Here is a 229,705-nt window from a genome sequence, read left to right as displayed (position 1 = left end):
TAACACATTTTATATCAATGCATTGAAAACAAGGTCTAGATTACTTGCTGGATGTTTTTAATGGATGGTGTGTTATCCTCATATTTTGTCATTTTCTATGCATAATAACATGAATGCTTTTGTAAGTAATTGCTTCCTGATTAAAATGTGGGCTGCTTTATCCGTGGTTTCCAACTTTGCATTTTGAATATTAAAGAAGTTTCTAATGAAATTTCTCTTCAGCATATAAACTTTCAGTTTGACTGGACTGTTCAGTAATACGTTGATAATGTCCACTTCAAAAGTGCGTATTTTATGAGCACTTATTTTAAAGATATAATCCGTCATTTTTTAATGTGTGCATTTAGTTCGTTTGAAGCAACAAAAGTGCTCAAGATCTAAAAAAAGAAAGAAAAAAGCTGAACAACTAACCTGATGAAGTTTCAGCTCAGCTTCAGCTGTATATTTCGAGAAAAACAACATTCTAGGATCTCAATTTTAAATCTATAGTTGCTGAATCATGTTTTGAACTGGGCCTGAATTCAGTGTCTGAGACAGGTTCACACTGAGCCGTTTGCAGCTACGCGATGTCGCGTCGTACCAATGCTTGCGCGCGCTTCGCCGAATAACTTAACGGTGCTTCTTAAGAAACACGTTGGAAAGGCCTTTTTTTTGTTGATTTCTTCAAAATGAAAGCTTGCCAGAAGGAATAATTTTACGGGGAGTTTAGTCCCCTTATATCTTTCAACCAAGTTTGTTTTTCAACAATATTTACGCCAGTTACTTTTTGGATAGCTGCAAATGATGGACTCTGGCTTTAAAGGGAATGTACATCATTGGCTTTTGCTGTAATTTTCAGAAATGAACTATTTGAGAGGTTAGTATAATAGATCAAATACTATTACACTGACATTTTTTAAGTTTGGTGTTCGAAAAGGTTGGAAAAACCAAAAAAAAAAAAAAAATGTTCAAGTAGTCTGGTTCCCTGACTCCACAAAAGATAAAATGGATCAATTTATAGATGATGGAAAATTGTAAGGCAAGGGAACCAGTCTAGCTGGCCTGCACCCGTTCATCATGAACATGTAACCAATAGCAAACAAAATTTGGACTGAAAAAATGGTAAATTTGCAGCAGGAGTTGAAAAATAGTTAGGATTTTCCAACGCTGGTCGGCCGACCACCGTTGGAAATGTTTACAAAAATACAATTTTCTTGAAAATGACCTCACACCAAGTGCCATAATTTTACAAGATGCTTGAGACTGTCATTTACCAACATCCTAGTAAGGTATTTTGTAAAAACTTGGTAGTTTTATTTTTCGATGTTTGCAAATGTTGTATATTCCCTTTAAGCCTCATTTAATGAGCACCTAAGTTCCTTGTATATATACATTTAATTATTATATACAATGTTATCATGTAGTAGCTGATTATATTTTGATAACCATATTTCTGCTGACCTGCTTACCACACATTTTAGGAATGTGTATGCAGGTCCGCACGATGTTTTTCTTACAATTTTCAAAACTTTTCAACCAAATTACAAAGGAAAAAATTGCAAGTAACCTTGCAATTGTTCAGGTCAGAACATTTTTTCAACACCACATTGCTCTGGAAGGTATGCTTTGCAAGAGACTATTCAAGATGATGTTTAGGGACCCTTGGCCATCTTTTTCGCAATTTTTGAGGAACTGTATTTTTCGGCCAATAATGTTTAAAAAAATGCAAGGGATTAGCCTTACAATTTTATGTAAAAAAAAATGATAATTTTTACTGATTTTGTTCCAAATGTGTATGCATTATTTTTTTTGAATGGCACATCTGTCCCGTAAATGTGTACATAGAGGAATGTGTTTTAGGAACCCGTGGGCATTTTTCCTGCATTTTTCAAGCAACTTTATTTGACCAAAATTGAAAAAAAAAATTGCAAGGGGATCGCCTTACGTTTTTGATTAAATTTGGCCCAATATTTACATTTCTGCAAACAACTTGGAAATGCTTATTGTTACAAGAGATGTTTCTTTATCTGATTTTATAAGAGCTTTTCAGTATAAATAAATGATTGATGGAAAACGAGTTTTGGACCAGTTTGTTTATTTTTGTGTTTAAGTCATTTTCAACCTCATTCCCAGTGGCTTCAACCAGGTTCCCAAGGGCATCAACCTCATCCTCGGGTGCTATTAACCTTACTCCCAGGTGCTATTAACCTTGGTCCTAGGGGCATTAACCTTGCTCCACAAAATATAATTGTTTATCACCAGATGTTGAATAAATCTCAAAATTAATCAGTTATTGGCGAGATAATATATCTCGCCAAGTCGTCATCTTGTATTCAATTAGTAGACTTGGTGAGAAAATAGCTGTGGACAAAATGAATAGTCATCTCGGTTTCGGAATGTCGACTTGGCGAGGTAATACGTCACTACAAGTCGTCATCTTGACTTCGTTATGTAGTCGTCAAGTCGACCTTGGGAAGTCGACTTTGCGAGATAATACATCTTGACAAGTCGTCATCTCGACTTTATTCAGTCGACCTGGCGAAATAGTACATTTCGACATTTTGTCATGTTAACTTTGCTAAGTCGACTTGGCGAGATAATTCAATTCGACAAGTCGCCATCTCGACTTTGGGAAGTCGATGTGGAGAGATATACATCTCGACAAGTCATCAAGTCGATATCGGTAAGTCGTCGTGGCGAGATAATTATGTGATTATGTAGCCTAATGTCACACCCGGAACTAATTTTTACCAGAAAATTTAAGTGATCCCCGTTTGTCGACCCTAAACCACTCGTATATGTATAGGACACTGAAAGAAAATCACAAAATGTCCTTTTATAATACAAGTCCTTTTATAATACAAGATAAATTACATTATTTTATTTACGGAATTCTTTACAGTGATTTATTACACCCACAATCAGAGAAGTAGTAATCATTTACGAAGCTGAACCTCGGTTATGAACTTTGCAGATATATGTATGTGTACGGATTAAATAATTACCAAGGATTAATGACGAGATTCAAATATCAAAGTATATTAATTAAATGAAGTATTCTACGTAAATCAAAAATCAAGTAAATTAGGAATGTCTCTATTGTTAATTAAGCTGACAACAATAACCTGAACCTCCTTTTAATCCCACTGATTATTCTTACAGCAATGTCTAGATTTCCTACGATATGGATAACTACGTAATTAAGCCTACAAATATCTGTAATAATATATTGCACACACACAAAATTAGATAGCCGGCTTACTATACCATAATATTATTCCGTTATATTTTGTTGTTATTATTGGGCCCACCACGGTTTGTCGGAAAATGTCCTGTGTCAGTTCGACACTCAGCACTTGGCGCTCGGCACTCGGCACTCGGCACTCGACACTCGGCACTCCCTAGGACTTGGCATTCTCTGGACGGCTATCTCGCTCTCGGTGGCTCTATGATGCGGTGAACGGCCGGTCACGCCCGGCTTGCTTTACCTCGGCCCCTTGACCTCGAGCTTCTGGCACTTGGCTCACGGACCTGTCCTCTCGTCTCCCAGCCGGTGTCTCCGGCTTGATTAACCCCCAAATTAATTCGCCGTCTTCAACAAAGATTACATTCATACAAAATAACCCCTTAGGAAACTAGTTCATATATATATCTCCTAATTCCTATCAACAATGGTTTAACAAATCGGTTCTCATAAAGCTTCAAATTTCCTAAAAGGATTCCAATGCATCAAGTACTCTCTCTCTCTAAGATTTTAATAAAATGATAAATTCCACTATCATGGATAATGATGATTAATTCATCCACTCGTCCAGATTCAAATGTAGAGAATTAAAAGTCACTTTTATCATCCAGGTAATTAATGCAACTTGAAAATAATCTTTAATTTGTCATAAATCACTATATATACACACAAATGGCCACACTCACAGTCAGATAGGGTCTCGATAGTCTGGATCTCTGATGTCTCACGACCGATCCTGGTCTCACAAAGTTTGTTTTGTGCAGCTCAAAATTTATGTCGCTAGCGATCGACAATCTCTGGATTTCTGTTTCGCGGGGATACACATTTCTTACAGGGTGAGACAAAACCCCCAAAATATATTTCATATTTAAAAGAAATATGTAGCACTAAACGTAATGATGACTGGAAAGCCAATTTTATAAGCTACTTTAAAAAAGAAAAAAATAATGAAATTGCTCAATCGGTTAAAAAAAAATCACCATTTTGTTTTTTTTATTTTTTTGTATGACCATTAAATTGGCATGAGACGAATCAAAACGAATTCTTTTAACAGAATCTGAAGTGGCCATTGTTTGATTTTCTTTAGTTACCGAGCTCGGATAATATGTTTAGCTGCAACAGCAGCCTATCCCCAATTTTTCTCCGTTTTTGCACAAAACACTGTTGAGGAAAAGAAAAACAATATTTTGTATAAATCATTTGTCTTTTTTGTCTATTTTTAATGATTAATAATCTGGCCAGAATTCAATTGAATGCGTCACTGAATTTTGAAGATATTTTGTCGACCAGGACTATCGTTTCTGTGCAAAAGTGAGGGAAATGATCTGTTTGGACTGCAACTGCAGCCTATCCCCCAATTTTTCTCCGTCCTTGCCCAAAACACTGTTGAGGAAGAGAAAAACAATATTTTGTCTAAATATTCCGTATTTTTGGTCTATTTTTAATGTTTAATAATCTGGCAAGAATTCATTTTAATGCGTCACTGAATTTTGGAGATATTTTGTCGACCAGGACTCTCGTTTCTGTGCAAAAGTGAGGCAAATAATCTGTTTGGACAGCAACTGCAGCCTATCGCCCAACTTTTCTCCGTTTTTGCACAAGATACTGTTGAGGAAGAGAAAAACAATATTTTGTCTCAATCTGCTGTCGTTTTTGTCAATTTTTTTATGATTTATAATCTGGCCAGAATTCAATTTAATGCGTCACTGAATTTTGGAGTTATTTTGGCGACCAGGACTATCGTTTCTGTGCAAAAGTGAGGCAAATGATCTGTTTGGACTGCAACTGCAGCCTATCGCTCAACTTTTCTCCGTTTTTGCACAAGACAATATTGAGGAAGAGAAAAAGAATATTTTGTCAAAATCTTCGGTATTTTATGCCTATTTTAATGATTTATAATCTGGCCAGAATTCAATTGAATGCGTCACTGAATTTTTAGAGATATTTTGTGGACCAGGACTATCGTTTCTGTGCAAAAGTGAGGCAAATGATTTGTTTGGACTGCAACTGCAGCCTATCCCCCAATTTTTCTCGGTTTTTGCACGATACACTGTTGAGGAAGAGAAAAACAATATTTTGGTCTCAATCTTCTATCTTTTTTGTCAATTTTAATGATTAATAATTTGGCAAGAGTTCAATCCAATGCGTAAATGAATTTACGAGATATATTGTCCAGCAGAACGATTGTCACTATGCAAAAGTGAGGCAAATGATCTGTTTAGCTGCAATTGCAGCCTATCGCCACATTTTTCCCTGTTTTTGCACAAGACACTGTTGAGGAAGAGAAAAACGATATTTTGTCTAAATCTTCTGTCTTTTTTGCTTAATTTTAATGGATAATAATCTGGCCAGAATTCAATTTAATGCGTCACTGAATTTTGGAGTTATTTTGTCGTCCAGGACTATCGTTTCTGTGCAAAAGTGAGGCAAATTATCAGGTTGGACTGCAACTGCAGCCTATCCCCCAATTTTTCTCCGTTTTTGCACAAGACACTGTTGAGGAAGTGAAAAACAATATTTTGTCTCAATCTTCTATCTTTTTTGTCTATTTTAATGATTAATAATCAGGCCAAAATCAATCCGATGCGTCAATGAATTTTAGAAATATATTGTCCAGCAGAACAATCGTCTCTGTGCAAAAGAGAGGCAAATGATCTGTTTAGCTGCAATTGCAGCCTATCGCCGAATTTTTCTCCGTTTTTGCACAAGGCACTGTTGAGGAAGAGAAAAACAATATTTTGTCTAAATCTTCTGTCTTTTTTGTCATTTTTTAATGATTTATAATCTGGTTAGCAATCAATTTAATGCGTCACTGAATATTGGAGTTATTTTGTCGACCATGACTATCGTTTTTGTGCAAAAGTGAGGCAAATGATCTGTTTGGACTGCAACTGCAGCCTATCCCTAAATATTTCTCGGTTTTTGCACAAGACACTGTTTAGGAAGAGAAAAACAATATTTTGTCTAAATCCTCTGTCTTTTTTGTCTATTTTTAATGATTAATAACCTGGCCAGAATTCAATTGAATACGTCACTGAATTTTGGAGTTATTTTGTCGACCAGGACAATCGTTTCTGTGCAAAAATGAGGCAAATGATCTGTTTGGACTGCAACTGCAGCTTATGCCCCAATTTTTCTCCGTCTTTGCACAAGACACTGTTTAGGAAGAGAAAAACAATATTTTGTCTAAATGTTCTGTCTTTTTTGCCTATAAATTTGTAATGAATAATAATCTGGCCATAATTCAATTTAATGCGTCACTGAATTTTAGAGATATTTTGTCGTCCAGGACTATCGTTTCTGTGCAAAAGTGAGCGAAATGATCTGTTTGGACTGCAACTGCAGCCTATCCCCAAATTTTTCTCCGTCTTCGCACAAGACACTTTTGAGGAAGAGAAAAACAATATTTTGTCTAAATCTTTTGTCTTTTTTGCTTATTTTTAATGAATAATAATCTGGAAAGAATTCAATTTAATGCGTCTATGAATTTTGAAGTTATTTTGTCGTCCAGGACTATCGTTTCTGTGCAAAAGTGAGGGAAATGATCTGTTTGGACTGCAACTGCAGCCTATCCCCCATTTTTCTCCGTCTTTGCACAAGACACTGTTGAGGAAGAGAAAAACAATATTTTGTCTAAATCTTCTGTCTTTTTGGTCTATTTTTAATGATTAATAATCTGGTCAGCAATCAATTTAATGCGTCACTAAATTTTGGAGTTATTTTGTCGACCAGGACTATCGTTTTTGTGCAAAAGTGAGGCAAATGATCTGTTTGGACTGCAACTGCAGCCTTTCCCACAATTTTTCTCGGTTTTTGCACAAGACCCTGTTGAGGAAGAGAAAAACAATATTTTGTCTAAATCTCCTGTCTTTTTTGCCTATTTTTAATGATTAATAATCTGGGCGGAATTCAATTTAATGCGTGCCTGAATTTTGGAGTTATTGTGTCGACCAGGACTATCGTTTCTGTGCAAATGTGAGTCAAATGATGTGTTTGGACTGCAACTGCAGCCTATCCCCAATTTTTTCTCCGTTTTTGCACAAAACACTGTTGAGGAAAAGAAAAACAATATTTTGTCTAAATCTTCTGTCTTTTTTGCCTATTTGTAATGAATAATAATCTGGCCATAATTCAATTTAATGCGTCACTGAATTTTGGAGATATTTTGTAGTCCAGGACTATCGTTTCTAGGAAAAAGTGAGTCAAAAGATCTGTTTGGACTGCAACTGCAGCCTATCCCACAATTTTTCTCCGTCTTTGCACAAGACACTGTTGAGGAAGAGAAAAACAATATTTTGTCTAAATCTTCTGTCTTTGTTGTCTATTTTTATTGATTAATACATTGGCGAAAAGATAATTTAATGCGTTACTGACGTTTGGAGATAATTTGTCGTCCAGGACTATCGTTTCTGTTCAAAAGTGAGGGAAATGATCTGTTTGGGCTGCAACTGCAGCTTATCCCCCAATTTTTCTCCGTCTTTGCACAAGACACTGTTGAGGAAGAGAAAAACAATATTTTGTCTATTTTAATGATTAATAATCTGGCCAAAATCAATCCGATGCGTCAATGAATTTTAGAAATATGTTGTCCAGCAGAACAATCGTCTCTGTGCAAAAGAGAGGCAAATAATCTGTTTAGCTGCAATTGCAGCCTATCGCCGAATTTTTCTCCGTTTTTGCACAAGGCACTGTTGAGGAAGAGAAAACAATATTTTGTCTATATCTTCTGTCTTTTTTGTCTTTTTTTAATGATTTATAATCTGGTCAGCAATCAATTTAATGCGTCACTGAATATTGGAGTTATTTTGTCGACCATGACTATCGTTTTTGTGCAAAAGTGAGGCAAATGATCTGTTTGGACTGCAACTGCAGCCTATCCCTAAATATTTCTCGGTTTTTGCACAAGACACTGTTGAGGAAGAAAAAAACAATATTTTGTCTAAATCTTCTGTCTTTTTTGCCTATTTTTAATGATTAATAATCTGGGCAGAATTCAATTTAATGCGTGACTGAATTTTGGAGTTATTGTGTCGACCAGGACTATCGTTTCTGTGCAAATGTGAGTCAAATGATGTGTTTGGACTGCAACTGCAGCCTATCCCCAATTTTTTCTCCGTTTTTGCACAAAACACTGTTGAGGAAGAGAAAAACAATATTTTGTCTAAATCTTCTGTCTTTTTTGCTTAATTTTAATGGATAATAATCTGGCCATCATTCAATTTAATGCGTCAATGAATTTTGGAGATATTTTGTCGTCCAGGACTATCGTTTCTGTGCAAAAGTGAGGCAAATGATCTGTTTCGACTGCAACTGCAGCCTGTCCCGCAATTTTTCTCCGTTTTTGCTCAAGACACTGTTGAGGAAGAGAAAAACAATAGTTTGTCTAAATCTTCTGTCTTTTTTTGTCTATTTTTAATTATAACTAATCTGGCCAGAATTCAATTTAATGCGTCCCTTAATTTTGGAGTTATTTTGTCGACCAGGACTATCGTTTTTGTGCAAAAGTGAGGCAAATGATCTGTTTGGACTGCAACTGCAGCCTATCCCACACTTTTTCTCGGTTTTTGCACAAGACACTGTTGAGGAAGAGAAAAACAATATTTTGTCTAAATCTCCTGTCTTTTTTGCCTATTTTTAATGATTAATAATCTGGGCAGAATTCAATTTAATGCGTGACTGAATTTTGGAGTTATTGTGTCGACCAGGACTATCGTTTCTGTGCAAATGTGAGTCAAATGATGTGTTTGGACTGCAACTGCAGCCTATCCCCAATTTTTTCTCCGTTTTTGCACAAAACACTGTTGAGGAAAAGAAAAACAATATTTTGTCTAAATCTTCTGTCTTTTTTGCCTATTTGTAATGAATAATAATCTGGCCATAATTCAATTTAATGCGTCACTAAATTTTAGAGATATTTTGTAGTCCAGGACTATCGTTTCTAGGAAAAAGTGAGTCAAAAGATCTGTTTGGACTGCAGCTGCAGCCTATCCCACAATTTTTCTCCGTCTTTGCACAAGACACTGTTGAGGAAGAGAAAAACAATATTTTGTCTAAATCTTCTGTCTTTGTTGTCTATTTTTATTGATTAATAAATTGGCGAAAAGATAATTTAATGCGTCACTGACGTTTGGAGATAATTTGTCGTCCAGGACTATCGTTTCTGTTCAAAAGTGAGGGAAATGATCTGTTTGGGCTGCAACTGCAGCTTATCCCCCAATTTTTCTCCGTCTTTGCACAAGACACTGTTGAGGAAGAGAAAAACAATATTTTGTCTATTTTAATGATTAATAATCTGGCCAAAATCAATCCGATGCGTCAATGAATTTTAGAAATATGTTGTCCAGCAGAACAATCGTCTCTGTGCAAAAGAGAGGCAAATGATCTGTTTAGCTGCAATTGCAGCCTATCGCCGAATTTTTCTCCGTTTTTGCACAAGGCACTGTTGAGGAAGAGAAAACAATATTTTGTCTATATCTTCTGTCTTTTTTGTCTTTTTTTAATGATTTATAATCTGGTCAGCAATCAATTTAATGCGTCACTGAATATTGGAGTTATTTTGTCGACCATGACTATCGTTTTTGTGCAAAAGTGAGGCAAATGATCTGTTTGGACTGCAACTGCAGCCTATCCCTAAATATTTCTCGGTTTTTGCACAAGACACTGTTGAGGAAGAAAAAAACAATATTTTGTCTAAATCTTCTGTCTTTTTTGCCTATTTTTAATGATTAATAATCTGGGCAGAATTCAATTTAATGCGTGACTGAATTTTGGAGTTATTGTGTCGACCAGGACTATCGTTTCTGTGCAAATGTGAGTCAAATGATGTGTTTGGACTGCAACTGCAGCCTATCCCCAATTTTTTCTCCGTTTTTGCACAAAACACTGTTGAGGAAGAGAAAAACAATATTTTGTCTAAATCTTTTGTCTTTTTTGCTTAATTTTAATGGATAATAATCTGGCCATAATTCAATTTAATGCGTCAATGAATTTTGGAGATATTTTGTCGTCCAGGACTATCGTTTCTGTGCAAAAGTGAGGCAAATGATCTGTTTCGACTGCAACTGCAGCCTGTCCCGCAATTTTTCTCCGTTTTTGCTCAAGACACTGTTGAGGAAGAGAAAAACAATAGTTTGTCTAAATCTTCTGTCTTTTTTGTCTATTTTTTTGATTAATAATCTGGCAAAAAATCAATTTAATGCGTCCCTTAATTTTGGAGTTATTTTGTCGACCAGGACTATCGTTTCTGAGCAAATGTGAGGCAAATGATCTGTTTGGACTGCAACTGCAGCCTATCCCTAAATTTTTCTCCGTCTTTGCACAAGACACTGTTGAGGAAATACAAACATTATTTTGTCTAAATCTTCTGTCTTTTTGTCTATTTTTAATGATTAATAATCTGGCCAAAAATTAATTAAAATGCGTCACTGAATATTGGAGATAATTTGTCGTCCAGGACTATCGTTTCTGTTCAAAAGTGAGGGAAATGATCTGTTTGGACTGCAACTGCAGCCTATCCCCCAATTTTTCTCCGTCTTTGCACAAGACACTGTTGAGGAAGAGAAAAACAATATTTTGTCTAAATCTTCTGTCTTTTTTGTCTATTTTTTTGATTAATAATCTGGCAAAAAATTAATTTAATGCGTCACTGACTTTTGGAGATAATTTGTCGTCCAGGACTATCGTTTCTGTGTGAGTGTGTCCCACTGACCGAGACCTACGGTAGCTAGAGGTCAGGTTACGTCCTTCATCTCATAGTTTTACTCCATAGAACTAGTGTGTATATTCTCAGCTAGTCTAGAGACTAAGTCTTGTATACACAACCCTATTTACCGAGAAAGTTATCCCTTTTCCTTGAGGATCAGTTCCTTACAATCTATGTACATAAACTATAATAATGGGTTGTCCACTTTTTTTTGGAGGGGGGGGGGGGGCTATGGCCGGAAAAGGATGACAAGGGCATCCGTACCCCTTCTTCTAACTGCTTATTATCGTTTGTAGTATAATTCCGATAATTATTATAAATGGTTCCTATAATGAGTGATTATTTGGATGTTAATTCTGGTTCAACTTCCTCAATCACAAAGTGTCGAAAAAACACGAATCACATGGAAAATGCACTTGTGCCTGCATGTAGGTTTAACATCGACGTCCAGTTAATCGCACTTGGGGTTTAAAGCAGTAGGATGGGACTTATTAATTATCCCGGTACTTATGATCATTTTTTTTTTGTTCGGAATAGAGATTACCCACTAGCCTTCCCGAATTGTCCTGTCTTTTGTGTTGTATAACTCTTCCTTTTCAAATCGATATAAACATATCCGACGGTGGTGTGGTTTATTCCGTGTACGATGCCTGTGAAAATAGATATGCTCGGACTGTGCGAACGGAGGTCGACTCCCTATTATCGCGGTATGCGGGAAGTGGTTTTTATAATGATCTCAACTTTTTTTTTCATAGTTAATGTTTGACCAAAACATCCCCTGAAAAAAGTATGATATTTTCCCTGTAACGTTATAATTGATTAAGATTTTATGCCTGCAGGAAGATTTCTTAAGACCCCCCCCCCCCCGAAAAGAGAACAAAAATCACTGAGACAAGTCTACTGATTGGCGAATGGGGGCGCCATGCACACGGTGTGCCGTTTTTTTTTTTTTTTTTTAACGCGCTGTCCTTGTTTTGATCCCGTAAAAGTGTTTACGATTTCGCGGCGGAAATATCGTCCTTCGACTTCATTTTGTTTTTGCAGCTGTAAAATGGGAACAATGGAACTTTCATGGACAGAGCACCATTACAAATTTAGGTTAAAATATAGACGGTACCTTTTAGCAGACACGGTGAGGGACAATTTGCAAGTTTTGGGAAACGTTCATATTTATCAAAAATCGTTAAAAGCCCAAAAAAAAAGTTTAATCGTCTTTTTTATACAACTCGGCAGAAAATCCTATAGTGCCTGGAGAGCTGGATAAAAATCGCCACTTAAAAGGAGTTTTGGCACGCAAAAAGAGAAATTTTATATTCCGCGATAATAGGGATGCTGCGATAATAATACGGAGTTCGACTACTGTAGCAGTGGATATGCTCTAGGAATGCCCTTTTTTGGAGTGCTGTTGATAAGCCCTGCTAAACTCTGTTAAGCACTGGTATCCCAGTGGTAAGCTCGTTCTGAAGTTAAATAAGGATAAGAATGAAGCAATTACACAAGTGCGGGAAAAAGAATTTGCAACCTGACGCCACTTTCGCGATTGTGTACAAAGTCTATGGAGAGTCTATGGAGAGTCAAGACGAAGTATTTCCTAACAAAATTGTAAATGTTTCGCAGTTCCAGATTCATGTCTCATCATCATTTTTGCAATGAATGACCTTCATTGATATGACATTATGAAGAAGAAAAGTGGGGTCAGGTTGCAACATTTTTTCCCGTACTTTTTAACCCTAAAAGGGCCGGGGGGGGCGGAATCCGCCCCCCCCCTCAACATTTTCCGCGATAGCTTCTAAAAAAAATTTTTTTCGCGACCCGAACTATTATGACTTTTTAGCCTCGAGCTTTGCGCATCTTTTGATACCAAAAACATAAAAATCGGACCAGGGGATTGCACGTAGCGAAAAATTTTCCAGCGCTACGCGCCGTGAAAACTGAATTTTCGCATATACGTCGTGTACACCGAGCAGAATTGGCATTCATACATATGAATAATTAATTAGCCATAATTCCAAAACCCTTTGACCTATAGTCATGAAATTTCTTGGGCATGTTGAGGAAGAGTTGTTCTATGCATGTAGTGAGTTTCAAAAATTTTCGTCACTCGATGGCCGAGATCTTAGGGGGGGGCGGAATCCGCCCCCCCCCCCCGGCTGAGAGATGGTCAAAATAACCCGGCCCCTTTAGGGTTAAGCCACCAAGGGCTTCAATATTGACAATAAATACACCCTGCCACGCCCAGTCTCTTCACCGGTCAGTTTCTCACCCTTGCCCCATTCCACAACACTTAGCTTTCGAGTGGCCTTGAATAAAATCGCATTCAAATGCAAATACTGATTCGGGATTATAGTGGAACTTCCCGTATTATTCCGCTTCCAGCAGGCCTAATGTTATCAATAGTCCTTGAGTAAACGTCTGTACACTCAGAAAGAATGCCATCACAAACGACCCGGATTTCGGGGGGAATTCTACGAAAGCCCGTTAGTGCCATCGAATGTATAAATTGCTCTTTTGCAAGTATATGTTTGGTGAATCTTGTTTTTCGGATGTATATGTTTGTGGAATCTTGTTTTTCGGATGTATATGTTTAGCAAGTCTTGTTTTTTGGATGTATATGTTTGGCGAATCTTGTTTTTTGCAAGTATATGTTTCCCGAGTCTTGTCTTTTGCAAGTATATATTTGGCAAATCTTGTTTTTTGCAAGTATGTTTCGCGAGTCTTGTTTTTGTGAAGTCTATTTTTAGTAACAGTCTTGTTTTTTTGAAGTATATGTTTCCCGAGTCTTGTTTTTTGCAAGTATGTTTCGCGAGTCTTGTTTTTGTGAAGTCTATTTTTAGTAACAGTCTTGTTTTTTGCAAGTATATATTTCCCGAGTCTTGTTTTTTGCAAGTATGTTTCGCGAGTCTCGTTTTTGTGAAGTCTATTTTTAGTAACAGTCTTGTTTTTTGCAAGTATATATTTCCCGAGTCTTGTTTTTTGCAAGTATATGTTTCCCAAGTCTTGTTTTTTGCAAGTATATGTTTCCTGAGTCTTGTTTTTGTGAAGTCTATTTTTAGTAACAGTCTTGTTTTTTGCAAGTATACTTTCCCGAGTCTTGTTTTTTGCAAGTATATATTTCCCGAGTCTTGTTTTTTGCAAGTATATGTTTCCCGAGTCTTGTTTTTTGGAAGTATATGTTTCCCGAGTCTTGTTTTTTGGAAGTATATGTTTCCCGAGTCTTGTATTTGTGAAGTATATTTTTAATAACAGTCTTGTTTTTTGCAAGTACATGTTTGGCGAGTCTTGTTTTTAGGAAGTATATATGTAGGGACCCGATCTGCTCCTCCCCACACAAAATTGTTGCACCCCTATTTTTATTTTTGGAATAGTCCTACTAGCTAGTACTCATGATGACCGTTTTAACCGATTTTCGGCTAACTTTTTGTTAAAAAACGAGTTTGACAATATTGATAGTTTCTCTATCAATATTGATACCACTCTGAACGCATTGCAAGTGCATTCATCTACAGGGATCCACTGTACTTATTCAAGCCCCATTGAAAACAGTGTAAAATCAACAAAGTTCAGGGCCAAGTAACATGCAAGCCAACATCACTGGGGTTTCTGAAACAAAAATTAAATTATTGTCTAGTCTTTCATCTTTTCATTTCTTTTCAATTTTACGTACATTAGCCAATTACATTTTTAAATATTCACACCCAAATAAAATCACCTCCCGAAAAGTGATAGTTCCTGAGCCTGCATGTAGCCATTTTACAAGTGGCACCCTTCCACTTTCACAGGCAAATAGGACCCATTTTTTCATCCGTGATTTTATCAAGCCTGCCCTCAGATGGAAGCCCCAAAACCAGGGAGTTGATCCTTGGGTATATTTAAACAATTCCACCGCTTTTAAAGCCAAACGGTCTCCGTTTTCAAAAGAAATTGTGGGGGGGGACACTTTTTATGCTAATCAGCTGGCGTAGAAATTCTCGCTTGAATTAGTTCAGTGCACCTTATAGGCCCTAGCCATGCAGTTGCCCGGATGTTTGCAACTCTCCTTCAATAAATGTGGCGACGTCTACAATATCGGTGTGACTTTTTCGCCGAAAAATACCTAAAACTCGCAGTTTCCGGTTAAGATGCCGTTTGCTGATGATAATATTGTTGTTTGCGAGAAGTGATGCAATTATTTCGTCGTAATTAAGGCCTAAATTGAAGTAATAACGAATTAATTGGTTGCTCTCTACCGGCATGGCTATGCTTTCATCACAAACAACAGCGTCCTCATGATGCACACCGCAGCTATAACAGACTTAAAACAAGTCAGGTGTGTTTAAAAACACAAATGCCCCGCAACCGTGACTATTCCCATGACATAACACCACTCTTTTAACATCAACTTACATGTACCTTGGTCACATGGAACGTTCATTGACAGCATTAGTGTCTTCTGTAGGTTTTATATGAATTAATCCCTAATCCCTATGATCTCAGAATAAATACAATATTTTTGAAGTTCTTATGTTAAGGATTTCTCAAGTTATCGCGCTGACAAGATTTGTCCGGACACACACATACACACACACCCAGACTTTCGTTACATACCTTGTGTGGACATTGCTTTGTTTTCGTGTAAAGAAAACTCGGTACAAAAAATAACTTTACTTAAACTGTGAAAACTCTTTTAACCCAATTTTTTTTCTATGATACCCTATAGTGTTCTCTTCATTGTCCTACGGATAAACCTAACCCAAAAATGCCTCTAAACCTGTTTTCCAGAAATGGGGAAACACTGTGTGGACTTGCCCAACTTGAAGTCCGCACAGTGTCTCCTCTACCTGGTTTATGTGGACATCTTTTGTTCGGAAGTCCACACAATGAATGTAATGCCTGTACACACGCACACCCACGGAAGGACAAGGCGGAAACAGTATGCCCCTTCGGCTTCGCCGCGGGGCATATAAAACCAAGATTTGCCAAACATGTACTTGCAAAAAACAAGATTCGCCAAACATATACTTCCAAAAAACAAGACTCGGGAAACATATACTTCCAAAAAGCAAGACTCGGGAAACATATACTTCCAAAAAACAAGACTCGGGAAACATATACTTCCAAAAAACAAGACGCTTACTAAAAATAGACTTCACAAAAACAAGACTTGGGAAACATATACTTGCAAAAAACAACACTCGGGAAACATATACTTGCCAAAAACAAGACTCGGGAAATATATACTTGCAAAAAACAAGACTCGGGAAATATGTACTTGCAAAAAACAAGACGCTTACTAAAAATAGACTTCACAAAAACAAGACTCGCGAAACATACTTGCAAAAAACAAGACTCAGGAAACATATACTTGCAAAAAACAAGACTCGAGGAAAACATATACTTGCAAAAAACAAGACTCGGGAAATATATACTTGCAAAAAACAAGACTGTTTCTAAAAATAGACTTCACAAAAACAAGACTCAGGAAACATATACTTGCAAAAAACAAGACTTGGGAAACATATACTTGCAAAAAACAAGACTCGGGAAATATATACTTGCAAAAAACAAGACTGTTACTAAAAATAGACTTCACAAAAACGAGACTCGCGAAACATACTTGCAAAAAACAAGACTCGGGAAATATATACTTGCAAAAAACAAGACTGTTACTAAAAATAGACTTCACAAAAACAAGACTCGCGAAACATACTTGCAAAAAACAAGACTCGGGAAACATATACTTCAAAAAAACAAGACTGTTACTAAAAATAGACTTCACAAAAACAAGACTCGCGAAACATACTTGCAAAAAACAAGACTCGGGAAACATATACTTCAAAAAAACAAGACTGTTACTAAAAATAGACTTCACAAAAACTAAACTCGCGAAACATACTTGCAAAAAACAAGATTTGCCAATTTTATACTTGCAAAAAACAAGACTCGGGAAACATATACTTGCAAAAAACAAGACTCGGGAAACATATACTTGCAAAAAACAAGACTCGGGAAACATATACTTGCAAAAAACAAGACTTGCTAAACATAAACATCCAAAAAACAAGATTTGCTAAACATATACATCCGAAAAACAAGATTCCACAAACATATACATCCGAAAAACAAGATTCACCAAACATATACTTGCAAAAGAGCAATTTATACATTCGATGGCACTAACGGGCTTTCGTAGAATTCTAATTGAACTCTGTCCTCATACTGTAGTTTCTGTGAACTGTCTTTTGTCAATCTACTTAAATCGTCGGATGTGTGAAGAGCAAACAACGTAAATTTAGATTAAGAACACTGGCAGTGATTATGGGGGGGGGGGGGGGTCTCCCAAATATTTCGTCGAAAAACTGATGCTCAGACGGCCCTTGTATGCATGACAAAACAGCCGAACTCGAAAAATTGGATTTTGAGAAAATTGAGTCTAAAGTTTGAACGTTACCTTAATAAACATTTTTTTTTCATGTATATTAACACCGTTGTTGTGAAATTGGGAACTCAAGATAAACACATTGTATTTCAATGACATTTCTTGTAATATTTTGTCATGGTATTTGACACGAAAATCTAGAAACTTGACAGGAACCGCCGAAGAATGAATGTAATATAATTTAAGGATGATGAAGTATGAAGGACACTCCGTATTTTATCGTCATGCGACAATTTCTTACAAAGAGGGCGCGCTACACAAACACTGCTCACCGCGCTGATCCGACGAACGCCTGGCCGTTCGTCATGTCAACACAGTTTTTGTGAATTTGGGAACTCAAGATAAACACATTGTATTGCAATGAAATTTCCTGTAATATTTTGTCATGGTATTTGACACGAACATTTAGAAACTTGACAGGAACCGCCGAAGAATGAATGTAATACAATTTAAGGAAATTGCAGTATGAAGGACACCCCGTATTTTATCGTCATGCAACAATTTCTTGGAAAGAGGGCGCGCTACACAAACACTGCTCACCGCGCTGATCCGAAGTACGCCTGGCCGTTCGTCATGTTAATATGCAAAACTATATCTTTGTCAATACTTGTTTGTGTATTAATTTAGTTCTTAGACAGTTGTATGCGTCAACAACTGGAATATTTAAGATCTACACACAGGCAAATGAAATGTCCTGACTTGTCACTCTGTTGTGTGGCCCTCAGCCAGTATCCAATGAATTTGATCTAATATTCTTGAAATCGATTGAACAAAGACTAATTCAATCCTTACATTATTTAGATGATCATCAGCAGAGACGAATTCCATTGAAATCAGACGGCATAGAATGGACACATGTTGACATTGATTGACCATTGATGACTTTAAGTTAACCGTTTATGAATTTGAATGAAAACAGTTTTAAAATGTGCGGGAAAATCTAAACTATTTCGAAGCTCCACTCCCTGCAAGGCGAATGTAGGCTCAAATAATTACACCCACTTAGTGCGGTGCGTTGATTGACAATTGATCGCACTGCTTAGCTTAGAGTTAACCTCTTGCGCGGTTGCCTTTTGGCTAGCCCTGCCCAGAGGCAGTACCAACCCGACACCGTGGCGGTCCGTCCCCGCTACGGCCCGCCCGGCTCACGAGAGCCATACCCCCGTATTGGTTCAGCTTACAACCACGGTCCTGTCGTGAACATTTTAACCAATGGCGTAGCAAGCGTGGCAGGCGGAGGGGGGGGGGGGGGTGTAAGTTGGGTATTTACCCACCCCACCCAATATTTTTTTAAAAGACTGCCTTTTTTTCAAGTGCCCTTTTGCGCAAGTTTTTACCCCCAATAATTTTCAAAAGCCTCCTTTTTTAAGCAAGTGCCATTTTTTAAAAAATAAGTGCCGGTTTTTTTTTTTTTAAACAATGAGTACCTTTAATTATATAGCGGCTGTAACGAGTGCCTTATTTTGGAATTTCGCGCGTGTGCCTCCTTGAAAATCATCATATCGTCACCGTCACCACGAAGTGACACTAACATAAACAAATCGATATTTTACGATTTCCATTTTTTTCCTGATTTGTAATTAATCACACATAATCTATCACCTCAAGAAGTTACTAATAACATAGTTAATTAGTTTTGTCAAAATATTAATGAACATTAATGAACGTATGCAGCTTAATGGGTCGAAACCGGGAAATGCATTTTCACGAAGTGTACTATACCATTCTTTCGCGTGTAAACCCCCCCCCCCCCCCCTCCAATAAACATGCCCTTGGATGCGCCACATACTCCCACTGGCTCGAACTGTAGTGTGGTTCGGTACACTCCTTGGCCCCCGTCCAACTGTGTTGTCTCACCCATCACCGTATAGCGGTCCGCTCCCGCTTCGGTCCGGCCGTCTGTGCGAAGCGATAACCTGTACCGTGCTCACTCTGTTCAGCTAGTACGATTGTTGGTTCAAGCCCGCGGGAACAGGGTTGCTGTGGGTGCTGTGGGTGCACCCACCCCCAACGTTCGGGATAGGGTGCTGGAATATACTAAAGCACCACCTACTCCCCGGAAAAGCCTCTTAAAAAGTTTTGCTAAAAAAAATAACAGGTGAAAGTGGCCAGGAATCGCCTCAGATTGCACCACAGAGCATCCAGAATACAAAATTTTCCGGGGCCCTTAAGCCGGCCCCGAAACCCACGTCGCTCCGCGACTCCTCAGTCATTGTGTCCTACATTAGAAATTTCAGCACCCCCAGTAATTTTTTTTCCAGCGGGCTTGCGTTGGTTGATTTGGTTCCGCCGGTTACGGTGGTGACGAGAATTAGACTTTATAAAACAGACCAATCAAACCTAATTAACCTAAGCTCACATGAAAGATCCCCCACAAAGTTATCACGAAGTGAAGAGATTGAATTCTAAACCAGTATTGTGACTGTCTGACTGTCACCCCAAGTCAAGTTTACCACAAACTTCATAACGATTGTGGACTCCGATATGAAGGTTTAAAGTAAATAGTAGTTTCATATGTGCCAAAGTTCTTGAAGGGTTTTTAGTACTATTTTCCCAGTGATCACCTACAGCATGGGTTTTTCAAAGGCCGCTCTGCGGTAAATGACTTTTTTCTGTCAATCAAAAAGAAAGTTGCGTTTTGGATAATGCTGGGCAGGTCGATATGATTTATGTAGATTTCTCCAAAACTTTTGATAGCGTTTCTCAGAACGCAAATTGTTATCAAACAAGCTTCAGTGTTTCGGGGTTTCATTCCGAGTCACTGGGGTATAGTTGAATTCTTATTTGCATAATCGCCAACAAAGGGTGGTTTAATATCGAAGGGTGGTTTAATATCGAACGGTGTATCTCCGATTGCCTCCCGATTGTTTCAGGTGTACCAAAACATGGTTCGGTTTGGGTCAACTTTTGTTTCTTAAACGACATGCCCAGCCGCTGACTAATGATATAGTGTAATGGAACCGAAAATAATAAATGGAATGCCAAGCTCAAACATTTGATCAAATTGCCTTACTGAGAAGAATACAACAGAAAGCATCGTAGATTTCTCAATTTCCCTGGAGGCACGCCTCCCCCCCCCCCCCCGCCAATCTAAAATCACTCAAATGTTAAAGTGAAATACCTTGGAGAAGATTCAAACGGTCGAAACTCAGTGAAATCTCGATCTATTCGATTGTCATGACTGAATTTCACTCTGAATCGTCACACGGGCGTCGCTAGACCATTGGGGGTGCCAGCATGAAATTTGCCGACGGACCGTCACGCAAAATGCGTGTAATTGATTATTTCCGCCCAATATATGAATGGTTAATTATTATGTTGATTACTTTGAATGGATTTAATTTTTCAGTGGAATAAGTTCAACTTCAAATGTAAATCGTCCAAATTTGGCCCTATCATATTAAAACGTTTTGGACATTTGCTTGTCGCAAAACTGCGTGTACAATCATGCTCAGTACGTTTGCGCATACCTTGTTTCAGGTCCGTAGCGACGCCCGTGAATCGTCTGGTCCCTAGTTTCAGTCGGACGGAGAGAATATTCACTCGACTGCAAGACTGAATTTTCACTGTTTTTAAATAAAAGTATACTCTGCAAATACTAGTTTTCTTAACGGTGCAACTCATAATTTGTTATCCACTTATAACACATTGATTAAACACTTCTTTAACCAACACTTTTAGGAACAGTCGTGTTTTTAAAGATGCAGATTTTTTTTGTTAAAAGTTCTGTAATTACATTCAAACACACTACATCGCAATACATAGGCTATATACATCTGGTCACTATCACGTGTCCTATTCTCCAAACCATGGTGTGTAGAATAAACCGAGGTTAAAGTATACAGTCGTTAAAGGGAAGATACAACATTTGCAAAAATCAAAAAACGAAATGATCCAATTATCACAAAATACCTTACTGGATTGTTAGGGAATGACAGTCTAAAGCATCCTGTAAGATTGTGGCTCCTGGTGTGCTGACATTTTCAAGAAAAATTGTATTTTTCCAACGCTGGTCAGCCGCCCAGCGCTGGAGAAAATTGGCTATTTTCAAAAACTACTCCATATTCCTTAAATTTGGTAATTCCACATTTTCTTTGCAATTGATTACACACGTGAACCGGTACAGGCCTGCTAAATTGATACTCTGGCAATACAATCTCCAAAGTCTGTAAATTGCTCCATTTCATCTTAAGTGGGGTCAGGGAACCAGACTTAAAGAATATAATTGGTTTTCTTGGTTTTTCCAGCATCTTCAAGCCAAAAACGAGAAACAAGTCAGTTTAACAATATTTGCTAAAACATATAAATCCTCATATGCACTTATTTCTGAAAATAGCAGCCAAAGCCAATGTTGTACATTCCCTTTAAACTTATTTATATATTTGACTACGTGTGTATATTGTATTTCGAAAAGTTTTGCAAATGACAGTATTTCTCATCATAGGCCTTCCCGAAAAAAAGGTTATGATTGATCGGTCTACTGACCTTTTATGAGGAAAAACTTGCTTAGGGGTAAAACATGAATAGCTTTTTTATTAAAACGAAACTACACTGGAATTGGCGCAAAGCATGACTAGTTTTAATGATAGCCCGTCCCACTCCTATTAGGTTGGGGATCTGTGTGAACCTTGGTATTTGTAAAAGTACAGAATGCTAGCAACGTCAATTAAACTTTTCCATCAAAAGAAAAACCTTCAGGGGAAAGGTTTGAACATTTGGCGAATGAAAAAATCCTGACAAGCATAATCAACTTTGCCCCATTTTCATGGCCGAGGTTATTGCTTTCGGGTCAAAGCATCCATCATTCCGGAAAAATCATAGACATGTCATGATTTTATATTTAGATACCTTGAGAGAAAAATCGATTCCGCACTGCCTGAATATTTAGAAAATACCTGCTCTTGATATTTTACAGTGTTTGTGCAAGACATTCGAAGCGCCGCGCTTAGCCGCGGCAGAACTAGAAATGATCAAAACGAAGGAGATATTTGTAGAGCAAGCATAATGTATAGCGTATAGCGGCGCAATTTCATCGTCGTAGAACGATGAAATGAACGTAGAAACGACATTTTTGCCTGGATTGGGATTGGGGTGCTGAAACATATTCCAGCACCCCAATCCAAAAAGTTGGGGGTGCGGCAGCACCCACAGCCCCCCCCCCCCCGTTCCCGCGGGCTTGACCCCCAAGAATATCGAGAAAAAGGGGGAAATTAATAATAATAATAATACCAGAGTCGTATATAGCGCACGTATCTATCAACAATTAGATATTCAAGGCGCCGGAAATTATGTATTATATTAACCCTAAAAGGGCCGGGTTATTTTAACCATCTCTCATCCTGGGGGTGGGGGGGGGGGGCAGATTCCACCCGGCACACGAGTCGAACACCGTTGGACCACAGCACCCCACATGAATGTAAAAGAAAAGGGAAAAAAAAGAAGAAGAGACTCGAAATGAACATTGATTTTTGCTGTACATTTAATGAGGGAATAAAAGTACACGGGCGTCGCTAGACCATTTTGAATAGGCGGGGGGGGGGGGGGGGTGCCGTCATGACATTTGCCGACGGAACGTCACACAAAATGCAATCAATGGTAGTGTTTTGAATCTAAATTGACGGTGTTTGCCTAGGATCACTTAAAAGCTAGCTCTGCCCCCACACGACGATTTAGTTTTGAAACTATTGGTAGATTGACAAAAGAAAACAGAGACTGTAAGGACAGAACTGAACGCGGATTTTCCCCGAAATCCCAGCCGATTGTGCCAATATCCTTTCTGAATGTACCGAAGTTTAGTCAAGGACTCTTGGAAATGTTGTCAACAAGCTACAGAGCAGAGTTTATGCAAGTATTATTAGATTATAAAAGAGACAAAGAAACACAGTGCGAACGGAATATTGCTGGAAATTCCCCTGAAATCCCTGGGTAGCTTCTATATTTGAAAGCGTGAAAGCTAAGTCTGCACGACACCAGCCGTTTTCTGATCTATTCAACAAGTACAAATACCAGGCACACCGATTGTGTTTTGTGGGATGTTTCGGTCGCTATGTCGCATCATTCGAACCATGTGTTCTTCAATAAGAAGAAAGGATAAGCTATTATGTGCACTAAATCCCCCCTCCCAGTAAAAGTAAATTTGGCCATTATACACTACTTTGTTTCTGAGTTTAAATTGCGTTTTCCATGTTTTTTTTTTTTACTAAGGCATCCTTTTGCATTGGAATAATTAAAAAGCAGATTAAAAAGTTCGTGTAAGCAGCATGTGTTTATGTTAATATTCAAAACATCAACAATAATTATACTTCTCAAATCTTCATAATAACACGATTATAAAACTGATACACAAAAGCTGATCAAATTGTTAAACTATAATCCTTAATACTTTGAAGAATTTTTAAAAATTATCCAAATTACTTCTAACACCATTAACCACATTTCAATTTACGCCAACGTCAGTTTCCTTACAGTTTTCACGCTCTCAGCTATTACATTGACACATTTCACGCTCTCAGATATTACATTAACACTTTTTTAGGCGGAGTGTCATTGCCGAATGGTTAAGAGCACCCGACTCAAGCTCTGGTGTTTCTGATCAGCAGAGTGTGGATAGTCAAGAAAAAAATCAGAGAGAAAACAGTACCGTTAGACCATACAGCGACATCGACATCGTGCATGAGCTGCCAGGCTGGTCATTAGTCTGCTCCCTTACATATTGCGCTGATTAAAAAAGCGTTTACAGGTTCCAGATACCCGACCATCGCTCCCTCAGTCTGGCTTTTAGACTAAAAAATACAAAACTACAACACTTTGGGTGCCCGACTAAATTTAGTGTAAAATATATGGGAGCACAGAGAGGCCACATACAGCTTATACTCGATCGTAACCCCATCTAAAAACACGTTAAAATTATGCACCAGCAGGATTCCAATTATTATTAATGGTTTATTTATTCAATCATACAAAAAAGAGACATTGCAGCCAGAGGCTGAATTGCGCCTCCCCTCACAAGTTCACAATAAAAATTACAAAACCATAACATTAAAAACAATAAAATTTACAATAAATAACATAAAGGTCACACACATAAACATGCAAGCTTACAATTCAAAAACATGACATGCAACGCACAAGACAAATAGAAATACAGTTATTACAATGACAATTAAAACATTTTGGACCGAGCACACACAAAGACTGAATAACTGGTTGGCAAGAAAGAAAAAAAACCTGCCAGGTATATATATATATAAAACAAACTACTGATTATTTAAAATTGAGGTTAAAAATGGGATGGGACTGTTTTTATACCGATTGGTTCTGCATCTGATACTGGAAAGTTTATGGGAATTTCTGAGGTTGTTATCTCTATACGAAGGTAGCCAATCTCTATGAACATGGGAATGCAAGACATTACTACCAAAATTTTTAGATGGGGTTACGATCGAGTATAAGCTTTATGTGGCCTCTCTGTGCTCCCATATATTTTACACTAAATTTAGTCGGGCACCCAAAGTGTTGTAGTTTTGTATTTTTTAGTCTAAAAGCCAGACTGAGGGAGCGATGGTCGGGTATCTGGAACCTGTAAACGCTTTTTTAATCAGCGCAATATGTAAGGGAGCAGACTAATGACCAGCCTGGCAGCTCATGCACGATGTCGATGTCGCTGTATGGTCTAACGGTACTGTTTTCTCTCTGATTTTTTTTCTTGACTATCCACACTCTGCTGATCAGAAACACCAGAGCTTGAGTCGGGTGCTCTTAACCATTCGGCAATGACACTCCGCCTAAAAAAGTGTTAATGTAATATCTGAGAGCGTGAAATGTGTCAATGTAATAGCTGAGAGCGTGAAAACTGTAAGGAAACTGACGTTGACGTAAATTGAAATGTGGTTAATGGTGTTAGAAGTAATTTGGATAATTTTTAAAAATTCTTCAAAGTATTAAGGATTATAGTTTAACAATTTGATCAGCTTTTGTGTATCAGTTTTATAATCGTGTTATTATGAAGATTTGAGAAGTATAATTATTGTTGATGTTTTGAATATTAACATAAACACATGCTGCTTACACGAACTTTTTAATCTGCTTTTTAATTATTCCAATGCAAAAGGATGCCTTAGTAAAAAAAAAAAACATGGAAAACGCAATTTAAACTCAGAAACAAAGTAGTGTATAATGGCCAAATTTACTTTTACTGGGAGGGGGGATTTAGTGCACATAATAGCTTATCCTTTCTTCTTATTGAAGAACACATGGTTCGAATGATGCGACATAGCGACCGAAACATCCCACAAAACACAATCGGTGTGCCTGGTATTTGTACTTGTTGAATAGATCAGAAAACGGCTGGTGTCGTGCAGACTTAGCTTTCACGCTTTCAAATATAGAAGCTACCCAGGGATTTCAGGGGAATTTCCAGCAATATTCCGTTCGCACTGTGTTTCTTTGTCTCTTTTATAATCTAATAATACTTGCATAAACTCTGCTCTGTAGCTTGTTGACAACATTTCCAAGAGTCCTTGACTAAACTTCGGTACATTCAGAAAGGATATTGGCACAATCGGCTGGGATTTCGGGGAAAATCCGCGTTCAGTTCTGTCCTTACAGTCTCTGTTTTCTTTTGTCAATCTACCAATAGTTTCAAAACTAAATCGTCGTGTGTGGGCAGAGCTAGCTTTTAAGTGATCCTAGGCAAACACCGTCAATTTAGATTCAAAACACTACCATTGATTGCATTTTGTGTGACGTTCCGTCGGCAAATGTCATGACGGCACCCCCCCCCCCCCCCCGCCTATTCAAAATGGTCTAGCGACGCCCGTGTACTTTTATTCCCTCATTAAATGTACAGCAAAAATCAATGTTCATTTCGAGTCTCTTCTTCTTTTTTTTCCCTTTTCTTTTACATTCATGTGGGGTGCTGTGGTCCAACGGTGTTCGACTCGTGTGCCGGGTGGAATCTGCCCCCCCCCCCCCACCCCCAGGCTGAGAGATGGTTAAAATAACCCGGCCCTTTTAGGGTTAATATAATACATAATTTCCGGCGCCTTGAATATCTAATTGTTGATAGATACGTGCGCTATATACGACTCTGGTATTATTATTATTATTAATTTCCCCCTTTTTCTCGATATTCTTGGGGGTCAAGCCCGCGGGAACGGGGGGGGGGGGGCTGTGGGTGCTGCCGCACCCCCAACTTTTTGGATTGGGGTGCTGGAATATGTTTCAGCACCCCAATCCCAATCCAGGCAAAAATGTCGTTTCTACGTTCATTTCATCGTTCTACGACGATGAAATTGCGCCGCTATACGCTATACATTATGCTTGCTCTACAAATATCTCCTTCGTTTTGATCATTTCTAGTTCTGCCGCGGCTAAGCGCGGCGCTTCGAATGTCTTGCACAAACACTGTAAAATATCAAGAGCAGGTATTTTCTAAATATTCAGGCAGTGCGGAATCGATTTTTCTCTCAAGGTATCTAAATATAAAATCATGACATGTCTATGATTTTTCCGGAATGATGGATGCTTTGACCCGAAAGCAATAACCTCGGCCATGAAAATGGGGCAAAGTTGATTATGCTTGTCAGGATTTTTTCATTCGCCAAATGTTCAAACCTTTCCCCTGAAGGTTTTTCTTTTGATGGAAAAGTTTAATTGACGTTGCTAGCATTCTGTACTTTTACAAATACCAAGGTTCACACAGATCCCCAACCTAATAGGAGTGGGACGGGCTATCATTAAAACTAGTCATGCTTTGCGCCAATTCCAGTGTAGTTTCGTTTTAATAAAAAAGCTATTCATGTTTTACCCCTAAGCAAGTTTTTCCTCATAAAAGGTCAGTAGACCGATCAATCATAATCTTTTTTTCGGGAAGGCCTATGATGAGAAATACTGTCATTTGCAAAACTTTTCGAAATACAATATACACACGTAGTCAAATATATAAATAAGTTTAAAGGGAATGTACAACATTGGCTTTGGCTGCTATTTTCAGAAATAAGTGCATATGAGGATTTATATGTTTTAGCAAATATTGTTAAACTGACTTGTTTCTCGTTTTTGGCTTGAAGATGCTGGAAAAACCAAGAAAACCAATTATATTCTTTAAGTCTGGTTCCCTGACCCCACTTAAGATGAAATGGAGCAATTTACAGACTTTGGAGATTGTATTGCCAGAGTATCAATTTAGCAGGCCTGTACCGGTTCACGTGTGTAATCAATTGCAAAGAAAATGTGGAATTACCAAATTTAAGGAATATGGAGTAGTTTTTGAAAATAGCCAATTTTCTCCAGCGCTGGGCGGCTGACCAGCGTTGGAAAAATACAATTTTTCTTGAAAATGTCAGCACACCAGGAGCCACAATCTTACAGGATGCTTTAGACTGTCATTCCCTAACAATCCAGTAAGGTATTTTGTGATAATTGGATCATTTCGTTTTTTGATTCAGTAAAATGTTTAACTGCATAATGAGATAATACGAGGGTATATGTAAAATTGTACTATTTTGTAATGATGTTAATAGAACGTAAATAGATGTCCTTTTGTAATTAACCTTATTCTATTTTCGGACTTATAGGCCCTTCGGACTTATATGCCCTTCGGACTATCGAACCTTCGGACTTATGAGCTTTCGGACTAATGAGCCTTCGGACTATTGAACCTTCGAACAATCGGGCTGTCACCCTATTTTTTACCTGCTATAGTGGCCTACATATGATTCTTTAGCTCAGAATAGCTGATTCAATGACTCCAAACTCGAAAATGATGTATAAATGATGATCTTTTGCTTAAAAAAAAATGGTTAAAATGGTCAAAAACTGCCTCAGATTGTTTTTAGTCCCACAATTTGGCCTTGGTGATATGAATGTGGCCTGTTTTCGAGAAGTGTAATAGGGGTGTAAGTGGCGCCACCAACGTCAAAACAGGCCTCCCCTCAAACAAATAAATAAATAAATAAAAAAATTATTGTGCGCCACTGGGAACTTTGGATGCCTTTGTGGTGAAGTACACGTTACAAAGGACCGGATCTAGTTGAGACCTGAATTAAATTATGTGATGTGCGTCACAGGGTCTTTACAATTGGTTTTCGGTGATCTCGAACTGCCGTAAGGTACACGCGAGACCGACCGTACCCGCGTGATCCATGAACGGGCCCTTAAAAACAGATGATCGTACCGGCTTGGAGTTAGGCAGTCATTGCGAGCCAATCAGCCGAACCGACTCGTGCAGAGAATTTGACGATTGTAAAGTCCGACTACCAGTGCTGCCAAACTGATAGGTAAGTTTCTAAGACTCGAGGTATTTATCACCAATTTTATATGGAAGCATACATTTGTATAATGCCAATGTCGGATGGATGTACATCACGATACATGCTTTCATGTCCGAGTTAAACTGTGGTGGTCTTTACAAAAATACTTTTTCTAATAATTTTTTTTAAGCGGATTTCGATACTGAACTTAAGAACGGATTATCTATACTAGTTCCTGAACCCATTTGTCGTTTGAAACATTAAGATCAAGCTGGATCACAACAGATGATAATGACTTCGTACCTTTTTTACTTAAACACGTTCTACAGGAAAATGTAATGATAAAAATTAATAATCCGGTAAAGCTGAAGGAATTCAAAAGTGCTCCAGTCTGATTTTGTAGGCCTATAGGTTGTGTTGACACAGGACAGTAGTAAATATGACTTGCAAGTCTTCTTGCCTCGACAAAAAGTATATAATTTAATTGACTTGGATCAATGCTTATCGGGACTTTTTTCATTGTCTGTTGGGTGTGTGTTTGTAAATAATTCAATAACATCCCCAGATGACGACAATTTAGTACATGGGGAGTATATCGATAGTATGTTTGTCTACTAGGCACAGTATGCCTTCAGATTTCAGTTGTTACAAAAATGTCTTTTTTTATACATTTGTTGCATTGTACTGATCATAGTCTGCTTTGAAAATAGCAGCCACATTCGGAGTTGAGGATAATGCAACGTGCGCCTTGCTCATTACAAAACATTGCTGTATCTACGAAAAGATCAATACAAACCTTACCTATTTTGCAAGTTTACCTTAAAGATATACCATCCAAGCTCTTCAACAAATTCATTTTTTTCTTTAAAACATTTTTTGTTGTTGTTGGGTAGTTTGGTTGTCTGCAACCCTGTGAAAGTAACCTTTTTCATTTCGATTGCTTTTGCGCACAAATGTCCCTACGTTATCTATTCTACAAAACAAAGGGGAGGGCGAGGCAATCTACCTCACGAGAACTTAATTATGTCAGAACGTGAAAAAAAATGTATTGTAAGTCTACAACTTGGGCTTGTTATTGTTGACCAATGTATCATTCAAAAGTGAATAACTTCTGTGTTTCTAGAAAAAAAAAGAAGAAAAAAAAGTCTCTCTATATTTATATAAAATATTATAGCGGGTGTGCATAGGGAGTGACTCAACAAATACATAGTTACTACTCGACAAAGAAATATATAGAGGCAAACTCAAACATTATTCAAACAAACTATCTAGCATTTTCCAGAAATAATGTGGTGGTCTACCCTACTATGATTCTAGGGCTGGGGTCCGTCCTTGATTAAACACGGATGAAAGCTGGACACCAATCAATCACTTCTCGATCACTACGGTTTATTACCAATCGGATGCTTGGTCATATCATAGAGGTAGGAATAGAAAACCCCCAAAACAAAACCTTCCTGGAACTTTAGTCCCCCGAAATTGTACCATTCTGTCCAAGGGCGGATCCAGAACACAATTTTTTGGGGGGGCCAAAAAAAAATTTGGGTCCCCATAAAAGTGGGTCAAAAAAATTACGGCGTGGGGTTCGGTGCCCGCTTAAGGGCCCCGAAAAAATTTGAATTCTAGATGCTCTGTGGTGCGATCTGAGGCAATTTCTGACCACTTTAACCAATGTTTTTTTGAGGAAAAGATGGTGGTGTACTCATTGCCTGCCTTTATTGCGATGTCACATAAAAAAAATGAAAAATGGTTTCGTTTTTTTTGGGGGGGGGGCATGGCCCCCTTTGGCTCCCCCCCCCCCCCTGGATCCGCCCTTGATTCCGTCTCATTTCAGGAAGCAGGGTTGTCATTCCCGAGTTCCTGACATTAGCGTACAGCATTCTCCTGCATGTGTCCGAATTTCTCATCGATCGCCCAGTTTCAGCGAAAGTATTGCTCATTGAGGGAAAGTCCCTCCGCACGCAATTGCGCGCGGTGTCATAGAGAAAACCTTCTCACGACAAACACACTACACGCAACGGCGGTGTCCTATAATATCGGGACTCCCACAACTTCCCTGCTTTTATGCCATGCGACCCGAATGGCACGTACATAAGCATCATAGTGACCCAAGGAGATATGAACATTAGTTTACATTAGTTACAATCAATAACCTTGAAAACAAGCAGTGGAGATAACATATATCTTTAAAAAATTAAATGTTTGAGTTTGAGATACTCATGCAGCATCCTTGCTCTAACTTGGACCAGCTCCTGTGGTCACATTTGTAATCAAAAGTAAACTTAAATGAAAAGCTATAGAAAATCTTTCTTCGTTCTCTCATTAAAAGTGGAAAATACACAGTTGGGTTTTTTTTAAAGGTGCACATCCGTCTTTACTTTACTGTTACAAGCTTTAACTTCAAGCTGTAGTTAAGATATTATCTTGTTTTTCTGTATAATAGTGTTTAAAGAAAACTGGTGTCAAAAAGAAGTTACAATGTTGTACTGTCAATAATACAAACTGTGTTAAACAGATTTCAGAAGAATTCAAACTCGCTCTTCAACTTTTACACAGTATAAAAAAAAAAAAATGCTTCTTATAAAATATTGGAAAACGTTAGCATAGCAATATAGCTAGCACACTATCAAAATATTTTGTAAACCAACAACTTTGTTATAGTAACTATAAAACATGAAAAAGTAGCAAGCTACAGGGTGCCAGGCTGGTCAAACCATGTCCTATAATAGGAGTACCAGGACCCATTACTTAACTCGATCGTCAAGCAGAATCAATGATAAATAATTAGGTAATTGCATTCGGCCAGCAACCCCAAAGTATCGTACGACGTTCAGAGGGCCTCAATCCAAACTTCTCTGGACTTTGGGTGAACATGTGTGCTCCAACTACAGGTAGTGTACAGGTGTAACTTGGCCTATGAGCTTTGTAAGATCCAATTTGACTCGCTCCCTTAATCGAACTGAAATTACGGATTACAGGAGGTTTGTTTTCAACCTCATCAACATTTGGAACAACGACCAAAATTAAATCCTCATCAGATGAGCACTCACTCTTATCATTGAAATCAGAATTTTCATCACAAAGACAAGGTGAACAAGAATGTTGACAATCATCAACAGAACTCTCTGTCAAAATCACAAAGTCATCACCATGAGGTTTGTTCAAAGTACTGGAATCATTTACCTCATCAAGAGGGTAATACGCAGGCTCATCCAGTGGGTTCCCTGCTTTTTCCTCTGCCCTAAGTTCAAGCAGAAAATTTATATTGGATTGCAGATCATCTAACTGCTCATTAATTTGTTGCTGCTGCAAAACCAAAATGTTTACTAACTCGATTAAGTATTTTTGACTTTCCCAACTTGATTGATTACATTTCAATCTTGAATTTGCGGAGGCACTGGACAACTGATACCTTTCAGTGCTCCAACAATAGTATCAATAAAGGCTCTATGAGATTCCACAACAACATTTACCAAGACCTCATTTGTGGCCATAATTCAAACCAAGTTATTAGCTTCAAAGCTATACAAGAATCTCAGCTGATGTAAAAACAATCAGGGCCAAATTCACATGCAAAATGTCACATGTCTACAATAAGACTAGATGCAATATATGCAATCAAAATGTGTACGCTTAACAGGAAAAATCCAGTCAAAACATAAGGAAAAGCCTAGCCATGAAAGTGAACTATTCACTGACCACAAAATATGTCTCTACAAGGTCCCACATATTCTGGTGAAATTGCCAAACAAAATCTCACAATGGGTTATTCACAAAACCACTCAACAGTGAGCACAAATATAGTTCTACAAATTTAGAACAAAAATTCCATGCATACAAAGCAGGAAGGTAAAATGTTGACAGATTCCACCTTGGAACAAATTAGACAGAAAAGAGTAGACCCATACAATACAAACAGTCTTCAAATGAAGCTGTATACAACAAGGGTCAACAGGGGATGCAAATGCAAAAATTCCCTGGATAGATAAGTGAAAGCGCACAAATACAAAAGAATATTCTAGGTTGCAATTTCTCTGAAAATTTCTGTAGCACACCTTACAAGTAGTATGTGAATACAAAATGTTTGCACTTTCCAACAACACTACACAAAATCTTCTGTTGTGAGCCAAAATAAGTGAGTTTGTCAAAAAGTATTACATAGCAGGGTTATACATCAATACCCATGGCTGTACACAATGAAAACAAGTTGGCATATGTCAAACAATACAAACAGACTTGTGCTCGTCACACAAGTACAACTACATGACAAACTGTCAAAGTGGCTACACGCCGACACCGGCGTATGGCCTCAGCCACACCGCCCGGTAATGCCATCATCCAGTCCGACTCTGGGGGTCTCCTCGGTAGAGGTAGCTTGATGACAATAACTCCCAGCATCCTGTCTACGACGCCATTTTTACTGTGGTGGTCTACCTAACTATAATTAATTTCTAGGGCTGGGGTCCGTCCTTGATTAAACACGGATGAAAGCTGGACACCAATCAATCACTTCTCGATCACTACGGTTTATTACCAATCGGATGCTTGGTCATATCATAGAGGTCGGAATATAAAACCCCCAAAACAAAACCTTCCTGGAACTCTAGTCCCCCGAAATTGTACCATTCTGTCTCATTTCAGGAAGCAGAGTTGTCATTCCTGAGTTCCTGACATTAGCGTACAGCATTCTCCTGCATGTGTCCGAATTTCTCATCGATCGCCCAGTTTACGCAAAAATATTGCTCATTGAGGGAAAGTCCCTCCGCACGCAATAGCGCGCGGTGTCCTAGAGAAAACCTTCTCACGACAAACACACCACACGCAACGGCGTTGTCCTATAATATCGGGACTCCCACAATAATATTTCCTGTAAGCATATTATGCGTACAGGAGCAAGCTTTGTGGGCCTGTTCGACCCCGGGCCGACTCAGTTGAGGGGCCCGCAACTCGAGTTGCCCGGAGCCCAGTCTTTTATGTAATTCAAAGTAAAATAGAGTACGTGAGAAAATAAAACATATTTCATGGTTGGATAAATTGACGCCAAGTTGGTGACGAATTGAAGTTTCGCGGACAATGCAGGTAGCGTCACCACAATAAAGCACAAGACGGCTGTATTTTCTCTTCATATTTTGAAGGACACTAGCGGGATGCCGCGCTAGCACCCGCTAGCTGGGTGGAGCCATATACTTATGTATTACTTTGAGCTCAATTTGCACGTTGAACCCAAGTGGACGTTGTAAACCTTGGTGAAGCCATTCTGCCACAGTTTTCATCATCAACGTCATGTTTTGCGTAATAGCCATAACTTTTGGAGTGTTTTGATATAGATAATGTAATATTTAACTATTCAAAGTCTAAAAGAAACAAATTTGCCAAAAAAGCAAAATACAATAAATAAATCTTTTTTTTTCCACGTGCCAACCGTGATTTCAGAAGACAGTGATATCGGAGCACACATATACAAGTTAAGGACCTGCATACAATAACCAAGCGGCTCCATTTACCCTTGCAATTTGTGCTTGCGCACACTCCTTAGACATTTTGAACAAAAAAATGACACACAGACATCAGGCAGACGGACAGTCATTAGACAGACAGCGTAGGATGGTATACGTTTAGGAGTAACTGCTCTAAGATCCAAAAATTAAAAGCCTCATAGGTTGTGGTTTTCTATGAAGTTAACCCCTCGTGGTCATTTTTTTATCAGTTACAGAAAAGTAGACAAGCTGATTCTGGATCACGTGGTACAAACATGGACGCGGGACTCTCCCGTCAAAACGAGAAAGTGGCTATAGTGGGCATAGGCTGTCGCTATGGCAAAGGGGTCGACAACGTCAGGAAGTTCTGGGAGATGTTGGTGAAGGGGTTGGACTGTACCACGTCGGTGCCTGCAGATCGCTTCGATGCCAGCTACTTCCTAAGTCCTGGAGAGAAGAGGGTGGGCAAGATGTACATCAAGAACGGTGGCTACATCTCTCAGGACCCGTACATGTTCGACAGACAGTTCTTCCATATGCCACCCGGTAAGTTAATTTGGTCATACAGTTCAGTATCAGTTGATAGTTATACTGAGATGAGACTTTTATCCAGTGTTACATAATAAAATAGTTTCGGTAAATTGTTTATTACAAAACTGATGAAGGCAGGCGCGGATCCAGAGGGGGGGGGGGGTCAACCCCCCCCCCAGCTCTGTCCAAAAAAAAAAATTCTCATACAACTTCCTAAAAAATAAGTCGAAACCTCCACCCTGCTGTGACACCCCCCCCCCCCAAATTATACTGCTCTTATGTCCGCCTGTTCAAAATACAGTACAACATTCTGTAATGAGTGTTAATAATCGTCGAATTTGAACAGCGTCCCCTATTGAAATTGGTACCAGCCTCCCTTCCCCAGTTTTTGATGTTACGGAGGCCAAGTGTCCGGAGAAAAAAACGTGTGTACATTTTCAGATTTGTTGGCCGATGAAACCCCCCCCCCTCGAACATTTCTGGATCCGCCCCTGGAAGGAAAACAGCAGCTGAGCAGCTTTGTTGTCTTTTTGCACCAATACAAATGAAAATGGATACATTGTCTTTTAAGTAACTTTACAACGGACAGGACATTTTGAAATCCTACTGTTATCAAGTTCGTCTAAATGTTGATTTTGTGTAAATGGGATTATTGATGAAACACCAAATATTTGAAATGTATTAATCTAAATCTCATTTTCACTGCTTTTGTTCTAAATTCATACAATGATCAAAACCAATTAGTTTTGGTAAATTGTTAAATTCAAATACTTTATGTTTTATCAACAATGCTATGCGTACCCTATGTTGGGGTTTTTTATCTATGAATTGTGTTCTCTTGTATCTGCATGGGGCGCAATATTTATGTTAACAAATCAGATTCACAAAGTAAGTAACATAGGTGTCATCATGTGACCGTTTATAGGACGGAATCAGGCATGTTTGCGGGGTACATAGCTGTCAGTGCAACGGTGAAAAAATTTACCGGTAATGGGCTGATCCGGTGACCAGCTAAAATGGGAAAGGTGTGCGCCAGCTTTATCGAAACCTCGAGCTGGGTTTTATATTGTATTATCAAGGGCAATCATATGTGGAAGTTCAAAAGTGGACATCTGCTTTTCTGCTAAAATAATAGCAGAAAAGCAGATTGAACGTTTTATTGAAATGCATTTTTCTACTTTTCTGTTTATCTGCTACCAGAAAAGAAGATTGAACGTTTTGCTAAAATGCATTTTTCTACTTTTCTGCTTTTCTGCTATCAGCAAAGCAGGTTTTACTTTTTGCTTGTCACGGTGGTTCAAAAGTGGACATCTTCTTTTCCGCTACCACAATAGCAGATCGTACGTCTTGTCATGGGACATGGTTCAAAAGTGGCCATCTACTTTTCAGCTACAGAAACTTAGCAGACTGAACGTTCCCGAATGCAACAATGCTACTCTAGTACCCACCAAAAAAGGACGGTTCCAAGTGACTCCGCCTCCGTCGTTACGTCATTACAGCTTATGCCCGAATCTTCGTCCAAACAATAGACCGTTTTTCTAGCGTAGCCAGGCAATGAAAACTTTCTCATGCTTCACACTGGTGATTGACACCATTGAAGCTCAGGATACGGAACTCAGCGGAAAAAAGTCAGGTCACAAAATGAACCAAATTGGAGGAACATTTCCTTTTGATTACCGGTATGCATATGCCGACTGCTGTCTCTAACGCTTCTCTTTGATTAGAAAATGCCGACTGATTAGAAAAACCAATTCCTGGAGAAGGAACACCTTCTACAACCAAACCTCCGAGGGTTGTTACCATTGGGCGGGGGGGGGGGTGGCTGTATGTAACAGTTGCAGCCTCAACTGCTCCTATTGGTTTTGTACTCAAATTCAAATTGCTCTCGATTTGACTGTGAAACGCAGCAGATGTGTCGACACAAACACACGTCAAAGACTTCAATTTTTCACCTAATTGTCTTTGATTAGTTAAAAACTGGTTAAACCTCATAACTTATTTATTTGTTCACCATGGCTAACAGGCAAACGAGTTCGGTATCCTGAGCTTTAATCGTGTTGTAGCGTTCCCTTTAAGTTTCATAATGCGCCTTTAACGCATCTTGTATATATGTTAGTTCAGAGGTCAACCATTGTGCATTCATCATTCATTCATGTCGTTTCATTGTCGTTCGTCTACAGTTTTCTGTCACACACGCAATTTTGACAGTGCATTTTCCATACTTTCGCTTGGAAGTTACAAGCTAGAATCAACACTATATTTTACATGAGTTAGTAAACATCGGCAGAGCTGTTCCAGTGAGCAATCCAAGCTTCTTTCGTGGACTTTTGTGAGTGTTTATTGACCGAACTTTGTGTGCGTATTCACCATGTGAGTTAAAACCAACTCGCCCCGCATTCACCGCGCGAGCAGTTGCCCCGTTGCGTTGTGCATGGACTCAGCCAAGTTTCGGCTGTTTGTATATACTACAACTTGGTGAGTCAATTAACTTTCAATAAATGCGGAGTTGAGTAGGACAGTATAACTAAAACCTGCAACATCAGCTGCAGTGACTTTGAAGTTGCCTCCATTCTGGCCCACCGACCCTGCGCTTTGGCTTGCGCAAGTTGGGGCGCAATTTCTCACCCGTAACATCACTCAACAACACACCAAATTCGCGTACGTGGTTGGTTCCTTGGAGGAAGAGTTTACAACCGAAGTGAGGGACATCTTCATTTCACCCCGGAGCATGATGCCTACGACAGCCTGAAGACCGCCCTTTTCCATCGAACCTCCGTATCGGAGCAGAAAAGATTGCACCAGTTGCTAATATCGGAGGAGCTATGGGTCCGCAAGCCTTCACAATTACTACGTCGTATGAGGCAGTTGTTAGGAGACATCTTAACGCTAAAGGGGCCGGGGGCGGAATTCGCTCCCCCCCCCCCCCTCAACATTTTCCGTCGTGATAGCCTCTAAAAACAAATTTTTCACGACCCGAGCTTTTCTGACTTGTTAGCCTCGAGCTTTGCGCATCTTTTGATACCAAAAACATAAAAATCGGACCACGGGTTGTCGCGTAGCGAAAACTTTTCCGGCGCTACGCGCCGTGAAAACTGAATTTTTCGCATATACGTCGTGTACACAGAGCAGAATTGCCATTCGTACATATGAATAATTAATTAGCCATAATTCCAAAACCCTTTGACCTATAGTCATGAAATTTCTTGGGTATGTTTAGGAAGAGTTGCTCTATGCATGTGCCGAGTTTCAAAATTTTTCGTCACTCGATGGCCGAGATCTTAGGGGGGGGGCGGAATCCCCCCCCCCCTGCCACGGCTGAGAGATGGTCAAAATAACCCGGCCCCTTTAGGGTTAACGACACCCACTGAGCAACTCGCAGAACTTGCGGACAAGATTGTTGAAGATTCTGTCTCACCTACTGTACATGTGGGGGCAGTTTCATCCAGCCAGCCGGGCTTTTGGTCGCCTACAACAACCATGCCAAGTTCGGATATGCTCACACTACAAGCCAAAGTTGACCAGCTGACCCAACAAGTCAGCGCTCTCACATGTAAATTTCAGTCAGCCCCGTGGGAGATCGAGGAAGCGTGACACAACCCCACCCGAACGACGCCCATCTCGCAGCCACAGCCCATCACACTCTTGCAATGACTGCTGGTATCGCGTGCGATTCGGCGCTGATGCCAGGAGGTGTGTGTCCCCATGCAGCTTCAAACCTCGATAATAAAAGGGAAACTCCAATGCCAGCGACTAAGGGCGACGAGTCTCCCTGGCACCGACACCAATAGTCGCCTATTCTTCATCACTGATCGCAAGACAGGGGGCCCGGTTCCTGGGAGATACGGGAGCGGAAGTAAGCGTTTGGCCTCCATCGGCTGCGGATAAACGTCACGCCCAGTCTTCATCTATCAATCTTCAGGCGGTTAACAAATCTCTCATCAACAGATATGGTGAGAAGTCACTCACTTTAGATGTTGGGTTGCGTCCAGTCTTCCGTTGGGTATTCATGATCGCGGACCTGCCAAACCTAATAATTGGAGCAGATTTTCTCAAACACTTTGGACTGTTAATCGACGTTCAGCGTCGCAAACTCATCGACTCCACTACAAGCCTCACCGTAAGTGGAATCGGTTCGGTTCGAACGCCATTCCCATCAGTCCAACTGTAGCCAAGCTGAGTGAGTCGCCCTATGAAGTGATCCTCGGACAATTTCCAGAACTGACACGTCCGACTTACACTGCCAAGGACGTCAAGCACTCTATAACGCATCACATTGTGACTAAGTGTCCACCAGTGTCAGCACGCCCTATACGCCTGGCACCCGACAAGTTCATCACAGCGAAAGATGAGTTCAATCATATGCTAGATCTTGACATCATCGAAGCTTCGGACAGTGCATGGTCATCGCCATTATAGTGGCCAAGAAGTCAGGCTACAGGAGGCCGTGCGGAGATTACCGTGCCCTCAACCGGGTTACAGTACCCGACCGTTATCCGATTTCCCATTTGCTTGATCACAGCCAATCTGGACGGTAAACGCGTGTTCTCAAAAATAGACTAAGTACGCGCTTACCACCAAATTCCGGTCTTTCCTGATGACGACATCCACACGACCGCCACCACAACACCGTTTGGTCTGTTCCACTTCTATCGCATGCCTTTGGGCCTGCAGAACGCCGCTCAGACTTTCCAGGGATTTATTGACATGGTCACGCGAGACTTACTTTTCGTGTACGCCTACATCGATGACATTCTGGTCGCGAGTGACACAGAGGAAGACCATCTTTAGCTCTTGCGTCTTCTCTTCAGACGATTATCCGAATATGGCATTATCATCAACCCATCCAAATGCCAGTTCGGGGTTCCCACCCTCGATTTCCTGGGACACAGAATCGACGCTGATGGTATCTGTACCTTGAGAAACAGGGTCGACGCGATTTCAGAGTTCCCTCAGCCTACCTCCACCCGTCAACTGCGCAGATTTTTGGGACATGTAAACTTTTACCGTCATTTCGTGCCAAACTGCGCAATCGTGATCTCCCCGCTGACTCACTGACACAACACTTCTCGCTCACGCTTCTTCGGTACTACCAACTGCCATGATGGTGGACGCCTCGGACATGGCAGTTGGCGGTGTGTTTCAGCAACTTTCCAAAGGAGTATGGCACCCCCTGGCCTTCTTCTCTCAGCGTCTTAAGCCTGCAGAGAGTTGCTACAGCACCTTTGGTTGCCAACTACTGGCCATGTACTTGTCAGTCAGACACTTTCGACACTTCATCGAAGGACGAGAGTTCTGCATTTACACTGACCACAAACCGTTGGTGTATGCTCTCAACTCTCAAACCTGACACGGATCAGACACACGACAAAGAACTGCACAGACTCCTGGAAGCACTCACATCCCTGGGCCTCAGGCAAGTTCCGATACCGACCTTAAATACATCCATCTGGTGCGACGGTCGACAGGTCATGATCGTAGGGTGTTTATTGACCGAACTTTGTGTGCGTTTTCACCACGTGAGTTAAAACCAACTCGCCCCGCATTCACGGCGCGAGCAGTTGCCCCGTTGTGTTGTGCATTGACTCAGCCCAGTTTTGGCTGTTTGCATATACTTCAACTTGGTGAGTCATTTAACTTTCAATAAACTCGGAGTTGAGTAGGACAGTATAACTAAAACCTACAGTGCCAATCACCAGTGTGAAGCGTGAGAAAGTCTTCATTGCCTGGCAACGTGCATAAAAAGGTATGTTAATGTACAGAGGTTCAGGAAATAAGCTATAATGACCTAACGACGGAGGCGGAGTCACTTGGAACCGTCCACTTTTTGGTGGGTATTACAGTGGCATTGTTGGGTCCGGGAACGTTCAATCTGCTCAGTTTCTGTAGCAGAAAAGCAGATGGCCACTTTTGAACCACCTTGACAAAACATTCGATCTGCTTTTCTGGTAGCAGAAAAGCAGAAAAGTAGAAATATGCATTAAAGCAAAGCGTTCAATCTGCTTTTCTGGTGCCACCTACACAGATCTCAAACCTATACATTGTTTTAAGAAAGAGAAGTTAACGATTACCAAGTTTTTAAGATGTTTAGTAATAGAGGAAAGGCACATTTTACCCAAGTGTTAAACTCAGGAATTCAGAAATCTTAAGAATTAAGAAGCGTTTAAGTGCGAATTCATTTTTCTGCTCATTTGATGCAGACGAAGCAGCTCATCTCGATCCACAAGTAAGACTCCTTCTTGAAGTCACGTGGGAGGCGCTTGAGAATGCTGGGATACCTGCTTCCTCTATTCGAGGATCCAAGACTGGTGTCTACATGGGCGTGACGGCACAGGAGTACTTATCATTTGCCTGTAAACCACTCCACAACATGAATCAATACACTAACTCGGGTAACAACTCCTGCATGGTGTCCAACCGCATCTCATACGAATTTGATCTTCGTGGACCCAGTTTCTCCGTGGACACTGCCTGTTCATCCTCCCTGTATTCCATCCATCTGGCGTGTGAAGCACTCAAGCAGAGCTCCTGTACCATGGCTCTTGCTGGAGGAGTCAACTTGATCCTTACACCAGTTACCTCCATTGGGTTCTGTCAAGCTGGTATGCTGTCACCAGACGGAAAGTGCAAAAGCTTTGACCAATCAGCGGATGGATATTCCCGCAGCGAGGGTGCCGGGGTCGTGGTTTTAAAACCGTTATCTGAGGCTCTGAGGAATGGTGATCGTGTTTACGCTGTACTGCGAGGAGGTGCACTGAGTAATGATGGCCGCACACCGGGCATTGCAAACCCTAGTTTCGACGCGCAGGTGGATTTGGTGAAGAGCGCTTGTCGCAACGCCAGAGTGGACCCCCATCAGATTGTCTACGCTGAGGCTCATGGTACAGGAACACGGGTTGGGGACACAACCGAGGCAGGTGCCTTGGGCGAGGCTATGGGACGAAGACGAGGACCCAAACATCCTCCATTCTACATTGGGTCTGTCAAATCTAACGTTGGTCATTCCGAAGGTGCGGCAGGAGTCGCTGGCATAATTAAGACCGCCTTGTGCCTTTATCAACGAAAGATCCCACCAGTCGTGCACTTTAAAACTCCAAACGAAAACGTCAACATCAAAGAGCTGAATATCAATATCCCTACCGAGCTGATACATTGGCCAGACAGAGACGGCCGCCTCTTGGCTTGCTGCAGTTCTTTTGGTTTCGGTGGAGCGAATGCTAACATTGTTCTTGAAGGTCCTACTAATCTCCATGGAAGTGGTCAGCTCATAAAGATTGGTAAAAAGCTGAGCTGCCTCCTCCTCTCTGCATCAAGTTCCGATGCTCTTCATCAGAAAGTCAAGGATTGGCTTGATTTCCTTACCGGCGACACTCAGATGACAGACGCTACTTTCTACTCGTGCCTGTACACAGCCGCTTGTCGTTCACAGCACTACACACATCGTCTGGGTATCGCTGTCAACTCCAAGGAAGATGCGATCCTCCAACTACGGATGAAGCTTGAAGCTGAAACTCAGCAGACCTCGGAAAGGTCTGTCAAAGGTGTAGCGCCGTCAGCCACAGGCACCGAACGGCAGATTGTGTTTGTCTTCTCTGGCATGGGGACTCAATGGTGGGGCATGGCGAGAGAGCTAATGCGTACACAGCCTGTCTTTGCTTCAAAGATGAAGGTGAGCACAGTACCTTATAGCTTTGCTGCTTAAAAACAGAAGAGTCTTCAGATTGGTATGGAGTGCATGGGAAAACAAAAGTCCGGTAATTTACTTGCCATTGCACTGGGAAGAGTACCAAAAATTGGGAACTGCAAGAAATACAAATATCCGTTGGAAAGATTCGGGTTTGTTTTGATATGTTTTCTTAATTGATCTGGTAGGTTATCGACAAGCTGTTGCAGAACTGTGGAGCCAAATGGTCATTGGTGAGCATGCTGTCTGAGGAAAAGGACCGTGAAAGAATCAATGAAACAGGTGAACATTGTGATTTTTGAGGGTAAACAGACTTTGTGATACTTTTGAATTAGGATGGCCTAAAAGGATGATCTGGAAGACCATCAAATCTTACAAAACATGATTTCACATAAGTTGGTCAAACATTAAAGATTGTCTTTTACTTACTTTCTTCTTTCCAACAGAAATCAGCCAGCCTTGTCTGTGTGCGGTTGCGATAGGTCTTGTTGACTTGTGGAAGTGCCATGGTGTGGTCCCAGACGCAGTGGTTGGTCATAGTGTAGGAGAGGTCGCATCAGCTTACGCAGCAGGCTTCCTAAGTCTTGGGCACGCAGTCAAGTTGATCTATCGGAGAGGAAGAGAACTACGTAAAACCAGCGGCTCAGGGAAGATGGTGGCTGTCTTACATCGCGTTGAGGAAGCTCTCCAATTTGCCAGTCAAAGCAAGCATGGGCAAGTGCTCGATGTTGCGGCTTTCAATAGCCCCGGTCAAATCGTGTTTTCAGGTGAGACTTCGGCTGTTGAGGGTCTGGCTAACGAGCTGAAGTCAGATAACATAAAGTGTGTGGTACTTAAGGTAAATAATGCTTTTCACAGCAAACAGCAGGAGGTTGTAAAGAACCCTTTTCTCAAGAAAGTGGGTAAGTTTCTTAAGGTACAAAACGCGTCGGAGAAGCGACGCACGATTCCAATGATGTCAACTGTGACTGGGCGTTATTTGACGCCTGGGGAGGCCAACTCTCCTGAGTACTGGTATCAGAATATCAGACAGAAGGTTTCCTTCATGGATTCTATTCAGAATCTGGCAAAAGATGGCTACCGTGTGTTCGTGGAGATAGGTCCTCATTCCTCGCTTCTGCCGGCCCTCCGAGACACACTGGCTGCCGTTCAGGCTACAGATGATGCATTTATCACAACTGCATCTCTGCTACGGCCCCGCGAAACCACCACATTGGCCAACGATTCTGAGAATCTCCTGTTGGCGCAAATGAGGCTTCATGTGAGTGGCATCCCCGTGAAGTTCCATAGCTTGTTCATGTCCACGTTTCGCCGAGTCGTGTCGGTCCCACACTACCCATGGCAGCGAGAAAAGTGCACGAATGTTTCTCCTGAAGGAAAGGAGGACTTGCTCTTTCCTTTGATGGATGGTCACCACATTCTCCTTGGAGAGCCCGTGGATACAAGTTATCTTCGAGAAAGTCCGGTGAAGATATGGCGAGCTGACCTGAATGCATCTCGGGTACCTTGGGTTCAGGATCACGTCCTGCAAGGGGCTGTGGTTGTCCCTGCTGCTGTTTACACGGAGACAGCTCTTGCAGCAGCTCGTTCGATGAGCTCTGATCCCTACCCACTGATTCTGAGTGGACTGACATTCGATCGATTCATGTTTGCCTCAAACTGCGAAGGTACTTTGGAGACGACAGTTGAGAAGAAAACATCGGAGCAATTTCTCTTCACGCTACGGAGCCACGATGCGTCCCGAGGATCGTGGATACAGCATTGTCACCTGAATATCATCCCTCCATCTGTAGCCAATGTTAGTGAGTTGATGAACGCTACAGTTGATGAAGAGAGCATCATTGCAAGGTGTGGAGAGATCCTTCAAGGTGAGGAATTTTACATCAGGCTATCAGAATGTGGGTTTGAACTGGGATCGACATTTAGATGCGTTCAGGAGGTTTCAACGTCAAACGATTTTCGAGAATGTTTTGTGTATGCTGACGCCTCTCCCAGCTTGCAGAGAGAATTTCATCGCTACGTTTACCATCCAGCTTTTATGGATAGTTTCTTGCAAGCCTTTGGCGTTCTCCTGAGTTTAGCGACAAAAGCAGAAATGGAGGCTTCCGGCAAGACATTTCAGCCTGTCTATAGGGTTCCAAAAAGCATCAAGACGTTAACTGTCTCTGCACCAACCTCACCGCATGTTTGTATCCACGCGAAGATTGGCGGAAAGGACAAGCGTTTTTGTGACATTGATGTGGCTGACGCAGACACGAAGAAAGTATTCTGTTCAGTCAGGGAGCTTGTGTTTGAAACAATTCAAGCAGACAAGATGGAGCCGCAGGTATGGGGTCTAGCTTGGAAAAATCACGGGTCAGTAGTTGTTACAAACGGAGGATCCGAATCCCCATGCGCTAAAAGGAAGTTGGTTGTCTTCCCGGATGATACAGAAGTAAGTAGTTCATTTGTTGATTCGCTAGTGAAGGTACAGGCCTGGGATGTTACAATCATTGATACGAAAAGGGCCGATGCTGTGCAACAGGCAGTTACCGTCGTTTCAGACAATAAAGAATCTGATGCGCTTGTGATCATCATGAAAACAGAGATTTGTGATGTCGATTTGAATTCGAGATCGGTCATGTCAAGGAATCAGTTTGAGGAGTGCCAAAAAGGCGTATTGTTTTGTTACTCTGTCTTAAAGACGTTACAGCAGGAGGGGATCAAGGCCAAGGTGATTCTCATCACAAAGGGTGCGCAGCATGCAAAAGAAGAGGACGACGTCAACCCGTTTGCAGCGATCCTCAACACTATCGGAGTCACAGTCAGTCATGAAGAGCCTTCAATTAGAGTATTTACTGTTGACCTGCCCATGATGACAAGCAGCCTTGAGTGCTCCACAATTGCTCAGGAAATACTTAACAAGGAAGATAATTATCTGAAAGACGAAAATGTAGTCGCCGCAAGGACACCAAACTCCACACTCGAAGACGATCAAGCTCCCTTAGTGGATCTCTATTCACCTCGCTTGAAAATGGAAAATCTCTCCAAAGCTTCCGGAGTTGTGCCAACAAGGTTCTGGTCAGTTGTTGAGCGAAAGGTGTCTGATCGTAGTCGTGTCTTCATTCAGAAAACTCCTCCCAATGAGTTTGATAACACCGATTCAGACACTGTCCGTGTGAAGGTCGAAGCTTTCAGTGTTTGTAACAGGCATGAGTTGGAAGGGGACAGCAAGGTAGGATCAAACACATTTGTGTACGCTGGTAGAGTCGACCCATCAGAATCAAAAGATGTCAGTGAAACGTACTTGGGTCTTACTTCTTGTGATGAAGTCAAATCGTGTATGAGCGCTTCGTCACATGATTTAGTTGAGGTGCCCTCCCATCTCACGCCCAAAGAGGCAGTGAGTATCGTTAACGATTACTTCCCAACCGCCGTCTTCTTCAATCAGGCTTTGCAAATATCTGCAGGTATGCGTCTTGGCTTTAAGTGCGACTCTCTTAGTAGTTGTGATATCGCAACGATTCACCTGTCAACTAAATTGGGAGCTGAAGCGGTCCTTTTAACTGATGATCGTGATTATCTCGCAGAAACTAAGACAGAAATACCTGTGAAGTGCCTCAGTGAGATAGATGAAGCCTCATTTGATGTGCTGTTTATGTCTCTCAGATCGTCATCCTTGGGTCGCACACTGCAGTCGTTGTTGCCAAAGTTGAGAAGAAACGCCACTGTTGTAATAATGCAAAGACTGAGACAAGATGAAAGACTTCCGATGCTTCCTTCAAAGATGAAGATTGTTGCCTTCGATACTGATCTCCAGTCAGCAGTTGATGGATTATCCGGTGCCAAGATAACAGCTACTCTGTCGAATCTCTGGGATATGTTTGTTCCGAATGTTGAAGGTAGTCACCTGACATGTAAAACCAACGATGTTAAGGGACTGTCTTCTCTAGCTGAACAAAATACTGAAATTCCCAAATCTGAGGTCATCGAGGTGGGATCAGCGGAGCTTATGTTGCCACCTTCTCTTGAGAAAGATGGTTTCGTTGCTGATGGAGAATCGGCCTACTTCATCACAGGAGGAACTAAGGGGTTTGGTCTCAGACTTCTAGAGTGGCTGATAAAAAGAGGAGCTCGATACATCTACGCTGGTTCAAGAGGGGAAATAAATGAGGAATTACAAGGGGTAATTCAAAAAGGACAGGAAGTCTCTGCCACAATAAGACACATTCAGTTGGATGTTTCTAATGCAACCGACGTTGAAAGGGCACTACAGGGAATGAAAGATGACCAGTGGCCTGCTTTGAAAGGCATATTCCACTGCGCTGCTGTCTTCAGTGATGGATTCATTCAAAATATCACAGCAGAGTCATGGAACAGTGTCATGGCTCCGAAGGCTTATGGGGCACTTCTCCTGCACCAGTTGACGCTTAAGCTTGGCATCGAACTGGATCATTTTATCATGACCTCTTCCATCGTGTCTCTGATCGGCAATGCGGGACAAGGTAGTTACTGTGCAGCCAACGTCTTCTTGAACGCCCTCGCCCGGTATCGACATAGGCGTAATTTACCAGCAACTGCCGTGCAGCTTGGTTTGATAAATGACGTTGGGTTTGCAGTTCGCCGTGGTATTGTTCAAATGTGGGAGAAGACGGGCGTAGAAAGCATGAGTCCCGAGGAAGCTCTTTGTGTTATCGGTTGTGCTTTGTCAGTTCGTCAACCCCAGCTGGGTATCTCAGGTTCCTTTAATCGGAAACTATACGCAGCGACGCATCAGGGTCTCATGATACAACACTTTAGAGAAAAGCATGGAACCATGTCCGTGATGAAAGATTTGTTTCAAGACAGTGACGTGTATCTAACTGCCACTAATGATAGCCTGCTTCAGTCCATTTTGAAGCTTCCGTTCGCCAAAGCCAAAGAGGTAGTTATCGAGGCTTTGGCGAAACTTCTCAGTCAGCAGCTTGGGTTGTCTGATGAGCCTCCGCACGATGCCTCTCCCATTTCCCTTGGTTTGGATTCCCTCATGGCTTCAGAGGTCAGCCAGATGATCAGTCAGCAGTTTGAGGTCACCATGGGAGCTGTGGATCTACTAAATGACAAGAACACGATCCAGGAGCTTTCGAAAAACATCACAAGACAAATACTGGCGAAGGCGGACTCAACCGCCCAGACTGGTTTTGATAATGAAGTCTCGTCTCTCTCCAAAGAGAAGAAAGTTGTCATCGAGGGTGATATGCCGATATCGTTTGGACTGAAGCTTGTGTGCTTTCCCTCCAACGGTGCAGGACCTTCGCTGTTTTCACACTGGATACAACATCTGCTACCATTTGGTATCCAGGTATTGATGATCCAGCTGCCGGGTTGGGAAGGCCGTGAAAGCGAGCAACCACTAACAGAAATGAGCGATATTGCACGGCTTGTCCACGATGAGCTCGTACCACATCTTTCAGATATTCCCTTCGTATTTTTTGGTCACAGCATGGGTAGTCTGATCGCGTTTGAAGTTTCTCATCTCCTTCTAAAGGAAGAAAGCATCTGCCCTCGCCATCTGTTCGTCAGTGCTTGGTACGCACCGACAACACCTTATCCCCACCCAGAAGAGCTCAATATCTCACCCGCAACCTTTGAAAGGTTGAGGCAGACCCTGGAGAACCACCCAAAGCTCTTTGCAAATTTAGCGAAGATGAAACAAGTTAAGTTCAGTTTTATGGATGATGTGGCCTTATTCAATACCGCCCTCATGCGACGGTTGTTACCTTGCATTGAGGCCGCCATTCAAATGGTGAAAAGCTACGATGGCAAACACCAACAGCCGTTGCCATGTGACATCACTGCTTTTGGCGGGAAACAAGACGGTTTTGTTCCACCTGAACTCCTGGACGGCTGGGAGTTGGAGAGGTCCAAGAAGCACAACTTTAAGAAGACCACCTTGCCCGGGAGGCATATGTACATTCTGACAAGCACGGCAGAGATTGTGAAGGAAATATGTCTTACGTGCAAGAAAATAGGAGCTAACTGAAGTACTCAAGAATGTATTATGCTATTCGTTCCTGCAAAGTTAGTATATACAACAAGATGGCTTGCTTTCGGTACGAATTCCACACCCCTTCACTGATTTCATTCTTCCTGCTTTAATCAAAATTAATACATACCGTGGAGACTTGATGGATTATGATTAGTCCGACGAGACTCGATTACGTGGGGGTATATTAACGGTGATAAAGACCGGCTTTATTAGCGAATAAATGGCCTTTGAACCAGCATTGATTCAGCATCATGTAAATTAACGTACCAGTGTGTTTCTGCATTTGCTTGGTAGGTCTATAATTTGATAGGGGTAAAGCTTACATACTTGACGCTTGTATCTTAAGTGAACAATCGCACTAGCGCTCAGAAAGAAATAGTGCCTGCTCAGTTTAATTATTTGCGCGAAACCACAATCAGATTCTTCTAGGTTTTTTTATGACTAGTTTTTTATTGTATTTTTTTTAAATTCGATTGCAATGCAGATACTAAGTCTTGTAAAGAGAAAATTAGTATAAGAAGAAAAGTAAGTTGAGGTGGATAGATAGTATATTATATATTTTTTATTGAAAAAAAGATAGTATTCGTATTTTTACATACACAGTAAATGTTCCTAAAAATGGGTTTAACCAGATTTAAAACAGTTCACTTTGAATTACGTTACATACATTCATTAATGTTATACTTTATGACTAGGATACGCATCTAAAACATGTCGTTATGGATAATTTGACAACATATAGTCAAATCAATGTATTGCGTCATTGGAAAATTTGAGAGCGTAAAACACGCTAAGGGAATGGTGTTAAATTGTTTAGGATTCTAATTGAACGATATGATCATGCTTTTTAGTCTGTCAGTATGTAATTGGTGTTAATTTGAAGATTGTCAGAATATATATTATTCTTGATGCTTCAAATATTATAATAAACACATGTTGATGACACATTATGCATTTTAATATATCCACTGCAAGAGGATGTCTTGGTAAATAACATTGGGCCTTTGAACACAGACACGAGATTTCCTATAATGACCGAATTCTCTGTTTATAATTATTTGATCTAACACTAACTTGAATTTATGTTCTGCCGAGGAGACCACGCAAATCCAGTGGTGGGAACTTGTATCTCGATTATTACTTATACAGGCATATGCACTTCTTCTATTCCTAAATATCTTTGTCTGAAGCCAACGAGCGACACCATTTCACTGAAATAAATGATTGTAGGGAAAAGTAAGCTGTCAGCTACTGTTACTCAGGTGTTTTTCACAAGCTACGATTATGAAAAACAGGACCCATTGCAACCTACAGATGATGTTACTTATGCGATCGTATAGCACACTTTTCGGATACGTGTTTAGCAATTGTAATTGCTAAACACTCTTCTAAACACCTTCTTGCTATCACTTGGTAAACATGTTTCAATATTTAAGATGTTAAGGGTAAGGATGGATAGTGTTTAGCAATTGAACATTGATATTGAGGAATTGGACACGTAGTGTTTAGCTTCTATACAAACATGTACAGAAAGTGATAGCATGATTGTGTTTTATTGCTAAACACAGTTTGTAAAGTATATCAGGCAATTAATTACTATTTTAGTATTTTTGAAAAGTATAGGTGATCTTTAAGAGATTTTCGGTAATTAGATAATTATGTCATAAGAATATGAAAGTGGCAGGTTGGCATTTGAGAGGGTGTATTTTTTTGTAGAGAAAGCTATTTTAAAAGTCATAATTTTTGCCTCATACGACCGCTTGATGCTACACGGTAACAGTGCAAATTTTTAGGATGCGGTGTTCCATTACTGTCCTTAACCCAGAAAAATGATTAGAAAATCGAATAGGCGAATATATCCATGTGATTAACGAACATGATGCCTTACAAATTTGTATTTTAATCGCGGATTGTCCCACACAACGTTTTTCAAGACGTGAACAAAACAGAGGAAGTCTTTCTTTGTCATGTAAAGGTTGCATACTCCTTGCTCTTATAAATTGTTTCGTCTTTGACTACACGAATCATCCATTTCAAAGTTGTTATTGACTGGCAGTGAATAATTCGCAAAAAAGTAATAATTTGTAAAGAAATAATCCTGTCACTAAACGTCGGTGGATTATTTGGTCTAAGGTCTCATTCCAAATTGAACAACTATTATATTGCTTATTGCGACCTGAAATTTAAAAAAAGCACGAGGAATTATCTTTAAAATACTTTTTTTTATCATCAAAACAGTATATGTATTTTGAGATCAATATGTCTTGCAAACTCACCATGGGAAAAAAATAAGTATCATGTTTACGTGGTGTATTTTATTGTAATTAAAGAGGTTTTAACATACATTGTACTTATGTTTTTGGGGAAAAGTCTGTATTCCTAAAAAAAAACACGATCATGATCATTGTTTGTTCTTTAAGATCAATATGTCCGTTCTTTTTAATTCATCATTTTATCTAACATGAGTAACTCTCTAATGTTTTTTAATTGTAATTGAACCGCAATGCAGCACTTAGCTGTCATATTTAAATAAACATAAACCATTTCAAATCAAATCAAATTTCCTTATCGTTATATAGCTTAGATTGTAATTGCAAAGGCTATGATTCAAAGACTAAATCAGCGTCTTGATGACTGACTAAAATAGTGTTAGTTATGTCCATGCCCCGTTTTATCACCATCGATCCTGCCCGATGTGGAAATTAACATGCGAACGATACATCCTCAGTATACTTTCCTATTTTGTACACGCTATAGTAAATGCTCCAAAGCCGCATCGAAGAATGTTGCGGAAGACACATTTGTTGCTACACTTTTACCCTACCTCACCCTTATATAAAAACGTTTTACCCGTTTTCCTCATCAATTTGATTTTTTCTCCAACTTTTTATTATCTTAACGAACAAGACCGTACTTTTCGTTGTCTGCTTTTTATGGGTAAAACCGATCCGCCTAACAAGTAAACGGGTCCGTATATCCCTACATGATCGATTCTGATGGTGGGGCGAGAATAAGTCTTCCCTACGAGTACTGAAATAATGGGAAAGTTGTACAGTGAATGACCTCTGTATGCCTAGTGCTAGTCAAATAGCAATTGAATAAGTATATTTTCAGGGTGATACGCGACAATAGCACACATAGTACGTCTTGAATAGTATCTGGTTAAGACTACTGATTGATATATGAAATTCGTATTACCTGAGGCGGGGGCATAAATCGGGGGGGGGGGTGTATATCCCCCACTTTTTGATAGGGGTGGGCTATTGGATTACCCCCCCCCCCTCTTCCCTTTCGTGATGAGAAACATAAAAGGCTGAGTTTGAGGTATTTATCGAACAAAGTGTATTCAATAGTACATGTATACTGAAAAAGGGGGAAAGTTATATAAAGGCTTTAAATGCGGCGTTTTGATGTAAAATTAAGGGGCGTATGCATCATGAACAGCGCCCACTAATGGCATGTGGTGTCCATCACACACCCCTCCCCCCATCTTTCGAAATTCAACGGCCGGGCATTTGTTTGATCTTGGTCATCCGTCACCCCCTTCCCCAGCACCGATCTACGTCACTGACCTGAGGTTCGTTCCTTTCATTTGTGTTAACGTTGACTCTTGAAATAGTTACGTCACTCTGCATGGTTGATATTGGTGAAGTTATCTTCAGCCCTGAAAAATTGCCTGGGTCAATTTTGCCAAAGGGGGTGAAAACTGGAACTACCCAAACTTGGGTTGTTCTATAACCAATTGTTTGGGTTAGAATTTCTGCTAAATTCATCCAAAACTTGAGGTCATTCAAGACCAAATTTAATTCATCATAAATTATGACCCAAATAATTGGTTATAGAACAACCCAAGTTTGGGTAATTCCAGTTTTCACCCTTTCTTTGGTAAAATTAACAATTTTTGGCAATTTTTCAGTAAGTCGATAAAAAATTATGGATAGCATTGTAGATGCTATCCAAGTTCTACAACACAAATACGTGACTGAGCACATTTTTTTTTTAATTTTCGCTCAATCACCGTATTTTTGAAACTTGTTTTCCCATGAAACGCTTGAAGCTTGTTCAGTGAGTCGATAAAATAACAATTATGTATGGCATTGTAAATAGGCGTAGTCAAAAAGTTTTACAACACAAATAAATGACTGAGCACAATTTTTTTTTTAATTTTCGCTCAATCACCGTATTTCTGAAACTTGTTTTCCCATGAAACGCTTGAAGCTTTCGTCCTTCACCTTGTCTCCCGTCACCTCGTTTACCGTGCACTGCGAATTGGCGTCAGAACAAACGTCAAAGCGATCAAGCCTTGAACTAACCCCAAAAAGCAAACAAACTTGTGCATTCAAAAAAGAAAAATTGTTTGACCAAAGGGGACTTTTTTCTGGATCTTTCTTTTAACCCTCCGACGCAGAAAGCACATTTACTAACACATCTACAGTAAGGGGTCCCCCGGGGATCCAAATATTTAGCGCCACGGTTTGAGGCTACACAACACTGAATCCACATGAACACAATCTTGCCATGTCTGTAGACTAAGAAGGTGTATTTGTATACATAGTCTGTGGTCAAGCCGTGCACTGTCTACCCGCAAGTGACCTTGTTTGTGCACGTGTATATGGTGGGTACCCGGGTGGGCAGAAATTGCGTCGGAGTTGTTTTGTGCGCGTGTATATGGTGGGTCCCCGGGTGGGCAGAAATTGCGTCGGTCCTTAGCCCAGGTTGTCAGGCTCAGATATGCCTGACCCAGGGTCACACACTAAAGGTGACTGCATATATACGTAGTGGGTGTCTCTGGCTAGGATTACATGGAAGATCACCAGAATTGGTTTGAATTTTTTTTTTTTTAATTAAGGTAATTAACCAAATTGGGTCCCTAAAAGGGCGAGTTTCTGCGTCGGAGGGTTAAAAAGAGGTGATCGAATTTGAAGGAAATATTCAGCTATGGATACAATACCTGAAGGCCGTTGGTTATTTCATGGCTGGTTATTTCAATGATTTGGTTCATTGAACCTATTATGTCGGTAATTTTGGAGGCTCGTTGCCAAATACCTACACGTGAAATATATTTCATACATGTACATGTAATAAGCTTCAAAAGACGTTAAAGCAGAATGCCCCCTATAAAACAATACAAATCCAATTAAGACCATTAGGAAAAACTTAATCGTCCGCGGCTGTACGTGTTTGTAAAGTAATTGACCTAATCACCGTTTGCGAGTTTGTCCCGACCCTTAGACAACCTTATGACATTTTGCACGTTAAGTTTTGCTTGTCTCAGATTTTGCGCGTTCTGCGTCCATTTTGTATATCACGTAGTTGGCCAATATTTTACAGGCTGCGTTGACGCGATTCTACCGCGATAGGTTAATTAACAAGTTGAACTTTGAATGTCTCACGTGATAACGTGCCACGTGACAAAATACCAAATCTTTCCCATTGAGACCTGTGTTATAATGTGAAGTCGCGTATGTTCATAGCCTATTGCCGGTGTATTCACTTGTGGGTTACTTGCTGCACATCCTCAGTGTGAGACATCCACTAGTCTTCGCATGTTGGCGACATTTCACCAACATATTCTGGCGCTGTGGTGGCAATGTCCAAAATTTCCATTATGTGAGTTTTCCCAAAGTTATACCCCGAAAAGATATACTCAAAATAAGTTTCCAATCAAACTCACCATATAATCAACTGGGCTACATTTCTTTAAATGGAATATTCGTTGCTTTCTTTTTGCCATGCAAATTGACCGTGAATTATACTGATGAAGAGCAAATCAATTATTGTGAATACAAAAAATGTAGCTTCCTATATATCACCTGGAAGGGAACATTGACATTGCTGGCTTCACTGCCATACTTCAGCCAAAGGTCTCCCTTATTCCTAAAAACTTTTGAAGGGAAAAAAAATATTAATCAACGAAAATCACTGCTTGCGAGAAGACTTCTACATCATTTGAATACAGAGCATCAATAGAATTATTGAAACAAATTTAGAGTAAGAAAAGACTGTCATGGCATATTAAAGCCTTATGAAGGGACAAAGGCTGATGACCTCGATTGGGATACCTGCAGTTATGGGTACAATGAGACAACTAAGTGGAAGGCACAATCACGCGTGAAGTGCGTCACAGTGCCTTTACAATTGGTTTTCGGTGACCTCAATCTGAGGTACGGCACGTAAGCCTATCATACCAGCGAGGTCAAAGAACAGGCCTTTAAATACGGGTGATTGTACCGGCTTGGAGTTAGACAGTCATTGCGAGCCAATCAGCCAACCCGACTCCTGCAGAAAATTTGACGATTGTAAAGTCCGAAACCAGTGCCGCCAAGCGTATAGGTAAGGTTTTGAGACTCGAGACATTTATCACCAATTTGATATCAAAGCATACATTGCATAGTACCTATGTGGCATGGACAGTATACGATACATGCTTTCACGTCAGAGCAAAACAAGTTGTTTTATCAACGGATGTTTTTTTTTGTCATCCCTCTCATTAACCTCACTTCCTTCGGTGGATTTCGATACTGAACTTCAAAATAGATTTTCTAGTTGACTGCACTATTTTCGTTTGAAACATCAAGCTGGAGTATTACATATGAACATGAGTCCGTTCCGGAAGACGTTTTTAGGAAAGTAAATGAGGAAACGTAATTAGTAAGTGGGTAATACCGAAGGAATGAAAAAGTGATGGATTCTAATTTTGGAATAGTTTGCATTGACACATAGCAGTAGTCATTGGGAAATGCGCTAAAGACAAGTCTTCTTGCTATGAAAAAAAGTAAATTGATTAATTGAATTGGACCAATACTTACCGAGAGTTCTTTTATTGTCGTTTGGTGTGTACGTGTTGGTAATGCTTGTAAAAGTGTGCTTGTAAAAACAATAATTGCGTCAGATACTTTTTGGATAGTTGCAAATGATGGACTGTACCTTAAAGTTTACAACTTTTTGTCATTCAATGAGGGGGTTTCTTAGAGGGTCTTGCAGTGCACACAGCATATATTTCAATTGCTCAAAGCATTGTCGCCAAGTTAAGTAATCACATGAAGTAATCACATAAGTAATCACATTAAGATGATTACAAAAAAAATCTGCATGGTTTCAAAGTAGCAGCCAGACCCAGAGCTGAGGACACTGTAATGTATACCTAGAACTAATAATCAAACATGACTGTGTCTATGAAATGACCAAATACAAACGTCGCCATCTCTGCAACCTTAAATACGGTCCGTTATTTCCAACCAATTCGATTTTTTTTCTCCGAACGAATTTTGACTATTATTTGATTTTAACGATGTTGTCCTTTTTTTCGGTGTCTGTGCACCTGTGAAAAAGGAACCTTTTAAATTTGGATTGTAAGTTGTGCACAAACACATGCGCCCTGCGACAAAATTGGTGGCTGAAACCTACATTATCGCTTCTACAATAAGAAAGAGTGGGAGTCAGGGTACCTCACAATAACTGACTATTGTCAGAATGTAAGAAAAACAAAATAGAAAAAAAAACCTCAAAATTTGTATTATTATTCCACACTTTGGGTGTTTTCTTTCGGCCGATGTGCCATTCAGAATTGACTAATTTTAGTTTTGCTAGGAAAGTAGCAAACCCAAACAAACTCCCTCCATACGTTTTCGGGTTGAAACTCGCACGGATAGTTCATCTTTAAAAGTTATTCCCCAGCCTTGTTTTTTTCAGTGAATAATGGTTTTCCTGTGTAACGATGCTCACCGTTTTGTTGCCTCAAATTCTCACGCTTTTGTTTATGTGTGTGTATTAATTTTATTTCTAAATAATTTAACATTTATCTTAGAATATAATTAGTGTTTGTTACATTTTGTATGTTTTGACTTTTCGTCCCTCAAAATGTAGGCCATGAAAACAATGTCATTATTATTTAAAACGTACATTTTGTGGATCTGAAGTATTTATGTAAGTGGAAAACAGCCCTTCACAGAAACAGACTTATTTTTGCGCCAGGAGAGACTCACTAAAAAAACCATAATTACGACTCGACAAAAAAAGCCAGAGGCAAACTCCAGTTTATTCAAACAAAGAACCTAGCATTTTCCAGAAATATGCATACACGAACAAGCTTGAAGCTTGTGGGCCCGAGCCTGACCCCAGGCCGACTCGGTTGATGAGGGGCTCGCATTCCGAGTTTCCTGGAGACCAATGTATTATGGAATGCGACACTGAATATAATTGGCCTACGTGAGAAAAAAAATCATGGTTGGATAAACTGACGTCACGTTGTTGACGAATCAAACTTTCGGACAATACAGGTAACGTTACGGTCACCACAATACAGCACGGGTTATTTTTCATATTTTGAAGGACATGGTACTATTGCGGGTTGATTTACTTAATTTCAGTCGTGATCCATAACACAATTTTGAAAAAAAAATGTATACAGGGGTCGGGGCAAAATACTTTGGGCCCCCATGAAGTGGGGCTATAAACATACGGTGTGGGGCTCGGGGCCCGTTTAAGGGCTCTGGAAAATGTTTGAATTCTAGATGCTCTGTGGTTCGATCTGAGGCAATTTCTGACCACTTTAACCAACATTTTTGAGGAAAAGGTGGTTGTTTACGCAGTGCCTGCCTACATTGCGACGTCCACTTAAAAAAAACACGTTCTTTTGGGGGGAGGGGGTGGCCTCTGTTGCGCAGTACCTAAAACGCAAATCCAAAATCGGTTGTCGTTGTCCCTTGAAGTAAAACCCTCTTTATCATTTTTTCATCAGGTACGGAGTAGTAGACAAGCTGAGTCTAGATCACGTGGTACAAACATGGACGCGGGACTCTCCCGCCAAAACCAGAAAGTGGCCATAGGCTGTCGCTATGGCAACGGGGTCGACAACGTCAGGAAGTTCTGGGAGATGTTGGTGAAGGGGTTGGACTGCACCACGCCGGTACCTGCAGATCGCTTCGATGCCAGCTACTTCCTAAGTCCTGGAGAGAAGAGGGCAGGCAAGATGTACATCAAGAACGGTGGCTACATCTCTCAGGACCCGTACATGTTCGACAGGCAGTTCTTTCATATGCCACCCGGTAAGTTCTTTGCGCCATACCCTTTCAACGTCAGTTGATAATTGTACAGTCTTGGCCCCAGACTGACTTTGGATTGTATTCGGCTCACGTACAGCCGGTTCCTAGCTGTGATGCATTGCGCTGGCAAGCTGCAGTCAAATGGCATCAACGGTAGAGGGCGCTATCAACGAGATTCGTCTTGGGCCAAGACTAATAGTTCTACTGAGTTGAGACACTTTTTAGCCAGCGTTCAATTGTATATTATAAAAGAGTTTGGGTAATTTGTATAACAATTTTACAAAACTCTATGAAGGAATACAGCCGCTAAGAAGCTTTGTACGTGATTCCGAAACTTAGATGATCAGAAATATTGACTTTCCGCACCAAGATAATTGGAAGTAGATGAATTAATGTTGAGTAAGTTTCGGAATTGTTAAGAAGTTGTGAGTGTTAGATGTCATTAATGTTGACTTTCTGCACCAAGATAATTGGCAGTAGATGAATTAATGTTGAGTAAGTTTCGGAATTTCCAAGAACAACAATTGAAGACCTTATCACATCCTACTGTTATCTAGAGTTCTTCTAAATGTTTGTGTTTGTAAAAACGGGCTTATTGTTGAAACATCACAAATATGAATAATCCCTAATCTCGTGTTTACTGCTTTTTAATATTCATGGAATGATGAAAACCAATTACTTTCAGTGGGTATAACTTGTCAGTCACTTGTCCAGCGGATAATGTAATCTGTTAAAATACTACTGAATCGCGCGGTTTTTGTACAGAGGTGAAATGTTATATTCAAAATACTTAAAGAAATGGAGCCATCAAAAAATCAAGACGTTCCCACTTTTAGGGTCCATGTTTTATTAGAATTCGGAGTTGTGCATGTTATATGTGAATTATGTACTCTGATACGATCATCTCTGCTGTGCTTTTGTATCAAATAAGAACCAGACTCAGTTCATTTGTGAAATAAAAATTTAAACAAAACGAACACTTTTCTGAGACATCAAATACTTAGTCTACGGAATATCCCCTTGCACAGCAAGGGTCTATGATATACGAGCAGTTCGGTGATTAATTATGCAAAACAAGACGTAATGCGTCTTCATCTCCAGATTCTTACGATTCAACGGGCGCCTTCTATCGGGTCTTCCATAACCCATTGTTGTATTAAAAAAAAACACCATGGCAGCCAGATCGACCAGTCAACAGCTTAGTCCGCATTTCTGATTGAAATGACATAACAATTTCTAAAGTTGAATCCGATTGGATGGCGCGTGGGGTCGCATAACATCATTTTGCATGCTGGGATACAAGACGTATGTGGCTCTGCACACGTGAACGTCTGTTACTCGGATTACTATTTACGTACCTTGGTTTATACCATGTTTCACTACTATTACACAATTTCAAGTTTTGATGAATACTGTGCATGGGTCAAATGCGTGAATTTCATAATTTGTTTCGTATGACTTGTGATGTTAGTAGTTGCAGGGGCGGATCCAGGAATTTTCGCAGGGTGGGTTTTTTATGGGGGGGGGGGGGGAGGGGGGAATGGGGGCGCTGTTCAAATCCGACGATTATCGCAGAATGATATAACTATACCCCGTAACAAAGCTGGCTCTGTGCGTATTTTGTGCCAGGAGGACACTAATACTAGCCACAAAAAATTGGGTGTCGGAGCAGGGGGGTGGGGATGTTTCCGCATTTTTCTTCAGGAATTTCTATGGAAAAAACATGACAGAACTGTGGGGGGGGGGGGTTGACCCCCAAACCCACCCCCCTCTGGATCCGCGCCTGAGTTGGACTGACTCTTAACTTTATATGGGCTTGTTAAACCGTCTTAATATTTAGCCCATCACAATTAGTAACATGATCATAATGATGAATTGCGATGCATTACTGGAATCAAATGTGACCACAATTTATCCGAAACTTTGTTTTATAATTATTTAGTATATCTGCATGTTTGGTGTTAAGGCTACATATGGATGCGTTTAAAAGTTTTTACACTTGTAAATCCAAACGTGTAACACTCTTATACGCTCATGCCTTTATTTGAACCACTTTCCAATTAACATTTCTCAAATGGGTACCAAATCACAAAAAAGTGTTGTTTATCTACTCCCACAAATTGTGTTTGCAACCATGGGGCACTCTTTCTCCTTCATCCGAGTCATGTTACGAAACACTTCTAAACGATTGATGTCCACCGCTGTTGAGCTGAGTGAGAATTATAGATTACACACAGGCATTCAAATGCAAATACGATTTTTAAATATTTGTGTCAAGATGGAAACGTAATTTTTACTGTGGGACTTTGGGTTTTGATTTCGAGGAACAAGTCACTCAAACATTTCGAATTCGGTCACTTTCTTTTTGACTCACCCTGTAAACTGACACAATGTCTTTTTATGTTTCCGAGGTTGAGTGCGTATTCACTTTTCTAATCATTTGAATGCAGAAGAAGCAGCTCATCTAGATCCACAAGTAAGGCTCCTTCTTGAAGTCACGTGGGAGGCGCTTGAGAATGCTGGAATGCCAGCTTCCTCTATACGAGGTTCCAAGACAGGTGTCTACATGGGCGTGACGGCACAGGAGTACTTATCATTTGCCTGTAAACCAGTCCACAACATGAATCAATACACTAACTCGGGTAACAACTCCTGCATGGTGTCCAACCGCATCTCATACGAATTTGATCTTCGTGGACCCAGTTTCTCCGTGGACACTGCCTGTTCATCCTCCCTGTATTCCATCCATCTGGCGTGTGAGGCACTCAAGCAGAACTCCTGTACCATGGCTCTTGCTGGAGGAGTCAACTTGATCCTTACACCAGTTACATCCATTGGGTTTTGTCAGGCTGGAATGTTGTCAGCAGACGGGAAGTGCAAAAGCTTTGACCAATCAGCGGATGGATATTCACGCAGCGAGGGTGCCGGGGTCGTGGTTTTGAAACCGTTGTCTGAGGCTCTGCGGAATGGTGATCGTGTTTACGCTGTACTGCGAGGAGGTGCACTGAGTAATGATGGCCGCACACCGGGCATTGCAAACCCTAGTTTCGACGCGCAGGTGGATTTGGTGAAGAGCGCTTGTCGCAACGCCAGAGTGGACCCCCATCAGATTGTCTACGCTGAGGCTCATGGCACAGGAACACGGGTTGGGGACACAACCGAGGCAGGTGCCTTGGGTGAGGCTATGGGACGAAGACGAGGACCCAAACATCCTCCATTCTACATTGGGTCTGTCAAATCTAACGTGGGTCATTCCGAAGGTGCAGCAGGAGTCGCTGGCATAATTAAGACCGCCTTGTGCCTTTATCAACGTAAGATCCCACCAGTCGTGCACTTTAAAACTCCGAACGAAAACGTCAACTTCAAAGAGCTGAATATCAATATCCCTACCGAGCTGATACATTGGCCAGACAGAGACGGCCGCCTCTTGGCTTGCTGCAGTTCTTTTGGTTTCGGTGGAGCGAATGCTAACATTGTTCTTGAAGGTCCTACTAATCTCCATGGAAGTGGTCAGTTCATAAAGATGGGTAAAAAGCTGAGCTGCCTCCTCCTCTCTGCATCAAGTTCCAATGCTCTTCATCAGAAAGTCAAGGATTGGCTCGATTTCCTTACCGGTGACACTCATATGACAGACGCTACTTTCTACTCGTGCCTGTACACAGCCGCTTGTCGTTCACAGCACTACACACATCGTCTGGGTCTCGCTGTCAACTCCAAGGAAGATGCGATCCACCAACTTCGAATGAAGCTTGAAGCTGAAACTCAGCAGACCTCGGACAGGTCTGTCAAAGGTGTAGCGCCGTCAGCCACAGGCAATGAACGGCAGATTGTGTTTGTCTTCTCTGGCATGGGGACTCAATGGTGGGGCATGGCGAGAGAGCTAATGCGTACACAGCCTGTCTTTGCTTCAAAGATGAAGGTGAGCACAGTACCTTATAGCTTTGCTGCTTAAAAACAGAAGAGTCTTCAGATTGGTATGGAGTGCATGGGATTACAAAAGTCCGGTAATTTACTTGCCATTGCATTGGGAAGAGTACCAACATTTGGGAACTTCAAGAAATACAAATATCCGATGGAAAGATTCGGGTTTGTTTTGATAAGTTTTCTTAATTGATCTGGTAGGTTATCGACAAGCTGTTGCAGAACTGTGGAGCCAAATGGTCATTGGTCAGCATGCTGTCTGAGGAAGAGGACCGTGAAAGAATCAATGAAACAGGTAAACATTGTGATTTTTGACGGTAAACAGACTTTGTGATACTTTTGAATTAAGGTGGCCTAAAGGGATGATCTGGAAAACCATTAAATCTTACAAAACATGATTTCACATAAGTTGGTCAAACTGAACTTGTTGATTGTCTTTTACTTACTTTCTTCTTTCCAACAGAAATCAGCCAGCCTTGTCTGTGTGCGGTTGCGATAGGTCTTGTTGATCTGTGGAAGTGCCATGGTGTGGTCCCAGACGCAGTGGTTGGTCATAGTGTAGGAGAGGTCGCATCAGCTTACGCAGCAGGTCTCCTAAGTCTTGAGCACGCAGTCAAGTTGATCTATCGGAGAGGAAGAGAGCTACGTAAGACCAGTGGCTCTGGGAAGATGGTGGCTGTCTTGAATCGTGTTGAAGACGCTGTCCAATTCGCCAGTCAAAGCAAGCATGGGCAAGTGCTCGATGTTGCGGCTATCAATAGCCCAGGTCAAATCGTGTTTTCAGGTGAGACCTTGACTGTTGAGGGTCTGGCTAACGAGCTGAAGTCAGATAACATAAAGTGTGTGGTACTTAAGGTAAATAATGCTTTTCACAGCAAACAGCAGGAGGTTGTAAAGAACCCTTTCCTCAAGAAAGTGGGTAAGTTTCTTAAGGTACAAAACGCGTCGGCGAAGCGACGCACGATTCCAATGATGTCAACTGTGACTGGGCGTTATTTGACGCCTGAGGAGGCTAACTCTCCTGAGTACTGGTATCAGAATATCAGACAGAAGGTTTCCTTCATGGATTCCATTCAGAATCTTGCAAAAGATGGCTACCGTGTGTTCGTGGAGATAGGTCCTCACTCCTCGCTTCTGCCGGCCCTCCGAGACACACTTGCTGCTGTTCAGGCTACAGATGATGCATTTATCACAACTGCATCTCTGCTACGGCCCCGAGACACCACCACATTGGCCAACGATTCTGAGAATCTCCTGTTGGCGCAAATGAGGCTTCATGTGAGTGGCATCCCCGTGAAGTTCCATAGCTTGTTCAGTTCCACGTTTCGCCGAGTCGTGTCGGTCCCACACTACCCATGGCAGCGAGAAAAGTGCACGAATGTTTCTCCTGAAGGAAAGGAGGAATTGCTCTTTCCTTTGTTGGATGGTCACCACATTCTCCTTGGAGAGCCCGTGGATACAAGTTATCTTCGAGAAAGTCCGGTGAAGATATGGCGAGCTGACCTGAATGCATCTCGGGTACCTTGGGTTCAGGATCACGTCCTGCAGGGGGCTGTAGTTGTCCCTGCTGCTGCTTACACAGAGACAGCTCTTGCTGCAGCTCGATCGATGAACTCTGATTCCTATCCACTGATTCTAAGTGGACTGACCTTCGATCGATTCATGTTTGCCTCAAACTGCGAAGGTACTTTGGAGACGACAGTTGAGGAGAAGACATCGGAGCAATTTCTCTTCACGCTCCGGAGCCACGACGCGTCCAGAGGAACGTGGATCCAACATTGTCACCTGAATATCATCCCTCCATCTGTAGCCAATGTTAGTGAGTTGATGAACGCTACAGTTGATGAAGAGAGCATCATCGCAAGGTGTGGAGAGATCCTTCAAGGTGAGGAATTTTACATCAGGGCATCAGAATGTGGGTTTGAACTAGGATCGACATTTAGATGCGTTCAGGAGATTTCAACGTCAAACGATTTTCGAGAATGTTTAGTGTATGCTGACGCCTCTCCCAGCTTGCAGAGGGAATTTCATCGTTACGTTTACCATCCAGCTTTTATGGATAGTTTCTTGCAAGCCTTTGCCGTTCTCCTGATTTTAGCGACTAAAGCAGAAATGGAGGCTTCCGGCAAAACTTTCCAACCTGTGTATAGGGTTCCAAAAAGCATCAAGACGTTCACTGTCGCTGCTCCAACCTCACCGCGTGTATGTATCCACGCGAAGATTGGCGGAAAGGACAGGCGTTTTTGTGACATTGATGTGGCTGACGCAGACACAAAGAAAGTATTCTGTTCAGTTAGGGAACTTGTGTTTGAAACCTTTCAAGCTGACAAGATTGAGCCGCAGGTATGGGGTCTAGCTTGGAAAAATCACGGGTCAGTAGTTGTCACAAACGAGTCATCCGAATCCCCATGCGCTAAAAAGAAGTTGGTCGTCTTCCCGGATGATACAGAAGTAAGCAGTTCATTTGTTGATTCGCTAGTGAAGGTACAGGCCTGGGATGTTACAATCATTGATATGAAAAGGGCCGATGCTGTGCAACAGGCAGTTACCGTCGTTTCAGACAATAAAGAATCTGATGCGCTTGTGATCATCATGAAAACAGAGATTTGTGATGTCGATTTGAATTCGGGATCGGTCATGTCAAGGAATCAGTTTGAGGAGTGCCAAAAAGGCATATTGTTTTGTTACTCTGTCTTAAAGACGTTACAGCAGGAGGGGATGAAGGCTAAGGTGATTCTATTCACAAAGGGTGCGCAGCATGCAAAAGAAGAGGACGACGTCAACCCATTTGCAGCGATCCTGAATACTATCGGAGTCACAGTCAGTCATGAAGAGCCTTCAATTAGAGTATTTACTGTTGACCTGCCCATGATGGCAAGCAGCCTTGAGTGCGCCAAAATTGCTCAGGAAATACTTATCAAGGAAGACTATTATCTGAATGACGAAAATGTAGTCGCTGCAAGGACACCAAACTCCAAACTCGAAGACGATCAAGCTCCCATAGTGGATTTCTTTTCACCTCGCTTGAAAATGGAAAATCTCTCCAAAGCTTCCGGAGTTGTGCCAACAAGGTTCTGGTCAGTTGTTGAGCGAGAGGTGTCTGATCGTAGTCGTGTCTTCATTCAGAAAGCTCCTCCCAATGAGTTTGATAACACCGATTCAGACACTGTCCGAGTGAAGGTCGAAGCTTTCAGTGTTTATAACAGGCATGAGTTGGAAGGGGACAGCAAGGTAGGACCAAACACATTCGTGTACGCTGGTAGAGTCGACCCGTCAGAATCAAAAGATGTCAGTGAAACGTACTTGGGTCTTACTTCTTGTGATGAAGTCAAATCGTCTATGACCGCTTTGTCACAGGATTTAGTTGAGGTGCCCTCCCATCTCACGCCCAAAGAAGCAGTCAGTATCGTTAACGATTACTTCCCAACCGCCGTCTTCTTCAATCAGGCTTTGCAAATATCTGCAGGTATGCGTCTTGGCTTCAAGTTCGACTCTCTTGGTAGTTGTGATATCGCTACGATTCACCTGTCAACTAAATTGGGAGCTGAAGCGGTCCTTTTAACTGATGATCGTGATGGTCTCGCGGAAACTAAGACAGAGATACATGTGAAGTGCCTCAGTGAGATAGATGATGCCTCATTTGATGTGCTTTTTCTGTCTTGCAGATCGTCATCCTTGGGTCGCACACTGCAGTCGTTGTTGCCAAAGTTGAGAAGAAACGCCTCTGTTGTGATAATGCAAAGACTGAGACAAGATGAAAGACTTCCGATGCTTCCTTCAAAGATGAAGATTGTTGCCTTCGATACTGATCTCCAGTCAGCAGTTGATGGATTATCCGGTGCCGAGATATCAGCTACTCTGTCGAATCTCTGGGATATGTTTGTTCCAAATGTTGAAGGTAGTCACCTTACATGTAAAACCAACAATGTTAAGGGACTGTCTTCTCTGGCTGAACAAAATACTGAAATTCCCAAATCTGAGGTCATCGAGGTGGGATCAGCGGAGCTTATGTTGCCACCTTCTCTTGAAAAAGATGGTTTCGTTGCTGATGGAGAATCGGCCTACTTCATCACAGGAGGAACTAAGGGGTTTGGTCTCAGACTTCTAGAGTGGCTGATACAAGAGGAGCTCGATACATCTACGCTGGTTCAAGAGGGGAAATAAATGATGAATTACAAGGGGTAATTAAAAAGGACAGGAAATCTCTGCCACAGTACGACACATTCAGTTGGATGTCTCTAATGCCACCGACGTTGAAAGGGCATTACAGGAAATGAAAGATGACAAGTTGCCTGCTTTGAAAGGTATATTCCACTGCGCCGCTGTCTTCAGTGATGGATTCATTCAAAATATCACAGAAGAGTCTTGGAACAGTGTCATGGCTCCGAAGGCTTATGGGGCACTTCTCCTTCACCAGTTGACGCTTAAGCTTGGCATCGAACTGGATCATTTCATCATGACCTCTTCCATCGTGTCTCTGATTGGCAATGCAGGACAAGGTAGTTACTGTGCAGCCAATGTCTTCTTGAACGCCCTCGCCCAGTATCGACACAGGCGTAATTTACCAGCAACTGCAGTGCAGCTTGGGTTGATAAATGACGTTGGGTTTGCAGTTCGCCGTGGTATTGTTCAAATGTGGGAGAAGACGGGCGTAGAAAGCATGAGTCCCGAGGAAGCTCTGTGTGTTATCGGTTGTGCTTTGTCAGTTCGTCAACCACACCTGGGCATCTCAGGTTCCTTTAATCGGAAACTATACGCAGCGACGCATCAGGGTCTTATGATACAACACTTTAGAGAAAAGCATGGAACCATGTCAGTGATGAAAGATTTGTTTCAAGACAGTGACGTGTATCTAACTGCCACTAACGATACCCTGCTACAGTCCATTTTGAAGCTTCCGTTCGCCAAAGCCAAAGAGGTAGTTATCGAGGCTTTGGCGAAACTTCTCAGTCAGCAGCTTGGGTTGTCTGATGAGCCTCCGCATGATGCCTCTCCCATTGCCCTTGGTTTGGATTCCCTCATGGCTTCAGAGGTCAGCCAGATGATCAGTCAGCAGTTTGAGGTCACTTTGGGAGCTGTGGATCTACTTAACGACAAGAACACGATCCAGGAGCTTTCGAAAAACATAACCAGACAAATACTGGCAAAGACGGACTCAACCACCCAGACTGGATTTGATAATGAAGTCTCGTCCGTCTCCAAAGAGAAGAAAGTTGTCATCGAGGGTGATATGCCGAAATCGTTGGGACTGAAGCTTGTGTGCTTTCCCTCAAACGGTGCAGGACCTTCGCTGTTTTCACACTGGATACAACATCTGCTACCATTTGGAATCCAAGTATTGATGATCCAGCTTCCGGGCTGGGAAGGGCGTGAAAGCGAACAACCACTAACAGAAATGAGTGATATTGCACGGCTTGTACACGATGAGCTCGTACCAAATCTTTCAGATATTCCCTTCATATTTTTTGGCCACAGCATGGGCAGTCTGGTCGCGTTTGAAGTTTCTCATCTCCTTCTGCAGGAAGAAAGCATCTGCCCTCGCCACCTGTTCGTCAGTGCTTGGTACGCACCGACAACACCTTATCCCCACCCAGAAGAGCTCAATATCTCACCCGCAACCTTTGAAAGGTTGAGGAAGACCCTGGAGAACCACCCAAAGCTCTTTGCAAATTTAGCGAGGATCAAACAAGTAAAGTTCAGTTTTATGGATGATAGAGCCTTCTTCAATACCGCCCTCATGCGACGGTTGTTACCTTGCATTGAGGCCGCCATTCAAATGGTGAAAAGCTACGATGGCAAACACCAGAACCCGTTGCCATGTGACATCACAGCTTTTGGCGGGAAACAAGACGGTTTTGTTCCACCTGAACTCCTGGACGGCTGGGAGTTGGAGAGGTCCAAGAAGCATAACTTCAAGAAGACCACCTTGCCCGGGAGGCATATGTACATTCTGACAAACACGGCAGAGATTGTGAAGGAAATATGTCTTACGTGCAAGAAAATAGGAGCTAACTGAAGTACTCAAGAATGTATTATGCTATTCGTTCCTGCAAAACAAGATGGCTTAATTGCTTTCAGTACAAATTCCACACCCCTTCACTGATTTCATTCTTCCTGCTTTAATCAATATTAATAATTACCGTGGAGAGTTGATGGATTATGATAAGTCGAGACTCGATCACGTGGGGGTATATTAACGGTGATAAAGACCGGCTTCAAAGACCTAGCGAATAAAGGGACCCTGAACCAGCATTGATCCAGCATCATGTAAATTAACGTACCAGTGTGTTTCTGCATTTGCATGGTAGGCCTATAATTTGATATGCGGTAAAGCTTGCAGACTTGACGCTTGTGTCTTAAATGAAAAATCGCACTAGCGCTCAGAAAAAAAAGAAGTGCCAGTTTAATTATTTGCGCGAAGCCACAATCAGATTCTTCTAGGTTTTTTTATGACTAGTGTTTATTGTATTTTTTAAATTCGATTGCAATGCAGATACTTACTCTTGTAAAGAGAAAATTGGTTTGAGGAGAAAAGTAAGTTTAGGTGGATAGATAGTATTTTATATATTTTGTATTGAAAAAAGAGTAGTATTCGTATTTTTACATACGCAGTAAATGTTCCTCTAAATTCCGCAGGTAAATAGGTTTATACAGATTTAAAACAGTTTACTTTGAATTACGTTACATAAAGTTATAAATGTATTACTTTATGAATAGGATACGCATCCAAAACATGTTGTTATAGCTAATTCTACAACTGATAGTCAAATCAATGTATTGCCTCAATGGAAAATTTGAGAGCGTAACACGGTATGGGCTAAATTGTTTAGGATTGTGTTTGAACTATATGATCATGCTTTTTAGTCTGTCAGTATTTTAATGATGTTATTTTGAAGATTGTCAGAATATGTTATTCTTTATGTTTTAAATATTATAATAAGCACATACTGCTTTATTTTATATATATTTTAATATATCCACTACAATAGGATGCCTTGGTGAATAACATTGGGCATTTTAACACAGACACAAGATTTCCCGTGTATAATGGCCGAATTCTCTGTTTATAATTATTTGATCTAACACTAACTTAGATTTATGTTCTGCCGATGAGACCACGCAAAACCAGTGGTGGGAACTTGTATCTCGATTATTACTTATACAGGCATATGCACTTCTTCTATTCCTAAATATCTTTGTCTGAAGCCAATGAGCGACACCATTTCACTGAAATGAAAGGACCCTTTGCAACCTTCAGATTATTTTACTTATGCGATCGTACTGCACACTTTTCGGATACACTGACAAATTAAACACTCTTCTAAACACTTTCTTGCTATCACTTTGTAAACATGTTTAAATACTAAACATGTTTAGCGTAGGATGGATAGTGTTTAGCAATTGAACATTGATATTTAGGAATTGGACACGTAGTGTTTAGCTTCTATACAAACATGTTCACAAAGTGATAGCATGATTGTGTTTAATTGCTAAACACAGTTTGTAAAGTGTATCAGGCAATTAATTACTATTTCAGTATTTTGGAAAAGTATGGGTGATCTTTAAAAGATGTATCGGTAACTAGATAATTATGTCGTAAGAATATGAAAGTGGCAGGTTGGCATTTGAGAGGGTGTATTTTTTTGTAGAGAAAGCTATTTTAACAGTCATAATTTTTGCCTCATACGACCGCTTGATGCTGCACGGTAACGGTGCACATACATAGGTAGAGTTATTTGGCAATATTTATTTCTAATTGTCTGTAAAAGACAATCATTATTTTATCCCAAAAATGAAAGAACATTAGAACATATATTTTTGTATGCAGTGTTCCATTACTGTCCTTAACCCAAAAATATGATCAGAAAAATGGAATAGGCAAATATATCCATGTAATTAACGACTATGTTGCCTTACAAATTTGTAAGGATTGTCCCACACAACATGTTTTTTTAAGACGTGAACAAAACAGAAGATGTTTTTCTTTGTCATGGTAAAGTTGCATACCCCTTGCTCTTAAAAATTGCTTCGTTTTTGTTCATTGAACGAATCGTCAATTTCCAAGTTATCATTGCCAGGTAGTTAATAATTTGCAAAGAAATAATAATTTGTAAAGAAAAAATTCAGTAACTAAACGTCGGTGGATTATTTCGTCCTGGTCTCATTCCAGATTGAACAATGAAGGAAAAATGAAAAAGAAAACAAAAACATATTTTTCGAGCTGACTTTCGAAAAAAAGGAAGAGGAATCATCTTCAAAATACGTACGTTTTAGTCATCAAAACAGTTTATCTATTTTGAGATCAATATGTCTTGCAAACTAACCATGGGAAAAAAATAAGTCTCATGTTTACGTGGTGTATTTTATTGTAATTAAAGAGGTTTTAACATACTTATGCTTTGGGAAATAGTCTGTACTCCTAAAAACACGATGTTTCCTCTAGTATTTACTAAAGTGTATTCACAAACGTTTTGGAACCTCTAAAATAAACTTGAAATGGTATTCGTAAATTCTATGTAACAAGTTTATGTGATTAAAATAAAATAACGGGTTATCCACACCCTTCGTGGATCAAGCTCAAAAACTTTACGCGGAATGGCCACGTGGTGAATTTTATCTCTACATGTGTATATAGGTCACTCACCCTGGCATGCCTGTACATGCACAAGATATAGGTCATTCACATGACCAGGGATTGTTTACAACCTGTCTGCGCTCTGGGGGGCACGAGGGGTTGACACAAAGGGATCGGCGGCACTTAGGGGTTGGCCACTTAGATCTCCCATACTGCACAAAGGCATTGGGCGCCATCTTGGCTTCTGTCTTTCAACACTCCTTACTCCGGAGTGGCTAGGATCTGGCCAATGGGAGTCTACAGGCTTGTGGTGTATAGAAGGGGTGAGGATTACATGGAAGATTGGCGTAATTGGCCTCTTGAAAAAAAATTATGCCCATACTTGGAAAATGTGGAGAATTTTATCGTCCGCTCGCTGCGCGAAGGGTTAAAAGTTCCGCCTCGATTTTTTTTGTTCTTGCAAAATGAAAGTTATTCGCTTTTGAGTGAGACATCGACCGAAAAAAAATCGGCCCAGCAATAATTCCTTTCTCGCCAGGTAGGCTTAATTGCTCCCGCCCCACAATCACTCGATGGACCTAGATAGTCGGTCCTATATTTTATTATTGACAACCCAACTCCAGCTACGATGGACCGGGAACCGTCTGCTCCAAAGCGGATCTGTTTGTGTCCAAAACAAAAACTTTTTATTTCGCAATAAAAAAACCCAACAATGAACATCAAAGTTGTTGAACAGCCTGAGACAGTAAATTCAAGTGAATTATTTTTTTCGTAAGCGAATTCATTTATTTAGCGCCCTCCATTGTCGCAAATTCATCTAGTCTTGTATCCTGACTGACCTATCTAAACGATACAATTGTCTACGCATTTACACCATATACGTCGTACCGTGAAATACGCGGAAGATTCAAGTATTTATATCCTCGATGTTCGTGTTTTCGATGGTGTTAGGATGTATTTCAAGCAAGAGAAAAACACCAACAAAGCCTTCGGTTTCCAAATTGTTTGGGCTGGTGGTGGAACACGTACTGCACACATAACAAGTGGAGTGTCATGGCCTAGCGGTTAAGAACACCGGACTCATGCTCGACGCTCTGCAGTTTCAGTGGCGTGGGTTCGAGCCCGCCGGATGGACACTAGTGTGCCCTTGAGCAAGGCCCTTAACCATTATTACTTCGTCCTTCGGATGGGACTCAAAGCCGTAGGTCCCATGTGCTGTGTAATCCAATACTCCCACGCGGAGTATTTGAAACAACTAACCAAGAACAAACCGTGGAGAAACAAACGAACTGGTTGTGTGGTACGACTCAGCGCTAGTGCGTCGCAATGCAATGGTTGCAACAACTAAACAAACTTGATGCCTCGAAATCAGTTACACGGACGATCTTGTATTTGTCGTGGAAACATGTCTACAACTTGAAGTTGATGGAGTATGCCTAGTACAACCTGAAGATTTTCAAGAAGAGCCAGAGGACTTTGTACATTGGCGAATTAATTTACGCGGTTTTCTCTGGTATTTGAATGAGACACTACTGGAGCGGGGAGGTATGTTCTATCATTTTTTTGTGTTCTAATCTTGTTCAGTGTGTATTAAATTACTAATTGATTGCTGCTACCCAGTAGACATGGCAGACGTACGTAGACGTACAATCCTCTCTCAGTGCATGTAGTGTATGCAGTCTTTAGTCTTAGGCTGGTGCCTGGTGGTACTATAGTATAATGAGTTTATTTCACCATACATGTATATACGAAATCACGACAGACCTAAATTGATGTCGCATATACTAATGATATACCGCATCTTTCATCGGGAATTTGCACCACAGCATAGGCAGCAAGTTTCCAACAACAAAGCACTAACACTTTCAAGGGTTTGGGACAGAAACGTCTAAGGAAAGATTCCCATATCTGGCCATCACTAATTTTTTCCCTTACGGTGATCAATCAGACAGCGGAAATTGATAATATGGCCTAAATAGTCAAATTTAACAGGGAAAATATTGAAATCTTTACTGACAAAAACTGAAATGTTCAGACCAGTCTAATAAGGTTTGAGCACAGGGTGAAAACTGATGGTCGAATATGGGAATCTATCTTTTGTGTTGTTGTAAACACTTACATTTTTGCGGGGAGAAGAGAATTGAAGAGCAATAGATATCCTCCATGGCTGGTCAAAACTAAACAAAATTGTGCACAGATACCATGTGTATGTCATGTGTTAGAAGTAATTATGTCGTGTTAATAAAGGCAGTGAACATGGTTAGAGAGGTGCTGTAAAACATGCAAAACAAAATCAGGCCAACTTTACCCACTCTTTGGCCGACAAAATCCTCCACAATTTCCATGAGGCAAAGACAAAGTCCTCAGTATTTCACCAACCAAGACCAAGTTTGAATTCTCAATTCAATTTTTAGAGGAGACTTTTCTTCACCATTGTGCACCTGAGAGGGAATTCAAGTGATATAAATTTGAGGCCAAATACTAGACTGGTACGTGTGCAACCACGGTCCAACTGTTTGAAAAGACTGACCTCTTCTTTAATCTAGTGGCTGACTAAGGAGAAAATGTGTAGAAATGGAGACCATGTGCCAGACATGGCAGATGTTTCTTTCGGCACAGTTGATTGATGTAATGCAGCACTGATGGGGTGTTGGACTGGTTGTTTCAGGTGCCAGTATATTTTCTTTTGTTGCATGTTTTCAATATCTTAAGTTTTGAGACTCTCATATATCATACGCAGTATTGAAAGCCATGGGCGTCGCGAGGGGGGGAGGGGGGCGCCCCCCTCCCTGGAAAAGCAAAAAAAAAAAAAAAGGAAGAAAAAAAAAAAGAGAAAACAAAAGAAAAGAAAAAGAGGCGCGAAGTCATAGTGGTGAAAATTTAATGAATTGGGGGGGGGGGCAAAATGTCCCTGCCCCCGTCTAAAACTGAGAAATCGAGAATTTGTTCAGAAATACAAGAATGTTTTGGGAAAAATATGTTTTGCCCCCCTCCAGAAAAAATCCTGGTGATGCCCATGTTGAGAGCCCCAAATTTTCGGATTAAGATGAGGCCTGAGAGTATCAAAAGTAAAATCCTTTAAAAAAGGGTAAAATCAATCTGCCTTCCCTTCCCACAATGCCATTTTGGCCATTATACAAATGCCTCAAATAGCAGGATGGACAACAAAATAAGGAATTTGTTTGAGATTCAACTTCTGTGAATTATGTGGTTGCATATGTTGCAGCATGCATAGCAACTAGTAGCTAGTTGCTTGTTTAATTGTTGTAGCAAGGGAATCCTAGGAAGAAATATTCAGTAAGATAGCAACACTGAGCCAGTCTAAAAGCTAACTAAAAGCTTAGCTGTTAAGATGGGGTCCGCTCATAAGTCCGACGCCTCATAAGTCCGAAATTTCGGACTTATGAGGCGTCGGACCTATGAGGCGTCGGACTTATGATACGGCCCCGTTAAGATTAGCCATTGCAAGATCATAGTCAAGAGAAAACATTGCAAAATATGATGCCCCGCCGGAAAAGCCAATAAACGAGGCACACTGTTTTTATATTTTGTTTTTCAAGGAATTGCCTCAATATGTGGCACTTGTTCGGAAAGTTCAATAGTATACAAATGATGCCACGGAGAGAACGTCCTCAGCAAAGCTCATGACACTTCGGCAACAGAACTCAATATGACAACATGAACAAATGTCATGGCCCTTCTTGCTACCATTAGCGAAGAATTCCCGCTTACTAGCAAGAAAATTCCGTGCTTACGGTTGGCATATTTCACGGGTTTAAAAGTGAGGATTTTTTAGCTTTTGTGCATGTGAACATCCTGTAACTCAGGGTGCTGTGATTTAAACATGCAGAATTGGCACAGATTTTTGTTTGTTAATGTTAGCGCTGTTAGTACATTGATCGCTGTAAGCGCAGAATTCTGTGGAAAGCAGAGCCATGAAATTGGGCACTTACATCACACAAAACAGTGAAACAAGCAGATGGTATTAAACCAGGCTGCGTGACATAGTCAGCATATAAACACACAGCCTGCGCAATACCTGAAAAATTGTCAAATACTGAAGGTTAACTGAATATCAAGACCAAGAAAATAAGTTCAATTGGTTCTTGTGAGGTCACGGAGTAGAGCTAATAATTGCACGTAGGACAATATACATGTATTTGGGCGTTTCTGAGTTACACCGTGAGCTGTATAATAGCTGCTTTTGAATTTCCAACAGTGTTCCATTGAACAGTTGTTGGAGATTAAAAAGGGGGAAATTTGTCCAACCATTTTACATCTGTGTATAATCAAAATCCCGGGCCCTTTTCCCAAATAATTGTATCTCGTCTGTGGACTTATTGCGCAAAGTTTCGACGGAAAATCGTCCACTGTATCCGTAGTGCCCTGTAAAAAAAAATTACTATTGGAAACAGTCGTCTGCTGCACTCGCATGTGGTCATGGATCCCTAAACATTAGCTAATATAGACATGTAAATCGCATCAAGTCACTAGACGAATTGTTCGAGGACAAAATGTCACAAATATTTATCTGAAAAAAATGCTTGAAAACACCCTTCCACTTCATGGAAACAATTTGATTTTTAACATGTTGTTTGTGTATTTATGTAAAGTCGTTTAATGCTTGAATGGTTTCTATTGCAATTTGTTCTGGGTCTTAACTTAAATTGACCGGACTACAACGGCAGTATTTCATAGTAGGTGATTGGGCAAAGGACCAATCACAATCAACGCGTCCATGGATGTAGAGAACTCTCGCCCAAATAAGAACACACATCCGGGAGTGCGAGGCATTTGGAAGCCGTCGATTCCGAAGGCCACAACTAAAAATTGAAGTTCTTGATCAACATTTCAACTCGTGAGAAGTGGGGTTTTCGAAACTCACCGTGAAGACCAGCACTTGCTGTTCAAGGAGCTGGTACAATGTATCTGAGCCGGGACACGGTGCTTGTGGTCTGTGCGGCCGTCGTGGTTCTGTGTGCTGTCCAACACGTCTTTGCGGTGCCAGGTATATAGCTTGAAAGTTACACCCCGTGCTCTTAAACATGGATTTGTCTTTCCTCCAAAAGAATTTTCAATTTGTATGTTCTGTTTTATTGACAAACAAATATTCTGATTTTAGGCGTCTGCCACCTTCTGAAAAAAGGGGCTTTCATTTTGGGCATATCTAGAGAGCGAAAGCGTCTGACAGCCAAAACTAGAGTTTTGCGAAGAAATAATTAAATAACTTAAATGTCGGTGGATTTTTTTTTCCGTTCGATGTCAAACGTGAATTATTTTTATAATCCTAAAAAAATAGCCATTAAAAAAAATATATTTGTCGAGGTGAAACTCGAAAAAATTGCGTCTTTAACATTTTTCGTCGTACCGGTAGTAAAACATGCAAAGAATATTGCTAACATTTAAGAAAAGTTTCAAATGAATGAAACACTTCGTTCAAAACTTGCGAATAGTGGTCATATCATCATGCGTTTGGTTTCGTACAGAAAAGTTCCACTGCTCACGATCACAAATATCCATCACTCGACCAGTTCAGCACATGATCTCGCTCGGACTCGCTCAATCTCGCTCACTCGGACGTACTCTCCCGCTCGAACACACACCCACCAGAAATAGTCCAAGTCTGGAAAATATTCCAAACTGTTTTGATTTACTTGAGTCACACTATACTCTCAGCGTTTGTAACCATTCTCCCTGTAACTCTTCCCATTTTTTAATGAAGAATACCAACAGCTGAAATGCATTTTTTCAGAGCAAAATCTCACCACTTTCTGTGAAGAGTTCCATTTCCCCAATCAAATGATAATTTTAAATCTACTTCATCAACGTTAAAACAGCTCAACTATTTCGAATGTCAAAATCAAAGCGGCTCATCCGTGTTGGACTTAAATCAAATCTGATGTTCCATTAAAGTCCAATGGAAGGGCCTCAACTAAAAATATAATGCAGTAAGATGGTAAACGTTTGACCTGCAACTTAATATTCTGAAACTGAATGATCTCTGCCACCATCGACTGGGTATACTTATGTTTAAATATACTCACAACATGCTCCATCCACTTTTTAATCATCTATTCTCATTTACTTCTTCTGTTCATTCATATGAAACACGTAGTTCATCGAAAGGTGATCTGTTTGTGAGAAAAAATAGAACTTCCTTTTTTAGAAGCAGTTCATTTAACGTGGTGTTATATACCTGAATGAACTCAACACTGGTTTAAAAGAGTGTACTACTGTTGTTTCATTTACCAAAAAAATTGAAAAAAAATCGATCATCAATACTTATACTTAACTTAAAAAAAAACATTTTCTTCTCTGCTTTGCTTAGTCATTATTTTACATATTGTACCGGGTCTCACTCTTAAACCTATTGTCCTGTCTTATTCCGTGTGTAGTTAGTTGTTTAAGTTTTGTCCTGTCCCAGGGAAAGGTACAAAAGCAGTGCTTCACCTTTTCCCTTTATGTTGACATCATTTAATATTTACACTTAATTACATACTGTCTGTGAAGAATGTTTTATTTATACATATATATACTGTTTTTGTCTGAATTGTTACCGAGGATGTCAATCTGAAAATAAATGTCGAATTGATTTGATTTGATTGGGAGCTTATATGCAGCAGAGATGATACTTGTCAGGAATTTTCCTGATTTCAGGATTTATGGAATCCCGTTTGAATCAGTGAAAATCTTTTTACATAGTGATATACATGTACAGCGAAATAAGTTGGTATTTACAAACCTAGACCAAGTACATAGCTAAACCATAGACCCTATACATTGCTCTGATGGGACCCTGAGCGGCTGTCACAACTACCCCCAGAAATTAGGGCAGTGGAATTTTTGGGACTGGTTTTCCCACCCACAACTTCGTGCAAACACCAAGAATAATCCTCTCAGACGTTCTGTATATTTACAAATAAGTTAATATGCACAAACTGTAAATTTACAGGCGACGAATAATCTTTACAAATATTATGTACAAATCCTTACGAATGTTATTTACATAATGAGGCGATAGTGACCCAATAAATAATGTAGATCAAGGTCCAGGAGCCTGTGAAATACCTGAAATACCAGCGATGGGTATGAAACTAACCTTAGGTTAAAAAAAATGATCAATCAATTAAATGCAGAAAAGTTATGAGCTTGGAGTATAGAACTTATAATCAACCAAATCTATTTAAAGTAACGAAAATAACTAAATAGAAGTTTAACCTACGCTTAGAAGAACAGTTAATGAAGCAAACAAGAGCAAAAAGTTAAATCACCTAATTAAATGAACTTTACTTGTATTATATTAAACCTACTCTAAATCGGCAATACTTATTTAATATATTTAGGGAGCGTCTACAAATAATGCAAGTTCCCCAGATCAAAGCCTTGGATGGCGGGGGGGGGGGGGGGGGGTGCCAATGAGATCATTTAGTAACAGCAACGCGAGGTCTGTTACATCCAAAGAATCGTTTTGTCGGGACTCAAGTATGCTTTTCTGGAGTAGTTCATTTCACTGTTGACTGTACAAGCAGATGTCTCAATCAATGTTAGTACCTCAATCATGATCTTCTCAATTTAGTTGTTTAAAGTTACTGTACCGTACTTATGAAAAACATGGAAAGTTCATGTACAGAACTACATCTGTTTCTCATCAACCTCGCCCATTAACTTTTTTTTCTTTGTGATCCAAGTATTTTGAAAGGTTTTGTTCTATATTTTCATGTACTTACAAAATGCACTGTAAGCTTCACAACCTGAGCCCAGTAATCCTTACTTTTCTTAACCAAATCCAACACATCATTTTCAGGCGCTCAATTAATAATATTTAATTAAGGATTGTCGCTTTACTTTAAAAACGGTCCATGTATGCACTGTCCAACCGTTTTCCACCTGTGTATAATCAAAATAATGTTTTAGACATCCCTTGCCCTTTTCCCAAATAATTGTATCTCGTCTGTGGACTTATTGCGCAAAGTTTCGGCGGAAAATCGTAGTGTCCTGTAAAAAAAAATACTATTTGACACAGTCGTCAGCTGAACTCGCATGTGGTCATGGATCCCTAAACACTAGCTAATATGTATGTAAATCGCATCAAGTCACTAGACGAATTGTTCGAGGACAAAATGTCACAAATATTTATCTGAAAAAATGCTTGAAAAACACCCTTCCACTTCATGGAAACAATTAGATTTTTAACATGTTGTTTGTGTATTTATGTAAATTCGTTTAATGCTTGAATGGTTTCTATTGCAATTTGGTCTGGGTCTAAATTGACCGGACTACAACGGCAGTATTTCATAGTAGGTGATTGGGCAAAGGACCAATCAACGCGTCCATGGATGTAGAGAACTCTCGCCCTAATAAGAACACAGATCCGGGAGTGCGAGGCATTTGGAAGCCGTCGATTCCGAAGGCCACAACTAAAAATTGAAGTTCTTGATCAAAATTTCAACTCGTGAGAAGTGGGGTTTTCGAAACTCACCGTGAAGACCAGCACTTGCTGTTCAAGGAGCTGGTACAATGTATCTGAGCCGGGACACGATGCTTGTGGTCTGTGCGGCCGTCGTGGTTCTGTGTGCTGTCCAACACGTCTTTGCGGTGCCAGGTATATAGCTTGAAAGTTACAACCCGTGCATGCTCTTAAACATGGATTTGTCTTTCCTCCAAACGAATTTTTAATTTGTATGTTCTGCTTTATTGACAAAAAAATATTCTGATTTTAGGCGTCTGCCACCCTCTGAAAAAAAGGGCTTTCGTTTTGGGCATATCTAGAGAGCGAAAGCTTCTGACAGCCAAAACTAGAATTTTGCGAAGAAATAATTAAATAACTAAAATGTCTGTGGATTTTTTTTCCGTTCGATGTCTATTTCAAACGTGAATTACTTTTATAATTCTAAAAGCAAGCCATTACAAACAATTGTCGAGGTGAAACTCGAAAAATTGCGTCTTTAACATTTTTCGTCGTACCGATAGTAAAACATGCAAAGAAAATTGCCAACATTTAAGAAAAGTTTCAAATGAATGAAACACTTCGTTCAAAACTTGCGAATAGTGGTCATATCAACATGCGTTTGGTGTCGTACAGAAAAGTTCCACTGCTCACCATCACGAATATCCATCTTGCCATAAATTATGTAACTTGATAATCCATGTGTTAAGGCTCTTTTTAGTTTAAACTTTATATGAAGTTGTGCATTTTTTTGTGATATTCAAAATCATTTTCGACTTTTATTAGTTACAACGTATCGTTTCAAATTCGCTGAACTTAACTGCTCTGTGGAGTACCAAACGGGTCCAAGTTAATGGATTTCAAACGCAATTAAAGTTTCTTGTCGGTTAGGTTTTGGAAATTAGGTTTTGACAGTTCTGCACAACTAGGTGGAATTATTAGCCGAATACGAAATATCTATCCACCACCAAGGCTGAGCGTTGTGAGTTCGCTGCCCGCCACGTATGATTCAGTGTCGCGTTATAATTTCGGGGGCCTGTTTGGGGTCAACGAAGGATCGATGCATTAATTGCTTCAAATATCGCGATCTTAAAACGAAGTCACAAAAAAATCGACGAAAAAGTGTCCGACCCGGAAGAAGACACCCACATTTTTCCACGGACGTGAAGCCGCGGTCTCGGATCCTTTCAGAAGCAAACATTTCTCGGAGGCCAAGTAAAACTTGCTCTTATATATAGATGGTTGAACCAACTTGAATAAAAGTTGAATCGCAGACGGTCTCGCAAATTGTAAGAAGTTCAAGTTTACGTTTGTTGAAGAGTCCAATACTGAAACTTAATTATGACCTTCCTCCATGATTCAGATCGTTTGTAATTTTTTGGTAACACTCAACATTTTCATTTTAAATGACACCTTCACGTTTTATTGCATTATGATTTATTGTCAAACTGTACAACCAGCCTTCGCCTGTGTACTACAGTAACCTTTTCACTACGTTTTCCAAATGCGACTGCCTCACAAAAAGCCAATTTAACAGACCAACGGCAACATTTACAGACAGTTGCCATGGTACATAATTATCATGTGCGTAAATCCACGGGGGACAGGGGACACCCCCCCCCCCCACACACACACACACATTTTGAGGGGGGACATTGTTTGGTCTCCCCCCCCCCATACTTTTTCTTCCCCGAATAAAAATATTGTAGCCTACAATAATGATTCTATTGCTCAGATTACATGTAGCTGATTCAATTACTCAAAACTCAAAACTTTCACAGATGATCTTTTGCTCAAATTGGTTTTAGTTATCACAAATTGCCTCAGATCACACCACAGAAATTGCTATTCTTTAACTGCATGTCTCCCCAACTATATCCCCCATTTACATTTAACTCCCCACATTTTCATCCCCAACATTACGCCCTACCCGATCTATGATCGGGTAAACCAGCTTGTTATATATAAGAGCGGCAGCCTAATGAGTGCAGTTTTAATCCATTTCCAAACTAATTCTGTTTATGAATTAATTGAACAGTATGTGTTTTTGCTATGAATAGATCTTCTTCATGTAAAGACGGGCTCTCATAACCCAGCCGCATTTAGACTTAATCATAGGGTACCATATTGGCTCCGTCTGAATCCAAATGCAGCATTTGGCTGGTAAAATAAGAGCGTGTCGAGAAAAACTTTTTTTTGATAAAACACTTTTCACTTCAGCGTGCACCATGGTAGAATGCACCGAAGTAATCGAGACTTTTCCCCGAGACTTTCGGAACCTTTTTATATTAGATCAGTTTTGTTTCAGAGACAAAAAAAAGTCAACAAGCAGTTTTGACTCGAAGTGTTACCCCACCCAGAAAAAATACCAATCGTGGGAACATGTGCGAGTTAGGGTGCGTCCTACCTACAGGGGAGTTGCCGGCCCGATCCATCGACCAGTGCGGCAGCACATGATCTCCCTCGGACTCGCTCAATCTCGCTCACTCGGACGTACTCTCCCGCTCGAACACACACCCACCAGAAATAGTCCAAGTCTGGAAAAATATTCCAAACTGTTTTGATTTACTTGAGTCACACTATACTCTCAGCGTTTGTAACCATTCTCCCTGTAACTCTTCCCATTTTTTAATGAAGAATATCAACAGCTAAACTGCATTTTTTTCAGAGCCACATCTCACCACTTTCTGTGAAGAGTTCCATTTCCCCAATCAAAGGATAATTTTAAATCTACTTCATCAACGTTAAGACAGCTCAACTATTTTAAATGTCAAAATCAAAGCGGCTCATTCGTGTTGGACTTAAATCAAATCTGATATTCCATTGAAGTCCAATGGAAGGGGCTCAACTAAAAATATAATGCAGTAAGATGGTAAACGTTTGACCTGCAACTTTATATTCTGAAACTGAATGATCTCTACCACCACCGACTGGGTATACTTATGTTTAAATATACTCACAACATGCTCCCTCACATTTTTAATCATCTATTCTCATTTACTTCTTCTGTTCATTCATATGAAACACGTAGTTCATCGAAAGGTGATCTGTTTGTGAGAAAAAAAATAGAACTTCCTTTTTTAGAAACAGTCCATTTCAACGTGGTGTCATATACTGGAATGAACTCAACATTGGTTTAAAAGAGTGTACATGTACTACTGTGGTTTCATTTGCCAAAAAATTGGAAAAAAAATCGATCATCAATACTTATACTTAACTTAAAAAAAACCATTTTCTTCTCTGCTTTGCTTAGTCATTATTTTACATATTGTACCGGGTCTCACTCTTAAACCTATTGTCCTGTCTTAGTCCGTGTGTAGTTAGTTGTTTAAGTTTTGTCCTGTCCCAGGGAAAGGTACAAAAGCAGTGCTTCACCTTTTTCCTTTATGTTGACATCATTTAATATTTACACTTAATTACATACTGTCTGTGAAGAATGTTTTGTTTATACATATATATACTGTTTTCTGTCTGAATTGTTACCGAGGATGTCAATGTGAAAATAAATGTCGAATTGATTTGATTTGATTGGGAGCTTATATGCAGTAGAGATGATACTTGTCAGGAATTTTCCTGATTTCAGGATTTAAGGAATCCCGTTGGAATCAGTGAAAATCTTTTTACATAGTGATATACATGTACAGCGAAATAAGTTGGTATTTACAAACCCTAAACCAAGTACATACCTAAACCATAGACCCTATACATTGCTCTGATGGGAGCCTGAGCGGCTGTCACAACTACCCCCAGAAATTAGGGCAGTGGAATTTTTGGGACTGGTTTTCCCACCCACAACTTCGTGCAAACACCAAGAATAATCCTCTCAGACGTTCTGTATATTTACAAATAATTTAATATGCACAAACTGTATATTTACAGGCGACGAATAATCTTTACAAATATTATGTACAAATCCTTACGAATATTATTTACAGAATGAGGCGATAGTGACCCAATCAATAATGTAGATCAAGGTCTAGGAGCCTGTGAAATACCTAAAATACCAGTGATGGGTATGAAACTAACCTTAGGTTAAAAAAAATTGATCAATCAATTAAATGAAGAAAAGTTAAGAGCTTGGAGTATAGAACTTATAATGAACCAAATCGATTTAAATTAACCAAAATAACTAAAATAAAAGTTTAATTTACGCTTAGAAGAAAGTTATTGAAGCAAACAAGAGCAAATAGTTACATCACCTAATTAAATGAACTTTACTAGTATTATATTAAACCTAAGTCGGCAATAGTTATTTAATATTTAGGGCCCACCGTACTTTACGGTTTAAGTTGCGTTGGCATGTGCATGGGTGAAATACTCTCTCGCACTTGGACCACTGGCTTGACGGTGCGCAGCCACCTCGACGGAGCCTCTGCTGTAGGCAGGCAGGTGATGTGAAATAAAACCGGGCGTCACGCTCACCAGCTTGGCGGCGGTGACGCTAGGTAGCTGTTGTCAGCCTGTCGCAGGGCCTGTCTGCCTCAAGCGACGGTGTTACAACTGATAATGTAGTAACCAACGGATAACGTATCACCAACCGATAATGTATCACAAATTGACCGATATTGTATCACTAACCGATAATGTAGCAAAAATTGACCGATAGTGTAGTAAAATTTGTATCCGATAATGTATCACGTGTCGACGGATAATGTAACTACAAAATAACTGTATCCGATAATGTATCACCTCGGAACGGATACTGTATCAACCGATAATGTATCAAAATCAACCGATAATGTATCAGTATATTTGGAAAAGGTGAAAATATTGCAAATTAATTAAAGTCTAATAGTCAGGTTGCATACGGTTGGAATCGTGGCCGACTAGTCCAAAGCACCAAACTTGGCAGATAGATTCTTATAGCCCCAGAGAAGATATTTAGAAGAGGTGACACCTGAAATTCTTTTGGGAAGAGTGCCTAACTTGCATAAAGCGTTAATCCCTGTCGTGTGATATATATCTATTCCCATATTTGGGTAGATTTTTTTTTATTTTTGAAAAGTATATTTTGGGAATTTACTTACATATCCTTACTTAAATAACATTTTCTAAAGGATATCGGAGACTTGAAGATTATGAGGACATAATAAAGATCCATTTCCTTTTCCCTCAGATATTATCAAGTAGTTTGCCAAACCTCAGTATTAATGAACTTCAAATTCACAAAGTTACTTAATGACCCAGTTATCCTAACAAAAATAAATGGGAAATCATGTGAAAATTATATCATCTTGATATTTAGCCCACAAAAACAAAAAGGGGAGAAATGAGGTGTCCGTAAATTGGGCTAAAATTACTTGAAGCCTGACGTGGAGGACTTGATCAAGCTCCCCGTTTTTGTGTTCTGAGCTAAATAGCACAATGTTGTTGTCCACATGATTTTCCATGAAGTCTAAATCGAGTAACTGTGCCAGTTAGCAACTTGGTGAATTTGAAGCTCATCAATACTATTTGGCAAGACTACTTGATTATATCTGGAGACAAGGTTAATGAGCGCAACTTTAGAATGTAATAGTAGCCATTTTGAATCGTTACTATGTCCTCATAATTATCTTAAATGTTTTAGAACATGTTATTGAAGTAAGGATGTGTAAGTAGAATCCCCAAAATATACTTAAAAAAAATAATAAAGTACTCAAATGTGGGAATAAATGTAATACACGGTAGGGATTAAGCAAATTAGGCACTCTTCCCAAAAGAATCTCAGGGTCACCCCTTCAAAATATCTTCTCTAAGGCTATAACAACATATTTGCAAAGTTTGGTGCTTTGGACCAGTTGGTCACGATCTTATCAAAAATTGGGTCTAAGCCACCTGACTATCATGAGGGGAAAAGAAAAGGCAGGAAAGTCGAAAACACAGACGCACACTTTGACACACACTTTGGAGAGTCCCAGACGGTGTATAATCTGTGCTCGCTCGATCCAATATTTGAATATAATTGTGTAAGTTTAGAAGAGAAATCGGTCCTCGGATAGGTCAATCATCACCCGATGAATAGTACATGGAAGCGCACATTATTAGAAACTGTGCATACTTTGGTGACAGCATTGTCTTGGTTCTCCAAGAAGAAAGCGAGGTAGAAGACAATACATACATTCATAAATCGTAAAACATATTTGCGTTTATACTCACGTAGTATTAGTATACCGGGCGTAAATGATTTTAATCATAGATGGCATAAAGCTAATAATAATTTACTAAATTTGTAAAGTTTTGATATTGTTTATCAATTAAAATAACAAAAAAATGGTCCCAAGCTATTTTGAACCGGGTACATGTGCTAGCAATGTAAATGCAGTGCCAGGGAAGTACCGAGCCTAGAGACAATCATATGCCATTACAACGTTAAATAATTATATAAACCAATTGTGACCGCTTCTCATTAACCGACGCAAACCGCGGCAGCACAAATCGACAAACGTTGTGCCCCACGATGAACACTGCGCAAATATCGTTTCAACTGATGTGGGTCGTTATTCCCTTGGATTTCGGTTTTATCAAAAACATGTGCATGTATTGAGAAAATCAAATCAACAACGCACACGTAGACTCCTGCAGCACATGTGCATGCATGCGAATAAATAAAGCAAACTGTGGCGAGGCGTTTTGAACGAGATCCCGGTTGCGACCGCTAAATGATGATGTAGGCCTACATACTCGCTTTTGGTATTTTCAACCTATTTGCACCGCTAATGACGTAGAGGGCGGACGAGTATACATCAGAAGTTTATTATTATTATTATTATTATTTATTCGGCCAAAAAATTCAAAATACAAACATGTACATGTACATACAATGTAAGAAATGTCATACATCAAGGACAGTCAAGATGAAAGATAAATTGTGTAACAAATACCAATCATAAAGAATAGATGTGTATAGGTACAGTAGGTAAGAATGAGATGGGGAAGAAATGGGGGTGGGGATGAGGAATGTATAGAAGGGGAGCGGATTGGGGAAGAGTGGAAGTGGGAGGGAGTTCAACAAGCAGAGTAAAGACAATCCAATCTAAGATGGCCAGGATGAACAAAAGTGAAAACACTGTGACTCAAAAGCCTGTTCATCCAATCCTAGGTTGGTAACATGAAATAACTTTAAAATATAATTATTAAATACAAGTAATATGAGAAGTTAAAAATAAATCTGGAAATTAAAAATGCTATAATAATGGAGGGTAATATATATGAATAAAAAAATGGGTAAATAAATATCTGCTAAATATGTAAATGAATTTAAATGAAAATAAAAAAGTAGCATAAATAAAATAATTCAGTAAGAAACACAATAAGTGATAAACAAGTAAGCAATGAAACATACAAACGAGTTGAAAAAAGCATCTTAACAAAGACAAGAACAATCCGATAAAACCATACAGAAAAAACATAACAGATACCGTACACATGCAAACAGACAAGCAAAGTTACAATTATACGAACAGTCTAATACATGTACAAACGTAACACACACACACACACACACACAAAACATATTAACAAAAAACAAACAAACGACAAACAGCCCAACACCCCAACAAACAAACAAACAAACAAACAAACCAAAAGTTAATAAGAGAACTCTATACGAAAAAAAAAATTAAATGATTCATGAAGGAAAGAAAACTGACTGGTATAATTTGAAATGAATATTAGTTGAGCAAAGAAATCTGACCGAACCAGGACCCGAACCCGAGACCCCTGGACTACCGTTACAGCGCTGGAACAGCAATACAGAGGTCCCGGGCCCGAATCGGCCAAACCTCCCTGCTCAACCAATATCCAAAACACAATTTAGATCAAAAGCAACAAATAGACAAAACATTACAGGCATTTAACCATCAATAAAATGAGCACATAATTCACGATTAAAACACTGAAATGAATCAAGTATCAATGAGTCCTTAACGTGGATTGGGAGATTACTCCATATACGAGGAAAAGCATGAACAGGGGAATTCCTTAAACTTAGGGTTCTGGCGTAATGGTGATTAAATGAAACTGTGTCCAGGTGACGGGTATTGACTACTGTATGGGATGTAATACTGAGACAATCAATGAGGCCAAACAAACATTTAATGGTAAATTGAACAGTGAGTTTGTGTCGTCTAGTTTCAAGGCTTAACCAGTTCAGTGTATGCAGTCTGTCCTCATAGGTCATGGCTCCTCTCTGTTGCTTTAGGATCATCCTAGTGGCTCGTCTTTGCACTCGCTCGAGTTTGGCGGCCAACGTGGCTGTGTATGGGCACCAGGCAGGCAACCCATACTCAAGCACAGGCAGGACTAGGGTTCGGTAGAGTGACAAGAGAGCCTTGGACGATGATCCACCTGCGATATGTCATATGAAGCCCAAAGTTTTGTTAGCTTTAGACACAACAGCATCGACGTGGTCATTCCATGTTAGCTTATTGTTCACGGTTACTCCAAGATACTTGAAGGTAGGGGCAACTGTGAGGGGTAATCCTTGGAGAGTGTAGTGTGGGAGGACTATTGTTTTCTTTGTACGCGTCATGTGCATTATCTTGGACTTTCCCTGGTTGAGTTTCATTCCATTTGTTATGCTCCAATGGGCAAGAGCATCAAGGTCCGATTGGAAGTTGAGTTCATCTCGGGGCGAAAGAATTGGCCGGTAAATGAGGGTGTCATCTGCAAAAAGCAGACACTTGGAAGAAAGGTTATTAGATATATCGGTGATAAACAGGTTGAATAGCAGAGGGCCGAGCACATATGAAAAGAGGGCCGGTGAAAAGAGCACATAAGAGGGCCGGTGTCATATGAAAATCGGACTTGTATTAAAATCGGACTCTTTTTCCCTTTTATTGGTTAAACCCTCTCACGTGACCGGTCCCCCCCCTAATTATCCATGCATGAGCATGCGCAATATCACCAATGAGTCCGTATTTCATAAAACCTAAATTCATGCTGCACCGGCTGTGGCAGGGATGAACCGTGAGGTGAAGCAGAAGGGGTAAGGTAAAGGAGATTTAAGTTATCCTCTCGAGTTTGGACATATGGGGCGCCTGTTTTTTTTTGCCCCGCTCACCCTCCTCAGCAAGGTTGCTTGTTCGGACTCTGGTTTCTACGCTCGAATCTTTCTTCCCCATAGGCAGGGTGTGCATGGACTTATAAAAAGCCTATAGGGTCATTTGCTTTTCATGCATCTTGGTTGTTTCCAATAATAAAACGGGTAACACCACTCAAATTCTGTTGAAGTTTCAGCTCAGTGGATAGTACACTTTTCGAGAAAACAAAAACAATACACATGATCGCGACACACGATTTCGTCAATAGCACTCTTTTTTCAAAAGTCAGTTAATATTAACTGATCGTTGAGGTTCACCTACAATAAATTTCACGGGGTGTACAGTACTAGTCTTTAATGCAAGACTTAGTAAGCTTGTCGATAAATAGTCGGTATTTACTTTTCGGATAAATGCAAATGATATATGCCTTTAACAAACGATATTGGTAATATACGAGACATTTCGATGTACGGTACTTTATCACGGATAATTATGAGTGGAAAAAAGACATTTGGAGAGGACCAAGTGTGGGTAAAATAAACGGAAATAACTTTTGATGTGTTTGATGCTTCCCCTTAAATTCTGTTTGTGTCATTACTGACCTCTTTGCGGCTGGTTTTGAATGAGAAAACAAACTGTAGAAAGGACCAAGTGTGAGTTAAATAAACGGAAATGAGTTTTGATGTGTTTGATGTTTCCCCTTAAATTTTGTTTGTGTCATTACTGACCTCTTTGCGGCTGGCTTTGTATGAGAAAACTAAACTGTAGAAAGGACCAAGTGCATGGGTACAATAAACGGAAATAAATTTGGATGTGTTTGATGTTTCCTCTTAAATTCCGTTCCTGTCATGTGACTAATTCCGTATGTCATGTAACTCCCATCTTTGCTGCTTTTTTTTTTTTTTTAAGTATTATCGATACATGTCACATGCCTCCCCTCAACCTTAAAGTGGCATCATCATCATTGAATTATGTCAACACATACGAGGAAACAAAGTGAAAACAAAATATCTGTATGTGCCAACTTGCACAGATGAGGGTGGACCAACTTCATTATGTACAGTGGCGTAGCCGGGGGGGGGGGGGGCGTGGGGGCGACTGCCCTCCCCATGAAACCTTGTCGCCCCCCAGTCGCCCCCCACTGAGATTTTGAGTTTCTAAAAAAAATATCATTGATCTACATGACGCCCCCCCCCCCCCCATGATATGTTCCAGCCCCCCCCCCCCCATGAAAAATTCCTGGCTACACCACTGATTATGTATTACACATTAGGGATTAAAGATTTATGCAAATTAGGCACCCTTCCCAAAAGAATTTCTGGTGTCACCCCTTCAAAATATCTTCTTTAAGGCTATAACAACATATTTGCTAAGTTTGGTGCTTTGGACCAGTTGGTCACGATCTTGTCAAATATTGGGTCTAAGCCACCTGACTATAATAAGTGCCTTTACTATGATGAGTCCCCACTCGGGAAAGTTTATCATTAAGAACTTTTTTGTTGAATTTGGGAGGGAGTTGCTCTGGTTTGCAGACACTCTACTTCCAAGTGGGCCTAGGCTAGTGGTGTACCCAGCTTTTGATGTCGGGTGTGTGTGTGTGTGTGTGGGGGGGGGGGGGGGGGGAGGGGGGGGGGGGTTAACCGCACTCGCACATCCGCGCCGAAATTAATGTGGACAAGTTTTTTCTCCGGACACTTGGCCTCCGTATGGGCTCCGTATCGTGGCATATTTTCAACGGGGAGCGCTGATAAAATCCTACAATCATGTTCACTATATTACTGTACCGTACAAATGCCCCGGCTTTTGTTTTAAGGGGGAGGGCACCGTTGGCATGTGACGTCATTTGTTATTTGTCCACCCACTGACAGTTTGCAGTCCAAACGTCACGAGCCTGCCGCACCCTTGAGGCCAACACAGGCACGGATCCGGGAGGGGGGGGGGTTAGGGGTCAAACCCCCTCCCCCCAGCTGTAACACCCTCCCCCCAAAAAACATACAGGTATAATGTCCGCCTGTTCAAAATACGGACGGAGGCAGCTTAGATAGGGGGTATTTGTACACCATTCTGTAAAACAGTGTAAATAATCGTCGAATTTGAACAGCGCCCCCTATTGAAATATGGCACCCCCAGTTTTTGATTTTACGGAGGCCAAGTGTCCGGAGAAAAAAAATTAACGTGTGTACATTTTCAGATTTTTTTGCTGATGAAACCCCCTGCCCCTGCGAAAATTCCTGGGTCCGCCCTTGCAACAGTGGCGTAAATCTGTGCCGGGGACTGGGGCATGGGGGATAGCTAAAAAAAAATAATAATAATCCGGCCGTGAAATTCAAAAAGAGGGGAGGGGGGGGGGGGCGCTTGCTGGAGACCACATGACACTGGGGGCGCTGTTCATAATACAAATGTATCAGCGGATTTCAAGCTTTTTGTACTTTTTCTCCCTTTCTCAGTACTATTTCGGCGGTTGGAAAGTTTGAAAAATACCTCAAAATCTGCCTTTTTTCTCTAAAGACGAAATGGGGGGGGGGGGGGGGGTGATTCAATAGCCCTGACCCCCTCCCCGGTCAAAACGTGGGGCGGGATATATAGGACATGAAACAAACATTTGTGTACACCTTTTCCCCATACTGATACTTAATCGGTTGATTTTTGATACTTTATTGGTTGATACAGTATCCGTTCCGAGGTGATACATTATCGGATACAGTTATTTTGTAGTTACATTATCCGTCGACACGTGATACAGTATCGGATACAAATTTTAATGCACTATCAGTCAATTTGTGCTACATTATCGGTTAGTGATACAATATCGGTCAATTTGTGATACATTATCGGTTGGTGATACGTTATCCGTTGGTTACTACATTATCAGTTGTAACAGACGGTCTCTTTGGAATAACGGCTTCTAGCTAAGGCCAAAAAAAAGTCTCCGGTTTCTGGTATGCGCGCGCGTCGCCGTAGCCATGCGCGTCGGCAAAATGAAAAAGTTTTTTTTTCAATGAAAGATGATGTCTCAAAACCGCCAAACTCACTGGTTTGACTGGAATCCTGCTGCTGCACAATTTTAACGTGTTTTTCGATTGGGTTATGGTCGAAAATAAGCTCTCTGGAATCCCATATAATTGCACTAAGTTTAGTCGTGCACCATTTGCAGTCATCAGCCGACATTTGAAGCAAAAAATCAGGTAAAAAAAAAAAAGCTGCGTCGCCGCACCACTTTTTGGGCAAGCTCCACACCAGAAACCGGAGATTTTTTTTGTTGGCCTAAGCCAGTTTGCCATCAGCAAAATTTGTAATGGCGGATTTAAAAAGTACATGCGTACACCCTTACATTGTAAATAGTTATATCCAAATTGATCAAACTATTAAATGATCGCCAAATAATCATAGAGCCATATTTAAAGGACTCCAATAAAAGGCAATAAACGCTCAATTTAAGCCAGATATAAAACAGAGAATTAATCTACAAAATATATTCTCAGTTCATCCTTCAGAAACATGATGTCTCTAGGGTATTTACATAAACGCCTGATATCAAGTAACGCTCAAGATATATTACTGCCATCTAAAACACAATCAAAAGCATCTTTATTTAAAAGAAATCAAAACCTCAAACTTACGGTCTGATGGCAGATCAAAGTCCAGTTTGACTCTTGGAGTTCATCGCAGATTTCAAGACCTGGTCTACGGCGATATTTTGCTAATTTGCAGTCAGCAAAATGCTACACTTAGTGAGTTTGATCGCGATCGGCGTTTTTTCTGGCCTATCATTTTTTTTTTAAACGCGCGGGCTGCGGGTCACATGACAGGGTCACAGTTTTTAAAGAATGCCAAGAACGTCATAAGAAACAAAAGATGAGACCATGGCAACATGAATATTTATAAGACACATGCATTATTTATTAGCTATTTACTTACGAACACAAACAATGAACACGGACTACTGATACAAACACACCCATACAGATGTATACGTCATCTAAGTGTTCGTGTTGCTGGGACAACGCTGACAGCGGCCCCTAAACTCTATGTCTACCTGAATTTTTCATTTCAATTATTTATTTTTTTTTGAAAAAAGAGAACCTCTCTAAGAACGCTTGTACTTGTATTTTATTGCCCGACATTGTTTGAGCCCTTTTTTTTGAAAGGAAGTTTGATAGCTGGGCCCCGTGCATGGTACTTTTCTTCCCTTCCAGCCCTTGTGACTCAAGTTACATTCCCCACCAAGCCGAGCGTGGGTTGTCAGCTCCTACCTGATCCCGCGGATTTACCTTGAATATTTGTTCCTCCCACCTGTACAAATGAAAGTTCCTTATTTCTTCATTGTCTTTTACTAGTTCCTTCCGTTTCATTACCAAAACAAATTTAAACAAATTAAAAATCAATTAACTAATGTCTTTTCATTGGAATTTTGAACGCAATTTTTCTCTGACAGTTGGAGAATTTATCTCTCGGTTTGTCAAGAGACTGACTCCGTATCAAACGGGACTTTTTGACAGAAGATCTGGTACACTACCTTTGTGCCTATATGCTCGGTCAGTTTTGTATGATAAATAAATACTACATGTATAGCGTTTTCATGAAACGGGGGGGGGGGGGTTTGAGTGAATGCGTAGGAACGAATTTCCAGAACGAGACGGCGTGCAGATCCTGACCCCTGGACAAATTTCCAATTATACATTTGAATAGACCAACTGAAATATTTCGTTTCCAGGGCAGTCTTATGGCATTCATACTTTGTAGTGTCAATCAAAATATAATCCCGGATCCAAGTTTTAGAAACTGGTCACGGTGTAGTGAAAGACTATTTGATATATTTGGGCGTTTCTGGGTTACACCGTAAGCTGTATTAGGCTAAAAAAAGTCTCCGGTTTCTGGTTTGCACGCGCGTCGCCGTAGCCATGCGCGTCGGCAAAATGAAAAGTTTTTTTGTCAATGTAAGATGATGTCTCACAACCGCCAAACTCACTGGTTTGACTGGAATCTTGCTGCTGCACAGTTTTTAACGTGTTTTTAGATGGAGTTACGTTCTAGTATAAGCTTTATGTGGCCTCTCTTGTCTTCCTTATAATTTTGCACTAAATTTAGTCTGGCACCATTTGCAGTCATCAGCCGACATTTGAAGGAAAAAAAGGAACAAAAAAAAAAAAAAAAAAAAAGCTGCGTCGCCGCTCCACTTTGGGGGCAAGCTCCATACCAGAAACCGGAGACTTTTTATTTGGCCTGAGCTGCTGTTGATTTTTTTTTTTCAATATTGTTGTTGGAGATTAAAAAGGGGGAAATTTGAGAGTTGGAGGTTTTATCTCTCGGTTTGTCAGGAGACTGACTCTGTATCAAGCGGGACAGTTTGGCAGATGGTCTGGTATATTAGCTTTGTGCTTATAGTCGGTCAGTTCAGCGTTTTCAGGGGGCGGATTTAGCTATCAGAGGGGGTTGAGTGAATGGTGTCGAAAGTACGCCTTGGTAGGGAGTCCGGAGATCCCCCACCCCTCACGAAAACGTTGGAACCTACGATGCTCTCATCTGTATGCAATTTGAGAATAATTTAAAGAACTTAAAATTCCATTTATTATTTCAGCTCGAAATTTATCATTTTCTCCGAGTGAACATAACATTGTACTTGCGTCGTGACGAAGTATATCAGGCATTAACTAATTGTTTTGCAAGACTTCGACAAAATCACTGAGTCGTGTGGGACTCGAACCCTGAACCTCCTGGCTGCTTACTACTTCAGAACATAGAACCATTTTATCTGAAGCTACACAGTTTCTTCTTTTTTTTTGACATTGCCACAGGCTTAAAAGTTGAATTGAATAATCATTGATTATGACATAGTTATGTCTTTACAATAATCACCCTTTGTTACAAGCAAGGACGATCAAGCCAATCTGATTTAAGTGCAACGTGGAAACAAGGGCAAGCCCCTATCCCACCTTCCCATAAAAAAAGCGGGGGAACAAAAAATGCAACGACCAATCGGCCGACCGTGCAGTACAGTATCAGAAAATATACAGCATCAGAAAATAGTTCAAATAGCTCACAAAATGCTTAAAAGTCTGTGACAAACCTAAGGTAATCGATGGTGCAATATAGCTAGCTGCTTGCGTCAGATGGACAGTTTTAATTCGATTTTTGTTATTAATTGCCCTTTACGTTCTTCGCATTCGTTTTCAGTTCATAATTCAATCAACTAGGTTGAACGTTTTCGGTCCAATTGTAACATAACGTGGTATTTCCATGTCGAATACACGGGGCGTAAACTGTTCAGATAAATTAGTTGATTCTATGCCAATTTCATTTTTTACAGAATTTTCAGGCCCCGCTTACTAGGGGATTTCCCACATTTTTCCCTTCGGACAATGCATTATGCGAGCATAATGCTTTTGGGTGCTACCGGAATAAACTTTGAACTCGATTGAAATTTTAACAAATAACTTGCGAGTTTTAGTGAGCTTCCTGCCCCCGGCGGTAACCAAAATAGCTTCGGTTGTATACCACAAAAGATCGCATTCATTCATCCGTCACATCAGCACAAACAATTTTACAGGATTTACGACGCCAAAAGTGTAGGTGACCGAACTCCACGAGGCAATAGTGCGCGGCCTTTGTGCTCCGTTAAGGGCATTAGCCGCTTCATACTTCATGCGAATGCGAATGCAAAGCGAACTTGACGTCACGAAGCATTCGCTGCGAAATTCGCCTGAGTTGAAATATGTTCAACTTTTACGAATTCGCAGCGCGAATACTTGCCACGACGTCACAAATTCGCGTTCGCTTTCGCTTTCGCGCCGAGTATGAACCGGGCTGAAACGTGATTCCGAAACTTTGGTTATACGCGAAACGCGGCCGCTCAACGTATGCCTATTATTAAGAGTCATCAAAAAAGCTGTTTCTTAACAATATAGAAGATTATATTGCACCCCGTGTTTATGATATGAATTTTCATTTTAGATTATTACATGTACGCTGAATATTCATATGAAATGTATCCTCCTGATATCCTCCGATCCTCCCTTAGTGATTGTAAAACGCCCGATATTGTCTAATGAATATTGCTTTTCACAAGACCCCCCACCTTACGTTCAACTTCATTTGCACCAGGCCTGATTTGCATTTCCGAGAATAATTAACATTATAAAATAATGTAATTCTTAGCATAGGCTATGTCCACAATCGTAAATTAGTCAAACACCGTAACCATTGGACCATGGCATTTTAAATCAACAGTTGGCATTGAACATTTCCGTCTTGCTTGTAAACTCTTATACGACGCTGCTAATAATTTCTATCCCCCCTAATTCTTCCAAACCCCACCAATCCATCCACCCCGCCCCTGCTATCGGTGCGCATGCTCAACGATTCCCAGTCTACCGTAATGCCTCGCTTGTCCAAGCCTGTAAATTCGGTAATCTATACAATGATATTCCAAATAAAGCGTGAGATAGGCTCAGAAACACGGCAAAAAGTTTCATGGGCGTATCTGGGTTATCCATTGAACTCGTTTCTATAAGTTTCACCCCCTCACATACCAACAATTGTGTTTCCAAAAAAAACCCAAATCTTACCACTGCGGCAGAGACCGAGACTGATGTGTTTGCACTTTCTTTGTCCCTTACCCCGTTTGGACGTTTTCTTTCTTTTTTTTTCTTTTTGGGGATATGGCGTTTTGCTCATATTTTTTTGAATCAACGTTTGTGAGTTGAATATGAAAATAGGTAAGTAGGCGTTGTGATATCTCGATAAAAGAGGAGACCCTCTTTTTATTTAAAAAACAAAAAGTTTTCTCTTCCGGTTTAACCTTGTTTCGAGTATTTTCTATATTGTTTTATCGATTAAGTACGCCCGCACCATCTTATCTATAGCGCCCTCTACCCGCCGATGTAGCTTGACCGCTAGGGGTGGAGACCAGTAACTAAACGGCCGTAGACCTCAATGCTACATGCCCCCACTTCGGGAAATTCAGGAAAAATACTCACAGCTCTCCAAGGTGTTTGAGAAACACATCAAATTATAGCTTTTTTCATCACATTTCATTTTCTTTTCAAACCGAAGATGATCACCCCTTAAAATAGTCCTGAAGCCCATCACCATTTTGAAACACTCGATTGCAAAAAAGAGCGCTTTTAAGGCCCAATTTAATCCAAATTTCACAACAATATAAGCTCACGGTCCTGTGCACGGCCCACAATATGCTCAAACAAATCGTGATTTGGACGGCGTTGGCAATTTCAAACCGATTTACTGGCTGCACCCCTAGAGCCAATAACCACGTGGACATGTCCATGGTACGTACCTAATTGGTCATTCACGGGTCCTCATTTGACAACAAACAATGTAAAAACAAAACAGTATTTCTTCTTGAGGTTTTGTCGTATGACACCAGAGTGATTGAGTGTGTCGTACTGTTGTGTTGTAATTATTAAATAACGAAATTTAAGCTGAGAGTCACTGCAAACCTTTCATTTGGGAATCGGCTACTAAAATACGTCATGAAGTCTAGGACTTGACGAGACCTCGGACTTGCTGTTAAAGGCTTGTGACTTGCCATGATACTTGCTGTTGTAGACTTTGAACTTTACTTGGTACTTTTTGTTGAAGATTTGGGACTTGACTTGATACTTGCTGTTAAAGTCTTAGGATTTGACTTGAGACTTGCTGTTGAACACTTGAAATTGACATGATACTTGCTGTTGTAGACTTGGGACTGAACTTGGCACTTGTTGTTGAAGACTTGGGATCCACTTGATACTTGTTGTTGAGGACTTGGGACTTGACTTAACATTTACCTTGAAAACTTGGGACTTAACTTGTCACTTGCTGTTGAAGACGTGGGAATTGACTTGATACTTGCTGTTGAAGACGTGGGACTTGACTTGATACTTGCTGTTGAATACTTGGGACCTGACTTGACACTTGCTGTTGAAGACTTGGGACCTGACTTGACACTTGATGTTGAAGACTAGTTGGAACTTGACTTGATACTTGCTGTTGAAGACTTGAGACGAGACTTGATACTTGCTGTTGAAGACTTGGGACTTGACTTGAGACTTGCTGTTGAAGACGTGTGACTTCACTTAAAACTTGCTGTTGAAGACGTGGGACTTGACTTGAGACTTTCTGTTGAAGACGTGGGTCTTCACTTGAAACTTGCTGTTGAAGACGTGGGACTTGATCTTCGTTGACAGCGGGGGGGGGGGGGCAGAACATTCCGGTCGACGATTGTTTTTGGAAAAATGAGTTCTTACATATATCTCGGTTCTTGAGTTGAAATGCTTGAATCTTGCTTGAATGTAAGCGGGTGCTCCTAGTTGGTGTCAATCGCCTCTCTGCCGCAGTAACACATAGCTCACCATTTCTGATTTTGAAAAAGTTGTTGATATGGAGAGCGAGTGATTGTAGGAACAATGCTGGTTTCTGGTTTTTTTTATCAGTTTAGTTTAGTCAAGCTTGTCTAATCCATAAGGGCTGTAATACATATACTCCTTATCCCGATCCCACAGGTCCACCGTCTTACACCACGAAGCCATCTATTACTTGGTGCTTGTGTGATGGAACCACAGAATCCTCAACCACACCAATACCAAACACCCCAGGACCATCAGATTACACAACAGGAGTCCAAGAGTCAACCAATGAAGTCTTAAAGACAACCCCTGAAGAAACAGAGTCAACCGCTGAAGTCACAGCGTCAACCGCTGGAAGCACAGAGTCAACCACTGGAGTCACAGCATCAGTTGCTGAAACCACAACTTCAGCCGCTGAAAGCACAACTTCAGCCGCTGAAAGCACAGCATCAGCCGCCGAAGCAACAACTTCAGCTGCTGAAGCCACAACTTCAGCCGCTGAAAGCACAGCATCAGCCGCTGAAACAACAACTTCAGCTGCTGAAGGCACAACTTCAGCCGCTGAAGCCATAACTTCAGCCGCTGAAAGCACAGCATCAGCCGCTGAAGCCACAACTTCAGCCGCTGAAAGCACAGCATCAGCCGCTGAAGCAACAACTTCAGCCGCTGAAAGCACAGCATCTGCCGCTGAAGCCACAACTTCAGCCGCTGAAGCAACAACTTCAGCCGCTGAAAGCACAGCATCAGCCGCTGAAGCCACAACTACAGTCGCTGAAGCCACAACTACAGCCGCTGAAGCCACAACTTTAGCTGCTGAAAGCACAGCATCAGCCGCTGAAGCAACAACTTCAGCCGCTGAAAGCACAGCATCAGCCGCTGAAGCCACAACTTCAGCCGCTGAAGCAACAACTACAGTCGCTGAAGCCACAACTACAGTCGCTGAAGCCACAACTACAGCCGCTGAAGCCACAACTACAGCCGCTGAAGCCACAACTACAGCCGCTGAAGCCACAACTACAGCCGCTGAAGCCACAGCATCAGCCGCTGAAGCCACAACTTCAGCCGCTGAAGCAACAACTACAGTCGCTGAAGCCACAACTACAGTCGCTGAAGCCACAACTACAGCCGCTGAAGCCACAACTACAGCCGCTGAAGCCACAACTACAGCCGCTGAAGCCACAACTACAGCCGCTGAAGCCACAACTACAGCCGCTGAAGCCACAACTACAGCCGCTGAAGCCACAACTACAGCCGCTGAAGCCACAACTACAGTCGCTGAAGCCACAACTACAGCCGCTAAAAGCACAGCATCAGCCGCTGAAGCCACAACTACAGTCGCTGACGCCACAACTACAGCCGCTGAAGCCACAACTACAGCCGCTGAAGCCACAACTACAGCCGCTAAAAGCACAGCATCAGCCGCTGACGCAACAACTACAGTCGCTGAAGCCACAACTACAGGCGCTGAAGCCACAACTACAGTCGCTGAAACCACAACTTCAGCCTCTGAAGCCGCAACTACAGCCGCTGAAGCCACAACTACAGCCGCTGAAGCCACAACTACAGCCGCTGAAGCCACAACTACAGTCGCTGACGCCACAACTACAGTCGCTGAAGCCACAACTACAGGCGCTGAAGCCACAACTACAGCCGCTGAAGCCACAACTACAGGCGCTGAAGCCACAACTACAGCCGCTGAAGCCACAACTACAGGCGCTGAAGCCACAACTACAGTCGCTGAAACCACATCATCAGCCGCTGAAGCCACAGCGTCAGCCGCTGAAGTCCCACTGCTAGCCGCTAAAGTCCTAAAGTCATTAAATGGAGGCCGTGAGTTAGCAACGCCCATTTGGTGTTACTGTGGGAGTACGTCTGAGCCAACAGTATCAACAACTGAAGGTAATGCCAATTCCAATGTAGAAATGTAGAAGGAGAGATGATAGCTGTCTGGCTGTTAGCACCTTCTGACTAGCGCTGATGTCTTACCACTCGATCACCGAGCTTGCTGGGGTCGGCTGGCTTGTTAGAATCATATAGCAGCGGGTACCGTAATGAAAGAATTTTTTTCCCCACAATCACTCGGGGGCAACACTGCGTGTACAGTGTTTATAAAGTATGTCGGTGAAGGGCAAAACCCAACATTGAATTCACATCATCCAGGCGCGAATAAAACGCTTATTGCCAAATCGACAAATACATTTCATTTGGTTCACCTCTTTTTAGTAACTTCCCAATTGCATGCCTGTATGGGACGTTTCTTTTTGGAAAGTGCTGTGTTTCCAGCGTGTTGCCAACTGAAACAGGCCGTTTCGAGTAAGCGTGCACACGCTTGGACCAGTGTCACCGGGCGGAACAATGTGGGAACAATGCATACTCCCAATTGGAACAGGCGATGTTCTCCAGTGGAACGTACCAGCGCATTCCAACTTTTCAGACGTTCCTTTATTTCTCCTTGGTGATCGCCTGCCATGCCCCTGTGTGCAATTCAGATGTGTATCAACTATCATATCTGACAGGGGAGAAATGGGATCCGTGCCGCAACAAAGAGGGCGCGTTTTTCAGAGTTGTAACCAAGTCATTTTTTTTCCAAGCCAAGTCAAGTCCCAAGTCAAATTTAAGCAATTCAAGTCAAGTCTTAAGTCAATTGTTTTCAACGAGGTCGAGTATACGTTGGCCATAACACTCGCATAGTGCTAGTCATGTAAATGACGTGTGGCATGCTCAGGATGCTGGTTGCTAATTTGCTAGTATATCTGCATTCTTTTCAACCGACTATGCTGGTGCATAGCTGGTTTTTTTGTAACTTAAAGAAACGTGTTAATGTCAGGAAGTCAAATTTATTCGAGTCAAGTCAAGTCCCAAATCATATTTTTTTCAAGTCAAGTCAAGTCTCCAGTCATTTTTTTCCCAAGTCAAGTCAAGTCTCAAGTAAAAAAAAAAAAAAGCTACTCGAATCCGACTCGAGTAAACAACACTGGCATTTTTACCTCTTTGGAGAGCTTCGTGGTCGGGACGCACAGCGTGCGCATACTGTACTGTACTTCTTCGCGCGCGAAGTACGCACGACTTCCTGAATGTGCAAAAGTTACAGCCACCGCGTCTTCGCGTTCGAATGGACCGATCCAGTAAGCACCGCCCCATGGTGTTCTGACCAATCACAGCCGTGATTTATGTCCGGACGTGCGTGCACAAAAGTCCGACATGCGTGCATTCGCGTATGGTGCGTGCGGCAAGAAAATGCAGTTTGGCATCGGAAAGGAGCACGTGTTAATTTGCCCAGTACGCACTGGGCGGGGCTTACTGGATCGGTCCATTCAACTTGCAATGGTCTCCGTCGCGAGACTTATCCCTACCTCCAATAACTTTGGATACCTTCAAAATACGCAATGGATGGGTCGGGAACCAGTCTAGGTCACCCCCAACTCTCCTTTTCTGTGCACAGAGCACATATGCCAACACATGTAGTGATTCAATTTCATATTGCATATTGGTTTGGGCCACATAAAGATTACTGTTTTACTAAAAGATCAGGAACATTGTCTGCCATTTATGTCTTTAAACAATGTTTACATCAACCACAGGCCCATTCACATCAACCGCAGGCCCAGGCACATCAACCACGGGCCCAGACACATCAACCACAGGCCTAGGCACATCATCCAAAGGCCCATCAGCCACATGCACATCAGCCATAGGCCCATCAACCATAACCCCTTCAACCACAGGTCCATCAACCACAGGCCCAGGTAAATCAACTATAAGTCCATCAACCACAGGCCCAGGTACATCAGGGACAACTGCACCACCCACAGACACAACTGCGACACCCTCAGGGACAACTGCACCACCCACAGAGACAACTGCGTCACCGACGGGGACAACTGTAACACCCACAGGAACAACTGCGCCACCCACAGGGACAACTGCGTCACCGACGGGGACAACTGTGACACCAACAGGGACAACTGTGCCACCCACAGGGACAACTGCGTCACCCACAGGGACAACTGCGTCACCGACGGGGACAACTGTGACACCAACAGGGACAACTGCGCCACCCACAGGGACAACTGCGTCACCCACAGCGACAACTGCGTCACCGACGGGGACAACTGTGACACCAACAGGGACAACTCTGGAACCATGCCCCTACGGTAAAAGACCAATGCATGCCTTTTGTTTTCCTAAGTTATTGATTGCTTGTCAGATTACTTGAATGAATTCATGTGTTTTTGGTTAATTTTAACGTTTTAGGTATAAGATGCAAATGTATCAGTGTTGTATTCCAGTACTTTTTTCCGAGTACAGAGTACTGAGTACTGCCGAGTACCTAGGTTGCCGAGTACGAGTACGTGTACGAAAATTTGTACCTCCGAGTACAAGAACAGATCTCGGAGTACGAGTACTTGTACTTCCGAGTCCGAGTACGAGTACTTGTACTTCCGAGTACGAGTACGAGTACTCGCATTTCCGAATACGGCCATACGGCAAATGGTTGATTGTGCGTAATTGGCCAAGCCCTTTCGACCGATTACGGACCCACTCACAGCTAGCTGTTAAATGTGTTTGTCCGGACTTGCACAGAGGAAAATCAGGAAATCTCGATTTCTCAACAAGCCAATGAACAATTTCCAACTGAAAGAATCGATAAAATAAGGCCATGGTAAGTGAAGCTATAACATTTTCCTCCGAGTACTGCTATTCAAGTACGGGTACTTTAATGATCGAGTGCAATTTCGACATGTCGAGTACGAGTACTTTGCTGCCCGAGTACGAGTACCGTCATTTCGAGTACGAGTACTTTGACATTCGAGTACGAGTACAAGTACTCCAAAAAAGTACTCGAGTCGTACTCGAGTACGAGTACCGAGTACGAGTACTACAACACTGAAATGTATTAACACAAACAAACAAACACCCCAACACCCCAACAAACAAACAAACAAACAAACAAACAAACAAACAAATAAATGCTGAGATGTAACCCGTGACCAATGTAACAAGTTGTAGTACTATAATATTACTTGAAAGTTCTAAGTTACAAAAGTCTGTTGTTGTTACTTTAACAAATGGTGCCAAGTTAATTGCAGCTGCTCTTATTTTCGTTAAGATTTTTTTTGCTGTTTCGGTGTACACACCGACGTCACATTAAATGTGCATTTTTTTTTCAAATCACTATAACTTCGGAAGTACTCGCCCGATTTGGTTAAAACTTGAAATGCACATTCACAGGGATGTGTTTCAGATGGAAATTGCAGTGACGTCATCATAACGTCAAAAAGGGCAATTTCTAAGGCCTATGCTACAGAACCATATGTCTGATTGGATTGATACTTGATATGTACTCATACCTGGATGTGTTATAAATTCAAGTAATGGCATCATCAAATGTCATGTGACATCAATTAAAGGGTATTTTTTTCTATAAAAGGCTTATATCTAAAAAAAAAAACTATGGTTGTAACCTGATATGTACGTATAATGTGCCGTTACAGATGACATTTGAAGTGAGGTCTTCAATTGTTCATCACTTGCGCAGAGTATTTCAATAATCCGAAACAGCTTGTGTTTGTCCAAAAACACATTTCTAGTTTTTTTGCGCAATTTTGCGAAAAAGCCTTTGTTTTTGGTCTGATTTCTTTTTCTTTCGTCGTTTTGTTTCATGCAAAAACGCCATAGACTTTGTGCACGATTTTTCTACAAGCCACGTTTGGCATTCCTCTTTTGCATACATCATAGAAAGTTAACATATGCATAGTCGTTATAGCAAAGATGTATGCCGAAGAATGACGTCGTGAGGACGTCATCGTGGATTGCGTGATGTTATCACAAACGTGCATATTTTGAAGCTGTAAATCTACAGAACGGTAAGTCCGATAGGGTTAAAAATTGGTAGGTGGGTAGACCGGAAAGTGTTAAAGGTAAAAAACGAGGTGATGTCATAATGACATCATTGTGCGATTTCGAAAGTTTGGACCATTAAGCCATATCTCATCAACAGAACAAGCTAAATTCATTATTCCTTTTGTTTTATGTTTTATAGATACATGCCAAATATTTTGAAAAAAAGTGTAAAGTCATGATGACGTCATCAAAAATGCGATTGTTAAAAACACATATCAGGCAAGGTCTGTGTGTTGTGAAACGTGGTGGGTATGTAGATAATGGTCCTAGTATGCAACATTTAAAAAAGACGTCATAATGACGTCATCGGTTGATTTTTTACGATTTTGCTTGCAAAATAGTACACTTCCTTCCATCGGATTGACTTGAAACTTGGTACAAACCAATACCACAATACCAAAGTGCTATGAAAAGTGTTGTCAAGATTACGTAATCATAGGGCATGTGACGTCATCATAAATGTGATTTTTTTTTCAAAGTCTCATATTGAGGAAAGTATGAGTCCAAATGGGTTGAACATTTGTATGAACGAAGTCCGATAAGTGTTTTAGAGAGAATTATGATAAACATTATCATTATCATTTGAAATGATATTTAAATTTAAAATAAAGGTCTAAATTTTGGACGATTTTTCAATCATGAGAATTTTTTGCTAATGAGTGGATTCTAGACATTTTGGAAGAGAATTTATAATGTTCAAAAATCAGTGGTGCAATTGGGGTACAATTTATTGAAAGAGCGATTATTTCTGATGCTCACATGTCTGTCATTATCATCTGCAAAATTTAAACGCGCACAGCTTTACAACATTCGACCTGGCACGAGCTTCCTAGCCGCGTGGGAGACTGTATCTTCCTGTAGGCGGTCTACGAAACACACGCTCGGGTTTCTCACATTATACCACGTTCAGGAATTGAATATTTCATGAGTTGTGACCGGTACAGTGAACGTCGTAAACGGAATGATTGTTTGAATATTCACTTTTGGGGCGGTGGAAACGGAGCCTGAGCAAGCGACGGGAATTGCAAATTGAGAACACATATAACTTTTACAGATTTTCCTAGATTACGCTTTTCAACAAAGAAGGGGTATTTTTTGAATGGGAATAGAGTATGAATGAGTCAGTCTCAACGGCCAAACGGCGGTTTCAAACCTTCCAGGGTCGTGGCCGTCACGCAAAATCATCCAATCCGAGCGTGATTCATCAGCCCTTCCCAGCGTCTTTTTTTGCAGGGCGGGGATACGAGCGAATTGTACCCACAGCCATATAAACACATGATGTGGGTTGTGTGCATAGGCTAGGTTAGGCTAGGCAAGGCAGCGTAAACGAGCAGCACAAAGCCTGGTCTTGTACAGGAAATGTCTCTGTTTGCGTTGCCAGAACTCCTACACGTAGCAATTTCTTTTATCCAGATCAACAGGCATTTAGGGCTGCAAAAGGACAAACACAGCATAAATATTTATTAAGTGCGAAAAAGCCCTATGTTCTGTTCGAACAGACATAGCTCTCGTTTGTTTTCCACTTTTTGTTCCATGCAAAATCTCATAGACTTTGTACACGATTTTAGTGCACGTCACTTTTGGCATTTATCTTTGTCATACATCATTCAAATCAACCATATGCATTGTCCTCATAACAAAGTTGTGTCCGATACATCATCAACCAGAGATCCTATTCCAGTCTACACCTTCAACTTTCCCAAATTCCACGTACATACACTTGTTACGGTCAGCGGGCATTAAGGAAGCACTATAAGTAATTCATTATTAATTGATTATAATACTAAGGACATGTTGCAAATAAAGATGTCTGCAGTTTGTTCTGAATATTTAATTTTTGGCTCCTAATTTCCTGGCATCCCATGAAGGTCCTATGTCTCGCCAATCACATCTTTTACAAAAACCCAGAAATTCCAGTGGACCAATTATTTTCATCTTCCTTCATCATAGTCAAAGACTATTGTTGGTCGAAACTCTTAATTTTAAAATGGCGCTTTGAAGATTATTTTTTCTTCAAAGCAACTCAAATAAAATAATCCTAACTTTAATGAGTATTTGGATTAACTATTTTTTTTTTCTGATTAAAAACTAAGGAATCAACTGAAAGGTCAAGTGGATACTACCAAGCAACATTTAAAATGAGTATTTTGATCTTGCTAAGCCATCCTGTCTGAACTCGACTAATTTGATTGACGTGGAATCTTAAAGTTGATGTTTGTTTTCTTTTATTTGAGCAGAATCTAGTCTTGTTCCATTTTGGGGTGGACACAGTGCACTCTCCAGTGTCAGTCAACCAGTGAGTTTAATATAATTATTCTTCAATAAAGCAACTGGACTTTCATGCTAGAGACATTACAATGTTTACATTTAATCTGTCGGATTGAGTTCATACTCAGCCCATGCAGAATAAATGTTGCTTTCAATTTCAAAGACAGACATATGTAACATTCTTTTCATAATTTCTCTTGATATTTTAAAGATGTTTATATTTTTCTTAAACAGTTCTATCTGCCTTCCAAGGATCGGATCTCTCCAACCTTTGCTTCACGGCAGTTCTTTCCTTTTGGCAATGGCCTCTATGAATTTATATATGTAAGTATCAGCATGACCTGTGGAGTGCCGTGGCCCCGTGGCCCCGTGGTGTGGAGCATTGGATTCGTGGTGTGTGGGTAACTCTGCAGGTTGTGGGTTCGAGTCCAGCCTGGGTGTGTGTGTGTGTGTCCTTGGGCAAGGCACTTTGTCACTCATTGCTTCTCCCCACCGAGAATATAAATTGGGTACCTGTGAGGGCAGAGATGGTTATTGTGGTTGATTCAGCTGCTGTGCACCCAAATGGCAGCATCGAGCTGTATAGTCCCCAGGGTGCTGAGATTGTCTTTGGAATGTTTAATTGACCAAATAAGCAGGTTAATCCTAACTCCCTAGCATGATTTAATAGGAACCATATACCCATCCCAGCAAATTCTAACACCATATGGGAAACTGCACACACATATTTCTGACTTTGTTTCTGGAGGTGTGCCAACCCAATGTGAAAGACTGTCAGTTTAGGTGTACTGCACCTATCCTGACATATTCCAACAAAACATGCCGTTGCGGTTTTATGGGTTGAGTTATGTTAATAATGCAGGCATGAAACTTTTCCTCGGATTTCCTCATTTTTCGCTTCTCATTGATGTCATTACAACTTGAAAAATACTGTGTGAAGCCTTGTATAGTTTGGAGTTTTCTAAATTTCCAGTTGGATGCCTGATAATGAGGTAGTGCCTTGAGCACCAATACTAGTGGATACGTGCACTTTATACATATGTATTATTCTTATTATTTTTATTATGACATTGCGATGTAATCTTTAGTCAGATGATAGTATTTTCTGCGTTGGGGAGGTGTACATTTTAAATATGTGGTTTCGCCCCGCACGGACGTAGTATTAATAAGAACTGTATACGTAGAAATCTTCGATCAAGCTCACAATCCCTGCTCGCCTGCTCCTCAACATCGACAAGGTCATACGGTCAGCGAGCGTTTTCATCTGCAGCCCCAACCCTCTGGAACAAACTACCCAATCACATCAAGGAAGCCCCAACCCTGGACGTTTTCAAAGCTAATCTTAAAACCCATCTGTTCACTGCAAATGAAATATAATGTTAGTATTTTTTTTTTTCCTCTGTTAATTGTTCAGCGCATTGGGACCCCGTGTAAAATGCGCTTTATAAGAATGGTTTATTATTATTATTATTATTATACTCAGTGTTGTCCGAGAGCTTGCAAGAAATAACAGTACATTAACATATACCCCAATATGCATGATGAATAATAAATAAACAGCACTTTTATTTTTGCAATAAGCAACAATTTGTTTACATTGTTTTTATGCCCCGCGGCGAAGCCGAAGGGGCATACTGTTTCCGCCTTGTCCTTCCGTGGGTAGGTGGGTGGGTGTGTGCATGGGTGTGTGGGTCGGTGTGAGCTTGTCTTACATACGCAGTGTGGACTTCCGAACAAAAGACGTCCACATAATGTAGGTAGCAGCGACGAAGTGTGGACTTGCCCACGTCCACACAGTGTTTCCCCATTTCTGGAAAACAGGTTTAGAGGCATTTTTGGGTTAGGTTTATCTGTAGCAGAATGAAGAGAAACACTAAAGGGAATCATTGAAAAAAAATTGGGTTGTAAGAGTTTTCACAGTTTGAGAAAAATGAGTTTTTCCACTGGTGTTCCTTAACTACACGAAAAGAAAGGAAAGTCCACACTAGGTATGTGAAACAAGTCTGCGTGTGGGTGTGTGTGTGTCCGGACAAATCTTGTCAGCGCGATAACTTGAGAAATACTTAACATACGAAGTTCAAATTTGGTTTGTGTATTGTTCTTGGTAATCCTAAGAAACCTATTGCATTTGGGGCCGAAAGGTCAAGGGTCAAGGTCACAGTGACAAAAAAAAGGAATTTTGTCAGCGCGATAACTAGAGAAATAATTTACATATGAACTTCAAATTTGGTTTGTGGATTGTCCTTGGCAATCCTAAGAAGCCTATTGCATTTGGGGCCAAAAGGTCAAGGGTCAAGGCCACAGTGGCTAAAACAAAATAAATTTTGTCAGCGCGATAACTTGAGAAATACTTTACATGTGAACTTCAAATTTGGTTTGTGGATCGTTCTTGGTAATCCAAATAGGCCTATCGCATTGGGGGTCGAAAGGACAAGGGTCAAGGTCACAGTGGCTAAAACGATAGATATCTTGTATTTATTCTGAGATCATAGGGATTATATGAAACCTACAGAAGACACTAATGATGTCAATGTCACACCTGACTTGTTTATTCTTGTTATCAGTTCACTGACAACGGTGTGATTATCCTGTCCAATAATCGACGAGTCAGACGTACCATCTACAAACAAGCATTCCCGAGTACTTATAGTTTCTCTTTCAACGGCAACGTTAAAATGATAGCTCCATTCTGGGCAGACGTCCGAGCCGATGCATTTGACTCCACAAACAACGTGTTTTGGAAGGTATGTAAGATGAAATCAGCCTAGGAATTGGGGCAAGGCAACTGAATGCTCACATCTAGCCCATTATTATGTCGATAGAATTTATGTCATGTCAGACAAAGACTATGGTTGGAGTCAGTTTCGATCAGGAGTAGGCTGCATGGCCACCTGCAGCAGCACATGGTCTCCCGCTCAGGACGAACCCACAACTCTGTCGTAGAGACTTAAATTATGGATTTTCGTCCTAAAATGGACCGTATGTATTGGGCGCGTTCAGTCGCATAGTATGATTTACCTTTTAAAAAGAAAATCATCCATTGTAGTCCAGCGGATATGTGACAAAATATCGATGAATTGTGCACTTTTGCGTAAAAGCGTGAAAACTTGGCACAGATGTTTACGGAGCCCCTAAAGGGACATCCAAAATTATCTTTTTATCTCGTGCGCACGACATAATATCTCGTGCGCACGACGTATATCTCGAGCGAACGACATATATCTCATGCGCACGACATAATTATCTCGTGCGCACGACATAATATCTCGTGCGCACGAGATAATTAGCACGTGCGCACGACATATATATGTCGTGCGCACGAGATATTATGTCGTGCGCACGAGATACAAAAAATAATTTTGGATGTCCCTTTAGGGGCTCCGTAGATGTTTATATTCATGCGAGAAAATGTTTTAGATGTGGAGCCATCGCAAATTTACCCTTTTAGGGGCGTGGCATCCATTTAAAAAAAAGGGGGGGGGGGCGGGACTTGTCGTGCCCGCAGTGAAAACGGTTTTTTCCCACTTGTTACAAAAGCAGGAAACTTCACAAAGACATAATTATATAGATTATTAGTGTTTTCCAGATTTTGAGCCACCACAAAAGTACTTTTTTTGGGGGGGCGTGGCAGCCATTAACAGAAAAGGGGGGGGGGGGGTAATTATTATGCCCACTTTGGGAAAAATTGTGCCCATATTTCATGAATGAATAAAACGTCCCACAGACGTTTATATTCACTAGAAAAAAAATTCCAGATGTAGAGCCATCTCGAACACACTCTTTTAGGGGCGTGGCAACCATATATAAAAAAAGAAGGCGGGGTTTTCATTATGCCCACCCTGGAAATATTGTTCCCACACTCATAGAGAAATGGAACTTTCCACAAACATTGAAATTCATGAGAAAAAAAATTCCAGATGTGGAACCATCTCGAACACACCCTTTAAGGGGCGTGGCAACCAGGCGCGGTTCTAGAACCAATATTTTGGGGGGCTAGCACGGTGGATCCAGAATTTTTTTCAGGGAGGCGTGCTGAAATGTTGACCGGTTAATTTTTTTTGGGGGGGTAGCCCCCCCCCCCCCCCCCTGTAGAACCGCGCCTTGTGGCAACCATATAAGCAAAAAAAGGGGGGGGGTTTTCATTATGCCCACCCTGGAAATATTGTTCCCAGATTCATGAAATGGAACTTTCCACAGACATTGACATTCATGAGAAAAACAATTCCAGATGTGGAGCCATCGCGAACACACCCTTTTAGGAGCGTGGCAGCCATATTGAAAAAAAGGGGGCGGGGTTCTCATTATGCCCAACATGGAAAAAATGTGCTCACATCTCATAAACGAATGAAGCTAATTCCCACAGACATTAATATTCACGAGAAAAAAAAATCACACGTAAAGCCATCGTAAACACACCCTTTTAGGGGCGTGGCAGCCATAGTAAAATGACTTTTATAAATGACTAAACTTCACACAAACTTGGTGCAAGAAAATAAATTCATATGTGGAGCCACAGCAAACTCATCCTTTTAGAGGTGCGAGGGGCCTACTCGCTGTGCCCACATTTGCAATTTTTATATTTTGTTGTTGATTTCTAATAATGTTGATTGGCCCATAACCTATATTATTTGGTAATACAATGACTTACACCAAAGAGCATGGGTAAGTACCGGTAGGCTAACCCCAGTTATAGGGTTCAATGTGTGTACTTGCACCATTATCATGCACATCTAAACTCCAGAGTGATTTCATAATTACAAATACACAGAACGGCAGCCCTAAACTCTAACATTTAACATTGAAAGGCCATGGAAACCTTTTTTTAGGGGGGGGGGGAGTGTAAAATCCCCCTACCCCCTACCCGTTGCACCGCATTTACAGCAGATTGGGTAACAACACGATGTACTCGCCTCACAAAGGCTAGTAGACTAGCCACTATGACTTCACATTCAATGAATCCGTGTACCCCCACCACACAACCCCCTCTGTTCTCTTAAAAATGATATATCAAGCTCTGATGAGTGTTTTTTTTTACCCCGACCAAATCCATTAAAAAATTGTATACTTTATACAGGTGCGACACTGCATATGCCTTTTGGTCTGTCAGAAAAAAAGGCAGGGGAAACAATGTATTTGAAGAAGTAACACTAGTCTTTCCAAGACTAACTGAGGTACCCCAGTTTATACCCCAATTCAGAAATTGCTGCAGTTGAAAGGTTAACAATAATTCTACAGACGAAAGAGCAAGTAACTGGGTTAATATAGATGAGGCAAGAATGCATAGTGAAAGAAAACAAAGGGTTTGCCAATAGTAACTTCCAACTATAAAGGCGGCCCTACTCCAACACGAAACGCAGACAAAATTGTCCACGGTGTGCATATTGAGTACCCCCCTATTTTTAAAATGGTTGCCGCGCCTCTAAAAGGGGAGTTTTGTGATGGCTTCACATTAAAAAAAAGGATTTTTATGAATATATTGTCCGAATGGAATTTAATCCATTTATGAAAGGTAGGCACAACTTTCTTTTATAGGGGCATCATGACTACCCCACCCCCCCCACCCCCATTTTATTATGGCTTCCACGCATTTTGTTCTCGTGAGTATTTATGTCTATGGGAATAAGCTTCATTCGTTTATGAGATGTGGGCACATTTTTCCAATGTTGGGCATAATGAGAACCCCGCCCCTTTTTTTTCAATATGGCTGCCACGCCCCTAAACTCGTGTTTCGCGATGGCTCCACATCTGGAATTGTTTTCTCATGAATGTCAATGTCTGTGGAAAGTTCCATTACTCTATGAATGTGGGAACAATATTTCCAGGGTGGGCATAATAAAAACCCCGCCTTTTTTTCTTATATGGTTGCCACGCCCTAAAAGGGTGTGTTCGAGGTCGCTCCACATCTGGAATTTTTTTTCTCATGAATATAAACGTTTGTGGGACGTTGTATTCGTTCATGAAATATGGGCACAATGTTTTCCAAAGTTGGCATAATAATTACCCCCCCCCTTTCTTTTAATATAAACATATATATATATATACATATAATTATGTCTTTGTGAAGTTTCCTGCTTTTGTAACAAGTGGGAAAAACCGTTTTCACTGCGGGCAGGACAAGTCCCGCCCCCTTTTTTTAAATGGATGCCACGCCCCTAAATGGGTAAATTTGCGATGGCTCCACATCTAAAACATTTTCTCAAATGAATATAAACATCTGTGCCAAGTGTCACACTTTTATGCAAAAGTGCACAATTTTTTCACATATCCGCTGGACTATTGCCGTTAATTAGAAAGGAAAGGTTTTCGACTGGTACGTGGCAGTGCGATCGACCGATAGCGTCATAATTTACCATAGCGCAGTGCGACCGTGTGATCGCGCCTTACACATATAATTCATTGCTATTATGCTCAAATTTAGTAATTCCTCAATGTACAGTCCTTCTCCACGTTATGCGATCATTAGCTTGATATTATACCAGCCCTTCTTATGTACATGTCTGTTGCCTGCTATGGTTTGTGATGACACCTCCACCTGTTGACTTTTGTCAGTAGTAATTGTAATCACAGCATCACATCCTATGGACCATGTTACATCTATTTACGATTTTGGATGTTACGGTCACATGATGCCAATAACTGTTGGCAAACTCAGCGCTGTTGTTTTAACTGTATTCTGTGGCCAAATGCAAAATATGCTTTCAATGTTTTGGTTGCCTGTCCAAAGAGTTGCAGTGAGTCACTGTATTTTGTGACTGGAGTCTAGTCTTCTGATGAAGGACTCCAGTTAAGTCAAGTCATTTGCTCGCAACGACACGAACCGAGTTGCATCGAGTTGCCAAAAATTGGGACTCGAGTCCAGTCACTGACTCCAGTCATTACAACTCTGTCTGTCAGTTGCATGTCGGTATCACGTAGGTAATATGTCTATATTATTTCTGTTGTTTTTATGCTAGCTTTATGACAACCCTTCGACGGATAGTACCATGTTGCGTACTTTGAGTAATATCGTGTCAGCACAGTATGGCAGCTTCTTGGCCAATTGGGTCCTCGTCATCACGTGGAGTAATGTCCAGTCTGTCTCATTATCTTTTGTAAGTATGTCTATGGTTATAATTCAATTATCTTGATGTTGTACACCTTACGAAGGAGTATTTCTCCAAACGTGATGTCAATCATGCAGATTTATAGCACTTGCCAAAGATAATTGGAGAGACAGTTTTTACTATAGTGTCATGCGGCGAACAAAATAAAAAGCCATTTTTGAGGTGGTGCCACGCTGTCGCGCACGTCATACGCAGATTCTTAGAGACGAGGCGCGCATTTTGGTAACACCATCGGTTGAAGGGGCCCGTAGTGCATGCGTACTACCTGAGCATGACTCGTGCGAGCCTGGTGCCGCCGTATTGCCAACTCAGAAAATAGCTGTCGCCGAATAAGTCTATAGACTCATCAAGTCATGTTTCGTTAAAATTAGAAACATTTGTTTATACATGTTTATCCCACTTCTGTTCCATTTTCATTGAATTATTCATAAATATTCTTGGGATTTTTTGTTGTGAAATTTCTTCCACTCATTGAAGAAAGGTAAGTGTGTGCAGTGATGAAGACTGTTGAATCTAGTTTAGATATCATGCAAATCTATAATCTTCCTACTTTGACGGTCAACTGTGGTTCAATATGAGATTGTACTCGGATGTTCAGTACACAATTTGTAGAAGGATGGTTCTTGTTAAACAATATATATTTGACAATATTGGCTTACTGATGTTTTCAATATTGTGGTTTTTTTCCAGGAGACCAACACCTTCCAAGCTATACTATTGACAAACGGAGAACATAGTTATGTTATCTTTAACTACGATCCATGCGGCATGAATTGGGACCCAGTCTACTTATATAACCATTACGTCATCCAGGGTTTCACCTGTGGGCGGTTTGGACGGAAGGTTTATGTGGACTTACTGGGTAGATCCGTGTTCCGCCCTGGTAGCGTCGTAGGCAATTCTGGAATGATAGGACGTTGGGTTTACCAGCTGGATACACTCCAAGCCAACTTTATCAATCCTCGTCTCTTCTGCTATAATTGGTATTATCGACAGAGAAGTAGCTATATCTTTTTCCTGTATTTGTATCCTGTGAGGGTTGCCAACACCTGTCCATGCAGTCTGCAGAGTGCTCGTCGGGACAGGAGATGGGTACCTATTCCATATTCCTACGTACTGCCCACACAGTTTTCGCTACGATTCGGTGAGCAAAATGTGACGTCTTTATTTGAAAAAAATATCCAATTATCAAATTTCTTTATAGCATTGAACTTATTCGTAAAAACGTGAAATGGTTTACTATTCCTTTTGGTCAAGAGCCTGGCAGGGGGGTGGTTTTGAGCTGTTGATAAAACACCGACTGGCTAGTTTTAAACACTTTTCCTGTGTCACATGGAATTTGGACTATAAAATTAGGTCCCTTCTACCCTTTTATTGGTTGAACCTTCACAGTCCTCACTAAGGCATGCGCAATACTACCAGTGAGTCCGGTTATAAACAAGAAGGTTTAAAAACTGGCTTGTGGCCTGGTCACCGATAATTTACTTCGCCTTCGGCTTTGGCCATAATCGGTGTCCAGGCCCCAAGCTGGTTTTCAAACATACTTGTTTAAAACCGACTAAGTACATATTTATTCCCTTATTAAAGACATGAAATAGTATGGCTGCATTGCTAAGCAAGTATTTTGATTGCTATAGTGCTTTATTTTCATTCTTCCACTTACGGTATCCGTGTGTTATTTTTATATAGGATGCTCGATATCTATTTTTCTCTACTTGTTTTACTTCAGATACCATTTGCTACGTCCGGCGTTTGCAGTTGCCATGGTTACCCGGCCCACAATGTTGCTATAACATTCCCAGATGTGATTTTCTCAGGGGTGTACTGAGTGCCGGAGTTGCTTCAATCATGGAACCATTTCAATTAAGTCCTTTGTTCTTCTCAACCAGTCGATTTAACAGTTGGTTTGGTAGGTCATGTTCAATTGATTCAAGGAACTCATCAATGATGAGCCAATTTGTCTTCTACATCTCAGACTATCATCAATAAACTCTACACTGTATGTGTCCCTAAAAAATGTGTCTGTCAACATATTTTTGAAGTATTAAAAGCAAAATCACAAAGTAAATTTGGAAAATGTGTTCATTGTGCAGATACTTCTAATCCTTGGCCTAAACCTGTATGAGTTTTATGTACCCCACGCCTCACTGCACAATGGTCCATTGGTCCATTGGTCATAACATGGCAAGACATCAGTTTCATGCTCAAGGGCAAATGATCTCAATTTCCGAACCGCAGCCCCCCTTTTTTTTTTTACATGAAGCACTGACAATGATTAAGGTAGGGAACTTAGTCACAGTGCCCAAACATGTGATCAACTTACTATTGTGCAATGAGGTGTGAGGGAAATTAAACAAAACTCATAGGGTTTATGCCAAGGATTAGGAGTATCTGCGTAATTAAACATTTTCTAAATTTACTTCGTGGTTGGTATTTCAAAAATATTTAGACAGGTAGTTTTTTTGGGGGAAATATATTGAGGTTTCAGAAAGTCTACAATCCGCTTAAGAAAAACGGTTCCAAATGCTCCAAATGTCAGCATAATCTGTTCTTCTGATTAGAACCAATAGCTGTGGCAAAGGCATTTATTTGTTACAGTTGATTCCCTGTTACTTGCATCTGGACTTGTTAATCGAATTATAAATTGGACCCGTTATGAGCAGTACCTCAACCTCAGCATTGTTACTACATTTGGTTCCCACGACACTTCACAGGCTGATTATTGAACCAAAAAAATATAAAGCAAACGTTTAGTAAAAATTACAATCTCTGATTGCAAGTTATACAGTGATCACAAACAGTTGTATGATTGAAACTTGACAGATCAAGGAGTCTTGGTGCGCTATTACTGCTGTGAGCAGTCTTCATTGTGTCGTCTGTACAGACGATGGAGACCAATTCAGAGCTGTCGGAGATATCGCCCGCCTAGGCGGGGTAAGTCATCTAGTTGTCTGGGGTTTTTTTTAACAACAGTGCAAATGTGAAGAGTAGCCAAATCAGACATCACTAAGGAGGTTTTAATAGCCTGAGCGTGACTGCTTATTTGAAATACATCTATCATTCCCCTGTCAATTATTTCGTAAATGGCTTACCGACAAGTCACTGACATTGGGCTCCGAGAGGCAATAGGTGTTGTTTTTTAACACCATTGAGAGCTTGTGACTCGAGATTCGGACTCGACGTTGGGTGTCGTCGGCGATGTCAAAGTCTCTCCCGATGGTCTCCCCAAACTCCCCCCTTCTTTCCGGTGGCAGACGGGGTACTTGCGCACGGGGCCCACCGGCAGATCCAAAGATGACTGACTTTGTAGAATAATTCAGTTACCCAATTTCATGGAGTTACTAAGGAAAAATGTATTTCTATTAAAGAAACTATATTTGTTAAGTAAAATCACAAAACAATGATTGGTGCCATGCAAAACATGAATTTTTTTGCAGAAATGCTGTAACTGATAATTCTTCACCAAATTGTAGGCTGGAACTTTGGCGACCCACACATGAGGACACTGGATGGTTTGGACTACACCTTCAATGGTCTGGGTGAATACACTATGGCTCTCATTGATGATGACGATGGACAGAGACAGTTTGAACTACAAGGCAGGACACAGCGAGCGTTGAACTCTGAAACCCAGCAACTCTCTGAAGCAACATTCTTTGCTGGATTCGCTGCTGAATACGTCGGTGATGCAAGGGTGAGCTCCTTTTTATCTGCAAGATGTTGTAGAAAGGACTTACTATTTGCAAATCAGTTTTCGATCTTGATGTTTCTTGTGTGTGATCCCATGCATGATTTGGTGTTCTGGTGTATGTGAGTTTATTAAGGCAGATTGTTTTTATAGTTTCCTTTTTTATTTGTCAATAATTTGTTCATCACAAGTCAGGTCACAAGTAAATCATGGTCGTCCTGTAACAAGTAAAGGGATAAACAACAACAAAGGAATGGCTTTGTCATTAGAATCTCATTTGAATAGCTTGAGACTTAACCTGTGATGGACTTGTGATGGACTCTGGCGTTAAAATCTTGTTTGTATTTGTTTCAGATTGAGATCAAACTAAACAGTGACGGAACCGATTTGGAAACCAAAGTTAACGGTGCGAGTGTCACACCCACAGCTGATGGTGAGAACTGGTTACATACCACGGACAGTGGTTTAAGAATTCCTACATGTACACATTAATAGTGGTGTTCCCTAACGTGGCGCGCTTCAACAGTTCTCCCAACTTTCCTCATGCAAAGTGTTGCCAAACTTCTTTGTTGGCAAAGATCAAACTCATTCAGTGAAATATTAGTTCGTTACCTTAATAATGCTCGCGTTGAACCTTTGTGAACAATTTCAGTGTCATGAAATTTAGTCCGCAATTCAAAAACGGTGGTGTCCGGAAGTTGGGCACAAAATCAGCTAAGTATTCCCTAATATGGCGCACTTGAACAAGTCTCAGAAAATCCCAAGTTATCATTTAAGAATGTCTTTAAAGCTTAACAATTCTGATAAATCATTTTTATCTCTATATTATCACATACCCTATTAGAAGTTTGTCAGAAATTTTTTTTTTTTCCTTTTTGGGCGCAATTTTAGAGGGTTTATTGTGCACTTCGAAATAACTCAGGAAATCAGGCCAAAATACATTTTCCGCTAACTTTGTAACGAGTAGGTAAGCTCAAGATTTATGAATGGGAATGATTAAAGAGATTGATGAAATTTCACTCACTGTGAAATTTTAGGTAAATCTTTTGCTCTGGCAAGGGGCCAGAGGTGAAAAAAAACCCAAAGTGCTCCACGATGGGGCTGCGCCGCGTTAGGAGACATCAACAAAACTCGCGTACAAGTTTTTTTTATGAATAGAATAAGAAAAATTGGTATTTTCATTGTGGAGTCATTATTGGCGGTACCTATATGCTGTACATGGACACAGAGAACAATTGATACATGCACATGTGATCCTAGCGAATGCCCATGTGAATTAATAACATCATTACATATGCATGCTGCTCATTTTTAGACCCCTTAAAGTACCCATCAGCAAGTGTATTACATTGTATTACACTATTACACTTGACAAATCCATTAAAACATACTGTACTGTGGCAATGACGTGATGCCATCAGTACAGAGGCTTATTGTTTGATGAGTATTTAAATCTGATGATTTCAGGATTACTTATTGGCAATTTCACCGTACTAAGAGAGGAGGATCCAATCAAAATCATCGCAGTCTACCAGGCAGATATTCAGTTCTCTGTTGGAGTCAGTAACAGCTTTGCTGACATCACCACACAACTGAGTGAAGACTACATGAACAAAACCAAGGGATTACTGGGTAAGCAAAGCATTTGTGGCATTGCTAATTTGATGTCAAATTGCAAACTTTCATTTTATGCCCTGTGTAGATTTTATATCATTTGAGATCTTTGTGTGCACTGTAGCTTAGTAATGCATCTTAAAATTAATGTATTTCTTTATGATTATACACATTATAATATATGAGGCGTTCTGGCAAAATGAGACAGAACTAGGCACAGGCTGTAGTGGAGAAAAAAATTAAACAAAACAAAATGGGGGTGATTTTTGGTTTTTTTTTGGTGATTTCAGATTTAGTGATATTTTTAATCTTTGATATGATCTACACTTTTTTAAAAGGAAATAATATCTTTTCATTTTCATGACTACAAAACTTGCAATTTTAAAGAACTTTTTTCTCAGCATTTCACCTTTTCACATCGATCAATGGAAACTTAATACTTTACGACGAAATGTCCAATTGAAGTGCAACAAAGGGTATTTTAAGGAGTATTTTATTCTCTTTCCTAATATCCAAAAATCCTCATTTCGATCTCTGCCAATGCTTGATGTTGTTTTATAACCTCAAGGTGCAACATAACCTGGCACAGTGGGGCAAGGAGACGTGAACACTCATGATAGACAAACTACAGTGCTGAATTTACCACAGTGCCAGCTGCTGAAACTAATCACATGATTTCAGCAATAATCGTTAACCACTTGAACTAGTGTAATTGTCAGGGAGTATTTGCATGCATTATGTGCAGGTGTATGGGATGGGGACAAAGGTAACGATGCTCTGAGACGTGATAACACCCAACAGACAGTAACTGGTCCAAATGGAGAACAGTCTGAACAAGACTTCTTTGCATTTGGTCAAACGTGTAAGTCAATACACCCTTATTCACCAGTCATTTTGTAGGTTTTGGGGGCAACTATATAATTCAGTTACATTGAATGAGCAAAAGGTCTACCCTTACGTATCTTTTGAACAAACGCACACCAGAGGAAAGCTTCTATAAACCATCAAGCAGATTTGCTATAGTAATATGGGCTCCATGCACAAGTACCCCCTCCTTGGTAAGAAAGGGAGAGTTTGGGGAGAGACCATTTGGGAGAGACATTCAAATGCATTGCTGACAACGCCTGATGTTCACACGAAGACACTGTTGCTTTGTGCATATAAGTCAGAATAAAATTAGTGTTGCACATTTTGTGCCATACACGCGCGAGTCAGTACACACACGTACGCGTTGTGCCCCATCCACGGAGCTTTCAAAAGTGCTCATAAAGGCCTTCTCTTGTTCTTGCACAAAGCCCATATAAGTCATTAAATATGATCAATGGTGTGAAGTTTCATGAAGTTTAAATTTGAACCATAGCCGGCAGTTTGGCAAGCTTGGTGGTAGAGTTGCAGTACATTTGATTTCCATGGGATACATTACCACCTGAGTAAAATCGTAACAATATTTTTCTTGGGCTCTCTAAAAGCATTAGCATGCAGTACTTCTGAAATCATGTTGGTGAAATGCAAAACCCAAGTTTAAAAGACTGTATGATAAGGGCTAATCTGGAGCCAAAGCTTGTTCCTACATAGTTCCAATGGACAGAGATGCAGATGTAGTTCCATATTAGCCGTAGCCTATAAACCCGTGTCCGAATTACTTAGCTACGGCTAGGTATAACACACGGGTCTAAGGGAAGTGGCTGCAGCCGCTTCCATAGGCACGTGCGTTATTCTTATTGATGTATGACCTTTGACCTCATGCAGGGGCCATCTCAGAGAGTGATTCCCTCTTCTACTACGTTCCGCCGGGTGAGAGTTTTTCTAATATGAACGATCCCAGTTTCACACCAAAGTTCCTGGACAATCTCACGAGTGAAGCCGATCCAGCAAAGCTCCAAGCCGCTCAAGATGCCTGCGGAAGTAACAAAGTGTGTTTGTATGATGCCTTGGCAACGGGTAGTACGGATATCGGTGTGGCATCTATGCAGCTCAGTGAGCAGAATACTATTGACATGATGGCAGCAAGTAAGTCATGTTCTGATTGGGCTTGATGTTGGAAATGTACGTAAAATGTAGCCGTTTTTATTGCAAGCCATTTTGGAGAAAACTGAATAAAACTCAATGACAACAGCTGCAAGCAAATTACATGTTTATCCATTCTTAATTCTTTCTTTTTTTCAGAGGTGTTGAAATAAAAAAAAATGGGTGGGGGGCACAGGGATGGGGTTGGTCAGTTTTAAGCCGAACAAAAACTTGAAATATCCAGCTGACAAATTGCAAGAGCGGACAGGGAGGTTGGTACTGGATGTCCAGTGAATGGTACAAGCCTAAGTTTTTTCTTCTTTTTTCGGGGGGGGGGGGGGAGTCATGCCGGATGGGGGTAAAGATTCTTTGAACCCCCACCCCCACCGATGTTCGCGTAATCATTCAAACACTGCTCCCAATTTGTTCTAATTAATAATTCCCCAAATATCTACCTTTCCATCATTTAAAGATGATTGTATATTTTCCAGCCAATTTCCCGCCCAATGTCACACTGGTCGAGACAGTTGAGGTAGTTGTTGGACAACCCTTCATACTGCAGATACAAGCCGTTGATCCTGATGGAGATGACATATCATATGAGTTACTGGAGGTGATTCCAGGGGCGACTGTTTCATCGCCAGGTTAGTGTTACCTTAAACACCACTTTCCGGCTCTGCAACAGTTAGGGAATTGTCCTGAAAGTAGGTTGGAGTCAGTGTATGGTGCTCGCTAATGTCAGGATCCTTATAAACGAATGTGAATACAAATATATTGCCTTAACCCTACATTAAGACGTCCTTTTTGACACCAACATTGTTTGCTGTTAACTACAGGAGGCCAGTTCACATGGACACCAGCTGATAGGTCAAAGGTCACCCTCGGCTTCCTGGTGACTGATGGGAAAGCGAATGCAACATTGGAACCGATTGTCAAACTCTGTGACTGTAAGAATGCTGGTACATGCCTGTATGATGAGTATGTGGAGGGTACTAACGTCATCACAGATGGCCGCTTTGGGGTAAGGATTGTCACTGTGGTATATAACCGCAGTAACGTGCACATTAATGTTTAATGCAGCAGTGTTTAAAAGCTACACAAAATCTTTGAGGGTTACCTCATGTTTGCACACACAGTCACTTCTCAAAAGTGGGGGCGGGGCATACCTTGATCAGCACTAATGCAAGCGGGAAGCGCGAAGCCGTAATATAACATGAGGTTCGGGGCCCGCTCCAGGAGCCCGATAAATTTTTGATAAGATGCTCTGTGGTGCGATCTGAGGCAATTTCTGACCATTAAAACCTTTTTTTTTTTGGGGGGGGGAGCAAAATATCATCTTTTAAACATCATTTTCGAGTTGTGAGTTATTGAATCAGCTATTCTGACAAACAATATGATATTACCCCACTTTGAAAAGTGAAGGGGGCCTGCCCCCCTCCCCCCACCAATTAACACCCAGATTTAGAGCTGAACAATTTTAAATCTCTGATTAATTAAAAACAAATTCAAATCATTTCATCTTTCTTATGTTCCCTTTTTCATGAAAATAATTATGACATTTTTGATTTCTTTGCCACCTTTGTTGAGTTTAAAACATTGGAAAAAGCATGCATCCACCAGGGCTGTGCATGGGTACCGGGTACCGTACCTGAGTACCAGAACGGCAGAACCCGACCATTAATGTCAGGAATCGGTTCCAGATTATGGGATCGGGTACCCAAAAGCAACTTCACAAATAACTTAGTAACTTCTCAGACATAGCCAGGCTACATAACAAACAAAGCATATTTTACGTTTAAGATGCCAAGGGCGGATCCGGGGGGGGGGGGCCAAAGGGGGCCATGCCCCCCCCCCAAAAAAAAAACGAAAGCATTTTTTTTTTTTTTTTATGTGACGTCGCAATAAAGGCAGGCAATGAGTACACCACCATCTTTTCCTAAAAAACATTGGTTAAAGTGATCAGAAATTGCCTCAGATCGCACCACAGAGCATCTAGAATCCAAATTTTTTTCGGGGCCCTTAAGCGGGCCCCGAACCCCAAGCCGTAATTTTTTTGGACCCACTTTTTGGGGGACCAAATTTTTTTTTGGCCCCCCCAAAAAAAATCGTGTTCTAGATCCGCCCTTGTAAGATGCTCACGAAAGTTGCAGTGCATTGATGCACTGCTGTGGTTATATTATCATATGGACCTTCATAAACTCAACAGCAACTTCCGAGATTTGAATTTTTGAAATGGGTTTTCAATCGGGTACCCTGTTCCCGTACTACTTCCTGTCAATGCACACCCCTAGCACCCACACAAGATACCTGCATGTGGTGAATGAATAACATTCTGGTCTTAATTTCCAGGTTGTGTTATGTAACTGCACACCTGGCTGGTCAGGTGACTTCTGTGAGATGAACTATGACGCCTGTCAAGACAACCCCTGCTTCTTAGGAGTGGCGTGTTTTGATGATGACCCACCATCTTTAAACTTCACCTGCGGATCTTGTCCAGAAGGAACGGAGGGAGACGGCAAGTCCTGCATTGGTATGCTGAGGATTTCTTGATCTTTCTCTGCAAGAACTTCATCTGAGCATGTTTATATGGACTCCCCCCCCCCCCACAAATGTGGATACGTAACTGCACGTTTACCTCCCCACACTGTCTCACAGTGTGTTGCAGTCTTGTGGCACATATACACTTTAGCTGTGAGCTCGGGTCTTCTGTTTACACTTGCATATTAAGCTAGTCGTCTATTTAGGAGAAGTATAGAACTAAAGTGGTAGGGATGAATACACGTTAAATAGCTAAAATCTCCAATTTTGTTTTCATTGCAAAGTATATATGTTTGAACCCCTCAAACAAATGTCATTAATCAGCCACGTCTAAATAACTTGGCTACTGATTGTAGTAACACACATGTCTATGGGATGTGGCTGCAGCTACTCCATAGGCGCATATGTAATTGCAAGCCATAGCCTTATAATTCTGAAATGACCATATTAAGAAAAATATTTAGAAGGTTGATATTTTTGGGCAGTCTTTATAAGACGTGATTTTGTCAGTGGTTTGGAAATTGCTTCAAATATTACGCAATGTAGCTGTATTGCCTTTCTATACAGATATTGATGAGTGTGTTGTGTACAGAGATGAGCCAGCCAGTAATAACGGACGTGGATGTGATCAAAATTGTGTCAACACCCTGGCTAGCTTCAACTGCAGCTGCAACTCTGGCTATTCCTTGTTTGTTGACGGCAAACGCTGCATCGGTAGGTGATACTTGAGTCGGTTGATCGTTGAGACTTGCTGTTGATAGGTTCACTTCAGTAGTATTCCAAGCACATGCCTTTATGTCTTATTGCATGATTGACTTTTGCTTATACGGAAATGAGACAGGATGAGTTTGTACATCAGACACACACAGGATTGTAGGCAAGTATGAACTGACTGCATGAACCATTTTGCATGATATGCCAAAGTAACGTCTTGAGTCATCTTGGCCTTGCATTCGCCAAAACGTCTTAATTCGTACCTTAATCTAATCAAAATCTCTTGTATCCCGTAAAATAGGATGACACGTTGGTTAGAAAAATGTAATCATTGGAATAAACTATGAAGCAGTCCACAACAAGATAACGTTCAAGTCACATGACTGTAGTTAACTCACAAGTCTGTAATTCCATCAGTAGGATGAAGTCATTCAGTAATGATTGGGTTGGGTTTGGTTTCCTTTAGATATCAATGAATGTGACTCACAGACTGACGACTGTGCAGACGATGCGACCTGTAACAACACCCAAGGTAGCTATGAATGCAGTTGTAATACAGGCTTCAACGGAGATGGCACATCTTGTCAAGGTTGGTCAAAATAAAAATACATTTTAATTTTTCACCCCTTTTATTAAAAGATGTGTTTCCTGTGCAATTTTACAAGTTTCACCAAAAGGAAATAGTTTTGATTTTTCACTTGCTTTTTTCCCAGAGATAAAAAAATTGTTCACTTTTGAACGAGGCATTGTACCAAAAAATGCACAGATGTTCAGTTATTGAAATATTTTTCAACAAAAATCAAAATATTGGCTGTCAGACAATCATTTAGATGTCGCTAGACGGGTTTATTTGTGCGCTAGATAATTTTTTTTTCATATCAAAAATGTATTCCCTTTTGAATGAGACATTGTAAAAAAATGCACAGATGTTTAGTCATTGATTTATTTCTTTACAAAACTGGAATCATTGGCTGCCTGGTTCTCGCAGGGTGGGTCATTTGTGCGCAAAATAATTTATTTTTGTTTTCCTCTTTAAGCTTTCATCCCACAAGTTACTAATTAGTGAGAGTTGACTGAATCAACATCAACAAACATTTTTGTAGGTGTCATTCAAGAATCAAGCTTTAAAACAAGTTTGATAGTCTGAAGTGTTTCAAAATTCATTGGCACTGTCACTGTCATTGGCACTGTCTCAGTAAAAATGCCTGTTTTGGTCTGGGGTTTAGGTATTCTTCAACGTTTCCTGCACGTTAACAAACTTAATTCTCCAAAGTTTATTGTTAGAAAGTGTGCTAATTTAAATCTGTGCACATTAGCTTCATTTTGAGGATATTTTGTCACAATTGCAGATATCAATGAATGCATTGGAACAAATGACTGTGACAACGGTGCTGAATGTGCAAACACGATTGGTTCATATAGATGTCAGTGTCGCCAAGGCTATGAAGGCAGTGGCTTCACATGTACAGGTAAATAGGTTGTGTTTGGATGGAATTTCGAATTGACTTGGTGTTGATTCCCGGATCTTGATTTAATGTTTTGCCCCTCACTAATGGTAAATGTTCCTATTTGCCTAGCTATCATACTTGTTCGTATTTTGTTCAACATCCCTTCAATAAAAAAACTGACAAAATCCTTACCTGCCAAAATGACTCTGAATAGTTCAATTGGTAGAGCACCGGAACGGCAATCCGAAGGTCGCAGGTTCAAACACCATTCCTATCAATTTCTTTGTGCTATGTTCAAATGATTGTTCTTACTTTCTTAGATGTGAATGAGTGTAGCAGGAACACTGATGAATGCAACATCCAAGCAATGTGTGATAACACCGAGGGTTCCTATACCTGCACCTGTAATGAGGGATTGTCTGGTGACGGCCGTAACTGTACCAATGTAAATGAATGTGAGGGGTCGACACCAGTCTGTCATGAGAACGCTACTTGCACCGATATCCCCGGCAGCTTCAATTGCCGATGCAATGCTGGCTTTAATGGGAATGGTACCGATTGCCAAGGTAAGTCAAGTCTTGGTTTGGTTTAGTCTGAACTTTAGTCTTTTCTGGTTTGCACCGGCAGCATCACATGCTGATGCAATGCTGGCTTTAATGGGAATGGTACCGATTACCAAGGTGAGTCAAGTCTTAATTTGGTTTAGTCTGAACTTTAGTCTATTCTGGTTTTCACCGGAAGCATCACATTCTGATGCAATATTTGGAACGGTATAGTGGATTGCCAAGGTGAGTCAAGTCTTGGTTTAATCTAGTCTGAACTAGTCTGATCTGGTTTGCACCGGCAGCATCACATACTGATGCAATGCTGGTTTTATTAGGAATGTTATGGTGGATTGCAAGTGACACTTTGACACACCTAGTTCGATTTGAACCTTGGACAGTAGATGTTGAGTGGAAGAAACACAGGTCAAGTGTATTGTTTTTACTTATTCTTTTCGATGGCAGACATTGATGAGTGTGATTTGGAGATTGACAACTGCCTTCAAAACTGCAGAAACACTATAGGATCCTTTGAGTGTGTGTGCCATGAAGCATTTACACTGCTTGATGGCAGTTGTGTTGGTAAGTCCGTTGCATAGAGTAACTGTAAGGAAATCACTTTGTGCACATTTCTTTATGGGGATAATTCGCATCAATTATCATCTTGTGAATAATCAACTTGTGAACACACAGACACACAGTCAATTTTGTTTATGATGTAAATTGAGGATTTGCTACTATTCCTCATCGTCGATCTCTTGTTTATACTTTTTTGCAACAGCTCCCATTGGTTTTGAACACGTTTTCTAATCGAGGACGTCCTCAAGTTGATGTTTCACATGTGTGTCCTCGATTTACACCATAAACACGCCCAAACAGCTGTACTTTAACTCTCGAAGACAAGGCATTGTCTTTCGCTCTGTCCCCATACACTCTCCCATAAAGCACACTAACTCATGATTGAGAACTGTTTTCAACAAAAGATTAACTCCCAAAGAAAACAAAGAATCTGTTCTCCATCTGTCCGTATGTCCTGGGGGTGTATGTGAGGTACGTCCACACACACATCCTTTGACCTTTATAGGCGTGATTTTCTCTCATTTTTTTCTTGTTGCTTTTTCCTCACAGCTAATACCAACTGTTCTGAGAATTCTATATGTGTGAATGGAGACTGTTACGTGAATGGTGCAGATATAGAGAGGTGCCTTTGTTACCGTGGTTACCAAAACGCGTCTGATCCAATGGTGTGTGAAGGTGAGAATGAATACATCACAGGGCCTTCGGGTACATTACAGCTATAGGTTTATACTTGCAGAATGTCACCTTGTCATGGATAATGCATGCTTCAAAGAGTTCTTTACATTACCATTTGAGATTCTCATCATGACAGAGTGAAACCTTCATCATTTGCAAATTATTTGTATTTTTAGAATATTTCATTTCTTAAATTTGTGTTTAAAAAAAAATTGTTTGTTTTTGTTTTGTTATTTCAGATATTAACGAGTGTAATGCTACTGAGAGTTATTGTGGCCCCTCCTCAACCTGTAACAACACGGCCGGTGGTTTTGAGTGTTTGTGTTCAGAAGGCTTTAGGCAAGGCAATGACCAGCGGGATTGTCTAGGTAATCTACCATTTCTTTACGAGTAGTCTTTTCAGTTTGAATCAAAACTTATTCTGGGTTTTTTTCTGAGTGGGTTTGTTTGGTAATTCATATAGATTTCATTTCTATGCAACCAAAATCACCAGTTAAATTAAGCTGTCATTTGTTACTTTTTATTAAACAACAAACTCCCTTTCTACACTTATTATACCGTTACAAAGTTGAGAATTTTATTCAAGATTGGCTAATTAAGCCCTGAAACGTTGTAATCCTAGCAGACTGGAAAAGACACTCAACGCATCATTCGCTTTCTTGATTTGGTTGACATTTGTCCTCAGATATTGATGAGTGTACACTTCCTGTGGATGATCCATTGTACCCTGTTTGTATTGCTACCGCAAAGTGCTACAACAACCATGGCACATATGACTGTCGTTGCAAATCAGGATATGAAGGCAATGGGACACACTGTCAAAGTAGGTATAGATAGAACACTCAGCGGTCAATAGTAAAACTGTTTCACACAGCAAAATTCTGATGGCCCTTAGCCCTGAACTAGATTTTCCTTTCTGATCTTGTATTTATGGTGCACATCTGCTTTCTTCTCGAAGTCCAGTAAAACACCGAAAAGGCGTAAAATAAAACAAAGATCTGAAAAAATGAATGGAAAGTAACTATTTAAATGACAATACAGACTTTGCATGTTGTACTTTCAGAGAGTGTTTATTTACTTCACCTGGCAAAAAAGAGACTCATCATTTTTGGAACCATCTCTCCATTAAAGCAGTAGTCTAGCATTATTACCAATCTTACAGTCCTTTGGTGAATTGGGAATCTCCCCTTGCAAGACGTGTTTCACCACAAATGAGTTTACAATTATCCCTTGAGAGTGATTACATGTTTATTTGTTATTGTTACAGATATTGACGAGTGTCAGAGTGGACACTTATGTGTAGCCAACAGTACATGCCTGGACAACGCTGGTAGTTACACCTGTCATTGTAACACTGGTTTCCATGGCGATGGACGTGTCTTGTGTATGAACATCGATGAATGTTTGGAGGACCCAGATATGTGTCACTCCTTAGCAACGTGTAGCGACACCGAAGGGAGTTACCAGTGTAATTGTGACTCTGGTTACCAAGGCAACGGAACATACTGTGAAGGTTAGTTGCTTACCTCTATCATAGGTTTTCAAGTTTGCAACTTCAAAAATATACGCTTCCATTATAAAAAAAAAAAATGAGTAAACCATTTGCATCTATCCAAAAATTCAGTGTGCAACATCAGCAATCGACTGAATGAGATTCATGTCCTGAATGCTGATTTCGGGATTGTGTCATGACTTGCAACTTTTGAATTAAATCCAGATCCAGAATATTGTGTTTCCTCATAATGTACAGCATTAACAGTGCTAAAGCTTGATCAGTTGTTTCATTGACACCCGTCTTTAAATTTTGACCAATGCACCAATGAGAAAATATAGTCTACTCTACATTGAAGACATCATATTAGATGAAAGAATGATCGTAATGTATGCCTTACATATATCACAATGCATTGAAACAATGACAACACATCGGAACCACTGAAAAGATTGAAGAGAGAATTGCCAACATATATGGGAACAGTTGAATAAACAGCCTGAGAGACCGACCAACAGACAGACAAACACATCTTTAAACGGCCAGTTCATACTTCACTCAAATGCGAATGCCAAAAAAAAAAACATTGACGTCATGAACCATTCTCTGCAAACTCCACTGGAGTTGAAATGTGCTCAATATTTGTGATGTCGCAGCGCGAATACTTGCAGTGACCACACAAATTTGCGTTCACATTTGTATTGAGTATGAACTTGCCTTAGCAGATCGTATTATAGCAAATTAAGTGGTTTTCTGTAACTCTTCACTAGTATTACCATGTTCATTCATTACAAAACATTTCTACGCAAAGTATTACAAGTATTCAAAAACTAGAGGTACAATAATGTAAGAATTCTTAAAAAGTGGATTTTAAAGTGTTTTATATCTCATCCTGAAAAATTTCGATAAATAGCAAATTTGTACGGGCCTATCTTCAGTAGTAATATATGCCTTCACAACCAAAAGTTACACTTCTGTTTGAATTCATTTTTGCTCGCATTTAGATGTTGACGAATGCATGACGGAAAGCCATGACTGTGCTTCAGGCAGAGCTCACTGTGTCAACAACGATGGTAGTTATACATGTACCTGCATGAATGGATACGTGTCTGCTCCAGGAATGCTACCAGGACGTCAATGTGACGGTAAATCACAACACTGTTTCTCATCTTTTGTAGTTCTCACCTTTTTTTTTGTCTGTTGAATTATCTCCTTTATTCTTGACTTTGTAAAATTGAGTGCATGTACATTTACAAGACAAATTTGACGATGTTCCAGTTGTTTTCTTTAGCCTGGATCACAAAAAGTGGATTAGTTTTTCTTCTAGTTAAATATATTCCCACTCTTAAATTGGTCACTAATTCTAGTGGATTCCTTTAATTTCCAGACATCGATGAGTGTTCTCTGAATCTGGATTCATGTGATCCATCAGTGAGTCAATGCAACAACACTGATGATGGTAGTTACATATGCAATTGTCTGCTTGGATTTGTAAAGGATGACATGAATCAGTGTATCGGTAAGACAACCAAACATATCAATTACATTGATGTTATTTAACCAATAATACTTGTACTACATTGTACATTGTATACATGGGATTACATTGCATTACATTGTATTACATTACATTAAATCGTATTACATTATATTTTTGTATTACATTGTATTACATTACATTACATTGTATTACAGTGTATTATATTGTATGACACTGCATTACATTGTTCCACATCGTATAACACTGTATTACTTTCCCGATGAATCAATCAAATCATATATCATATATTCTGAGCTTGGGACAGCTGAGGACAGTAGGCTACAAGAACCTTTAAATTATTTGGCCATACCCCAGAATCAGTCAGATTTAACTGCCAACCACTATCTCGTAGTTTTGGGATTAGACCAAGATACACTCTTTTCCGATAATGTACATTTAACAGTCCGTAGAAAACAATAAGAAAGTCTTCATCTTTTCTTAATTGAAATAGATGTTTTTATGTACATGTGTTGCTTGATATCTGTGTGGTGTTTTTGTAGATATGAATGAATGTGAGGATCCGGCTGCATGTGTGTCAAGAGCCAATACGGAGTGTGTCAATCTACACGGCAGCTATGACTGTCCATGTAGAATGGGATTCTATCTGCAAAACTCAGAATGTCTTAGTAAGTCTCACTGCCATCTCAAGTATAACATTGATATGTTAATAAACATGAAACATAACGTCGTCAATTTTGGTTCATATGTTCTCGTGTCCTTACAGAGAATCTTTGTGTCCATCAAAGTGAATAATGTTGAAAAGTTATTATCATTTTGGCAGGTGGTGTCTCATACAATGCGTCGGCTGTGTTTAATATCATCAGTGGGGATTTGGTTGGTGGGAACGGCTTTAATCTTGTCACCAACTACTTGAAATACAGAACAGAGTTAAAAGATGCGGTATGTATGCAGGGTGGATGGAACATTTCACTGTTGAGACAAACATTTCTGTCCACTTCAAATTGTCTCTTCCTTTTCAGTGATGCTCCTGTGTATCTGCTTGTAATCATCGTGTTTTGCTTGTTAGTTTTAATTGGTATTTCTGATCTTTGGTAGGGGACAATCTTTATCTTTTATGAAATGGTAATTTAGATAAGAAAGATTTTATGGATTTTTTTCAGATAATAAGTGTTGGTCAATGCTATGCTGTAACATGTAAAAAAAAAATACAATTAATATGTTTAACACTTCAAATGACTGCAGTTGGATTGTAGGATTGTCAATGTTTTCATCTTAAGTCAGTTGTTATGATTCTTCATTATAACCAAAGCAATTCTCAGACAAGCCATGAACACTCTAGCATTGAATTGATGCATCCTCCAACTTGCCCACCCTATGCAGAGACTTGCCCAATTAAGCCTTACATTTTTACAAGGTATTAAACAGAATCTCACAAGAATGTCACTGACATCTAGAGAGCTCCATTTCATTCACACACTTTTTTTAACAATCGTCATATTTTGCTAATTTGATTTCCATGTTAAGATTGAAGCTGCTTTCCGGTCCTCGGATTTGTCTGATAACTTGGGCGATGTCGTCATCTCTGAGATATCACTCCTCACTGACTCCACGGCCTTGTTGAGATTGGTCATCAATCTCAACATGTCTCAGCCAGAGCAGACCATCATCCAGCCCTTCCTGAGTCAGTTGACAGGGAGCAGTGGAGGTCAGTTGGCTCCAGACCATAGGCTGGTCGGCTCAACATTCATCATCGGGGATCCAAGTAAGTAGGAAAGGACCGTGTTTCCTAACAGGTCTCTCTAAAAGACGGCCATCTCTGTAAAAGAACTGCAACTGTGTATTTTTCGCAATCAAGCACGCATTGCGAAGTGTTGAGAATGTTCCAAACACCCGCGCTTGTTGCTCAAAATGTGTTCGAAATACGACGCAGCCGTTGCGCGTTATGCAAGTTGACGCTCAAAATGCCGATACAAGTGGTTGGTCTGTATGAAATTACGTCATTTGCGAGAGACCTGTAATTATGACAAAATAAGAATAGAAGAATAAAATGCTGCAGAAAATGTAGATTGTACTGTGTTGTATGCTTTTGAGAGCTAAAGTAAGGGCACGCTGTCCTATATGCCGAATGCAATTCCTACACTTGAAGTATATAAATGAAGTATATACATGTTCAAAATACATTCAAGATATGTCCAGATTGAATGATTACTGTGTAATGAAGTCCACATCACTGAACGGATTATTAGGTAGGCAGGTTTTGATGAATCCAATTGTACATTACACCGGTAGACACTGTGTATATGTAATGTACTCTCTTTGATTATTAATGAATTGATTGAATGTGTACTGCTTTCAGAATGTAACAGCTCACCATGTACCAACGGTGGAACTTGTGCTGATGACAACTCGGTATTACCCGAGGGATATACATGCACCTGTCTGCCAGGCTATAGTGGAAAAAACTGTGAAATTGGTAAGAATTGTAAATAGTCAGTAATAAAATGGCTGTTAAAGCCAAAATCATTCCTTCTGAAGGCTGGTTCACACTTAACATGACTTTCAGTGCAAAGCGAATTCATTAAGGTAACGACAAACCCACAATGAAAATCTAATTGTTGACATCTTGAAATTCGCTTCACTTTTTGCTTCTGCGTGTAGTGTTAACAGGCCTTTAGGGGCCATTTCTAAAACAGGCAGGAGTGGTGTACAGAAACTGAAAATAGACAAACTTGACATAAAGCCATCCAATTTCTAGACCCACATTAATAAAGACTGTACTTCAATACTCAATGGTCTGAACATTTCTTTTTCGTATCATTCATGTTAAGGAGTTAATAATAATACTGATGTAGTGCTTAGATAACGCTTTATACAAATTGCAAAGGGCTCAAAAGACTTCACAATTATTGCCCATGTTCATCCGGCCATGAAACCAGTTTTTGCAGCAGCTTGAGATCAGCGCATTCTGGTTTCTACCATTACAGGTACCCATTTATACTCCTGGGTAGAGAGAGGCAATTGTAGTAAAGTGCCTTGCTCAAGAACACGAGCATCATGTTCCCCATCAGTGTTCGAACTCACGTACCACGGCACGTGAGTCGAACACCGTAACCATTGGACCACAGCCCTCCACAGTTGGGTTGGCGCAGGGATACATTGCTTTTCACCCTTATGGTCTGGGCTCACATCCCGTCCAGGCTGCAGTTGGAATGATTGGGTGATTGATTGGATTTAACCTGATTCCGAGGGCTTTCCCTGGGAATATGCTTCAAGGGTTTTCCTCCCTCCTCTGTACATTCTGCATCATTTTCTCCCTTGACGCTTCATACAGCTTCCAAGATGTAGCACTTGTACAGTTTTTGGAAAATCTTTGGTTTTATTACAGGAAAGAATGATAAGAAATAAAATATTTTTTGAACTGCAAACTGATATCCTGCTATTCTTTTTTCATTTTAAATCATTTATACTAGTTCAACCCATTTCCATATCGTTCTGTGTTTGTCCTACAGCACCATGTGGCAACAACCCCTGTATGAACGACGGAACATGTCGTGTCGTTTCAACTACAATGACGGGCTATATGTGTGAATGTGCTCTGGGTTACTCTGGACCTCAGTGTCAAATGATAGGTAACGTACCTCAAATCAACAGTATAATGTAGACAGCTGTGCAAAACCTTCACTGGCTGAGCAAGGCCAGTTGATCAAAACTTGTAGCTAGCTTTTAATTCAAGACATTTTAATATGGTACTGATCATTGAAGGTCAGTGTAATCTTCAATAGTGGAAATTTGGACGAGCAAGAGATTGTCTGTGTCCCAGTGGTACATATATTGACTCTGACCAGTTGACGGGGGATGGTCAGGGGGTTGGACGACCCCCCCCCCCCCCTTGCGATTGACATTCGTGTTTAATTTACCCAAATGTGTATTTCCATGCATAATCAACTGTTTCTTGGACATGAAAAGACCACTTAATGGTAAAATTGACCCTCCCCTTCCACCAGGCAAGCCACAAACCTGCAATTGTGTGGATGTCTAACTTTTGGTAACACTCTAAATGTTATTATAACATCTTTGTGGTTAAGAGGCATTCTGTAATACTGTTTTATACAGATTTTGATTAAAGAGGTAATACAAAAGTTACAAAGGCATGAGGTTGCACAATGAAGATGCATTTATCAAATATCTCTATGAACATACATGTAGCAGGAAAATTAGGCTTGTTTGAAGTATGTCTTGCATATTTTTTTTCTAATTTGTCTTCCTTGTAGTTCCCTGTGAGCTTAGCAATGACTGCATGAATGCAGCAACATGTGTCAATGAGTTTGTAAATGCAAGAGGCTATACGTGTATGTGTGGTGACGGATTCATGGGCGAAAACTGTGAAAACGGTAAGAATATTTGTCTCATTTTCAACAAGTTGATATTCATCTTCATCGGTTTTTTTATTTTTAAACATTTTGTTGGTCCCTGCATTTTGAGTTTTACATTGTTTAAAATGGGGTTTATTATTATGCAGAAAGTTTTGTCCAAAATTGGTATGGATGCTGGAACTTTACAGTTGAAATGAATGGGAGATAATTTTAGGGAATTGTCGTGCAAAGTTTCTGTGAATGTGGCACAGATGTGGTTTTCATATAGCCATGGTAATCCCCAAGGAATAAGGAAGCAGTTTGAGGTGCAGATTTTGATTAATTTCTGTAGGACGGTTAGTATTGCAATAGCTTTATTTTTCAATAAATGAAGTTACAGTCTTAAGTTTGTTAACAAAGCGTAACCTTAAATTTGACAGGAATACCCAAAAGCCAACGTGTGTGGTTGGTGCAATTAAATTGAAATTAATAACTGTCGTTATGTTTTGCATCCCACCAACGCAAGCAAAAAGTCAATATTGGATTCATACTTCAAACTTCTTCAGAGAGATGATTGTTGTGCCATGCATATCTCAACAACGTGCATTTTGATTGTGTTGTCTAGAGTGTTCGTTAACATGTATGAATGGCGGAACTAGAGATCCAGCTACTTGCCAGTGTGTGTGCAGCCCACCATGGACTGGAGATACTTGCACAGGTAGGCTAATTCCAGCCCGACTTTGTGACTTTTTGCGATTGACAGAGAGGTAGTAAATCTAACAGTAAGGCCATGGGGGAGGGAATGGTAAGACTCAGCCCCAAAAGGGCGTGTGTCAATGGCTACGATCGAGGCTATGGACATCACGTGGGAATCATGATGTCCCACCTTCGATTGGCACAGCTTTCGTGGCTAATCCGTCTGCTTTTACCCGAGTTGATCCGAGTGAGCTACTCGAACACAGCCCTAATTGAATTCAAACCTCTTCCAAACAGTTCATCGCAGTGCCACACATATCTTACAGTATTTATCTCAATTTGTTGGGTTTTTTTTTTATCAGAGTGTTCTTCAACTTGTATAAACGGTGCCACCAGAGATCCAGATTCTTGTCAGTGCATGTGCAGCTCACCATGGGCTGGAGATACTTGCACAGGTAGGCATTAAGAAACGAGTTGTGTCAATGCTGTGATGACATGGAAGACCTGTAAAACCTCCAGGTAAACCTTGAGTTGCCGCCTGATTGATTTCGCCTTCTCCACTAAGGCCAAAAAAAAAAAAAAAATCGGTCTCTGGTCAGACCAAAGTTCCGGAATTGACGCGGCCACGCGGCTTTTTTTTCTTTTTTCTTCAAGCTTGGAACAAGGTGGGGTACTATTTTGCTTTTTTGGTGTCCTCATGTACATTGGTGTCCTCCATAATTTGCCTTGGTGCTTTCGATCATTTGCCTTGGTGCAATTTGCCATTCCTTGGTGCTCTTTGGTAAACAAACTTGAGGAGGTGCGGAAATAGAGGGCGCTGTTTGAGCTACCGAGGAACATTTTTGGAAATTTTTTTAAAAGATCGACGCGCATGATTAAAATCGACGCGCGCGCTGACCAGAGACCGACTTTTTTTTTTTTTGGCCTAATAATAATCATTTAACAATTGTTGACAGTGGGATGTGGCTTTTTGACACACGAGGGGCACATAGCACCTGAGGCGAAGCCGAGTCCGATTGCATAAGTCTGTAACACACGGACTGTTGAAGCTGGGAGTACCCAGCTTCTTCAAAGAGTTGATTGTCAACTGCTTCAGGGAGAATTAATTGTTGTGCCATGCATATCTCAACAACATTCATTTTGATTGTCTTGTCTAGAGTGTTCGTTAACTTGCATAAATGGAGGAACTACAGATCCAGCTACTTGCCAGTGTGTGTGCAGCCCACCATGGACTGGAGATACTTGCACAGGTATGCCAAAAACCAGTTATATCAATACTTTGATGTTCTAGAAATCCCGAAGACTACAATCAGTAAGTAATCATTTGATAGCAGTTACAGGTCATCAGAGATTGGTGAATGAGCAGGAGTGAGATTTATCCAGATTCTGTAGATTTTAGGAATTCTGAATTAAAAAAAAACCTACATGAAAATAATTTCTGAATTAAGTAAAACCTAAGTGAGAATTCTTATTTCTTTTTTTTTCAAATTGTTTTTTTTATATAAAAAAAATAAAGGACATTGTTTAGGAGTGCCTTTTTAAGGAAAATAATGTATACCGTAGACCCTGAGTTGATCTGGGGCTTCGATGGCATCTAAACCCTCTGCCAAATATTTTCTTGTGGATTTCTTTTGTAAATTTACCCCAAATCGTAGCCCTGATGGTGGGGGTACGAGATGAACCACCTGTCATCGTGTTCAGCATTTCACTAAGTTTATTAGGCAGTTTTTACCTAATGTTGAATTTTATCTCTTCCAGACAGATCACCATGGCGATATATACATATCTGAAATTACTCAGCTCAATTTTTTGTTTTGCAGAGTGCTCGATAACTTGTGGGAACGGTGCAACCAGAGATCCAGATTCTTGTCAGTGCAGGTGCAGCTCATCATGGACTGGAAACAATTGCACAGGTAGGCATTAAGAAATCGAGTTGTGCCAATGACCAAGAAACCCTTCAGGTAAACCTTGAGTTGCCGCCTGATTGATTTTGCATTCTCCCCAAATCAAATTTTCATTTAAGAATTGCTGACTACTGTGATGTAAGATATGATTTTGTTACACCCAAGGGGCGCAAAGCACACAAGGTGAAACCCAGTCTGAACATATATTTTTAATAATAATAAGCATAATAATAATAAACCGTGCTTACAATGCGCACTTCACACAAGGTCCCAATGCGCTGTACAAGAGTTATTCTATTGTAAGTCTATAACGTACACATTGTTGAAGCTGGGAGTACCTTGAGAACACTGTATGTATGCTCCAAATTGAAAGTCAAAAAGTGAAAGGAATATTTGTTCAATTGGAAACACTCCCTTCAAAAACTCCACTCAGTGACTTACACGTATTTCTTTAAGTAAGATTTCAATTAAGATCATTGATTTGTATGTTTGTTAGAATGTCCACTGACAACAGCTAGCTGTCTGAACGGAGGCACTTTAGACGAAGAGTATTGTGAGTGTGTTTGTCCTCTGACTCACAGCGGGGATCTGTGTCAAGGTAATTATGGGTTTTTGTACAACTGTCAAATGAAATTAGTTTAGATGGATTTTGTGAATTTATTACAACTGGTGCTATTTTACATTTATTTAGTTCATACGAACATCAGTAAAAGACTTATGTTGTATTTTGCATGTTTAAAGACAATGTACACCATTTGCAATCATGAATTAGAATAAAAACTGACAAATTATTATCAAATACCTGACTTAACTGTAAGCGAATAATAGTCTCTAGCATCCTGTGAAATCAGTGTGCCTGTAGTTTTCAAGATTTTTGTATCATATTCCAACAATGGTTCGACCATACCATCATTGGAAAAATATTAATTCAAATACTGGCCCCAGTTGACCGAATTCAATTAATCTCCGTTTTGTTTGCAATCGGCATACTTGAATGGGCACATTGCCAGCTACTCTGGTTCCCTGACCTGACAATCCCTTGACCTCTGTAAATTGTTCCATTTCGTCTGAGGCATTAGGTCAGGGAAGCAGGTAACCACACTACGAGAACTTTGTTGTTGTTCTTTCCAGCATCCATGAACACAAACTTTAAAAATCAGTGAAACGATATTTGCTATAAAATGCTAATCCCCAATTCAGTGGCGCACCCAGTGGTTTTTTTTTTTTTTGGGGGGGCACTTTTTTGACTGACAATTTGACCTTGGTGATATGTATGTGGCCTATTTTTGAATAGTATAATAGGGGTGTAAGTGGCGCCACCAACGTCAAAATTGTCCCCCCCCCAAAAAAAAAAGCTTTTTGGACCAAAAAATTGCCCCAAGTTGTCCATTTCTTAAAAGGCAGCAAAAGCAAATTTTGTATATTACCAGGTGTTTGATTGGGAGGAAATACCACATCCACTGTTTTATACCATGGTACTCAACAGTAAGTAATTACAAAGTCAAAGTAAAAGGGGTCCGATTAATATATCTGTCAAAATAATCCAATATCCCTAGATAATTATTGGCAGACAGATAACCTGCTGTAGTTTCAGCACAGCGTAAATATTACTAAATTTAAAAGCAAGGACACAGATGAGAGCTTGATTGTTCTTTAGATAACATGTTTCGCATTCCTTTTTTTAGATTCGAATGTGTGTTTGACCAGTGACCGGTGCTCGGATAATACAACAGGGCATTACTGTGTCCCATCAAATACTGCGTTCACATGCGAGTGTCGCACATACGATGCATATTTCATGGAAGGAGCCGCATGCGAAAGTAAGGGCAAGCTTGTGAAGTAAAACACACTGAACTCAACGTCTGGCTGTCTTTAAAAAAATCTAGTTTTAAACTAATTTTTTTAACATCTCATTGATGAAGGTTTTTTAAAGTCAACTGTTGGATCATTCCCATTGATTTAGCTAAGTCACCACAAGTCTGTCAAAAGTGAGAACACAAGTCATCCAGTCAAGTCACAAGCTGATTCAAATGGACTGTGACAAGGACGTTCCTTTGTTATTGTTTTTCCCTGATGTGAAGATACTTGTGACCTGTCGCAAGTTCCTCGACTACAACACAACCTGATTCTCCGTTATCTAACCATGTTGTACTTTATTTTTCAGACAGACGAAGGTTTGCTCTTACTGTGGTGATAACATTGTTGACAGAGACATACCGGTCAGTGTACATCAATCCGTGGTCTTCTGCATTCAGAGCCAAAGCAGCCCTTTATAAACGACTGGTAAGTTGCTGTTTTCAATGGGTCGGACAGTATACAATAAAGAACATAATCATTCACAGAGTTGAATTGAATCGATAACTAGTCCTCCTGTCCCAAGTTACGTCACAGACAATTCAATTCAGCTACAATTTTGTCATTGTTCATTTCTACACGTGCCTTTGACTCAGTTATAACCCTGGTCAAAGTTCACATAATGAATTTAATAACTTGAGGCTTGTCATTCATGCCATTTCAATCAGGTTGAAAGGCGATTGCGAGAGGACCCAGTAACCAATGATGTGATATCCGCAGACTGTGTTTCAATCCAAAACGGAAGTGTTGTTGCTACCATGGTATTACGGTACCCAGCTGCGCCATCAACAACTGATGTACAAAGAGTCTTGTTAGAAAACAGACCGTTGACCGATGGAGACGTAGCAATAACCACTGACCCACTAGCACTTCGAGTCAATGGTAAGGTTTCATTTCTATTGGTTTAATATAAGAGAGTCTTGAGCACCAATAAGTTAAGAAATATTTGATGACAATACCATAACAATCAGTCAATTTACTATTCATTTATGCCTGGCAAAGTACCACTAAAGTCGGGGGTTTTGTTTGTTTGTTTGTTTTTGTGTGAATTTTGGACAAACCTAAAACCATCAGAAGAAGTTGTCTTCGTACAAGGGAAGGATGCTTCATTACATGAGCCTTTTAGTAAGCAGCTGATGATCAACTTTCTCAGACGAAATATTTTCTGAATATTTTCAGAAGTAACAGATTGTCCGCCAGACTATTGTCAGAATGGTGCAATGTGCTTGAAGTCAGGGTACTACGTGTCTATGTTCACCTATACCTGCAGGTAATCTACAATGATCATGACTTATCAAGCAATACAGGTGCTTAATCAACCTGTGTCATAAGTAATTGAGCCTTACTACCCTGATCAGCCAGTTTGAAATATGATTGAATGTGGTAATTAAATTCATTGTAAGTGTATCAGCAACAGCGTTGAAAAGTCTTTGTTTGAACGTTGGATGTTTGATCTTCTGATATTTAGAGTAATAAAAGAAATCTACTTCTGTCCCATCTGTTGTAAAGTTTATCTGCTCATCTTAAGCACTGATATTTGTTGTTTTCATAATTTAGTTGTGGGACTTCATTCACCGGCGAACGCTGCGAAACAGTCATTCCAGTCCCCACTGATGTTGCAACAGCGACAACAACAAAGTCACCAGGTAAAAATCGCCTCAGGCTGCTTCTGAATTACATGGTTATGGCTGGCAGTCACCCAGGCGACTCTAGGAAGTGGCTATGGCTGCTATCATAGACGCATGTGTAATTGCAAGCCACAGCCAAGTAATTCAGACTCAGTCTTAGACTCCAGACTCCTAAGCCATGTCCCAATCACTTGGCCACAGTCACATTAGTCTTTGGGAAGAATGTTCGTGTCGGTCGAGATCGTAAGTGGGTGCAGAATTCTCAAGCCTTGGCCTTACTAAAGTCACCTCAAGCTCCACTCTGAATGATATTTTTGAGAGACAAAATTAAGGGGAACGAAGCGTCATCTGCAATATCAGCCGACATTTGAAGAAGAAAAAAGTAGGGAGAAAAAAAACCTGCGTCGCCGCACCACTTTGGGGCAAGCTCCATACCAAAAACCGAAGCCTTTTTTGTCTGGCCTTAGTGTAATCCAATCTTTCTTTTATTCCAGGTGGCATATCAACTGCAGTAATCGTCATCATCATTGTTGCATGCGTTGTTCTCTTCCTGACAGTAGTAGTGATACCTCTGTGCCTCTGTCTTCTGATACGACGTCGTAATATCGAATCTACTCACGGCCGGCAAAAACCTGACAATCCGAGGATCAATTATGGTCTGTCTGAATACACAGATCAGAGTTATTACCAAGATAACGGCCATGATACATCAGCAATTCGAGATGAGGAGATTCGAATGGATCGCCTGATGAATGTTATGAGTCGTTCATCGTACTTACAGCAGGTAAGATTACAGTACTGACACAGTTGTGTTGAGACCATCACAAGACCATCACATGTATAAGTCCATCACAAGTCCATCACAAAACCATAACAAGTCCATCACAAGACCACCACAAGTCCATCGCAAGTCCATCACAAGTTCATCACAAGTCCTTCACAAGTCCATCACAAGACCATCACAATTCCATCGCAAGTCAATCGCAAGTCCATCACAAGTCCATCACAAGACCATCATAAGACCATCACAAGTCCATCACAACCCTTACCAAACTTGACTGCAGTCATTTAGCATTCCTTTAGCATGCAATTAACATGCGAATGCTATGAGAACTGCCAATTGATAACATTCACAAAAAGCCATGTCTGTACTTCCTAAAGCATTTTTCATAGCATTCCTTGAGGATAGCAATCAGATAGCAGTTTTATAGCATGTCAGAAGCCCGAATTATGTAAATGAGCTATAGCATTCGCATGCTATGGAGAATGCTATTTAGGCATGCAAACGTGAATGCTATTTAGGCATTCACATGCTATGAGAATAGCATTCGCATGCTATGAGAATAGCATTCGCATGCTATGAGAATAGCATTCGCATGCTTGCATGCTATGTGAATGCTATCATGACTGCTATATCGTGACATGGACACGGGCATCCTACAACATACATTTTCAATGTCACAATTTATACCAAAAATTACTTGTGTTATATCAGCTTTAATAATTTCATGTATTGAACCATATTTAACACAGCTGACACCATTTTGAAATTTAATAGACCTATGTATACAGACTGTGATCAAAATATATGAAATAAGAAAATTGATCTTTAAGACTTTATCAGCCTCAGAATTGCTGTACAAACATGGGGACACTCTTTGTTTTTGTCCATAACATTGTCATGCTTATAAAAGCAATGGCCAGAAATTTAATGCAACAATTCTCTGCTTATAATTTGAATTATCTTTGAAGCAACCAGTAGTAACTTTTATGCCAGTTGGCATCACAATTTAAAACAGTTATCATCCGATATCCAGCTGATTCAAAAATTCAATCAATTGGATGAAGGAATGTTCAACATCACATACACCATGAACACTAACATACTCAAAGCCAGAATAAAATTGTCTTTATCTAGCCAAAAACTGAATACCCACCATGTAGGAATATAGACCCATTGGTAGTACAAACTGTAGACTTACCAAATACAAGCAGTTTGTGAGTGTGTTGCATACATGTGTATGGAGGCTCCATATTGCTTGGTTCAACTGTTGCTTTTAAGTTGTCAATTCCAAAGACTTTCAGCCAGTCATCCAGTGTATTTTGTCATGTACATGTACAACAATGTACAGGTTGAGTGCATGCATGTGAACATGAAATTATATCCACAAGCATTCATGCCATAAGGTAATGTCCATGCTTTCTACAATTTCTTGCAAAACTATGTGCAGCCTATACTGCACTCTGCACTGACAATATTCAACTGACTGCAGTTTTCAAATTTCCCACACTGACTGTTAATCTGTGGAATGCACAAGGCCATCACTGATCATGTGACTTGTAGTCCATGATATGATTGGCTTATATATTGAAATGCTATTGTGCAGGCTATGTTTAGCCACGGAATGCTATACTTTAAAATTATTTTACAATTGACTGCTAAATTGGAATGCTGTACTCAATTTGCAGTCCTCCCTCTTTCACTTGCATGCTTTGCAGAATGCTTTGAAGCTCGCATGCTATTTTGAATGCTATTTTCATTCTGCATGCTATTGAGAATGCTATATGGACTGCTAAAGTTAGCAGTCATCCAGTCATCGTTTTCTGTGAATGCTATGTGGATGCTATAATAGCATGCACATGCTGTTTAAATGCTATTGAACTGCTATGCACATGCTATTATAGCAGTCTAGTTTGGTAAGGGAAGTCCTTCACGAGACCATCACAAGACCATCACAAGATCATCACAAGTCAATCACAAGACCATTACAATTCCATCGCAAGTCCATCGCAAGTCTATCACAGGACCATCACAAGTCTATCATTATAGTTTTAAGCTTGTCATTACACAGTATGTTCATTTCCAGTTGCCTTCCTTGCCATTTCCCCCCCCCCCGTATTTTTTCCTTTCCCTCTTATCTCATTTTTGTCCCAATCCATTCACTTCTACCCCCTCCTTACTCGTGCCCTTCATCGTTCCTTCCATTATCAACCCCTTCTTTCTCCATGTCCCTTTGTGTGCGTGTGTGCAAGTCTTCTTTTTTTCTTCCTTTCCTCCTTGCTATTTATCCCTATCTTTCCTCCAGCATACCTTTCCTTGTCCCATAGGCAGCCTGTTCAATGTGGTCCATGTGTGTGTTTTTAGGGTTCTACAGTGTTTTTGAGGAACTCGTTTATTATTTAATTTATTTATTGCCTTTTCATTGAATGTTTTAACGTGTATACTGTATGTTTATATATTTAATTTTCTGTATTGTAGGTATTTGAAATTTTATGTGCAAAGCGAGAAGGACAATTTCATGCTGGCATGACGAATAAATAAATTGAATTGAATTGAATTGAATCACAAGACCATCACAAGACCATCACAAGTCCATCACAAGACCATCACAAGTCTATCACAAGACCATCACAAGTCTATCATTATAGTTTTAAGCTTGTCATTACACAGTATTTTCATTTCCAGTTGCCTTCCTTGCCATTTCCCCCCCCCCTTATTTTTTCCTTTCCCTCTTATCTCATTTTTGTCCCAATCCATTCACTTCTACCCCCTCCTTACTGGTGCCCTTCACGAGACCATCACAAGACCATCACAAGATCATCACAAGTCAATCACAAGACCATTACAATTCCATCGCAAGTCCATCGCAAGTCTATCACAAGACCATCACAAGTCTATCATTATAGTTTTAAGCTTGTCATTACACAGTATGTTCATTTCCAGTTGCCTTCCTTGCCAATCCCCCCCCTTATTTTTTCCTTTCCCTCTTATCTCATTTTTGTCCCAATCCATTCACTTCTACCCCCTCCTTACTCGTGCCTTTCATCGTTCCTTCCGTTATCAACCCCTTGTTTCTCCATGTCCCTTTGTGTGCGTGTGTGCAAGTCTTCTTTTTTTCTTTCTTTCCTCCTTGCTATTTATCCCTATCTTTCCTCCAGCATACCTTTCCTTGTCCCATAGGCAGCCTGTTCAATGTGGTCCATGTGTGTGTTTTTAGGGTTTTACAGTGTTTTTGAGGAACTCGTTTATTATTTAATTTATTTTTTGCCTTTTCATTGAATGTTTTAACGTGTATACTGTATGTTTATATATTTAATTTTCTGTATTGTAGGTATTTGAAATTTTATGTGCAAAGCGAGAAGGAAAATTTCATGCTGGCATGACGAATAAATAAATTGAATTGAATTGAATTGAATCACAAGACCATCACAAGACCATCACAAGTCCATCACAAGACCATCACAAGTCCATCACAAGTCCATCACAAGTCCATCACAGTCAATAACAAGGCCGTCACAAGTCCATCCACAATAGTTTGTGACTTGACTGGAGACTCATGGCTTGTGATTGACTTTTGATGGACTTGTGAGGACCTTTGAATGAATCAAGTACAAGACAGAGTACTGAGAAAGTTTTCAAGGAATTGTGCTACATGTATATTCAAAACCCATCGTGGATTTCTTACTTCAACTTGTACGTTGTTGTGCATGTGCCATCCAGGGCATGTTCGGGGTTTTTTTGTTCACGAGTGGCAAATTGGAGGTAAGAGTTTTCCTTGGTTATTCGTAAGACGTAACAAGATCACGCTTCCTTTAAATATGTGCACAAGTCAATCAGAAGTCCTCCTGTCCCAAGTTAAGTCACATTTCTTTGTCATTTGTCATTCCCTTTAATTCTTGTCTGACTTGTGATAGGCACAACTCATGAGATAGAGTCTGACCACTCATTTACTCTCGGGGAAAAATAATGCATGAATTTTGTTCTTTTTTTGGTGTTGTCAGGGTTTGTCAAGCAGACCTGATTTCATCAGACCGTATATCGTGACCGGAACGGAGGAATTCGATCAGGATGACCAACATTTGGATGATCCGAGGGTGAGTTGATATGAAGATATTATCAATGTAGAAATACACAGATATAAATCATATAAGATAAGATCTAAAGATTTCCACGGCGAAGAGGGCAATAAGAGTAAGTTTAACAAATATAACAAATCTCTCTTGTATATGTGAGCTTCTGAAAGGACTAGGGGCAACTCAAGATTTCAGACAGTATGCAGGTGACAGATAAAATAAAATCATGTCAGTGTTCTCCTTGTCTGCTTCTATCCACTACACTGACATGCCTCATTTATAACCTAGCATCCCCTACCCCCCCCCCCCCCCCAGCTAGGTCTCGTGAGTCACAGCCGTCACACCTCCACGTTTATTCTCATTTCTGATCTGCTCCAAACGTTGAGCTTCCACCCCCAGCTAGGTCTCTTGAGTCACAGCTGTCACACCTCCACGTTTATTCCCATTTCTGATCTGCTCCAAGCGTTGAGCTTCCACCCCCCCTCCCCTCAGCTAGGTCTCTTGAGTCACTGCTGTCACACCTCCACGTTTATTCCCATTTCTGATCTGCTCCAAGCGTTGAGCTTCCGACCCCCCCCCCCCAGCTTGGTCTCTTGAGTCACAGCTGTCACACCTCCACGTTTATTCCCATTTCTGATCTGCTCCACACGTTGAGCTTCCACGCCCCCCCCCCCCTCCCCTCAGCTAGGTCTCTTGAGTCACAGCTGTCACACCTCCACGTTTATTCCCATTTCTGATCTGCTCCAAGCGTTGAGCTTCCGACCCCCCCCCCCCCCCCCAGCTTGGTCTCTTGAGTCACAGCTGTCACACCTCCACGGGGGGGCGGGGGCGGGCTGTAGCCCCCCCCCCCCAAAAAATTTGTCTAGCCCCCCACAAATAAATTCCGTAAAAAAAAATTGCATTAGCAAAAAGAAGGATTGTGATGTACATGCGAACGGTCTCCCCCTAAAGAAGAAATAGCCGTGACAAGGGTGCATTAGTTAATATAGTGTGAATGATTTTAGGATTTTATTGGCGCTCCCCATTAAAAATATGGCATAAGCCCCCCCCCCCCCCCCCCCAAACCTATTGATTTTCGGAGGCCTAAGTGTCTGGAAAAAATAACCGGTCTACATTTCAGCACGCCGTCACTGAAAAAATTCTGGATCCACCGTGCTAGCCCCCCAAAAATATTGGTTCTAGAACCGCGCCTGCTCAGCTTGGTCTAATTGAGTCTCAGCTGTCACATCTCCACGTTTATTCTCATTTCTGATCTGCTCCAAACATTGAGTTTCCACACCCCCCCCCCCCCTCAGCTAGGTCTAATTGAGTCTCAGCTATTTCATCTCCACGTTTATTCCCATTCTGATCTGCTCCAAACGTTGAGCTTCTACCCCCCCCCCCTCAGCTAGGTCTAATTGAGTAACAGCTGTCACACCTCCACGTTTATTCCCATTCTGATCTGCTCCAAACGTTGAGCTTCTACCCCTCCCCCTCAGCTAGGTCTAATTGAGTCACAGCTGTCACACCACGTTTATTCTCATTTCTGATCTGCTCCAAACGTTGAGTTTCCACAAGTTCATCTCAGAGCCACAACCACACAAACTCTGATAGGATGGTGCAGCCGAAAACTCACACTGATTCACTTTGCAAACTTTCAAATCTTAATTGAAGCGATATATTTCTTGATATACCTTGATCGTGTTTTTGATTCACACAGGATGATGATGGGACAGTGGGTCGTGTTGCTTACAATCCAATGATCTACCGCTAGACTGAGGTCACAAGCTAACTTTGGCATCTGATGTTAGAATGTATATATATTCATCCAAATAGCTGAGTTTACATTCATTAGATCAATAACATTTCAAAATGATTTGAAATGGTGCATTTTTATTCCACAGTTATCATGTAAATATAAAAAGGGAATGAAAGAAGCTGAAGTTTGGACCACAAAACTTTAATATTGACTATACTATATATCTTTAAATTCATATATCTTTAAATTCATCACATAACTATGTAAAGTTTGTATAAGAAATATATTCCCTGCCTAATTCTACGATTATTTGCATATTAACACTTTTTATATCAATGCATTGAAAACAAGATCTAGATTACTTGCTGGATGCTTTTAATGGATGGTGTATTATCCTCATATTTTGTCATTTTCTATGCATAATAACATGAATGCTTTTGTAAGTAATTGCTTCCTGATTAAAATGTGGGCTGGTTTATCCGTGGTTTCCAACTTTGCATTTTGAATATTAAAGAAGTTTCTCTTTAGCATATAAACTTTCAGTTTGACTGGACTGTTCAGTAATACGTTGATAATGTCCACTTCAAAAGTGCGTATTTTATGAGCACTTATTTTAAAGGTATAATCCTTCATTTTTCAATGTGTGCACTTTGTTTTGTTTGAAGCAACAAAAGTGCTCAAGATCTAAAAAAAGAAAAAGAAAAAAAAAGCTGAACAACTAACCTGATGAAGTTTCAGCTCAGCTTCAGCTGTATATTTCGAGACAGGTTCACACTGAGCCGATTGCAGCTACGCGATGTCGCGTCGTACCAATGCTTGCGCGCGCTTCGCCGAATAACTTAACGAACTACTAATTTGAATTTCCTACGGTGCTTCTTAAGAAACACGTTGGAAAGGCCTTTTTTTTTGTTGATTTCTTCAAAATGAAAGCTTGCCAGAAAGAATAATTTTACGGGGAGTTTAGTCCCCTTATATCTTTCAACCAAGTTTGTTTTTCAACAATATTTACGCCAGTTACTTTTTTGATAGCTGCAAATGATGGACTCTGGCTTTAAGCCTCATTTGATGAGCACCTAAGTTCCTTGTATATATACATTTAATTATTATATACAATGTTATCATGTAGTAGCTGATTATATTTTGATAATATTTTTGCTGACCTGCTTACCACACATTTTAGGAATGTGTATGCAGGTCCGCACGATGTTTTTCTTACAATTTTCAAAACTTTTCAACCAAATTACAAAGGAAAAAATTGCAAGTAACCTTGCAATTGTTCAGGTCAGAACATTTTTTTCAACACCACATTGCTCTGGAAGGTATGCTTTGCAAGAGACTATTCAAGATGATGTTTAGGGACCCTTGGCCATCCTTTTCGCAATTTTTGAGAAACTGTATTTTTCGGCCAATAATGTTCAAAAAAAATGCAAGGGGTTAGCCTTACAATTTTCTCTTAAAAAAAAAAATTAATTTTTACTGATTTTGTTCCAAATGTGTATGCATTATTTCTTTTGAATGGCACATCTGTCCCGTAAATGTGTACATACAGGAATGTGTTTTAGGAACCCGTGGGCATTTTTCCTGCATTTTTCAAGCAACTCTATTTGACCAAAATTGAAAAAAAAATTGCAAGGGGGTCGCCTTACGTTTTTGAATAAATTTGGCCCAATATTTACATTAATCTGCAAACAACTTGGAAATGCTTATTGTTACAAGAGACGTTTCTTTATCTGATTTTATAAGAGCTTTTCAGTATAAATAAATGATTGATGGAAAACGAGTTTTGGACCAGTTTGTTTATTTTTGTGTTTAAGTCATTTTCAACCTCATTCCCAGTGGCTTCAACCAGGTTCCCAAGGGCATCAACCTCATCCTCGGGTGCTATTAACCTTACTCCCAGGTGCTATTAACCTTGGTCCTAGGGGCATTAACCTTGCTCCACAAAATATAATTGTTTATCACCAGATGTTGAATAAATCTCAAAATTAATCAGTTATTGGCGAGATAATATATCTCGCCAAGTCGTCATCTTGTATTCAATTAGTAGACTTGGTGAGAAAATAGCTGTGGACAAAATGAATAGTCATCTCGGTTTCGGAATGTCGACTTGGCGAGGTAATACGTCACTACAAGTCGTCATCTTGACTTCGTTATGTAGTCGTCAAGTCGACCTTGGGAAGTCGACTTTGCGAGATAATACATCTTGACAAGTCGTCATCTCGACTTTATTAAGTCGACCTGGCGAAATAGTACATTTCGACATTTTGTCATGTTAACTTTGCTAAGTCGACTTGGCGAAATAATTCAATTCGACAAGTCGCCATCTCGACTTTGGGAAGTCGATGTGGAGAGATATACATCTCGACAAGTCAACAAGTCGATATCGGTAAGTCGTCGTGGCGAGATAATTATGTGATTATGTAGCCTAATGTCACACCCGGAACTAATTTTTACCAGAAAATTTAAGTGATCCCCGTTTGTCGACCCTAAACCACTCGTATATGTATAGGACACTGAAAGAAAATCACAAAAAGTCCTTTTATAATACAAGTCCTTTTATAATACAAGATAAATTACATTATTTTATTTACGGAATTCTTTACAGTGATTTATTACACCCACAATCAGAGAAGTAGTAATCATTTACGAAGCTGAACCTCGGTTATGAACTTTGCAGATATATGTATGTGTACGGATTAAATAATTACCAAGGATTAATGACGAGATTCAAATATCAAAGTATATTAATTAAATGAAGTATTCTACGTAAATCAAAAATCAGTAAATTAGGAATGTCTCTATTGTTAATTAAGCTGACAACAATAACCTGAACCTCCTTTTAATCCCACTGATTATTCTTACAGCAATGTCTAGATTTCCTACGATATGGATAACTACGTAATTAAGCCTACAAATATCTGTAATAATATATTGCACACACACAAAATTAGATAGCCGGCTTACTATACCATAATATTATTCCGTTATATTTTGTTGTTATTATTGGGCCCACCACGGTTTGTCGGAAAATGTCCTGTGTCAGTTCGACACTCAGCACTTGGCGCTCGGCACTCGGCACTCGACACTCGGCCCTCAATAGGACTTGGCATTCTCTGGACGGCTTGCTCGCTCTCGGTGGCTCGATGATGCGGTGGACGGCCGGTCACGCCCGGCTTGCTTTACCTCGGCCCCTTGGCCTCAACAATGGTTCAACAAATCGGTTCTCATAAAGCTTCAAATTTCCTAAAAGGATTCCAATGTATCAAGTAGTCTCTCTCTAAGATTTTAATAAAATGATGAATTCCACTATCATGGTCATTATATCACTATAATGATTATTAATTCATCCACTCGTCCAGATTCAAATGTAGAGAATTAAAAGTCACTTTTATCATCCAGGTAATTAATGCAAATTGAAAATAATCTTTAATTTGTCATAAATCGCTATATATACACACAAATGGCCACACTCACAGTCAGATAGGGTCTCGACAGTCCTGGATCTCTGATGTCTCACGACCGATCCTGGTCTCACAAAGTTTGTTTGTGCAGCTCAAATTTATGTCGCTAGCGATCGACAATCTCTGGATTTCTGTTTCGCGGGGATCACATTTCTTACAGGGTGAGTCAAAAAAAGCGGGACCCAAACCCCCAAAATATATAGCACCAAAGAAAGAATGACTGGAAAGCAAATTTTATCAGCTACTTTGAGAAGAAAAAATAATGAAATTGCTAAATCCGTTCAAAAAAAATCACCATTTAAACGCAATGACCCAAACTCAAATGTGTGGGTGCGTTTGTGTTCACCGCCAAATGCGGACGCACTCAGGGTTTTATACCTTCAAACCGCGGACGTACCTGCAATGGGGGACGGTCCGCATTTTAGATAGGTATCGTTTCCGTCATTTAACAGTCAAGTGGGGGCGCTCTATGAATTGCACGTTCATCTGAAGCCGGTCCGCTATTGAATGCAGAACAGCATATTCGACGCACAAAACGTGTGCGTGGATTTGCTCACTGGATGTCCCGTTATTGTAGTGCGCCCTCTATCGCTGCATCAGCGCTAACCCCTCCACACAACATCGTGACGACGAATTGCGTGCCGTCGAACGCATATTACCGCAGAACTGCGGACACGTCGCGCGCCAAATGCACAGCATGCTTGAGATTTTGCACGACGGTGAGTAAATATTTGGACTATTATTAGGCCTATAATCTTGTTTAGTGATTTATCCACCACCTTGCACCTTCACGTAATTTTCACCGCTAAATTTAAGAAGGCAGTGTCAGTCATGGGCAGTAATAATGTCAGAAGCAAACGCCGACGAGTCCGCAATTGCTGGTAACAACATTTACTTCAAAGGTTCAGTAAGTATTGATGCACGGACCTTAGGTCCGTGATTGATGTAAGATGGCATGTCCAGTGATTGGATATGTTATATGTGGTGATCCTGGCGAGTCACATTTTTTATCTCATTTTTGTGATTTAGTAAAGATTCCCTACTGGCGATGCGACTGGCACCAGTTTCAAGTTTTATTTTTCGCTGTTGAGAATGATTTTGAATTTGTACAGTTCCTTATAACAGAGCGTGGTATGAGTTGTTGTGTAGTACCAGAATAATCCATGATTTTTTAAGTAAGTTTCACTTATCTAACATTTTATGGCAGGGAGAGTAAATGCTGAAATAGCTGATGTTATTATAGCCCCATAAATGTGGCCTATTTACTGGACTGCCTCCGTAAACATAGGCCACACATCCACATGTACAAAAATCGTGTCGACTTTGCCAAATTTTGATTTTCATATTAAGGCTTAGTTTGTACTTTTTTTTGCTTTAGAAGCATACTCACCCTCTTTATAGGCTAATCAGAAAGTGCTGCCTTTGTTCAGATGTATATTTTTCGTGAAATTTCCAGATTCATTTTTACACGTTTGCGTATCAAAATTTCAACATGAAATTTCACAAAAATTAGACGTCTGAAAAAGGCAGCACTTTCTGACTAGCCTATAAAGTGGGTGAGTATGCTTCTAAAGCAAAACAATCCTACAAACTAAGCCTAAATGTGAAAATCAAAATTTGGCAAAGTCGACACAATTTTTGTACATGTGGATGTGTTGCCTATGTTTACAGAGGCAGTCCAGTAAATAGGCCACATTTATGGGGCTAATGTTATTAGTATCAAATTGACTCTTAAGTTTTAGTTCCACATGTAGATTTTACTGTCATTACCCTCTCTGAAATGGGTGTAACAAAACTCTAAGTTCACAATAAGTGCTTATTTTTGTAGAAGGAAGGTAGGATCACGAAATGTAATAGCAAACATTTATATTACTCACTTGGAGAATGGTATATATTTAAGTTTGTGAAATACAACATGACAGAACCATTCTGAGTTAATTACCTTGTAAATTTTACAATCTACCAACACTGAAGTACCTGCTATATATGTACACCCATTTCAAAAAAATGATATATATTTGTCATGGCTGGGGGGGGGGTCAGTTATGACAGTAAAATCTTGCAACACTGTGTGTAGCTTATACCTCTCTAACTTTACATCAGAAATCCTGTTTTATTGTGATATACCCTAGTCTACATAAAACTACAACATGACGAACATTTCTCTCAGCAATCCACATCCTCTTTAATACAGGAAAACGAGAAATGCGGCTCTTGAGGAATATACACACAAAATGGCAGCATTTCAAAAAGGAACTCAGTTATGAGATCAAAAGCTATTTACAATTTGAAATCCCTAAAAAAATCTTTTGGGGTAAATTGAGAAAATGGAAAGAATTCCATATCTCACCGCCACTTTTCCCCCTTAATTTAATATGACTTGACAACTACCAAGAAGAGAAAATCTGCTGAAAAAACACCAATTTAGGAGTGGGACAATTTCAAGTTTTTCTTTGAAAATACTTTTCAGTCATGGCCCATAGACTTTGTACATGAGGTGTAAGGTGGCTGTGAGATATGGAATTCTTTCTTTAAAATTATCTGTTTAAACTCTTCAGAAGTTATTGTTTATTTTGGAAAGTCTTTTTTTTTACAGAGCCCACATGCTCCTCAGACAGCCATCATGAACACCAGGACAACTCAAACTCATGTAAGAATATAGATTATTGTAGCTTAATTGTTGAATGTGTCCTACATATAGTTGTACAAAGCTTGGCAATAATTGGAATGTCCAAAAAGTATGTTTTTTTTAATGCCACAAGCTGATGTTGAAAAGCCATCATATGATCAATTTCCCATAAAAACATAAAACATTTTTATATTTTGTTGATGTTCAATAAAATAATCATTAATTTGAAATTGTTTTCAGGGACCAAGAACTAGGTCTACCTCAAGAACTGCAGGTACAAAAAGAAGGGATTTTGAAAAATATCTGGGGAGGGATCAAGATCAGGAGGGATTTGAGGCAAAATTCATCAGCGAAGAAATCGGTAAGTATTTTGACTAAAACTTTACATTTTTTACAAAGTAAATTTAAATCAGAGGAAACTGGACCAAATTGATTCTTTATTCTTTTCATAGTACTACTGCAGTCATATATAATGTGAAAGTGTGATGTCAACACGTAAATCGATGTCCAAAAGTGGGGGAGGGGGATGATCAAAATTTTCCAAAAAAACATCACGATCAAAAGACACAAACTTGGGGGCGTGCTTCAAAAACGTATACCATAATGTACTACTAGTACATAATGCAGAGCTAAACATGGTCATACAGCCTATGATACAAATGATATATCACATGTTTTGCAAATTATATCGCAATTTTTTTGCATTGTACAGAAAAATCTGGGGAGGATGATTCTATGGGCCATCCCCCCTGGCCAAAAAGTGGGGGGGGGGATATACATAAATATACTTCCCCCCCCCCCCCCCCCCCGATTTACACTCATGTGTCAACAGAAACCATTTTGTCCCATACGGAACCCATTTCATTTGAAGTTATTGGATGCACTCTTCTTGCATTTTCTTACATTTGTCATTGCTTGATCTATGTTACAGGATTTGGGGTGTTTACTACCAGGAGTTTTGACAAAGGGGACTTTCTCTTGGAATACAAAGGGGAGGTAATGTCAGAAAAAGAAGCCAGCAGCAGACACTATACCTCACGGCATAGCTACCAGTACTTTTTTCGCTGGAATGGAAAATCAATGTGGTAAGTTTTAATGAATTTAGCATCTGTTTTAATAACAGTATATTGATATCTGCAGCCAATACCCTCTGACTCCACAAGTGTAAAACTGTGGAGCTTTTTTTTCTTCTTTTTTTACACACGTGACATTGATTGGTGGCATGGGGGTGGTATTGGGGGGGGGGGGTGGTGGACAGTTGGCATTGATGTTACTGGAAGGGTCTGTGGGTGGGTTAGGGTATAGTATAGGGGAGCAATGTGCGGTGCCTCTGCCCCTACAAGGAACCACATCGAAAAATTGATTCAGAAGCTCGAGTGGTACAGGTTTTCCCGTAAATTGTCAAAATCATCTTTGGAGTGAATTTTTCCGTGTTATTTAGTATTTGTTGGTCCTGGAAGTGGTTGTTTTGTACTTAAGGGTGTTGTCTAATGTTTTTCGGTAGATAATTAATTTCCGTACACCTGCCATCTTTGGGTAACAGGGTGAAGTTAGGGGCGGGGAATCCGCCCCTTATGGCGTAGACTATACTTATTCAGAACAGGCATGAGAAACGAAATATATGTACTCTGCACCAACTTTGTTTATCCAGTCAGTGAAGTTGTTGGAAGTTGTGGCCACTCAGTTCATGAGACTGCAGTCAGTGAAGTTGCTAGTTGTGGTCAGTCAGCTTTTCAGGCTGCTAAAACAAAATACATATCTACATGTACTCTGCCCCACTACTTGTACTCTGAAATAGTTTTATATTTCATCAAAATGTCATATTTTTTGTAAAATATAAACTGTTACTATATCATGTTTGAAAAGCTCAAGAATGTCCAAACCTGGTCCAGATACGAAACGGTGGTCACAATCAGTTGGCTATTAGAAACCTCAATGTCAAAGAAAAAAAAACGTACGTAAAAACCCGTACCACTGGGCACACCTTCGAAAATACGAACAAATATTTTTTTGTTGGGGGGGGGGGCGCACCGGTCACTTTTGCATATGTAAATGATCGAGAAACGTGCAGGTTAAACCTGTTACGCATTGAGGGCAGCTGTGAAAAATAGTAAAAAACAAATGCAAAAGACACAAAAAACAGTTAAAAAATAAACCAACAATTTATAACTGTACAGCATAAAAAAAATCATGATCGTGACGATTTTATGGAAACACCTGTAGCACTCGTGCTTCACACTAAGTTTTTTGATGTGGTGCAAAGACAAACAGGGTCATTATGTACCAACTTAAATGGGTATTGCTCCCCTTTTCATTGCAAATCTTTTATTACTTTTATACTCTTGTTCCAAACACACAAAATGGTATTTTCGAGGAAATTATCCCTTTTCCAATTTTCGAACACTCATTTCCTGGTTTAGGAGTGACATGCTTTATGAAATATTTGGGTAGGGAAACATGGTTTAATTGATGAAAAACCTCTGCCATATTATTGTATTGGAATCACCTGAACTGCAGATATCTCTATATCGGTAACGTTTCAGACCCAGCGTACATGTATGTAGGTTACAAACTGAGGACAGTCCCCCATCATAGGTGAATTCTTATCATCTACATCGTAAGAATGAACACAACTGGGTCAAAAGTATAAGCGTGTACAAAACCACAGATCTATCATGTTTGCAAGTCCCATCTAATCAGATGTTGTTTCTCTTTATAGTATTGATGCAACTACAAACTCCAGTCTTGCCCGTCTTGTTAATGATGCTCAGCAACGTCACAAGGCATGCAATGTAAAAATTACAAAAATAGACGTTGGTCCAACAGTTCACCTTTGCTTGTTTGCCCTGAGAGACATAAAACAGGGAGAGGAATTAAGGTACGATTATCAAGTGAAGGGACTTTGGTGGAGAACAGCCTCACAACAGAAGCAACCAAGTGTGTCTCAAGCCACCACCAAAGAACAAGCTAAGGTCAGTTGTTCCACTGAAATCAGTGGAGGTCAGCCAGCCATTTGGACTGCAGACAGTGAAGCTGCAAGTTGTAGTCAACCAGTCAGTGAAGTTGCATCAAGTCGTGATCAACCAGTCAGTGAAGTTGCATCAAGTCGTGATGAACCAGTCAGTGAAGTTGTATCAAGTCGTGATCAACCAGTCAGTGAAGTTGCAGCAAGTTCTGATCAACCAGTCAGTGAAGTTGCATCAAGTCGTGATCAACCAGTCAATGAAGTTGCAGCAAGTTGTGAACCAGTCAGTGAAGTTGCAGCAAGTTGTGATGAACCAGTCACTGATAAAGTTGCAGCAAGTTGTGATGAACCAGTCAGTGAAGTTGCAGCAAGTCGTGATCAACCAGTCAGTAAAGTTGCAGCAAGTTGTAATGAACCAGTCAGTGAAGTTGCAGCAAGTCGTGATCAACCAGTCAGTGAAGTTGCAGCAAGTTGTGAACCAGTCAGTGAAGTTGCATCAAGTCGTGATCAACCAGTCAGTGAAGTTGCATCAAGTCGTGATCAACCAGTCAGTGAAGTTGCAGCAAGTTGTGAACCAGTCAGTGAAGTTGCAGCAAGTTGTGATGAACCAGTCACTGATAAAGTTGCAGCAAGTTGTGAACCAGTCAGTGCAGTTGCAGCAAGTTGTGATGAACCAGTCAGTGAAGTTGCAGCAAGTTGTGATCAACTTGTCAGTGAAGTTGCAGCAAGTTGTGAACCAGTCAGTGAAGTTGCAGCAGGTTGTGATCAACCAGTCAAAGAAGTTGCAGCAAGTTGTGAACCAGTCAGTGAAGTTGCAGCAAGTTGTGATGAACCAGTCAGTGAAGTTGCAGCAAGTTGTGATGAACCAGTCAGTAAAGTTGCAGCAAGTTGTGAACCAGTCAGTGAAGTTGCAGCAAGTTGTGATCAAAAGGTTGCAGCAAGATGTGATCAATCAGTCAGTGAAGTTGTTGGAAGTTGTGGTTACTTGGTTCTTGATACTGCAGTCAGTGAAGTTGCCGGCTGTGGTCAGTCAGCTTTTCATACGAGTGAAGTAGTTGTCACAAGTAGCCAACAAGTCATTGATGTTGCAGCAAGTTGTGATGAACCAGTCAGTGCAGTTGCAGCAATATGTGATCATCCAGTCAGTGAAGTTGTCGGAAGTTGTGGCCACTCTGTTCATGAGACTGCAGTCAGTGAAGTTGCTAGTTGTGGTCAGTCAGCTTTTCTTGGCAGTGAAGTAGTTGTCGACAGTAGTCAAGCAGCAGGTCAGATTTCAATAAATGAAGTTGTTTCCAGTTGTGGTCAGTCAGGTATTGATAGGGAAGCAGCTGCCAGTGTTGAAGCTACATTAAGTGATGTTGAAAGCATGGTCACATCGACACAATTTGATGATAATGATCCTAATTATGAAAGTGAATCGGTAGATACTGCTTCTGATTCGGATGAAAGCTTTGTACTTGAGTCTGATGCTTTGTCAGAGGAGTTCTGTGTTATACCCTTGCCTCAAAGGAGAGTGTTGGCCAATAACAACAGTGCAGAGTCGACCAGTGAAACTGTTGATGATTCATCCTCTGTTGGTCCTCAAACTGCTGATAGCACTGATACTACTTCCATAAAGGTTATGCGTACCGACAATAACAAAGGCAAACGGAAGTGGGATAAAGGTGCATACTGCCCCTTTTGCCATACATATCAGATGAAACTACCGCGACATTTAGGGAAGTGAAAGCACATAAACAGGAGCCACAAGTCATTCAGTGGAAAGCCACCACAGATCTGAAGTTAAAGGAGAAAAGGCTAACCAAAATAAGAAATCTGGGCAATTACCATCACAATGCTGAAGTTCTCCTAATGAATAAAGGTACAATCATACCAGTTTACAGGCCTAACTTTGAAGCAGACTACAGACACTACTTGCCCTGCAGTGATTGCAAAGGTTACTTTGCCAAAGGGGACCTCTGGAAACATGGCTGTAAGCTAAGGGAAGATCAGGAAGATGATGAGAATGAGGATCAACCGCCAAGAAAGAAGAAGAGGCGAGATTTTGTCAGATTAGGCAGATGTATGCTTCCTACGTCTGATAGGAGTGAAAAGGTGCAGAAAATGTATGCAGGCCTTAGGGAAGATGAGGAAGGGGTTTCCTGTTTCATAAAGGGAGACCCACTCGTAAGAAAGTTGGCCGAAAAACTTACCTTCAAGTTGGGTCATGATGAAGAACAATTTTCCAATGTTAGGGGGAAACTTCGTGAAGTTGGTAGAATGGTTCTGACGTACAGAGAAAAAACACATGAAAAGAATGCATCACTGAAAGATCTTATCCACCCTCGGAAGTTTCATGATGTAATATCTGCAACAAGAAAAACGGCAGGATTTGATACAGTCATCTCTTCCGCACCCCAAGCCTGGCCCTAAAAATTGGGCACACACTGAAAAAAGCTGCTGGAATTCTCCTGGGAGAAGCCATCAGCAATGAGGATGAGGCCCTTGAAAAAAGAGCTGCAGCATTTATTAAGCTGTGTGACCTTAACTGGGAAGACATGGTTTCAACTCATGCACTAAGGACATTGACTGAAAACAAGAGAAACAATCCAAAATATCTCCCTGTGACACGTGATGTTGTCAAGCTTACATCATACCTGAAAGGACAGGTAGAACAGGAGAAGAAAAAGCTGTGCAACCCGGTAGATGTAGCTCATGTAAAAGATGTCTACAGACAGTTGGCTGAAGTGACTTTGACTTCAGTTTTGGTGTTCAACAGGAAGAGATCTGGTGAGGTGTCCAAAATGAAGTTGTCCGACTTTGATAAGTGTAAGAAAGGTGAAGAAGGCATCATGATGGAAGGCTTGTCAGGGTGGGAGAAGGAGTTGTGCAAAATTGTCTGGCGCATGGAGATCGTCGGGAAGAGAGGAAGGACTGTACCAGTGCTCCTGACAGAGGACTTGAAACAAAGTATGGACCTTCTCAAGTGCAAAAGAGAACAGGCTGGTGTAATGAATGGAAATAAATTCATGTTTCCAGTCCAGAGTTCCCTAGGCCATATCAGAGGTTCTGATGTTCTTCGTAAACATGCAGGATTATGTGGAGCTAGCAAGCCTGAGTACCTTAGGTCAACTCGTTTACGTAAGCACATCGGCACTGTTGCACAAGTAATGAACTTGAGGGATCATGAGCAGGACATACTGGCTAATTTCATGGGTCATGATATCAGGGTTCATAGGGAGTTTTATCGCCTCCCGGAGCAAACACTACAGGTCGCAAAGGTTTCGAAGGTGCTACTTCAGATGGAAAAGGGAAACCTGTCGAGCCTGGCTGGAAGCAGTCTTGATGAGATCCGTGTAGAGGAAGAAGAAGGTAAATTTTCTTCAGTCTATCAAGCCTTTTAGAACATGTTTGGGTAAATTAACTCTGAAATGGTCTCCTCCGTAATCTTTTTTTCCTCTGAAGTTAGAACATGTTTTTTCCATTACCATGTATAGTAGTCTAATGTTTTATGCCTGCTGGAAATGAAGCTTTGTACATTATCTACAGGATGTCAATTTTCAGGTAATATTTGTTGAGAAATGCATGATCCTTATTTGCTTTTCAGAAGCTCCAATGGATGAACCACTACATGAGGATGTCGATCATGAGGATGAGGTGCATGTGGGGTCAAAGAAGAAGGGCAGCAGTGGCCAGAAGAAGAATTCACACCACCAGGGAGAAGAACCAACCGGAGGTAAGTTTGAAATGTATCACTTGGAGACACCAGCTTAGTCAATCTTGTCAGTTTTACTACACAAAGTGATCTTCATCTTGACCCTTGTCTTGACCTATGGGTTAATGAAAATGTGTGGCACTGAAAAACACACAAAAAATGACATTCACATAAAGTCTTGATGCTTTTCACACAATGTGCATGTTATTTCCGTGTGTTTTTCAGTACTAGGAATTAACACATAGGTCAAAGACAAGGGTCATCACCTTGCATAGTGAAAACCATTGTTGGCGCATGGCTATAGTATGGCAGTAGTCAAAGCCTGGATAATGGTTTTTACTTGTGTAGTTGAGCTGCTAATTAATGGTCATTTTTTGCCAAATCGTGCATTTTGTTATGAAAGCATGACATTTGGCACGTGGGCTCAGTCTAGACAAGAAATTACAGGATCTTGCCTATTCCAGGGGTGTTTGCCTGATTTTGAAAAAAAAGGGCGGACAAAATTCCACTCGGAAAACCTCGAACCATTTTTCAGTTAGCTGCCTGCTGCAACGTTTCTGATTTTCAACCCTACAATAATAGTTGTCTTTATTCCTACAAAGGGGTAAATAAAAATGACCTCAGTCTGAAAATTGCCTTTTCAAAGTGTATACAACGGTTTACAGGTTTTTTTTTCTTCAATGTACATGCAGTTTGTGCCTTAATGAAATTGAATGAAATAAATGCCACAGCCACAAAATTGTGGAAAAAGCAGTGCCTATTAAAAGGTGAACAAGTTTTTCTTTATTTCTAAGTTTATTGCTATTTAGAACAGGAAAAAAATTAAAGATAGTTTTTTGAGTTGGTATTTTGTTTGTCCTTTTTCTTTGAAAAACATGCCTTTTCCCCAAATAGAAAAGATCCAACATGGGTCCAAATCTTAAAATGTTCTCTCGCCTATTCTGAGCCTGCATGCTAAACATCATGCAGTGTGTTCAGGTCTCCAGTATGCAAGTTAGTTAGCTGGGGTCAGCAACTTCATAACAATGTCTCCAGTTTTACTTGGCAAGGTGATCTCTGAAAATCTTTATCTTGCCCCTTGGCCTTACCAATGTACATAAAGGAAAAACCTAATGCCTTTCACACCCTTGAGGTATGTTTCATGCTTGTCAGAATTTAAGCCTTGTATATTCTCTACCAAAGTTGAATATATTTGTTGAGATCATCCCAAGGAGTTACTAATCCATGTTTGCTTTTCAAAATCTCCAATGGATGAACCCTAGGTGATGAAGATGTCGATCATGACGATGAGAGGCACGTGGGCTCAAAGAAGAAGGGCAGCAGTGGCCAGAAGAAGAATTCACACCACCAGGGAGAAGAACCAACCGGAGGTAAGTTTGAAATGTATCACTTAGAGACACCAGCTTAGTAACAATCTTGTCAGTTTTACTACACAAAGTGATCTTCATCTTGACCCTTGTCTTGACCTATGGGTTAATGAAAATGTGTGGCACTGAAAAACACACAAAAAATGACATTCACAATGTGTAAACAACATAAAGTCTTGATGCTTTTCACACAATGTGCATGTTATTTTCGTGTGTTTTTCAGTACTAGGAATTAACACATAGGTCAAAGACAAGGGTCATCACCTTGCATAGTGAAAACCATTGTTGGCGCATGGCTATGGTATGGCAGTAGTCAAAGCCTGGATAATGGTTTTTACTTGTGTAGTGGAGCTGCTAATTAATAGTCATTTTTTGCCAATTAGTGCATTTTGTGATGAAAGCATGACATTTGGCACGTGGGCTCAGTCTAGACAAGAAATTACAGGATCTTGCCTATTCCAGGGGTGTTTGCCTGATTTTGAAAAAAGAGGGCAGACAAAATTCCACTTGGAAAACCTTGAACCATTTTTCAGTTAGCTGCCTGCTGCAACGTTTCTGATTTTCAACCCTACAATAATAGTTGTCTTTGTTCCTAAAAAGGGGTAAATAAAAATGACCTCAGTCTGAAAATTGCCTTTTCAAAGTGTATACAGCATGTACAGGTTTTGTTTTTTTCAATGTACATGCAGTTTGTGCCTTAATGAAATTGAATGACCAATAAACTGCCCCTTGAGAAATACATGCCACAGCCACAAAATGGTGGAAAAAGCAGTGCCTATTAAAAGGTGAACAAGTTTTACTTTATTTCTAAGTTTATTGCTATTTAGAACAGGAAAAATTAGTGTTGAAGATACATGTAGTTTTTTGAGTTGGTTTTTTGTTTGTCCTTTTTTTTTTTAAAACATGCCTTTTCCCCAACATAGAAAGGATCCAACATGGGTCCGAATCTTAAAATGTTCTCTCGCCTATTCTGAGCCCGCATGCTAAACATCATGCAGTGTGTTCAGGTCTCCAGTATGCAAGTTAGTTAGCTGGGGTCAGCAACTTCATAACAATGTCTCCAGTTTTACTTGGCAAGGTGATCTCTGAAAATCTTTATCTTGCCCCTTGGCCTTACCAATGTACATAAAGGAAAAACCTAATGCCTTTCACACCCTTGAGGTATGTTTCATGCCTGTCAGAATTTAAGCCTTGTATATTCTCTACCAAAGTTGAATATATTTGTTGAGATCATCCCAAGGAGTTACTAATCCATGTTTGCTTTTCAAAATCTCCAATGGATGAACCACTAGGTGATGAAGATGTCGATCATGACGATGAGAGGCACGTGGGCTCAAAGAAGAAGGGCAGCAGTGGCCAGAAGAAGAATTCACACCACCAGGGAGAAGAACCAACCGGAGGTAAGTTTGAAATGTATCACTTGGAGACACCAGCTTAGTAACAATCTTGTCAGTTTTACTACACAAAGTGATCTTCATCTTGACCCTTGTCTTGACCTATGGGTTAATGAAAATGTGTGGCACTGAAAAACACACAAAAAATGACATTCACATAAAGTCTTGATGCTTTTCACACAATGTGCATGTTAATTTCATGTGTTTTTACTTGTGTAGTGGACTTGCTAATTAATGGTCATTTTTTGCCAAAGCGTGCATTTTGTTATGAAAGCATGACATTTGGCACGTGGGCTCAGTCTAGACAAGAAATTACAGGATCTTGCCTATTCCAGGGGTGTTTGCCTGATTTTGAAAAAAAGAGGGCGGACGAAGTTCAACTCGGAAAACCTCGAACCATTTTTCAGTTAGCTGCCTGCTGCAACGTTTCTGATTTTCAACCCTACAATAATAGTTGGCTTTATTCCTACAAAGGGGTAAATAAAATAACCTTAGTCTGAAAATTGCCTTTTCAAAGTGTATACAGCGTGTACAGGTTTTGTTTTTTTCAATGTACATGCAGTTTGTGCCTTAATGAAATTGAATGACCAATAAACTGCCCCTTGAGAAATAAATGCCACAGCCACAAAATGGTGGAAAAAGCAGGGCCTATTAAAAGGTGAACAAGTTTTACTTTATTTCTAAGTGTATTGTTATTTAGAATAGGAAAAAATATTTTTAAAGACAGTTTTGAGTTGGCATTTTGTCTTTCCATTTTTTTTTTTTTAATCATGTCCCACCCATAATAATTGGCAAGATCCAATACGGATCCAAATCTTAATGTTCTCTCGCCTATTCTGAGCCCGCACGCCACACATCATGCTTTTAGTTAACACAATATGCACAAGTTTTCACTATGCAGCTCCACTATTAAGATAATTATTGCTAATTGGACAATCCATTGCATTCCATGTATTTGGCTTCCAGTGTTTTTCAGCTTACTAAAAATTAAAGCAGTTCAAGCATCAGTTGAAAATGTTTCCATGCACCTTCTTATATGTAGGTGGGAAGGCCTCAAAGAAAGCTAGTAGTATGAGCAGTAAACACAACGCACACAACGAGGAGGGGAAAAGGAGAACCAGGAAGATAACCAAAACACCATGGAGCAATGACGAGAAGATGGCTGTAGTCAAGAATTTTGGCCATTGTTTTCAAACATGCAAGTTGCCTGGTAAACAGGAAATCGTGTCTGTCTTGTCATCTGAACGTGTCTTGCAAGAAAGAACATGGACTAACATCAAGGATTTCGTGAGAAATCGACTAGGGAAAAAGGATCCTTTAGATTTTATCTAAAATTTATCCAGCTCCAGTGTGGGATCAATGTTTCCCTTGTCTTCATCATGCACTATAGTGTGGTCTTTGTTATTTATTGTTCAGACCCCAGGTAGAGGGGATTCTAGTTAACTCTTGTTTTTCAGACATGAGGATGGAAAAGTTAATTTACACAAGGCAAATAATGTGAAAATTCTCCGCAAATAATCCAAATTGCTTCTTTCACCTCAATCACTACCCCAAACTGCCTCCTCAAAGGACATAATAATTTCAGTCACCTTCAGCTGTGAATTTCACTAAGCTTTAGGTTTTAAGAATCCAGATTAAGAAGTGCAGTTGCCTTTTAGTTTTTCAATCTTCAGGTTGGAGATTTGAATTATGCTTACATTATGCGTCTTAAACCCCAAGTTGGGGATTTCACTTACCTATACCTTTTTTAGACCCCAGGTTGGGGATTTAAGTTACTTTCATTTTTTTCACTCAAGTTTGGAGATTTTAAATTTTTGTTCTCAGGCTCAGGTTGGGGATTGCAGTAATCTTTTTCAGGTCCCAGCCTACCTTTATTTTTTGATACCCTGGGTTGGGGATTTCGGTTTGCTTCAGTTCTTTAGGCCCAAGTTGGAAATTTCGGTTGCGATAGCTTTTCAGGCCCAGAATTGGGAATCGAGGTTTCCTTTTGTTTTTGTCTGAATTTTTTTCTGGCCTCAAGCTGAGGATTGGGATTGCCTTCAGTTTGTTCACGCCTTAGGGTGGGGATTTTTGCTTCGAATTGGGAACTGTTTGAAAGAGATTCGGACAATCCCAGTTTCACTTTTTTTAAACCTTCATTGTTGCCTTACCTCAGTTATTGGACAGTGGTCATTTTTTTTCTGTTTTGTTTGTTTTAAGTTTTGTGGGTTTTTTGTATTTAGGTGCCTTGGGGGGGGGGGGGGGGGGGGGGGGGAGGGGGAGGGATTTTTCCCCACGTTGGTTTTTTGTTGCCTCTCATTGTGAAAGCCCTGCGTTTGGGTTTAGGTTGCCTTTTTCAGTGCTCATAATGGTGATTGTAGTATTGGAGCACAAACCTGTGTTCATATTGTTTCCCTCAACCCCTCCTAGCTTCAGGATGAAGGTGTTGGTTGAGTTAAATTGTTTTTCTCCTACGCACTACCTCCAGTGTTGGCTTTCAGGCCCAGAGCGGGACTTTTTTCCCTTTTTTGAAAAAACAGATTGGCCCATACATTGTGCACCTATTTATTTTTCTTTCCAAAAACGGATGAACGGTATAAACCAAGATAGTGGTGAAGCCACCCATTACATTATTTATCAGTCCTTCACGTTATTTGTTGTGCCATGATGTATCAAAAATACTCAAAGGACTCATGTCTTAGAGATTTGTTCTATTTCTTAGGAAATAACCGAGTTGACTGCTGCTTAAGCACACAACATTGCTTAAGCACAGAAACCCTTGCTTAGTAAAATCAGGTTACCAGCCAAAATTTCATGTGATTGTCATGCTAAGCAAACAATAGCTAAATACCAGTCACAAGCAGTATACATCACATGGAATTTTGTCTTATTTAACTTAAGCAGATTCTTTTAAACTGGTTCAACTCAGAAATAGTCGTGCTCAGCTTTGCACCATGTAAAATAAAGTGTTTTAGAGAAGCCAATTTGTGATGGGATACCCCCACCAGGCTGACCAGGGGTATATTTGCGCAGTACGTATACCTCAAACTGAGGATGCTTATTATGCGACTTCTGTGGGATGGCAAAGTAGTGAGCCGGGTCCACTACGGCCCCGGTCATGTACAGTCAAAAGTTGAGAGCCCAAGTTTTATACTTATCTCATGTTTTATACTTTTCTCATAGTAAACAGTGGTCCATGATTGCCAAAGAGTCATTGAATATGTACCCATTGAATAGTTTCAAACATCCCATTGAATAGCGCCTAACATCGTACTCGTTTGGAGGGCAGGCATCGTGTACATGGGATGCACACTTCCCAGGATCGAATGTAAAAGTCTTCAAGGAAAGGATCCGTGGGCTACTTGGATTAATATTGCCTCGATGATAGATTTAGTAGGGGCGCTACCCAAATTTTTCAGAGTTGACAATAATCCACGGTTGAATGTGCACAAAAGGTTTTTAACAGGCCGTAATATTGATGGTAACGTTCACCATAGAATATTGTCTGTGACTTTTGAATAAGTGTATAGAAATTGACTGGGGAAAAGGATTGTTGAAGTACAACGGAAAATGCACAGAATCAGAAAACTATGATTCGCTTTACTTGCACTGAAACAAAATTATGACAACCTGTCATTTATTTTATTCAAATCATTCCTTAAATCGTGTTACATGATATACCAGATAAAAACTTCACTTACTCAAAATGCACCTTTATATTTACCCCAGTTGAAGTTGTTTCTGCGATTTTGCCATATAAAAAACAATTATAATTGTATCATACTGAGAGCACACTTGCCCTGTTTTAGATGAATACATAATGGTTATGACACCGGAATACACGGAAGATTTTTTTTAAATAACACTGATTAGTTAATGATTTCTGTTGAAAAGTTTGTATCTTGAGATATAGGCAACCAATACATGCACTGATTTAAAGTCGCACCTTTTAACAAACTGATGAATACAAAACCATCAAAACCTTTTTACACTGGTGAATCAAACCTTTTGATTTCTGAACTATTTTGTTGGTTATAGTCTAATAATCAGTATATTTTTCTAAAATGATTTTAATTTATCCATTAAAACTGTTGATCTACGGTAATTCGTACTCAAAATTACTCTTAAAGAAACAAATGGGTATAACAATACAGTTTATTTAGTTTTGTTTTGCCATATAAAAACAATTATAATTGTATCTTACTGAGAGCACACTTGCCCTGTTTTAGATGAATACATAATGGTTGTGACACGGGAATACACGGAAGATTTTTTTTTAAATAACACTGATTAGTTAATGATTTCTGTTAAAAAGTTTGTATCTTGTGATATAGGCAACCAATACATGCACTGATTTAAAGTCGCACCTTTTAACAAACTGATGAATACAAAACTATCAAAACCTTTTTACACTGGTGAATCAAACCTTTTGATTTCTGAACTATTTTGTTGGTTATAGTCTAATAATCAGTATATTTTTCTAAAATGATTTTAATTTATCCATTAAAACTGTTGATCTACGGTAATTCGTACTCAAAATTACTCTTAAAGAAACAAATGGGTATAACAATACAGTTTATTTAGTTTAGTTTTGCCATATAAAAACAATTATAATTGTATCTTACTGAGAGCACACTTGCCCTGTTTTAGATGAATACATAATTGTTGTGACACGGGAATACACGGAAGATTTTTTTTAAATAACACTGATTAGTTAATGATTTCTGTTAAAAAGTTTGTATCTTGTGATATAGGCAACCAATACATGCACTGATTTAAAGTCGCACCTTTTAACAGACTGATGAATACAAAACCATCAAAACCTTTTTACACTGGTGAATCAAACATTTTGATTTCTGAACTATTTTGTTGGTTATAGTCTAATAATCAGTATATTTTTCTAAAACGATTTTAATTTTTCCATTAAAATTGTTGATCTACGGTAATTCGAACTCCAAATTACTCTTAAAGAAACAAATGGGTATAACAATACAGTTTATTTAGTTTAGTTTTGAAAAAAAAAATTTAATTGAGAAATCCATGTTAATTGAGTGAATTTGAACATTCTAATTCACTCTGTATTAAAATAAGTCATCGAAATCTAAATGAACCATTTTTTTGTGTGAATCATTATCGTGTCTACTTCTTCATTTACTGAACTTTAGTTTACTGAACTTAAGTTTCATTTTTTGGCGAGTTCACTTTCGGGATGTGATTTATTGGGGGAAGTTCTTGATCCCCCCCCCCCACTTTTGGACACAAATCGCCGCCACTGCAATAACAAGACATCAACTCGTGTGTATGTAAATCCTATGAACTATTACAATTGAATGTAAAATGACAAGACATAATTTGTCTATATTTAAGTTAACGATCGACTGCAATATGAAAAGACACGGCAGGGGCATATCCAGAGGGGAGATTGGGGGTCACCCCCCCCCTTCCCCCCCCCCCCGGTTGCCATTTTCTTTCTTTTTAGGGACCTACGTGTTAAGTTGAACCCCCCCCCCCCTCATAAAAACAAAACAAAAGAAAAACACAAACTCAGTTGGGGTCTTTTCTTGCGTGTACGGTTAAAAACAAAACAGAGGTTAAATGGCATTACCAATGGCGACGAATAGAACATCCTGTTCGTGTTCTAATGTCCACGGTTGATATTTAGAAAACGCTTGTGTGTCCACGTTTGAATGTAAAATGAGAAGACATCACGACGTCGTGTGTATACCAATGTTAAAGAACGACGTTTGTTTGTAAAAGAAGCCATGACTTGTCTTTATACTAATGTCCACGATTGAATGTAAAATGGCAAGACATCACGTGTGTACCAATCTGTGGATGAACTACACGATTGAATGTAAAATGACAAGACATCATACGTGATGTAAAAGTGATAATGTCCACGGTTGATATATAGAAAACGCTTGTGTGTCCAAGTTTGAATGTTAAATGAGAAGACATCACGGCGTGGTGTGTAGGCCTATACTAATATAAAGAACTACGTTTGTTTGTAACAGAAGCCATGACTTGTCTGAATACTAATGTCCACGATTGAATGTAAAATGGCAAGACATCACGTGTGAACTAATCTCTGCTGTGAAATATACGATTGCATGTAAAATGACAAGACGTAACTTTTTTGTATATTTACGACTACGATTGAATGTAAAATGACAAGACATCATATGTGATGCAAAATGATGAGGGTACACATCCTGTGCGTGTTCTAATGTCCACGGTTGATATATAGAAAACGCTTGTGTGTCCAAGTTTGAATGTAAAATGAGAAGGCATCACGTTTGTTTGTAAAAAAAGCCATGACTTGTCTTGTTACTAATATCCACGATTGCATGTAAAATGGTAAGACATCGCGTGTGCACCAGTCTCTGCTGTGAACTGTACAATTGAATGTAAAATGACAAGACGTAACTTGTTTGTAGATTTACGACCACGATTGAATGTTAAATGACAAGACATCATATGTGAAGCAAAATGATAAGGTACACATCCTGTGCGTGTTCTAATGTCCACGGTTGAAATATAGAAAACGCTTGTGTGTCCACGTTTGAATGTAAAAGGAGAGGACATCACGGCGTCGTATGTATACTAACGTAAATAACTACAATTGTTTGTAAAACAAGCCATTACTTGTTTTAATACTAATGTCCACGATTGCATGTAAAATGGCAAGACATCATATGGGATGTAAAATAATAAGGGTACACATCCTGTGCGTGTGCTAATGTCCACGGTTGATATATAGAAAACGTTTGTGTGTACACGTTTGCATGTAAACTGACAAGACATCATAATAATGTGATGTAAAATGATAAGGGTACACATCCTGTTCTTGTGCTAATGTCCACGGTTGATATATAGAAAACGCTTGTGTGTCCACGTTTGAATGTAAAATGAGAAGACATCACGACGTCGTGTGTATACCAATGTTAAAGAACTACGTTTGTTTGTAAAAGAAGCCATGACTTGTCTGAATACGAATGTCCACGATTGAATGTAAATTTGAAAGACATCACGACGTCGTGTCTATACCAATGTTAAATAACTACTTTGTTTGTAAAACAAGCCATGACTTGTCTTAATACTAATGTCCACGATTGCATGTAAAATGGCAAGACATCATGGGATGTAAAATAATAAGGGTACATCCTGTGCGTGTGCTAATGCATGTCCACGGTTGATATATAGAAAACGTTTGTGTGTCCACGTTTGAATGTAAACTGACAAGACATCATAATAATGTGATGTAAAATGATAAGGGTACACATCCTGTTCTTGTGCTAATGTCCACGGTTGATATATAGAAAACGCTTGTGTGTCCACGTTTGAATGTAAAATGAGAAGACATCACGACGTCTGGTGTATACCAATGTTAAAGAACTACATTTGCTTGTAAAAAAAGCCATGACTTGTCTTAAAACTAATGTCCACGGTTGAATGTAAAATGGCAAGACATCACGTGTGTACCAATCTCTGCTGTGAACTATACGATTGATTGTAAAATGACAAGACGTAACTTGTCTGTATATTTAAGACCACGATTGAATGTAAAATGACAAGACATCATATGTGATGCAAAATGATAAGGTACACATCCTGTTCGTGCTAATGTCCACGGTTGATATATAGAAAACGCTTGTGTGTCCACGTTTGAATGTAAAATGAGAAGACATCACGACGTCTGGTGTATACCAGTGTTAAAGAACTACGTTTGTTTGTAAAAGAAGCCATGACTTAATTCTAATGTCCACGATTGAATGTAAAATGGCAAGACATCACATGTGTACCAATCTCTGCTGTGAACTATACGATTGATTGTAAAATGACAAGACATAACTTGTCTGTATATTTAAGACCACGATTGAATGTAAAATGACAAGACATCATAATATGTGATGTATAATGATAAGGGTACACATCCTGTTCGTGCTAATGTCCACGGTTGATATATAGAAAACGCTTGTGTGTCCACGTTTGAATGTAAAATGAGAAGACATCACGCCGTCGTGTGTATACTAATAAAAATAACTACGATCGTTTGTAAAACAAGCCATGACTTGTCTGAATACTCATGTCCACGATTGAATGTAAAATGGCAAGACATCACTCGTGTGTTTATACTTATGTCCACGATTTAATGAAAATGACAAGACACTATGTGTGTATACCAACGTCCACGACTGAATATGAAAAAAATCGATCAAATCTAGAAAGAAATGATATCAGTGGTCCAGGATTGAAGGCGTGATATGGTTGTTTAAAAAGCAACATTGATTTTATAAGGTCCACAATTCAATTGTGCAAATCATTCTTTGTTTGAGGCATAACTATCATCAACTGATATCATAAACCGATTCCCGCAAACGCGTCCGCGTTTGCAGGCAAGATACCACATTGATACACCAATGTCCACGGTTGGATGTAAAAAGAAAACCGGTGGGATTCCTTACCAGGGAAGTACATTCGCAGGTGTAAATCCTCAGACAGTTTGACAAAAATGTGACTGCCTATATGTATCCCCCTAATTTTAAATTTTGGAGACGTCCGCTGTTGGCCAGTCCCATACGTAGTCCGCGGTTGGAGGCGAGTTCGCGTATGGGTGTGTGTGTGTGTGTGTATGACCATTAAATTGGCATGAGACGAATCAAAACGAATTCTTTTAACAGAATCTGAAGTGGCCATTGTTTGATTTTCTTTAGTTACCGAGCTCGGATAATATGTTTGGACTGCAACTGCAGCCTATCCCCAATTTTTTTCTCCGTTTTTGCACAAAACACTGTTGAGGAAAAGAAAAACAATATTTTGTATAAATCATTTGTCTTTTTTGTCTATTTTTAATGATTAATAATCTGGCCAGAATTCAATTGAATGCGTCACTGAATTTTGAAGATATTTCGTCGACCAGGACTATCGTTTCTGTGCAAAAGTGAGGGAAATGATCTGTTTGGACTGCAACTGCAGCCTATCCCCAATTTTTCTCCGTCTTTGCCCAAAACACTGTTGAGGAAGAGAAAAACAATATTTTGTCTAAATATTCCGTATTTTTGGTCTATTTTTAATGTTTAATAATCTGGCAAGAATTCATTTTAATGCGTCACTGAATTTTGGAGATATTTTGTCGACCAGGACTCTCGTTTCTGTGCAAAAGTGAGGCAAATAATCTGTTTGGACAGCAACTGCAGCCTATCGCCCAACTTTTCTCCGTTTTTGCACAAGATACTGTTGAGAAAGAGAAAAACAATATTTTGTCTCAATCTGCTGTCGTTTTTGTCAATTTTTTTATGATTTATAATCTGGCCAGAATTCAATTTAATGCGTCACTGAATTTTGGAGTTATTTTGGCGACCAGGACTATCGTTTCTGTGCAAAAGTGAGGCAAATGATCTGTTTGGACTGCAACTGCAGCCTATCGCTCAACTTTTCTCCGTTTTTGCACAAGACAATATTGAGGAAGAGAAAAAGAATATTTTGTCAAAATCTTCGGTATTTTTTGCCTATTTTAATGATTTATAATCTGGCCAGAATTCAATTGAATGCGTCACTGAATTTTTGGAGATATTTTGTGGACCAGGACTATCGTTTCTGTGCAAAAGTGAGGCAAATGATCTGTTTGGACTGCAACTGCAGCCTATCCCACAATTTTTCTCGGTTTTTGCACGATACACTGTTGAGGAAGAGAAAAACAATATTTTGGTCTCAATCTTCTATCTTTTTTGTCAATTTTAATGAATAATAATTTGGCAAGAGTTCAATCCAATGCGTAAATGAATTTAAGAGATATATTGTCCAGCAGAACGATCGTCACTATGCAAAAGTGAGGCAAATGATCTGTTTAGCTGCAATTGCAGCCTATCGCCACATTTTTCCCTGTTTTTGCACAAGACACTGTTGAGGAAGAGAAAAACGATATTTTGTCTAAATCTTCTGTCTTTTTTGCTTAATTTTAATGGATAATAATCTGGCCAGAATTCAATTTAATGCGTCACTGAATTTTGGAGTTATTTTGTCGTCCAGGACTATCGTTTCTGTGCAAAAGTGAGGCAAATTATCAGGTTGGACTGCAACTGCAGCCTATCCCCCAATTTTTCTCCGTTTTTGCACAAGACACTGTTGAGGAAGTGAAAAACAATATTTTGTCTCAATCTTCTATCTATTTTGTCTATTTTAATGATTAATAATCAGGCCAAAATCAATCCGATGCGTCAATGAATTTTAGAAATATATTGTCCAGCAGAACAATCGTCTCTGTGCAAAAGAGAGGCAAATGATCTGTTTAGCTGCAATTGCAGCCTATCGCCGAATTTTTCTCCGTTTTTGCACAAGGCACTGTTGAGGAAGAGAAAAACAATATTTTGTCTAAATCTTCTGTCTTTTTTGTCATTTTTTAATGATTTATAATCTGGTTAGCAATCAATTTAATGCGTCACTGAATATTGGAGTTATTTTGTCGACCATGACTATCGTTTTTGTGCAAAAGTGAGGCAAATGATCTGTTTGGACTGCAACTGCAGCCTATCCCTAAATATTTCACGGTTTTTGCACAAGACACTGTTTAGGAAGAGAAAAACAATATTTTGTCTAAATCCTCTGTCTTTTTTGTCTATTTTTAATGATTAATAACCTGGCCAGAATTCAATTGAATACGTCACTGAATTTTGGAGTTATTTTGTCGACCAGGACTATCGTTTCTGTGCAAAAATGAGGCAAATGATCTGTTTGGACTGCAACTGCAGCTTATGCCCCAATTTTTCTCCGTCTTTGCACAAGACACTGTTTAGGAAGAGAAAAACAATATTTTGTCTAAATCTTTTGTCTTTTTTGCCTATTTTTAATGAATAATAATCTGGAAAGAATTCAATTTAATGCGTCTATGAATTTTGAAGTTATTTTGTCGTCCAGGACTATCGTTTCTGTGCAAAAGTGAGGGAAATGATCTGTTTGGACTGCAACTGCAGCCTATCCCCCAATTTTCTCCGTCTTTGCACAAAACACTGTTGAGGAAGAGAAAAACAATATTTTGTCTAAATCTTCTGTCTTTTTTGCCTATTTTTATTGAATTATAATCTGGAAAGAATTTAATTTAATGCGTCACTGAATTTTGAAGTTATTTTGTCGTCCAGGACTATCGTTTCTGTGCAAAAGTGAGGGAAATGATCTGTTTGGACTGCAACTGCAGCCTATCCCCCATTTTTCTCCGTCTTTGCACAAGACACTGTTGAGGAAGAGAAAAACAATATTTTGTCTAATTCTTCTGTCTTTTTGGTCTATTTTTAATGATTAATAATCTGGTCAGCAATCAATTTAATGCGTCACTAAATTTTGGAGTTATTTTGTCGACCATGACTATCGTTTTTGTGCAAAAGTGAGGCAAATGATCTGTTTGGACTGCAACTGCAGCCTTTCCCACAATTTGTCTCGGTTTTTGCACAAGACACTGTTGAGGAAGAGAAAAACAATATTTTGTCTAAATCTCCTGTCTTTTTTGCCTATTTTTAATGATTAATAATCTGGGCAGAATTCAATTTAATGCGTGACTGAATTTTGGAGTTATTGTGTCGACCAGGACTATCGTTTCTGTGCAAATGTGAGTCAAATGATGTGTTTGGACTGCAAGTGCAGCCTATCCCCAATTTTTTCTCCGTTTTTGCACAAAACTCTGTTGAGGAAAAGAAAAACAATATTTTGTCTAAATCTTCTGTCTTTTTTGCCTATTTGTAATGAATAATAATCTGGCCATAATTCAATTTAATGCGTCACTGAATTTTGGAGATATTTTGTAGTCCAGGACTATCGTTTCTAGGAAAAAGTGAGTCAAAAGATCTGTTTGGACTGCAACTGCAGCCTATCCCACAATTTTTCTCCGTCTTTGCACAAGACACTGTTGAGGAAGAGAAAAACAATATTTTGTCTAAATCTTCTGTCTTTGTTGTCTATTTTTATTGATTAATAAATTGGCGAAAAGATAATTTAATGCGTCACTGACGTTTGGAGATAATTTGTCGTCCAGGACTATCGTTTCTGTTCAAAAGTGAGGGAAATGATCTGTTTGGGCTGCAACTGCAGCTTATCCCCCAATTTTTCTCCGTCTTTGCACAAGACACTGTTGAGGAAGAGAAAAACAATATTTTGTCTATTTTAATGATTAATAATCTGGCCAAAATCAATCCGATGCGTCAATGAATTTTAGAAATATGTTGTCCAGCAGAACAATCGTCTCTGTGCAAAAGAGAGGCAAATGATCTGTTTAGCTGCAATTGCAGCCTATCGCCGAATTTTTCTCCGTTTTTGCACAAGGCACTGTTGAGGAAGAGAAAACAATATTTTGTCTATATCTTCTGTCTTTTTTGTCTTTTTTTAATGATTTATAATCTGGTCAGCAATCAATTTAATGCGTCACTGAATATTGGAGTTATTTTGTCGACCATGACTATCGTTTTTGTGCAAAAGTGAGGCAAATGATCTGTTTGGACTGCAACTGCAGCCTATCCCTAAATATTTCTCGGTTTTTGCACAAGACACTGTTGAGGAAGAAAAAAACAATATTTTGTCTAAATCTTCTGTCTTTTTTGCCTATTTTTAATGATTAATAATCTGGGCAGAATTCAAGTTAATGCGTGACTGAATTTTGGAGTTATTGTGTCGACCAGGACTATCGTTTCTGTGCAAATGTGAGTCAAATGATGTGTTTGGACTGCAACTGCAGCCTATCCCCAATTTTTTCTCCGTTTTTGCACAAAACACTGTTGAGGAAGAGAAAAACAATATTTTGTCTAAATCTTCTGTCTTTTTTGCTTAATTTTAATGGATAATAATCTGGCCATAATTCAATTTAATGCGTCAATGAATTTTGGAGATATTTTGTCGTCCAGGACTCTCGTTTCTGTGCAAAAGTGAGGCAAATAATCTGTTTGGACAGCAACTGCAGCCTATCGCCCAACTTTTCTCCGTTTTTGCACAAGATACTGTTGAGAAAGAGAAAAACAATATTTTGTCTCAATCTGCTGTCGTTTTTGTCAATTTTTTTATGATTTATAATCTGGCCAGAATTCCATTTAATGCGTCACTGAATTTTGGAGTTATTTTGGCGACCAGGACTATCGTTTCTGTGCAAAAGTGAGGCAAATGATCTGTTTGGACTGCAACTGCAGCCTATCGCTCAACTTTTCTCCGTTTTTGCACAAGACAATATTGAGGAAGAGAAAAAGAATATTTTGTCAAAATCTTCGGTATTTTTTGCCTATTTTAATGATTTATAATCTGGCCAGAATTCAATTGAATGCGTCACTGAATTTTTGGAGATATTTTGTGGACCAGGACTATCGTTTCTGTGCAAAAGTGAGGCAAATGATCTGTTTGGACTGCAACTGCAGCCTATCCCCCAATTTTTCTCGGTTTTTGCACGATACACTGTTGAGGAAGAGAAAAACAATATTTTGGTCTCAATCTTCTATCTTTTTTGTCAATTTTAATGAATAATAATTTGGCAAGAGTTCAATCCAATGCGTAAATGAATTTAAGAGATATATTGTCCAGCAGAACGATCGTCACTATGCAAAAGTGAGGCAAATGATCTGTTTAGCTGCAATTGCAGCCTATCGCCACATTTTTCCCTGTTTTTGCACAAGACACTGTTGAGGAAGAGAAAAACGATATTTTGTCTAAATCTTCTGTCTTTTTTGCTTAATTTTAATGGATAATAATCTGGCCAGAATTCAATTTAATGCGTCACTGAATTTTGGAGTTATTTTGTCGTCCAGGACTATCGTTTCTGTGCAAAAGTGAGGCAAATTATCAGGTTGGACTGCAACTGCAGCCTATCCCCCAATTTTTCTCCGTTTTTGCACAAGACACTGTTGAGGAAGTGAAAAACAATATTTTGTCTCAATCTTCTATCTTTTTTGTCTATTTTAATGATTAATAATCAGGCCAAAATCAATCCGATGCGTCAATGAATTTTAGAAATATATTGTCCAGCAGAACAATCGTCTCTGTGCAAAAGAGAGGCAAATGATCTGTTTAGCTGCAATTGCAGCCTATCGCCGAATTTTTCTCCGTTTTTGCACAAGGCACTGTTGAGGAAGAGAAAAACAATATTTTGTCTAAATCTTCTGTCTTTTTTGTCATTTTTTAATGATTTATAATCTGGTTAGCAATCAATTTAATGCGTCACTGAATATTGGAGTTATTTTGTCGACCATGACTATCGTTTTTGTGCAAAAGTGAGGCAAATGATCTGTTTGGACTGCAACTGCAGCCTATCCCTAAATATTTCACGGTTTTTGCACAAGACACTGTTTAGGAAGAGAAAAACAATATTTTGTCTAAATCCTCTGTCTTTTTTGTCTATTTTTAATGATTAATAACCTGGCCAGAATTCAATTGAATACGTCACTGAATTTTGGAGTTATTTTGTCGACCAGGACAATCGTTTCTGTGCAAAAATGAGGCAAATGATCTGTTTGGACTGCAACTGCAGCTTATGCCCCAATTTTTCTCCGTCTTTGCACAAGACACTGTTTAGGAAGAGAAAAACAATATTTTGTCTAAATGTTCTGTCTTTTTTGCCTATCAATTTGTAATGAATAATAATCTGGCCATAATTCAATTTAATGCGTCACTGAATTTTAGAGATATTTTGTCGTCCAGGACTATCGTTTCTGTGCAAAAGTGAGCGAAATGATCTGTCTGGACTGCAACTGCAGCCTATCCCCAAATTTTTCTCCGTCTTCGCACAAGACACTTTTGAGGAAGAGAAAAACAATATTTTGTCTAAATCTTTTGTCTTTTTTGCCTATTTTTAATGAATAATAATCTGGAAAGAATTCAATTTAATGCGTCTATGAATTTTGAAGTTATTTTGTCGTCCAGGACTATCGTTTCTGTGCAAAAGTGAGGGAAATGATCTGTTTGGACTGCAACTGCAGCCTATCCCCCAATTTTCTCCGTCTTTGCTCAAAACACTGTTGAGGAAGAGAAAAACAATATTTTGTCTAAATCTTCTGTCTTTTTTGCCTATTTTTATTGAATTATAATCTGGAAAGAATTCAATTTAATGCGTCACTGAATTTTGAAGTTATTTTGTCGTCCAGGACTATCGTTTTTGTGCAAAAGTGAGGGAAATGATCTGTTTGGACTGCAACTGCAGCCTATCCCCCATTTTTCTCCGTCTTTGCACAAGACACTGTTGAGGAAGAGAAAAACAATATTTTGTCTAATTCTTCTGTCTTTTTGGTCTATTTTTAATGATTAATAATCTGGTCAGCAATCAATTTAATGCGTCACTAAATTTTGGAGTTATTTTGTCGACCATGACTATCGTTTTGGTGCAAAAGTGAGGCAAATTATCTGTTTGGACTGCAACTGCAGCCTTTCCCACAATTTTTCTCGGTTTTTGCACAAGACACTGTTGAGGAAGAGAAAAACAATATTTTGTCTAAATCTCCTGTCTTTTTTGCCTATTTTTAACGATTAATAATCTGGGCAGAATTCAATTTAATGCGTGACTGAATTTTGGAGTTATTGTGTCGACCAGGACTATCGTTTCTGTGCAAATGTGAGTCAAATGATGTGTTTGGACTGCAAGTGCAGCCTATCCCCAATTGTTTCTCCTTTTTTGCACAAAACACTGTTGAGGAAAAGAAAAACAATATTTTGTCTAAATCTTCTGTCTTTTTTGCCTATTTGTAATGAATAATAATCTGGCCATAATTCAATTTAATGCGTCACTGAATTTTGGAGATATTTTGTAGTCCAGGACTATCGTTTCTAGGAAAAAGTGAGTCAAAAGATCTGTTTGGACTGCAACTGCAGCCTATCCCACAATTTTTCTCCGTCTTTGCACAAGACACTGTTGAGGAAGAGAAAAACAATATTTTGGTCTAAATCTTCTGTCTTTGTTGTCTATTTTTATTGATTAATAAATTGGCGAAAAGATAATTTAATGCGTCACTGACGTTTGGAGATAATTTGTCGTCCAGGACTATCGTTTCTGTTCAAAAGTGAGGGAAATGATCTGTTTGGGCTGCAACTGCAGCTTATCCCCCAATTTTTCTCCGTCTTTGCACAAGACACTGTTGAGGAAGAGAAAAACAATATTTTGTCTGTTTTAATGATTAATAATCTGGCCAAAATCAATCCGATGCGTCAATGAATTTTAGAAATATGTTGTCCAGCAGAACAATCGTCTCTGTGCAAAAGAGAGGCAAATGATCTGTTTAGCTGCAATTGCAGCCTATCGCCCAATTTTTCTCCGTTTTTGCACAAGGCACTGTTGAGGAAGAGAAAACAATATTTTGTCTATATCTTCTGTCTTTTTTGTCTTTTTTTAATGATTTATAATCTGGTCAGCAATCAATTCAATGCGTCACTGAATATTGGAGTTATTTTGTCGACCATGACTATCGTTTTTGTGCAAAAGTGAGGCAAATGATCTGTTTGGACTGCAACTGCAGCCTATCCCTAAATATTTCTCGGTTTTTGCACAAGACACTGTTGAGGAAGAAAAAAACAATATTTTGTCTAAATCTTCTGTCTTTTTTGCCTATTTTTAATGATTAATAATCTGGGCAGAATTCAATTTAATGCGTGACTGAATTTTGGAGTTATTGTGTCGACCAGGACTATCGTTTCTGTGCAAATGTGAGTCAAATGATGTGTTTGGACTGCAACTGCAGCCTATCCCCAATTTTTTCGCCGTTTTTGCACAAAACACTGTTGAGGAAGAGAAAAACAATATTTTGTCTAAATCTTCTGTCTTTTTTGCTTAATTTTAATGGATAATAATCTGGCCATAATTCAATTTAATGCGTTACTGAATTTTGGAGATATTTTGTCGTCCAGGACTATCGTTTCTGTGCAAAAGTGAGGCAAATGATCTGTTTCGACTGCAACTGCAGCCTGTCCCGCAATTTTTCTCCGTTTTTGCTCAAGACACTGTTGAGGAAGAGAAAAACAATAGTTTGTCTAAATCTTCTGTCTTTTTTTGTCTATTTTTAATGATAACTAATCCGGCCAGAATTCAATTTAATGCGTCCCTTAATTTTGGAGTTATTTTGTCGACCAGGACTATCGTTTTTGTGCAAAAGTGAGGCAAATGATCTGTTTGGACTGCAACTGCAGCCTATCCCACACTTTTTCTCGGTTTTTGCACAAGACACTGTTGAGGAAGAGAAAAACAATATTTTGTCTAAATCTCCTGTCTTTTTTGCCTATTTTTAATGATTAATAATCTGGGCAGAATTCAATTTAATGTGTGACTGAATTTTGGAGTTATTGTGTCGACCAGGACTATCGTTTCTGTGCAAATGTGAGTCAAATGATGTGTTTGGACTGCAACTGCAGCCTATCCCCAATTTTTTCTCCGTTTTTGCACAAAACACTGTTGAGGAAAAGAAAAACAATATTTTGTCTAAATCTTCTGTCTTTTTTGCCTATTTGTAATGAATAATAAACTGGCCATAATTCAATTTAATGCGTCACTGAATTTTGGAGATATTTTGTAGTCCAGGACTATCGTTTCTAGGAAAAAGTGAGTCAAAAGATCTGTTTGGACTGCAACTGCAGCCTATCCCACAATTTTTCTCCGTCTTTGCACAAGACACTGTTGAGGAAGAGAAAAACAATATTTTGTCTAAATCTTCTGTCTTTGTTGTCTATTTTTATTGATTAATAAATTGGCGAAAAGATAATTTAATGCGTCACTGACGTTTGGAGATAATTTGTCGTCCAGGACTATCGTTTCTGTTCAAAAGTGAGGGAAATGATCTGTTTGGGCTGCAACTGCAGCTTATCCCCCAATTTTTCTCCGTCTTTGCACAAGACACTGTTGAGGAAGAGAAAAACAATATTTTGTCTATTTTAATGATTAATAATCTGGCCAAAATCAATCCGATGCGTCAATGAATTTTAGAAATATGTTGTCCAGCAGAACAATCGTCTCTGTGCAAAAGAGAGGCAAATGATCTGTTTAGCTGCAATTGCAGCCTATCGCCGAATTTTTCTCCGTTTTTGCACAAGGCACTGTTGAGGAAGAGAAAACAATATTTTGTCTATATCTTCTGTCTTTTTTGTCTTTTTTTAATGATTTATAATCTGGTCAGCAATCAATTTAATGCGTCACTGAATATTGGAGTTATTTTGTCGACCATGACTATCGTTTTTGTGCAAAAGTGAGGCAAATGATCTGTTTGGACTGCAACTGCAGCCTATCCCTAAATATTTCTCGGTTTTTGCACAAGACACTGTTGAGGAAGAAAAAAACAATATTTTGTCTAAATCTTCTGTCTTTTTTGCCTATTTTTAATGATTAATAATCTGGGCAGAATTCAAGTTAATGCGTGACTGAATTTTGGAGTTATTGTGTCGACCAGGACTATCGTTTCTGTGCAAATGTGAGTCAAATGATGTGTTTGGACTGCAACTGCAGCCTATCCCCAATTTTTTCTCCGTTTTTGCACAAAACACTGTTGAGGAAGAGAAAAACAATATTTTGTCTAAATCTTCTGTCTTTTTTGCTTAATTTTAATGGATAATAATCTGGCCATAATTCAATTTAATGCGTCAATGAATTTTGGAGATATTTTGTCGTCCAGGACTATCGTTTCTGTGCAAAAGTGAGGCAAATGATCTGTTTCGACTGCAACTGCAGCCTGTCCCGCAATTTTTCTCCGTTTTTGCTCAAGACACTGTTGAGGAAGAGAAAAACAATAGTTTGTCTAAATCTTCTGTCTTTTTTTGTCTATTTTAATAATAACTAATCTGGCCAGAATTCAATTTAATGCGTCCCTTAATTTTGGAGTTATTTTGTCGACCAGGACTATCGTTTCTGAGCAAATGTGAGGCAAATGATCTGTTTGGACTGCAACTGCAGCCTATCCCTAAATTTTTCTCCGTCTTTGCACAAGACACTGTTGAGGAAATACAAACATTATTTTGTCTAAATCTTCTGTCTTTTTCGTCGATTTTTAATGATTAATAATCTGGCCAAAAATTAATTAAAATGCGTCACTGAATATTGGAGATAATTTGTCGTCCAGGACTATCGTTTCTGTTCAAAAGTGAGGGAAATGATCTGTTTGGACTGCAACTGCAGCCTATCCCCCAATTTTTCTCCGTCTTTGCACAAGACACTGTTGAGGAAGAGAAAAACAATATTTTGTCTAAATCCTCTGTCTTTTTTGTCTATTTTTTTGATTAATAATCTGGCAAAAAATTAATTTAATGCGTCACTGACTTTTGGAGATAATTTGTCGTCCAGGACTATCGTTTCTGTGTGAGTGTGTCCCACTGACCGAGACCTACGGTAGCTAGAGGTCAGGTTACGTCCTTCATCTCATAGTTTTACTCCATAGAACTAGTGTGTATATTCTCAGCTAGTCTAGAGACTAAGTCTTGTATACACAACCCTATTTACCGAGAAAGTTATTCCTTTTTCCTTGAGGATCAGTTCCTTACAATCTATGTACATAAACTATAATAATTCGTTGTCCACTTTTTTTTGGAGGGGGGGCTATGGCCGGAAAAGGATGATAAGGGTATCCGTACCCCTTCTTCTAACTGTTTATTATCGTTTGTAGTATAATTCCGATAATTATTATAAATGGTTCCTATAATGAGTGATTATTTGGATGTTAATTCTGGTTCAACTTCCTCAATCACAAAGTGTCGAAAAAACACGAATCACATGGAAAATGCACTTGTGCCTGCATGTAGGTTTAACATCGACGTCCAGTTAATCGCACTTGGGGTTTAAAGCAGTAGGATGGGACTCCGTATTAATTATCCCGGTACTTATGATCATTTTTTTTTTGTTCGGAATAGAGATTACCCACTAGCCTTCCCGAATTGTCCTGTCTTTTGTGCTGTATAACTCTTCCTTTTCAAATCGATATAAACATATCCGACGGTGGTGTGGTTAATTCCGTGTACGATGCCTGTGAAAATAGATATGCTCGGACTGTGCGAACGGAGGTCGACTCCCTATTATCGCGGTATGCGGGAAGTGGTTTTTATAATGATCTCAACTTTTTTTTTCATAGTTAATGTTTGACCAAAACATCCCCTGAAAAAAGTATGATATTTTCCCTGTAACGTTCAAATTGATTAAGATTTTATGCCTGCAGGAAGATTTCTTAAGACCCTCCCCCCCCCCCCCGAAAAGAGAACAAAAATCACTGAGACAAGTCTACTGATTGGCGAATGGGGGCGCCATTCACACGGTGTGCCGTTTTATTTTTTTTAACGCGCTGTCCTTGTTTTGATCCCGTAAAAGTCACGGTTTACGATTTCGCGGTGGAAATATCGTCCTTCGACTTCATTTTGTTTTTGTAGCTGTAAAATGGGAACAATGGAACTTTTATGGACAGAGCACCATTACAGATTTAGGTTAAAATATAGACGGTACCTTTTAGCAGACATGGTGAGGGACAATTTGCAAGTTTTGGAAAACGTTAATATTTATCAAATATCGTTAAAAGTCCCGAAAGACAAAAAAGTTGTAATCGTCTTTTTGTATACAACTCGGCAGAAAATCCTATAGTGCCTGGTGAGCTGGATAAAAATCGCCACTTGAAAGGAGTTTTGGCACGCAAAAAGAGAAATTTCATATTCTGCGATAATAGGGATGCTGCGATAATAATACGGAGTTCGACTACTGTAGCACTGGATATGCTCTAGGAATGCCCTTTTTGGGAGTGCTGTTGATAAGCCCAGGTAAACTCTGTTAAGCACTGGTACCCCAGTGGTAAGCTCGTTCTGAAGTTAAATAAGGATAAGAATGAAGCAATTAAACAAGTGCGGGAAAAAGAATTTGCAACCTGACGCCACTTTCGCGATTGTGTACAAAGTCTATGGAGAGTCTATGGAGAGTCAAGACGAAGTATTTCCTAACAAAATTGTAAATGGTCGCAGTTCCAGATTCATGTCTTATCATCATTTTTGCAATGAATGACCTTCATTGATATGACATTATGAAGAAGAAAAGTGGGGTCAGGTTGCAACATTTTTTCCCGTACTTTTTAAGCCACCAAGGGCTTCAATATTGACAATAAATACACCCTGCCACGCCCAGTCTCTTCACCGGTCAGTTTCTCACCCTTGCCCCATTCCACAACACTTAGCTTTCGAGTGGCCTTGAATAAACATCGCATTCAAATGCAAATACTGATTCGGGATTATAGGGGAACTTCCCGTATTATTCCGCTTCCAGCAGGCCTAATGTTATCAATAGTCCTTGAGTAAACGTCTGTACACTCAGAAAGAATGCCATCACAAACGACCCGGATTTCGGCGGGAATTCTAATTGAACTCTGTCCTCATACTGTAGTTTCTGTGAACTGTCTTTTGTCAATCTACTTAAATCGTCGGATGTGTGAAGAGCAAACAACGTAAATTTAGATTAAGAACACTGGCAGTGATTATGGGGGGGGGGGTCTCCAAAATATTTCGTCTAAAAACTGATGCTCAGACGGCCCTTGTATGCATGACAAAACAGCCGAACTCGAAAAATAGGATTTTGAGAAAATTGAGTCTAAAGTTTTTAACGTTACCTTAATAAACATTTTTTTTTTCATGTATATTAACACCGTTGTTGTGAAATTGGGAACTCAAGATAAACACATTGTATTGCAATGACATTTCTTGTAATATTTTGTCATGGTATTTGACACGAAAATCTAGAAACTCTACAGGAACCGCTGAAGAATGAATGTATTATAATTTAAGGATGATGAAGTATGAAGGACACTCCGTATTTTATCGTCATGCGACAATTTCGTACAAAGAGGGCGCGCTACACAAACACTGCTCACCGCGCTGATCCGACGAACGTCTGGCCGTTCGTCATGTTAACACAGTTATTGTGAAATTGGGAACTCAAGATAAACACATTGTATTGCTATGAAATTTCCTGTAATATTTTGTCATGGTATTTGACACAAAAATCTAGAAACTTGACAGGAACCGCGGAAGAATGAATGCAATATAATTTAAGGAAATTGCAGTAGGAAGGACACTCCCCATTTTCTCGTCATGTCAACACAGTTTTTGTGAATTTGGGAACTCAAGATAAACACATTGTATTGCAATGAAATTTCCTGTAATATTTTGTCATGGTATTTGACACGAACATCTAGAAACTTGACAGGAACCGCCGAAGAATGAATGTAATACAATTTAAGGAAATTGCAGTATGAAGGACACCCCGTATTTTATCGTCATGCAACAATTTCTTGGAAAGAGGGCGCGCTACACAAACACTGCTCACCGCGCTGATCCGAAGTACGCCTGGCCGTTCGTCATGTTAATATGCAAAATTATATCTTTGTCAATACTTGTTTGTGTATTAATTTAGTTCTTAGACAGTTGTATGCGTCAACAACTGGAATATTTCAGATCTACACAAAGGCAAATGAAATGTCCTGATTTGTTACTCTGTTGTGTGGCCCTCAGCCAGAGTATCCGATGAAATTGATCTAATATTCTTGAAATCGATTGAACAAAGACGAATTCAATCCTAACATTATTTAGATTATCATCAGCAGAGACGAATTCCATTGAAATCAGACGGCATAGAATGGACAAATGTTGACATTGATTGACCCTTGATGACTTGAAGTTAACCGTTTATGAATTTGAATGAAAACAGTTTTAAAATGTGCGGGAAAATCTAAACTATTACGAAGCTCCACTCCCTGCAAGGAGACTGTAGGCTCAAATAATTACACCCACTTAGTGCGGTGCGTTGATTGACAATTGAACGCACTGCTTAGCTTAGAGTTAACCTATGGTGCGGTTGCCTGGTGGCTAGCCCTGCCCAGAGGCAGTACCCACCCGACACCGTGGCGGCCCGTCCCCGCTACGGCCCGCCCGGCTCACGAGAGCCATACCCCCGTATCGGTTCAGCTAACAACCACGGTCCTGTCGTGAACATTTTAACCAATGGTGCACAGTGTGCCCCTTCAGTGGCGTAGCAAGCGTGAGGGGGGGGGGGGGGGGGTGGCAAGATAGGTATTAACCCACCCCACCCAATATTTTTTAAAAGACTGCCTTTTTTCAAGTGCCCTTTTGCACAAGTTTTTACCCACAATAATTTTCAAAAGCCTCCTTTTTTAAGCAAGTGCCTTTTTTTTTTAATAAGTGCCGTTTTGTTTACAAACAATGAGTGCCTTTAATTATATAGCGGCTGTAACAAGTGCCTTATTTTGGAATTTCGCGCGTATGCCTCCCTGAAAATCATCATATCGTCACCGTCACCACGAAGTGACACTAACATAAACAAATCGATATTTTACGGTTTCCATTTTTTTCCTGATTTGTAATTAATTACACATATATCTATCACCTCCAGAAGTTACTAATAACATAGTTAGTTAGCTTTGTCAAAATATTAATGAACATTAATGAACGTTTGCAACTTAATGGGTCGAAACCGGGAAATGCATTTTTACGAAGTGTACTATACTATTCTTTCGCGTGTAAACCTCCCCCCCCCCTCCAATAAAAATGCCCTTGGATGCGCCACATACTCCCACTGGCTCGAACTGTAGAGTGGTTCGGTACACTCCATGGCCCCCGTCCAACTGTGTTGTCTCACCCATCACCGTATAGCGGTCCGCTCCCGCTTCGGTCCGGCCGTCTGTGCGACGCGATAACCTGTACCGTGCTCCCCCTGTTCAACTAGTACTATTGTTGGTTCAAGCCCGCGGGAACAGGGTTGCTGTGGGTGCTGTGGGTGCACCCCCAACTTTTGGGATAGGGTGCTTGAATATATTAAAGCACCACCTACTCCTAAAAATAATAGGTAAAAGTGGCCAGGAATCGCCTCAGATTGCACCACAGAGCATCCACAATACAACATTTTCCGGGGCCCTTAAACCGGCCCCGAAACCCACGTCGCTCCGCGCTCCGCAGTCATTTTGTCCTATTTTAGAAATTTCAGCACCCCCAGTAAAAAAAAAAAAAAACCCTGAAATTTCGCTGTCCTTGGCCTGCCTCAACGTCCTTTGTTGCGGTCGAGGCTGGTTCCGTGTGCTTTATACTTTCTCACATTGGCCCAGATTGTTTTCTTTGCCGGTGGTTCTCGGTCAACCCCAATTTCCCGTGTAGCCTGCACACTTTTGGTTTCATGCAATTTCTTGATCACACAAATATTCTCTGTACTGCTGTTAGCTGAAAGTGAAACCTTGTGACAACCCGAGGTTTACACACTGTCTGAAGGCCAGAATGACATTGGTTCAAAAGGGAACCAACTGCATTTTTGCACCACAATTCCAAGATCCATGATGCGTGACCCTGGAATGTAACCCAAGGTATCATTGAAAAGCATAAAGCTTCGGCAATAAGATGATACCATGCTTTTTTGTTGGTAAACATCAAGTCTGGCCTTTAAAGGAGGATTCCTTTTTTTAGACACCTTGTACAGCCAAACGCCACAATTATTGATTTGCAAGAGTTATTATAACATTATTTGTACGATATTTCTTGCCGAAATGTCATATGTTTTAATAATCCGGGTGCGCACCCATGTTTACGCTACATACCTAGTGTGGACATTCTTTTGTGTGTGTGTAATTAAGAAAAGCCTGTGGAAAAAAAATCATTTTACTCACACTTTGAAAACTCTTTCAACCCAAATTTGTTTGTATGATTCCCTTTAGTGTTTCTCTTCATTTTGCCAAGGAAAAACTAAACCCCAAAACTGCCTCTAATCCTGTTTTCCAGAGAAGGGGAAACATTGTGTGGCCGTGGGCAAGTCCACACAACGTCGCTGCAACCTGGTTTATATGTGCACATCTTTTGTTCGGAAGTCCAGTGAATGTAAATGTGAATGTAATGCTTGTACACTTGAGCGTATTTTGGAGAATAATAGGCCGTGCACGACGGCCAGTTCAAGAATAACACACGGTCCATGGACCGTCCCAGACTTCACGGACTTTGTGTGGGTACAAAAGTATGTTTAGACGGCACCCGGAGTCGAGTCGAGGCAATCTTGAAGTCTTAACCCGTCAGCCGTGCTTGTGTATACAAACAGCCAGTGCGTGTTATCACGTCCTCCTATGCGAACTGGATAAGCTCGCCCCTATTAGGCATTCCCCGATCTTACAACGCACATCAGAGAGCATTTTACAAAATGCTAAAAGATGGCGTCATTTCAGAGTCAACTTCACCATTTTCGAGTACAGTTGTAATGGTGTGAAAGAAAACAGGAGAGTAAAGGCTCTGAAAAGATGTTCGAGCTTTGAACAAAATCACACAATTTTTCATTACCGAGTATTTCAGATACCTTTAACAACTCAGGTATGAGTTGGTCTGCATATTTTCCACCTTAGATTTGGCATCAAGTTATTTGAAAATCGGTCTAAAAGAAACCGCTTTTATTACACAAGGCAATTTGTATGCGTTTAATGGTCTACCATTTTGATTACATAATGCTCCTAGTACTTTGCAATGATGAATGAGGTGTTAAGAGGTTTGCATTTGAGGCTTTGTTTGGTTTAACTAGATCACGGATCCTAGAGGGAAGGATGAATGACTGTTCTGAGCTCTAGGGCAAGAAAAGTACTGAATGGATTTGCCTTAATTGGTTGTATGCGTGATAACGAGCCTCAATATCCGTTAGCATGGTAATCGCCAACAACCGACGTTTTACATGAAATCTCGTTAAAATCAATCAGATGGTGTGCACGGTGGCACACCGTACCACTATAGTACCACTATGGAGTACCGAAGTGTGACGTCATTTAGAACCAGAAAGTGTAGCGCAAACGAATGGAGTACGCGCGCAAGTTGGTTCACGGTTTACGGGCTGAAACACGCGTGTCATTCACACACATTTTGTGCGCGTGACGTATTCACTTCGGTACTCTACTTTCTGAGAAGGCGAAGGGCGCTATCTCGAGATGCGTACGGCGCTCGTGCTTATTTGTGTATGTAGGCCTTTTGGCTCGTACCCCATCCTTGGGGGGGGGGGGGCTGAATTCAGCGTCCGAGACACGTTCTCACTGAGCCGATTGCAGCAACGCGATGTCGCGCACTGATCCGACGAATTATAGCAACCGCGCACGCGTGTGCGTCGTGTCAGTGCTTGCGCACGCTGCGCCGAATAACAAAACGAACTACTAATTTAAATTTCCTACGGTGCGTCTCAAGACGCATTGTTGGAAAGGCCTTCTTTCGTTATTTAGTTCAAAATGACAGTTTGCCAGAAAGAATAATTTCACAGGGAGTTTAGTCCCCCTACTATCTTTCAACCAAGTATGTTTTTCAACAATAATTACGCCAGTTACTTTTCGGATAGCTGCAAATGATGGACTTTTAAGTGATTTATGTGTATGTGTATTTGTATGTTACAAAGAAAGACCAACGGACGGTTTCTCATTGTCGGGAGTCAATTGTTTGTTTAACCCAGATAGGTTTATTTATTTGCTTGGTCTATGAGACAACAGGAAAAGACCATACCTTGTAATCTATAGTATAGACAAACACGACGAGGTGCACGATACCAACATAAATCACTAGTGTCAAGCTTTGGCTTGATGAGCCCTTATGTTAACTGCATCCCCTAACCACTGATCCTGAGTGCTAACAATTTCGGTTTCGGTCAAAGGAACTCTTTCCGCTAGTTATTTCTAGCGCATACTGTCAAAACTTGATTCGTGCAACACTAAAACCGGCCACATTTCATGTGTTTTGACAAAAGATCGAATGAAGTTTGAAGCGAAATGTAGCTTATATATTTACTTGTACAAAGACACAAGATCCAAGAATTCTTTGCACTTGCCTCCAAGCTCTTTATTTCTCCCTGTCGGGCGCCTTAATTGTACATCCAATTAATTTGTCAATAATCATTATCAACTTACATGTACATCCTAAATCATGATCATGTCCATCCAATCAATTTGTTCATAATCATTAGCAACTTACATCCTAAATCATGATCGCAAATACGGGCGATTCCCAATAGTGTGCCTCCAAGAGTTTGCAACGCGTTGGCCAATCACAATGCGCAAAATCTGTCGACCCAACGCCCGTTTGGAAAAGGTCGACTGATTTCGCGCATTGTGATTGGCCAACGCGCTGCAAACTCTTGGAGGCGCACTATTTGGAATCGCCCGTATTAGATAGCATATCTCTCATTATAATGCTTGTCAAGCAGGTAGCTTGTTCTAAACACACATATATATATATATATATAACTGGTCTCGAACTCAAAAGTAGTAAACTGCAAAGTTGTAAATTCAAGCAACAAACAGGTCTTTTCCCCAATCGGGTGCTTATTATATATGAACCCATGCAAAACTAGTTCCCCGAGTATTACCCTGGTTAGTCCCGGGACTGAGAGAGGTTGGGTCAGCCGCCCCATTCGGCGGATGGTTACTCCGCCGAGGCCGAGAGCCCCGTGGTCCCGATGCCTCCCCGGCGTCCCGGGCACCCCGTGACAAGGCAAATGTGAAGGGTCAAATGGGCTCTGTAAGTTTCATCTAAAACGTATTTATGAGGCTATATCTTTTTTTCTAATGATAATTTAAAAGCATAAACGGCAGGTTTTGTTGAGGCTAAGCTTTTGCTCTTGAATAAACTTCGCACTCAAATAATAAATACTGATGCGGAATTTCAGGTGAATTTCCAGTAATATTATTAATAGTCCTTGAGTAACCTTCGGTAGGTTCAGAAGAATGTTATTGCAAACGACCGGGATTTCCAGGGGAAATTCCAGTTAAACTCTGTCCTTGCTTTGTTTGTTCTGTCTGTTATCGATCAAAGCATAGTTTAATAAATAACTCGTCGGATGTGGGCAGGGTTAGCTTTCAGGTTTCAGGTTTCAGGCTTCAGGTTTCAGGTTTATTTATTTACATACTATAAGGTAATTAAGTAAATAATAAACATCAGGTAAACATTTTTACGGAACTTGAAATAATAGTATGGGGAGGAGAGACAAGAAGCCGAAGCTTGTACTAGGTCTGCCCCCTTCACAAAGAATACATGTAGTTATACAATTCATGAATAATCATAGGATATATCAATAATATGTCATTACATTAAATTCACGAGCTCATACAAAATGTTACCAAAAAAAAAAAATAATAAGTTACTTGAAGTAAATTTACCCTCCTTGGCTTTACATGTGTTGTTAATAATTTTACTTGGCAACAAAGAAATGATTTTGCTCTTAATCACCATTGATATTAGCCGTAGTGAGAAGTAGTTTTTTATAATACAATTTACATGCTCTAATTGAGGTCATTCGGCAGAGAGATCGAATTTTATTCCAAAGGAGGGGCCCCTGGTGTCGTACAGTTGAGAGGTGTAGGGATGTTCTTACTGTATTAGGATGAAGCTTATTTGACGACCTCGTGTCGTAATGATGAATATCTGTGTTCATTACAAAAAACGATTTAATATTCAAAGGCAGTATGTTTTTTTCAAAATTATACATTAGAGCACACAATTTATATTTATAAAGATCATATACAGATAAGGTGTTGAACTTTACAAATAGCGGGGCAAACGCCGTACATTTAGATTTTCGGTTTCCTCGTAACATTTCGTCGCAAAACTGATGCTTATAGGCAGACCTTGTGTATGGCAAAACAGCTGAAACTCGAAAAATAAGATTTTGATAAAATTGAGTCTCAAGTTTAAACATTTGACGTTTTGTGATATGAGACTGGGTAGGAGACAGATTAAACCCGTGAATATAGGAAAGTTTTATTATGTATTTCTCCAAATTGGAGCATAGATGGATTGAAGGTTCACCTGGAGTCAGTGTGAATAAACTGACTTCCACATTTCTTTGTTTTTCATTGTCCCAACCACGTGGTAGCCATGCCCAGGTCATCTATCACTAGATCCTAGTATGGACCATGGTACATCCACTAGAGGGGGTGTAAGTCTTGTGATCCTACTGGAGGGGTTGGAAATTGGCGGGAAAACCTAGTGTGCTTGTGCGCAATTACATAGGCTTGTGTACAAATGCATTGTTCACATAGGGATTACCTCGATCACCCCTGTGGCCAAAATGGAACTGTCAAATGGCATTGAGGAGGTTAGTGTCTGGTTTTATTGACTGTTTATAGGGCCGGAGTGATACCAGGGGTTAATCTGGGGTGAATGGTGGACTTTGAGGGCCGGGTAGCTCAAATTACATTGTGTCAGTGATTGATTCCATGCAGCTGTCTAATATCACAGCGCCAAAAATTACCACGCGAAGGGTTGAATTGGCATTCTTTGCCGCAAAATATAACAAGTACTTAACTCTAATACCTTGTTGGTAAAACAGTCAATCTAAATTAATTTAGACTTAATTGTTTTAAGCGCATCTTTATAGCGTACACACACTGAACTTATCTTCCTCGTATGATATTTGTTCATAGCTGGCACCTTCATGTTGGCACCTTCATAAAAGAGTGAGGCCTACCTGCAGTGCCCACCTTTATTGATTTCCACAAGGCTTTCGACACTGTGCAAAGAGGAGAATGATACATATCCTACGTGCATAATTATGGTGTACCAGAGAAGGTGTTCCAGGCAGTTGCAGCTGGCTACAAGGGCACTCGCGCCAAGGTGCTCTCTCCTGATAGAGAGACTCCTTACTTTGAGTACTGCAGGGTGACACACTGGCCCCCTTCTCTATTTGTGCTGGTCCTCGACTATGCACTGAGGCAAGCGATTGACGGCAAGGAAGAGAAGCCGGGCTTCACACTCACACCTTTAGGAGAAGCAGGCGGGTCGGCCCTGTCATGATGACTGACCTCGACTTCGCTGATGATATTGGCCTCGTATCTGACACAGCAGAAAAAGCGCGGGTGCTGTTTCTTGCAGTAGAATCTGAGTGCATGAACATCGGCCTCCACATTAATGCCAAAAAGACAAAGGTGCTAGCCTTCAACATTGAGGACACAACAGTCGCCACTGGCGATCAAGGGCGGATCCAGGGGGGCCAAAGGGGGCCATGCCCCCCCCCCCCCCCAAAAAAAAAAACGAGACCAATTTTTTTTTTATGTGACATCGCAATAAAGGCCGGCAATGAGTACATCACCATCTTTTCCTAAAAAAAAAACATTGGTTAAAGTGGTCAGAAATTGCCTCAGATCGCACCACAGAGCGTCTAGAATCCAACAAAATTCGGGGCCCTTAAGCGGGCCCCGAACCCCACGCCGTAGTTTTTTGGACCCACTTTTTGGGGGGTCCAAAAATATTTTGGGCCTCCCAAAAAAATTGTGTTCTAGATCCGCCCTTGTTGGTGCTGAGGTTCTTTGACCAAAGAAGTCACTGGTTCAAATCCCCGTGGTGTCCTGTTTTATTTTCTACGCACGCGGTCAGCACTTTAATTTCCCGTCGTAAAATACCAACAGTAACTAACGTGATCGGTTTTAAAGCTCTAAATGGGGCTGTCCGCGAAGTCCAGGTTAGCATCTTCGTAAAGGTACGGGGCTCTTTTGGCTGAACTCTGCGCAGCCAAGGCTTAGGGTGCCGCCTCGTTTCCGTTCTTTTATGGCGCTTGACCCTCGGGTTATATGGATGGACATATGGGGGAAGGAGGTGTGGTGGGCCGGTAAACCCGAGAGCTCAGAAGAATCCTGCAAGGAACTCGGTAATTGGTTCATTGAATTGAATTTTATGGTTTTTTGTGCGAAAACAGATTGAGAACAGGTGTTAATTAGTTATAACTCAAACAAAAACTCTGTTAATGTACACACAATTTAAACATTGTGTGTTCCCAAATACCAATGTTCCCCGAAATCCTTAGGATGAGGGTAGGGTAATGGTTAGGTATGCACCCAACATAAACAACGTACACTGTACATGACGTAGGCTACCAAGAACTTGAACAGAGATAACATCTGCAAACATGCATTAATCATTATTAAATCAGAAGGGTGGCATAATCTCACGTCCAAAGGTAACCACACAGGCCTGAAATAATCACAATGTTCTCGGTTATTGGTTTGCGAAAACGCCATTGGATAACCTCGAACTTGATCTTTGCACATTGTTCCCACTACAAGGGCGGATCGGGGGGGCAAAGGGGGCCACCCCCCCCCCCCCCAAACGAAACCATTTTTTTTTTGTATCTGACATCGCAATAAAGGCAGGCAATGAGTACACCACCATCTTTCCCTCAAAAAAAACATTGGTTAAAGTGGTCAGAAATTGCCTCAGATCGCACTACAGAGCATCTAGAATCAAAAAAATTTGGGGGGACCAAAATTTTTTTGGGCCCCCCAAAAAATTGTATTCTGAATCCGCCCTTCCTGGCGATGGGTCAGTGGTTGAGGTAGTGGGGGACTTTAATTACCTCGGATCCTACATCGACTCAACAGAGAAGGAGCTGAAGGTCAGGAGGTCTCTGGCATGGAGTGCGGCCCACTCAATGAGGAAAGTGTGGAAAGCCCAGCTCAATGACGACCTCAAGAGGCGACTCTTTGTAGCGATGGTCGAGTCTGTACTGCTTTACGGAGCTGAATCGTGGACCCTTACTGTAAAGCAGGAGAAATCGCTTGATGGCGTCTACACGAGGATGTTGCGCATGGCTCTGAATGTCTCCTGGAAAGACCACATCAGCAACATCGACCTTTATGGAGGCCTTCCACACATCTCAGACAAGATCAGGGAGAGGGGGATGGCTCTGTATCTGGCAGGCCATTACATCCGCCACCCAGAGCTAGCAGTCCACAACACCATCCTGTGGGAGCCGACTCATGGAACTGCAAGGAGGGGGCGGAGACGAGCCACGTACATCGACACGGTTGGTCTCAGTGACACAGGGGAGCTGAGGACCCTAATGCTGAATAGGGATGAGTGCAGGGCGGCGACCAAGTCCCGAGTTGGTGTAGGCTAGGCTGCACCCTCGCATTGCATCGCATCGCATCATGTTAGCTACTACTTAATTGAGAAATGGGCTGTTTTGCCATGGAAAACCAGAGACTCATGCATGACCTTACTCAAAGATATATATTTTTTTGGAATCAGGTAAATTTCACACAGAGTGTGAGATGGGTCATGCATTTTCAAAACCATGTATACAAGACATTAAAACCTTCAAAAAGATATTAGCGCCCTCAATATGCCCTGAAGCGGTCTTATCTCAATACTGCACATTTTCGAGTAAAAGGTTTTGTTTTTCCATCCGAAAGCCGTGGGTCATACACTCGGGTGACAGAAAAAGACGTGGCACGCCCTGCAGCTTGCTGTCTGGGTCTTCTTTTGCCTTGAAATGCAAACTTTACGTCAACGGAGAAAATGTTGAAAATCTCGGTTCTCTTTACACCTAACACGGCAGCCGTTTGTGACTTGGCTAGTCTTATTTCCAGTGGCGAATAAGCTATCAAGTTACTATATCCCATTTTATCTAAAATATGAATGAACACTAAAGGAAGTAATTAGTTTATAACTATCTTTAATTTAATATAAGACGGTTGCCAATACCATATTTTCAGATATGATTAGAATATCAGATATGATGGTGAAACTTTTATCGAAATACATTACACATGTAGTCAAACTTAATGGTTATCGACTATGTTAGCTGAGAACTTCGTATTTGAACCTTGGATAATCTTTTTACAAAACATAACTTTTGAAAACCAACTTCGTGATATTGGCTAGAAATGGCCCTTTAATATCATAAACTACCCATATATTGCATACGTCATACAAACTACCCATATTTAAACATGTGAGGTTTTTTACTCTCCTTGTGATGGAGTGTATTTAATGCAGTTAAAGAGGTTTTAAGTGTCAGTTTGTGTTAATCTTCATACAAGTCTCAAAGATCACAAAATCTATCAAGACCTTTTAGGTGGGTCCTCTTATTTTGGTTGCACGTGTACCACGCGCGCTCTTTCAAGCCCGCGTTTATTATTATGCTTTTATTTAAAATGATGTACATCACCCAGACGCAAATTCCATCTTTTATGAATAGTTCATAGCTGTACCCGTTGCTACATCCGATTCGAACCAGGGCTAGGTTTCTCTCTCTCTGGAAAACAGGTTTAGAGGCATTTTGGGGTTAGGTTTATGTGTCGCAAAATCAAGAGGAACATCAATGAAATCATGATAAACATTTGGGTTGAAAGAGTGTTAACAGTGGGAGTAATTTTTTTTTTTTCTCCGTGTTTTCTTAACCCTAAAAGAACTGGTTTTTTTGACCACCCCTCTGCCGGGGGGGGGGCTGACTCCGCCCCCTTCCCCCCCCCCCCCAAGATCTCGGCCATCGAGTGACGAAACATTTTGAAACTCGGTACATGCATAGAGCAACTCTTCATGACCATACCCAAGAAAATTCATGACTAAAGGTCAAGGGGTTTTGGAATTATGGCTAATTAATCATTCATAATGTACTAATGGCAATTCTGGTCTGTACACGACGTATGAGGGGAAATTCAGTTTTCACGGCGCGTAGCGCCGGACAACCCCTCGTCCGATTTGTATGTGTTTTGTTGTCAAATGATGCGCAAGGCTCGAGGCTAAATAGTTCAGTCGGAAAAGGGGGGTATCGTGCACCCTCGGAAATCAATTTCTAATCAACGTTTCTAGGTTAGAAAAAATGCGTAGAAAACGATTTGCTATGTTAAAAAATTCAAAAAATGTCCCACGTATTGTTTTTATGCAAATTAGTGCCGCCATTACCGAAAAATCTATTTGTAACTATATCTCAGCCAATATTGCAGATAACTGAACGAACTAGGTGTCTAAACCCATGTTTTCAAGGTCGGAGATCACAATAAAACTATTCTGGAAGTGACCACATGTGTCTGTGGCATAGGAATATGCAAATTAGTGCCGCAAATACCGGAAAGTCATGTTTTTGGCATATTTCGCCAATATAGCACATAACTACACCAGTAAGGTGTCTAAACCCATGTTTTGAGGGTCAAGTATCATTAGAAGACCATTCACGAAGTACCTATGTGTGTCTTTGGCATGAAAATATGTAAATAATAAAGTGTCGGTTTATCCGCTATTTGATTTTTAGCCAATATCTCGGCCAATATTGCACTTAACTACACAAGTAAGGTGTCTAAACCCATGTTTTGATGGTCAGGTATCATTAGAAACCATTCACGAAGTAACTATGTGTGTCTCTGGCAGGTAAATATGTAAATTCTAAAGTGTCGATTTATCAGAAATTTGATTTTTAGCCAATATCTCGGCCAATATTGCAGCTAATGTTGACAGAAGGGTTTTTGATAAGCAATAATGATCAAAGTTTATTTTAAGCCATCATATTCAAAATCAACTGTAATATTGGCTGAAATTGAATATAATTTGGCGGAAAATCATTTTTTTGATAAACCGGCAATTTAGAATTTACATATTTTCATACCAAAGACACACATAGTTACTTCGTGAATGGTCTTCTAATGATACCTGACCCTCAAAACATGGGTTTAGACACCTTACTTGTGTAGTTAAGTGCAATATTGGCCGAGATATTGGCTAAAAATCAAAGAGCGGATAAACCGACACTTTATTATTTACATATTTTCATGCCAAAGACACACATAGGTACTTCGTGAATGGTCTTCTAATGATACTTGACCCTCAAAACATGGGTTTAGACACCTTACTGGTGTAGTTATGTGCTATATTGGCCGAGATATGCCAAAAACATGACTTTCCGGTATTAGCGGCACTAATTTGCATATTCCTATGCCACAGACACATGTGGTCACTTCCAGAATAGTTTTATTGTGATCTCTGACCTTGAAAACATGGGTTTAGACACCTAGTTCGTTCAGTTATCTGCAATATTGGCTGAGATATAATTAAAAATAGATTTTTCGGTAATGGCGGCACTAATTTGCATAAAAACAATACGTGGGACATTTTTTGAATTTTTTAACATAGCAAATCGTTTTCTACGCATTTTTTCTTACCTAGAAACGTTGATTAGAAATTGATTTCCGAGGGTGCACGATACCCCCCTTTTCCGACTAAACTAAAAGAGTCATAAAAGCTCAGGTCGCGAAAAGGCTATCGCGGAAATCGGAGGGGGGGGGGGTATTCCGCCCCCGGCCCTTTTAGGGTTAAATACACGAATATAAAGGAAGTCCACAGTAGTTGTAAGGTAAGTCGTGTGTATTTGTGACGTGTGTAAGGGACGTTGAACTACATGTATAGAGGACAATAGGATCCCCAATTCCCATAGGTCCCCAATTTGGCGATCGCTTACAAAGCATATGGGAGGTCTTCCTAAAAATGTGTACAAGCAAAAAAGGGACAATAGGGGGTTCCCAATTGCAGGCAAATAATTCAGTCATTTGGTTGCTGAGATTATCCGATTACGTACTTAGACGCTATAGCAGATCAGTTAAATTCATGCACCACAGAAAAACATGGCCTTTTGAACGTTATGTTTCTCAGAAAATATACACAGTATGATTGAATAGTTAAATTGTAACGGAAGAAGAAATTCTTAGCTTCATCATTTCAGTGAAAAAAATCGCCGTCATCGATGCCGAAATGTCAATACTGGTTACTGGTATAGCTGACCCTCAAGTCTGGAAGAAATCGTTCGAAAACTTTCCCAAGTCTCTGTATTTATATCTATTTCTAGGAATTTCTCAAAATTGTTATTTCACGAGCAGTTGAACACTTATATCATAAGTATATTCCGAATTTCAGCTTAATATGTTGTTGCAAATGCTAGTGCTACAATTTTAACGATCTCCATTGAAAATTTGAAAGTCACATGCATTGTTCAGCAAAGCGCCTTAGGCGCTACGGTTGACCGATTTCGGCCAAGCTACTTTATATCGTTATCGTTTCGGTTTTGCGGTAACACCATGTGGTAATAACTACTGCTTAGAAGATATTAGTTCTGAGAAGAACTTGTCCTGCTTATTATCAACTTGCTAAGTAGTTTTTGTTCTGTTTAGAACAGTCTCCTGACGATGACTAGAGCAGGCTAGTCGAAACGTTGAGACCAAAGACAAGTTCTTTTAGAACTTACAGCTGGACTGTTCTAAACAGAACAAAAACTACTTAGCAAGTTGATAATAAGCAGGACAAGTTCTTCTCAGAACTAATATCTTCTAAGCAGTAGTTATTACCACATGGTGTTACCGCAAAACCGAAACGATACCGATACCCCACCATGCAAAGCCTCAAATCTTATACTTTATATCGTATTGTAGATTAGCATATTCATATGCGTCACTCGGCGTGTTTTGGCGTGGGTCTCGGTATCGACCAATGGAAGCCGGCAAAAAGGTTGATATTTATCAATTAATAACTCGTGAAGGAGGATTTTCTCAAAATGTTTACTGCACACCATAACGGATAGGAACCTCATTAATGTTTTAGGAGGCTTGAAAAGATTGACAGCTATTGCAAACGTCAGTGTTACAACTTTCAATGATGCACGTAGCCGGGACTATTTGTCTAATGTCAACGAAAGTAATGAACACATCACAACGATTTTCAGCACATATTTGGATCATTATGAGGAAAGTAAACCCTGAAAATTGCATGAAGATACGGTCTTCCAAACGGGAGAAATTAATTTTCAAAATTTTCGTCCGCCAACGTGAACATGTACGTGCACATGTAGTTTCATTCAAAATTTGGTGTTACGTAACCTTTAGAAATCGCCCTTCGCAACCGTATGCGTGAATTATGCTGTGTGTGTAAGCGTGCGTGCACCTTCACTGCCTTGTGAGGTACCGAAACAATGGGAGGTACCCCCCACGGAATGTTCACCGACTGGCGGAGTACCGTTTTGGTACCCGACAAGTTTTTCACGAAATAGATATAAGGATTTTACTCAAAAACTAGGAATTTCCAAGGTGGGTTGATTCGTCGCAAATGGAATAGTTTTAGAAAAGGGATTATTAAGTCCGAATTTCAGCCCAGGAAATTAACTATGGTTAAAATAATAGCATTTTGACATTAGTGTGCGACGTTGCAAAATTTTAGTACACGAGAACAAAGCAAGTACTCCACTTCTATGTCTATGTAAGCCCGTGTGTGTGGCAGGAGGGGGGGGGGGGGGGTTGCCGGTCACCAGACGACTATTGGAGCGCTGTTCAAACATGTAGCATGTATGTACATCATGTACACGCGCATATATCTGACACTGCGTTGGCACTGCTGCAAGTTACTTTTGGAATTACATTACATGTACAGGGTGGTGAACAAAATATCGTTTATGTTATCGTTTTGAAAAAGAGGAAGAGATCTGCAGATTTACAGAGGAAGTAAATGTCTTATTGAAATACATGTACTTTGAAAAGTATCACTCCAGTGAAAATCCTCAATGAAATTATTATAAACATACCCAAGAAATGGCAAATTATTTATTCATATGCACGATTGGTAAGTATGCTCAGTGTACAAAACGTATATGGGGAAATTCAGTTTAAAATGATTCGCTGCACGGTAACCCGTGGTCCGATTTGTTTTGTTTTTGGTATCAAAAGAAGCGCAAGCTAGGCTCGAGGCTAAAAAGTCAGAACAGCTCGGGTAGGGTTAAAACATGTATTATCATTATTTGAATCGGGTTCCTTTTTTTGGTGTGGGGGGGGGGTACATTGAATTTAACAGAATATTGACAGAGTGAAATCTTTAAAGAAAGATGTTTTTCTCTCATTTTAGAAAAGAGCTAGCACCAAGAACACTGAATCCAAATAGCGTAACAGGTATTTTATTTTAACTGTTTTTATGTCGGTATGAATTGGCAACTATTCAGATAAGGCTATTTTATTACAATCGTACCATAGTTCGTTTATGTCATTTCGTTTCATTTACACAACTAAAAAAAACCTCAAAAACAGTCTATACAGTGTCAATGCCTGTCTTAGCCATATCTGACACCTCCAACTACATTGCCACGCCTACTGCTCAACCTGAACCAGTGGGCCAAGTCAGGACCACGCACTCCGTAGAGCAGTCACAGACCGGATCGCTCGCCAAGCAGGAACCCGGCAATAACAACTTGCCGCCCGTTGAAGATGTGGAGACACCTGTTCAGCCACTGGCCTCCAGTGGACAATTGGAGTCTCCAAAAGAAATGTATGGCAACAGTTAATTCCAAAGTGTCAACAATGGCTCGGTTGGTAGAATGCTCTGATTGATTAACATTACAATATTTGTGAACTTTCTTTTCTTTTTAAATAGCTATCTTAAGATGTTAATATTTCTTACTTTACCGTAAATATACAACTCTTTCTCTCCCCTTTTTTTTTCTTTTCTTTTTTCTTTTTCATTTTGACAAAACCCATTTAACCTTTTTTTCAAAAGGGGTAAGGTGTCAAATTTGAGACAACGACCTGGGAACAAATTATATTTCAAACACTTTCTCGATGGATTGTCTAGTTTCATAGTTTCATAAACGCATACGATGTTAATGATGCAGATTCAACGGCTGCATATATGCTTACACTCCATACTGTAAATATTCATGTGAATATTAATTTAAAGGACAGAGCACTTCACTGTTTGAAAATTAGAACTTGTTGAAATCGAAATTAGCAAGTGAACAGTTTTAATGATCATATTTAATGACGTTCAATCAGAAAAACAATTCATAAAGATTCACAAATTGACATATTTTGTCGCGTTTGATCAAATACGTGTTTTTCATAATAAATTTGAAACTTTAACGAAATTCTCAGCTGTTGTACAACTCATAATTGATAATTTCTGTAAAAAAATCCGTAAATTGTGTCATATTTCTGTGCAATGACAATTTTAGAATATTCTAGTGAAACCTTTTATTGATTCCGTTAAAAAAAATACAAAAGTTCGTTTGCTTAAGTCAACACATGCACGCAGTCACAACTCGGTCTTTATTCGGCTCCGTCTGCTAACAGTGTTATTTGGGTGCTTCAGATTTTGAAGATTCCAGATCAATATTAGTCAATGTTATCTTACAGAAATATCAAACTGTATTATCATAACTGTTTGATATTACGAAGCAAGTGATTTATTTACACATTTGATCAGATCATTAACAGCTATAAGTGATAACGCGAAATCGGAAACGAAGCCGAGCTTTGAAAAAGGGCCGTCAATGTACGTCGTCATGTTTATTTGTAGCCACGGAGGCTGCCTGACCTACAATTTGAGCGTCGGGAATAATTGTCAGATCTAGGGAACCATACTACCGTACGAGCAGACTGGCTCCCGGTGTTTACATGGTATATATACTGATTGCTGGATGAGAACCAGTACAACTAACCTGCGGGAACGGTATAATTGTATACAATATTTTATATGTAATAATTCTAAATTTGTAAAGTAAGACATTTTATAACTAAATGTGGGCCGATTTTATTTCAGTCGATGTCTCATAAATAGCTTTGGAAATGCATTCTTAAGTTTTCAAAAGCTAAATAAAAATTACGAATTCTTAAGTATTTCCAGAACCAAGTGATAATAATACAAGCAATAAAATATAGTAAAATGTATATCGTTATTCATATACAACATCAATACTGCGTAGATAATGTGATCAAATTTAAAAAAAAAATCAGAATGACTTCATTGCATCTAAGCGAGATTCATTTTGTTTTCCATCGTATTTTCCATCAAAAGACACAACAATTAAAACTTTCCTTCTCAAGAGCAGACACTACAAACATTTGTTTGTTCCAAATCGACGTAAGAAAGATTTATCATTTCATTTACAGTTCAAAGACCCGAGAACGTGTTGAATGTGTGATATCAAAAACCGATACAATCAGTTTTATTGGTGGTATTTAACATAATAATAATAATACTAAAGAAATGTATAAAGCGCAGGCAATCGCAGAAAAATCCACCTCAAGGCGCTTAAACAAATAATAAACATACAAACTGTAATATTTAAGTTAAGAAAACTAAGTCCAATAAAACCTTAAGACAATACAAAAACAATTCCAAAAGCTGCATGGGGGGATTACAATCTAAAATTTAAAAAGCGATTTACAACACTCAAGCAAACATACTAGATAAAAACAGGAATAAAAGGTATTTGCCGATAAAATACAACCACCAAACTTTTATACATGGAAAACACCAATATTGATATTACTAATTCACTACATTAAAATAATGTTTAAACATTAACTTTCTGGTGTTCTGGTATTGGTTTATAACAACCAACCAAAATTGCTTTAATCACCTTGGAACCATTTCTGTTTTTACCTTACCTGGATTCAGGAGGGAATATCGACTCTACACATTTTTATGTTTTATATTGTCCTGGCCACGTGGTAAACACACCCGGGGCCATCTATCACCAGATCGTAGTATGGACCATAGTACATCCTTCAGAGGGGGTGTCAGTCTTGTGATCATACTGGAGGGGTTGAAAATTGGCGGGAAAACCCTGTGTGATTGTGCGCATTTACATAGGCTTGTGTACAAATGCACTATATACATTGGGATTATTTCGTAGATTATGATTAGTAAACCGAAGTGGGCCTCACCCTCAGAATATTAAAATTGCCAGACAGGGCCTAATTTTGCCAATTGCCACCATGTGCTGGTGGTGGTTTTTGTCTGTAGGTGACGTCAGAGGGGTTCGGACCCACAGTACTTTCTTCTAATGTCGTAAGGCACAGACGCTGATCTTTGAGGGTGATTCACGGAGAGTTGGGAGGAGAATATTGCTCCATTTCATGGTCTTTTTGACTCTCGTGATGGCTGACGGAAACACGGTGATCTTGCAGATTCTCACCGGAGTCCTCCACTCTGCGAGATTTAACGGGAATCGCGAGCAGGAGAAATACTGGCAGGAAGAGCAGGCCGTGCAGCGCTCCCAGGGAGATCACGAGAAACATGGTCTTGAAAAAAGTCCGGAAGATGTACGAGTCCGTGAAGGCAAGAACTACGACACCGAGTAAGGTGGAAAGGGATCCTTGGACTATCGGCATGCCGAGGGAGAACAGGGCGTCGATGACGCTGTCACGACGGCAGCTTGTGTTTGCTGCTATGTAAGCATAGCTCATGTGGGCTGAGAAATCCACACTGAAACCTATGCAGAGTATGAGGTTGGTCATGGCGATGGAGTCGAGGTTGACCTGCCACAGGGTCATGAACCCGACCACCCCTGTGACGATGGAGGCTACGGAAAGGGTGACCATGACAGAACAGATGGGGTTGGGGATCATGAGCAGAGCCACGATCAACATGGCGCCCACCGCGATACCCATGTTCTGCAGTGTGTTAGGTAGGATGGCTATGTATTGATCGAAGAAAATAAAGGCCGGATGGTAAGCTATAGCAGGCAGCTCTGAGGTCTCGGCTATCTCCCTCATATCCGTCATCATGAATCGCTCTTTGTCTGTGGAAACCAAGTCCTTGGTGGTGACAAAGAATCGCGAAGCCGCCACAGTAGTGTCATCAGCACCGAAGACGATATCTAAGGAGTATTTCTGGTAGGCGGGAATCTTCAGGAAATTTTGGTGCAGAATGTTTATGAACTGAGTCTGGGTTGGATTACTGAGGCCGATTGTTTGCAGGAACTCCAGATAATCTCTCAGCCAAGACCCCGTCAGATTCTGATCCTTACTGTACGTGTACTCACTCTCTTCCATCTTAGCTAAGGTCTCCTCCATGAGATCTTGCACAACATGATTCCATACGTCTCTGGGCTCCGTGAAGACCAGCGAGACTTGAGGGCCGTAGGTAGTAAAATACTGCGATTCATCATCCAAAAAGTCAGCTGCGTAGGAGTTATCCCTGGCAAGGTTGCGGAGAGTGAGACCTTCACGAACCTGGGTGCATCCGTAGATGGCGGTGCCCAGGTAGCCCAGAAACAGTAGTAGTGTCAGAATGACCACCCACCAACGCGTGATAAAGGGACCGTAGTAATTCTTGAAGAACAGCATGAGGGCGTGGTCGTTAGTGTCCCCACCCTTCCTGTCAGTGGGTTGCTGGGACGAACCACCAGAGCAGAATAAGGTGTAGGCTGTAGACGTAGACTCACTCTTAGGTCGGACTTTGAGGCAGGACATGCAATGTCGGTTAGCTGCCTCACGACGACCAGTAAGCACCATACAGGCGCCGAAGAAAGTGATCTGATAGGCGTAGTCAAAGATGACGGCCACACCTGTGTATATGCAGAATATGCGGACGGATCTGAAGAACGTTATAGCGCCGATTCCGAAGGCCAGTGCATCTGTAATGGACGTGATGGTAATAGACATGGCGGCTTCAGAGAAGGCATGGCGCATGCGTCGTTCCACTGACCATGTGACGTCAGTCTGTCGCCAAGCAGCCAACATGATGAACATATCATCAACTCCAATACCTATTAAGAAAGAGATAGAAATATTTCAAAAATCTTAATATTATTAGCATCAAACTCAGTGATTTCTTAAAGTCCAAAATATTAATACACTATCATTAAATGAAAGAAAGCCTCGCCTAATAAAATCTTCTGACAACAACTACTATGATAACGAAAATAACTCGGTACGTTTCCCCACGTCTGGACCTTACGTCTTGATACTTCCTCCTTCACTTTTTTTTGGGTTTTAGTTTCTTTTAGTTTCTCATCAATATATTCGGCAGACATGTTTTTTAAACAAAATTCCAATAAGTCAGTCGGTCATTCAAGTTGACTAAAAAGTAATATACTATAGAGAAAAATCAATAAGGGAATAAATGTGTGCTCGAGAGGTTTTTATCGAGCACACAGAGTCTGGGTGCTGATAATTACCCTCGCCTCCGGCTCGGGTAATTATCAGCACCCAGACTCTAAGTGGTCTTAAACAGAGTGATAAATACCGACCGAGCACATATTTATTCCCATTCATAAATACCATTTCGGTAAAAAAAAAATCATATAATTCGTTCAAAACATCCCGATTTTGCTCAACGAATTCATTTTATGCTTTTTGAAACATCCCTCCTGCAAAATAATGGAGTGTTCAGCTGGCGAGTAAGATGTAAACAACCCTTTTATGGAGATTGACGCGCGCGTATCATGTTCTACGCGATGTCACGCAGAACGCACCTGGCGCGTTGCGTTTTGAATTTAGAACTATAAAATTCTAACTCCCTGGTAGTGTTGCGCATGCCTACGTGAGGATTGTGACCGTTCAACAGTTTGTCTGTTTGTTTGTTTTTCTTACTTTAACTCTTCTATGCAACTTCGAACAACCAAATAAATACAATAACATAAGTGTGGGCGTTATCACCAGGGCAGGTTACAAGAGATATCACTCACTTTTTTTTCCCTAGTACTGTCTCGCCTAGAACTCATTACCTAAATGGCTATTCCAATTTCCAACGGATTCAATTTATTTCGCATTCTTTGTTAATGTACATGTTTTGCAAGCGCAAATTTTCTTTGTTACGAATGACGTGTTCACTTTGCGCACTATAGTCAACGTCTGAACAATATTGGTGACGTTGACAAAACATGAAGCTATGGAATTGTGTACGTTAAATTCTGTTGTCTTAGGCTTTGCGCGTTCCGCGTCCTTTTGCATATCATGTAATTGGACAATATTTCACAAGCTGCGTTGACTCGATTCTACCGCGATAGGTTAATTAAAGGCCGGTTAATACTTTCTTGTTTGGTTGAGTATACTTTCGGTGAATATTTCACTGCCGGTGAATACCGACACCAGGCCCCACTCCCCCCCCCCCCCCAAGGCATCGAGGATGTGTTAAATGACAAATGTCATTGAAATGTATTTATGAAGGTACCAAACCACTCTTCTGCGAATTCCACCAAAGCGTTTTAAAGGAATCATCATTAATAATTCACACTACATATGCGTTACCAGCGGGGGGGGGGGGGGGGGGGGGGGGGGGGGGGGGGGTTAAGGGTGGTATTTCCCCAAAGAGAATATTTTGTATAGACTGCCCTTGTCCATTCAAGTGCCCTTTTTGACCCTTTTGCCCTCTGCCCCTTTCACCAGCGTTTAACCCCCCCCCCCTCCAATATTTGTGAAGAGTGTTATTTTACATAAAGTACTCTTTAGTTTAAACAAGTGTCCCTTTTTAAACAAGTGCCATTTTTAACCAGTGGTCTTGTACGAGTTCCCTTATGTGTAGTTTCGAGCGACTGCCGGCAGTCTTGACGCCCTGAAAAGCGCCATCTGATAGTGTGCAGGATCGTCCGTTTTTAACAGCGTCCCGAATAAAAGATGGTCCCCCCCCCCCCCCCCCCCCCCCCCCCCCCCCCACCCCCAGTCCCACCCCACTATTGCATTTTACGGAGGCCAAGTGTCAGGATAACTAAAACTCTGTCAACATTACATGATGGATGTGAGAGTGCCCTTTTTCACGCACTTTCTCCACCCCCATAAAAATGACACAACGTTGGGCTGTGAGTACTATCTCCCTGCGCACGGTCAGACAAATACTTTACATTTAACGACGTCTTGTCTCAAATAAGTTGCCATTTTTCAACATAATATGTCTGGATTTAATTTAAATTAATGTCAAAGCCACATTTTTAGAAAGATCCGGCCAAAAATGCGTTGCAGCAAAAAAGAAAGGTACATGCAACAAAGGTACATCTAACCTCAAACCTAACATTTACACTTGCTTTGTTGTTCACTCTTCAATGACTTCAGGCTGCCGTAGTGACATTTATACCTCTAACATTTTTGAGATAACTGCCACGTACGAGATAATCAACGCAAACAGAAACTATTGAAGTTGATAACCATTTCATCCTTGCTCAAAATTCGTTTGATGAGAATGGGAGCCTTGTAACCGTACTAAAACGGAAAGGTTCGAATCGCTGTTCTGAAAATTTATCGAATGATGATCTATGGACATCTCGTCGTTACAAACGTTGGTTTTAATTACTCTTTGAATTAATTGTTTGTTTCATAAAGTAGCTGCCTTTTACATGTAAATTAATGTGTCGTTGTTGTTTCATGTTTTATATTAATTGTATATTTTGTTGCTGTTATTTTAATTGTACAATGATGGCTAAGGCCTGCATGACAAAATAGCCGCCCTACATATAATCAAATGTGTGAGATTGCAGTAAAATAATCAGAATATTATGACATTTGATTAAACACCACGCAGATAATAAAAAGACCTTAATTACCTTTCAGCTTTACTTACCAAGGATAAGGAATGGTGCTGAGCCGACGACATTAATGTATGGTACTCCAATGTAGCTCATCAGCCCGAATGATGAAAGCACGGCCAGGCCGGCAGATAGGACACCACAAGCGGCCAGCCACGGCTTGCTACGCACCCAGTCTAGCATCACGCAAGAACAGATAGTGAACGTGATCACGATGGTGAACGTGATAGAAAAGTCCTTAACGACACTGGAACTAGCTTTATCCAACTCGCTCTCTAGAGTAGAAGACACCTCGCGAGTTACTGTGATGACTGATGACGTGAAAGCTTCAGCAACTTCCAGAAACTTTTCTTCCCACAAGGCGCTTCGCTGGTCCTCCATGCTGTCTTTGTATCGTAAGAAGTAAGACAACTGAATAGACTCAGCCGAGAGGACATCATCTTGAGAACCTGATACAAAAGTCACTCCGCCTAGTCCTCCACCGAGAAAATAAGTTACGGTGTTAACATTTGGTGAGGTATAGAGGGGAAATGTCAGGGTAGTCGACGGAACCTTAGACGAGTTGTAATCATAGGCAGCAAGTATGGGGTTCTCGTTACAAACACCGTCCCATTTGACGCAGAGATTAATGAATCCGTATTCCAGGTTGTCGTGAGTGATGCTGATGTTCATGATCTGCTCGTGTAAATCTAAAATGTCATCCATGGCCGCCTGGGTCAGGATGTTCTGTCCAGCCTTGCGCCGTATAATCACGCTGCCAGCCCGACCAAGTCTCGTTAGACGTGACACCAGCGTGTCATTGTCACCGTGCTCGGCAAATAATGTTTCGATCGTGTGTCTGTCCGTCTTGGCCTGGCCGTTTTCAGGAGTGTATAGGTTCTCCACGCTCTGTTCCTCCGTCAGAAACACCATCCCAGACCCCAGTATCCCGGCCAGCAGTGGCGGCACCAGCAGAAAGGGAATCGGGTGTCTCGCGATAAAACCACCGTAGTTGAGGAATAACGATTTGATGAATTTCTCGATGCAGTCGAATGCACTGCAACCGAACGCCATTTTATTTCTACACGTTGGACTCTGTTCGAATCTGAACAAGGTATCCCAGTTGTGTGTTCACGCGTTGCGGTCGTGCAAAGAACGCCTAACAAAGCAGCTTGCAATCCCAGACATGTAAAACTACAAACAACTTACATATAAATATCGTCTAACACACATATTAATTAGGCCACTACCTAGGTTTTTTTCCCGAAAACTGTTTTGTCATCGGAGACTTCAACCATTTCCCAGCACCATCGTCACACAGCTATCGTCACACAGCTCGCTAATGTGTTTGAGGCCATGTCGCTTTCGCTTGGCTATACATAGGTGTGGTATGTGTCTACTTGATGTTGCCCATACGCTTTAAGGCCGTGACAACGCTGACGTTGTTAGAAATGTTCATGACTTGCTCATTAATAATTATAATTACGTCCAGACATACAGTAACAGTGTATGATGATTCACCGAAACTGTTCTTTTTACAGACCAAATAGTCCTACACTTCACACGGCAGTTTATTCAAAAACATCCAAAATTGTTGAGCTGGATCAGTCGGGACATTATTTGGATATGGGAGTCCTTTTATCTCATCGTTTGGGCTAAGATTTTAACATGATTCAAAGACACGCTTCTCGAAATTCCAAAGCCACATGGGGGACTGTTTGCGAAAGACAAAATACAGATTGGAACAGCTTTTTGGTTGTTCAGTTCTCCACAATTTTACATTCTATCAATACGCACACGTTACTTCCAGTTTGATGACGTCTTCAATTGATAATGAGCAAACTCAATTTCATTGAGGGCCTAGGTCAGACAGGATACATATGCTTAACCAATTGAACAATCTTGAAAATTTAAAAAAAATTAAAAATGTGGGGTGCTGTGGTCCAGTGGTTACGGTGTTCAACTCGTGTGCCATGGCACACCATGGGTTCGAATCCTGACAATGGGAACATGTTGCTTGTTCTCCTGAGCAAGGCACTTTACCATTATTGCTTCGTCCTTCGGGTGGGACGTAAAGCCGTAGGTCCCGTGTGTCGTGTAATGCACGTTATAGAACCCAGTAACACTTATCACTAAGAGAAGGTGTTTACAGTGGCTGCAGTATGCGCCGCAGCACCTTGTCAACCCTTATAAAGTGCGACATAATGGGTCTCATATTTCTCATAAATTTCATTTACCTGTATTTAATAATAGACATAATTACCAGCGCCTTGAGTACCTAATTGTTGTTAGATACGTGCGCTATACAAGACTCCGGTATTATTATTAATATTATTATTATTATTATTAATTATTAATAATGAATATATAGGTGTGAACTGATAACACATATAACATTCCGATTTGACGACTTTACAAAATTAGGATACCCAAGGTTTCACAGGAGCAGATATCAATACCCGTGCTACAAACATCGTCATTGGACATGGATCAAAATGATGGACAATTTTAATAAAAATATACTGATCATTTTCCAGTTGATGGCGTCAAGATCCTAAAACCTGCATATTTTGTAGTTGACCAAAGAATATTTATGGACAATTAAGTAAAATTTTGACCAATGGTTTTTAAAGTAGAAACAAAATTATTTGTCTCTGATTTGCAGCTAGATAGCGCCCTTTTGGGTGATGACGCCATCGTTCCGTTTTTCTGTTTGGCATCCCTTACTAAACGTTTCATAATTTCTGTAATTGTAGTAAAATGCTTCAGTTTTTAAATAATATCAAATTCTCATTGCACGTTCTGTAACACAAAAAGTAATAATCAAATGGCTTTTTGAGTCCAAAATATGTTTGACCTTAAACCGCTTGGAATGTTATACCTGGTGATTCCATGATGACGCCACACAATACTGTTCACATCTTTGAACTAGAGTTCAAGTTCGTACCAGGTTTTAACATCATCTGGTGAACGGTTTGAAAGAAATGATAAATTGTTCTGATTTAAGGATTCTGTTTGCATTTGGAATTCACTTAACTTTGACCTTTAAGTAAAGGTCAAGCAACTTCACGTATTCAAACAAAATGTTCATCGAAGGATGGTCTATCAGATTACAAAGTAGAAAGATAATTGTTTATTTTGTTCATGAGTTATAAACAAATGAAAATGGTCATATTTGAAACTATAATCGCCGCTAATTTGATACTACATGACGTTATCATAAAGTCACAGTAATATGTACACCTTGAGGTCATGGTTGATGTATTCCAATTTTCAAGTTGTACATGCATCGTTTAGAAGAAAAGTCGCGGAGAATTACAACGAATTGTCAAGGGAAAAAAAATAGAAAAACAAACGGAGAAATTAAAAAGACGTATTTCACAGCGAATTTGTTTTAGAATACGGGGAACGCAAATCGCTTACGATATTGGAGCAAGGACAAAACTTGAACTGTGTCCCGTTTGCATCGTGTTCATGTACCATTAACAAAAAAACTGTCAGAATATTGTAATGTGATACCTACGTTTTCAAGAAATTTAGCCAATTCTATCATGTTCGATTCTTTTCATGAATGAATTTTGGGTAGTTTGTCAATGCACTGAACTGTCCCCATGACCCCGAGTCAGGACTCTCCCAATTACTTTTCCCGTACTGTGACAACAGACCTCAGCGCAGCGGCCATCTTTGGGGGCATCCGTTCCGTAACAATGATTGCACACAAGGTTCACTCGTGCATATATCACAGCAAAACAAAAGGCATTGTTCTCAAGATGGCTGCTAAGCAGAAGGTCTGTAACCCATATTTGTGAGCGAAGGGGGACGCTGTAGAGAAGCGATTTTCTAGTTGCATGCAGACAGGAAAATTGTCAGGTTTATTGAAGAAATATTCCTATTAACTTTACTTCAGTCTAATTTGCAGAAAATGAATAAGTCTGCTGCAAACTGCTTTCCGAATGGGTTGACCAGAAATAGACAAATCTAAAAAATGAGTGTCCCCCCATTAATCCCCTTGTCTGTCCCCTATTGATCCGTCATTTGGTCTGTTACCATAATTTTAATACATCGTTTGTGTTTCTCCTCCCAACCATGCATGTTTGCGAGTCCCTACAGGTTTGTTTCTTGTACCTCTTGTCATTTTGCCTCTGAAGAAGAAATTGTTAAAATCCGAACCTCGGGCCGCTTTTAGGCTGAGCACAAAACGCAATTTTTGGGTTTATCGTAACGACATGTAGACTTTCGTCCATACATGTGATTCACGTCCGTTTGTACTTCAAAATGGCGTCTCATTAAGATCCTAAAATAGGGGGAGAAATGCCTATAGCATCACTTACTTGTGTATCCAATTGTGTCGCTATTCTCATACATGTACAGTTTGCTGAAGCCACGGACCTCCAACAACATGATGGCGGCGAAGAGAACAGCCTGCTGAATACAACTGAGTAGACTCATCTTGATTTCATGGCGGATCTGATTCTGTGTCAATAAGCAGAGATATATTTCGAGAATCGTTCTCGTAACAACTGTTACTCAGACTTGATGCTGGTCAGCTCTAATTTCTTTGAGGTCTCTTTGGATGGGACTAAATTTGGTATAACCAATGACCCGAGGTCAACACTTCCGTGTGCGCACAACTCTCCAAGGTGCACACATCAGATTAAAGCTTATCTCATCATCTTTCATTTTCATTTCAATTGTTGGGGGTATTCTGATAACTTTTGAGAGAAATGTTTATCCTAAGATGATCACCCCTTAAAATAGCCCTGAGGCCCATCGCCATTTTGAATAACGGTGCCTACACTCCATTGCTAAATAGAGCACTTTTAAGGCCCCAATTTTATCACAATTTCACAGAAATACAATCTCACGGTGGTGTTCACGGCTTCCTTCCACATTTTTTTGTTTACAAACTCTCAAGTTCATGGCCCACAATAAATACTGTAGAATTTGAGGGCTTACAAATCGTGCTTTGGCCGACGAAGGCAATTTTGGACCGATTATCTGGCCTGCGCCTACCAGGGCTGCAGACCTGTAAATTGGCCCAAACTTGCCTACGCGCGCCAAATCACAATTTGTGTACCCTCAAATACTTTATGCCAATTAGAGCATTTTGTGGGTCACGAACTTGACGGTTTGTAGAATAGAAGAGCAGGAGGCGTGCATGTGACTGCAACCTTGTCATTTATGTGTTATTTAGATGGAATTGGGCCGTAAAATCGCTCCATTTTTGCAATGAAGTGTAGACATCATCAGATGGCGATTGGCTTCACCACTCCTTTTAGGGGGTGGTCATCTTCGGCCGGCAATGTCTCCCGAAAGTTATCAGATTACCCCCCACCCCACCACCCCCAAAATGTTTCATTTGCTCGTCGCACTCCGCACGAGAGCGCTTTTAGGGTCCCAATTAATTCATCAACATTTCACATAAATTCAAGCTCACAGTCCTGTGCACGGCTTCCAACCTTATTTTTTTATTTTACAAACCCTCAAGGTCATGGCCCACAATATGTTCAAATACTGAAGAATTTGAAGGCATGCAAATCGTGATTTTTTTTATTTATTTTTTACCTTTAAGAAGAACGGGTGCCTCTTGATAGCACAGCATTGCCGCAAGGAAATAGCTGATGACAAACAAGACGTTTATGATAATATAGAGACTCAGGAGCTGTCCTAGCCAGCAATATATTCGGTCCAGGCGTCAGGATAAACCTGGTACTTAGTAAAGACGTATCTGTCTGCTACATCCAAGACGATATCCATAGTGTGATGCCAGATATTCCCACTTTCGGTGCAAAAGACAGAATCAGGTATCGTTCCTCCTGAGGCAGTGTTGCTTTCCTGAGCCACGGCTCTTTGCTGATTGGAAACATTTGAAAGACAAATGTGGTTTGTTACTGATCGGTAAAATTATAGTAAATAACGAAGTTAATATGATGGTAACCACTGCATCTTTGGTAGGTGTTAACAATATAGGCCTATACCAGATATTATAACATGTAGCATTAGTTAGTTAACTTATGAAAGGAAATGTTATGCGTAGATGTTAAGGCAAATAACTTATACAAATATTTATGTGGTAGAAATACATAGACTTAGAAATACAAAAAAGAAAACAGAAGGAAAAATCAATATCGTCAAATCTGCAGCTTATCAATAGCCAAACACCGGCTTCCTTTCTTCTACTAAATGATTCGTAACATCTTTGACACTTTATCCAGCACACGTATTCTGTCCCCTCTCACAAAACCATCCAGTTTACCCAATATCCCCACTTATTAAAACAAAATCAGGAAAAATCTCCAAACATTTGACTCACCTGTGACTGCTTCAAAGACTGGGTGTTATTCTAACAATGGTGGAATTTGAAGCCAGCACAATCTAAACGTTTCCTTTGTCATTAAGCAAAAAGTTTGTCTACCAGATAAACTTTGTTCAAACAACCAATTTTATAAAGAGAAGCTCTGATATTAAAATCGGGTTGTAAATTGCCTTTTTTTGGCCTTACCCGCACTGAAAGGATTTATCTAAAAGGTTCACGCATCGGAACGTTTGTTTGGCGAATGAACTTTGTGTCAAGTAGCAAATTTGCGTCGTGTCAAAACAGTTGACACTAAACTAGCCTGAACAGTAAACAAATTGCAAACTGATATGAACTTATTAATAGTAACGAACTTGAGTTCAATGTACGTTGATGCTGTCAATTGCACTCAAACTTTTGTTTGGGAATGACTTATCTCTGAGTGCAGTAATTCAAATTGATTTGTGAGATTGCAAAGTTTGAATATCAACACAACAAACACGCGCGTGGAACTAGGCACATTATAAGCTCCACTATTGTGCCCCGTCAGATACTGACGATATTTTGTTTGTCCCTTGGCGGGTCATAAAGTTCAAATTGGAAAAAAAAACTTGACAAGAATGACAAAGGTCCAGGATTTCATGGATGATAAACACCTACCGACTGCGACATGTTTGTACAAATGTTAGTCTCTCATACCCTGACAATGGAACATTACACTGGAAAGCCCTGCCCTATCCCGAGTGGAAACTCGATTACGCTCGGCATCATTTTGGCCAGCTTTGCGAGCTTCGATTAAATTCCAAATGTTCAGGATTGATGATGCAAATGGCGGGCATTTTGTTGGTAAATACAACGTAACATTTTATTAACCACCAACTATTTCCCTCCTGAGGTCCACTTCGATATGATCTAAACATATTAGGCATGTCGATCTGAAATCCAAACTAACAAGTCATGTTTGGTCAGGATTCGAACCCGGGTCACTCAGGCGTGAGTCCAGAAATATAACCGCTGCGCCAAAATAAACATGACACGTGAAATGACCTTATCGCAGTGATAAAGCTAATCATTGCACGATCCGACAGGTGCCGTGAACGTGGAACTAAAAACCAGACAATTTTACTTTGGACAAAAATCACTCCAGTGGAAACTCGGTTGAAAAAAACTCGATCTTTTTGATTGAATTAACTTCACAAAATCATCTTGTCACTAGTTTGGGGATTTTTTGTTTCCTTTTCTTTCTAACAGGGCACATTTTTATCCAAGAGAAATAAGAGAGTTGAAGTGAATCTTTGTAATCTGCCATCGCATTTACGGTGATCGAAACCCTTTATGTTCATCAACTTCGCGCTGAAGATCGATCAAAGCGGGGGAGCTTTTAAATTATGGAGCATTAATGTCAAGTGTTCGTGCTAACGTAGTGTGCATTTTAAAGCAATTAACAACGTTTATTTTATTTTTTTATTTTCTACCAAGAAATACTTTTTTCATTAAAATACATAGGAAACACTTTCAATTAAAGATAACTTGGAAGTTGGAGACAACTTCTCAATGTCGTGGCCTTAATACATCTAAAAATGAATGACCATACCGATATATTGGAAAAACTGAGAGAACGAACCTGAAAGCAAGTAATTTTGGAACTCTTACGGACTAAAAATATTATTAAGTGCACTTTGATGAATTATAGTTACCAACGCTAAAAAAAATCGGGTTTGGGGTGTGGGGTTTTTATTTATATAAAAAGGCATCAGCGCTTTCATTAAGAAATATTTCGCAAAGGGAGATTGAAAGGGGAAAACCCTAACAAGGCCGGAAAGGAATCCCCTCCCAGAATTCTGTCTGATAGTTTGTCACATTCAGACGTGCAGTTCTCTTGCAATGTCAATTTTAGGACGCAAGGTGCCATGTTTCTGTGTGAGGTTATTGTACACTCATACGTTATACACGGTATTATTTTGACCTAGAAGTTGGGTTGTAATGGGGCCTGAAACTTTTCCAGGTCAAAACGACACTTTCCGGGTCGAAATGACACTTTCCGGGTCAAAATATCACGTTTCCGAGTCAAAATGGTACTTCTTTGACTCTGTAAGAATAAAATTGTGAGGGTGCAGGTACATTTTGATTGAAAAAAATATATATATATACATGTACTGGGACAATAATAGTGGGGGAAGGGGAGGAAACATTCGTCATGGACCCCCCCCCCCCCAACAATATTGGGGGACACCCCGTCCCCCGGATCACCGTCCAGGTTAGTTAACAATCCAAAACAACACATTTTGTTGATCGCTAGAGGGCGCACTATTACAAGGATCAAGTTTTATTCACAGGGGAATATTTACGACAGCTGAGCTACAGACATTGTTATTTGAAGAAAGTGTTAGGGAGATTCACGAACAAAACCAGCCTTGGTCAATGCTCTCGTCGTTATTCGTCCCGTACGCGGTCAATCGTCGGCATATATCCTCACGCGCTATGCACATGCATGTAAAAATACAGCGCGAACAGCGACCTCACGCTGCCACTATTTTTTATAAGTAAATCAGTTGGGGACGATCGAGAGCCTTGGTTCAATCGTCCATGTGAGGTTTTGGGGGTGGTGCTCATTATGTTAATAGCCTTAGCTAACCTTAAATGTCGTTTTCTTATTGGTTGATCGTTGCGTGAAAACTTGCATAGTGAAACGTGGCACCGTACATAATCCATACACGTACACGTTGTGTGTCTCTGCACACGGCACCATTGCACAAAAACTGTGGTTCCTGTCACGTCCGCAAAAGGCGAATAGCTGAGGTCGTGCGCTAGAAATCCAGCGCAAAATAAAGAAAAACATAAGCTTTTGCCGACGATTATGAACCAAGGCTCGAGATCGTCCCCAACTGATTTGCTTAAAAAGTAAGTGGCTGCATGAGGTCGCTGTTCGCGCTGTATTTTTACATGCATGTGCATAGTGCGTGAGGATATATGCCGACGATTGACCGCGTACGGCGGGACGAATAACGACGAGAACATTGACCAAGGCTAGAACAAAACCAGTCTTGTCAAGGGACTGGTTGACCGTATTATAAATCGGTCGACTGGTCACACTTGCCCTCTGCGTATTGAAATAATCATGTACGAAGTCCACGGGAAGCTAACTTAATTCCTCGGATGGAAATTTACCCGAAATCACTCAAAACCTCCTCGTAGTATGTAATTTAAAGTTACGATGCTTACCCAGAAACACTTGAAAGCTTGTTTTGCAACCACACAAACGAGGTACTTTGGAACTATTGTAAGGTAGGGAAAAAACGACAAAAACAGCACAAATAAGAATGGAATTTTTACTGGAAATTCCCCTGAGCTCCCGGCTATTACTTTTGCAAATTTACTCAAGGGCACTTGAAAGCTTAAAGTCTGCACGCAACCGGATAATTATCTTTTTAAAGTGTGTTGCTATAAAAAGGTCTACTGGCTCATAAACACACCTTGAATAATTTTTTTGAGAGTAATTATTAGCTTTCACAGTTGCCAGGAGTTTATCCTCTGAGATCTCGATGGTGCAATTACAGAATGAATAGCAATTGTTTATGTAGAATTCTACATGTTCGACATAAAGAACTATTTATTCTTGAAAAGGGGTTGGGAGATGGGTTGAGCATAGCGATGTGACTAAAAGGAATATTTGTCTGTGGTGTACATAGATAAAAAGGTGAATTGCTTTAATGTGGTTCTGTGTGGAGTGACGTGGCCTCGTGGTTAAGGGGCCTTATTCACGAGTCGGCCATATTGAATTTCAAAGTGAGGTACAATCTTTATTTTTGCAACTTGCGAAGAGAAATGAAAACAGTTAATTTCTAATTAATAACAGTCTGCTTCAATTAATTATCCCCCCCCCCCAGTTACGCCGCTAACTTGACATAGGCATTTTTGCCAACAGAAATCATACGAGGAAGAAAAGTACATGTACGCTATGAGTTACGCTTAAGACATTAACTCTAACTGAAGATTGACGATTTTATCAACAAGTTATAGAAGTGAAGTACTTGTCATATTTTGGAGCCAAGAATACCACATCACAAAATCATTATATTTTAAAAACCTTTTATTCATTTATGCTACAATTTAGAAAAAAATTATAGCAAAACTCCTTATATTTATTGCATTCGTTCGGTTTCCAACCCAGTTCCATATCACGAAATGGCAAACGTTTAAACGTTAGAATCGATTTTCTCCAAATTACATTTGTCGAGTTCAGCTGTTTTGCCAAGGTCCGTCCAAGCATATTATTAAGTTTTGCGACGGAAAGATAGGGGAAAAACCCTGTTAATTCGTTCCATTGTTTTGAATCAATATTTACGGCGGTTGCCCAGGACAACTTGAAAGTTTTACTCTGTACACATCCGACGAGTTATTTATTAAACTTTTCTCTGATTGACTAAAGACAGAACAAACAAAGCAAGGACAGATTAAGTGGAATTTACCCCGGAGATCCAGGTCGTTTGCGATAACATTCTTCTGAAGGTAACGACGTTTACTCAAGGACTATTGATAATATTACTGGAAATTCCACATTTTTAGTAGTTATATTTGAATGGGAAGTATATTCAATGACACTTAAAACCTTAGCCTACACGAAAACTGCCGTGTATGGTTTTAAAGTATTTTTGAGCGTTCACATCCGGGAATAGGTTCTCCTTTAAGATCTCGAAGTTGCAATTAAAAATTACATTGCAATTGTTTTTACGAAGCTATTCTGCAGTCTGATATTAAGAACTATTTTAGTTCTATAAAAGGCTGGGTTGGGCATTGTGATTATACAAAACAAAATTAAAAAATCACAACTTGTTTGTGGTCTGTTGTGTAGCGTGAAGAATTGAATAGGCGAGCTGCTTTTGTTTGGTTCTAGGTCCATTCTATACACTTTCCCAATATACAAATAATTGTTAACCCTAAAAGGGTCGGGGGCGGAATCCCCCCTCAACTTTTCCGCCACCCCCCCCCCCTAAGATATCGGCCATCGAGTGACGAACAATTTTGAAACTTAGTACATGAATAGAGCAACTCTTTCTAAACATTCCCAAGAAATTTCATGACTAAAGGTTAATAGGTTTTGGAATCATGGCTAATTAATTATTCATAATATACGAATGGCAATTCTGCTCTGTGTACATGACGTATATGAGAAAATTCAGTTTTCACGGCGCATAGCGCCGGGAATTTTTTCGCTACGCGGCAACCCGTGGTCCGATTTTTATGTTTTTTTTTTTTTTTTGGTTTTTATGTTTTTTTATGTTTTTATGTTCTTTTGATGAAAATACGTGACCCGAGTCACGCGTCACCAAGTTCTCCAAACTATGCTGTGTAGAATAATTCGAGGTTAAAATATACAGTTAAGTGGCATAGTCGTTAAACACTTTGACATATTTGACTACGTGTGTATGTTGTATTGCGATAAGTTTTGCAAATGACAGTATTTTCTTATCATAGGCCTACCTAAAAATTTGTAGTTTATTTGATACTTTTTACATTAAGGATAGTAATGGAACACCGTGTACAGTTGCGGCGCTACAAGGTACATTGGGGATATGCCAGTCCCCCCCCCCCCCCCCCCCCAGAATATCAAACAAAAGAGAGAAAAGGGAAATTAAGGTAAAAGAAAAGGGGAAAAAAAGAGACTCGAAGTGACTTTTTTTAATGTACATTTAAAGGGGCACTAGGTCCTGAAATCCCCGAAAATGTCATGCTTTGAAACGTTTACTTATCATATTACAAACATCTGGTTCAAAGGAAACCAACACAATGTCTTACCGTTCATGAGAAAAGACGAAAAAACCTTGGATGTTTTCATCGGACACGACGGAGTAGGAATACGCTTTCAGTCAATGTACGTACGATATGTACACAGCACCGTGCTCGCGAACAATTTACGGTTAAAGGCGAACACTTTACGGATGAAGTCACAACTAGCATCAAAACAGCTCTAATTTTTGGGGTCGCAAAAGTGGACCCCGAAATTCGTTCACGCACGCATAATACAGGAATAACGCAAAAAAACGCCCAGTTTTGAAAGGATAGTTCTGTTAATGTTTATATCCTTTTTTTTTTAAATGTTCTTTCAGATTAACATCACTTCGTTCAAAGCTCGTTTTGTAGCCCGATTGTGCTGTTCTAGGACCCAGTGTCTCTTTAATAAGGGAATAAATGTGTGCTTACGTGCTAAAGGGCCTGACCCATTATATGCGCTCTCATAGGAGACCTTACGGCGACCAATTTTGTTTCATAAATTGAACAATCGCAGCGAGGACGCAAGAAAATGACAACTTTCTGTCTCAAAGAAGCTCAAGCTACGCTCATACTGTGCTCTTCCCGCGCTTACGATGCGTTCAACTCGCTCTCTATGCGCCCCTGTCAAGCCCAATTACTCGATCTAGTCGCTGCCGCTCCGCTGTCACTGCGCCCACACTACACTCTGCTAGCTGTTGATACGTCCTAGTAGCTCGCGTCGCGCTCTCTATTCGACCAATATACGCTCATGTGACGTCACTTGCGCTGTATAAATACCACGACAAAACGGTCAATACACAGTCCAGTTTCAAAAAATATTATACACGTTCATCGCAGTCAAGTTACTTTCTCATAGAGACTACATCGACTGCCTTGCGCCTATAAGCTGCCTCAATGCCACTTTCAATGTCGCTCATCGGAGACCATTAAGACACTCTGGCGCCCATCTGGCGACCTATGAAGTTGTCGCTGCGATCTAGTAGTTGTTGTTGCGCCCCAGCTATTTTTCAAGGACGCAGTGAGAGCGCATATAAGATCGCAGACAGTGTGACAGGGCCTTAAGGAGACAGAATTAAGCACGACGTTTGATGCAAGTCGTAAACTACTCCTTTTTATAAAGGTTGGCGTGCGCGTACTGCGATGTCGCACAGATGCAGAATGAAGCCGTGGAGGTGCGTTAGTGGGGCTGTTAAGGTCAAATATATAAAACAATTTTGCACTTTGTGACTAAAGCATGAAACTTTGCATGTTGGTTCTTCATGCCATGAAGAAAATGTTCAGATGTGGATACATTTCATATTGACCTCTGGTGACCTTTGTATACATAGGTCATTGCCCTCTTGAAGGTCAGTAAAGGTCTAATATTTTTTTGCTTTCACATCTAATCTATATTTTCATGGCCTAGAGACCTATGACATAGACTTGGGTCATAGGAAAGTGGTGGTTTCAAGAACAATTGTTATAAATGGTGAATGTAAAGGTCATTGACCTCTCAAAGGTCACCAGAGGTCAAACATGAACTTCATGGCCTGAAGAACCAACATGCGAAGTTTCATGCTTTAGTCCCAAAGTGCACAATCGTATCACTCAACAGCCCCACTACGTTGTGAATTTAGGACTATGAATAGTGACTCACTGGTGGTATTGCTTTTGAATAAGACATCGAACGATAAAAAACACCGACATATAGTTATTGAATTATTTCTTCACAAAATTCGAATTATTAACTGCCAGACAGCAATTCGCCTCTTAAAGGGCAGATTCATTTGTGGGCGGGTTCATTTCTGAGATAAAATAAGGATTGCCTTTCACATACAATTAACAATTAACATTGCCAAAAAACTCAACCAATATTTTAATAAATAAACAATTGTACTGTTACCGTGCACCGTATGAGGCGAAATTATGACTTTAAAAATAGCTTGCTAAAAACAAACCTCACAAACGCCAATTGTGTCGTTTTGCAATCAGTGTTACATACATTTCATTTAAATTCGTTACATGATTGTATGCTATCTTCAGTATTTTAACGTTTTCATCCGTTCATTTCTACTTTAAACATATTTGCTTTATTTTCTGTGTGTCTGTTTAGTATTTTCCTTGTTGTAGGTCTATAATCTTAAATACTTAAACAATTAGCAATCGGAGAAAATGGCAACTAAAGTTGAGCGCCTTCTAAAACAACACTTTGCGTCAAAACGACAGAGTATGTCCAGTTGGGTCTCTCGTTGTGGACACTTAATGAATTGAATTTATTAAATCCGCTATTTTTCACCCGTTTGTGTATTAAATAAACAAGAAATAAGAGAAAAAAAAGATGAGTGTTAGTTCTTGAAACCGAAGGGGCTGCGAAACTGTAAATTTTTGTTTTCACGAAGTAACACTCTTCATTGTATTTGACACGGGGAAAGTGCAACTTAAGGTCAGCGCGCGCGCGCTCGTACAACTTATTACAAGAAGAGTGTTACTTCGTGAAAACGTTTTTGCTTACTTATGAGCAGAGTGTGCGCCACGCATTGCAATGGTAAATGGAACTTGAGTGTTACTTCGTGAAAACGAAAATTGTCACTTTTGCGCAAAAGTTGTCATGGATACTTAGCGTAATTATTAAAGTAAAGCTCTTAAAGCTTTGAAACTTCGTGCAATGGTAGGCCTTGATGAATAATGTTTAAAAATCCAAAAAAACTGAACATCGAAAAAAATATGGTTTAACACGGTAGAGTTTTACTTCGTGGTGACGGTGACGGTGTATTAATATGCAAAATTATATCTTTTTCAATACTTATGTGTGCATTCATTTAGTTCTTCGACAATTGTATGCGTCAACAACTGGAAGAATTAAGTTCTATACACAGGCAAATGAAAATGTCGTGATTTGTCACTCTGTTGAATGGCCCTCTGGCCACGTTTCCATTAGCAGCCATTTGCCAGTGTTACGTATATTTCTAATGTTCAAAGTATATAGTATATTTTTGTAAAATGTTGACAGTTCGGAATCATGAGAGAAAGTGAAGGAAACTAGCCTGAAAATTGTGAACTGCAATTGAGTACGTAGAGTATAGGGCTATAGACGCTTGTTCACAAAGCTCTTTACAGCCAGAGAAGCCGATGAATTTGATCGAAAAATTAGTGCAATCGATTGAACAAAGACAAATTCAATCCTTACAGTATGTAGATTATCATCAAGTGAGACAAATTCCATTGAAATCTGACATCGAATGGACAAATATTAAAATGGATTGACTATTGATCATTTGGAATGACCAATGACTAAAGTAATTGTAGCATTTGCGCGTTCCAGTCTTCTCAAGACGTAATTGAAATTAACCGTTTATGAATTAGAATGGAAACAGTTTTAAAATGTGCGGAAAAACCTTTACTATAACGAAGCTCCACTCCCTGCAAGGAGACTGTAGGCTCAGAAAAGTATTAAAATACTTCCACTTAGTGCGGTGCGGTGATTGACAATTGAACGGGCTGATTGGCTTAAACATATTAGGCGAACCCTGCCCAGAGGCAGTACCCACCCGACACCGTGGCGGTCCGTTCACCGCTACGGCCCTCCAGGCTCACGAGAGCCACACCCCCGTATTGGTTCAGCTAACAACCACGGTACTGCCGTGAACATTTTAACCGATGGTGCCAGGAGGGGGGGGGGGGGGGGTTACCCCTCCCCCCCCGAACAATATTTTGTGAAGACTGCCCTTTTTCAATCAAGTGCCCTTTTTGCGCAAGTCTTCACCCCAAATATTTGTAAAGAGTGCCCTTCATAAGGATTGTAGACTCTGATATGAAGGTTCGAAGTAAATATGAGGAAACGCAACAGTACTCAACACTTGTTTTTACACGAGGCCAAAGTATATTAAAAACCTCTTTAATTACAATAAAACACACCACGTTTATATAAACAGGAGATACAAAAAAATCGGAACAAAAGTAGATTTTCGTTAGAACAAAACATACAAATCGATTTTTTTTTTTAAGAGCAGGTGGTATGCACTTTAACATGACGAAGAAAAAATGTTCTGCTCATGATTGGTAGATTCCATGTGTACAAAATGAAAATGAATGAGAAACGCCCCTCACTTTTATTTTTAAGAAGAGATGTGATGAACTATTGTTCCATTGCAAAATTAATGTTTTACACTAACGGAGTCAGCTTCAAATTCTATCAGAAATGGGACCAATTCGTCATATTAGGCCAAAGCTTATTTGTTTTATTAGAATTTAATTTTGTACTTGCCATATATACATTGCTTGTGCGTTAATTGCTTGTATGTTAAGAAAGAGATGAGTGAACAATAAATAAGAATCACTGGGGGAATGTTCTGCTCAAAATGGAACATGTGCCGAGTAGGCTAAAACAAAATTGATTATTTAATAATCCATTATCCATTACTTTCCTTGTTCATTTCTCACAAAACCATGGTTGTAGGCAATCCGAGGTTAAAATACAAAGTTTTATTAGTTATAGTCGCTAATCACATTGATTGATCTGTTTGACTGTTACTATTATTGTTCTGATCATAAGATGAAACAAGTATTGAGTTTGCAAGTTTCTTGGATAAAGGACAGAAAAAGAACACCGATGAAAAATATTGTTCACTCAGTTGAAAAATGCCAAAAATCCCCACACATGTATTAACAAATTAACAAGCATGGGCGTCGCCAGGATTTTTTTCTAGAGGGAGGCAAAACATATCCCTCCCCCCCCCCAAAAAAAAAAAAATCATGTATTTCTCAACATATTCTCGATTTATCAGTTTTAGAGGGGGGCAGGGACCTCCCCTAACCCATTAAATTTACACCGCTATGTCTTCGCGCCTCTTTTTCTTTTCTTTTTTCTCTTTTTCCCCCTTTTTAAGGCCCAATAAAACGTTGTTACTTCCCAAGAGCAAACATTACACAAAGGTTTTTTATCTTATTATTGGATACGTTCATCATATTTACAGTTAATAGACACAAGAATATGTCGAAATAATTTTTAAAAATGCAAACTTGCATTATTGGTGGTAGGGCATTTACAACATTAAATGTCTGGTACGAGACTACAATCTACCAATGCCCGGTTGACCCATTATTTTATATTCAGTAGAACCATTTCTGATTTGGTATTGTTTTTAAAGATTATGAAAAGGAAAAACTGGGGGTCGAAGTGTGCCTTGCCCTCGGAATAACAAAATTGCCAGACAGGGCCCAGTTTTGCCAGTTGGCATAGGTAGGGGGGGGTTCGATGAGGCGAGTTGGGAGGAGAATATTGCTCAATTGCAAAGGGTTGCTGATGGGGACTTAGGTGTGGGCTGCGGGTAACAGGACCATATCGCAGATTCTTACTGGAGTCCTCCACTCTGCGAGATTTAAGGGGAATCGTGAGCAGGAGAAATACTGGCAGGAAGAGCAGGCCGTGCAGCGCTCCCAGGGAGATCACGAGAAACATGGTCTTGAAGAAAGTCCGGAAGATGTACGAGTCCGTTAAGGCAAGAACTACGACACCGAGTAAGGTGGAAAGAGATCCTTGGACGATCGGCATGCCGAGGGAGTACAGGGCGTCGATGACGCTGTCACGACGGCAGCCTGTGTTTGCTGATACGTAAGCATAGCTTATGTGGGCTGAGAAATCCACACTGAAACCTATGCAGAGTATGAGGTTGGTCATGGCGATGGAGTCGAGGTTGACCTGCCAGAGGGTCATGAACCCGACCACCCCTGTGACGATAGAGGCTACGGAAAGGGTGACAATGAGAGAACAGATGGGGTTGGGGATCATAAGCAGGGCCACGATGAACATGGCGCCCACCGCGATACCCATATTCTGCAGTGTGTTAGGTAGGATGGCTATGTATTGATCGCAGAAGATAAATTCCGGATGGAAAGCAATAGCAGAAAGCTTTGAGTTTTCAGCTATCTCCCTCATATCTCTCATCATGGATCGCTCTTTGTCTGTGGAAACCAAGTCCTTGGTGGTGACAAAGAATCGCGATGCCGGCACAGTAGTGTCATCATCACTGAAGACGATATCTAAGGAGTATTTCTGGTAGGCGGGAATCTTCAGGAAATTTTGGCGCAGAATGTTTATGAACTGAGTCTGGGTTGGATTACAGAGGCCGATGGTTTTCAGGAACTCCAGATAATCTCTCAGCCAAGACACAGTCAGATTCTGATCCTTACTGTACGTGTACTCACTCGCCTCCATCTTAGCTAAGGTCTCCTCCATGAGATCTTGCACCACAGGATTCCACACGTCTCTGGGCTCCGTGAAGACCAGCGACATTTGAGGGCCGTAGGTCGTAAAATACTGCGATTCATCATCCAAAAAGTCGGCTGCGTAGGAGTTATCCCTGGCAAGGTTGCGGAGAGTGAGACCTTCACGAACCTGGGTGCATCCATAGGTGGCGGTGCCCAGGTAGCCCAGAAACAGTAATATTGTCAGAATGACCACCCACCAACGCGGTCAATTGACCTACCGACGTTTGCAAGTTAGCCCCGCCATTAAACAACCCTATGGAATTGTGTACGTTAAATTCTGTTGTCTTAGGCTTTGCGCGTTCCGCGTCCATTTGCATATCATGTAATAGGACAATATTTCACAAGCTGCGTTGACTCGATTCTACCGCTATAGGTTAATTAAAGGCCAGTTAACACTTTCTTGTTTGGTTGAGTATACTTTGGGTGAATATTTCACTGCCGGTGAATACCGACACCAGGCCCCACTCCCCCCCCCCCCCCCCACCGCATCGAGGATGTGTTAAATGACGAATGTCATTGAAATGTATTTATAAAGGTACCAAATCACTCCTCTGCGAATTCCACCAAAGCGTTTTAAAGGAATCATCATTAATATATTCACACTACATATGCGTTACCAGCGGGGTGTGTGTGTGTGTGTGTGTGGGGGGGGGGGGGGGGGGGTTTCAGGGTGGTATTTCCCCAAAGAGAATATTTTGTAAAGACTGCCCTTGTCCATTCAAGTGCCCTTTTTCACCCTTTTGCCCTCTGCCCCTTTCACCAGTGTTTAACCACCCCCTCCAATATTTGTGAAGAGTGCTATTTTATATCAAGTACTCTATATTTTAAACAAGTGTTCCTTTTTAAACAAGTGCCATTTTTAACCAGTGGTCTTGTACGAGTTCCCTTATGTGTAGTTTCGAGCGACTGTCGGCAGTCTTGCCGCCCTGAAAAGCGCCATCTGATAGTGTGCAGGATCGTCCGTTTTTAACAGCGTCCCGAATAAAAGATGGTCCGCCCCCCCCCCCCCATCCCACCCCACTATTGCATTTTACGGAGGCCAAGTGTCAGGATAACAAACTCTGTCAACATAACATGATGGATGTGCGAGTGCCCTTTTCACGCACTTTCTCCACCCCAATAAATTTGACACAACGTTGGGCTGTGAGTACTATCTCCCTGCGCACGGTCAGACAAATATTTTACATTTAAAGACATCTTGTCTCCAATTAGTTGCCATTTTTCAACATAATATGTCTAGATTTAATTTAAATGGATGTCAAAGCCACATTTTTAGAAAGATCCAGCCAAAAATGCGTTGCAGCAAAAAAGAAAAGAAAAGACATGCAACAAAGGTACATCTAACCTTAAACCTAACATTTACACTTGCTTTGATGTTCACTCTTCAGTGACTTCAGGCTGCCTTAGTGACATTTATACCTCTAACATTTTCGAGATAACTGCCACGTACGAGATAATCAATGCAAAAAGAAAATATTGAAGTTGATAACCATTTCATCCATGCTCAAAATTTGTTTGATGAGAATGGGAGCCTTGTAACTGTACTGAAACGGAAAGGTTCGAATCGCTGTTCTGAAAAATTTATCGAATGATGATCTATGGACACCTCGTCGTTAAACGTTGGTTTTAATTACTCTTTGAATTGATTGTTTATTTCATAAAGTTGCTGCCTTTTACTTGTACATTAATTTGTCGTTGTTGTTTCATGTTTAATATTAATTGTTTATGTTGTTGTTGTCATTTTAATTGTACAATGATGGCTAAGGCCTGCATGACAAAATAGCCGACCTACATATCATGAAATGTGTGAGATTGCAGTAAAATAATTTGACGTCAGAATATTAGGACGTTTGATTAAATACCACGCATATAATAAAAAGACCTTCATTACATTTAATCTTTACTTACCGAGGATAAGGAATGGTGATGAGCCGACGACATTAATGTATGGTACTCCAATGTAGCTCATCAGCCCGAATGATGAAAGCACGGCCAGGCCGGCAGATAGGACACCACAAGCGGCCAGCCAGGGCTTGCTACGCACCCAGTCTAGCATCACGCAAGAACAGATACTGAACGTGATCACGATGGTGAACGTGATAGTAAAGTCCTTAATGACACTGGAACTAGCTTTATCCAACTCGCTCTCTAGAGTAGAAGACACCTCGCGAGTTACTGTATTGACCGATGACGTGAAGGCCTCAGCCACTTCCAGAAACTTTTCCTCCCACAAGGCGCTTCGCTGGTTCTCCACGCCGTCTTCGTACCGCAAGAAGTAGGAAAACTGAATAGACACAGCCGAGAGGACATCATCTTGAGAACCTGATACAAAAGTCACTCCGCCTAGTCCTCCAACGAGAAAATAAGTTGTGTTAACGGTGTTAACGGTTGGTGAGGTATAGAAGGGAAATGTTAGGGTGGTCGACGGAACCTTAGACGAGTTGTAATCATAGGCAGCGAGTATGGGGTTCTCGTTACAAACACCGTCCCATTTGACGCAGAGATTAATGAATCCGTATTCCTGGTTGTCGTGAGTGATGCTGATGTTCATGATCTGCTCGTGTAAATCTAAAATGTTATCCATGGCCGCCTGTGTCAGGATGTTCTGTCCATCCTTGTGCCGTATGATCACGCTGCCAGCCCGACCAAGTCTCGTTAGACGTGACACCAGCGTGTCATTGTCACCGTGCTCGGCAAATAATGTTTCGATCGTGTGTCTGTCCGTCTTGGCCTGGCCGTTTTCAGGAGTGTATAGGTTCTCCACGCTCTGTTATTCCGTCAGAAACACCATCCCAGACCCCAGTATCCCGGCCAGCAGTGGCGGCACCAGCAGAAAGGGAATCGGGTGTCTCGCGATAAAACCATCGTAGTTGAGGAAAAAAAACGACTTGATGATTTTTTCGATGCAGTCGAATGCACTGACTAATATATCGACAGGGTACGACATATTTCGACAGGGTACGACTGATATCATCGACAGGGTACGACATACATGTCGACAGGGTATGACATATCAAACATATGACATAATGTCGACAGGTGCCGGTACGACATATATGTCGTGCATTTGTCGAGTCGACAGGGTACGATATATGTCGCATACGACAAAGTTGTATATAAGTACGACTTAATATCTCGTGTGATTGAAATACCTGGACATACCATGGTTTGAGTGAACATACATATACATGGTGTATGACAGTAATTTGCGGGATCATGAATATGTATGTCGCGGGTCAAAGTTTACGGGCTTTGATTGGATATCGTGTAATATATGCGCATCAGAAATTCTCGGCCGATTTCGGTCGAAACTATAAAGAAACACATAAGGAATTCGCCACGGTTGCATCAAGGCTATCTTCCGCCTCGACTTACTGTACGGCTGTTTGCGGAAGTGTGTTTTGGCGTTCATTTACATGCACACAAAGCACACGCAAGGGTCGCTGGGGCTAACGGTATAGTACAACTATGGGAACAAGCTGATAGCCTTGGTCAAGTCTAGACTTGCTCATTAGGAAGTACGGAAAAAAATGTTGCAACCTGACATATGTCATATCAATGAAGGTCAGTCATTGCAAAAATGATGACAAGACATGAATCTGGAACTGCGAAACATTTACAATTTAGTTAGGAAATATTTCGTCTTGATTCTCCATAGACTCTCTATAGACTTTGTACACAATCGCAAAAGTGGCGTCAGGTTGCAAATTCTTTTTGCCGCACTTGTTTATATGCTTCATTCTTATTCTTATTTAACTTCAGAACGAGCTTACCACTGGGGTACCAGTGCTTAACAGAGTTTACCAGGGCTTATCAACAGCAATCCAAGAAAGGACATTCCTCATATCCAGTGCTACAGTAGTCGAACTCCGTATTATTATCGCAGCATCCCGCGTACCGCGATAATAGGGAGTCCACCTCCGTTCGCACACTCCGAGCATGTCTATTTTCACAGGCGTCGTACACGGAATAAACCACACCACCGTCGGATATGTTTATATCAATTTGAAAAGGAAGAGTTGTACAACACAAAAGACAGGACAATTCGGGAAGGTTAGTGGGTAATCTCTATTCCGAACAAAAAACATGATAAGTACCGCGATAATACGGAGTCCCATCCTACTATTTTAAACCCCAAGTGCGTTTAACCCTAAAGGGGCCGGGGGGGGGGGGGAATCCGCCCCCCCCCCCCAATCAACATTTTCCGTGATAGCCTCTAAAAAAAAATTTTTCGCGACCCGAGCTGTTATGACTTTTTAGCCTCGAGCTTTGCGCATCCTTTGATACCAAAAATATAAAAATCGGATCACGGGTTGCCGCGTAGCGACAAATTTTCCGGCGCTACGCACCGTGAAAACTGAATTTTCGCATTTACGTCGTGTACACAGAGCAGAATTGCCATTCGTACATATTAATTAACCATAATTCCAAAACCCTTTCACCTATAGTCATGAATTTTCCTGGGTATGTTTAGGAACAGTTGCTCTATGCATGTGCCGAGTTTCAAAATTGTTCGTCACTCGATGGCCGAGATCTTAGGGGGGGGGGGGGCAGAATCCGCCCCCGCCCCGGCTGAGAGATGGTCAAAATAACCCGGCCCCTTTAGGGTTAACTGGATGTCGATATTAAACCTACATTCAGGCACATCCCCCTCCCCCTCTAAAAAAAATCGGCTTGCCGACGCTTGGCAATCACGCGCTTGCGTATCTCGCCGCAAGGTTGACCTCTTTGCACTATGCGGTGCCGCTTTTCTCAACACTCAGCCTGCACGAAACCGTCCAAGTTTTGCTTTTAAATTATTAGTGTAAAAACAATTGCCTCATAGACACGCTTTAGATGAAACCTTAAAGAGCCCATTTAACCTTTCACAACCGGGAAAAGTTTCGCCTTTAAGATCACGATGTTGCAATTACAAATTAGATTGCAATTGACTATCCATAAATAAAGGGATACTGCAGTCTGACATTAGGAACTATTATAGTTGTATGCAAGGATGGGTTTGGCATTGTGATTGAACAAAAAAAACAATCACAAATTATTTGTGGTCGTGGTATGGTGCCTAGAATTGAATAGGCAAACTGCTTTTGTTTGGTTCTAGGTCCATTCTATACACTTTCCAAATATACAAATAATTTTAGTGGACAACCCATTATTTTGTTTTATTCAAATGATGATTAAGC

At 40.2% G+C, this 229,705-nt stretch overlaps 5 protein-coding genes and 3 pseudogenes across 5 annotated transcripts; 6 read left to right on the top strand and 2 right to left on the bottom strand.

The window, feature by feature from the left end:
• The first annotated feature begins 34,303 nt into the window (after window positions 1-34,303).
• On the top strand, window positions 34,304-48,318 carry LOC119728865 (reducing polyketide synthase swnK-like). The gene is made up of 4 exons (XM_038201298.1): window positions 34,304-34,615; window positions 40,798-42,266; window positions 42,470-42,563; window positions 42,728-48,318. The coding sequence occupies exons 1-4, from the start codon at window positions 34,345-34,347 to the stop codon at window positions 48,280-48,282; spliced, it is 7,389 nt and encodes a 2,462-aa protein (XP_038057226.1). The 5' UTR covers window positions 34,304-34,344; the 3' UTR covers window positions 48,283-48,318.
• Window positions 48,319-54,540: 6,222 nt separating this feature from the next.
• Window positions 54,541-69,795, top strand: LOC119728859 (annotated as a pseudogene).
• A 4,956-nt stretch (window positions 69,796-74,751) lies between these two features.
• LOC119732821 (mucin-4-like) lies at window positions 74,752-145,755 on the top strand. Its single transcript, XM_038206427.1, has 46 exons — window positions 74,752-74,836; window positions 96,798-98,540; window positions 100,223-100,387; window positions 100,498-100,795; window positions 104,213-104,273; window positions 105,048-105,137; window positions 107,378-107,557; window positions 111,767-111,904; window positions 112,607-113,060; window positions 114,740-114,850; window positions 115,390-115,610; window positions 115,959-116,037; window positions 117,072-117,236; window positions 117,964-118,080; window positions 118,968-119,228; window positions 119,717-119,869; window positions 120,062-120,246; window positions 121,575-121,755; window positions 122,331-122,477; window positions 122,944-123,066; window positions 123,827-123,946; window positions 124,246-124,491; window positions 124,933-125,049; window positions 125,596-125,721; window positions 125,961-126,089; window positions 126,407-126,544; window positions 126,989-127,234; window positions 128,218-128,358; window positions 128,601-128,732; window positions 129,254-129,379; window positions 129,535-129,653; window positions 130,239-130,476; window positions 131,071-131,187; window positions 132,224-132,343; window positions 132,986-133,105; window positions 133,692-133,784; window positions 134,920-135,012; window positions 136,163-136,264; window positions 137,352-137,486; window positions 137,831-137,949; window positions 138,189-138,402; window positions 138,700-138,790; window positions 139,078-139,166; window positions 139,643-139,932; window positions 143,931-144,023; window positions 145,702-145,755. The coding sequence occupies exons 1-46, from the start codon at window positions 74,752-74,754 to the stop codon at window positions 145,753-145,755; spliced, it is 8,565 nt and encodes a 2,854-aa protein (XP_038062355.1).
• Window positions 145,756-149,556: 3,801 nt separating this feature from the next.
• Window positions 149,557-156,521, top strand: LOC119732812. Its single transcript, XM_038206417.1, has 6 exons — window positions 149,557-149,920; window positions 151,798-151,851; window positions 152,071-152,191; window positions 152,762-152,915; window positions 154,550-155,490; window positions 155,800-156,521. The coding sequence occupies exons 1-6, from the start codon at window positions 149,762-149,764 to the stop codon at window positions 156,519-156,521; spliced, it is 2,151 nt and encodes a 716-aa protein (XP_038062345.1). The 5' UTR covers window positions 149,557-149,761.
• Window positions 156,522-157,497: 976 nt separating this feature from the next.
• LOC119728858 lies at window positions 157,498-163,415 on the top strand. Its single transcript, XM_038201272.1, has 5 exons — window positions 157,498-158,146; window positions 158,382-158,510; window positions 159,752-159,859; window positions 161,149-161,256; window positions 162,293-163,415. The coding sequence occupies exons 1-5, from the start codon at window positions 157,579-157,581 to the stop codon at window positions 162,580-162,582; spliced, it is 1,203 nt and encodes a 400-aa protein (XP_038057200.1). The 5' UTR covers window positions 157,498-157,578; the 3' UTR covers window positions 162,583-163,415.
• A 27,567-nt stretch (window positions 163,416-190,982) lies between these two features.
• LOC119732803 lies at window positions 190,983-193,081 on the top strand. The gene is made up of 2 exons (XM_038206410.1): window positions 190,983-191,154; window positions 192,564-193,081. Exons 1-2 carry the CDS (start codon window positions 190,983-190,985, stop codon window positions 193,079-193,081), a joined length of 690 nt encoding a protein of 229 aa, XP_038062338.1.
• An 8,551-nt stretch (window positions 193,082-201,632) lies between these two features.
• LOC119732796 lies at window positions 201,633-207,286 on the bottom strand (annotated as a pseudogene).
• Window positions 207,287-211,879: 4,593 nt separating this feature from the next.
• LOC119732789 lies at window positions 211,880-227,472 on the bottom strand (annotated as a pseudogene).
• Between the last annotated feature and the right edge of the window lie 2,233 nt (window positions 227,473-229,705).

Source organism: Patiria miniata, unplaced genomic scaffold, assembly GCF_015706575.1.
Source record: "Patiria miniata isolate m_02_andy unplaced genomic scaffold, ASM1570657v1 HiC_scaffold_1, whole genome shotgun sequence".
Taxonomy (NCBI): Eukaryota; Metazoa; Echinodermata; class Asteroidea; order Valvatida; family Asterinidae; genus Patiria; species Patiria miniata.
The sequence above is the reverse complement of the archived record's forward strand: the minus strand, read 5'-3'. Positions and strand labels throughout refer to the sequence as shown.

Bases quoted from the DNA above. Each gene is read 5' to 3' on its own strand.
- LOC119728865 (XM_038201298.1), top strand. From the start codon at position 34,345: ATGGACGCGGGACTCTCCCGTCAAAACGAGAAAGTGGCTATAGTGGGC. The intron at 42,267-42,469 runs GTGAGCACAGTA...TTGATCTGGTAG, and splicing joins TCTTTGCTTCAAAGATGAAG to GTTATCGACAAGCTGTTGCA. The intron at 42,564-42,727 runs GTGAACATTGTG...TCTTTCCAACAG, and splicing joins TGAAAGAATCAATGAAACAG to AAATCAGCCAGCCTTGTCTG.
- LOC119732821 (XM_038206427.1), top strand. From the start codon at position 74,752: ATGTATCTGAGCCGGGACACGGTGCTTGTGGTCTGTGCGGCCGTCGTG. The intron at 137,950-138,188 runs GTAAGTTGCTGT...CATTTCAATCAG, and splicing joins CAGCCCTTTATAAACGACTG to GTTGAAAGGCGATTGCGAGA. The intron at 139,167-139,642 runs GTAAAAATCGCC...CTTTTATTCCAG, and splicing joins GACAACAACAAAGTCACCAG to GTGGCATATCAACTGCAGTA.
- LOC119732812 (XM_038206417.1), top strand. From the start codon at position 149,762: ATGTCCCGTTATTGTAGTGCGCCCTCTATCGCTGCATCAGCGCTAACC. The intron at 151,852-152,070 runs GTAAGAATATAG...AATTGTTTTCAG, and splicing joins CCAGGACAACTCAAACTCAT to GGACCAAGAACTAGGTCTAC. The intron at 152,192-152,761 runs GTAAGTATTTTG...TCTATGTTACAG, and splicing joins ATTCATCAGCGAAGAAATCG to GATTTGGGGTGTTTACTACC.
- LOC119728858 (XM_038201272.1), top strand. From the start codon at position 157,579: ATGAAGTTGTCCGACTTTGATAAGTGTAAGAAAGGTGAAGAAGGCATC. The intron at 159,860-161,148 runs GTAAGTTTGAAA...ATGAACCACTAG, and splicing joins GGGAGAAGAACCAACCGGAG to GTGATGAAGATGTCGATCAT. The intron at 161,257-162,292 runs GTAAGTTTGAAA...TCTTATATGTAG, and splicing joins GGGAGAAGAACCAACCGGAG to GTGGGAAGGCCTCAAAGAAA.
- LOC119732803 (XM_038206410.1), top strand. From the start codon at position 190,983: ATGACTGACCTCGACTTCGCTGATGATATTGGCCTCGTATCTGACACA. The intron at 191,155-192,563 runs GCGATCAAGGGC...TCGACTCAACAG, and splicing joins GGACACAACAGTCGCCACTG to AGAAGGAGCTGAAGGTCAGG.